The following is a 232,203-nucleotide window of genomic DNA, read 5'->3' on the forward strand; positions in this document are numbered from 1 at the left end:
AAATATGGTTGTGTTTCACTGGAAGTTGTCTCGTGTTTTGGTTTGAATTCTCAACTCCTCAGCACCCAGACCAGGAGGATGCAGCACCAGGCAGGCCTGGGGAGACCTGGGTGTCAGAGGAGCAGGCTGATGGATCTGATTTTCAGTGTCTGTGAGTTACTGTCAGGGAGCAAGAGAGGAATGGTGGATGTGGTTGGAAAATTCCTCTGTGCCAGCCAGCTGAGATGTTTGCAGTGGGTTGGTGAAAGAAGGTCATTATTCCAACTGCAAACTCAAAAAATCATTCCCAGAGGACCCCTGAGCTGGTGGTTTGTGCCCCTGTGTCTGTGTGGGAGCCCTGGGTGTGTGGCCACCCCCATGCCCAGCCTGGCACAGCTGCTGTGCCTGAGCTCCTTTCTGGATCCCCTCTGCACTTAGCTCGTGTTTTGCAGAAAATCAGAGTAGGAAAAAAACCATCCTGGCCTTAACAGTGAGAAGTCAGGGACTGGAGAGGACCCAGCCTGTCACTGCCAGTCCTGCAGCGGGCATGGGGCAGTGCAGGTGTCCCCAGGCTGGCACAAAGACATCCAAATCTGCTCCTACCGAGTCCTGCTCGTTCCCCACCTGCCAGCTCAGACAGTGGGACAGGACAATGTCCCTGCCTTGGTGACCTTGCCCACAGCCCTGCCTCACATGAGCTGCTGCCCGGGGTCATCCCTGTGCTGGGCTCTGTCACTGCCCATGTCCATCCCTGCCCAGTGTCCATCCCTGTCCATCTCTGCTGTGCCTGGTGTCCATCCCCGCCCATGTCCATCTCACTCATGCCCGTGTCCATCCCTGCCATGCTCAGTGTTCATCCCTGTCCATCACTGTCCAGTGCCCATCCCTGCCCATGTCCATCCTTGTCTATCCCTGTCCATCCATGCCGTGTCCATCTCTGTCCATCCCTGCCGTGTCCATCCCTGTCCATCCCTGTCCATCCCTGTCCCTCCCTGCCCAGTGTCCATCCCTGTCCATCCCTGTCCATTCCTGTCCCTCCCTGCCCAGTGTCCATCCCTGTCCCTCCCTGCCGTGTCCATCCCTGCCGTGTCCGTCCCTCCCTCCCGCGGGATGCAGGCGCTCTCTGCCATCCCCATGCAAATCGCGGGGGCGGGGCCGTTCCGAGCCGCGCGCGGGGGGGCGTGGCCGGCGGTGCCGCGAGGCGCGGGGGGCGTGGCCGGCGATGCAGATGGGGCGGGCAGGGCCGTATGCAAATGAGGGGGCGTGGCCCGGCGGGCGGTGCCGGAGCCTCCCGCCAGCTGCGGGCAGCGGCCCCGAGCGCGGCCCCGGCAGCGCAGCCGGAGCAGCGGCGGAGCGGCGGCACCGGAGCGGGCCGGGCCGGGCCCGCAGCCCCCGAGCAGCATGGCCGAGCCACCGGCAGCCGCGCCGGCCCCCGAGGGCGAGGAGGGCCCGGTGCGCTTCGCCCGCAAGGGCGCCCTGCGGCAGAAGAACGTGCACGAGGTGAAGAACCACAAGTTCACGGCGCGGTTCTTCAAGCAGCCCACCTTCTGCAGCCACTGCACCGACTTCATCTGGTGAGCTTGCCTTCCCCCCGCACCGCCGCAGCCGCTCCGGGACACCGGCTCGGCGGGACATCCCTCCCTGTGCTCGCCCGGCCATCCTCGTCCCCGCCATCCTCGTCCCCGCCATCCTTATCCCCGCCATCCTCATCCTCGCCATGCTCCGCGCTCCCGTCCCCGCTCCCTCCCGGTGCCCCCGGTGCCCGCTGCGCTCGGGCGGGCAGGGTCGCGGGGGTCTCACTGCGCCTCTCTCTCCGCAGGGGTTTCGGCAAGCAGGGCTTCCAGTGTCAAGGTGAGTGTGGCGCTGCCGGGGGGGCTGGGGGTCCCCACTCCGTGTCCGCCCCCCGGGACCGGCCCCGAGCATCCCCCAGGACCGGCCAGCAGCTTGGTCATTTTTTTAATCAACACAGCAACTAGTCGCTGCCTTTAAGCCGGTCGGGTGTCGTTAGCAGAGATAAGCGCCGGGGACTTCAGCTAAATCCCCCGAAAAAGGCCGAGGGGAGTTTGTTTTTAATGTACTTAACACCAAAACATGTGTGTGTGTCTGAGTGGCGAGCGGGCTGGGCGAGGGCTGCTCCCGGCTGGAACTGCGCAGCCGGCGAGGACTTGAATGGCTTAGTTGTGTTGCTGGGGAAAAAAATACGAGGCTTTATAACAAAATATGTTGCAGTAGCCGGGTTACTATGACCATAATTCTTTGTTCTGGTAATGCTGGGATTCTGGAGGGGCTCTTCAGGGATTTGGGATGTCCCCTCGGGAAATTTTGCTGAGTTACCCAGGCGTGATGTGGCTGCTGCTGTAGCCAGCCCAGCTGGGGGCTGCTCCTGTCCCCCCACCTGTGTGGGGCTCAGCTCTGGCCGTGGGGCTCAAACGGGGCTGCCGCTCGCAGCTGCTGGCAGGGAAATTTTGCTTTTGTGAATATTTGGGACAGAGTTTTATTTTGGTAGGTGGCTGACTCCCAAGTTGAGGTATTTGGCATCAAAACAAACCCTCTTTAGAGCTCTAGAAGCTCCTCTTCGCAGCTGTGCTCGGGGCTTTGGAGTGGCACCTCCGTGTGAGGTGCTGGGGTGGGTCTGGCTCTGGCTCTGGGGGGGTTCCTGTGGGGGGACTGTGCCTCGGGAGCTCTCAGGAGCATCCCTGCAGCTGCCTGTATGAGCAGGGTGAGGCTAATCCAATTTAAATGATGCTGCTATTCATCCTTGACACCTGCCACGCGCCTATAACCTTAAAATACCAAACCCATCTCCCTGCCACCTCCCAGACTGCAGCCTGAAGGCCTGGACAGGTGTTGGCAAGCAGAGGAAAGTGGATATGGAGAGTAAAATGTGTCCTAGGGCTGTTTCTCAAGGTCACAGCTTCCCCTGGTACCTGAGGTTTCACACATGGGCTGTGCAGTCACGTTACTGAGAGGAATTCTGTGCACCTCGGATCTCTGGTTTGGGACTTACCTGGCTGTGAATTCCCTGATTTTCCTTACAGTGATGGTGTATTTGTGCAAACACAGCGTCCATGAAATCCAGGGTGTGTTGTGGAGCAGGTGGGCACCAGGGCAGGGTTTGCCTGCATTGTTCCTAGAGCCCTGCTCCGTTCTACCTGCAGCATCCAGTGTCGGTAACTGGCGCTTTTCCAAGTCTCTTCCAGCTGTCAGGAGCTGTTCTCCAAACCTGGAGCTGTGCTCTTGATGATGTTTTTAGCCAGTGTTAAATCAGCCCTCAGTGCCAGGGCAGCAGGTGGGCTCGGAGATTTTGGGCAGTGCAGCCCTGGCTCGTGGGGCAGGAGCTGCAGTGGCACCAGGGGCACTGCCAGGAGCCCTCTGTGCTCAGTGACACCCCCAGGGTGGGTGACTGCTCTGTGACATGCCTCCATGCCTTGAGAAACCCTTTGCAGGTCACTCAGGTGTTACAGACATGAATGTGCCACAGGGAATCCTGCAGGTCAGGTTCTGCAGACCAGCCCAGTCTTTACTTCCCTAAAATCAGGGATGTGTGGGTTTTCCCAGAGCCCAGCTGTGAGGTGCTGGGTGCCCACACGAGCAGCAGTGCCCTGGGGTGGAGGGCAGGAGTGTCTCCCTGCAGGATGCTCAGCCCAGGGGTCTCTCCCACTGCCATCTGCTCTGGAGCCACGGGGCTTGTCCTGCTGGGAGGCAGAACTGGGGGTGCCAGGGCTGGCACTGCTCTCTGCAGGGACCAGCTCTGGCTTTGTGCCCCACAGGTTGTGCTGCAGCTGCTGCTCAGCTTGGCAAACGTTGGCAGGGAGGCAGAAAATCCCAGGACTGGCTTTTGTTTAGGGCTGGCAGGAAGCTCTGGAGTGAGGGTTCTACCTCTCTCTTTACTGAACACAGCTTTAATTCAGCTTTAACAACTTCCCCCAGTGTTTCATCCCATTGTGCTGTGGGATGGCTGGAAATGCAGCTGGGGCACAAGCCTGTCTGCTCTCAGCTGTTCCTGCTGCTGTGCTGGCTTTAAGTAGGTTTTCACCTGTGCCCTGATTTCTTTCTAGGGCATTTGTAATAAATTAGATTGTTAATTAGCTCATTACTTGTGACTTTTGGCAGGAAGTTAGCAGAAACTGACTCTTTGTAGCTTGAAGTACTGATGGATTCCACAAAATGCCTTAATTGCTAATCTGCTTCTTATCCTCAAACACAATCTCCTTATCCTGGTGTGCATCTCAAGACTTCCTGGGCCAACGTCTCTCGTGAGCCAGAGGGTGTCTGGGTGTGGGCAGGGGAGGTCTGTGCACAGCCAGCCCGGGAGCAGGGCTGCTTCTGGCAGGTTCACAAAAAGAAATCAATATCTTGTGGGTGTTGGAAGCTGAAGGATGTGCCTGGAGCTGCCAGGAAGGTGAACTCTGCCCAAGGGAGGCTCGATGCCCCTGGCTGCCTCTCAGCCCGTGGTACAGAGGGGTTTTCTGGCCCTGCTGCAGCTGCAAGTGCAGAAACTTCTCAGGAATAAAGAGAAAGGAGAGAGTGCTCTCCCCTTCCTGGGTTTGGGGGGTCAGCCAGGCAGAACCAGCGCAGGGATGTGTGAGGAGGGAGCAGCCCCTCGGTGTCTGAGCTGGGGAAGGAGCAGTGGCCAAGTCTTGGATCTCCTGGTGTGGGAAGTGCTGGGATGAGGAGGGAATTGGTTTGAGAGCGAAGTTCTTGGTTGTCTGCTGGAATGTGCTGGGAGCTGGCAGCTTTCTCTTCCCTGCTCTTGTTTCCCCCGCCTTGGCATCCTCAGGGCTGTTTCTCCTGCTGTCCAGGCAGCTCTTGGTCCCTTTGTGGATCAGGGGCTGTGGCTGGGCTGGGCTCACACCCCGGGCCTGGGCAGAGGTGAGGAGCACTGGAACATGATTCACACTTGGGAGCAAAAAATAACCTGCATCTGTCACTGCTTTCACGTGCTCAATGTGGAAAAGATCTTGGAAAGGAGAATCTTGATTCTTCCTGAAGAGAAAGGGGAAAAAACAAAAAAAAAAAAGCATCTTTTGGTAATGGGTGCTTGGATCCCATGCAGTAACTTTTCTGGGAATGTTCACTTTTCGTCCCTGCTTATGACTCAGTAAGCAAAGAAACTCTTCAGATTAGATCTCCTTCCAGACTTTACACCACCCAGAATTCCTCCCTCCAGGTTTTCCTCTCCCTGTCCTCCAAGGCCAGCGCTCTCGTTCTGTTTTGTGTTTTCACCAGTCAACATCCGAGACCAGAACCGAGCAGCTGGAAAATCTCACCCAGGCCTTACCTCTCAAGCAAGTATTTTTTCTCTTGTTCAGTGCCTTCAGAAGCCACCCTTCCTCCCCCCAGACGGAAGTGAAACCCATCACACTTTGCTCTCCACTGCAGCTCAAGCCACTCTGCAGCCTGGGCTCAGCACTGCTCTTATTGACTGCATTAAACAAGTAAAGAAACAAAAGCAAAACAAACTCCAATCATTCCGAGTTGCCTCAAACCCAGTAATTTCGTGTCAACATATTATGCACACTGGAGAAATGTTAGTGTTCAAATAGACTAATTAAAAATGTTACTGCAATTACTTTTTGCAACACAAATGATGCTAATTATATAATGCTGCAGAAATTGGAAACATGATTTCGGAGGGGTTTTTTGGTGGTAAGGCAGCTCTGGGTGCTGGAGCCGTGTCCCCAAGGAGCCTGGGGCAGCAGGGACCAGCAGAAAAGGGAAGTGGCTCTGGCTCTGTGTGCTCCTGCACAGCCCAGTGCACCCAGAGCTGCTGGGACATGGGAACCTGTGCCCCTGCAGGGGCCTGCCCAGGCTGGGCTTAAAGCTGGCACCTGGGCTGGCCTAGCTAATCCTGCCCTTCCCTGAGCTGAGTGCCTGGAGAGAGGGAGAGGGGGGTTTGGAGAGAGGGACAAGGGTTTTGGAGAGAGGGAGAGGGGGTTTGAGAGGTGTTTTGGAGAGGGAGAGATGTTTTAGAGGGATAGGGTTTTTGAGGAGGGAGGTGTTTTAGAGAGGGATGGGCTTTTGGAGAAGGAAGGGGGTTTAGGAGAGGGATAGGGATTTTGGTGGAGAGATAGGGGTTTTGGAGAGGTATTTTGGAGGGGAGATGTTTTGGAGGGAGGTGTTTAGGAGAAGGTTTTTGGAGTGGGGTGTTTTGGAGGGGTGTTTTGGAGGGAGGAAGGGTTTTGGAGAGGTGTTTTGGAGGTTTTGGAGAGGGGTGTTTTGGAGGGAGGCGTGTTGGGCCGTGCAGCCCTGGCAGTGCCAGGCTGTGGGCTGGGCAGGCACAGCTGGGTGCCAGCAGCCCCTGCTGTCCCCGTGCAGAGCACAGGGGCTGGCCCAGCAGTGGAAGTGGTTTCTCTCTCCCTCCCCCCTGCAGTTGCAGGGTGGATTTTTCTCTCTTATCTCCGGAGATAGCTGTCATACAGTGATCAGGGGCCCGGATAGTGAGGGGTCTGTTTCCTTCCCAGGGTGCTGGTTGCTGCCTGGTGCCAGCTGTAGGATGCTGGGGTGGGGTTTGGAGCTGGCCCTGGGCATTGGGGTGCCAGGAGAGTTTTAGCACACCTGCCTGGTGCCTGCTGGCTCTGACACCACTGCAGAGGTTAAACCAGCACAGCCCTGAGCCTCTGCCATGATTATTCTCCAGCTATTGAGTCTTCCTGGGGAATTTAATGCCTGGGCTGTCTCTAAGGAGACTTCTCAGCAAACAGTGCAGGCATTTGTGCACGCCTGCTCGTTCACACACGTGTGATCCTCCAGATTCCTGCAGCACACGTGGCCCTGGCAGGGGGAGCAGGGCACCCTTCCCTGGCAGGGAGAGCAGGGCACCCTTCCCTGGCAGGGGGAGCAGGGCACCCTTCCCTGGCAGGGAGAGCAGGGCACCCTTCCCTGGCAGGGAGAGCAGGGCACCCTTCCCTGGCAGGGGGAGCAGGGCACCTTTCCCTGGCAGGGAGAGCAGGGCACCTTTCCCTGGATGGGGAGCAGGGCACCTTTCCCTGGCAGGGGGAGCAGGGCACCTTTCCCTGGCAGGGAGAGCAGGGCACCTTTCCCTGGCAGGGGGAGCAGGGCTCCCTTCCCTGGCAGGGGGAGCAGGGCACCTTTCCCTGGCAGGGGGAGCAGGGCACCTTTCCCTGGATGGGGAGCAGGGCACCTTTCCCTGGCAGGGGGAGCAGGGCACCCTTCCCTGGATGGGGAGCAGGGCACCTTTCCCTGGCAGGGAGAGCAGGGCACCTTTCCCTGGCAGGGGGAGCAGGGCTCCCTTCCCTGGCAGGGGGAGCAGGGCACCTTTCCCTGGCAGGGAGAGCAGGGCTCCCTTCCCTGGCAGTTATCTCTGGGTGGGCTCTCGCCTGTCCTGGCACCGCAGGAGCTGCTGTGAAACAGAGCAGGACCTCGGGGGCTGGTGTGTGCTGTGGAGCAGGAGGTGGGGTAGAATCTGCTCTCAAAAGTTGGTGTGGATTCTGTGAGCTGCTGGGTTTCTGGAGGGAGGACAGTTGTGCAAGCCCTTGCTGTGGGCTGCTGCCCTTCCTCCTTCCCAGCCAGCACTCCTCCTCCTCCTCCTCCTGCAGCTCAACAGGCAGCAGCTGAAAAGGCTGGAGAGGCTCCTCAGTGCCACCCAGGAGCTATGAGTGCTGGTCACAGTGACAGCAATGAGCTGCTGGCTCTGCCCTGGTTTGGGGAGGGCAGGCCTGCCTGGAGCACCCTGTGAGAAGGGTGTGATCAGAGGGGGAAGGTGGAAGAGCTTTCCCCTGCATTGAGGGGATGTTTGCAGGGTGGGTGGGATGGGATTGTGGCCAGGAGAAGTGTTTGGGTGTTTTTTTCCAGCTGTGAGAGGGTGGGTGCAGCTGGCACACCCCACCCTGGGCTGGTGGCCTTGGTGTGCCTGTGGTCCAGCCCCAAGGGCAGCACAGAGTGTGGGGGGAGTGCTGGGGAGGTGAATGCCACCAGTGTGGCTTTGTGAGTCACTGCTCTGCAGCTCCATAAATGAGAGCCGCTCAGAAAAGGGTGAGTAAGGAGCTCCCTGCAGGGGAAGAGTAACCACAGGTGCCTGGGCAGCGTGTTCCTCGTGCTCTTGGAGGGCTCTGGGCTGTCAGAAACCAGCTCTGGGAAAAGGCAATGAAACAAAGTCAGGAGTCCTTGTGTGGGGTCCTGGATGCAGCCTTGGGTGGCCAGCCCTGTGTCCTGTCCCACAGAGCTGGGTGAGGGCAGGGGACAGATCAGGGGGAGCTCCAGAGCCCCTCCAGACCTTTGGGGTGATGCTGTAGGAAATAAAGCCTGGCCAGGGACTTGAGCATCCCCTGCAATGGCTTTGCCCCATACTTTGAGGCTTAGCAGAAACCACAGGCTCTGTGTCCCTTGGAGTGGGACCCCTCAAGGGCTCCCTGGGGTGGCACAGAGCCCTCACACCTGGGACCTGAGCAGAGATGTGGGGCTGGGGCAGCTGGGCTGGAGGGCAGAGACAAGGGCTGTTCCGTGGGTTTCCCTTTCTTCAGGGAAAGGACAGCTGTGGGTGCTGCTCCCAGCTCTGAGCCCTTCCATCCCTCCCTCCCTCCCTGCTCTGGTGTTGGTGGCCTCTGTGCCATGGCCAGGAGTCCCTGGAGGCAGGCAGGTGACAGGAACATCAGGGATGTAAAATGACCCAGTAACTGCCTTAGTTTTGCAGTGACCCAGTGGATGAAGGGGAAAACCTCAGGGCTGGTGCCAGGGGCTGCTGCCCCAGCAGAGAAGGGGACAGATGCCACCCTGGCTGGCCCTGCCCTGCACCAGAAGTCAGTTTTTCCACAAGAGCCACAGAAGGATGGGGGTGACAGGAAGAAAGCTCTGGTGGAGGCTGGTGGCAGCCAAACTCTGAGTTCAGCAGAAGCAATTCCCAGAAGTAGCTGTGCTGGCTGTGGCCCTTCCTGGGAAGGGAAGGCACGGCTCCAAACCACAGCCTGGGCTGCACCCCGAGTGTGCAGGGCCCTGCATTCACCAGGGGATGGGGGTCCCAACAGGCACCTGCAGAGCCTGGGGTCTCTGCAGGGAATGTTCTGTCCCTTCCATCCCATCCCAAGATGAGGGCTGTGGGAAGGAAATGCTTTGGCTGTGGTGAGGGAGCTCCTGGGGTGCCCATGGGGGGGCAGAGCTGTGTCCTGGAGCTCCTTCTCTCTGCACCCCAAATGTGCCTCCCCTCTGCAGAGGGTGGCCAAGGCTCAGCTGGACCAGCCAGAGGGATGGCTCTGCCCAAACACCTCCTGTGTGCAGGTGCTTGTGTGGCTCTGCCCTGCTCAGTCCTAGGCTGTTGGGAGCACTTGGATGGCTCTGAGAAACTGATCCCTCCTGGTTTTGGACTGGCCTCCATTGGAAGAATTAAACAGATGAAAAGTTCTCCCTGTGAGGAGGCTCCTGAGCTCTGTGTAATTCATAACTTGGCAGCAGCACTCGCTTCTCTCCTGTTGGGGATGAGGCTGTTGCTGGGTGGGAGCTCCCAGGGCCCCTCCTGGAGCCCTGGCCATTGCTGCCAGCAGCCAGGCCAGGGAAGTGCCTCTGATGAGATGTGACAGCTCAGTGACAGCTCAGTGACAGCTCTGCTCCTGCAGCATTGAGGGGCAGATGGAGCTCTGCTCCTGCTGCTCCTCCCTGGCAGCTGCTGGGCTCTGCTGGCCACTGGCCCTGGCCACATCCTGCTCTGCAGGGATGGCCCTGCAGCCACGTGTCCCAAATGGGGGCCGGGCTCTGTGTCACCTCCTGTGAGCCTTGCCTTGCCTTGCCTTGCCTAGCCTTGCCTTGCCTAGCCTTGCCTTGCCTAGCCTAGCCTTGCCTAGCCTTGCCTAGCCTTGCCTAGCCTTGCCTAGCCTTGCCTAGCCTTGCCTTGCCTTGCCTTGCCTTGCCTTGCCTTGCCTTGCCTTGCCTTGCCTTGCCTTGCCTTGCCTAGCCTAGCCTTGCCGTGCCTTGCCTTGCCTAGCCTAGCCTTGCCTTGCCTTGCCTAGCCTTGCCTTGCCTTGCCTTGCCTTGCTGTGCCTTGCCTTCCCTTGCCTTCCCTTGCCTTGCTGTGCCTTCCCTTGCCCCTCACCTGCTCCAGGTGCTCTCCTCTCATTCTCTCCAGGCCCAGGTGTGGTTCTTGCCCTCCTGGGTGCCTGCCCAGGCACTGCTGTGGCTCTGCTCCAGCTGTTTGCTTTTGAGGGATTTTGGGCTGACTCCCCCAGCTGTTTGTAGCCATCCTGCTCTTCCCATCATATGGAAAAAAAAATAAAATTCCAATCCAGCCTGATAGTGGAATCAGTGAATGTTTGGGGTGGGTAACCTCATTCACCTCTTGCTTTCAGAATTTAACTCAGTGGCCCAGAGCTAGAGCCTTCCTGCCCCAGCTGATGGGCACTGACTGCCTCACTTAATGCTTGTGAGCTACATCTTGTCAATTTAAATAATTTGCTTCCATATTTGGTCTTGCTTTTGTGCCAGATTTATACATCTTGTTTAAATCTGACAGGCAGAATATACTTGCTGCTAATCCGAGCTGGACAAGGCAGTGCCTGCCAAAAAATCCAATATTAATAAGCTCCAGTACATAGAAGTTACTGGATTTGCAAACTTGAGGCTTGTTATGGCACAGCTCCTGAAAATTGGCTTTTTTGCATCTACTTAAATCTGGGTTTTTCCAAAGAGCCAGTCTGTGAGCTTCCCTCTTGGGGTGGGAGCTCCCTCCCCAGCTCAGCCTTTGGAACAAGGGAAGCCTTCCAGCTCTAAGCAGGAGATGAGTTGCTTATTTTTTGGGGTGTGGTTGGGAAGATGGGGAGTGAGTGGTGTCTGTGCAGGGACATCCTGGGAGCAGCTGGAGCAGGAGCTGCTGTGCTGTCAGCCAGGGCTCGTGGGGCTGCTGGAGCCAGTCCAGAGCTGTTCCCAGGGCTGGAGCCCCTCTGGAGCCAGGCTGGGACACCTGGGGGTGCTCACCTGGAGGAGGGAAGGATCCAGGGAGAGCTCAGAGCCCTTCCAGGGTCTAAAGGGGCTCCAGGAGAGCTGGAGAGGGACTGGGACAAGGGATGGAGGGACAGGATACAGGGAATGGCTTCATATTACAGAGATCAGGGATGGATGGGATATTGGGAAGGAATTCCTGGCTGGCATGGAATTCCCAGAGCAGCTGTGGCTGCCCCTGAATCCCTGGCAGTGTCCCAGGCCAGGCTGGACAGGGCTTGGAGCAGCCTGGGACAGTTGAAGTGTCCCTGCCATGGCAGGAGTTGGAACAAGATGAGCTGTAAGGTCCCTTCCAACCCAAACCATTGCAGGATTCTCTGATTCTATGTTTAAAACCCTCAGTCTCCTGTAGTTCTGCTCTCGTCTTCCTACATTTGGTATTTAGTCAGCAGCAGGGAAGCTAAAAAAGATTCAGATGTCTGAATCTCAGCCTTCAGCTGTTCTTCCTCTTCCTCGTGCTGTGTTGCCAGTGTGCTCCAGCTGATCCTGCTGGTGGATTCCTCCCAGCCTTTTGTTGCCATGTGAAAGGATGCAGCAGGAATAGCTTCACCTTTGGGGGGAACAGTTAAATACCTTCATTCTGCTGGTCTGAGAGAGCACAAGCACACTGAGTAGCTGACACCGGAGCACATGAACAAATGCATTTTCATGATTTCCAATTATAGCAGAAGAATGAGAAAGTGAGGTGGTGAAGAGGAGTGGAAGTCGTCCTGGCTCCCCTGAATGGCTTCCTGCAGCCGTGACATGGGATGAAGTCAGGATTGTTTTATAATATCACTGAGGAGCCGAGTGAGGGGGAAGTGGCCCATGAATTTCATTTGCATCACTGAGTGGATTAGCTCCTGACGCAGTGCAAAGTCATTATTTACTGTGTCTCCAGCTCCAGAGCCCTTCCAGCAGCGCTGCTGTGGAGAGGCTGATTCAGAGCTGGTGCAGCCCCTGCCTCCCCAGCAGGAGCAGCACTGCCTGTGGGCAGGGATGGAGCCTGGGATGGAGCCTGGCTGGGCTGGGATGATGGAGCCTGGCTGGGATGGGCTGGAGCCTGGCTGGGCTGGGATGCTGGAGCCTGGGATGGAGCCTGGCTGGGCTGGGATGGAGCTTGCCCAGGCAGGGATGGAGCCTGGGATGGAGCCTGGCAGGGTTGAGTTCTGCGCCTGCCCCAGGAGAGCCAGAGTAAGCTGGGCTTAGGTCTTCTCTTCCTCTACATTCATTATTCTTAAACACTTCCACTTGAGCTTGGCTTAGCAGAAATCCCTGGCAGTGCTCTATCATAGCTCAGGCTTAACTGAGAGTAGCCAAGAGGGGACAGAAGTGGTGCAGCTGTGTCCCTGCTGCCTGGGACAGAGGCACTGTCCCCATGTGCAGGAGGTGTGCCAGGCTGTGCTGTGTACCTGCTGCAGCCCCTCTGTCCTCAGCTGTCACTCAGGATAAGATTTCTGCACAGCTGGAAATGATCCCCCAAATTATATTATTTATATTTATATTTATATTTATATTTATATTTATATTTATATTTATATTTATATTTATATTTATATTTATATTTATATTTATATTTATATTTATATTTGTTTCCCATGGCTCGATACCGTTTTTGCTGTGCAGATGCTGCTGCTTGGCTGTGATGATGGAGATGGGTTTGGCTTTGTTTTTGTTGTCTGGCCCAGTATGGGATCCTTGGGCAACCAGCCTTGATGGGGAGGGATCACCATCCCACATGTTCACTTGGTTGCTGGAGAGTTGGATGGAATAATTTGCTTTTTGGGGGTATTTGGGGGTAATTGCCAGGGGGTTTCTGAGGATGGCAGAGCTGCCAAGAGGGACATCCCTGTGTGCAAGGGGCAGAAAGGCTGAGCAGGACCTGTGTGTCCCCTCCCCAGCCCAGAGGAGATTTTTGCCCCAGGAAAAACTTTAGAACTGGACTAATTAATATTTTTGTGATGATGTGTCTAAGGACCGTCTCCAACAGCTCAGTCCATCAATCCTCAGATTTGTCCTGCTTGTGTTTGAGGAGCCTCAGGAGTCCTCTGGAGAGGAGGGTGGTGGGTCTGATGGGTGTGGGGTGACTTTGGAGCCGTGTCCTTGTGAGGAGCAGGGCCAGGAGCAGGACCCGTCCCTGGTGCCTCGGGCAGGGAGGGCACAGCCACGGTGACAAGGGCACAGCTGTGACCTGGTGTCTCCCAGGGCCTCTGAGGTGGAAAAAGTCTCACTTACTGGGTCATTTGGAGACTGAATCTGGGGTTTTGGCAGGAGGAAAGGCTTTAATTAGCTGCTGCTCAGTAGGGCTGCTATTAGATCTTCAGAGCAAGATGCTGCCGGACTGGAAAAAATGCAGCAGTAGCTCATTTGCTCAGGAAGCCATGATGGTGATTTGCATTTTGGTCGGGTGCTGAGCCATTGTAGAGAATTTTTCTAAAATAACTTCAAGCTATAGCTGAGATTCCTTCCCTCTCTGCACCTGGGTGGATTCTGGTCCCAAACACTTTGGTGTGAATCCCTTTGTTTGCAGCTCAGCTCTGCAGGGAGGGCTGGGCTGTGGACATGTCCTGTCAGCAAATGCTGCATGACAAATGGCTTTTGTCTCTCCACCTTGGAGCAGAATTCAATTCTCCTTATTATACACCTAAAAGGATTTTTCTGCTCTACCAGCAGCCCCTCTGCTGACCTGAATACCCAAGAGACCTGTGGTAGGGTGGGAAGCTTTGCAGTGCATCTCCTGAACCTCAGCCCCGCTCTGCTGGAGGAGAAGGAGCTTTGAGATGTGTTCTGAGCACTTTGAAATGTAGTTTGGGCACTTTTTTTTTCATTTCTCCCGTGCTGTCAGCTTGCACAAGTGCAAAACGAGGACAAACCCCCAGCCTTGGGCTGGCTCCTGTGCAGAACGTGCCTCAGTGCTGCCACAGTGTCACAGGCTGGGGGGTGGCTCTGTCCCCAGGGTTTGTGCTGGCCAGGAGTGGCCATGGCTCAGTGCAGGGCTCTCACAGACAGCCTGGCTGGCCCTGCCTGGCCCTGCTCATGGTGGGAGGATTGCTTTGCTCCCACCCCTGGCTTTGCTGAGTGGCTGCTGTTCCTTTCCCCAGTGGGAGCTGGAATTTCCCAGCTGCTTTGGCCCCTGTGCCAGCTTTGGAAGGTTTCACCTGGCTGCAGTTTGGCCCAACAGGTTACGAGGCAAGAGGCTGATTTATGTTTGAGCTCATTGCAGCTGTTTCCCCAGGGTGGTGTGGGTGGGAAAAGTGGGATAACGTGGGTGACACCTCCGTGGGGCAGGGAGGATCCCTGGATGCTGTGCTGCCAGCTGGGATGGGGACAGGAGCCTCAGCACAGCACCCCTGGCCAGCAGCAGATCCCTCTGTGCTGTGGAGTTCCCTCCAAATCCACTCCCCTCTTCTGGGCTTTGTAAATTTGGAATAAACTTAATTTCTCTGCTGTTACTATTAACTGAGTCCGAGAGGATGAAAATAAATGCCTGTTGGGAAGGGCAGGCTGACTCACTTTCTCATTCTCCTGTAAATTTCCATTTAAGTTTCAGTTTAAGCTCAGGTATGAGGGGAGTGAAAGCTGGTAATTTGTGACAAAAACTTCTATTTTAAGTTGCAGTAGAAGAACTCCCTTTTTAATTGCAGAGATTACAAGGCTGGGATTTTTGTACAGGAATGCTGGCTCCAGCAGGTGCCTGCTGTGGGTGCTTCACCCAGGGAACACCAGCACCCAGGGGTGGGGACTGCACAGTGAGGGTCCCCCTGCTTTGCTCTCACTGCTGCTGTGGCTTCTTGGTTGTGAGATGGTCCTGGCAGGGCCACAGCAGCCAGTCCTCCCTCCAGCAGGGTCTTGGTGGCTTCATGGTGTCCCCTGTCCCACGCCCAGGCTGGGCTTTGCAGCCTTCTCCATTGCTCTCCATGCACAACCAGCTCCTTGGTTTTGGTCATCTCGCCCTTTGCTGCCCCTCTTCCTGCTCTGTGGGGTTTGGAGGCTGCAAACCTTTCCTGCTGCCCTGCATCCCCAGGACTGGGGCCCCTTCCTTGCTCTGGGGTCTGGTCACTTATCTTATTCCTGGATCAGGTGCCCCAGGGCTCTGCAGCAAGTTCTTCCCTTATCACTCCAGCCTGGGCTGTGAATTTACTTCCACTGTGTCAGAGTGAAACAAGAAAACTTCTTTAAAAAGCAAGAGGAAAGTCATGTGAGGGAACTGTGTTGTGTCAGCACTTGCAGAGGATTCAGAATAACTCAGTGGCCCATCTGGTGCCTCCTGAGAGGGGAAGCAAAGGGCTCCCAGCCAGGCTGCCCTCCCTGCCCTGTGCTGACACTCAGGGAACCTCTGTGGCACCAGCTGGGTGCTGCTGGCTGGGTTGGAAAGAACCTTCAAGCCCATCCAGTGCCATGGCAGGGACACCTCCCACTGCCCCAGGCTGCTCCAAGCCCCATCCAGCCTGGCCTGGGCCACTCCCAGGGATCCAGGGGCAGCCCCAGCTCTCCTGGAGCCCCTTCAGGGACTGGAAGGTGCTCCAAGTCCAGCATCCCCGGGGGTGGGAGCAGCATCCCTCCCTGGCAGCCTGTGCCCTAAATTAGAGCAGCAAGATGCTGCAATGGGTCCATATGGAGACTCCTAAAATAATAGCTGTCAGCTCCCTGCTGGCTTGCACAGGGTGCTGGAGCTTTTGGCTTGAGGAAGGAGGGTTTGGGGACAGCAGTGCTGGTGGGTGCAGCCAGGCCAGAGGTGCTGCTGGCTTGGATGGGCTCAGCACCACCATCTCCTGCTGCTGGAACATCCCACGGGTTTTGGGGAGCTGTCACCACCCCTCCATTTAGTGCAGGGCTAAAACTGGGCTTGGGGAGAGCTGTGGTGGAGCCCTGTGTGTTAGACCAGAGCCAGGGGCAGTGTGGGTGTGGAGGGGCTGCCAGGCACGTGCAGAGCTGTGGGATCCCTGGTGCTCTGTCAGAGCTCTGTGTGTGTGTGGATGCTGCTGCTCACGTTCTGTCCCACTTTATTGCCCTTTGGCTTTGATGTTTTTTCCCTGTAATGAGCCAGGGCGATGGATGTCTAATAACCAGCTCCTATCTCATCTTCCCCCTCTGCAGGGGCTGCTGGGCTCCTCTAATTGCTCTGCAGTGGCCGTGGGAGGTGGCTGCCTGTCTGGACAGCTGTTCCTTTGATTTCCTATTGCACATTCAGGTCTTGTCCTGCTCAGGTTTTATTTGCTGCCCAGGCCCTGCCAAGCCATTCTGTTGAAAGGAGAGTTTAACTGTGAGGGCTCGTGGCTCAGCATCACCCTGTGGCTCAGCATTGCTGGGAGTGGGAGCTGTGGGAGCTGAGCTGCTGCCCTGGCACAGCCAGCTCAGAGCTCTGCTGCTGCTGCTGCTCCAGGAGTGATGCTGGGAGCCTGGGCAAACCTGTGCTGAGATGGCCTGGAAAAGCAGCAGGTTGTGCTGTCCTGCATGGAGGAAAAGGAGAAGCTCCTTTTCCTGTTGGAGCTATTGGGGTGTGCAGCAAGCAGCCCCTTCCCCCTGGCTGAGCTGCAGGGAGTGACCAGGGCAGCCTGTGGGATCTGATGGGCTGAGACACCAAAATCCACATTGGTACCCAGTGTGGTGAGTCCTGGCAGGAGCCTTTGGCTCTGCATGCCCAGCTGGAGCTGTGTCCCCTCCCCAGGGGCTCAGCTGTGCTCTCAGATGAGAGCCCAGCACTGCCTGGAGCTGCTCTCCAGGGGAAGGATGGACAGGATGGTTCCCCTGCTCCCCTCCTGGTGAGGATGCTGCTGTCTGTCCCCTGCAGGGCTCTGTCTGTCCTTTGTAACCAGCTCTGCTGTGCCCCCAGACCCTGGGGAGCTGGGCAGGATGGTTCTGGTGGCCTCAGTGCCTTTCTGGGGTGCCTGTGGGGCTTTCTGTGCAGGAGCCAGGTTTTGTAAGCAGGGCTGTGCTGAAGCAACACAGAAGCCATGCAGTAACTTCCTGGGAGTGACTCTCCCTGGCAGAGGAATGAAAATTACACAGCCTTTAAAAAGGCTTGAATGAAGAGTCAGGGGGTGCATTTCAGGTTTTTGTGTAACGTGGGAGAAAGGGTCATTATTTTAAAGTTTATTTGTGTCTGTGTGACTGGTGGGGCAGCCTGCTCTGTCAGGGCCTGGGGTAGCTCAGCTGTGTGTCTGGGGGAGGTGACATCCATGGAGCTCTGGGCACCAGTGGGAGGTGGGATGGTCCTACAGCTCCTGTCCAACCCAAACCCTTGTGTGGTTCTGGAGCCAGGATTCCCGAGATTCCTCGGGCTCAGCTGTTTCCATAAGGGCTGCAGGGCAGGTGTGCAGGTTTTGGGGTGAACCCAGGCACTGTGGGGTTACAGCACCTGAGATGGAACAGAACCCTCCTCATCCTCAGCAGCTCCTGGTGTGAGACAGAGCTCTGAGAGGGGGGATCTGGAAGCCCCACAGGGGCAGGCAGAGCCTGTCTGTGCTGCACAGCATTCCCAAGCACTGCAGGGCATGGAAAGCACCAGCCAGGGACCCTGGAAGGCTTCACACCCAGAATTTCTTCCCAGACCTCCCTACGAGTCGGTGGAGCTCCTGGGTGTGGTGTCCTGATGTCAGCTCACTGTCACTGTGCCACCTCATCACTGTCCCACCCTATCCCTGTGCCCCCCATCCCTGTACCCCCCATCCCTGTATCCCCCATCCCTGTATCCCCCATCCCTGTATTCCCCATCCCTGTGCCCCCCATCCCTGTACTCCCCATCCCTGTATCCCCCATCCCTGTGCCCCCCATCCCTGTACTCCCCATCCCTGTGCCCCCCATCCCTGTACTCCCCATCCCTGTACAACATCCCCATCCCTGTGTCCCCCATCCCTGTACTCCCCATCCCTGTGCCCCCCATCCCTGTATCCCCCATCCCTGTACTCCCCATCCCTGTGCCCCCCCATCCCTGTATCCCCCATCCCTGTGCCCCCCATCCCTGTACTCCCCATCCCTGTGTCCCCCCATCCCTGTGTCCCCCATCCCTGTGTCCCCCATCCCTGTGTCCCCCATCCCTGTGTCCCCCATCCCTGTGTCCCCCATCCCTGTGCCCCCCATCCCTGTGCCCCCCATCCCTGTGCCCCCCATCCCTGTGTCCCCATCCCTGTGCCCCCCATCCCTGTGCCCCCCATCCCTGTATCCCCCATCCCTGTGTCCCCATCCCTGTGCCCCCCATCCCTGTGCCCCCCATCCCTGTTCCCCCATCTGGCTGCACCCCAGTCTCCCAGCCTTCCCCCCCTGCTGCCGTGTTTGCCATCAGTATTGCCTCTGCTCTCCTGACACGTAGTGATTTTTCTCCCTGTGAAGGTTTCTGAGCAGGCTAAATTGAGGAAGGGGAGGATCGCTCGCAGACACGGCACTGGCTTGGCTCTATTTTGAGGGAGTGTTTTGAGGTTTGACTCAGCTGTAGCAGCTTCTCTGCAGGGCTGGATTGATAGTCAGGAGTGGTAGCAGGTCAGGTAGGCTATTTTTGGAAGGGCTGTTTAATTGTCTGGTGTGATTCTTGCAGGGCTGGTAGCTGGATGGTTTCTTATCTGCTGTCAGGGTTTGTTAGCGTGAGGCAGCTCTGGTTACACGCTGATATTAAATAATAAAATCCACGCGAGGGGCTCGGATCTGCTCTGTCCTGCTCGGTGGGGAGGGTGGCAGGGGATGGAGAGCTCAGCATCTCTGTGAGTAAATGCCAGAAGCTGCTCCAGAATGTTGTCAGTCTCTTCTCCCCTCTGCAGTGGGTCTGTCGCTCGTGGGGCATCGCTGCCCACCATGGAGCTGCCCACAGCCGGGCTCTGCTGCCCTCCCTGCACGGGCTGGGTTTGGTTTCAGGCTCATTTTCCATCTCAGCTCAGAGAAGGACACGCTCTCAGCAGCACAGAGCCTTTAACTGAGTGTGTGTTAGCCATGTAAGCCAGTGTTAAAATGCTTTTGCTCTGCCATGCTGCCGAGCTCCAGAGCAGTTTGGGGTCTGGGGTCTGGGGTGGGCTCAGGGGGGTTTTCCCTTCCCAGGGATGCTCTGCTCGTGCCCAGGGCTCCCTGTTGTGTTTGCCAGGGGGAGGAGGGCCAGGGCAGCGTGTTCCCTCTGTGCCCATGGCACTAACCCTGGCACCAGCCTCTCTCCTCCTGTGGTGTCACCCTGCAGAGGGATGTCCCAGAATCTCCTGGTGCAGCATTTCCAGAACACCAGCAGTGCCAGGGCAGTGTCCCTGTCCCTGCCCAGTCCCTGGGAGCTGCTCAGACCTGGTTAAGGCATTGCTTCTGGGTCTATGGAATGCTGAGGGCTCAGATCCCTGTTTGACCTTGGGGTCTTTTATTCCTGGTCAGAAAATTCCACTCTCACCCCTGGAAAAGAGAAGGGGAGGGTAAGTCCTGGATGAGAGCAGGGAAGGGTTTGCTGCTGAGCCCCAGCTCATTTCTGTCCCCTCTCCTGTCACCAACGTGTCCAACCACCCTGTGCTGGGCTGGGGATGCCTTTGGGTGTTCCCCAGCTGGAGCCTGACCTGTGCAGGCACCAGGCTGAAGAAAAGCTCCCCAAATCCCACCTGTGTCTGGTGAAGAGCACAGCCCGAGCCCTGGGTGAGGAGGGGGCTCGTTCCTTGTGCAGGGAGCTGCAGGAATGGGAGCCAAGGCTCTGGGGCTGTGACCTGCATCCCAGCAGGCTCTGTCTGGGGTCCTGCCTGTGCTGGAACATGCCAGCTTGAATGAGTGGCTTGAATTAGTTTCATTCTTAGGCTGGCTTCGCTGTGCTGACTCACTTCCAGCTCTCTGATAACTCCAACACACGAGTTCGTGTCAAGGCAGAGGAACAGGATCCAGAGGGGGAAGGAGGCAGTGCCTGGTGTGGGGCAGGCTGTGCTGGGGGGAGCCAGGGGGGCTCTGAGGTCAGGCTGCACTCAGCCAGGGTGCAGAGATGCACCAACACCACCCCCAGCTTTCCCAGGCTTTCCTGCAGCTCCAGTGAGAGCAGGGAGGGCTGTGCCAGGGCAGTGCCAGGGAAGTGCCAGGGCTGTGCCAGGACAGTGCCAGGGCTGTGCCAGGACAGTGCCAGGGCTGTGCCAGAGCAGTGCCATGGGAGTGCCAGAGCAGTGCCAGGGGAGTGCCAGGGCTGTGCCAGGACAGTGCCAGGGCTGTGCCAGGGGAGTGCCAGGGCTGTGCCAGGGGAGTGCCAGGACAGTGCCAGGGCTGTGCCAGAGCAGTGCCAGGGCAGTGCCAGGGGAGTGCCAGGGCTGTGCCAGGGGAGTGCCAGGACAGTGCCAGGGCTGTGCCAGAGCAGTGCCAGGGCAGTGCCAGGGCAGTGCCAGAGCAGTGCCAGAGCAGTGCCAGTCCTGTACAGGCTCCTTGCTCCGGGGAGATTTTGGGGCAGGAGCAGTGCTGGGGTCACACACAGGTGCCTTCTGCAAGCTTTTGGTGTCACCTCACGATGCCTGAAGGACCAAGCCCTCCCAAGGAGGGGTTCTGGAGAATTTGTGGGGGGCTATGGCGTGTTTATGGGGGCTGTGGGATGTTTCTGGGGCTGTAGGGGGATTTGGGGGCAGTGGGGTGTTTGTGGGGGCTGTCCCCAGCCCTGCAGCACGGCGGGGGGAGGCTGTGAGTGGGAAGGCTGCAGGGGGAGCAGCTCCCTGCTGTTCCTCCTAATTGCTCTCCCACTTCTGTACCCGAGCGAGCGGGAGCTGTCCCTGGGGACCCTGCCTGCTTCTGTCATCCCCAGCGCCCTCCCCGCACTGGGGCCCTTTCCAAGGAGCCCTGCTCTGTTTTGACTCCCCAGTCTTCCCCTTGATGTGAGAATGATCCCTGTGCCTCCCGATCTGCCGGGGCTGTGCTGCAGCCTCCCGGGCGGGGGTGTGAGCTCCTGGGACGGCTCCGTGGGGAGGAGTGGGAGCAGGGCTCAATCCCCAGCCTCTGCCTAAAGAATTCCTTGCTCCAGACTTGTTACTAGAAGCTGATAATAAAATTTGTAGGAGGTTTTTTCTGATGGAAAAGTGTGGGGGAGTGCGGGAGGAGCTCCCCTGATCCGCTCAGCGTGGTCTGGGATTGTGAGAAGCACCAGCCCCGGGCTTTGGGGTGCGTGCCTGGCTTTGGTGGAGATGGAGCTTCAGGGGTTCCCAGAGTGTGAACCCGGGCAGGGCCTGCTGGGGCTGGGGCTCCTCAGGGGCCAGGGATGGCCAGGTGAGCCAGGGATGGACAAGGATGGACAGGGTGAGCCAGGGATGGACAGGGATGGACAGGGTGAGCCAGGGATGGACAGGGATGGACAGGGTGAGCCAGGGATGGACAAGGATGGACAGGGTGAGCCAGGGATGGACAGGGTGAGCCAGGGATGGCCAGGTGAGCCAGGGATGGACAGGGTGAGCCAGGGATGGCCAGGTGAGCCAGGGATGGGCAGGGTGAGCCAGGGATGGACAGGGATGGACAGGGTGAGCCAGGGATGGCCAGGGATGGACAGGGTGAGCCAGGGATGGACAGGGATGGGCAGGGATGGACAAGGTGAGCCAGGGGTGGACAGAGTGAGCCAGGGATGGGCAGGATGAGCCAGGGGTGGACAGGGTGAGCCAGGGCTGTCCCCAGGCTCTGTACAACCCCAGGGCTGTCCCCCAGCACATCAGGAGCTGTTCTCTGGGGGCTGTGCCAGCGCTGCTGTGATGTTCCTGCAGGGCTGGGTTAGTGCTTTCCAATCCAGTAGCACTGACCTGCCTGGAGCTGGGGAATTCTGCTGCTTCCCCCCTGCCTGGAATGCTGGGCTGGCTGGAATTGCCTGCAGTCCAGGACCTGCTGAGGCTGCTGCTCACAGCCAGGTTCTGTGGTCCTGTCAGCCCTGGAGGTGGATGCTGAGGTGTTTTTCTCCCCAGTTTTGTAGAGCTCAAGAGCTCTGTTCAGAGCACAGAACTGTGTTCCTGTCTCTTTGCAGTCTGATGTGCCCAATGTGACAAAAACTTTGGATCTTTCTCACTCAATGAGCTCTATCCATGATTTTGTGGAAAGTGTTTGCAGGGAGCAGGAGTGCTGTGGGGAGGAAAGCTGTGAACTCATGGAATGGTTTGGGTTGGAAAGGACCTAAAGCCCACCCAGTGCCACCCCTGCCATGGCAGGGACACCTCCCACTGTCCCAGGCTGCTCCAAGCCCTGTCCAGCCCTGGCCTGGGACACTGCCAGGGATCCAGGGGCAGCCACAGCTGCTCTGGGCACCCTGTGCCAGGGCCTCCCACCCTGCCAGGAAATAATTGAAAAGGAGCTTTTTCTGCTCCAGGATTACTCAGCAAATTTCTCCTGGAAGTTGACTTCAGGCTGATTCTGCTGAAGATTGATTGTTGTTGTTTTTTTTGTTGTTTTTTACTAGTTGTTGTATTTGTAGAAATAATTATGTCTAAGCACTGTCTTACCAGCTGGTCAGGAATTCTCTGGAGAGTTGATAATTTCCAAAGGAAATATTCCTACAGCAGTAACTCCCAATTTGTGTGTGCCCACCGGAGGCTTTTCCCTGGAGGCAGTTTCTGTTTCAGTGCTGGTTAAACACCTTCTCCTCCCTGCAGATGCCACTGGCCCTTCTGTTCTGAGCCATCAGAGCACATCTTTACAAACCAGCTGGTTTGGGCACTGCAATTCCTGCAGGAGAATTGTGTTGGAGAGTTCTGCATGGACAGACAGTGAGGGAGCAAGAGGGAACAGCTTCAGACTGAGGGGGGAGACTTAGGTTAGATACTGGGGAAAAATCCTGCCCTGTGAGGGAGGCAGGCTCTGGCACAGGGTGCCCAGAGAAGCTGTGGCTGCCCCTGGATCACTGGCAGTGTCCAAGGCCAGGCTGGATGGGGCTTGGAGCAGCCTGGGACAGTGGGAGGTGTCCCTGCCATGGCAGGGGTGGCACTGGGTGGGCTTTAAGGTCTCTCCCAACCCAGACATTCTGGGATTTGGTGATTTCTGCTGCCATCCCACATGCCCCAGGCTGGCTGTGCTGGTGCCACACAGGAGTTCCCATGTGCCTGGAGCTGGGCTGTGGCAGGCTCTGCACAGCATCCCACCCCATCCCTGTCCATCCCATAGCATCCCCATCCATCCCCATCCATCACCATCCATCCTCATCCATCCCACAGCATTCCCACCCTATCTCACCCCATCCCACAGCATTCCATCCCCACTCATCCCAGAGCATCCCCACCCATCCCATCCATCCCCACCCATCCCATCCATCCCCACCCATCCCCATCCATCCCCACCCATCCCAGAGCATCCCCACCCATCCCATCCATCCCCACCCATCCCCACCCATCCCCATCCATCCCCACCCATCCCACAGCATTCCCACCCCATCCCCACCCATCCCACCCATCCCATCCATCCCCACACTGCTGTTGCTACGGGAACGGGCGTTGTGGAGTTGGAAACCTCGTTTGATTCCTTCTCCCTGCGAGTTGAGATCTCAGGTGGGTTTGAAGTCACAGATACAATAGTCACAAGTTTTTGGGTGGTGCAGGGAGTTCAAGGATCCTTCCCCACTGAAGGAGCTGCCTGAGCTCTGGGGGGGCTGAATGAGCTTTTCCCCTCAGTGCCCACTCAAAGCCCACTCTGCCAGCTCCGTGTGTGGGGCTGCTCCTTCTGCCACCTGCAGGGATAATTAAGACCTTTCAGGTTGCCATAGAGAGTATTTTGCCTTCTAATATTGCATCAATTTATATTTGGGATATTTTTCTATCAAACTGCCAGTGCAGAGGCTGCTGTCTTTGTCAGGTGCAGCAGTGGCAGCTACAGAAGGGGAGGCCTTAGCCAGCCTGTAATTTGCAGCATGGAGGAGATGCTCAGCACTCCTGGTGTTTCTTCACATTTGGTTTTTCTCACAAATACCATCCAGAACATTCCTTCCTCACTGAAGGGACGTCAGCAGCCTGCTGGAGGAGTGATGGGATTTTATGTAGGCCAGATCCTGGACTTGGAGCAAGCAGCTCCAGAGGAATTGTTCTGCAGTCACATTCCCAGCTGAAATTTATCTTGGTGAACTTGGCCCTGTTGGAGGGCACTGCAGAATGAGAACAACACCACGAGAAGTTGTGTCTGCTCCTGGTGCTTGCTCAGCCTCTCAGGAAAGAAAACCCTTTCCTGCTTTCCAAACCCCCATGGCTTGCTCAGGTGGGGATGGGAACCAGGATGTGTTGGGGTTGCAGCTCCAGCCCTTCCCCAGGGCCCCACCACTCACTGCTGCTCCTTTGGGAAACTGCAGCGCTGAAAAGAGCAGCAGTTTGTGTTGTTAGAACTTCATAGCAAAGAGCTGCTCTGAAGTGAGATGGGGATGTTTCCCTTGTACCCCAGGATGGGAGCTGGGACAGCACTGGGACAGGATCAGTCAGGAGAGGGGACAGGGCAGCTCCTGCAGTCATGGAGAGGGGACAGGGCAGCTCCAGCAGTCATGGAGAGGGGACAGGGCAGCTCCAGCAGTGACAGAGAAGGGACAGGGCAGCTCCAGCAGTGACAGACAGGGGACAGGGCAGCTCCAGCAGTGACAGATGGGACAGGGCAGCTCCAGCAGTCACAGATGGGACAGGGCAGCTCCAGCAGTCACAGACGGGACAGGGCAGCTCCAGCAGTGACAGAGAAGGGACAGGGCAGCTCCAGCATCCGGGGCTGCGGCTCTCGCTCCCTGCCCAGGGCTGCAGAAGGAGCTGTAATTCCATTAATGAGCTGAATGTGCTGGGGTCAGCCTTTGCCATCCAAAATAACCTGATAATGAAAGGGAATTACAAGGTAATGGTTATGCATGGCCCCCAGGTGGGAAGGGAGCTGACGCAGGTGTGTCCCACGGCCACGGCCCAGCAGTGCCCGGGGAGGGTGGGAGGGGAGGGGAGGAAGGTGCTGGAGCTGCTGAAGGAGGAAGGATGGTGTGAGGCAGGAGAACGTGCAGTCCAGGAGGAGATTCAGCCCTGTAAATGGAGTTTATTTGAGAACCAGTTTGCTGTGAATTAGCACCCTGGCAGGGTGCAAAACATGGATTTTTGGGGAGGCACCTTTGGGTGGGTGTTTGATGCTGCAGAGTCCGAAGGGCAGGGAAGAGTGAGTCTGAGTCCTGGGCTGAACCTGCTTCCTCTCCTCCAGCTCCACAATTCTCAGGATAAGCTGCCTGTGGTGCAGGCAGTGATTTACAGCAGGACCAGATCGATTCCAGCTCAGAGCTGCGTGGGGGCTCAGCAGATCTGCCAGGCTGGGGGTGCTGGGGATGGGAGCAGCCAGGAGATGCAGGAGGAAGGGAAGATGAGCCTGGAACAGGCTGCCCAGGCAGGGTGGGGAGTCTCCCTCCTTGGAGATGCTCAGAAGGCGTCTGGGCATGGTCTGGGCACGATGCTGGGCATGGTCTGAGCATGGTCTGGGCATGGTCCTGGGCATTGTCTGGGCATGGTCCTGGGCATGGTCTGGGCACGATGCTGAGCATGGTCCTGGGCATGGTCTGGGCATGGTCTGGGCACGATGCTGGGCATGGTCTGGGCATGGTCCTGGGCATGGTCTGGGCATGGTCCTGGCTGAGCAGAGGGTTTGGACAAGATGAGCTTCAGAAATCCCCTCCAGCCTCAGCCTTTCTGTGATTTTATGGGAAGGGAGCTGCGAGAGGTGATGGAGCCTTGCTTCTGCAAAGCTTTGGTGGGGCTGAAGAGACAGCGAGTGAGGCACCGGGAGCTCAGGAGGAGCCGGTCCCGCATCCCTCGGAGCTCGCCGGGCAGGCGGGAGGGGACATTGGGGACAGGGGACAGCGGGGACAGGGGACAGGAGGGTCGCAGCAGCGCCCGGAGCGAGCAGCCGCCGGCTCCTTCCCCAGCCTCGGCGATGTGTTGTGAGTGTTTATGTAAAAATAACAGATCTTTCCAAATATTTATGACTCGATCATGTGCCGAGGAGCGGGTGCCGTGCGCTCAGAAATGCGAAGCCGCCCCCGAGCAGCTGCCGATCCGGGCTGGGGCTGGAGGGACGGGCGGGAGCAGCGGCTGGGGGACACTGGGGGGACACTGGGGTGGCACTGGGGGACACTGGGGTGGGCACTGGGGGACACTGGGATGGCACTGGGATGGGCACTAGGGCTCGGATGTGGGGACAGGCACTGTGAGCAGGGCTGGAACGAGCTCCAGTTGAACCCTCTTTAGGGGATTTCTCACCCCAGACTCCTCCAGCAGAATCAGGTTTGTATTGGCAAGAGCTTTGGAGTGGCTTTGGAGGCAGCGTGGAGGGGCAGCATGCCCTCGGTGGTGTTTGGTACCTGGCTCCTTGTTCAGCAGCTCCAGGCAGCCTTTAATCCCCCAGGAGCCCAATTCCTGTGCAGGGCAGTGCTGGGGCCATCCCTGCAGCTTTCCCTGAATCCTGCAGGTGCTGTGGGGCTCTGGGGCTGCCTGGGGTCCCTCAGTGGGGTGGTGCTCTGGGGATGCTGCACCGGGATCCCTTCCAAAAGGAAACTCCAGGTGGGATTTCTGGGATTTTTGATCCAGTGGCTGCAGGTGATTCTCCTGCCCTGGTGAGGTGGCCTTGCCCTGTGGTGTGTCACATCACAGGTAAAGGGTGAGCATCTGTTCTGCTGGAGATTGGTTTTTTATTCCAAAAATCACACTGGTGGCATGGAAACACTGGGCACACAGCTGGGGCTGCTGCTGGTGTGGGAGCTGGAGCTGCAACTTCCAGGGAGTTACCAGGGGCTTCTGTTCCTTCTTGTCCTGGCTCTGCTGACAGCTCAGAGCTCAGCAGAGAGGTTCCTCTCTTCTCAGCTGCTTGGCAAAGGGGACATGGGAAGAGGTGAGAGCTGCAGGCATGGCTGGGGGCACACAGCTCAGCACAGCTCAGTGTTTCTGAAATCTGCCCTATTTTGTTCCTCTCAAGTGCTGCAGAACAGCTGGGAGACATTTCGGGCGAGCTCACAGATTTTTATTGTCCCACTTAGTCTCTTATGTATGGAGCTTTCCCTTTTATTGCTTTATTAAAATAGACTGGATGTGAAGCTGCCTCTGGGTGTGATGGCTGGGGCAGGGAGGGTGCTGTGCCAGCTGTGCCAGCACAGAATTGGGATGAAATGTCCCCTCTTGGCTCCAGGGCTGCTCTGGGTGACACCAGGGCTGGCAGGAGCCCTGGGGGCTGCAGTCCCTGGGTTTTGGGCGAGGGTTCTGGAGCCTGGTGAGCTGGGGATCCACTAAATTGCTTATTCAAACTTCATTAAAAATGCAAATGGATTCTTGCAGCGGGACAGAGCTGCATTAGAAAGTAGGGCATATCATATCCATTAATAAAGTCATTCTGGCCAGCAGGGACGTGGCGGGCACAGCGAGCCAGGAAAGCTCTTTGCAGAGCTCCATGTAAATAAAACTGCTCCTCTCTTTTCTCCTGTCCTCCTGCTCCTCGAGCTGCCAGCCCAGATAACGTTCTCATTGAACCCAGTGGTGTGTAGTTGCACAGGATTGTTCCCCACAAACAGCAAACTCAGTCCTGGGTTGATGGAGTTTTTTAGGACAGCAGAAGGCAAACACTTCAGCCACTTTGTTAAAGTAAAATTCACCTAAATGATAACTTCTTTTAAAATAAGGTAAAACGTGAAGCAGGTTTGATTTCCTCCTCCCCAGCAATGTGTTCTAAAACACCTCCCTTAATGTGATCCTGCAGGTAGTGTCTGATTTCACCTTCTCTGCTGACCTTGGCCGAGGGCTGGTGCTCCTCTGTGCCAGCTCTCCATGGCCAACACCTTGGGCAGGTTCCTGAGCTCGTCCCACACATCCCTGGGGGCAGGGACAGGCAGATCCCTGGGGGCAGGGACAGACAGATCCCTGGGACAGAGCTGCCCGCTCCTCCCCTAGCAAGGTGACTCCTGCAGCTCTGTGCTGCCTGTCTGGCAGCATCAATAAAACCCTGCTCTAAACAGCTCTGGCTGGAGCGAGGAGGGAGCAGACACAGTAAATCTGCATGTTGGAAATGTTATTTTAATATCTTATCCGTGGAGCATCAAACACGGTGCCAAGTACACGAGCATCTTGCCAGCTGCAGCCCTTTGAACGTCTTCAAGGCAGAGATGTTGCTGTGCAGTAACACCCTGGCAGTGCCTGCAGCCTGCCAGGAGATCAGGGCTGCTTCTCCAGCAGGAAACAAAGCAGAGCCTGTGGGATCCCCTCTGTTCCTGCAGCTGTGGGGTTGGAGTGGGGCAGTGCCTGTCCTGAGAGGGTCAGGGCTGGGGGGTTTTGCTGCTCCTGGTGCTGCTGGCAAACCTCTCCTGGGAAGTGAGCATTCCTCTCCTGGCTGAGGCTCAGGAGAGCAGCAAGCATCCTCCCTCCTTCCCTCCTTTCCTCCTTCCCTCCCTTCTCCATACCCAGCAAGGTGCCAAAACCCAGGTCAGGGTGAGTCCTGTGCCAGACCTTGGCTTGGCCAGGGTTTGCCTCTCTGGTAGGATGAGCATCAGCCAAGCCAAGGAAAGCCAAACCCCCATCAGGAGTGGGGAATGAGCATCCTCTGGGTGCTTTCTGCTGGGCTGCCCCCCCTTACTGGAGCTGCTGTTTCCTGCACAGGACGTGGCAGAGTTTCTTACCTTGGCAGCTCCCTCCTTCCCTCCCTCCCAAGAGTTTGAGGTTGAAAGCAGGTGGGAGGAAGGCAGGTTGTGGATGCTCCAGTCATGACTGGGGTGCTCCCTCACCCAGCCCCTGTGTCCTGGGGAGCTCTGACAGCAGGAGGAGCTGGTTTCTGCTGGAACAAAACTGGGGGAGCTGCAGCTCTGTGCCCTGCTCTGCCCACGCCTGATTTATGGCAGAACTGGGCAGAGCAGTGTCCACGGGGGTGAGACTTGTCTGGAGGGTGCTGGTGTGTCCCCTGAGAGCTGCTGCCACCAGGATCCCTGTGGGCATCCCTCCATCTTCTCCTGGGGCTTTGGCTCTGCCCTCGATCCTCAGCGCTGCTGTTTGTTCTCGTGCAGAAAGGCCCGTGCTTGATAAATGGATTTTTTTCCTTTTTCCCCCTCGGTTGGAAGCCTTCCAAATCATTGAGATTTTTTTGTGATGTGTTTTTGCCTGCTCTCCTCAGCAGCCTTCGTCTTGTCTCGTGGTGGGAGGCAGCGCTCTGAGGGATCGGCTGTCCCAGGACAAATCCCGTGGGAGTTCCTTCACAACACAAACTGGGGCTGGAGCTGCAGGGGGGGAGAGGAAGGAGCAGGGGGGAGACTGCAGCAAGGCTTGAGATGCTCTCATTTCCTGTTTTTATGGGGAAATTAGGCAAGTGTGTGAAATATTTCCCAGTGTGGTGCTTCTGGGAGGATTTCACCCGAGGGATGGTTGGAGGCTGGGGAGGGGGTCCTGAAGGTGACCCAGTGTCACTCCTTTTCCTTGACACTTTGGCACAAATGCTGCAGGGGCAGCCCTGGGTGATGGGGTTAACAGAGCACCTGGCACAGGCAGCATGTTTCCCAAATAGCATTTTCCCTGAAAATTCTGCCAGGGCTGTGCCAGGCTGCAGCTCAGAGCCATTCCCTGGGAGCCTCAGCCACGGCATCTCCTGCCCCATCGTGTCCTTCCCGCTGAACATCCAGGGTGTTACATAAATCCAGAGCTCTTGGCTGCCTCAGGGAGCTGGAGCTTGTCCCCCTCTGTCCACAGAGTGCCCTTGTGGTGATGGCTCTGGGGTGGCACTGGCAGGGGGACCCTGGGCTGGCAGAGGGACCCCAGGGTGCAGGAGATGCATGGGGGATGCTGCTCAGTCTGGGATGCAGGAGATGCACAGGGCATGCTGCTCAGGGGCTGGATCCTGCCAGGTGCTGGAGGTGCTGGGGGGTTCTGGGGATGTTGGGGGTTCTGGGGGGTGCTGGGGGTGCAGTCTCCAGCCCCTGTGGCCCCTCAGAACCCCCCTCAGCTGCAGAGTTCTGGTTGCTCTCACAGCCAGGGGAGCCCTGCCCTGTGTCAGGGCTGTGGTGCTGAGCCTGTGCTGTGCAGCAGGAGGAAGGGGTTAAAAGACAAGTCCAGCAGCAGGGGAGAGAGGCCAGGGATGGGCAGAGCAGTGTCCTGGGATGTCTGTCTGCTCTGTGGCTGGACAGGAGCTCTGTGTGCCTGTGCCCAAAGTGCTGGGACTGGGGGTATCTCCCAAAACATCTGGTTCAAGTTCATGCCACGGGTTCCTGTGCCTGGTCCCCAGGGAGGGGCTGTGGCTGCAGAGGGGACACAGTCAGTGGTTGGTGTTGGAAAGCCAGGGCTGTGCACAGCAGCACAACCAAATAAATCCTCTGCAGGCAGCTCCACCTTACCAGGGCCTGGCTAATTGATGCTTTCACTTGTGCTTAAATGGAGCTGTTCACGTTCCTGGGTGTTCAAGAAACCCTTCCAACATTGCTGGGTTTACAGAGAACAAACCCTCCTAAGATGCTGCCAGCTCAAAATAAGCCTGCAGGGAAGTCATTACTCTTCATATCGGACACAAAAAAATATGTTTCTGTTGTACTCATGATTATTTTTGTTTTCTGCACTTCCTGGAAAGCAAAGGGACCATGCAGTGTTGTGGTTTTTCTTAGACATGCAGAGGGGAGCAGGATTACAGCTCTGTAGCAGGGTATAAATGCTCCCAGCCCTTGCTGTGCTGTAACTCTGGGTCCTGTTCAGGAGCTGAAATCGTTCACATCTCAGGGGCTGGTGCTGGGCCCCAGCTCTGGTCACACTAGTGGAGGGCTCTGGAAGGAGAACCCTTTGGAGGGGGTCCCTGATCCCCTGGCCTTGCAGGGTGTCCCTGTCCCCAGCTGGAGCCACCTCTGGGGTTCTTCACCAGTCTGTGACACCAGTGCTGGGGGGGCAGCAGCTGCAGGCAGAGCTGGAATTGGAGTGGTTTGAGTTTTTTGGATCTTTGAGTGCTGAAAGACTTCACCTGGTGTCCCTGCTCCTCCTTGCCTGTTTGGAGGGGCAGGTTCCCTGGGCAGTGCCAGTCAGGCTCTGCTTTTGGGAACAAGACAGTGCTCAGAATATTCAAAATTAAGGGGGAAGGGCGAGGATGTAAGGAAGAAAAGGGGAGTGAAGTTCCCCTCTCTGTCTTGGAGATAAGCTACAAAATCCAGCTTTAACTGAGTTACACCAGCACTTTGGGGACTGGGTTTTTATCTGCCTTGGAGGGGATTAAGCGCTGTGACAAAAAGGAATGGCTTCAAACAGGCGAGCAGGGCTGGGCTGCTGCTGGTTATCTGTGCTGGCACTGCCTCTCCCAGCGCCTGACCTCTCCTCTGGGCAGCACTGATCCTGCCGGGATACCTTTCCATATTTCTCCCTCCTCTTAGGAGTCTGACCCCGAGTTTCAATTACCATATTAAATTACCAGGTCACCAGAGTCAAAGTAGGCTGCCAAGTTTTTAATGATCTCTTTCTTCTCGTGTGGAGTTGTCGTGTTGGTTTTTTTTTGTTTGGTTTTTTTTTTTTTTTTTTTTTTTTCCGAGCCTCCTTTCCATCTCTGCACTTTTAATTGAGACCATCTGTAATTTAACACATCTCCACAGCGAGTTGTGTAACTGGTGCAGGGTTTGAGGAGGACTCAGTGCTCATCCTCAGGGACTGCAGCAGCTTTCCCCTGTCTTCCAGTGCCTTCGGAAGAAATCCAGAACTAATTGCCAAGCCCGTTTAATCTGCTCCCTCGGGGCTCTGATTAATCACTGAGTGCTTGTTTCCCATCCCTCGCTGCTGGAAGTGCTGCGGGTGCTGTTGGGGGGCTGGGGCTGCTCCCCAGGCTGCTGGGGGCTGTGTGTGCTGCTGGCACAGGGGTGTCCTCGGGGTGTCCCCAGAGGGGCTGCTCAGTGTCCTCGATGCCTGTCCCGTTTGCCTGAGGGACAAACCAAGGCTGCCCATCAGTTCTGTACCTCAGGAGCTTCTCTTCTCCTCTGCCTGACCTTGGCCAGCACCTGGCTGCTCCTCCTCCAGTGCCTGCAGCCCCAAATCATCAGCGTCCCTGCTTGCCATCACCGTGGTGGCCCCGGGGCTGGGGCTGTCCCCTCCTTGTCACCACCCTCCTCTCCCCTCTGCATCTCAGGGCTCCTAATCCAGGCTGGGAAGAGACCAGGTAGAAGGGGTTGTTAGCATGTAAACTGCACATTTCTGTGGCTGTAATTAAGGACTGGGGGCAGCTCCTTCCCCTCCTGTTCCTGCAGGGCTCCAGTTGGGGTGGGAGCCCTGCCTGGGCAGGGACAGAGGTGGTGGCTGCCTGCCCTGGGCCACCCCACACTGCACAGAGCCCTGGGAGCTCTCCAGGAGTGCTGCTGGTCTGGCCATAGCCTGGTGTTTTTTCCTGATAAACCCCCCAAATGCAATTCCTGGATGAAAATTCCTGACCAACTTCCCACATTGGATGCTAATTCCTGACCAACTCCTCAAATGCAATTCCTGGGTGATAACTCCTGATAGACTCCCAAAATGAAACTGATGAGTGATAATTTCTGGTAAATTCCAGATTGGATGATAATTCCTGATGAACTCCCCTACATGCAGCTTTTGGATGATGATTCCTGATGAACTCCCCAAACTGGGTGATAATTCCTGCTCTGTGGTGGCGCTGGGGACAGGCACAGGGCAGGGGAGGAGCTGTTCCCCAGAGTGTCTCTGCACCTTGGGGTGCTCTGCCCGCTGCTCCAAGCAGCATTTTTGACCCAGCTGGGAGAGGAAGCAGGAGCTTGTGCCATGCCCTGGGTGGAGGAGCAGCCTCTGGCACATCCCAGCGTGGCACAGGTTCCAGAGCCACCAAACCCGGGCCAGCGGCATGGCTGGTGCTGTCCCTGCCCTGTCCCTGTCCCTGTCCCTGCCCTGTCCCTGCTCGGGGGCTGCAGTGAGGCTCTCTCCCCATCCGAGCCTGCTGCTGTCACCATCCCGGTCCCCACGCACCCCCCGCGCTGCCGGGGATGATTGATGCTGCTCATCCCGCCTGGCTCCAGCGCCTTCATTGTCATGCAGAGGATGTTGTCAGTTCATTATGGTATTTCATGGAAAACTGCAGGCGGTTTGGGGTGTTTTGTTCATGAAGTCCTCCCAAAAGCACGTGGCTGGGCTCGAAATACCCAACCCCTTTCAATGGAGAAAAAGAGGGATGCTGAAGATGTCCCTCTCAGCACAGGCAGAGCAGCCGCCCTGCCCTCCTCCCCAGCGCCGGGGCTGCTTTGGTGTTGGACACTCCTCACAGGTGTTGGATGGGGACATTCCAGGGCCCCTGGTGTCCCTGTCCTCATGCTGCAGCAGCCCATGGCATCCCTGGAGCTGTTCCTGGTGCTGTCCCCAAATCCCTGTGTGCATCACAGCTGCTTGCAGCGTCTCTCTGGAGCTGACAGTGGCACAGCAGCTGAGGGCTGAGGAGCTGAACATTGTTGTGCTGTAAGAACCCCAGAGAGCTTTTAACCAAAGCTGGGGATTAAATCCAAAGAGGGAAAATTTTAGCTCAGCTTCTCTCTCTGTGTGCTCTAAGTGATTAAAAGCTGTAAAGCACTGTCAGAAATACAGGATTTCCCCTCCTGGAGCCCTTCTTTCTCCTTATTTTATGATTACCATGCTTCACTGCCTCTGTTTGATGTGGTGAGTGTGATTTTCAGCATGGAATGGAAAGTCGTGGGCAGCTCTGGCTGGGGGCACGTTTCAGTCCCTCTGACCCGGGGGGTTTGCCCAGTGTAGGTGGAGCAACACAAAGCTCCCTTTAAAAGTATTTTTTCTTTTTTTTTTTCTTTTTTTTTTTTTTCTTTTTTTGGTGTTATTTTGTTTCCTTCAGTTTTGCTAATCTGAATTCCAAGCTGTTTCCTGAAGCTGTTGTTCCTTGGGAAGCGGAGACGTTATCCAAATGAGAATATCCACAGGTTGGAAGGGAGCAGCTACACACTGAGATATGCTTGAAATAATCTTTGAGCTTCCCTGATATTGGAGCCATCTGCCAAAGCTCAGCTCCGTCAGCTCCCTGGGGATGCTTGAACTCCTCCCTGGCTTTGATTTTTAGATGAGTCTTGCTTGAACCTTCTTCTGTCTCTGTTAACTCTCCATCTGTCTCCCTTACTTGACATGCTGTATCCAAGACTGTTCCTGGTGCTTCTCAGACCTCTCCCTGGCCTGACAGAGGGGAACAAAAGCTTCTCTTTGGTGGGAATGTGTGTTCTGAGAAGGGCTGGACTCAGAGGTGACGTCCCTGAATTATTCATTTGGGAAAATTGATTATTCCCTTCTTCGGAACATTGGGACAAGGAGTTCGTGCAATGAAATTAGAGCAACAAATGGAGATGGAGTGGCAGGCAGGGCTCATCCTGCAGGGCTCATCCTGCAGGGATGGCTGGTGATGCTCTGGGAGGGCTGGGTGCCTTCCTGCAGCTGAGGATGCTCTGTGTGGGAGAGGGGGTTAATCCCATCTCATGTACCAGGCTGGCCCCGAGCCAGCCCTGCTCCCCCTCCATGTGCCAGGGGTGCCACGGGACTGTGGCATCAGGATGGGCTCAGCAGTCTCAGGAGTTTGCCAGTGAAACCCTGGCTTGAGCCTTTCTGGGTTTTCAAATTCCTGGGAATACCTGTGCTTGTGTTGGCTCCTGGGGCAGCCTGGTGCCTGTTTAGGGAAATCTTTGGGCATGGTGTGAGTGCCTGAGTGTGAGAGGGGAGAGGGAGCGTGTGAGGTGAGGTGAGGGATGGCAGGGAAACACTCCTGAGCTGGTTCACAGTGTGCAGGAGAGAGGAGGGAATATCCTGCAGGAGCTGGGAGCATGTGCAGGGCTGGGCTGGGATCAGCAGCTGCCACAGCTTCTGCTGCTGCAGGGATTTGCAGCATCCTCCAAACCCTGCAGGCAGCTCCCCCAGGAGCTGCAGTTCCTCAGCCTGTCCCTCTGCATCCCAGGGAACACCCTGAGCCCTCAGCAGCTGGAGCTGGGGATGCTCTGCCGAGCCAGGACAGCCCTGCCGTGCTGCAGCTGCAGCCAGATGTGTGTTCTGCAGCCTTCAAACGCCTGCAACACATTCTGGGGTGGTTCTTCTGATTGGCAGCCTCTGGAATCAGCAGGGAATCAGCAGGGAAACTGCTTTATGGTTTTTCTGGAGGGTTTTTGAGCAGTGGTTTAAGCCAAGACGCCTTTCTCTCTGTGTGTATATGTATATTTAAGCAATACTGTGTTTGCATTTTCTAGCATTTTCTCCCTTTTCATCCTCCACAATAAGACATTTCCTAGGTTTGAGAATGCCCTGCTGCTGTTGTGGTTTCTTAGCTCTCAATCCCAACCTTGCAGGAGATCTTTCTTCCCAGGACTGTGTCAGGATCCCAGGGAACAGAGGTGTGTGATCTCTCCCTGATGTTTTGGTGCAAATCTTTTCAGATCTGAGACACTGTGCTGGGGCTGCTGTGAGAAATGTGCATTCCAGCAAATCTCCCAAGGCTTGGAGAGCTGCTGGGCTCAGGGCTTTGCCTCTTGCCTTCCATGGGTTTGTATCCTTCCCTTCTCCCAGGACAGGGATGTCTCCCCAGAGCCCTGTGATGGAGCTGGCCCTGAAGGAGTTTAGTGCCAGGAAGCACCTCCTGCATCATGCAGTAAGGAATGGGAAAGGTTAATCTTTCATTCTTGTTGTGTACAAATGGCTTGGGATGTTTGTAGCCAACCAGTGGGATTTGATAACTTTATTACCCAAATAATAAGATTTACAAATTAACTGTCTAATTAGCAACCTGGGAAAGCTGCTGCTCGTGCTGGGGTTTCTAAACTGACAGAGACATGGGCTGAAACTGCTGAAGTGTGATGGCAGCAGGAGGGCAGGCAGCAGAAAGATCTCTGCAGCCTCCTCACATGCAGTGGGCAGGCAGGTTCAGGAGCTGAGTCAGGATCACTGACAGAAGATCTGCTCCTGGGCCAGTCTGTCAGCCCAGTTTCCCTCTGGCACGGGTGGAGCACTCACCTGAGCACTGAGCGTCCCACTGGCTCCTGCTGAGGCTTTGGAGCTGCCTTGGCAGCCGTGGGTGCAAAGCTCTGGCTTGCCTTGGATGTGTGGGGAAGTGTTCTGCTTGCTCAAATTCCACTGGATTATAGGTTAGAATCACAGAATCCTGGAATGCTTTGGGTGGGAAGGGACCTTGAAGCCCACCCAGTGCCACCCCTGCCATGGCAGGGACACCTCCCACTGTCCCAGGCTGTTCCAAGCCCTGCCCAGCCTGGCCTTGGGCATTTCCAGGGATGGCCTCTAAGGTCCCTTCCCGCCCCAAGCATTCCATGGGAGGTTCAGCCTGGTGGCACTCTCCTTCCCTCTCTGGGCTGGGATGATCCCAGCTCCCTGGGGAGCTCCAGCCTCTGGCAGCAGCGCCTGTGCTCGGGTGTCACGGAGCTCTCTGCATTTGTACACACACTTCAGGAGAAATCCCTGCTAATAGAGTTCTAATTTCTTCCTTCCTGCTTCCCAGATGCTTCTGTCTCCATATACAAATGACAGAAATGGTGAGCAATGCTTTCAAGAAAATGTTTGTTTGTTTGACTCAGAAAAGCAAGTGAGAGGTCCTGCGAGGAGAGAGCTCTTGGCAGCTGTTCTGCCTCTTAAAACCTTCTGGGTTTGTTTTTGTTCACAATGGAAAATGTGAAAAGGAAAGTGAATTTACAGCTGGATGTAGCAGGGCACAAAGAGGAGATTGTGAGGTTCATGGCCAGTGTCACTTGGTTTTCCCTTGTTCCTTAGGAAAGGTCCCACGTTGCTGCAGCTGGAACCTGCTGTTCCTGCACAGCTCAGTTTGGTTCCTGTGCTCTGCCTCCAAACCTCAGTCCCTGCTCCTCACTGGTGGATGGCAGAGCCCTGAGGCAGAGCAGAGGGGGTGCCCAGGCTCCCCTCAGGATCAGGATTGTTCCCTTGGCTCCTCTCCTGCCTGGGCTCCCTTGGAGCTGAGGTGTCACCCTGTGGGACAGGGCAGGGATGGAGCTGAGCATCCCTGGCTGTGGGTGGGTGCAGAGGGTGGTGCCCAGGCCAGGCTGGCACCAGGAGGGGACAGAGGTGACATGGGCTGCCAGGTGCTGCCTCTGTCCTGGGCAGCCCCAGCAGTGCTGCCACCTCCAGCTGCAGGCTCAGAGGGGCTGAGACCCTTGCAGAGGATCTGGCCCATCACTTGAAGTTACCTACAGTGACAAATGATCCTTTAAGCTCTGTCACTGAAGGTGAGGGGCTTATTTGGCATTTGGGGGGGGAAAATCAGTCTTGAAATACAGAGCTTGAAAGACAGCCTTGAATACCAACTGCAGAGACAGTGCTGGCAGCTGCAGGCAGGCAGTGCTGACAGGTTTGGAGGCTTAGGGGATGGGGGTTTAGCTGTGGCTGCTCCTGCCTGGCAGTCTGGGCAGTGGCACGTCAGGATTGATTCCTGTGCTGTTCCCAGAAGGGCAGGGCTGTCTCTGACGTGCGTGAGGGGAGGAAGACGTGCGTGTCTTCTGGTCTGGCAAACGGAGGCTGGGGAGATGCTGAAGAAAAGCAGAGCTGTGGGAGGAAAATTGCCCACCTGTTCCCTTGGGTACAATCTTCCATTTTTGGCCACATGCACTTTTCAGCTCAGATCCCTGCAAACGCCAGATTCTCCCTCTTTTTATTCCCTGACCTCAGAGCGTGTGCCACGAGTGACAATGAGCTCAGAGGAGCAGGATTGTTCCCAGCCCTCCTCTGACGTTCACTCAGCACTTTGTTCTAATGAGTTTTACCAAAAAATGCCTGCTCTGCTTGGGGATATTCCATAAGGTTTAAAAATCTGCCACGGGTTTGCTCCAGAAACCTCCTGGGGGTGCTCAGGGATCTGACACAGGAGTGGCTTGTGCTGGGACCTCGTGGTGCCAGACCCAGGCTGACCCTGTCCCTGTGTTCTCTTGCAGTTTGCTGCTCTGTGACCCTGTCCCTGTTCTCTCTTTGCAGTTTGCTGCTCTGTGACCCTGTCCCTGTGTTCTCCTGCAGTTTGCTGCTCTGTGACCCTGTCCCTGTTCTCTCTTTGCAGTTTGCTGCTCTGTGACCCTGTCCCTGTGTTCTCTTGCAGTTTGCTGCTTTGTGGTGCACAAGCGCTGCCATGAGTTCGTCACCTTCTCGTGCCCCGGCGCTGACAAGGGCCCTGCCTCGGATGTGAGTATGGGGACAGCCCCTGCAGGAGGTGCTCTCACTCCTGGGGGTTGTTTCACAGCCATCTCTAATTTATGCTGTGGGTTAGGTTGGGAAAGCCTCAGGTCCAGCCATTCCCCAGCAGTTCCAAGGCTGCCCCACATCCCCCCGTGCCATGTGCTGTTAGATCCCTGCAGGACTGGGATTCTGTGGCTGTGGGACTCTCGTAGGGATACTTAAAACACTCAAACCTGTGCTCCCCACATGGGGAGGCAGAGGTTTCCCTTTGGGGCTGAGCCTGCAACCTTGCCCCCATGTCCCTTGTGTCACAAAACCACCCCCACACTTGCTGGCTGAGTCCCCATCCTTGTTTCCCCAGGATTTTGTTTCCCAGTGCATCCCATGGCTTGGGGGCAGCAGAGCTGGGCTCTGCCAGCACCACTCAGGTCTGTCTGGCAGGTTCTGTGTTTTACCGTGGAAACTGCCTAATTTGGGGAACTGCTGGGAGAGAGGAGCTCGAATTGGGGAAACGACAGAGCACCACAGCTCTCACCCTTAAAAATAGAAATGGTGGGAGCAGGCGGGTACAGGCTGAGGGGGGCGGAGGCTAAACACGAGCTGGGGCCACCCTCCCAAACTGGGGCTGTGCCCTGAGCCCTGTGCCCTGTGCCAGGGGGAGAGGGGGCTGGGGGATGAGGCTCCTGGGGTTGGTGAGGTTTGTTCTGGCCCTGGTGGTCGCTGTTCCCCCTCCTGCAGCGTGGTGCCTGCCAGGAGCAGGAGCAGGAGCCCAGGGGGAGGTGGCAGGGGGGCACTGGTGCCACCCACAGACACAAGCCCAGGGGGAGGTGGCAGGGGGGCACTGGTGGCACCCGCAGACAGCCCCTGAGGGCTTCCTGTGCCAGGGACAGGCAGGGGCTGTGGTGGAGGTGTGGGCAGGAGCTGCTGCAGTGAGGGGTGAGGTGAGGCTCAGTGGGACACCCGGAGCATCCCTCTATCCCTCTGTCCCTCTGTCCCTCTGTCCCTCTGTCCCTCTATCCCTCTATCCCTCTATCCCTCTGTCCCTCTATCCCTCTATCCCTCTATCCCTCTATCCCTCTATCCCTCTTCCATCTCCAGTGCCCGTGGCACTGCAGGTCTGTGGGGAGCAGGGTCTGTGTGTGTGGCCCCAGCTCCCCCCAGCCAGGTGGTACTGGTGGCCCTGGTGGCCCTGGTGGCCCTGGTGGCACTGGCCCCATGGCTGTGAGTGGCCAGCTGGGATCCCAGAGCTGCTCTTCCCTGTGCCCTAGACCTGGAGCCCAGGGTAAAAAATGTGTGAAAAGAAAAATATCTCCTAACTTTGCTCCTTGATCTCTGTGTCTTCCTAGTGCTGGAGAACTGAGGAGAAAACTTTTTGTACCTGTGCAGTGCTTATGGTCTGGCTGAATATTTCCATTTTAACAAGTGGGTAATTCTGATTGCTGAGCTAGAACCCTGCAGCTGGTGTGGAACTGCTCTGGGTGCTGCAGGGGATGCTCTGGCTGCATATTTCCATTTTAACAAGTGGGTAATTCTGGTTGCTGAGCAGCTGAAGTGCAGGGGTGCTGCAGGGGATGGAGGTTGGTGCAAGCAGAGAGGACTGGGGGGAGCTGGTGCTGCACACTTGGGGAGCAGAGCAGAGCCCTGGAAACCCCAGGGAAGTGTCAGATTTGTCACTGCTGGGTGCCCCCACTCTGGTGTTCCTCTCTGGTTGTGTTGGAAGCTCCTGGAGAGCCTGGCTGTGTTTAACCTTGCCAAGGCTGCTGAGAGGAGCTTCCATCTGGGACAGAGGGATAATTACACGTGGTAGTGTCACAAGCAGGGAAAAAATGAAAGATTAATTGCTTCTTGCAGCAGGGAATGAAGCTGTGGCTGGCCCTGCTGGTTGTTTTGGTTTAGGGTAAATTTGGGAGAAAACTTTTGAGTGGGTTTTTTTAGGAAATAGATTTAAATAGTTTTGGTTTTTTTGCTTTGGGGAAATATTTTTTTGAGAGAAATGGGAAAAAACCTGTTTATTTAATAGGTAAATTACTTTTTAGTATAAAAATGAATAATATTAAATAGTAAAATTTTTTGTTGTTTTGAAGAGAGGATAAATTTAGAAGAAAATTATTTGTGGGTTGCAGTTTGTTTTATTTAGTTTGTTCTGAGTTTTTTGGTGCTGCACCCCAGGCCAGGCTTGGTGGGTTACAGGTGTGAATTTTTGGTGGGTTTTTAGTTTAGAGCAGGTTTGAAAAATTTTAAGAAAAAAGAAAAGAAAAAACCGTCTAGTTTAGGGAGTTTCTTTGCTTTAGTTAGTTAATAAACTAAATAAAAGCAAAGGAGATGTTTTTTTCAGCCAGTGTCTGTCTGTCCCACAGCCAGGTCTCCAGGACCCAGCCTGTGTAAATGAATTCCATTGGCAAACCTAATTATAGCTGGAGCTATTAGCAGAATGCATAATTATTTAAATTATAGACAAAATAATCATTAAAATGACCTTCTTTGCATGATCCTGTTAAAGGGCATCTAATCAGGATGTGTTAATAAATATCAGAGCTGCTCTGGGAAGGTGAGGGGCCAGTGTAGCTACATTTCAATTTTGGGTGTAAATTATCCCTGTTTGTGCCTTGGGGAGAGGATTTTAGGAAGGGTTTCAGGAATGATTTCAGGAATGATTTCAGGATTTCAGGAAGGGTCTCAGGGAGGGTTTCAGGAAGGATTTCAGGATTATTTCAGGAAGGATTTCAGGAAGGATTTCAGGAAGAGTTTCAGGAAGGATTTTAGAAATTATTTCAGGAAGAGTTTCAGGAAGGATTTCAGGGATGATTTCAGGAAGGGTTTCAGGAAGGGTTTTAGGAATTATTTCAGGAAGGATTTCAGGAAAGATTTTAGGAATGATTTCAGGAATTATTTCAAGAAGGATTATTTCAGGAAGGATTTCAGGATTTCAGGAAGGATTTCAGAAAGGGTTTCAGGAAGGATTTTAGGAATGATTTCAGGAATTATTTCAAGAAGGATTATTTCAGGAAGGATTTCAGGATTTCAGGAAGGATTTCAGAAAGGGTTTCAGGAAGGATTTTAGGAATGATTTCAGGAAGGATTTTAGGAATGATTTCAGGAAGGATTTTAGGAATTATTTCAGGGACGATTTCAGGAATGATTTCAGGAAGAGTTTCAGGGAGGATTTCAGAGTTTCAGGAAGGGTTTTAGGAATGATTTCAGGAATTGTTTCAGGAAGGATTTCCCATGGAAGGGGCTCCCTGCCGTGCCCCAGTCCCCTCTCACAGGTGCTGCTCCCTGCTCACAGCTCCTGTTCTTCTGGGCTGCCCTGGCTGGAACTTTGGCAGATCCTCCCAACCTTCCTGCAACTGCTGCTTTCTGTTCTCCTGCTAATTAACTTCTCCTTGCCTCGTGCTGTGCCATCTGCCCTGGGGCGAGGGCACCTGCTCACGGTGACAATTCCCAATTCCCGTGGGATGAAGATGTCTCTGCCCTGCCCAGCCTGCCCTGGAGCAGCCCAGGGCTCTGAGACAGGTCTGGCCCCGTGCCCCCCCATTTCTTCTTTGATTTTAGGACTTTTTGGGCCATTTTCAGTGCAATTTTTAGGGGATTTTTTTTTGTGTTTCTTAGTGTGAATTTTCAGGGATTTTTCTAGGTTTTAATACTGAATTTTCCTGGATTTTTCCTGATGCTTTTCCCAGCAAACCTTGGAATTTTCGCAGATTTTAGGTGTTTTAGTCTTGATTTCAGGAGTTTTTGGGCCATTTCTTGTGTGATTTTAGGACTTTTTGAGCCATTTTTAGTGTGGTTTTTGTGGTGTTTGGGCCATTTTGGGTCATATTTCATCTGGATTTTTTGGCCAAGCCTGGCTTTTTTCTGCTGCTGGGAAAGAGAGAGCGTTGTGTTTGGTGGGACTGTCACCCCTGTCCCTCTGCAGCTGTCTGACAGAGGATGAGACCTTAGAACCAGGGAATCACAGTCTGGTTTTGGTTGGCAGGGACTTTAAAGGCCATCAAGTTCCAACACCCCAAACAGGAACTGTTTTCCTCTGTGTGTCACCTCCTCTGGGCACTGTCTGTGTAATTATTTTATTTTAATATTTTTATTTTATTTTATTTTATTTTATTTTATTTTATTTTATTTTATTTTATTTTATTTTATTTTATTTTATTTTATTTATCTTATTTTATCCTTTTTAATCTCATTTATCTTATTTTTGGGTTTTTTATTTTTGTTTTTATTTTTGTTTTTATTTTTATTTTTATTTTTATTTTTATTTTTATTTTTATTTTTATTTTTATTTTTATTTTTATTTTTATTTTTATTTTTATTTTTATTTTATTGTGGCTCTTCTCACTGGCACCAAGACCCACCACCCTCCCTCCCTTGTTCCAATACCAAGGGGATTTTCCACACGGGAAATGTGGGAATCAAGTGTGAGGTTTGGGTTTATGTCCCTGCCAGGGTTTGTTGAGTGCAGGCAGTAAGCTGTGGCTTGTGTTGTATTTGCTATTGTGCTGTTTAAATCACTATGAAATTCACTTTAAAATGGTCTCTTCACACGAGCTGTGCTAATTCTTCTTCAGCAGAGATCATTTAAAGCTTTCTTTGCATGAGACAGGGAAAGCAGCAGCTCTAATCTTGAAAGCAGAGCTCTGTGTTCTGTCAAATGCAGCAAATGTGAGTGCAGAAGTTTCAAACACCCTTGGCTGTCTGTGTGTGCCAGCTCCCTTTCCCAGGGAGGAACTTTATTCTTATTTAGACAAGGAAACAGGAGAAACTTCAAATGCAATTGGGGATTGCAGTCAGGGATGGGATGTTCTGTTTCAGAACAGAAACCCTCTGCTGGGTCAGTGCCTGCAGGCAGCAGCTCAGAGCCACTCCAGCCCAGGCTGCAGAGGGTCTGCCCTGGTTTGGAGGACAGGTGTCTGCCAAGAAAGGCAGGAGCTTCTCTCTGAAATGGAGAATGTAAACCCCCTCCCTCCAAATTATTATAATTTTGAAATTAAGGGGCTCTCAGGCAAGGAATAACAGTTCTTTACTAGGAAAATTAAAATAGAAATACAGTATTACACAGAACAATCCCAAACCCTGCCAGAGTCAGAATCCAAGCTGACACCCGTCAGTCAGTCAGGGTGTTGGCACAGTCCCATTCAATGGTGGCTGCATCCTCCTGCAGGGGCAGATGTGGTTCAGCTGGAGCAGTGCTCCTGGAGAAGGTGCAGTTTCCTCTGAAGCTCCAGGGTGATGTAGAAGGTCTGGCTTTCCTCTGGAATCCAGTGGAAAGAAGGTCCCTTGGTGTCCCAAATCTCAGTTTTTATCTGGGTAGGAAAGGCTTGGCTGCTCCCCTGGCTGGAGCATCTCCCAGTGGGATGATGGAATTTTATCAGTCATGCCCTGGGACTCACTGGCCATTAACAGGAGATATCTCCTGGAGGGAGGATGGGCTGTGGGAAGATAAAGATGATTGCCCAGCTGGTTTAAAGATGGGCCATGAGCAGATAATGTGTGCCAGGAGATCAGGGTCACTGCCCCACCTGGTTTAACAGATGGGGACAGAATCCACATCTCTGGTCACATCCTGTACTGCAGCCCAAGACAGGGTGACATCCCTGGCTGCAGAGGGTGACATCCCTGGCTGCAGAGGGTGACATCCCTGGCTGCCCCTGTGGCCGGGCAGGGCAGGGCAGGGCAGAGCCTCTCCATGCCCTGGCTCTGCTCCTGGCATTTCCCAGCTCTGCTCCAAAGGAAGCTGTCCCTGCCCCGTTCTCCAGGCTGGCTCAGCCCTGCTGGGGGGAGGAGAAGAGCCTTTTCTTTTCTTGGCAAACTTCTTTTTAGCCACTCTTGTTTTAAGTCTCAGCATCTGCATGCGCAGTGTTCTCGTCAGTCCTGGCTCCGTGGTACAAAAATAGTTTCTGTACAGAGGCTTCAGCCTTGCTCAGAGCTGATCCCCAGAACTGGCAGCTTCTGGCACTTTCTGAGGTGCTGGTCAAGGTGAGCCCCTCTCAGCACAGCCCAGCAGTTCTTCTTCCCCAGGCCTGGCTGCTCCATCACCTGCCAGCCTTGGCTCTGCCCCTGGGTGTCTCTGGAGCAGGGCTGGGAGCACAAGTGACCCCCCCTCTGCTGCCTGGGGGAACCCAGCCTGCTTTGCCACTTTGCTTTTCCAGCTCTGGCTTCTGGAACTCTGTGTTCCAGTGGGAATTGTCTGCTTTTGCATAAAGCTTGTGTTTTTTATGAATGACTGACTTCCACTTGCCTGGTTCTGGAAGGGAAGGCAGCAGCTCGGGGTGATCCCTCTGTGCCACCCAGGGCTGCCCCCGTGTCCCCCTGCCCAGGGAAGCTGCTGGGGCTGATGCAGGGGCTGTGCCTGGGGGCTCTGCAGGATGCAGGGCTGGGCAGACACCTCCTGTACCCCAGGACACTGGCAGGGGAACCAGGATCACTGCAGGGATTGGGTTGGAACTTTCCAGGCCATCTCAAGGTTCAGTCCCAGCTGCCTCTTGGCTACCTGCCCCAAGTTTCATGGGGGAGGCTCCCCACACCTCCTGGTCCAGCCTGAAATCCAGGCTTCATTTCTCTGCTCTCTCAAAACTGAGGAATGCAAAAGGCTTTCAGACCTACAGAGTCACTGACAGACCTGACTGCTTGGGCTGTCCAGAAGATTTATTGTGACCCCTTGTCCCCTGAACCTTCCTGTGCCATTGTGCCAGCTGGAGCCACGCTGGGAGCTGTGTCTGGGACAGTTTCCTCGGGGTGAAATGTGGGATATTTCCAGTTTCAGTGCCTTGGCTGAAGCCTGTGCCTGACCCTGGCATGGCACAGACCAGGTTAAAGGAAGCTCTCTTGGTTTTCCCCCTCCTGGGTGCCATTGGGGCTGTTTGTGATGCTGAGCAGTAAAGCAGAGTGTTGGTGATTAATGCAGCTGGAAGCTCCAATGCAACAGTGCTGGGAAATGGATTTCAGGGGGATGGAATGTATTGGTGATGTTATAGCTCGCTTCTGATTCCACTCTTTATTTATTTACTCTGCTCACAGTGCCCTGAAAAGGTGTCTTTGCTGATGCCTGGGCAGCTTTCCAGGCCATTAAAAAACTGCTCAGCTCAAATGACAGAGCTGGGAGCTGAGCCTCAGCCCTTAAACAATTAACCTGAGATGAAATCAAGCTGCTCCATGCCAGAACCTTCCCCCTTGCCTCTGCTGCTCCTGGGGGTGAGGAGCCCCAGCAGCTTCCTCTGCCCAGCCCCACTGCTCCAGGCTCTCCTCAGCTCCCACAATTGTCCTCTCTTGCATGGAACATTCCAAAAAATGCCAAACCCTCACTCTGCCACGGTGCTGTGTTCCAGTGCTTGGTTCTCCCTCTCTGTTCTGGAAGTTTTTTCTGGCACAGGTGCCCAGAGCAGCTGTGGCTGTCCCTGGATCCCTGGCAGTGCCCAAGGCCAGGTTGGACAGGGCTGGGAGCAGCCTGGGACAGTGGAAGGTGTCCCTGCCATGGCAGGGGTGGAACAAGATGGAATTTAAGATCCTTTCAGACCCAAACCAGTCTGGGATTCCATGATTTGGGTTTGTTTGGCTCTAACTCCTGTTGACCCTTGCTGGAGCTCAGGAGCTTGCCCAGTGCCTGCACAAGGGATAAACTGGGATAAACTGGGCTCTGCTGGGTCTGCACCCTCTGCTGCTGGGCAAAAAATCTTCCCTTGCTTTTAAGAAAGCTCTTGAATGCCTGGGATTATGAGGAGAGGGCTGGCACCAGAGCACAAGAGATGTTTCCTGGGTAGGCTTAATTTAGATGGAATCATGGGTGGTTTTTCCTTCTCTGCATGGAAGCTGGGCAGTGTCCAGCCCTTCTGTTGGTTCGTACCTACCAATTTCACCTGGAGTTTTCCATGCTGAGGCTGAGTTATTGAAAAACAGTAAATCCCCAGCCAAGCCAGAGCATTGCTTTTTCATTGTTATGGCAACACAGATGAAGAGGAATAAAGCAGGATCCTGGTGCTTGCTGGAAAAGGTCCCCACAAGTCATGGCAGTTGCCTCCAGTCCATTAGCAGCACCTCCAGAGCCAGCTGGCACTTGGAATGGGAAGAGCAGGGCTGCCTTGCCAACATTTGATGCAAGTTTATAATCTTTGTCCTCTGTTTTCCTCCCAGGATCCCCGGAGCAAACACAAATTTAAAATCCACACGTACTCCAGCCCCACCTTCTGTGACCACTGCGGGTCCTTGCTGTACGGGCTCATTCACCAGGGGATGAAGTGTGACAGTAAGTGACACTTAGTGATGGGAGGTGGCTCTGGCTGCAGCACCAGGGGCTCAGCACCCCCTAGGGGGTTCAGGCAGCCCAGGAGCCTGGGCTAGAGCCGAGAGCCCGTGCCCTGTGCCAGCAGTGTGGAGCTGCAGGGCTCTGGGTGCCCGAGGGGCATCAGTGGGCACCTCCTCACCCAGGGCTGCTGCAGGGAGAGGGGAGGAAAAGGGATTGGGCTGGGGGGAACCTCCCTGCATCCCTCTGCAGTAGCGTCCTCCCACATCCCTGTACAACATCCCCACATCCCTGTGTGCAACATCCCCACATCCCTGTACAACATCCTCACATCCCCACATCCCTGTACAACATCCCCACATCCCTGTGTACAACATCCTCACATCCCTATACAGCATCTCCACATCCCTATACAGCATCCTCACATCCCTGTGTGCAACATCCTCACATCCCTATACAGCATCTCCACATCCCTGTGTGCAACATCCCCACATCCCTGTACAACATCCTCACTTCCCTATACAGCATCTCCACATCCCTGTACAACATCCCCACATCCTCCAGGGCAGCAGCACTGCCCCGTTTCCCCACATGCCCCCAAACTCCCCCACAGCAGCATCCCCTGCAGCGTCCTTGCCGTATCTGCCCTGCACCACCTCCCCTGCATCCCTCCCTGAACTCCCTCCATCCCTCCCTGCATCCCCTCCATCCCTCCCTGAACTCCCTCCATCCCTCCCTGCATCACTCCATCCCTCCCTCCATCCCTCCCTGCAGCCCCTCCATCCCTCCCTCCATCCCTCCCTCCCTCCCTCCCTCCCTCCCCGCAGCCCCAGCCCGCAGCGCTGGCTCCGAGTGACACCCTGTGGCCGTGGCCACGCGTTGCCACCGCATCTCCCGGCGCTGCCGGCGGGGGAATTGCTGCTCAGGGAGGAGAACTGGGCGGGTGGAAGCAGAGGGAAGGGATGGAACCGGTGATTTTCGGAGCTAATCCGGTATGTTCCTATTTAAGGGGACTGGGACATGCAGCATGTGCTGCTCCCTGCTCAGGGATGGGGAAGCTTGGCTGTCTGGGAACAGCACATTCCTTAGAACCTTGGGAATCCTGCCAGGGGGAAGTGAGCTGATTTGGAACGTAAATACATATACATGTATCTTTATATATAGACAGATCTTTGTGCCTCTCTGTGTGTATGCAGATGCACAGGTAATTTTTAATGCCCCTTTTTGGCTCCAGCTGAGCACCCAGCATTGCACCCTGGGGGTGCTGGAGGAGAATTTTAATGAGTCAGCAGAACTCCAGCAGTTCAGCAAGGGCCTGAAGCCCTGGGGTGTGTCAGGCCGTGGGCTCCTGCTCCAGGCTCTGCAGTCTCAGCAGGGCAGGCTGTCCCCGTGCCCCCTCCCAGCGGCCCTGAGTGTCCCCTCCTGTCCCCAGCCTGCATGATGAACGTGCACAAGCGCTGCGTGATGAACGTGCCCAGCCTGTGCGGGACGGACCACACGGAGCGCCGGGGCCGCATCTACATCCGCGCCGACATCGACAAGGACGTGCTCACCGTCGTAGGTACGTGCGTGCCAGGGCTGCAGCGCTGCCGGGGGCCCAGGCAGGCAGGACACGGCTCTGAGCCTGCCTGGGCTCCAGCGCTCCTCCCTTGGATGGCACTTCAGTCACTTTTCAAAGTGGAGCGTTTCAGCATCTGCCAGACCCCGGGAACGGTGTGGTTTGTGGCAGGGAACAGGATTCTCCCATCGCCAGAGGCTTTTGCCTCCCAGATTTGGAGTTCCCAGAAGATAATGCTTCCCCCATGCGCTGTGAGCCCTCACCGCACACTGAGCCACGTTCTTGTAAAGCCTCCTGTCCCCAGCACGGGGACACCAGCCCAGGATGTGGCTCTGGGGGCTGGTGGCGCAGTGCCAGCGGGATCAGGGGCAGGGATGGCTGTCTGTGGCACTCCCGTGGGTTTGTGTGCTGCAGGCTGGCTTGGGAAGGAGCTCCTGCCCACGTGGGGTGACCAGGCAGCTCCAGGGGTGGCGGCTCCGCAGGGGCGGCCGAGCTGTGGTGGTTATTCCCAGATGAGTCGAAGGCAGGGTGTGAAGTGCCCCCTGCGCCCTGCGTGGGCAGGGACCCCGGGCTGGGACACCCGTGGCAGCAGCGGATCCTTCTGCATCATCCCCCGCCTGCCCCGGGCCGGCTCTCCCGCTGCAGTCTGCCTCCCCACATCCTGGCACTGCAGGGAAGTGTGACTTCCCCAGGCTTGGCTCTGTGGGAGCCCCTGGTGCTCCTCACCACTCGTCCCCCGGGGACAGCCATCAGGAGCGTTCTCAGGAAAAACAGCAAGTTGTTGAAAATGTTAATGAAAAACTGGAAAAAGTTGTGGAGGACTTTATAATTTATTTTTTGTTGTGTTTGTCCTTAAAGGAGAGCCTCAGTGAAGCAGGCAGAGCTCTGTTTGCAGAAGTCCTGCTTCCCTGGCACCTTCCTGAAGGCTGGACTTAGTGACCTTGGGGGTGTTTTCCATCCCTAAAGATGCTGTGATTCCCTCCAGCCTCCATCAGATGCCAGCGGGGTGCAGGTCTCACCCTCCTGCTGGCACCCCAGGCTCCCTGGTGCTGTGTTCCTGCTCCAGAGGCAGGGGAGGAGCCCCCAGCCTGGTTCTGTGCAGCTGGATTTTCATTTCTTCAGCTGGCTTTGGAAGGCTGTTTTATTTCTGGCCCGTTCTGGAGGTGTTGGTGCAAACGTGTCAGCTGTTGGCTTTTCCAGAAAGGAAGGGAAGCGTGCTGAGCTCTCCAGGAGTGGGAGTGCTTTGGGAGAGGAGGGCTGGGCACTGGGGAGCCCAGATGGCCCCCAGAGCACAAGTGGGCACCCAGCCCTTGGCAGATGGAGCCACTCAACGCTGTGCTGGCACTGCTGAAGGAGCACCTGGAGCCGTGGGGCAGCTCTGGGAGCTCACAACAGGGGCTGGAGCATGGCCAGGGAAGGGAACAGGGCTGGGAAAGGGCTGGAGAATTCCTGAGGGAGCTGGGAAAGGGCTCAGCCTGGAGAAAAGGGGATCGGGGGGACCTCGTGGCTCTGCCCAACTCCCTGACAGAAGGGGAGACCTGGGGGGGATTTGGGATCTGCTCCCAGGGAACAGGGACAGGAGGAGAGGGAACAGCCTCAGGCTGGGCCAGGGGAGGCTCAGAGTGAGTTTTGGGAGAATTTCCTCCTGGAAAGGGCTGGCACAGCTGCCCAGGGCAGAGATGGAGTCTCCATCCCTGGAGGGATTTCAAAGCCAGGGGGATGTGGCACTTGGGGACATGGGGCAGTGATGGCCTTGGCAGTGTTGGGGGAACAGCTGGACTGGATGGGCTTAGAGGAATTTCCTGACCTGAACAATTCCTGCAGGACCCCTGGGCTGTGCTGGGGGGGCACATGGGGCACGATGGGGAGAGCAGATTGCTGCTGGGAACTGGCCTTTGCAGGTTTTCTGCAGGAATTCCCGTGCAGGCAGGGCAGGATTTCTATGGAGGGCAGGGGGATGGAGGGGGCTGGACGAATGGAGCAGCCCCTGAGCGCTGCCTGGGCTGAGCCCAGCTTTGGTCCTGCTGCTGATGGGGAGATGATCTGGCTGTCTCAGCAGCTGGGGGACCCTCACCCAGGGATTCAGGAGCTCTGCTGTGCTGGAGCATCCCAGTGAGTGAGAAGAGCAGGCAGGGCAGGGCTGGTGCCTGCAGGCGGCAGCACGGGCACGGCCAACTTGGATTTTCCTCTCCAGCTGACAAATGGAGCAGGGCTTACTGTGTGCTCCTCAGCTCTGTGCTGCTCCCTTCTCTTGCTCTGATTGTTTTCCCTTCTCTTTGTAGAGCCAGTCTTTCTTCCTGATGGAAAGCACAGATTTTCACAGAATCGTTGAGTCTTGGAGTGGTTTGGATTGGAAGGGACCTTAAAATTAATTTGTAAAGCTCATGGGCTTGGATGCTTTTGACTTTTGTGCCATCCAACCTGGCCTTGAACAGTTCCAGGGATCCTGGGGCAGCCACAGCTGCTCTGGGCACCCTGTGCCAGGGCCTGCCCACCCTCCCAGAGAAGGATTCCTTCCCAATATTTGAAATGTGGGATGTGTCTCTGAGGCCCTGGTGCAGGAGACACACTCAGGGCATTGCCTGGCTGGTGTGGCACAGCAGCAAATGCACCTTCACAGTCCCTGTCCTGCTCTGGGCTTTGATCAAGTGTCTTGTAGGGAAAAGGCTGCAGATAAGTAGGAAATCACAGCAAATGAATGAGCTCTGCTATGTAACAGCAAAGCTCTAGTGCAGATTATGCTGAGCCTGTCATATTTAGGGCCATGAATATCTGAGGCTGGGAAATGAGGGCTGGGAGGATGTGAAGGCTGCTCCAGGCTGTGTGCAGGGCTCTGTGCACAGCTCCCCTCCAGGGCTCTGCCCACCACCTTCCTTTGGGAGCTGTGTCTGTCTGTGCCAGAGCATCCCACTGCTCCTGACCTCCCCTCAGGGAGTGCTGGGCGAAGGGACAGGGGCTGGGGCACAGAGTTTCAGAGGGATGAAGAGCAGAGCTGCAGGGTTTGTGCTCTGGGGTCGGGGTGTGTGTGGAGCTGAGCCCTGTGCTCCTGCCTGGCAGGACCAGCTCAACTCATTCCTCTCCCTCAGGAATCTATCTATCTATCTATCTATCTATCTATCTATCTATCTATCTATCTATCTATCTATCTATCTGTCTAATCTTCCTTCCTTCCTTCCTTCCTTCCTTCCTTCCTTCCTTCCTTCCTTCCTTCCTTCCTTCCTTCCTTCCTTCCTTCCCCACCTGATGAGGGAAAACAGTGACCAAAACTGAAACCAATTATGCTGATTAGATAAACGAGCTGGAAGTGTGTTAATTAATAATCACCAGCCCAGGCAGGTGCAGCTGTAACGAGTCCTGTGCCTTTTCCATTGTATGAGCATGTGCAAATTTCTTCTTACCAGAGCAATAATTAAATGTTTTAACTCACGAGGGTGCTCTGGGTGCTGGGATGGGGCTGCTCCTGCCCAGGGATGTTGGTGCTGCTACAGCTCAGCCTGAGAGCCCTCCCCTCTCCAAAATCCCACCCCAGAGCTGTGGCACAGAGGGCCAGGAGAGGTGATGGGCTGGGATGAGGGGGTGCAGCTCTGACCTGCAGGGACCCAGGCTGTGCAAGGGTTTTTCACAGATCCATAGAATTCTGGAATATTTTTTTTAAAGACCATCCAGCTCCAAGCCCTTGCCTTGAGCAGGAACATCTTCCATTAGTCCAGGCTGCTCCAAGCCCCTGAACCCTTCCAGGGCTGTGACTGTGCCATCCTTTTTGCTTTGGAGGGCAGTGGGAAGCAGAGCTCCCTGCTCTGGCCAGGCTCTGTGGTGTGTGTGCTCAGAGAGGAGGGCAGGATGTGACAGCCCATGGAGAGCAGGGCAGCAGTGCCTTCATTGCAGTTTTTTTAATTCCCCATCAAAGGGAGCCCCGTGTGGCAGATTTAGGAAATCACTTGCTGGGGTTTGTTTACCCAGTGTATGAATTTTGCCTTTCCTTGAAAGCCTGGGGGCTGGGAAGGGCCTTGCCCTGCTGTCAGAGGCACAGTGAGCTCCTGGCCATGACCCTGTGCTCCCTCCTGGCAGCCTGCTGCTGCTGCTGCCCACGTTGCCATGGGACATGTGGGTGTCTCTTCCCAGATTCCTCAGTTATGGCTGCCAGAGTAATTCAGGGATGTTGTCTGAACTGTTATTGAGAAGCTGTTGCAAACTTTGCAGAATAAATTATGCAAATATCATCCACCCAGCCCTGGCCCTGCAAGGCAGAGTGGTGGCATCTCCTTCCCGTGGCAGTGGAGCTGTGTCCCCAGTGTCCCCAGTGCCACAGGAATTGTGTGGAGGAGGAGGAGGGCACTGCCAGCACTGCCCCTGAACCCCCCCACTCCAGAGATGTCCAGGACTTGCCAGCATCTCATCCTGACCATGGCCTGAGCCCACAGTGGCATCTCCTTGGCCACACTTGGTACCCAGAGTGATTTAGGACTTGCTTTAAATGGGATCATAATATTCTTACTCATCACTGTTAATAATGATGTTACTGCTTCTTAATGATGCACAAAACTGTCAGGATATGAGGGATATAAAACTATTTTACATCAAGTTTAGCTGTCAAATAAATGCCATAAGTGTTGGCGAGGAGCTCATCTCCCCTGCCGTGAGGTATCGCTGCTGCGCCGCTCCAGGTTTTTATTCTTCTGTCACTTAATTGTTGATTTCTGCTTGAAAAGTCAGGAAGTTTCTTAAGGTCAAGCAGAAGTATTTTGGTTTTTTTAAATGAATAGATAAAATTATTCCCATTAATGAAATTTGGAGGTCTGCATGCTGAGATAATAACATGAAGTAATCAAATCTCATGCTTCAGGGCATAAACTGATTAACTGTGAGGGCCAGGAACGACTTCTCCTGTTCCTCAAAGAAGGCAAGGGCAGCCTGATAAACAACAGAGGGCTGTTCATGAGGCTCCAGGGGATGTTGGGACAGTGAGAAACAGAGCAGAGTCAGGGCTGGCTCTGTGTGACATCATTCTGTGGTGTGACATCATGCTGTGGATGATGGATGGATGGATGGATGGATGGATGGATGGATGGATGGATGGATGGATGGATGGATGGGGCAGCCAGCATTTCCCAGCAGCCTCACACCTCTGCCTCTCTCACAAGCTCCTGATCCCTGTGTGCACACCTGGGGAGGGGGCTCTGCTCTGGGCTCCTTTCCAAACAGTTTTTCCCCAGATTATGGCTTGGCTCCATCCTGACCCATCATTCTTCCCACCTCTGCTATCTGTGCTCAGCCTGAGGGGAAGCTGAGCTCCTTCTGGCAGACAGACCCTCTTGGACTTAATCTGGCTGAAGAGGCTCAGCTCAGGCTGGCTGTATTTCATTTGTCCCAGCTGCAATCCAATTAGAAGCAGCTGAGTCACCTCAGGTTTGCTCTTCCCGCTCTGCTCCTGCTTCCTGGAGGAGATGCTGGCCCCAGAGCCAGGTGATGCTGCCCAGGGGCAGGGATGGTGCCCTGTGGGCATCCCCCAGCCCCAGGACCACGGCCTGGGGTGCCCTTGTCTCCTGCTCCCACCCCACACTCCTCAAGGAAAGCTCCATCCCAGGCCCCCTGCAATCAGTGCAGTTCTGCTTCCCAAGGGGCAGGAGGAAACAAATCAGCTTTAAACTGCTTAAAACCGAGAGCAAACAACAAATCAGCCTGTCAGAAAGTAAAAATAATCTCCTGAGTCGACCCTGCAGCCTCCCCCATCCACGAGAGCTGCGTTTGCTCAGCGTTAATTATGTCGTTCCTCATGTAATGCCCATGTCTGCACAGATCCAGTTTAATTCTGCTTTTAATCACTATTTTCACACTTACTCTTGGCACACAGGGAAGTTGTCAGTTGTTGGGTATTTTTATAGCTGGAATACTGAATTTAATCCTTTTTCTCTTCCCCAGTAAGAGATGCTAAAAACCTAGTTCCTATGGACCCTAATGGCTTGTCAGATCCCTACGTGAAGCTTAAACTAATCCCCGACCCCAAAAACGAAAGCAAACAGAAGACCAAAACTATCAAGTGCTCCCTGAATCCTGAGTGGAATGAGACATTTAAATTGTAAGTACAAAGGAAAATGTTTAAATCTGTAACGTGAATTTTCTCACTACCAAGAATTAATGTGACTTTATTTGCTCTGATTTAATTACTCAGAGGCATTGAGCTGAATCAACTGAGAAATTATTCTTTTTGTTCTGTGACACAGCAGCACTCAAACCTCTGCCCTGACCCTGCTCAGAGCAGAGTGTGGCAGGGCAGGAACTCTGTGAGTTGGATAGGCCTTGGAAATTCAATATTGGGGACCTCAGCAGGGGCTGGGGACCATCCCTTCCCTTTGCAGCCAGGTGGAGCAGAGGGGCAGGGTGGTGTGGGGGCAGCTGCAGGATAAAGCCAGCCCTTGTCCCTTCCTGTCTTGCAGCCAGCTGAAGGAGGCAGACAAAGACAGGCGGTTGTCAGTGGAGATCTGGGACTGGGATCTGACCAGCAGGAATGATTTCATGGGCTCCCTGTCCTTTGGCATCTCCGAGCTGCAGAAGTCTGGCGTGGATGGATGGTGAGATGTTTTTGTGTTATCAACACACAGTGTGGCAGCCTGGCCAGCTCTGCTCCAGCCCCTGTTCCAGCTGCTCCACCTCTGGCGTGCTGAGGGTCACTGGGGCCATGGAGGGGGGTGTCTGTGGCACCCAGGGGTGCCAGGGCAGGTCTGAGTGCCCAGCAGGAACTGGCTTGGTGTCACCTCCTCCACAGCCTCAGGCTGGGGTCTTGGGGCTGTTCCTCCCTAGGGCACAGCCAGGTACCCAGGGCTGCTCTGCCTGAAGGGCTCGGGGAGGAGCTGGCACTGCCAGGCATTTTCCAGCATTTTCTGCTTGGATCCCCTCTGTTTCTGTGCTGGAAAGACACATGCCTGCCAGGGGTGAGGGGGGAATCCTTCTGAGCTGTGACTGAGCTGAGCACATGGGGGCACTGCTTAGAACCAGGGGAGCTCCCAGTTGTAATTACCACGTGTGTAATTACAGCTGCTCGTTAGCACCAAGCCATGAGCACAGTGGGTCTGGTTTTCCCCTGGTTTTCCCTGAGAGCTGTGTTACCTGTCCATGGCCAGTGTAATAATTGAACAGGCATGGTAAATGTCTTTTGGAAACCAAACCCTGGGTGTAATTAAGCTGAGTGGATACCCCAGACTGGTTTTTTCCACCATGGAAACTGGGCATGTCTCCCTGAGAGCTGAGAATGGAGAGGAGGAGGAGGAATTAGGAGGGTTGGGTGCCCACACCATGCCGCTCTGTGCCCCCTCTGCTCTCCCTGTCCCCACTGAGCTGGGCACAGTGTGTGGCACGGTGGCACTGTGCTCCTCACCTGCCAGCCCTGCTGGGGACAGGGGGAGCTGTCCCTGCCCTCCCCAATTCCCAGTCACCTGTGAGGGTGTGTGAGTGCCACGTTCTGCCAGCTCCTGACACAGCCCAAAGCCTGAGCACTTCCCAGCCTTTTAAAAGTCATGTCAGTGTAGATCTAAGTAGTTTTCCTTGTCACAGTGCTGGCTGGGGTAAACTGGAGGAGAAGGAGCTCTGATCCATATTTCATATCTAAACAAGTGCAGTTAATGGGGAAAACAAGCTGGAAGGCAGAGGCTGTGTGTGCACACAGGACTTTGTTCTGGAGCAGCCTCTGGGATAACACCCGGCCAGGATCCACCCTGGGGCTGTGCAGGGTGAAACTCCTGGGATCTGAGTGGCACTTCCATGATGTCTGATAATTGCTGTATAGTAATTTTCTGCTGCTTTGGAGGAGCATCCTGTCTGTGTGCTCTGGCACGTGCTGTCCTCGTGGGGCAGCTGATGGAAGGGGGTTTGCCCACGCCTGTGCCCGTGGCTGTCACAGAAACACGAGTTTGTCTGTGGGTTTGGGGTCAGGGCTGCTGTGGAAGTGACCCCAGTGCTCTGTGTGCCCAGCACAGCAGGCAGTGCAGGCACTCCCTGGGCTGGGGGGGACCCCAGGGCAGCGAGGGACCAGAAATGTCCCTGCAGCCACTGAGGGCTGGGGCTTGCTGAGGGGATGGTTTGGGGGCTCTCCTGACCTGGGGAAGGATCCCCTGGGTGCTGGTACAGCTGGGGCAGAGCTGTGATGGAGCAGAGGTGAGGTCCTGCCTCCCTGCAGCCCCTGACCTGTGTTCTGTCTGTCCCTCCCTGTCCCCCTCTGTCCCTCCCTGTCCCTCCCTGTCCTCCTCTGTCCCCCTCTCCTCCCTGTCCCTCCCTGTCCCCCTCTGTCCCCCTCTGTCCCCCTCTGTCCCTCCCTGTCTCTCTCTGTCCCTCTCTGTCCCTCCCTTTCCTCCTCTCCCTCTGTCCCTCTGTCCCTCCCTGTCCCCCTCTGTCCCTCTGTCCCCCTCTGTCCCCCTCTGTCCCTCTGTCCTCCTCTGTCCCTCCCTGTCCCCCTCTGTCCCTCCCTGTCCCTCTGTCCCTCTGTCCCTCCAGGTTCAAGCTGCTCAGCCAGGAGGAGGGCGAGTATTTCAACGTCCCGGTGCCTCCCGAGGGAGAGGAAGGAAATGAGGAACTGAGGCAGAAATTTGAGGTGAATTGATTTTTTTTTTTGGACTCTCAGGGGTTTTCCTCACTGCCTGCCTGCCCTGTGCAAGGGACTTTCCCTGCCAGCCCTTCCCTGGGCCAGGGTCCAGCTGCCCAGGGAGGCTCCAAGGAGAAATGTCCATTTACTACTTAATAAACCATGGAAGTTCTTGCTGAATGATTGATCCAGACGCTGCTGAATTAGCAGAAATTTGCCATTTTTCAGTGTAGCTGAAGTCTCCACAGAGCCCTGGGAGTGAGTGTGGTGCATCTGGAGACTCACATGCAATGAGCCATAAGAAATAAGAGAGTTGCCCTTATGGTTCCCAGCATGAACTCTGTAATTGTAGCAGAGACTGCAGAGTTAGCTCCTGTTCTCCTTTCTTTTTTATCTTTGTTATCTTATTTATACACAACTTTCCTGAAAACCCAAGGAAAGACAGTTCTAATACAACTGTTGGCTACAACCAATTTTTGGCTACAACTGGTTTTTATTGTATTTCATGGTGTCCCAGTGGTGTTAGAATGGTCAGGGCAGTTGGATGATGAGTTGGCTCCAGATCAGAAAACATTGTCCAGAGGTGCCAGAGCACATCTGTCCCTCACCTTGCTGTGTTCCTGTGCAGGAAATCCCTGTCCCAGACATGGAATCCCCTTCCAGCTGAGGTGTCCAGGCAGGGAATCCCCTTCCAGCTGAGGTGTCCCAAACAGGGAATCCCCTTCCAGCTGAGGTGTCCCAAACAGGGAATCCCCTTCCAGCAGGGCCATGGCTCCTGCTGGTGCTGGGAGGAAGGATGAGTGTGCTGGAGAACATTCCAGGCAGAGCCCTGGTCACACCAGTGGTGTGTGAGTGAAAATCCCAGAGACCATTCCTTAGGTTTGCAGTGCAGGAGCTGTTCAGGTGCTGCAGATGACCTTGAATGGGGAGTTCTGCAGCCTGCAGAACCCTGAGAGAAGCAATTAGCACAGCAAAGGCTGGAGATTGCCCGTGGGGCTGTCTGGGGGGGCTGCCAGCAGCAGGCAGATTGAACCACAGGGATCGGGTAATGGAATTTCACACTCGGCTGAGCTCGGCACAGGCCTCACACGGCCACACTTTGCTGGAAATTAAAAGGGAATAAATTGTGAGAGGGATTTACAGGAGGAGGATCAGCACATCACAGCCCTGGCCTGGGGAGGAGGTGCTGGCACTGCTGGGGGCTGGGGTTTAAAAATGGGGTTTGGGAGGGTCCTCCTTGGTGGCTTCCTCTGTGATTCCCTCCAGCCTCAGATACAATTCCAGAATATCTCAAATATGTGGGAGGGACCATAGGGCAGTAATGGATGAGGAGCTGGATAAACAGCCCCATGTTTTACCTGCATATATTTGTATTCCCCCCTCTTTTTCTGGTGAGGTAAGAGACAGAAGCCAGTTTTTGCCCCGGAAAAGCTTCTTTAGGCCTCTTTCCCAAGCTGTTGTGTCCTGCAGGTGTGGTAACAGGGGCAGCACAGGCAGAGGTGATTCCCAGTTGCTCTGTCAGGGGTAACTGGGAAGCAGCTGAGCAGTGCCATGTGCCAGGGCTGGTGACTCCTCCAGTGCCTTTCTTGGGGCTGTCCCCATCACGCCCCTGGAAAAGGCTCCCAAAGCTCAGGGTGGGTTTTGAGCTGGGATTTTGGGAGCACCCACTGGGTTTATAATGCCCATTCTCCCTGCTGTTTCTCTTCCTCCCTGCCCCATCTCCACCTTTGCAGAGAGCCAAGATTGGAACTGGCTCCAAGGCTGCGGATGAGAAGACAAGAAATGCCATTTCCAAACTGGACAACAACGGCAGCCGGGACCGGATGAAGCTGTCGGATTTCAACTTCCTGATGGTGCTGGGGAAAGGAAGCTTTGGGAAGGTGAGGTTCCCCCTGGAACACCAGAGGTGTCTGGTGAGACAAAATCCATCCTTTTGGACAGCAGGGGATGAGCTGTGTCTTCAAAGCTCTTTTTTATTTGGGCAGTTGGTTCTTCTTCTCTAATCATTACAAATATATGGGAACATTTTAATTAACTTCCCAGACTGGTTGTGAGCAGTAACAGAATTTAATTCTCCTGGTAATTATGTGACTTGGAGCCTTCATTTTTCTTGGGGTCTGGCCAATTCTCTTGGTTTCCATTCAGGATCCCAGTGCTCCAGGGCATGCTGGGGCTCTGCAGGAGGTGGGTGCAGTGTTTGCTGCTGTGATGGCTCCACTCTCATTAGTGAATTGCCTTAATTGCAGGGAATATTGCTGTGCCTGCAGGCTCATTCTTCGGGCAGGCAGTGGAGATGAGGAGGGTGTGCAGAGGTGAGCACAGGGCTGCAGCAGGAGCCTCCCTTCCCTCCCAGCCTTCTGCTGCCATTGGAGCTTTGGGAGGCCCCAGCTCCTCTGTGGGTGTTGCTCCCTCTCCAGAGGTGGAGAGCTCTGGGATCCACGGCAGCATTTGTGCCAGGCAGGGAACGGGGAGGTCCTGACCATCCCCAGCCCTCAGAGCATCAGCCCTGAACTCAGTGGTGCCCCAGGCTGGCATCCTGGGCTGCAGGAGAGCCCCGTGCTGCTGTCACTCAGCAGTGTCCCCTGGCCCTCCCTCCAGCCCAGAGCCTGGCATCTGGAGGCGCCGCGGCTGCGCCGTGTCCCCGCCGCCTTCCCTCCATCTGAGAAACATGAGCAAACTCCTCAGTCGGCTCTGGCTTATGTAAGGGAATGTGTGACAGAAACTGTTCCCTGGAACAGAATGTTATAAATATGCTAATTAGCGCTAATTAAAACAGCACGTTGGTTTCTCCGGGTGGATGCAGCCTCGCCCTCACGTGTGCCTGCGCTTCCCCAGGCATTCCTGCTGCCATGGGGACACCCAGGTGCCACTGTCCCCGCCCCCTGTGCCTCCTGAGGTGCCAGATGTTCCCCAGGAGCCAGGCAGAGGGGCCTGGAGCAGGAGAACAGCCCAGCTCCCCAGCCCCTGGTGTGCCCAGCTGCTGGTTGTGTCCATGACACTGCCATCCCTCTCCAAGGCTGGCACTGCGTCCTTCCCTCTCCAGGGCTGGCACCTGCTCCTGTGCCTGGCTGCCTGCTGCCAGCCTCCCTCCTGCCAGTCCCAGAGCTCCTGGACTACAGTCACACTGTTTTAGTGAGCCTCTGTCTGTCTCCATTAACCCTTTGGCATCAGGACCTCAGATTTACTGCTCAGTACTTGGCTCTCTCCACCCTCGGCTCTCCAGGGTCGGGAGTGCCAACGTGCTGGCCTCGGTGGAGTTTGACAAACTTGCTTTCTCTGTGTTCAGAATATCTCCAGTTCTTATGCTGGAGCATTCCCAAACAAACACTCTATATTACAGGAATAAATCAAGTTAAATATCAGCTTCTTTTTCCTGCACCAATAAAAAGTTAAAAAAGAATGCAATCTGCTTCCCAGCGAGCGCGCTGGCAGATGGAGATCCCCCGAGCCAGGCAGCCGGGTTTGGGGGCTGGAAAATGGATCTGCCTTGGAAAAGAGAGGCTTGGGGGTGTGTGGTCCTGGCTGGGCATGTTCAGCCCCAGGACACAGATGCCTCTGGCACCCTGGGCTCCCCGTGGGCTGCCCAGGACTGTGGCTGGTGGCAACTGCACAGGGCTGGCACAGGCAGGGAGATGCTCCTATGGGGGAGGCAGCCCTTGGCACAGCCCACCCTGGGTTTGCTTTGCTGTATTATAAATAGAGGAAAGGGGAATTAGGTGGCTTGCTCATGTTTTTGCAGCTAATCAATCTGTTGTGCTCTGGAGCTGCCAGGCTTTTGGGGGTTTGTGTTGTTTTGCTGAGCAGGGAGGAGTCTTTGGCCACTGCAGGTCTGGGTTCCAGTGAATTGGGGGAGTTCTGCTGGGCTGTGATGACCTTCAAGCTGTGCAGTGCCCTGCTCTGGGTGTGAAATGTGGCAGGAGGGCAGGGCATGGTGAGCCTGGTTCCTGCTCCCATCCTCATCCTGGGCTCTGGGCTGTGCTGGAGGCTGTTTGCATCTTTGGGATCTGAACCTTCAGACATCAGGAGGAATTTCTTCCTGGAAAAGGTGGTCAGGCACTGGAAAGGGCTGCCCAAGGAGGTTTGGAGTCCCCATCTCTGGAGGTGTCCAAGGAAGGGCTGGATGTGGCACTCACAGGGCTGGGCACAAGGTGGGGATTTGGCACAGGTTGGACATGATCACCTTGGAGGTCTTTTCCAAGAGAAAGGATTCTGGGATTCTGGAACACAGGAGAGGGGAATCCAGCCCAGATGTGCTAAAGGAGTGCATCTGTGGGGGGTTTCCATCCTGCCCTCCTGGGCACACACCACTCCTGGCCATTCCCTGCGTGTCCCCCAGCTGGATCTCAGCAGCTGGAGCCTCCTCTTGCCTTTCCCCCCCCAGGAGCAGGGCTGGCTCAGCTCAGGGCTGGAAGCTGCTTCATGACCCATTCACAGCCATGGATGGCCTCGAGCAGTTTTTGCATTTTTGGGGTACCCAGCCAAGCTCTGCACTGCAGAGTGGGGTAGGAGCCACGTCCTCAGCAGGCCCCTCCAGGGCAGAAGGATGCCAGGCTCAGGGGCTCCTGCTTTAGTTAACTTTCCTCTGGTAGGTCTGTATATAAATGATATTGTATATAATGTTCTTACACTCAGGCAACAGGTTTAATTTTCCCTCAAAACAAGTTCCTGTAATGGTTACTTCTTTTCCATCAATTTTGAGCAGCCAAAGCCCTTCTGCTTTTATCACCTAAAAACGAGCTCTGGTTTTAGCACCTGTGTGTGGTGCCTTGTAAAGCTCAGCTCGTTTAAAATGGTGAGAAATGGAGGCAGTGAACCAAACCAGCTTCATTTGGGCAGAGCCACAAGGGAGGGCAGAGGTGCAGACAGTGTGAGGCAGGGAATGCCAGGGGTGGGAAGAGACCTTAAAGGTCACCCTGTACCACCCTGGTTTCCCCTGGTCCCACACCCATGCTGTCCATGTCCCACAGATGTGCTGTCTATGATCCCACACATTTCCCTGATCCCACAGCCCTGCTGTCCATGGTCCCACACATTTCCCTGGTCCCACAGATGTGCTGTCCATGGTCCCACATGTTTCCCTGGTCCCACAGCCCTGCTGTCCATGGTCCCACACGTTTCCCTGGTCCCACAGCCCTGCTGTCCATGGTCCCACACGTTTCCCTGGTCCCACAGCCCTGCTGTCCATGGTCCCACACGTTTCCCTGGTCCCACAGCCCTGCTGTCCATGGTCCCACACGTTTCCCTGGTCCCACAGCCCTGCTGTCCATGGTCCCACACGTTTCCCTGGTCCCACAGCCCTGCTGTCCCTCGTGCAGGTGATGCTGGCAGAGAGGAAGGGCACGGATGAGCTCTATGCTGTGAAGATACTGAAGAAGGATGTGGTTATCCAGGATGATGATGTGGAGTGCACCATGGTGGAAAAGCGAGTCCTGGCTCTCTCAGGAAAGCCTCCCTTCCTGACCCAGCTCCACTCCTGCTTCCAGACCATGGTAAGGGCTGGTGCCACAGCTGCTGCCCACCCAGGGCGTGGTGGGCTGGGGACCCCGAGCACTGGGAGCCTGACATTTGGCAGAATGGATTGGAATGGTGTCCAGGGGTTGGACACTGGGGCTTGGAGCAGCCTGGGGTGGTGGGAGGTGTCCCTGCCTGTGGCAGGGGGTGGAACTGGGTGAGTTTTAATGTCCCTTCCAACCCAAACCATGCCAGGATTTTGTTTTCTCTGTACATCACTGCCTGGCCAAAGCAATTGTGTATTCTGTGCCTTGGCAGCCTCACACCTTCTCCAGTTCACTGGCAAAAGTGCCTCCAGGACCAAAATGTGAGTGTGTGACATGAAGTGTAATGCACCAGAGCTGCAGTCTGAGATGTGCTCAGCAGGGAGCTGCTGGTGGCATTAGAGGTGATTTCCCAGCTCACCACATCCCTTGTGCTTCAAGAGCAAAGTGCTGCACTTTTTCCCAGAACTCATTCCTCTGCTCAAAGCCCTGAGCAAAGGCAGAAACCTAATCCAAAGTGCAGGAAATCCACTTTTCCATGGGTGCATGATTGGGTTTGTGTGAGTCAGGAGTGGAGAGGGGGACAGGGGACCTTTAACACAATCCCTGCCTGGCCTCGAGCAGCCTGTGAATGAGAATGTCCAGGTGCACGTCAGTGGGAATCAGCAGAGCCCTTTAGAACCATAACAATGCTTTCCAGGAGGATTACATTTTAATATTATCCCAGAAATTTCATTTACCAAACACATTGGGTGTATTTAAAGCCTGTGGCCCGGCTTTGCAGCACAGCAATCAGGATGTGGCAGGAGCAGCTCTTTCACACAGCATCTCCCTGGCATCTGGAGTGAGTCACCACCAGATTATTCCTGGCAGACCTGTAGTAGCTTAATAGTAATCGTATTTGTAATGTAATCAAAATGTATAGCAGGGTGTATTATCAAAGGCTGGCACAAAGCACTTTGATTTCTGGGAGCACAGTCCAGAGCACAATTCTCCACCAGGGCTGTTGGCTCAGCGGCTTCAGGAGACAGAAAAGCCCTAAATCTGTGCTTTAAAGAAAAAGGGGAGATGAGAAAGGAGAGAGCTCCTGCCTGGGGCTGGAGGGTGAGAGGTGCCTGTGCTGGGGAGCTCTGAAAGGTCCCAGGTCTCTGGGATAGGGTGAGCTGGGGGTCCCTGGGTGTCCCCAGGTGAGCCATGCCTTGGCAGTGACCTCTGGGGCACAGCAGCCACAGCCACACTGAGGTGATACAGCACAGAATCACTGAGGTGATACATCACAGAATCCTGGAATGGTTTGGGTTGGAAGGGACCTTGAAGATCATCCATGGGCAGGGACTATTTCCACTAGCCCAAGGTAATCCAAGCCCTGTCCAGCCTGGCTTTAGACACTTCCAGGGATCCAGGGGCAGCCACAGCAGCTCTGGGCACCCTGTGCCAAGGCTAGCCCACCCTCCCAGGGAAGGATTTCTCCCTGATATCCAGAGAGGTGTGGATGGGGAGCGTGGCTGGTGCCCCTCTTGTCGGGCAGGGGATGGAGCAGTTAATTAGCAGGGCACTGAAAGGAGCCCTGGGAGTGTCACTCTCAGGTGGCACTCTCAGCTCTCAGTGCCCATCCCTTGGTGGCACTCTCAGCTCTCTGTGCCCATCCCTTGGTGGCACTCTCAGCTCTCAGTGCCCATCCCTTGGTGGCACTGCCAGCTCTCTGTGCCCATCCCTTGGTGGCACTCTCAGCTCTCTGTGCCCATCCCTTGGTGGCACTCTCAGCTCTCAGTGCCCATCCCTTGGTGGCACTCTCAGCTCTCTGTGCCCATCCCTTGGTGGCACTGCCAGCTCTCTGTGCCCATCCCTTGGTGGCACTGCCAGCTCTCTGTGCCCATCCCTTGGTGGCACTCTCAGCTCTCTGTGCCCATCCCTTGGTGGCACTCTCAGTTCTCAGTGCCCATCCCTTGGTGGCACTCTCAGCTCTCAGTGCCCATCCCTTGGTGGCACTCTCAGCTCTCTGTGCCCATCCCTTGGTGGCACTGCCAGCTCTCTGTGCCCATCCCTTGGTGGCACTCTCAGCTCTCTGTGCCCATCCCTCCTGTCCGTGGGCAGCCCATCCATCTGCTGCTTTAGTCACAGCCCTGCTTCCCCTGGAGCACCAGCTCTCCTTGCCCACCCGAACGAGGAGAGCTCAGCTCCTGCTTTCTGAGTTCAGCTGGCTGTGGCTGTTTCAAGAGCCCATCTCTTTAATATTCTTCCTCCCAGAAGCACACTGATATATTTAGGAGGCAGCTGCAGCCGAGCCCGGCGCTGCCGTGCCTGTCACGGGCTGCCTGCCGTGCTGGTGGCTGCTCAAGGTGACATTGCTGCACGTGGCCAGCCCCTGCCACACAGGGGGTGCTCCCCAATCCCCAGCAGCTGGAAAGCCAAATTCCCCTCTCCATCCCATCGGTGCCATGTGTTTTACACAGCCCCACTGCCCCTGTGCTGCTGTGTTTGATCCCCTGGGGCTGCCCATGGCTGGGGGGCTCTGCTGGGGCAGCAGCTGCAGAGCCCAGCTCCTCTGGGGGGGCATTGCCAGGCTGGGCAGTGCCTGTGGGTGCTGAACCCCAATTCTGTGACTGGCAGTGCCCATGGGTGCTGAACACCAGTTCTGTGGGTGCTGAACCCCAGTTCTGTGACTGGCAGTGCCCATGGGTACTGAACCCCAGTTCTGTGGGTGCTGAACCCCAGTTCTGTGCCTGGGCAGTGCCCTGTGGGTGCTGAACCCCAGTTCTGTGCCTGGGCAGTGCTCTGTGGGTGCTGAACACCAGTTCTGTGACTGGGCAATGCTCTGTGGGTGCTGAATCCCAGTTCTGTGACTGGGCAGTGCTCTGTGGGTGCTGAACCCCAGTTTTTCCCCAGCCCTGGCTGTGGCAGTGCTCCAGCTGCATCTCTTGTGGCTCCCTGTCCTTCCTGTCTGAAAAGCAGGGCAAAGCTTATCTAAGGAGGAAATGAGCAATGGGAATTTTTTTTATTATTATGTAATGCTGCCAACCTGCAGCTCCTGCAGTGCTCCAGCCTCTGTGTCCTTCCTTCCTACTGTGGGTGGGATGGGGCAGCCCAGGGGTGTCACTGGAGGCCAATGTCACTGCAGGCCCTTGTCCCTGTCTCTCTCCAGCTCTCCTGGAGCCCCTGTGGGCACTGGAAGAGGCTCTGAGCTCTCCCTGGAGCCTTCTTTTGTCCAGGGAAACATTCCCAGCTCTCCCAGGCGGGCTCCAGCCCTGGAGCATCAGCATGGGCTCCTCTGGACTCCCCTAACCCCTGTGGCCACGGCCAGAGTGACCCCTCAGAGCAGGCTGGAAGGAGGGAGGAGAGGGGTGCAGCCCCCCCTGCCTTTCCAGCTTCACCAGGGGTGCCCTGCAGACCTGTGCACCCCCAGAGAGGGTCACACACCCTGCTGGCAGTGTCACACACCTGGCAGTGTCACACACCCTGCTGGTGTTTGGTCCCTGGGAGCTGTTTGTGTCCCCTGTGCATCCCTTGGCTGAAGCCATGGAGTGCCTGGGGAAAGGCCAGCAAGGACCTGCAGACCACTCTGGAAATGGCTTCTGTCAAGAAATGTATTCCTGGGAAGTGCAAAACCTCTGGTTTAGGGATTCCTCCACTTGCCTTCTCCAGTGTATCTGTGTGCAGAGGGGCAGAGTCCAGCCCTGAGCATTCCCAAGGAATTTCTGTTTATGGCTCTGCATGAACAGGAGCCCTGCAGCCCCTGGGGAGGACAGGGATGATGAGTGTATTTCCCTGGAATTACAGACTGGAGCTGCCACTCACCTTGGTTCCTGCTTCTGACCCCTGCAGATTCCCTGCTCTGATAATCCTGTTGCTAATTGCTTGGGTTTTTTTTTTTTTTTACCCCCTTCAGGATCGCTTGTATTTTGTGATGGAATATGTGAATGGTGGGGACTTGATGTACCAGATCCAGCAGGTTGGGAGGTTCAAGGAGCCCCACGCTGTGTAAGTGCAGTGGTTTGGCACTGTGGGGTGGGGCTGGAAACAGAGTGCAAGGCACAGACCTTGCAGTGGCAGAAATCAGCAATGGGAGGATGCAGAAGAACTCTTTGGCATTTTGAGGAAGCTGGTGCCTCCACCTCACTCTTGGGGTATATTGTACTTGTAAGCAATTGTGCTAAACAGATAAATTTAGGTGCATAAAGGCACAAGGCAGGGAGGTCTGGAGGCTCCCTGGGGGGCACCAGGGCTCTGCTGTGCCTGCTCCTTCCCCAGGGGACGAGAGGGATGTTGGGTTTTGGCTTCTCTGCCAGGGTGGCCACCCCAAGAGTTAACTGGGGTTTTGGCTCCTGTTCCTTGAGAGCTGGACAGAGCAGGGTGTGTTCTGAAAGCCTCCAGGTGCTCACATAAAACCCACAAACACTGAGCCTGGTGGGCTGAACCAGGGTCGTGTCTCTGGCAGAGTCCCCTGAGACCCAAATGTTCCCAAAAGGCAGTGCTGGTCCCACAGTGCCTGTGGCTCTGGGATGACTTTCCCAGCCTCACTGCCAGTGTGAGGAGCAGCCCTGCATCCAGCTCTGGCTTCATTTGTGTAAGCAGAGCTGACAGCCCCCAGCAGCCTGGTGGCATCACTGCCCGGGTGAGCTCAGGCTGCCTCGGGCCATCCTCCTGTGATCCTGCTCTGGAGTTTCTCTGCCTTGTCCTCTGCTCACATCTGCCTGGTGCCTTTCCTTTGCTGCCATCTGATCAGGAGGGTTTTCATTTATCCCCTGTAATTGCCAGGCTTCCTTTCAAACCTCCTCTTCCAGGTTCTACGCAGCAGAAATTGCCATCGGGCTCTTCTTCCTGCAGAGCAAAGGCATCATTTACAGGTAGGTGAGCAGCTTCCTCCTCCTCCTCCTCCTCCTCCTCCCTCCCTGCCTTCCCCTGAGCTCCACCAGAACTGCTCTGGGGGTCCCACCCTGCCCAGGGCTCCCCCTGCCCATGCCATGGATGGGGACTGGCAGCTGCCCACAGGTAGAGTGGCAGGATCCTTAGGGTTGGAAAAGACCTGTGGGATCAATCCCTGAGTGCCTGTGGGATCCCTGAGTGTCTGTGGGATCCCTGAGCCCAGCCATGGACACAGGGTGTGTCCCAAAAGGGAGCTGGGACCCGCAGGGTGCCCCTGGTTTGCAGGTTCCTGCTTTCCCCCGGTTTTTGGGAAGGCAGCTCTGGTTCTCTCCTGCCCCTGTCCCATGTGTTCCTCTCCACACAACACAAATGCTCCCTGGCAGCTGGAGCAGCTACAAGCCCTGAATTTGGCTGCAGGGCCCTGCTCTCTTCCCATTGCCACTGGGTCAGCACTTGCCTGTGGCTCGTTCTGAGCTTGCAGTGCCACTCTGTCACTTCTGCTTCAGCCACCCAGGCTTCTCTGCCATTCCCAGTATGATCCCAGCACCCAGAGGTGGCTGGGGCACTGCCATGTGCAGGGCCAGGCTCACAGGCTGCTGGTTGAGCTCTGGAACCAGCACTCACTGCTCTTCCCTGCTTGGGAGGGTTCCCAGAGCATCCTAATGAGTGTCAGATGCCATTAAGGGCTCTGCAAAGGGAGATGCCAACAGTGCTGCTGGAGCCAGGAGATGCTAAAGATGAAAGAAGTGGAGCAAACTTGACGTGAGGGCTGTTTTTTGCCATCAGCTGCTACAGAGAGATTCTAGGTCTGTTGGTCCCCAGTGGCTCTGCTTCCTTCCTTCCTCCAAATCCCAATCCCAGCTCGTGTCCGTCTGCCTTTGGCCTGTCAGGGTTCTGAGCACTGATGTGATAATTAGAAAATACAGCCTTAAACCCAGCAAGAATGTATAAACTGCACCAAAATACCCAGAGTTTGCTACAGAAGTGTCCTTGAGGCTGGGGCATCCAGCTCTGGAGTGGATCTGGGGATCAGTGCTTGGATCCACTTCCACAGACTGTGCAAAGGAGCAGAGCTCCTGGGGGCTGGGTATCCCCAGAATACCTGCTGAGGATCAGGGGAGACACAGCTGGTTTGTATTTCAGGGGAGCAGGGCACAGGTGAGGCAGGGACTTGTGCTGAGTAGCTGCTTCTCCTTCCCAAGAGCTCTGAGTGCACTTTGATTTTCACGGGAGCAAAAGAAAAAAATCAATTCAATCCTTCTCCTGCCAGATGAGTGTTTTCCATCAAACACTTCAAAGGGCTGTGCCCAGCACAGCATTCCTCTGGGTTAGAAGTAAAATCAACACTCCATTCTGACAGATGTCTGACTCATTTTCACTCGTTTCCCCAAACATTATCCTGCAAAGGGTCTGGGTGTGAGACAGGCTCAGGGAGACTGGCTGTGTGCTGTGTCACAGCTCTGCTCTCGCCCTGCAGGGACCTGAAGCTGGACAATGTGATGCTGGACAGCGAGGGGCACATAAAGATCGCTGACTTTGGCATGTGCAAGGAGAACATCTGGGACGGGGTGACCACCAAGACCTTCTGCGGCACTCCGGACTACATCGCGCCCGAGGTACGGACACGGGGCTGCCTGCTGCTCCCTGCAGCCTCACCTGCCCTTGGGCTGTTCCAGCTGAGCCAGGGGCATCCAGGAATTCTCCAACAGCCTGCAGAGTTCACACCCTCAGCACTGTCCATCCCCACATCCCCCTAAGGGATCAGGGATGCTGTGCTGTGTCCTGTCTCCACCTCAAGAGCAGCACAACACTGCTCTCCCTGCAGTGCTTTCCCTCTCTGGGGTTTTTCCCGAGCCCATCCTGCTGGCAGCTCTGTGCCTGTTCTCTCCTTGGCATGCTCAGACCCACGGCAGGTTGTTCCTCACTTGTTCCCTTGCTCCTGGAAATGACAAACCCAGAGCTCAGCTCTGCCCCTCACGGTGTGTGATGGAAGCTTCCAGCACAATGTGACCAGTGAGAAACAGGCAATTATCAGTGGGTAAGATTTTCATGTGCAGTGGAAATCCTTAGATCTCTCCAGGTCACTGTTTGCATGAGGGGCATGGCTCTGATGGGGAGAGGCTCCCCATCCATGGCTCTGGATCCCCACAAAATGACTTTGCATTTGGTTATTGCTGATGTGATAGAGTCACACAGGACACTTACAGGAAGTGCTGTATGGGCACAGTTTAGTGCCAGACTTGTGAAATTCAGAGGAGGAATGACTCTCAAATGTCTGTTCCCTTCACTTGTGCTTGCTGCACCCACTGAGGTTTCCCAGTATTGGATTCAGTGTGTGTTCCAGGATTAATTCTGGTGGTGTTGGTGCAGAGCTTGTCACTGTGGGTGATTAATTCTCCTTCAAAGCAGGACAAATGACCAGTTCTCCATGTGCTTGCCCAAGTGTTTTCACTTTAACTCTTACTTTCTTCTCCTTGCTCTGTGCCTGCTCCTCCAGGGAGCTGCAGTGTGCTCAGGCCAAAGTGGCTCCAGGGTGGAACTGTCCTGCGATTTGCTTGACCCATTTCTGGGCTTTTTTCTATTCCAAGCAGAGCTGTGTGCAGGTGACAGGGACAGCCTGAGAACAGCCCCGTGTGTGATTCACTCTGAGTAAAGCTGGTGCTCACCTGCTGGGCTGTGTCACCTGCTGGGCTGTCACCTTCCCAAACCAGCAGTGGAGGACTGCACAGGACAGGGCATTTCTGTAAAGCTCTTTCCTTTTAAAGGCTTTTATGGTGTGAACTGTTCACACCTGAATTCCCCAGGGTAAAAAGCAAGGGGAAGGACTCAGGATGTGCCCAGGGAAGGGATGTCAGTGCTGGAATGTGTCCCAGGGAATAACCCTGGCCTCATGCCCCACTGCAGCTGGGATGTCAGTGCCCTGTGCCCAGCTCTGGCTGGGGGTGTAATGCTGCTGCTGCTGCTGCTGTTTTTGCAGATCATTGCTTACCAGCCCTATGGGAAGTCCGTGGATTGGTGGGCATTTGGAGTCCTGCTCTATGAGATGCTGGCTGGCCAGGTAATTGAGATTTAATGGATTAAACCTTCTGGGCTGGGTCATGTTCCACTGTGAGCACAGGCTGCCCTGGGGATTGCCATGTGCATGGGGCACCCCTTGAGCTGGGGGTGACACTGGGGACACAGCCCCAGGGACTGCAGTGACTCAAGTGTCACTGTGTGGGTGACATGGCCAAGGGCCACAGCAGCACACAGGAGCTCTGAGATGCAGGATCTGGAGCTGAGGGTGCTCTTCTCCAGGCCCCCTTTGAGGGAGAAGATGAAGACGAGCTCTTCCAGTCCATCATGGAGCACAATGTCGCCTACCCCAAGTCCATGTCCAAGGAGGCAGTGGCCATCTGCAAAGGGGTAAGGGCTGGGCTGGGTCCTGTGCTTGGCTGGGGGGGTGTGGGGAGGGAGAGGCTGTACCCCTGGGGGCTCCCAGCTCATCCCAGTGCTCCCCAGCATCACCAGGGGCTGACACTGCTGCGTTCGGGTGCCTGTGCCCTTCAGCCCTAAAACCACAACTCTGGGGTGTGTATGCACTAAACCCAGGTAAAAAATAACTCCTCATCCTCTCTGGGCCCTTGCACTGAGCAGAAATGTAGCTGGGACCTGGGGCTGGCCTGGGGGCAGGGGAGAGCTGGGGTGTGGCTGGGAGCTGGGGAGGGAGCCACACACCCTGGTCCCCACCAGGTGAGGACAGGGCAGCTCTGTGAACCTGTGCCTGAAATGGAAAATGGTGCCCAGGCAAAATGGAGCAGGGAAAACATGATTCCCATATAGTTTTCCCTAAGATCAGATACAAAACCTTCATCCTTCCACTTAGCTGTGATAAGTTGCCCTCCAGGACCACCTGAAGCTCTGGTGGTGTCTCCACTAGGGCAGGGCAGCATTTTCATTATCCTGTCTCTTAATTTGCAGTGAAGCTCTGCCTAGCCCTGCATCCCAAGCTGGGCTCTCCATGGAGTGGGCCTAGGCCTGACTTAATTGCAGCCTGAATTAATTTGGGATGTGATGGATAAAGGCTGGCGAGGTCCTGATGTTGTTTTGTGTGCTTGGGACTGAGCCTCATCTCACCCCCCAATGCCACACACTGCTATAAATAAGTGTTTGTGTAGGAATTTAAGAAATGTTTGCTTATAATAGTTAATATTGAAAATATCTGAATGTTCTCTATCTCAAAATAGTGTTTCTATCTACAAGTGACACATCCTGCGCTCCCACTGCGGCATTTCAGAGCCTCTTCCTGGCACTGCCAGGATTCTGAGCTGCTCTTCAAGGGGAATAGTCACTTGTCCCGTGGGGAAAAGCTGAGGGAGTTGTTCCCACCTGCAGTGGGGCACGGGGAAGGGGGTGCTGCCCTGCCACACTCAGCAGGGTGCAGGAAAATCAGTCCTTAATTCAGGAAACGGGCTGGAGGGGGGTTCCCACAGAGGCTGTGACCATCTCCTGTGTTGTTTGGGATGGAAAGGAAAAATCCAGTGTGTTCCTGGTCAGACAGAGGGTGAGGACACTGCTGAGCATCCCCCAGGCTGGGGCAGCAGAGGCTGGAGCAGAGCCCAGGCTGTGTTTGCTTTGTTTGCTGCAGGCACAACGTGGGTGCTGTAAATCAGTGATCAGGGACTGCAGGGACTGCTGGGTGTAGCTGCTGTGGCTTTTCTCCTGCTGGGGATGGGAGGATATTGGTTCTCCAGCAATTCCTGTGGTTATTTTAGCCAAGTGGTGGTTCCTTGTGTGTTACTGTTGTTTTAAAACCTCATGGCATTTTTTGCCACCACCAAACTGCTACACCAGAAAGTTTAATTAAAAACTTTTCTCAGCTCCCTCTTTAATCTCTGCCTGACAGCAAAGGCATGGAATGTTTTCTGAAGGATTTTGGGGATATTTACAGGGGGGTTTTTTGTGCCATTTCCCCTGGTGCTGCTGCCTGAGGAAAGCCCACCAGGGCAGCCTGTGCTGCTGCCACACAGGTCTGTCACCTCTGCCACCTTGCCAGGCTCCTGGCATTTGTGTTTCTATTTTATAAAGGGCTGCATGCTGCAATGCCAAGGGAAACTCAATTATTAACAAAAAGCAAGTTGGGAAAATATTCTTGCTTTTGTTTTTGCTGGCCCCTGGCCCCTCCCTGCCTGGCCCTCCAGCCTGGCTCCCTGCTTGGGGATGGGCTCTGCAAGGCTGATGTGATGCCCGTCACAGCCCTGGAAAATCCCTGGGCCAGCCTGCAGAGCCTGCCAGGCCCTTGCTGTTTGTGGATGGGCTTTCCAGGGAGATGCTGCCTGGTGGAAGCCTCTCTCCATCACTGTCCCAGCTGCAGATGCTGTCACAGCTGGAGGCCTGGGATGTGGAGCTGTTTGCTCACAGAGCAGTTGGTGGCTCTGCTCTCACCTTGTGTTTGTTGGAGTTTTTTTGTCTTTTCAGAGTTTTAGGTTTGGGTTTTTTTTTCCCCAGGGTTTTCCTTCCTTTCAGTGCTATTGCTGTTAAAGATTGGATTTCCTGAGCAAGTTTTTGTGCCATTGGGGTGGCAGGGCTGACCTGTGTCCAGGCAGTGGCTGGGAAGTGTCTCAGCTCCCCAGCCAGAGCACTGGCACCTCCTGTCCCTCCCAGGGACAGCCCTTTTAATAAAGCAGTGTTTTGTTGCAGGTATAAAGCTCATATTCTCCATCCTTATCAATGTCTTGTGAATCTCTGGAATCTCCATCTCTGAACACTGCCCCAGGATATTAAAGTAGTACAGCTGTAATTCCTGAGGCCCCTCTCCCTTATTGAGCCAGTGAAGAGGAGAAGTTTAGATGATAAACAACATTAATGGACTGTTCGTGCTGCTTTTCCTCCAAAGTGACTCTCTCCTTAGAAATCCACCTTCTGTCTGTGCTGCCGCAGCTCGAGTGAGATGGAAGTTTTGCAGGGCAGATTGCCCATCTTAAAGGGGCCAGGGGTTTTAGAATTAACTCTGCAGATGCTGAGATGTTTGTGCCAAGCAAAGGGATAGCTGGGCATCTCCCCTGCTGCAGCCAGGTGCTGGGGGAGCCCTGCCAGCACCCCGGGGCTGTTCCTTGGCAAGCCAGTTTCATTCCCAGACAAAGGGGATGTGCCCAGCACGTACCTGCCATCTGCACGTCTGCTCTCGTTGTCAGCCTGCCCTGTCCCTGAGGCGCTCCAGCTTCTTCCCCAGTGTCCTCTCCTTGGAGCCCCAAAGGCGTCTGGAGGAGACGGGACCCTGATGTGGGGTGTGCTGGGAAACAGCTCCCAGGGGCTGCTGCCAGGGGGCATTTAGGGGGCACAGGGCAGGCTGTGACAGTTTCCTCCTTGTTCCCCCAGCTGATGACCAAGCACCCTGCCAAGCGCCTGGGCTGCGGCCCCGAGGGGGAGCGGGACATCAAGGAGCACGCCTTCTTCCGCTACATCGACTGGGACAAGCTGGAGCGCAAGGAGATCCAGCCCCCCTTCAAGCCAAAGGCTGTGAGTGTGCTGGCTCCCTGCCCCTCTGCTGGGTGCCCTGTCCCACTGCTGGGTGCCCCTGTCCCACTGCTGGGTGCCCCAGTCCCACTGCTGGCTGCCCCAGTCCCTCTGCCTTGTCCCCCTGCCCCTCTGTTGGGTGCCCCTGTCCCTCTGCTGGCTCCCTGCCCCTCTGCTGGGTCCCCTCTGTCCCACTGCCCTGTCCCCACTCTATCCCACTCCCAGGTCCCCCCTCTGTCCCAGAGAGCCCCCAGAGTCTCTCCCCCCCTTGGTGGGTGCTGCTCATCCTGGAGGTGTCTCCTCCATCTCTGTCTCCTTGGAAGATGCTGTTCCCTGGGATGCTGGGCCAGGAGAAGTCCCTGGTGCCTGGTCCCAGCTCTGGCTCGCAGGGGGGCAGCTCCCATATGCAGCTCCTGGACCCCTTTGTGTTGCAGCCTTGTCTGTTTTGTCATCCTGGGTCTGTTGATCTGTTGGGTTTTTCCTCCCTTTTTCTCAAGCTGACCAGGTCTTTCTTTTCCTTAATCCGACTTTATTTCAACACCCAGGTCTGCCTGGGTGGAGCTGAATTTCACCACAGCTTCTCTCCAAGGTGGAGGGAGGCTGGAGCCTGGCTCTGTGTGAGGGGATCCTGGCTCCTCCTCAGCCCTGCCTGTGCTGCAGAGAGGAGCTGGGAGTGCAGCCTGGGGGCAATGAGCAAACCCAGGTGGAGGCAGCAGCAATTGGAAGCTGTTTGTCAAAAAAGACAGGAATGCTCGAGCGCTCCTTGTCCAGCTGTATTTGCAGTGACACCTGTCCATGTGACACCAGAGCAGGGGTGACACCAGAGCAGGGGTGACACCAGAGCAGGGGTGACACCAGAGCAGGGGTGCAGCCTGAACCCCAGTGTGGGTGTCCCTGCCCATGCTGCTGGGGCTGCTCTGTGTCCCCAAACTCTGCCTGAGCCCCTGATGTCCCTGTGCTTTCCCTGCCCTTCTGTACACTGGGAGCAGGGACATCCCTCTGGGATTTCTCTGTTTCTCTGTCCCTGCTGGACTGGCAGGGTCACAGCAGTGCCTGAGTCTCTGTGGGGCTCCAAGTCTTGGATTGTTCTCGTGCTTCCCCCCCTGTTGGCTGCAGGGCCCTCACTGGGCACTGGAGTTCACAGAGAGCTGAATCCACACTGAGTCTGATCCCATGGCTGATGTTTGTGGGGACCTGCCTTGATCCCTCCTCACAGAGTCCAGGAATGCTCCATGTGTTTACTGCAGCCTCCCTGTCCCACTGCCCATAACAGCCTTGTGCACTTCTGCTTTCCTCTGCTTTACAGACACCCTGCTCGTTTCAGGGGCCCCTTTGGTGCTTGGAAAAACTCTGCTTTCAGGGAAAACACGGAGTGGGAGCTCCTTTGGTGGAGGGTGCTTGGTGCCTTTAGCTCTGCTCTCTCTGTGCCTCTCTGCTCCAGCAGGTTTTTCCCTCCCACAGCTCCTTTCCTGGATGATCAGAATGGAGTGAAACACCCTGTGGTGGCTGCCCAGGAACCTCCACAGCCCCATCTCCTCTGGCATGGGTGGGGCAGGGATGCTGGCTGGAGGGCTGGTCCTGGGGCTGCTGGTCCTGCCCTGCCTGTGTCTGGGGCTGCTTGCTGGGATTTCAGGCAGATGTTTTTTACCAGAGTCACTCCTGGCACTCACTTTGCAGGGAGCTCCATGGATGCTGTCCTTGGGGCTGCCCTGCACTGCACAGCTCAGGCTGTGTCCACACCACAGAGGGCAAGTGTCCTGCTCTCCTCCTGTCCTGCTCTCCTCCTGTCCTGCTCTCCTCCTGTCCTGCTCTCCTGTTCTCCTGCTCTCCTCCTGTCCTGCTGTCCCTCCTGCCATGAGGATGGCAGACACAGCCTGCATTGCTGCCTGCCTGCCTTTCCCTGGCAGGGAAGGGAACCTTCAGGGCACTGGACCCTGTAGGAACAGCATGACTGGGAAAGCTGTAACTCTGACATCCAAGTACAACGTTGTGAAAGTGTCTGGGGCTCTTTGTGCACCCCATAATTTGTTGTCTGGGGGTGGGACCCAGCCTTTATGCCAGGGGTGCTGAGGTACAAGGGGGGGATCCAGGAGCTCCAGCTGTGGAGGGATCCTGGTCCATACCTGGATTCACTGTTGGGGCACCTTCCTGGGGCTATTCTGCACAAGTTCCTCTCCTGAATCCACAGCTTCTGCCATTTCCCACCTCTGTGTCCATTTTCCAGTGAAGCTGCTGCTGTTGTGTCCCCTCCACCCATCTCTGAGCACTCCCTGATGCCCCTGCCTGCCCTAGGCAGGGGCAGGGCCTTGGTGTTTGGTGCTTTACAGTGAGAAACAACTGAATTCCATCAAAAGCCCTTCCTACTGCTCTACTGCTTTAAAATGTGCAAATTCTGTCCTGTTTTAAATGTCTCCTTCCTCTAAAAATCCCTCTGGCACCAGCCCTGGGGAGGGGCACTGTAAACTGCAGGCTGTCACTTCACCCAGCAGCTGGCACCCAGAAAATTCCCTGTTTGATAGGACAGGGAGATTAACAGCAGCTGATTTGGGATTTAGGGAGGATTAAGACAACTCAGGTACCTGCTGATAGCTGATATTTCTCCAGCAGTGCCTCTGTGCTGGATAAAGCTGTTTCTTTGGTGCCAGCTGTGAGCACAGGGCAGAGCAGGGGATGGGGATGGGGATGGGGATGGGGATGGGGATGGGGATGGGGATGGGGATGGGGATGGGGATGGGGATGGGGCTGGGACACTGCACAAAGCATTTGTGGGTGACAGGGGAGATGTGGCCAAGTCCTTGTGACCTTCAGGTGGTCACACCAGGGCCAAGTGCTGCTGCACAGCAGGTTGGTGCTGGCCTGGCTCTTTACCTTGGCTTAAGTCTGTTTTCTTTTCCTTTTATTTATTTCTTTTTAATAATTAGCATCTATAAAGGTCAGGCTGCAGGAATTGTCTGTATCCAAAGCTTCAAAATGAGGAATAAGATGCAAATGGGGGCTGGGAGTCAGCCCCCACCTGTCCCCAGCCTTCCCCTTCTCCAGGCCATGGGAACACCAGCCAAGGGGAGTAGATCCCCATCCAAATTATCTTCAGCTTCATTTTGCTTGTGAGGCACCATCAGTCCACGTTTTTGGACTCCTCACCCCATGCCAGGCCCCACCCTTGCTCCATGTCCCTGCTGCAGCACCCACCAATCCTTTGGCCACATTTCTGTGCTCCTGCAGCCTCTCTGCAGTTTGGGGGCCCTGGGAGGGTGCAGGGCTTTGGGAATTGCACCCCCTCCCAAAACCTCCATCATTTCCCACCAACAGCAAATGGAGGCTTCAGCCTGGCCAGGCTGCTCGTGCCTGAGCTCTGAGTGAATTCCCAGGAGCTGCTGTGTTGCTTTGTGCTTGATTAACCTTTATCACAGAGTCAGGAACAAGACAGATCAGGGACTGGCTTGTCTTTGGTGCTTCTGACGTGGGGCTCTGCTTGGCTGCTCCCTGCTCTGGCTGGTGCATAACAATTCCTTCCCTGGGTCTGCAGCTACCCTGGGAGTGTATTTACACTTCCCTGCTCTCCCTGTCTCTCGTTGAGATAATTATTGTTTTTGGTATCTAATTACTCCTTTACTTTACATAAAGCCTAGTGATTTGAAAAGTCTCATTTTGGAAGTGCTGGAATCACACTGCAGAGCCCAGGATTATTCACAACAGCATGGGGGATTTAAAAAATCGCTTTTAATCTAATAATTTTTAATTGCATTAATTAATTTCCCCCTAACTGCTTGGAGTTAATTAATATTGAAATGCCACTTACAACCCCAGATGTGTAAAAACACCAGCTCCCTGCACAGGGGGTTTGTAGCCTTAGTTCAGCCTGTGCAAGGTGAGTTCTAATGTTTGCATAAGCAATTTCCTAATTAGATGGGATTTAAGGATTGAGGGGCTGACATTGGCCAGGTGGATGTGCTGAGGTTAAACATCTCTGGTAATCCAGTCAGGATTTGCTCTGGGAGACCCAGGGCCCTGTAAAGACTTTCCCTGGGATTTCCCAGACTATTCCGCCTCTGTTTTGGTGTATTAGGCAGAAATTTGGCTTTTTCCCTGAGAGATGGAGGGTCCTACACCAGGATCCCTTGCAGTGGCTGCTCCCTTTGCCAGCAGCAGGGATAAAGGGATGTGCTGGAGCATCCCAAACTGGATGCCAGACACAAGTGAAAGGCACCACTGTCCCCCCTGACCAGCACAGGGACCCTCAGTGTGGCCCAAGTTGGTGCTGTGACCCAAATTCCCCTGAATGTGATTGCCAGAAGAGCCCTGATCCTCCCCAGGGTGCAAGGAGCCAATTCCCTGGCCCAGAGCAGCCCCAGGAAGGTCAGACTTGCCCAGGAGATGCCTGCAGGGTGGGATGGTGGCTGTGCCACTGGTTTGGGACAAAACCCTAAAATCGAGGGTGTCAGCACCTCCCTTGGCCCTGGGAGCCAGGGTGGGGGCAGCAGCATCCTGGGTTTCTTAAGGTCCTTGATTGCATCCCAGGGATCAATGGAAAATATTTTATTGTGCCTTTTGTCTCTATTGGAAATCAAGCAGGGAGGTGATTAAATACCAGGCCATCTTTGGAGCTGACAGGTTTATTTCTGCAGCTCAGGGAGAAAAGCCATTCTGTGCTGGCTATAAATACTGGACAGGACACACTGGGATTTATGTGAGATAAATTCCCACCCTCCCCCTTTCTCCAGTCAGGATGGAGTGATGCCTATACATTCATATCAGACTAAAATGAGGACAGTTTTTCACTAGATGGCTTTAGATAAACGTAAAAATTCATATGGCATCTGTGTCCATGAACCAGGAACTCAGATTTGGGAGGCTGTAAAGAAGGTGCTGGTGCAGACAGTGACAGGATCCTCCCTGCTCTGCCTCATCCAGGGCTGTGCCAAACCTGGAGCCTGGAGCTCACCTCCTGCAGAGGGGTCGGGCTGGGATGTGCCTTCTGTCAACTCAGAGACAGTTTTCAACTTTAAGATACTGATTTTACCCATCCATTTTATCTGCATCCAAACAGAAAGTCCATAAATTCCACACAGCAGGGCAGGAAATACCATGGATAGATGCAACTTCTCAGATTTTCCATCCACATATTCTTACCTCATTGTGTGATAGTGAGATATCCTTGCTTGCCAATGTGCATATTAAAATATATTAGTGCTTCCTATTCCAATAACTGGCAGCCTCTGATCAGGATTAATTCTCCAGTCTTTCTGAGGGGGTTGCTGGTTTGATTTTTATTTTTATTTTTTTCCTGAGCACATTTGTTCATAGCCAAGAGGCAGGCAGTGCTGTCAGACCTGGTGGGCTGCCCTGGGTGTCTGCAGGGAGCTGTCCTGGAGCTCAGGGGGGATGAGAACGGGGCTGGGGGCTCTGGGGTTGTGCTGGGGGCTGCAGGTGAGCCCTGCCAGGGGTGGCAGTGCCCAGGTGAGCACTGCAGCTTTCCCAGCCTGTGCCAGCCCAGCCTGGCTGCTCATGCCCTGCCTTTGGCTCCTGGGCTCTGTGGGGCTGGCAGCTCTCATTTGCAGGATTTCATTGCTGCTCTGGTGCTAATGGGTGGCTTGGGGAAGGTGTTGGCTTGTCAGACATCTCAAACGTCCTCCCCAGAGAGGGGCAGGGGAGCAGGGCTGGGCTGAGCTCAGCGGGCAGAAGCTTGACCAAGCCAGACTGGAAATGTAAAATGTGGCTTTACCAACGTGAGGATGCCACAGTGCCCATGCTGGAGGGGCTGGAGCTGGAGTTAAATCCACTCAAACACTGCCCTTGAGCTTTGTGGCAAGGTTTGAGGAGAGCCAAGTGTCTCACCTGGTGCTGTAAGGACACACAAATCTGCCAAAGGAGCAGACCGTGGATATCTGATGGATATCCATGTTGTCTTCCCTGAAACCTCTGAGCTGAGGAAGGAGCTGGGCAACATTGACTTCTGCATGTACTCCTCATTAATATTTTATTATATTTAGTCTTGTGTTTATTAAAAATGCAGATCTGTTTACTTAACAAATGAAAGTTAAATGCCCAGGAAAAATTGTGGCAGTGCTTGGAGCTGTGTGTTCTCCCTGGGGCAGTGGGAGAGAGGCTGGAGGGACTGGGAGGAGCAGCCTGAGGGACTGGGAGGAGCAGCCTGGTGTGTGTGACAGGAGGGACAGTGGAGCAGAGCCCCCCATGCCAGCTCTGGGGATGTGACATGTGGGTGACAGGCAGGGATGGAGCCTGGTCTGTAGCTGTGCAGTGTCCTGGCATCCACCTGACCCCAGCTAGTGGTGTTGTTATTCCCTTAAATCAGGGTTTGCAGCCTGGGGAGCTGCAGGACCCTTGTTCTGATTGCTAAGGAAATTAAATCAGGTGTTTGGAACCATCGTGGTCTGACTGGACTGTAGGGAAGGGACAGCCCTGGGAATCTGAACCAGGAATCATGGAACATGGAATGGATCATGGATTCCATGGATCATGGAATCAGAACATGGAATCACAGAAGGGGTTTGGGTTGGAAGGGATCTTCAAGCCCACCCAGTGCCATGGCAGGGACACCTCCCAGTGTCCCAGTCTGCTCCAAGCCCTGGGACACCCCCAGGGATGGCTCCTCTCCTCTCCTGATCAGGAGGAAACCTCTGAGCAGTCCAGACATGATGGAAACCTCCTGCTCTGGGGAGGGGGGGATGCCCAGGTGGAGCAGGTACTGGGACACGTGGACAGGAGTGACCACACCCATCCCATCCCATCCCATCCCATCCCATCCCATCCCATCCCATCCCATCCCATCCCATCCCATCCCATCCCATTCCTCTGCAGCCTTTCCTGTGGCACAGCTGGGTGTGCCAGCCCTGCCCTGCCCTGCCCTGCCCTGCCCTGCCCTGCTGCCCAGGTGTTTGCCCCCATCCCACGCTCCTGCCCCACCCACCGTGGTTCTCTCTCCCTCTCACAGTGCGGACGCAATGCTGAAAACTTCGACCGGTTTTTCACGCGCCACCCGCCCGTGCTCACACCCCCCGACCAGGAAGTCGTCGGGAACATTGACCAGTCAGAATTCGAAGGATTTTCCTTTGTTAACTCTGAGTTTTTTAAGCCTCAAGCCAAGAGCTAAGCTGCTGTGCACATCTCATCCCTGCATCTGTCATCCGGCTCCAGCTGCTGTTGTGGTGGCACATTCCATTGCAAAGCCTGCATCCATGGGTTGTCTTTAATTCCTGGCTAGAGTGACCATATTTCAAGTGTCTTCCTGTTATTTGGGGTGTCACTGGAGGGGAGTGATGTGCAAGAAATGCTGCAAATGGGCTTTTGTAACATTTTGTTTGTAGAAAATGGGAACGGCTCAGTGGGCGACAGAATGAAATGGAGACGTGGTGACAACTGGGAGAAATCCCTTCATCATGTGCTTTAATTCCTGCTCTTTCTTTTTTCCTAGTGTTTTAATATAATCATGAAAATTTAATATTTAGCATTCTTAGCCTTAGTGGCAAGTAAGTGTTTTTAATGAAACCGTTCCCCAGAGTCTCTGTGCTCCCAAAAGCTCTGCAGAGCCAAGAGGTTGGGTCTGGCCCCTTTTTTGGCTGTCCTGCTGTCTGTCCAGTCCCAGCACAGCTCCCCTTCCCTGCACAGACATTTGGGGCTGGCTCATTCCCAGTGCTGGGTCCCCAGCAGTGGGATAAATTATTTGGGAGGGCAGAGCTGCCACTGGCAAAGATTTCTCCTGATTGTGCAGTTTCTAAGTAGCATATTTTTTAGATCAAAGCAAACATCCAGTTGTAAATGGGGAATTTGGAAGAGCTGCTTTTGAATCCGTGGTCACCCTAGTAAACACCAGCAACATCCGTTCCCTAGCGAAGCTTTTTCTTCTTTTCAAATGCCAAAGCCATTGATGGAGTTTGTTACCTGTGCTTTAAATGTGTCAAAAATGGTATTGACCCAAAGGGGAGATATTTCACTCTGAGCAGTATTGGGAATTCTGATATGAAGCGTGCAAGGACACTTGTTTCAATGGAAACTTCTATCCTTAACAATTACCCCTGGATATTTAAATGGCCCCACATTTGTTTCTGGCATCAAAGGAAACATTTCAGGAAGGCTGAATTTCTCTCGAAAGGACAACAATCACCTTGCTTCCTTTTATACCCTTGCAGATGTTCGTGGGCTGTCACTGTATCAAGCTTGATTTGTAATGTGCCAATTTATTTTTTTTCTGATACTGATTATAAAATAAAAAGTGAGAAAACACGGCCCGGAAACCTGCATGTGTTTGGCAATAATGAGTTTGTGCAGTCCAGCCAGGTGATTCCTCCCGACTGCTGGGGCTGGAAGCTGCCCTGGCTGCTGGGGGATGCTGGCTCCTTCTTCCTCTGCGTTTATCCCAAAAATCCGAGGCGAGATGTACTGGAAGCATCATCCAGGAGGGAGTGATGCACAGCCCCGCTCGGGCTGCCCCAGCACGGACAGGGAAGGAGTTTGTGAGGATGAGGACACAGCCCGAGGGGAGGACACGGGAGCGCTGCTGCTGTCGGGGATCTCCTGCAGCGCCTTGAGCAGAGCCGGGGCTGCAGCATCACCTCCAACCCCCGAGACTGCAGAGCCGGCAGGCAGCGAGCGCCGGTGACTCATCCAGCCGCACCCAGCCCTGCTCTCCCACCAGCCACTGGCACTTCCAAGAGGGATTACAGGTTCCTGTCACCTCCCTCCTGCCTTTGGGGACCCACTTCTGCCGAGGTCTGCGGGTCTGGACGCTGCAAGGTGTTCAGATCGGTTCAGGACATCGAACATCGGTGGGAGCTGATCCTGACATCCTCCACCCTGGAGCTGTGCCACGGGGAAGGGGCTCCTTGGCAGTCCCTGGGAGGATCCCCATCCCTGGGGGCCAGGCAGAAACTCATCCTCATGCCTGGGGTCCGGGCAGAAAGCTCTGGGACAGCCGTACCTGGAGCGCAGAGCCACGGGCAGCAGGACACCGGCTGTCTGCCACACTGTGCCACCACCGTGCTGTGCCACCACCTTGATGTGCCACCACCTTGATGTGCCACCACCGTGCTGTGCCACCACCGTGCTGTGCCACCACCGTGCAGTGCCACCACCTGGCCGTGCCACCCTGGCGCCACCCCGCTGTGCTCCTCGTCACCTCCCAGAGTCAGTTCCCCACTGCTGGCGGCTCTTCCAGCCCCGAGCGTCCCCTGCGCTCCCTCTCTCCATGAGATCCACGCAGCCGTTCCCTGCCTGCTCCCACGTTGTTCATCATCCTGACAGAGGCCAAATTGCCACAATTCATGCAGAATTCAAGGTAAGGCAGCAGCACCCCGCACTCTGCCGTGCTCAGCTCCAGCCAAGCCCCCGGGAGTGGGGGCTGCTGGGGAGGGCAGTGCAGGGGCAGGCTGCCCTGAGCCCCCTCCCGGGCACATTGCAGCCTCTCCCAGCCCTTTCTGCTGCCAAAAAGCAGCAGCAGGAGGTTTTTCCCACTCCAGGCTGAGCACTCCCGAGGGCTGGGGAGCACGGTGGCGATTTGCACCAGTCACATGTGGATGTGTCATTCCCCTTTGCAGCATCCCACAGCATTCCTGCTCAGGAGGAGCTGCTGGCTTGGTAGGACAGGGCTGTCCTGGCCCACGTTGGTTTGGATGGATGTGGCCTTCAGGAGCCATGTGGTGAGCTCAGATCCCTCCAGGAGCCTGGGAGCGCTTTTCACAGAGACCCCGACCGCAGCCACGGCCGCTCTGCCAGGACCACCTCGTCCCAGGGGGACCCTGCTGCCACCGAGGTGGGCTTGTCCTCACATTCCAGCTGCTTCACCCTTTGCCTTCTGAACTCTGCACCTGAAGTTGACCCCTTCACCCTGTCTGCCCTTCCCTGCTCCTGCTCTGTGCCCCCAAATCCACATCTTCTTCCTTCTCTGCTGGAGAGAGGAGCCCTGGAAGGACTCTGGCACTCAGGGATGGGCTGGGAGCTGCAGATTCCGGTGCCCTGTGGAGTATGGCCAAGTGCTTAAGGCCTGACAGCACAGCCACAGCCTGGCTCTTCTGCCTTTCCTGTCTTGGCTCCTTCAGTTCATCCAGACCTGTTTTTCTTTCCACCTCGTCTCTTTTCCATCATCCTTGGCTTTTCCTGATCTTCCTCCCCAAGGCTGAAGCCATCCTGATGGGATGTCTCCTGTGGAATCTCCAAGCATCTCTGGAGGTCCTGATGCATTTCTGTCTCATCTCCCAGGGCTCAATCCAGCTGCAGCTGCAGTGTGGTGCTCCTGGGCTGTCCAGGCTGCCAGGAGGATCTGGCTCCGTTGCTGCTCGAGGCACGAAGGTTCCCCAGTGTCCCATTGGGCCAAGAGGGGCTGCAGGATGGACACAGCATCTCTCCTGCCAGCTCCTTCCAGGACAGCCATGGAGGGTGGGCTGGGGTGCAGGACGTGCAGGACTCCCACAGTTACTGTCCTCAGTTCAAGCTGGCAGATTAATCCAGGGTTGGAAATCCTGGTGCAGCAGAGCACAGCCAGGACCTGGCACAGTGGGGTCACACTTCAAAGGCAAAGTCTGGGAAAAATGGAGAACAGAGATTTCTACAAGGCATCAAATTTGTGACAGGGTCCTCCCTGTGTCAGGGCAGGGGAAGGTCACCTCCAGCAGGGACACAAGAAGGGGTGGAGAAGTCTTTAGTAACGAGGCAGAGCAGAGCCAGTCCCGGCTGCCAATGTCCCTCCACTGCCAGTGGTGTGGATGAAGGACCTGGGTGCTTGTGCTGTACCTTCAGACACCCTCCAGCCACGGCTCTGTCCCCTCCCAGAGCAGGACAGCCCTGAGCCAGGGCTCTGATCTGCAGGGTGTGGAAGAGCAGCCCACGCACTCCCAGCGCTGGCTCTGCAGTGCTGATCGCAGGCTCCCAGTGCTAATCCTGACACTAACGTCCTTTTTTCCCTCTTTTGGCTTGGGTGTAGCTGCAAAGTTGTTCTTCTTAAGAAATAGTAAGGAAAAAATTTTGCATATGTGGAATTTTCCTTCTCAGAGGTTTTGAAGTGCTGTGTGTTTTGTCTGTACAACCCTGGAGCAAATCACATCCTCCATCAATGAACCAGTGTTGGTTAACACCATATCACGGCATCATTCAAAAATCAAGCTTACAGCAGAAAGAGCTCTTGCAGCTGATCATTTTGTGCAAATTTTGACATGGTAATGACTGTTGCTGCCATTTCGAGGTATGCTGCTTCCTCCAGGCTCCTTCCTCCTGTGCGGTGCCGAGCTCTGGTTGCAGTGAGGGCTCTGCATGCTGAGAACTGCTCCGTGCTCTCTCCCACAGCAAACAGGAGAGCAGGGATGCTCCCTCTGAACACAGCCAGCTCTCACCTGTCCCTCTGTGTCCTGCTCGTGTGTTTCAGGCGTGTTAAACTGTTCTTCTCTTCTTGCTGTTGTACAGGGCTGGGAGTTCCTGCTCGGTGGCAGCTTGAGAAAGCGGCGTGGGGTGAGGACTGCTGGGACAGCATCACTCCCTTGGGGACAGTGTCACTCCCCTGGGGACAGTGTCACTCCCTTGGGGACAGTGTCACTCCCCTGGGGACAGCACAGCTCCCCCAGCCCTGCCCTCGGGTGCTGTCGCCTCTCGGGTGCTGCCACCACCCCGGGTGCTGTCACCTCTCCGCTCCTTCCCCACTTTAACTCTGTGTTTTTCGTTTAACAGAAGGACAAACGCGACACTTCCAACTTCGACAAAGAGTTCACCCGGCAGCCGGTGGAGCTCACGCCCACGGACAAACTCTTCATCATGAACTTGGACCAGAACGAGTTTGCTGGATTCTCCTACACCAACCCCGAGTTTGTCATTAACGTGTAGTCGCGGCGCAGCCCCGCCCTCGCTGTCCCACGCCAGGTGGCCCTGTACATAGGACACTAGTCTTCCGGGATTAGCAGTGCAGACTCATCCCCTCCCGCCAAACACGCCGGCCGCTTCTCCTCGGAGCCTCTCCATGTCCGTGCCACTCGCTAGCTTGGTTTCCCTAGCTGGAGGTGTCCGGGGTGCCAGTTACCGGTCAGTGATACTTCTAGGAACTATAGTTGGTGGTGACTAATAGAGTTTTTAAACAGAAATATACCAAATTGCTACGGTCTCTGTAATTTTTGCAGCGGGATGCTGAGATCCCAGTGACCCAGCTAGTCCCAAAGCGTTGCTGTGGAATGCTAAGCATGGTTGATCGCTTAAAGCGTTGTGCTGAAGCTTGCGATGAGTGTGAGCTTGTCTTAGAGGAGCCTTTTGTTCAAGACATGGATATATTTGATCAGTGTGGAAAAATCTGCTTCTAGACCTCTATTTTCCAATGCATTGTCCATAGGGTCGGGATGTTCCCCGGAGCATCCCCCACCATCCGCCTTCCCCGCGCTCGGGCGTTGCGACTCCAGACCACTCCCATGCCAGTTCTTGCACATCAGAGCAAACCTTTTTCTAAGTGAAAGGTGGGGTTTTTTGTAACATCTGGAACAGTTTGCAGTTTTGATACGCTCTGTCAGCACTCGCATAAATCTTTCACAGACACTGTCGAGATGTAACAGCTCTGTAAAGGATATTAATATTCTGCCAAAACAAAACACATTTATATTCCTGGTTTACAATTTACCAACTGAAAACATGCCCAAGACCAAAGGGCTGCACTGAGGGCTATTTATAACGGAAACTTTTCTACTTTCCACCCTCTGCTATTCTTTTCCAGACTCCAAACCCATGGATTTCACAGACACCTGATTTCCCTGATTTCCACCAAATTCCTGGGGGTTTTAGTCAGTAATCCAGGACTTTCTGCATCATTTAAAAGAAAATTCTGAATGAGAAGAGACAATTCCAGCAGCTGTTTGTGAGGCAGAGCCGTGGCGTGCGGGCGGGCAGGGGAAGGCAGGAACAGGCAGGAGGGAGCAAGGACAGGAAGGAGAAGATGGGTGGACAGGGCAGGAGCAGGCAGAGAAGGACAGAGCAGGGAGAGGAGGACAGGAGCAGGCAGGAGGGGACAGGAGCAGGCAGAGAAAGGCAGAAGGCAGAGGAGGGCAGGAGCAGACAAGGGCAGGAGCAGGGAAAGGCAGAGAAGGCAGGGAAAGGTAGGAGCAGGCAGAGAAAAGCAGGAACAGGCAGAGAAAAGCAGGAACAGGCAGAGAAAAGCAGGAGCAGGCAGAGAAAGCAGGAACAGGCAGAGAAAGCAGGAACAGGCAGGAGCAGGGAAAGGCAGAGGAGGACAGGAGCAGGCAGGAAGGGGCAGGAGCAGGCAGAGAAAGTCAGGAATAGGCAGGAGCAGGCAGAGAAGGGCAGGAGCAGGCAGAAAAAGGCAGAAGCAGGCAGGAACAGGCAGAGAAGAGCAGGAACAGGCAGGAGCAGGCAGAGAAAGGCAGGGACAGGCAGGAGCAGGCAGGCACTGCCCGTCGCTGGCCCACCAGTGACCCTGGCTGACTGTTGTGTTCACAGGGGCTGAACATCCCCCAGGTGAGCATCCCCCAGTCCCTGTCACCCCGTTCCCGTCACAGCCCAGTCTGGCTGGTTTGCAGGAACCCACGTGTGTTTTCTGAGCCAGCACTGGTTCTGCTGGATGCAGCCATTCCTCCCGGCCCCAGGGAAATGGGTGGGATTTTATCAATCATGAGGAATTCTACAGAGGAAATTCTGGTTTGTAGATCTTTTATAAACATAAATTATTTGCTTCTTTTAATGATTCCTTGAGAACTAAAGGCTGCCAGCAGCTAAGGGGCTGTCCCAGTACTGGGGGCTGGATGAGTGTCCCCCCTGTCACCCAGCCACAGCACTGTCCTGTGCCTGTGGGGGTGAGGGCTGAGCCCGTGGCCTCGGGCCCTGCCCTGGGCTGGAGGAACCCAAACCAAACCCAGAAAAACTGCAAATTGTGCCAGATCCAGGAGGGGGTTTCCGAAGGGCTCTGCACCAGGCGAGGCCCAGGGGTCGGGGGGTGGCAGGTGAGGGCTCCCGAGCCCGGCACATCCCGAGGACACGGCGCCATCCTCTGCAGAGCCAGCTGACGCCAGAGCGTGTGCGCCGCTGTCACCTTCCAACCTGTTGCTGCAGAATTAGTGTTACTTCAGTGGTGAATGTTTTTAATTTCCATCTCTTTGGCTCTGACGGCGCTCCCAGGATGCTGCTGGAGGGTCTCCGGGGCTGAGGGGCGCCCCGGGGCCGTGGGCACGATGCAGGAGCTGCTGCGGGGAGTCACATCTTTTCTGTTTGGGACTTCTGTGTCTGTGTTGGGGTGACACTTGTGCATGGAGCAGGCGCTGCTGGACGCTGAGCAAAGCGGGTGGCCTTGGAGGGGACCTGCAGGGAAGCTGGGATAAGGCACCAGGCAGCTTTGGGATTGAGATCCATGCTCCAGGGTGAGCTTGGCAAATGCCAGGTGCTCTTCTCAGGACTCACACCTTGAGTATTCCTGACACTGTCCACTCTGCTACTTGCCAAACTCTTATTCCAAGACTTATTTCCAGATGACCTGTTTCTTCTGGGAAGGAACCTACAGTGGGATGTGCCTGGCCCTGCACAGACCCTCAGATCTGTGTGGACTCCGAGGAAGGGCAGAGTGACAGGGGTTGAGTCACTGTTTATGTCATCCGATGATTTAATCTGCACTGTTGGATGGGGAAAGCAGAGTTTATGGAGGATGCTCAGAGCTCAGAGTCTCAGCAGAGCCCTGGTCCCCAGCCCCCAGGTGCTCCACAGATGTGTGGGAGAAATCCATACCCAGAGCATACCTGGAGTGCTGGGGATGCAGGGGAAGGGGAGCCTCAGTCTGGTGTCCCACCTGGATTCAGTGGGGTCCCCTGGGGCAGAGGGGGACCCAGAGCCTGGGGGAGGGCAGAGGAGGGGCTGAGGAGGCAGGACATGCTCAGGATGGCACATCCTGCCTTTGTCCCAGGCTGGATTCCATCCCAGGGCTACAGGTAAGTGGGTTCAGGCTCTCAGCTGGTTTCCCCTGGGACAGGGTGGATCAGACAGTTCCCCCTGGGGCTGTGCTGAGCCCTTGGCTGCTCCAGAGCCTGCCCTGCTCCCAGTGCAGTGTTCATGGCTGGGAGCTGCTGCTGTGCCTGTCTGCCCTGGCTGGGGCTCTGAGCAGCCTTCTCCTCATGAGACCCATCACCAGAGGAGCTATCGATCCATTTAATCCATTTAATAAATAAATGTGAGCTTGTGCAGTGGCCAAGCCGTGTGTCCAGATGGAAGATGAGTGGGCGCAGCAGTCACTGTGCTCTGGTGGCTGTGAGTCCCAGAGCTGGAGCCCCAGGGAGGAGCCAAGGGGATTGAGGCACAGGACACGAGGATCCCGCTGTTCCAAGGGCTGGGATTGCACCTGGAGGGTGCAGCCTGCTCTCACTGCCGAGTGCTGTGGCTGCTCTGCCGTGGCAGGAGCAGGTGAGGCTGCCTGAGCACACGCCTCTGGCTCCATGCATGGAAGTGTCACCTGAGCTGTTTATTTCTGATCACATTCAAAGTGGCAATTAAAACAAGGAGGGAAAAAAAAAAGAAAAAAGAAAAAAAAAAAAAAAAAAAGGAAATGTTTATTGTTGAACAGTTTGTGTTTGTGAATTTGATTTCACCTGCAAGTATTTGATGACTTTTCTACATCCTAGACTACCTGCTGTGTGTTGTCAAACAGTTCTCATGAAGACCTCCTTTTAGATGGGCATATACTCTTGATTCAATTTGCTGCATGTACGAAAAATAAAATATTTAATTTTAAAGAAACCCTGAGAGCTTGGCTTCCTTTGCCCAGGAGACTCTAGGGATGAGCCTGGGGCTGGGCATGGGGAGGGCCCTGGGGCAGGGATCCCCCAGAGGGGCCCCACCACGTCCTGGACAACAGGAAATGCTGGGAAGTTTCAGGGGTTTGGTCAAAAAGCTGCACAGCTGGGGATTCTCAGTGACTGGAGCTGCCCCAGTGCAGGTCCCAGAGAGGAGCAGCTGCACCCAAAAGTGCACGGTGGGGAGGGGGCACGTTCTTTGTGCCAGCAGTTAATTGCTCACTAATGAGTTACTGAAAGCTGCAGGAGAGGCTCTTCCCAGCAGCACCAGCCCCAGTCTCTGGCACTGGTGGGTGCTGGGCAGGGGGTCGGGACCCTCTGGGGTCCCCCAGCGCCTGCAGGGGCTCGGGGGGCTCGGGGGGCTCGGGGGCTCCTGGCCAAGGGCACACCAGCCTCTGCTCAGGCCTGGCAGAGCTGCCTGGCACATCCCTGCCTCTCTCCATCGAGGAACTCTGCCTTTTTAGTGTGTGAAACACGGTGAGTGTGTTGGGAAGGGCTTCTCCTGTCCTTGGGGATGTCAGCTGAGCTTTCAGCAAAATATCCTCGTCTCTCCCACCCCGTGTGGTCACCAGGAACACCTCCATTCACCTGGGGGTGGGAAAACTGCCCAGCCCAGCCAGCCCTGGCACGGCTGGCACACCCTGGCATCTCCTCAGCCCTGGGGGTGCCCCCATCCCTAAGCCCAGCCCCTGCTTCTCCCCTCAGCCCCCAGCCGTGCCAGGATGCCTCCCCAGCCCAGCACAGGGGTTTGGGGTGCCTGGCTGAGCCCCTCCCCAGACTCACTGCCGTGCCCATTCCCAGCATGTTGGAACCCTCCTGAGCTTCGCCTCTCCTGGCTTGTGTAAGTGAAACATTTGGTTTTGTGACACTTTCCTTAATTATGGGAGCTAATGACAAAACCATTGTGACAAATGACTCAGCTTTTGATAGTGAAGTTAATTAATTCTGAAGTTAGAGCCTCCATTGGAGTATCTGGAAAAGCCCGATTAGGAAGTGTGCTTAGCCAGCGTGACACGGGCAGCAGGAGCTGTGACAGCCAGGTGAAACCCTCCCCCCGGCTGCCAGCGAGGATCTGCCCCCAGCAAGGGGATTAAAGGCCAGACATCCTGGTGCTTGCCTCCTGATCCATCCCTCCATCCATCATAGCATCCAGGGAACACAGCCTCATTAATGCTGGACTGAGTGACCACGAGCAGCTCTGCATTGGGCGCTGACCTTCAAGAGCGTCTCCCTGAAGCCATCTTTCATCTCTTTCATTTGCATTACAATCCTGTTTGCCTCATTATTCCTTATCCACTTCTTCTTCAAAGGATTTAAATCAAATCAATTAAATTGTGGCAGGCTGGAGCAGCAGTGAACCTTTCCTTGTGGCTCAGCGTGGTCCAGCTGGACCTGACTACAGAATGGGTTTAATCTTCTGCTATTTGTTCTTTTATTGCTTCTGGGCTACCACTGCCCACAGATGCCTTTGTTCCCTGTCCATCCTTCACCCATCCCATGCAGACACAATCCACAGACAGGCTGGTCCTTGTCTGACCTTGGGGCAGGGATTCTCTTGGCTTCCCTCACACAGCCTGGGATCAGGAAGGTGGGGAGGTGCTGGCCATGGAACAGCTGTGGGAGCCCTGGGGCACTGCCATAATGCTTTTTGTCCTGTGCCATCCCTTTCCATCTCCTCTGCTCAGGGAATCAAGGATCATGGAATCATTCAGGATGGAAGTGCTCTCCAAGACCGTCGTGTTCAGCTGTTCCTCCAGCGCTGCCAAGGCCACCACTAACCCGTGTCCCTTCGTGCCACATCCACACAGCTCTTAAATCCCTCCACCTATGGAGGCTCCACCACTTGACAACCCTTCCAGTGAAGAAATTTTCCCTAATATCCAATTTAAGCCTCCCCTGGTGCAAATCAAGGCTGTTTCCCCTTGTCCTGTCCCTTGTTCCCTGGGAGAAGAGACTGATCCCCACTCCTGCCAGGGAAGCAAAGTGTCAGTGCAGAGGGGAAAAAACTCTGAGGAACGTCACGAGTGTGGGCCAAACCCCCAGATCTGGGCACGCAGCTGCTGCCAGAGTGGTCGCCTGGTCCCGGAAGATGCGTGGTGCTGGCCCACACACAGCCACCCCTGCTCCCCCAGCATCTCTCAGAATAAAGAGGCTTAATCAGAATGGATTTCTGTTCCTCCCCTGCTATTTTTACTGCTACTCAACTGTCGGAAATCCAGCAGGGAGAGCAGAGCTGGTGGGGAATTGCACCAGCTTGCACCAAGGCAGGCAGCTCGTGCCACGGGCACTGCGGCTGTGGCACGGGGGCATCGCTGGCACCCCGGCAGCACAGCACACAGGAACACCCCAGCCTCACCACTGGAGCCTGCTGGAGCCAGTGGATTGCAGCCAGCACTTCCAAAGTGTGTGCAGATATAAATAATCCCCTCGTAGGAGTGGGGAAGGATGAACACATGTGCCCAAGGCTCTGGAGTCCTTATCCCCTCGCAGCCCCCGGGAGCAGAGAATGAAGTGAAGACAAGGCAGGGCTGGAGCATCTCCCTGCATCGCTAATGACCCAAACTCGCCTTGTATCAGCCTCTCTTCCTTCAAGGAAAAACCTAATCCAGCTAGGGATTATTTCTGACTACTTACTTCCTGTCACTTTGCCAATTTAAATGCAGCAGAGCTTTCATCGCTGGATTTGGGAGGACAAAGCCTAACAGATCTCGGGTTAGGACATTTTTGCCTGCAAGGACAGCATTTTTCTTGCAGGAGTTGTACCGTTTTAGCAGCATGGGCTGGATTTTGTAATTTGTTTCTACTTGCCCAGCAGAGCAGGGTCCAGGTCCAGGAGCAGGAAGATGACAATGGACAAGGTAGGGAACAGGAAGAGGTGCTGGAGCTGGAGCTGGAGCTGAAGCTGGAGCTGGAGCTGGAGCTGGAGGAGCCAGGCTGCCCTGGTCAGGGTACCAGGCTGTGACCCTGCAGTTTGAGCTGCAGAGCAGGACACCAAGGTCACCAAACTCTCATTGGCCCCAAATCTTAGTGCACCCCTGGGGAGGCCAGAGCTCTGAGCTCACTCCTGGAGCTGACACTCCATCCACAGAGCCATGAGAGGGGTGCAGGGGTGTCCCCACCTCCAGCCCCACAGGGGCCAACACGATCTGACACGGACTTTGCTTCTGTTGGAGCTCGCTTTGTTCAAAGCCTAGGAAACGGTACATGTGCACTCTGCTCACACCTACACACGCTGTGTTAAAATAACACAATTAAGGCTGCAAAATCCCCCACTCACAACGCAATTTGCAGCCCCTCAGCTGTGGGTGGGAGATATCTTTGCTGCCTCTGCGCAGGCCGGGGGCCGGCAGGGCGCTGGCGTCAGGCGCTGCCCCACGCGCTGGTGACAGCAGGGGGACACGGCCAGGGGTGGCAGGGGTGGCAGCATGAGGCAGATGTCCCACAGAAACCTGGCCTTTCCCTGTGCCGTGCTCTGAGCCACCTTAATGGAGCCCACAGGATTGCTCAGCACCAGGGGCTTAGGAAAACCATGGAGAGCAACTTTTTACACAGATAGGGCAAGAGGGAACTGTTTTGAATTAAAAGAGGAGAGATTTATATCAGATATGGGGAAGAAGGTCTTGCCTGCGAGGGTGGGAGGCCCTGGCACAGGGTGCCCAGAGCAGATGTGGCTGCCCCTGGATCCCTGGGAGTGCCCAAGGTCAGGCTGGACACGGCTTGGAGCAGCCTGGGACAGTGGAAGGTGTCCCTGTCCATGGCAAGAGTGGGACTGGATGATCTTAAAGATTCCTTCCAGCCCAAACCATTCCAGGGTTCTGTGATTCATGGTCCCAGGGCAGCCCAGAGTTCATCCCAGTGCCCAGCCTGTGACACCAAGGTGTGACCTGGGAACAATTGTGTGCCTCTGCCAGCAACTCTCCCCAAAACTAAGAAGCAAAAACCCCTCCCCAGAAATGCCCAGGAAAAGCCCCTGTGGTGCAGGGTGGGTGGGTGCTGCTGACCCCAGCCCGTGTCCCCATGCTCACACTCCTCAGAGGGCTGTGTCCCCTCCCAGCTCCCGAGCACTGCCACTCTCCAGATGGGAAGGCTGGGAAGCAGGAGCTGCTGCTGTGAGCCCGGAGAGCCTGGGCAGAGCCGCACCGCCTCCAGCCTGAGCTGGGAACCAGGCACAGGGCCCGTGGGGAAGCAGGGAATGAACCAGGGTGATCCACAGCCGGCAGCCAGCGGGGCAGCAATCAGCGTGCCCTGCCTGGGGAGCAGCACAAACGGTGATTTCAGGCTGAGGAGCCACTTAATTTTCGCATTCTTAATTTCTCAGTGCCTTCATAATTCTCTGTTTGCCTTTTTGGAGTAAATAACTAGTATTTCCATGTGAGTGCATACAGATGAGGGCTGGGGAAGCACACGCCATCGTGTAAATCATTCTCTTTCCCGTCTCACCGTGGCCCTTACAGGACCGTGAATTCCAGAGGTAAGTGTATTCCAGGCTTGTTGGAAAGGTCGCATGAGTCATGGGCTCATCCAGCCGGCTGAGGGATGTTTCAGGGAGATGGGGAGACAGCGGAGAGGGAAAGGGCAGGGGGGTTAGCTGCTGGGAATGCTGCAGGAGTGGCTTGTGGGTACGAGGGATGTTCAGGCTGAAGCAGCTCCTGGGCAGCGCATAAACACCGGTATTGCCGGGGCAGGGACAGCTCCGTGGGCAGTGCTGTGCCCTCCCCGGGGTCCCTTGTGCGGCCCCAGCCCCTCGTCCCAGATGCCGCCCGGTGCCCGGTTCCGGTGCGCGGGCACCGAGCAGACTGAGCTGAGAATCGGCCCCGTGCCGGGGGCTGCTGCGGGTGGGTCACTGTCCCTGGGCGCTGCTGGCACTTCCAGGGGACTTCCCAAGACAGTCTCGGGCCGGTCCCAGAATCCCGGGGGGTGGTCCCCGGGGCGGTCACGGTCCCGGCCCCCCGGTCCCCGCTCAGTCCCGGCACCCCGGGGTGGGTTCCCCCCGCCCAGTCCAGGTATTCTTGATCTCCCGGGGCAGTCCCGATCCCAGCACCCCGGGGTGGGGTTCCCGGGGCAGTCACGGTCACGGTCCCCGCCCAGTGCCGGCACCCCGGGGTGGGTTTCCCGTGCCGGTCCCCGTCCCCACCCGGTGCCGGTCGCCGTGCCCGCCGCCGGCCGGGGGTGGGAGAGGGCGGGGGGCGGTGTCCCGGCGGCGCAGCCCCCCGCGGGTCCCGCCCCCCGCTGCCCCTCGCCCCCGCCGCCCCCCGCCACTGCCTTGGCCGGGCGGCGCGGGGGAGGCGCCGGGAGAGGCGGCGGGAGCGCACGGCGGAGCCGCTCCGGGCTGGGCTGGGCTGCGCTGCGCTGCTGCGCTCCGCGGGTGCGCTCGGGCCATGCGTGCCGGGCTCCCCGGGGCCGGGCCGCCCCGCTCCGCGCCGCCGCGGGGGCCCGGCTCTCCGCCGGCCGCGGGGGCATGAGGCGGCGGGCGGCGGGCGGCGGCGCCGGCCCTTCCCCTGCGAGCCGCCGCCGGAGGATGAAGCAGCATGAGGATGTGTGACAGAGGCGTCCAGATGCTCGTCACCACGGTGGGAGCCTTCGCAGCCTTCAGCCTGATGACCATCGCCGTGGGCACTGACTACTGGCTCTACTCGCGCGGCGTGTGCAGGACTAAGTCCATGAGTGACAACGACACGAGCCGCAAGAACGAGGAGGTGATGACCCACTCGGGGCTCTGGAGGACGTGCTGCCTGGAAGGTACCGACCCCCGCGGCCCCAAAACTTCGGGGGAAGGGTTGCATCGCGGGACCCCCCACCCCAGATCGGGGCCCCCGGAGAGCGGTGCATCCCCCCGGCCATGCGAGCATCCCCCGGCCCGGCGGCCCCGCCGCTCCCCGCTGCCGCCTTTCCGCGCTCCTCCCCGGGCACTCGCGGTGGCACCGAGCTGGAACCTCACGGGGGGTGCTCCTGGCGGGGCACGGGGGCCGTGGGGAGCGGGGCTGGGGCTGCCCCCGTGCTGGGGACCGGCGGCGGACGCGCTGTGTCCTCCCGGGGAGCTCCGGGCTGAGGGGCCACAGGTCCCTCTCCTGATCGGGAATGTGTTAGCGAGAGGCCCGCGGCTGCTACCCCTCTCCGGCCCTGCTCCTCTGGCCCCGCGTCCCTGTCACCGGGGAGAACCGCACCGCACCCGGCGTTGTCATCACCGAGCCCCAGCTCCAGCGTCAGCCCCTTTGCCTCCGAGCAGCACAGCGGGGCGAGCTGGGCTGCGAGGTGGGCACAGCAGGGCGAGCTGGGCTGCAAGGTGGGCGCAGCAGGGAGAGCTGGGCTGCAAGGTGGGCGCAGCAGGGCGAGCTGGGCTGCAAGGTGGGCGCAGCAGGGCGAGCTGGGCTGCAAGGTGGGCACAGCAGGGCGAGCTGGGCTGCAAGGTGGGCGCAGCACGGCTGCCCCACGGGCGAGCTCCTGCCTGCCCGGCCTCGCCGCTTCGCCCCGCTGCTCCCCTCCCGCAGCAGTGCCTGCTTGGCGGGGCCCCAGCAGCTGCCGCCCTCCTGCAGCACAGGCCACAATTTGGGGCACTTTTGCCCCAAAGCTGCTGGTTGAGGTGTTTCTGAGCATCCACAGGCTGTGCTTCAAGATGAGCTTTAACAGAGCCAGGTGCTGGTACCTGCGCAGTAAAAAATGGTCGGTGGCATCACCCTGGGCCCTAACTTTTACAATGGGTGGCAGCAGTGGGTGTCCTGTGTGCTCAGGAGAAGCTGCCCCGCTATCCTGTGGGGCCCTGGCGGTGTCAGACTGCCCCAGGCCAGCAGCGACCCCTCCTGTGCTGGGGGCAGACAAGCCACGGCGCTGAGCTGCTCCTGCACGTTGGAAAGTTCTCGGTGAGTCACGGCCATGGATGCAGAAATGCCCTGTCTGCTCCTGGTGCTCTGTCCTAAACCAAATGAAGTCAGGCAGAGCTTTCTTATTGATTCAAGGAGGGTTTGGATCATGCTCTAATTCCATAATAAATAATTTGAGATAATCTGTCTCCCCTCTTGGGCTGAGGGAGCCAAGGAAGCAGGAGCCAGGGATGTGAAAGATGGGATCGCTGGAGGCATGAGTAATTTCCAAAATTCTTTGGTTTGCTACCTGCATTTTTTTTTTTTTTTTCAGCCAGTGTTTTATGTTTCCCTCACTATGATCAATCACTGCTTTGGAATGAGCCAGAGAGGCCCCGCTGCCCTGGGCACAGCTCACTCGGGAAAGGGCTTGGCAGTGCCATGGCAGAGCTCAGAGCTGGATGCCAGCCCAGCACCCTGAGCTGGGCACGGGCTGGCAGCAGCAGGGCATGGGCTCGCCGTGGGCTCGGCACTCCCTGTTCCACATCCTACCCGCGCTGGTGCTCTGAGCGCTGCGGGAGTGGGAGTGGGAGTGGGAGTGGGAGTGGGAGTGGGAGTGGGAGTGGAGCCGTGCGGGGCTCGCTCCGCACCTGCGGCACCGCCGGGGCCCCGTGCGGGGCTCGGGCTCCTCAGCCCCGCCTGGGTGCTGGTGGCAGCGCCCGGCGGGGACAGGGACAGTCCCAGCCTGAGCTCGGGGGGAGCATCTGGGGCTGTGATGGTGCTGGGGCTGCTTGTCACCTTCCCGAATTCTGCAGGAGAAGGCGCCTCGCAGGCTGTGTTAACCAGTGCGGTGCCGGGAAGGCAAAACTTCCCCCAGCCGAGCTGCGCAGGGTTCAGAGTCGGTGCGGGGAAAGGACCGTGATGGGGCGGGGGCTGAGGAGCCGGGACAGCCCTGGGGGCACAGCCCTGTACCTGTGACATGCAGCAGGTCCCGTGTGATTCCTGCTGCGGGCCCTGCTGATTTCTGAGCGCTGTGTCGGGCTTGAGAGGGGACAGACGCTCCATCCCCGGTGCCGGGACCGAGCGCGGTCTGTCGCAGGGGCCGTGCGGTGCACACGATGCTTTTAGCACTGAGCAGAGCTCCCTGCCCCTCGGGAGTCGCCTCAGGCCTGAACTTTCCGCCGGCAGCGGGGGCTGGACGTGGGTAACGCGGGGGGAATCGCGCGTGGAGCCCGCGGGGCTCAGCGCGGATCTGCCCGACGGGAGCGCCGGCTCCGAGCATCCCTTCCTGCGGGTCCCTGCTCCGAGCATCCCTCTCTGCCGGTCCCTGCTCCGAGCATCCCTCCCTGCCGGTCTCGGTTCCGAGCATTCCTCTCTGCGGGTCTCGGCTCCGAGCATTCCTCTCTGCGGGTCTCGGCTCCGAGCATCCCTCCCTGCCGGTCCCGGCGCCTGCGTGGGAGCCACGCACCACGTGAGCGTCACAAGCCCATCGGCGAGAGCGGATAAATCCTGAATGGAGCCGCCGCAGACCCATGGAGAGCCACCCACACTGGGAAACACAAATTAGCGCTTGACTCAATCACTGGAGCCCAGGCAGGTGTTCCCAGGCTGCTGGGCCGCGAGAGTCTGCTTGGAATCGCAGCGTTGGGATCCTGATTATGGCTTTTACAATGTGTGAACGCTCGGCAGGTGTCTCCTGGCGTGTCCAGCTCAGGTGTGACCAGCGCTGGTCAGTGCGTGCCCCCGCGGCTGTTTCAGTGTCCCTTGCTCCCCTCCGTGCCCGCTGTGTCCATACGGAAGGGAGGGAAGCACACGGCACTTTGGGGAGAGAGCTGAAGGTGAGAAATAGCTGCTCAGGCTCGTGGTGTTTTCAAGAAAGTAACAGAACTTTGGTTTTCATCAAACTTAATTAAATTCAGCACCATTAAATGCAGCATCATTAAATGCGGGGAGGCTCCGTGTCCTCCCTGCTGCGTGGTGTAGATTGGGACTGGCTCCATGGCATCATGCGCATCTGAAACAGGCAGAAGGAGCAGGAGGATTTGGCCAAGGCTGCTCAAAATACCATATTTTAAGGCGATGTGGTACTTTTCCTTTCCTCCTTCATTTCCCTCATCAGAATAAAGTGCTCTGTCATTTCTGGAGGAGGCCAAGCGTTGCTCTGCCTGCCTCCCTCACAGAGGATGCTCAGCATTCCTACATTCCTCTGGGCTGGGATGTGGGGTGTTCTGCAGGGGACACGGACATCTGGTGTCCCAGAGCTGTCCTTCAGCTGAGCTGTCCCCCTTGGGCCCATCCTGGCCCCTCCAGTGTCCCCATAGCAGCTCGCTCCAGCACAGCTTTTGCCAGCACAGTTTTTCTCTGCTGAGCCTGGGGAGTTTCAGGGCTGCTCTTTTGGGATGATCCTGTATGGATTTACACACAGTATTTGCAGGCACCATCAGCTGACCCTCAGGACCCTGCCCAGTTCTTTCTACACCTGAGCTGCAGCTCCTGCAAGGCTCAGTGCTGGATGGAAGGTCACTCCTGGAGGCTGCCCCTGAGGATGTCCCTGGGCCAAGGGTTCCACCAGAGAGCTCCTAAACTCACAAGAAATGATCTCTGGTACCTGGGTCTCCTGTAGCCATGTGTGGGTCTGTCCATGTTCCACCTGCTGTGAGGCTGGTTGAACTTTGAGGCCACTGAGCCCCTCACAGGGGCCCCCAGCCCATCCTCTGGGACTGAGCAGCATTTCCCATCTCCAAACTGGAACTTGCTCTCCTGGTTCCTCCCTCCTAATCCTTGAAGCTGGCTGTATAGGGATGGCCATGACTGAATGAGCCCGAGGTACCTAGCTGCCCAAATCTGCCTGACCCACCTCCCCCACTGTCAGTACTCCCATCAGTCTTTTGTCTGCCTTTTCCCTGTTTTACTCCCAATTATTTCATGTTTTATTCAGTACTCTCAGTAAAGATGTGGTTGTAGCTCAGTGCTGTCCTCATGCAGGAGCATCCCTTGGATGAAGGGACTGTCTCTGTGAGCTCCCAGCCCTGTTAATAAAGCGCTGTTGATTCTGCATAATACAGGTCTTTAACTTTTTCAGGAGAGCTAAATCAAATGCCCTGTGGAACTCTTAAATGTATTATGTTACTGACTTCCTTTATCAACTGAATTTGTAACTATATCAAGAGAAATTTATGAAGTTTGATAAATCTGTTTTCCATGAGGCTGTTTGACATTTGCCTCCTCCTCTGTTCCCACCTCTGCTAACCCATGGGCGGTGCTGGGGACACAGCTCCTGCCATGGCCCATCGCATCACTCCTGGCATTAAACCAGCTTCTCCCGCCTTCTAGAAATCCAACAGAATGCCAAGCTTTATTAAAATCCATTTTAGATCTTCAGAAGCCTTCTCAGCCCATTCTCTGAATGCTCCTGGGAGGAAGTTCTCTAGTCCTCCCAAGTCTGTGTTTACACTTTGCAGTCGCTGTTTAGCATCCCCCCAGCTCCTGCCAGAATTCAGGAGCCTGTTTGTCTCCAAGTACAGAACAGAAGTATCTGATGAATAAATAAGCATGTGTCACTTCTGCTCCCTGACTGACAGTTACACTGTCATGATCCAGTGGTGGTTTACACCTCAGGAAAGCTCCTTCCAACACAATGAAAGAATTCCTCCTTGTTTTGTCTTGACCTTTCAGCTGCAGATTTATTTTAACTGATCCCATCAGCTTCTCCCATCAGCCACTTGTGTGTGGCCTGCTATCTCCCATATCAGAGTGCCCAGATTTTAATCTTTTGATTCAATTTCCCATTCCCCTTTCCAGTAGGCCTGGCAGGGGTGTGAGGTGCTGGAAAGTGCCTGCCCTTGCTCCTGAGTTTCCATTTTCCCCTGATGGTTTTGTCTATGGCTGGTTTTGGCTCCACTGAGCTGAGCTGGGTCTCAGTGAAGGCATTAAATGGGGCTGGAAGCAGCTGCCCTGGCCAGGCACCAGCTCTTCCCCCACCTCCAGCTCCTCTCAGCCCTCTGAGTGAGGCCAAGCAGAGAATTTCCCCAAGGTGACAGCAAGATTGTTTCTGTTAGAAAGTTATTATCTTTAATTTTTAAAAGCGCCAAGCAAATGTCCCTGAGATTGCAATCACCCATGATGGAGCACTTTTTCTTGCTCCTCATTATGGGCAGGTATTTAAGGAGCTGCTCATCCTGTTCCTGTGTCTGGTCAGAGTCTGTGATGGATTCTCATCCCCTCCCCAATGTGCCTGGTCCAGCTTGGTGCCAGTGCTGGTGAGGATGTGGTGGGGCTGCCAGGCTGCTCTGCACGACCCTGCTGACCACCCTGACCACCCTGACCACCCTGCCCAGCACCCCTGGCATGGCTCCCCACAGTGCCCCAGCCATGGTGGTGCCCACAGGAGAGCCCAGGGATGGCAGCTGTGGGGCAGGGTGCACAGATGGGCACTGCCAGGTGGGCTGGAGGGGATGGAGGGGCCCAGGGTGGGTCTGTCAGCCAGGTGGGGTTGGGGACGTGCTGGGAAGGGGCTCTTTGCTCTCTGCTACCTGAGGGCTGGGAGGTGCAGAGCTTTGCTGTGTGATGGAGACAGGATGTGGTGAGGTGCGATGGAGGCACCTGAGGTGAGGTGAGGTGTGGGATGAAGGTGAACAGGGACAGTTACCTGTGTGAGAACACCTGATGGGATTACCAGGCTGCAATTCAATGCCCAGCGAGTTTTTCCATCAGGAGAGGCTGGAGCAGGGAGAGCCCAGCCCCTGGCACTGCTGGCACACAGCACTGAGCACAAACGGGGCACGGGGCTCTGCAAAGGGTCACATCCAATACCCAGGCACAGCTCGGCTTTAGGGAATCCCTGAGCCTCGCCTTGGTGGAGGATGTGCTGGAGAAAAGTGAATTACTGTCCTCTAATGGAGATGGAAATGAGGCTGGCTGGACCCTCGGGCTGCTCCAGACCCATGTTCTTGTGGCACATGGCCAAATGCCACGAGTCATAAGAATCCTTCTGGACACAGAGGGTCTCGTGCCCCTGCCAGCTGGCACCGTGGCTCTGAGCAGCCGAGCCTCCAGCTCCACGGCTGCTTGGAGTGTCCGGGGAGGAGCTGTGCCTCAGCTCGCTGCCACCGGCTCTGCTTCCAGCACAGGGTGCAAAATCCACCCTCCTGGGATGCTGCGGTGTTTTCTGGGCAAAAATCCTGACTTGTGGGGTGGGTTAAAGAGCCGCTTCCCTCACTGCCTGTGAGCAGCACGTGATGAGCAAAAATGCTGTGAACAGCTCAGAAACAGGCATTTTACTGCTGCATAGGCGTGGTGCAGAGCCTGTCATCTCCGGAGCTGTTCCCGTGTAATAGAGGTGGAAGGCTGAATTTGAATGAGGCTCAAGTGGTTTTATTCCCATGCAAGGTCACTGGCTCCATGCCGCCTGGAAATAATTAGGGATGGCTAACGAAGGCTGCGAGCCCCTGTGGTGGCTGCGGGCCGCTGTGGTTTGGGGGGGATGCCCCACGGATGGATGGATCCTCCGGGACTGGCCAGGCGGCCAGCGATGGTGCTTGGCCAGGGAGGGATGCCCGGCTTCTGTGCCAAGAGCCGCGTGGCCTTCGGTAAATCCCTTCTGTCAGCAGGAGTTCTGCCTTTTGTAAGGTGAGGCCAGGTGGATTCGGCAGCGCTCACCTCCCGCGGCTCCGGGAAGTCTCCCCGCACCGTGCCCGCAGGTGATGCCCTCCCATTCCCGCAGGTGATCCCTTCCCCTGCCCTCAGGTGATGCCCTCCCATTCCCGGCGGTGATGCCCTCCCTTTCCCGCTGGTGATGCCGTCCCATTCCTGCGGGTGATGCCCTCCCATTCCCGCTGGTGATGCCGTCCCATTCCTGCGGGTGATGCCCTCCCATTCCCGCAGGTGATGCCCTCCCATTCCCGCAGGTGATGCCCTCCCTTTCCCGCTGGTGATGCCGTCCCATTCCTGCGGGTGATGCCCTCCCATTCCCGCAGGTGATGCCCTCCCGTGCCCGCAGGTGATGCCCTCCCATTCCCGCAGGTGATGCCCTCCCGTGCCCGCTGGTGATCCCTTCCCCTGCCCTCAGGGGATGCCCTCCCGTGCCCGCTGGCACAGCCCCGGGCACGCCGTGCCCTGCTCGGGGGACAGGCCGGGTGTGCAGAGCTGTCACGCTCTGCTGTGTGCGATGAGCTGAGGTGAGGCAGCCCCGCGTTAATCTCGCCCAGCGCTCCTCGCGTCTCCGTGGTTCCTGTTCACATGGGTTTCATCATGGATTTTTAATGAACGCAGTGTGCGCTTCATAAATAGACGTTAACCTCCTTTTTTGGGAAAATCAAAAAATGCTCTTAAAATTATATAAATGCACTAATCCGGAGGTATGGGGGGGGTTGCTCAGTTGCTGCCCGAACCCCCACTTGGCAGGGGGGTTCTTCCCTGCCTCACCTGCTGTCAAGAGCCGCTGGGTCACGGCAGCTGCAGGTACCCACTGTCATTAACAGTGATTAACCTGCAGCGGCGCTGCCAGGGGCTTAGGCTGGGGCAATTCGAGGCTTCCGAGGGGAAAGGTGCCCACCCGTGTCCTGAGTCCCTGCAAAGCGCCCGTGGGGAGCTGGGGAGGGCGTGGGGAGGGGTCCTGCCCTTGCAGAAGGGCTCCGACACCCACAACCCACTTCAGCCTTTCAGGTGAGCCTCGGAACGAGATCCCCTGGAGCCAGTGGATGCATTTGGGGTAGGTGCTCGGTGTGGAGAGGTTTCGGGTGTTTCCCATCCCTCCTGAGGGTTCCCGACTGGGTTTGCTTTGGCCGATGGGCTCCGCTCCGGAGGTTTTGGGGAGTTTGCTCGCCGTGAGGGGCCGGGAGCCGCTGGCTCTGTCCCACGCGGCTCGCTCGGGGCGTGCAGCAGCTCCAGAGAAGGGATCTGACAGAGACACCCGCGGGGATAAAGGTGACAGAGCCGGGGTGACGAGGGGTGTCTCTCCCGCGGCGTGTGCGGGCTCACAGCTCTGCGGGGACGGGCAGGGGCTGCATCCCGCACGGGAAGCACCGCCCGTCCCGGGACACCGGCGGTACTGCGGGATGCTCCCATCCCGCACTGCTGAGAGTCCCCAGCCTTGCACCTGCGGCAGGTGTTGGAGTGTCTTCAGGATGAATAGTCCAGGCCAGGGTATGATGCGTGCTTGGAACTGTCCTGTATTTTGGTCCCTTCCAAACAATTTAGGGATTCTAAGATTCTGTGATCGGTTGCCCAGAGGAGGAGAAGTGAAGGGTTTTCTTGCAGTAGGCTCTTGGTCCCTTTTGAGATGTGTCAGGACCCTTGGGCTTCGCTCATCCCCTGAGCATTGCAGGAGCCCCTCACTCCCTGAACACATCAGGGATTTTCACAGTCACGGCAGGAGGAGGGATCGTGGCTGCTCAGCAGGTGATAGGGTGTGATGATTTTCTCAGATATTGCCTGTTTCTTATCTCCTGACACCACAATGTAAAGACAAATCTCGTGCTGCTGGGCAGCAGAGGGAGGCTGAGCTGTTCCTGTGCCAGCTCCTTGGGAATGGTGATGTTTAATCACACGGTCCTGTGGAAGTGCCAGGGTGGCAGGGAGGGCAGTGGGCAGGTTTGGGAGCAGGTCTTGTGCCATCCCGTCCCTCTCACTGGAGCTCTTTTTTAGTGGTTTGCCAAGGCGCTTCTACTGAAGGAGAAGAATCGGGTTGGGCAGGAGCCCTGGGATGGGGACAAGGAAAAGGGGGGACATGTGACCTCCCAGCCTTTCTGGGGTCGCTGGGCACTCATGGGGATGTTGACATTGGTGATACATCCTGTGGGACTTGAGCAGTAGTGAGCAGTGACAAAAGGTGGTGTTTGAAGGTGACATTTGTGTTCATGCCTCTCCAATGGTCACATTTCCAATTTCACTGGTGTTTTGGTAATTGTCCGCTAATTATGCCTTTAATCTCAGTTCGTGCCTGGAATCACAAGGGGTGGGGAGAGCACCCCAGAGAGGCTACCAACAAGCAATGACCCTTTTGAGGTGTGCCTGATTTCACTTATTAAAATCAGCTTTGGCTTGTGCTGCTGGCACTGTCATCAAGCAGCTCGTGTCCTGCAGAACTTCCCTGGCCCCAGAGATGGCATCTCCATCTTCCTGGAGAGGCCGGGCTCCCTCCTACCATGGAACAGGAACCCTTCAGGCCAGGCTGGTGATGCTCAGCTGGGTGTTAAACCCCAGCATCTTGTGTGTGTGTGACACCTCAGCATCCCCGATTGCATCACCCGAGCACTGCGAGGGGCTGCGCTTCCCTGGGTGCCTCCTGCCCGAGCCGGCCCGGCGCTGCTGCCCGGCTGGGAAAGGTCCCTGTCAGGCTGTGACCTCCCTGCACTGCCCCCCTCAGCCCCGCTGTGTGTCCCGGGACGAGACAGTGATTCCTGCCTGTCCTGGCCATCCGTGCCAAATCCTCTCTTTGCCTGAGCAGCCTTACCTGGGTGCAGCAGCTGTGCCAGCCGGCCGGGCTGGCAGCTCCTGATGGGCAGGGACGATCCCCCTGATCCTCCGGGGGCCGGGAGCCTCTACAGCCCCGGAGCTCCTTCTCCCCGTGCTGGGAGAATCTGCCATCGCTCCTCAGCACACTCAGAATGAAAGTGTTCTCTGTGCATCAGTCTTCGGCCTTCTCTCCAACGTGAGGAGTTGGAGGAGGATCCGAGCGATCGCGCCTTGCATGGGAAGCAGGAAAGCTGCAGCGGGGTGTGAGACCCCCAGCCGGGGAGGAGCAGGAGCCGGGGCTTCTGCTCGTGTCTCGTCAGCGGCAGCGTGATGCTGCGAGAGCAGCGAGGCTGGGGGAGCGGTGTGCACCTTGTAAATAATGGCATATAATAACATTAAAGATACTCTATTGCCCCAGCCTGCCCCAATTCGCACTGCTGCCGCCCCCAGCAGCCTGCAGCAGCTCCCAGGAGCCCAGCCTGGCCCCGCGGGGCCGATCCGCCGGCTGAGCCCCGCTGCGGTCCGGGCTGAGCCCCGCTGCGGGCCCGGCTGAGCCCCGCTGCGGGCCGGGCTGAGCCCCGCTGCGGGCCCGGCTGAGCCCCGCTGCGGGCCGGGCTGAGCCCCGCTGCGGTCCGGGCTGAGCCCCGCTGCGGTCCGGGCTGAGCCCCGCTGCGGTCCGGGCTGAGCCCCGCTGCGGTCCGGGCTGAGCCCCGCTGCGGGCCGGGCTGAGCCCCGCTGCGGTCCGGGCTGAGCCCCGCTGCGGTCCAGGCTGAGCCCCGCTGCGGTCCGGGCTGAGCCCCGCTGCGGTCCGGGCTGAGCCCCGCTGCGGTCTAGGCTGAGCCCCGCTGCGGTCGGGCTGAGCCCCGCTGCGGTCCAGGCTGAGCCCCGCTGCGGTCCGGGCTGAGCCCCGCTGCGGGCCCGGCTGAGCCCCGCTGCGGTCCGGGCTGAGCCCCGCTGCGGTCCGGGCTGAGCCCCGCTGCGGGCCGGGCTGAGCCCCGCTGCGGTCCGGGCTGAGCCCCGCTGCGGGCCCGGCTCGGCGCGGCCGAGGTGCGGGACAGCCGCGCCCCCGCCTCCGCTCCCCCCAGCCCCGTCCCCGCCCGGCGGGGTCCTGCGGACACCGGGCTGTGGGGCTGCGGGGATGGAGCAGCCCCTGTGCCCGCTGCAGCCCTGGGCATGGTGCTGTCGGGTTTTAGGGAGCTGCAGCCCATCGTGCAGCCCGCACTGGTGCGATGCTTGTGGCACCGCCTGAGCCGCGCACGGAGGGTCCCTGTGACACACAGGGTCCCAATGGCACACACAGGGTCTCGGTGACACAGAGGGTCCCGGTGACACACAGGGTCCCGGTGACAGCGCTGTGCCTTAAGCGCGGGCTGGTCAGGGCACTCGAGTTCCGTCACTCTTTAGGAATTACTTGCGGTGTTAATTTGAACAGATCTCCCCTTGGGGATCAAGGGAAGTCTTCCATAGCAAGACAGCAGAGGCAGAGCGTCCCATCCGCAGCCCGGCGCTGCTCCGGGGCGGGGGCTCAGCCCCGCAGGCCGGGCTGTGACAGCAGCGTCACCTCCCGCGCAGAGCCTGCCAGCTCCGGGCTGTGAAATCCCCGGCTCTGCTCCGCTCCAGCTGAGCACCCGAAGGGAGCAGATGCTCGTGATCTGCATCTCTCCAGTGCTCCCCTACCCGCCTGTAAATCGGGGATAACAGAATCACGGAACAGTGGAATGATTTGGGTTGGAAGGGACCTGCAAAATATTCAGTGCCACCCCCTGCCGTGGGCAGGGACACCTCCCACTGTCCCAGGCTGCTCCAAGCCCGGTCCAATCTGGCCTGGGGTAATTCCAGGGGCAGGCACAGCTGCTCTGGGCATCCTGTGCCAGGGCCTGCCCACCCTCACCGGAAGAATTCCTTCTCAATATCTAACCTGAGCCCCCTCTCTGTCAGTGTGAAACCATTCCCCCTTGTCCTGTCATTCCATGCCCTTGTCCACATTCCTTCTCCAGCTCTCCTCAGGGCTGCTCTCCATCCATCCATCCATCCATCCATCCATCCATCCATCCATCCATCCATCCATCCATTTTCCATCCCCCAGGGAGCAGCTGGGTGCCCTCAGGAGTAACCAGCTGGAGCTAGTGGGCTGCAGCTGGGACAGAGACATTAAAGGGCTGCTGCAGGCACAGCCCTCCCTGCACAGATGTGAGCTGTGGGCTAAGGGCAACGTCACAGACCCTGGGCATGATCCAGAGCTGAAAACAGGGGAGTAAAGGACAGGGGCAGCCCCAGGTAAGTGCCAGGGGTCTGGTGGAACTCCTGCTGGCCTTAAGACTGATGGCACAGCAGCACTGGCTGCAGCAGCAGCAGGATGGGCTCTGTCGGTGATTTAGTGCAAAAGAGGAAGGTGGGAAGCATTGGGTGAGTGGTAAAGCTGTCTGCTGCCACCCATCCCGGGGCTTTCACATCTTTCTCCTCTTCCCCTCAGAGCTCTCATTGGCTCCTGGAAGGGCAGAGCCGTGGGGAGCTGTGGTTGTTTGGTGTTTGGAATGGCAGGGCCAGACGGACCTGGGGTTGTTTAAAAGCTCAGATTTTTTTCTAGCAAACCATTTTGTGCTTTGAGCCAGGCTTGGGAAGCTGGGGAAGGTGAGGCTGTTTAATGGCCAAGGTGATGGTGTGAGCGGCTCAGGGACCACCAAGCAGCTTGCCCAGCTCTGACCCGAGTGGAGCAGCTTTGTAGCCAGGAGCAGGAACAGGGGAGGTGCAGCATGGGCAGGGACATCACAGCCTGAGATAGAGCATCCCATGGGCTGGCTGAGGCAGGGGAGTGTTTCAGGGGCCTGGAGCAGATGGCTGCCATATGCTGGGGGTTTTGGTGCTGTAAAATCCCAGAGTGATGTGTGATGGATGAGGTGCACCCTCTCCTATCCCTGCCCAGGAGCCTGCTGCCAGTGCAGTTCTGCCAAGGTGTTCCCAAACACACAGGGCAGAGCGAGTTCTGTGCCCTGGGAATGGCTCTGGGCAGCTCAAAAGGGCACCTTTGATTTCTTGGATGGGCGAGATGAGCCTGGCGTGGCTCACTCACTCACCAGCAAAGTTCTGTCCTGATGCTCCGTCTGCAGGAGAGTTCCTCCTTGTTCTCCAAAAAAAAACACAAAAAACCCAGGAGTGAAACTATGGTGCTACTCCCGAATCTCGCTTTCCCCATCTGGGGCTCGGAGCCGCTCCCCGGGGCTGCTTCCCTCCGCAGATGGTGAGGAGGCGGAGCTGCCTCCCGGCAGGCAGAGCTAAATCCGTCCGTGCGCTCGGAACCGAACCGGACCCGCAGCCCGGCCGGGGGAGCCGGGGGGAGCGGAGCAGGGAGCTGCCAGCACCTCCTCCCGCAGCAGCACAATGCCCACTGCATCCCCTGGAATAAATAGGCTGTGATGGATCGAGGCCCTTTTAGCACATCAGCTGAAAACTTCAAATATTTATACCAGGAAGATGTGACAGAAGTATAGATATATTTTTTTAAAAGGCAGGTGCTGGAGTGGCAGTCATGTATTTGAACTTCAAATACTTACCTTCAAATCTATGCTATAAAAGAAGAAGAACATAATAAATTTAATATCACTTTTTCAGGGAAAACAACCTGCCGAGCCTCCTCCCAGGCTAAATGTGCTTTAAAGATTGACTGTGCAGCTGTAATAACTATTGATGAACTGTAAACATGAAAAGATCTCCCTGCTCCCGGCCTGTCAGGAGCATTAGGGTGGAAATGCTCTGTGCTCCGCTCTGGCATGACTCACCCAGGCCTCAGCAAATGTGTTTATTTGTAAAGATCCTTATTTCAGAAATAGTGACCTTTTTAATGCCTCGTGCAGCGAGCTCGGAAATTCAAAATTGCCTTTTGGCGACTGGCTCGTCCTGCTGCAGCTCTGACAGTGCTTTTCATGGCCATTTACATATTTTTAGCCTGGGTATTCTGCACTGCACTGCTCAGCTCCTTTGGAGGAGGATTTGCTTTTTGCAGCCCTGGGTCTGCAGTGCTGGGCTGAGGTCAGGCTGTGCTGAGGGTGTGGAGGGGCTCACTGGGCTCCTCTGGCACCCCCAAACCTCTGCCCTGAGCCCTCTCTTCATGGGATGGATTTTGTAACATTCTCCTTCAAACATCAATGATGGTGTTGATAGCAAATTTAAGCAGCTGCTTCACCTTGAAATAGGGAATATTCTCTGACACAGGGTGGCCAGAGCAGCTGTGGCTGTCCCTGGAAGTGTCCCAGGCCTGGCTGGACATTGGGGCTTGGAGCAGCCTGGGACAGTGGAATTGTCCCTGTTCATGGCAGGGGTGGGGCTGGATGGGCTTTAAGGTCCCTTCTAGCCCAGGCCACTCTGGAATTCTGTGGTGATGCCATAAATAAAACTTCTTTTCCAGGCTGCTGTTCATCACCAGACCAGGATCTCCCTTTTGGACCCTCACCTGCCAGGGTCTGTGCCTGTCACTGCCCCACTCTGCTGGTGGCTGCACCAAACCAAGAGTGACCAGTGACCAGTGCCAGTGGCCTGTCCCTTGTTCTGAGTCCCTAATTGTGCCCCTGGAGCAGCAGAGGGGATGCAGGCAGGGGCTCTGCTCCGGGCAGGGTGTGCAGAGCAGCATCTCAGCCTCTCCCACAAGGCTGGAATTGCTCAGCCAGCTCCTTGCTCCCTCCCAGGCTGGGGGATGAGAAGGTGCTGCAGGGAAATGCCGTGGCTGTGCTGGGCTGTTTCCCATTCCTGGGCTGTGACTAAGGCTGCAGCACTGCGTGGTGACGGGCACTGCTCCTGCTGCTGCTGCTGCTGCTCATCCCAGGCACCGGGCAAGGACGTCCTGGTGCTTTTCTGCTGTTTGCTCTACAATTCCGAGCTGCTGATTTATATTCAGAGTTATGAATATCTCCTTTCTTCTCTTTGTTGGGCCTGCTTTTATTTTTATAGCTGTTTGCTTATTAGCCAGGCAGTTTCTAAACCAGTGCAAACTCCCGTCATGGTGATGAGTTTTCGGGCAAAACACTCTTAAATCATTCTCTGTACACAGTTGTGCTTTTATGCTTAAATCCATTCTCCTAAGTGATTTGGCTTATAATTGTTTTCTGCTCTGTGAATTGACCTCTCCAAGCACCAGGAGTCTGTGCTGGGGCCTCAGACTTGCCTCTGTGTGCCCATAAGAAGCATAATCAAGCCATGATTGCTTGGACTTGAGCAGCAACTAGTTTTTAATTCTGTGATCCATTCCCCTTCAGCTGTCAACACAGAATCGAAAATAGCACTCCCCTGTGCTGGATGCCACGCTTCACAGCTATGAAATTGTCATTTATAGGTTTTTAGAAATTCAGAGGACATTTTAATACTGGTGAAGTGAAACCTCCAGCTCCCCATCATAATGCAGCTTCTCTCCTCCTTAGTATAAATAGGTGTTTAAGCAGCCTGAGGATGATCTGGCCTCAGCTGAGCTCAGGGTGGGAGCAGGCACCAGAGCACCCACACCCACAGATTCTCTTTGTCTGAATTATTGGCACTTGTTTAACCAGAGGATCCCAGGCTTTACACTCTTGGCTCTTGGTTTTCCCCCTGGTCCCAGCTGGGCAGATTTTGTCCCCAGTGTTCTGGACATGAAACCTGTGGGTGAAACTCACTCCTAGAGATGAGTGTGTTTGGACCTGTCTGTTAATTATTCAGCTGGATAATAGGATCATGGAATCATGGAATGGTTTGGGTTGGAAGAGACCCTAAAGACCAGGCACTTATACCAGGGTTGGACTGAGAGTTTCTGCCAGCTCCTGGAGTGGTGGAAAGGGGAGGATGAGGATGAGCCCTCTCTGCCAAATGGGCACAGGGCTCCCACCCTGCAGGACAGACCCATCTCCCCCACTCCCTGCTAAAAAAGATGTGGCATTCAGGAATCTCCCAGAGCTGAGCTGGCCACCCCTATTACCTTCAGCCAAAGAGGAGGCTGGAAGGCAAACCCATCCCAGAAGCCCATTAGTTAACCCAAATAAATCTAAAATGTTCATTAAACAGGGAGAGGTCCCAGTGCCTCAGGCTCTGGGATGCTCTGCTGGGGCCAGGCCTCCTGCTCTGCCCCATCTCTTACCATCAATGTCTCCAAGCAGGCAGACAAACCAAAGATCATTATTTTTTTTATAATTGGCAGAATTGTATTAATTTAAACAGATAAACTCAATCAGTGAAGCTCATTAATTTCTAGCACACGGCTTATTTACGCCGATTCCGGCTGCTCCAGTGCTCATTGCGCTCTCATAGGAATGTCAATTACCTTTTAAAATAAAAATCAATGTTTATCCACTGTTAAAGATAAAACATGAAATGATTTCCTAAGACATGCTGATGAGTGCTCTCCTCCCCAGCGTGATCCAAGGGCTCCTGGCCCTGGCAGCTGCTGCCCACTGCCACGTGCCAGGGGGCACAGCAGGGAAGGGCCCCAGAGCCCTGCACCTCCCCACTCCATCCCAGCACCTTCCCAGGAATGTGGTGTTTTCCTGCCATGAGCTCCAGCAACGTGGAAGGACAGAGGGAGGAAGGTTGGGAGGATGCAGGGAGGAAGGAAGCTGAGGAGAGCGTGGGGGGAAGCCCCTGGAAGCAGCTCCAGAGTGTTACCTGATTACTTTTCTAATAAGGAAAAATGAGAAAACCCTCAGAGCAAAGGGCTGGAAATTACCCATCAGCTGCAAACTTTTTTTTCCTCCTCTATTATTCAGAATTGTTTTGCTTTTCTGAACTGCCTTGTGTAGGTTGCACCAACCCCACAGATTCCAGAATGGGAGATGATGAGTCACTGTCAAAATGTAGATTTTTTTCCCCATTTTTTTTTTCCCTTTTAACACTGCTGAGGGAGTGAAGTCCCTGTGCCACGCGGCGCTCGCTGGCACCTCGCGGGCTGGCGCTGGCAGGAGCTCCCAGCCCACCCTGCTGTGAGTGCCAAGCCGTGCCTGTGTCCCCCGTGGGGATGCCCAGCACAGCATCTCCTGCTCCCCACACCCTGCCAGCCACCCCAGGGGCTCTGTCCCCCTCCAGCTGTGCTCAGGTGTGTGCTCACACTGGCCTCCAGCACAGCCCAGCCACCTCTGCTGCCTCCTGGCTCCTGCATTCCTTTCGTCTGACTTGGGTTTTTTCCACTGGTGGGGGTTTTTTTGATATATATATAAAACCAGGGAAAAATGTCCTTCAGAACAGGCGTATCTGTGTAGGTGCCTCTGCTCAGCCATGAGCCACCACCGCAGAGAGGGGGAGAGGGTGTGAAATGGAGACGGAGCCAGATCCCACCCGAGGCGCCGGGGGAAGCTGGTGTGGGGCTGCTGGGGCGACAGGGATGTGCTGCAGGAGAGCTCAGTCCTGGCAAGGAGGGGGAGGATTCCTCCCACTGCCAGGTGTTGAGGAGCCCAGCATGCATCCCAGCACCATCCCAACACCCATCCCAAAATCCATCCCAGCACCAGCACAGGGCTGGGAGCTCCTGGGTTCTGCCTTAATTTGGCCACTCTCAGTGGACCTGGTGCCAAGAGGTGCATGTGAGGTGGTGGTGGCAGTGACAGTGGCAGTCTGAGCTGCTGGGATGGCAAGGACAGGACACCTGGCTCCCCAGGGCCTCCCTGCCCTGGTAGAGAGCATCCCTTGTGCTCAGCCCCAGCAGCAATTCCAGCAGGGTTGCTCCATGCTGCGGATCAGAGGCCTGCAGCCATCCCTCCAGCCTTCCCTGATGCTCTTCTAAGCTGCTGTGTGTGTTTGAACTCAGGATGTGTTGAAAATTTGGTGATGCAGGAGGCAAACAAGGTGCTAGGGGGTGGCTGAGACCCCTCCCACCCTCCCCTGAGCTGCTCAGTGCCACCCCCTGAGTCCATGCAGTGGCCACTGGGTGCTGGCCGTGGCTAACCCAGACCCAAAACCCCAGAGCTCTGCAATCTCACACCAGGGACTTTGTGCAAAGAGCCTCAGGATCCTTTGCAGAGCCTGGAGCTGGGGAAGGGAAGGAATAGGGATGAATTTCTTTCCATCTCTCCAAGCATCTGGGAGGTGGGTGGGAGGTAAAAAAAGATGAGCCCTGAAGTTTTAATTCCTCGGAGATATTTAGGTATCTTGCTCTTGTTACTCAGGGAGTGCAGAGCCTGAGCCTCTCTGGGATTGTGCAGCAGGCTCCTTCCTACCCCAGCACTTCCCAGCTCAGCTCTGACCTCTGGTTCTCCAAAATATTAATTTTCAGAGAACTTAGACCATAATGCCCCACCACTTCCTTCAGATGGACTCAGTGTAACACAGTGTCTTTAGGAAGGCCGTTACTGGAAACCACAACCTGGGAGATAACTCACTTGGATTTATCAGGAGGAACAGAGAGCTGAGGCTGGGATGTGACCTTGGCTCCTGGCTGAGCCTCTACTAGGGGAGCACAGAATTTTGTCCTCATTTATGAATGGTCTCAGCTCATCCTGCTCAGCCTGAGTCTTCCTTTGCACACACAGCAGCACCCAGAACGGTGCCTGGAAAACTGTTCCACCAGATGAAAAGTAATGAGATTTTAACACCACAACTGGAGCTCTTTAGTCTTCTGCCTGGCTGGGCTGGGATCGATATGCTCGGCTGTATTTCCACCGCTGCAGCCATATTTCCCTCACAGCCCCCTCCCCGTGCCCCAGCCCTCCCTGGGGACAGGGCTCCGAGAGGAAAACAACCTGAGATCAAATCAATTAATTGCCTCTGCATGTGCCGATAAAAGCGGCGCGGGAGCTCGGGGCGCACAGCAGAGCGGGGAAAGCACAAACCCCGCCCGGGGCTGGGGGCTCGGGGGGCGCGGGGCTGGAGGGGTGAGCGGATGGGATGGGACGGGATGGGATGGGATGGGATGGGATGGGATGGGATGGGATGGGATGGGATGGGATGGGATGGGATGGGATGGGATGGGATGGGATGGGATGGGATGGGATGGGATGGGATGGGATGGGATGGGATGGGATGGGATGGGACGGGACGGGACGGATGCCCGTACAAACCGCAGGGTGCGAAGTGCGAGTTCATCGCTCCCAAATTCAATGCGGTGTCACCCTCCCAAAGGCAGGGCTCTCTGCGGGAGCCGGGCGGGGACACCCTGCAGGCACCCGCGGCACCATTGCTGAGGTATCCAAAACCCCTGGAAGGTTTCCCAGCTGCAGGGGATTCCCTGGATCGAGGTGAGACCATTACAGGGCGGGTTTGACCTGCAGCTGGGTGAGGCTGGGGCAGGGAGAGCTCCACTGTGACAAAGCTGTGTGGCAGCTGCCGAGGTGACCAGAGAGGTGGCACCGGCTGATGGCACCAGCTGATGGCACCAACTGGGGCTGGGGCTGCTCACGCCGACCCCTCTCCCAGCACAGCCCTCCTGCCCTGAGCCAGCTGCTGCCGTGCTGGGCTCCGGCATGGAGCTGGTGACAAGCCAACTTGGCTAATTGGGATTCATACTAATAGGGAGAGGAAATTCCTGAGATCCAGCACCGAGGCAGCGAGCAGGGAGCGGGCAGGGGCGGCAGCAGCGCCTGTGCTGGTGCTCAGCGGCCGCAGATGAATCAATCCTGGGGCTGTGACTCAGGCTGCCAGCGTGGAGCCAGCACAGGCGCGGCTGGGAATGGCTCAGGAGCAGGGTGGGGTTGCTGGAGCAGCAGCCTGGCATCCTGCGGGCTGGGAGAGGAACCCGACGCCGGCAGCACCCGGAGGGGCGGCTGGGGGAGCAGCAGCCCCCAGTCCGGGCTGTGCCACGCTGGGGCCCTGCCCAGCTCTCGGGGCACAGCTGGGTGCTGGGCCTTAGCAGGGGCTGCGAGTGCCCAGAGCCAGAGCACGTCCCCCAAAACGCCACCTTCAGTCCCCCCGAGACACCAGCACCCTGCCCTTCAGCCAGGCCCTGCTGTAAAGCCAGGACAGGAACACACGGAGTTGCATCTGCTGTCACTGGGGGACAGGGACCTGGTGGGTGAGATGTGACACGTGGCCCTGCCAGGACCCCGAGCAGCTGCCTCATCCATCCCTGGAGCCATTCCCAGCCGCAGTTCCTAGGGGCAGGATTCCCTCCCTGGGGAGCACCTTGGAGGTCAGAGGGGGATTTTTGGGGTTGCAGCCTTGTTGTGGTGTGTGTTTGGAGGCTGGAGTTGTGTGTCGGGTGGCTCAGCATCGCCATGACGACGAGCATCAGTTGGTGAGCAGAGGGAGTAAAGGAGACAAAACAAATGTCAGAGTGTGAATAGAGGCTGTGGAGCCGGGGCTGCCCCTGCCCTCCCCTGGCCTGGGCAGTGTCACCCTGCCCGTGCCTGCCCAGCCCGGGGCTCCCTCACTGTATCCCTGCCCGATGGCTGCACAGCAGAGGGACTCGTGGGGGCAGCTCTGGGGTGTGTGGGGCAGAATCTGCTGCCTCTGGGTGCTAGGAGAAGGTGGGTGCAAGCCCAAAGCTGGGAGAAGGAGGAGGAGGAGGCTGGGGGCTGTGCTGTGGAGCTGGTGTCCTCACCGTGCCCAGTGCATCCCCTTCTCCCACAGTTCCCAAAGCAACGGGAGCAGGCGATTCTCCCTCGGATGCTGTGTCTCCCTCTGGGTGACAGCTTGCCTCCTCCAGAGCTTCATCTTCAGGCTTTAATTGATGCCTGTCGTGCTGCTCAGCTCCCCTGAGCACAGCCTGGGAGCTGCCACCCTGCAGGACACCATGAGGCTTGGCTTGTCCTGTCTGGTCCCTGGTCCTTGGTGCCATGTCCTTCCTGGTGCCATGCCAGAGGGGACAGAGCCAGCATAACCTGTCCACATGCTCTAGAGCCAGGATTCTGAGGGGGCTGCCCTTCTTCTAGGGAGGTGCTGCAGTTCCTGCCACCCCTCCCTGCCCCTTGTGCCTCAGTGTCCCCATTGAGCACATGGAGCTGCTGCACATCCTGGCCAGTGCAGGGTTCTGAGCTTTTCCTGGCTTGTGTCTCCCCAGGAACCTTCCGAGGAGTGTGCAAGAAAATCGACCACTTCCCTGAGGATGCAGACTACGAGCAGGACACGGCCGAGTATCTCCTCCGTGAGTCGGCTCCCCTGTGCCAGCACACGCCCCTCCCACTGCAGGCAGCCCCTGCCTGTCCCCCAGCATCACCCAGCAGGAGGCTGAGGGGTCACAGCCCCCAGGGACCCTCTGGGTTACCCGAGCATGGCCATGCCACACCGCAGTGCCACGTGTTAGTGGCACACTGGCCTGGCACTCGCTGTCCTCATGGCTGATCCCAGCTGCTGCTGCACAGCCTGGCTCCCTTGGTGTCCCCCCACGGGGACACGTCCTCGTGGCCTGTCTGTGCTGTGTTCCTCGAGCCTCCAGCCAGGCTGGATTTGCTGGGAGAGCACCACGAGCAGCTGCCCTGTGCTCTGCCAGGGGCAGCCAAGCACAGGGAAACAGGAAAACTGGACTGGCAGATTTCTGGGAAAAGTGGTTCCTCCTGTCTCAGGGGCCAGCAGAGCTCTGGGGCAGAACTGCATTCACATAGAATCCCAGAATGGCCCAGGTTGGAAGGGACCTAAAGCCCAGCCCAATGCATTTTCTCACATGGATCAGCTCCCAGAATGCCAGTAGAGAGAATGAATGCAGCAGATCATACCTGCTGCACCAAAAATACACTGTGCCTTGGCTTGGGCTCTCATCCCTCGATTAGGGCCATTATTAAAGCAGAGAAATACAGAGAAGCTCCATTAAAATTCTACTCCTGGGGGCTCTAAAATAGACTTTTTACTTTAAATGTGAGAGGGAGTGGGAGAACTTCAGAACTAATCTACTAAAACTGCAAAGCCATTTCATTAAACTCACTCTCTTCTGCTGGGTGAGCAGAGATGTGGAAATTTGAGAGTCCAGAGCAGCAACTGGATGAGCAGCAGCTGGGTCAGTCAGGGGGATGGGGCTGAGCACCAGACCATAGGCATAGAACTCTTCTCCCAGGATTATTTCCAGCCCCAGCAGCTCAGGAAGCCTCCAAGGCTGTCTCTGTTGTTGTTTGGAAATGCAGAGGTTGGGTGAGCCCGCAGCAGTCTGGCACACACACGTGTGGCTGTGCACATCAGGGGTGTCATTTGTGTGCAGCCTCTGTCACAGTGCCCAGCACATTCTCACACTGAGGGGACAGTGCCCCTTGACCACAGAGTCACCCCCACCCAGCCCTGGCACTGCCCACACTTTCTGCTGAAAAAGGGGAAATTTAAGTGAGATATACAGGAGGGATCCTTCCCTGGGAGGGTGGGCAGGCTCTGGCACAGGGTGCCCAGAGAAGCTGTGGCTGCCCTTGGAACCCTGGAAGTGTCCAGGGCCAGGCTGGATGGGTCTTGGACCAAGCTGGGATAGTGGAGGGTGTCCCTGCCATGGCAGGGATGGCACTGGATGGTTTGAAGGTTCTTTCCAACCCCAGCCATTCCAGGATTCTGTGACAGGCAGAGGATGCATGGTGTGATTGGTGCTGGGCGTCCCCATCCATCCTGGCAGCACAAGCACTGACCTTGCACGGATCCTTGGATCCTTCCCAGGTGCTCATGTTGGTGCAGGGTGTTCTGGGGGCTGATCCTGCCCTTGTCCCTGTCCCACAGGTGCAGTGAGAGCATCCAGCATCTTCCCCATCCTCAGTGTGGGGCTGCTGTTCTTCGGGGGCCTGTGCGTGGCTGCCAGCGAGTTCTACAAGAGCAAACACAACGTCATCCTCAGCGCTGGCATCTTCTTTGTCTCTGCAGGTAGGAGCTGCCCAGGGGCTCCTCCAGCCTGGGGGGACATGGTTGAGCAGGAGAGGGGTGTGGGTCCTGCCAGGCTGTCGACACAGAGAGATTCTGAGGTTTGAGAGCAATTCCAGCCCTGTGGGGAAATCCCCATAGCAGGGAAAATCTGTCAGGGGTCTCTGGCTATGGTGACTGTGCCAGGCAGGGCTTCAAGCACCCCCCCTGCTCTGCCCCGAGCAGGGGCTGTGAGAGGGCACAGCCCAGGAGGGGGTCCCAGAGCGCAGCCATTCCCCTGGGGGCTGCCAGGGACTGGGGGCTCTGCCCTCCACCCTGGGCAGTCAATGGGCACTGTGCCAGCAGCAGCAGAGGGGCTGCCAGAGCCCCACATGGAATCACTCTCTGGAGAGGCTGTTCCTGCTGGATTACTCATTTTTCTGTGCTGTTCCCCAACGCTTCCCCTGATTATCGCGTGACAATGTCTTTGTCTCAAGGAACCGCTCTATTTTGTGTTTTTCTTCTCCCCACAAAAAGACAAATGACTCTCCCTCCTTGGCTGGCAGGAGCTGCTGATGCAGATGAGAAAACAGCAGAGAGAACATAATCGATTCATTAAGTAAATCTGAGAATGCACCAGCCTCTCCCCAGCCTGCAGCACAGCCCTGCTGGCTGTGCCCTGTCCCAAACAAAGCCTCAGGACTCCACCAGAAATGGAAAGAGCCAGAGCCACTGCAGCTTCCCTGTGCTCCCAGGGCTGTGGCGAGCTGGGGTTCACACTGGGGGGGATCCCCTTGTACCCCTCAGGTCGGCTCTGCTGCTGCATGACACCAGCAGGCTCCTGCATGCACTCTCAGCAAACCACAAGCAGCTCCTGAAATGTCTCTGTTCTAGACAAAACTAAAACTGTGGTTACTGCTCCTTCTCTTCCAATGCCTGGGAATATACAGGAGTAAGGGAATATATAGGTGTATAGGAAAGGGAATATACAGGTATATGGGTAAAGGAATATACAGGTATATAGGTAGGGGAATATACAGGTATATAGGGAAGGGAACATATAAGTATACAGGTATATAGAGAAAGGAATATATAGATATACAGGTATATAGGAAAGGGAATATACAGGTATATAGATAAGGAAATATATAGGTTTATAGGTATGTAGGTGAGGGAATATACAGGTATATAGGTGAGGGAATATACAGGTATCCTGGGAGATCAGCAGAGGTCTGCAAGGGGATTTGGTCCGGGTGTGCTGGCAGAGGGGACACGCCCCATGGGGACACATCCCCCCATCCACTCCTGCCACTCAGGCGAGCGCCTGTCCCGCTCGTCCCCCCTGCAGGACTCAGCAACATCATCGGGATCATCGTCTACATCTCGGCCAACGCGGGGGACCCGGGCCAGAGCGACTCCAAGAAGAGCTACTCCTACGGCTGGTCCTTCTACTTCGGGGCACTGTCCTTCATCATCGCCGAGATGGTGGGGGTGATCGCCGTGCACATGTACATCGAGAAGCACCGCCAGATCCGCGCCAGGTCGCACTCGGAGCTGCTCAAGAAGTCGGCCTTCACCCGCCTGCCGCCCTACAGGTACCGCTTCCGCCGGCGGTCCAGCTCCCGCTCCACCGAGCCCCGCTCCCGGGACATGTCGCCCATCAGCAAAGGCTTCAGCACCATCCCCTCCACCGACATCTCCATGTTCACCCTCTCCAGGGATCCCTCCAAGGTCACCATGGGGACGCTGCTCAACTCGGAGCGGGACCACGGTTTTTTACAGGTGCACAACTCCATCCCCAAAGAGTTCAAGGAGTCTTTGCACAACAACCCGGCCAACAGACGAACCACGCCGGTCTGAGGCGGGCTGGGCCGCGGGCAGGCTGCATGGCATCACCCTCGTGACGGTGTAACCTGTGAAACCCCGTTTTTAAGGACAAACCCAGAGGCTCCCTGCCCTGCGGGGCTGGTTTTTCACTCCTGAAATTGCTACTGGCCGGGCCAGGCCGCTGTGCCTGCGCTGGGGAGGGGACGGGGCCGCGCTGGGACCCTGGCCCCGGTGCCTGCGGACTGAGCGGGCTCCAGCCCCCGGGACTGCAGCTTCCCGAGGTGTCCATCGTTCGTGTGGTCATAACCGCAGTGTTCCCATAGCCGTGTGTCCATGGAAATGCTGCCACAGCCCTGTCTGTGAGAACCCTTAACCCGGTAGTTGCATTTCAGTGGGATCGCCTGGGAGTGCGGAGCTGGAAGCACCGAGCTCGTGCCGGAGCCATGCTTGTGTTCCGAACCCCTTTCCCTGTCGTGCTGGACAGAGTGCTCGGGCTGGGCTCCTCTATGGCGTTTCGTGCATGCATTAAATAGCTTGGAATTCAATTTTGTCATGTCGGGTTGGAAGAAACATCCTTTTGCAATTTTCTGTGGTCTCGAAAGGGCTTATTTCCTCCCTTCCCTTCCCTTCCCTTCCCTTCCCTTCCCTTCCCTTCCCTTCCCTTCCCTTCCCTTCCCTTCCCTTCCCTTCCCTTCCCTTCCCTTCCCTTCCCTTCCCTTCCCTTCCCTTCCCTTCCCTTCCCTTCCCTTCCCTTCCCTTCCCTTCCCTTCCCTTCCCTTCCCTTCCCTTCCCTTCCCTTCCCTTCCCTTCCCTTCCCTTCCCTTCCCTTCCCTTCCCTTCCCTTCCCTTCCCATGAAAGGACTCAGGAGCAGAATTACTCCAGTGACTGGTAGCAAGTATCCAGCATTTAATTCACCTCTAATGTTGCAAGAAAATGAATTATTCCGTGCAGTCAGAGATGACTGTCTGGGCACAGCTGAGCCGTGGTGCTGCGGGTGGGGTGTGATTCCCTAATGGCTGGGAGATCCACGAGAAGAACAATAAAATTGTCCAGTTCGGCAAGTTCCTTGGCTGAAGAGGTGGCACTGACCCTGCAGTGGGGATTGGAGGGGCACAGCGTGGCTGGCAGGGAGGAGGGAGGTCAGTGTGGGACTGCAGGGAGTGTGTGAGCAGACAGAGGCTCGGCTTTAAACTCTCCCACTGGAGCAGAGCTCGTCTAAGTGGAGGCAGTTTTGGAGCAGTTGGTCTGTGGCGATGTCACTTAATTGAAATCTTATTTAACCTTCTGACAGAAGTGGCAGATTCCCACAGGGACCCCGGGGCTGCTCTGGGGCCAGCAGGGCTTCGTTCACTCTGCTCTGGGCAGAAGGGAAACATCTGGTGAGCAGTGTGTGAGTCTGAGCAGCCTCACCCTGTGCCTGCTGCCCAGAATCAGAGCTGGCTGTCATGGGCACATCCTAATCCTTCCTGGGAATAACGGGCAGGCTGCTGGGAGCAGGCACAGGAGCTCAGCTGGAGTAAAATCCTCCCTGGAGCCCCACAAACAGCCTCAGCAAGGGCTGAGCAGGGCTGCAGGCACTCTCTTCACAGAATGCTTTGGGTTGGAAAGGACCTTAAAGCTCATATCATTCCATGGACAGGGACACCTTCCACTGCCCCAGGCTGCTCCAAGCCCCAGTGTCCAGCCTGGCCTTGGACACTTCCAGGGATCCAGGGGCAGCCACAGCTTCTCTGGGCACTCTGTGCCAGGGCCTGCCCACCCTCCCAGCGGGAATTTCAACTCCCTCACCCTTATTTGCTACTACTGCAAAGAGGGTTGTTCGAGAAGGCTGATTCAGATGCTAATTAGGCCTCTTAATTGCTGTAGTTGCTGATTGCATGTGTTAAAAACAGTCAAAGGAGAGTTGCACCCCCATCTTAGGGCAATATTTAAAAGCAAAGCAGTGAAGGAGCTGGCAGTGCTGAACACGGAGTAGGGTGGAGCAGAGCAGCTCAGTTGGAAGCGGCCTGCAGCGACCATCTCCAACTTCCCGAACAATTGGGTTTGATTGTGGCTGACCTAAAGTTAAACCAGGCCCTTAAGGGCACAGCCCAAATCCCTTCTCACCCCTGTCAGGTTGGGGCACGGATCCTGAGCAGCCTGGGGGCACAGCAGGGCCGTGTGTTGGTGTCCAGGAGGCAGAGGGGCAGTGATTGAAGGTGTTTACTGCCACGTGTAATATCCTCCCTTTGTGCCGATGTCTTTCCCCTGGAAGAGAAAATCAATACCCAGGCTAAATCTGGAGGCTTCAATATTTCTCAGAGAAGTGCAAATCAATATGGATTTCTTAACAAGTTTAATTTCAATACCTGAAAGTGCACATTCTGCCCATTTCCTGACCTTTCCAATCCCCGGGGGAGAAGGATTAAAAAGATTTGTTCAAATTCAACGAATTGAATCAGCAAATGCCCCATTACCTTGTTTTCTTTCCGCCAGCCCTCGGTAAGCAGTATGATAGCCCATCACCTACACGTGGTTGCCAGCCCCGCCGGGCAGGGCAGTGCCCGTGGCCACCGCCAGCGCGGGCACAGCATCCCGGGGGTGATGGCAAGGGGGCCGGGGGCCGTGTGGAGATGCACCCACTCCCCTTCCCGAGTGCCAGCGGACCCACAGCCCATCCCAGCCGTGAGCCCGATCCCCGCCGTGCTCCCGAGCCGCTGATTGATGGTGCTGCAGTGCTCTGTGTTTACCCTACAATGGCTTTGTGCAGCGTTAGATCATCACGGGAGCGCTGCAAACACTGCGAGACGAGCGTGTGCGCTCGGCTGGCCCGGACTGAGGGCTTGGAGTGATTCAGTGTTTGCCCTTGGAACGGCCCCAAGGGCAGCAGAGCGAGGAGCAGCCATCCCCAAGGACAGCTCGGGACACCTGTGTGTCACAGGTGCAGCAGTGGCTGCCACTCGGGGTCACCCGCAGCTGGCTGCAGGTGACACAGGACTGGTGGGCACTCAGGGCGTGCCCTGGGGTGCTGGTGCTGCTCAGGTGGGTGCCGGTGCAGCCCTGGTGGGGACTCAAGGTGTGCCCTGGTGGGTGCCGGTTCTGCCCTGGGGTGCCAGTCCAAGCCTGGTGGATGTTGGTGCTGCCCTGAGGTGCTGGTCCAGCTCTGGGATGCTGTCCTGGGGTGTCGGTGCTGCCCTGGTGGGTGCAGGTCCAGCCCTGGGGTGCCGCTCCAGCCCTGGGGTGCTGACCTGGGGTGTAGATTCAGCCCTGGGGTGCCGGTGCTGCCCTGGGGTGTAGATCCAGCCCTGGGGTGCCGCTCCAGCCCCGCAGACCCACAGGGCTCTCCCGGGGGATGTGGATGGAGCTGGTCCCGGTCCCGGCTGGGTCGCTGCTGTGCCGGTCCCGGGGCTGACGCTCCCTCTGGCTCCCCAGGGAGGGTTTAATTGCTGTGCTGGTGCTGCGATGACAAACCCGGCGGTGAAGCGCTGTCAGCCTGCGGGAGCTGCTGCTGGCACGGAGCCTGCCCAGGGGAAATGGCAGCTGCTTCCTGGCTGCAGCGCAGAGCTCTGCATGTCACCCTTTTCTCCCTAATTCCACATTTACATCAGGACAAACACACTGCCCTCTCTGCTGTTTGCTGCAAAGGGAGCTCCCTAGTCCCTATTCATGCAGGCTGCTCCTTCCTCAAAATCATCCTTTGTCCTTTCTGGGTTTGATTTTTTGGGGGTTTTTACTGTTTGCCATAGCTCATGAGAGTCTGGGTAAGGCCAAACTGTTTATATCATGTGTTGATTATTTATTTGGTGGACAGTAATGGTTTCTGTGGTGCCATTACTATCTGTCATCTAAATCCAAATGCTGAGGTGCTGTAAAGGGCAAGCCTTTCACTCAGGGCTGGAATAGCTTCTCCACCATCGTTATCCTGCACATCCGTAAATCTCCAGCCACTAAACACAGCCACTAAACACAGCTCCCAAAAGTTCCCTAGAAAATTTTCCACAAATAAGACTTTCACCTGCTCTTTACTAATAAACTTCTGTCCCTCTGCCATTATCCTCCCTCCAGTCACTAGAGGAGAAAATCCTCCTTCACCACCTGAGCTGGTGTTGGAGGTCAGCAGGAGCTGGGGGTGTGTGGGGACAGGAGCTCTGTGCCTGTGGCTGCAGCTCTGGGGCCACTCCAGAGCTGGGGAGCCCTGACAGGTGCCCTGGGAACACCGTGGGAAACAGTGATGCAGGTAAATGCAATTAGGAATTAATTAGCACAGCTTCTCATTGCCTGCTCCTGGTGTTCCAGTACCCAAAGGGAACCTACAGAAAGGATGGAGGGAGAGCCCAGAGCATGTAGGGACAGGACAGGGAGGAATGACTTCACACTCTCAGAGTAGGTTGGGACTAGATGTTCGAAAAAGCTCTTCCTTTGGGTAGGCAGGCCTTGGCACAGGTTTTCCAGAGAAGTTGTGCCTGCCACATCTCTGCAGTGTCCAAGGCCAGGCTTGGAGCAGCCTGGGATAGTGGAAGGTGTCCCTGCCACATGCAGGGACTTGGATGAGGTGCTGCTCTCACTCTGCTGAATTAAAGTTTCAGTTCTTTAGTAACCTGCAGGTCCGCTGGAAAATTGTGACGAGTGGCATCAAGAAGCAACTTGGTAAGTTTATTTTGATGAAATACAATAATTATCATGCTTAGCAGCTGTTGCTATTTAAAATAAGAAAAAACGGGGCTTGCATTGAAAATGTTTTGTAAACCATGTGCACCAACAATCTGTTCCAATGAAACCAGCCATTATGGAAACGGTATAATAGCAGGAGCTCATTATGGAAAGTTAAATTGCAAATCATATTTTGTTTCAAATGAGCTGGATGAATGCATAATTTGCCTCAAAGAAATAGTTTTGTAGTTCTGATCCTCCTGCCAAGAGCTGAAGCTCTTGGGCTGCAGCTGCTGGGGCGGCCTGATTGTCCATTTCAAACTGCAGGAAGTTTGGGTTTCAAAGGAACATTTGAAGAGAGAAAAGGGGCAAAAAAAGTGAAGGAATAAAAGGCAGAGCAGTGGGAGCTCTCAGTTGGTTTCCTATGTGAGATTCTGGTGGTGCAGGGTGGGTTTAAAACACGCCCAAGGCTGTGTGTGGCTGATCGTGTGTCCCTGTGCTGGAGCAGACCCCAGGGCACGGCAGAGCCAGCTCCCCAGGAGCCGGGGTGACAGCCAGGGTGACAGCCAGGGTGACAGCCAGGGTGACAGCTGTGCCTGGGAGGGGCAGTGCCACTCGGGCTGGGGGTGGCAGCTGAACACACGTGCCAGAGCACAGTTCTGGGGGTGGCACAGCACTGGGTGGCCCTGTGCAGGTGTTCCCTGAGCCCTGCCAGCCCTGCCTCAGCCAGGGTGTCACCGCAGAGCCACCAGGCACCACGCAGGTGACAGACCCCAGCCCTGCAGCACCTGCTCTGGTGGCTCAGAGCTGCAGGGCTCCAACACGTGGTGCCCGTGCCCAGAGACCTGACCTACAAGTGGTGGCACGTGAGGTGCCACACGAGCAGCTGATGGCATTTCCTAATGGCATTTCCTCTGGTGGGGTGGCTGCAGGGACGGGCAGGGTGGCACGGGGCACACGGAGCCCCCGCTGGTGGCTGTGCCACTGCAGAGGGGCTGAAGGAAGCCGTGGGCAGGTGGCACAGCCTGACCCTCTGCCATGGAGATGAGCCCAGGAACGGCCCAGAGCCTCCTGAATCTGCTGGGGGGGATTCACTCACTGCAGGTGACTCTGACCCTTTTGGCAGGGGCACATGTCACAGCCTGGCACAGGCTCCTTGTGCCAGGGTCACCCCCAGCTGTGGTGGCTTTGCAGAACCGAGGAGCTGCCCCTGCCCTGCACCCCAGGCTGTCCCCATGGCCCGCCCCAGGCACTCTCAGGCTGCTCCAGTGCCCCCCAGCCCTGCTGCTGCATACAGCCCAGAGGCAGTTACATTAAATATTAAATCCAGCAGCTGCTGGCAGTGTTGGGGGGTGGGTAAAGACAGCAGAAGCAATTTGCAATTAAAATGTGTTTATCTTAGGAAAGAAGTCCCGGAAACTTGTAATTAAAATGTTTATACCAAGGGCAGGATTTCATAGCCTGAACCTTCAGAAATCTTAGTGAAGCAGCAGTGGCACAGGTGAGGCTGGCACAGTACAGATGGGAGCTGTGGCTTCAGGCAGTGCTGGGCACCCAGGAGGGTGGTGGGATGGTGGGAACCACATCCAGCACGACTGGAGCAGCCTCACGAGCTTTGTAGAACAAAAGCTCTCACCCAGGCACTGTACCCAGAGGATGCAGGAGAGCAGCAGTGGATGCAGGAGGGAAGCAGCAGTGGATGCAGGAGAGCAGCAGTGGATGCAGGAGGGCAGCAGTGGATGCAGGAGGGAAGCAGCAGTGGATGCAGGAGGGCAGCAGCAGTGGATGCAGGAGGGAAGCAGCAGTGGATGCAGGAGGGCAGCAGCAGTGGATGCAGGAGGGAAGCAGCAGTGGATGCAGCTCCTCCCTTGGTGTTGCTTGCCCACACCACTGCCAGGCACATCCAGGGAGGCTCCTGGCAAATACCTTTTGGGCTGCTGCTTTCCGCAGCACCCCCTAGTTTTGTGCATTTTCAAGCTTGTTTTTCCTCCAGTTATGGCAGGAAGGAACTTCCCATGCAGAGCAGGTAGTATGAAAACATGTCCTGATTTGGGAGTTGTACAATCACAACCCCAAGCTCCCCCTTCGCTGGTCCTGCAGCAGCAAAGTCTGGGTTGAGAGTCTGAATTTAGATCCTCTTCATATTTATTTCACAGTGATAACAAGAAAAATAAATAGAAGTAGAAGAAGGGCATTGAGCTGGCTCTGGGTGAGTGGAGAATCCATAAATCACTCTGACCATGTCCCAGAGGTTCTCACCTCAGGCTCAAGTGCCTCTTAACCTCCCAGATCATGGAAAGCCTGCTGCTGGTGCTGTTGGGCTCCAGAAGAAGTCTTTGGGGCTGAGCAAGAGCAGTGCCCTGCACTGCTGCCCCTCTCCCAGCCAGCCCCTTCAGCAGCCTCAGCTGCAGCCTCTCCTGGCTCTTCTCCCATTCCTGCTGCTGGTCCAGCTGGCAGGGAACTCTCTGAAGTGCTGGAGCTGCCCCTGCCCTGGGATAACTGGGACTGCCAGGATGTCAGGGCATAAAACCCAGAACAGAGAAAATTATATTAAACAACTGTGAAAGAAATAATTTATTTCCATATTGTCTGTTTTGGACTGAAGGAAAAGCCCACAACTCCAGCAGCCTGACTTCCTGCCAAGCCACAAAGTGGCAGGCGGTTCGTTAGCTTGGATCATCACTGCTCACAATGTAATCATCTTTAGAATGAATAAAAATGTAAACCCCACTGATCAGAGGCTGCTGAGGGCTCTGCACGTTCAGCATCCCCCCTCCAGCACCAGGGGGTGTTCAGTGATCCCTGCTGTGCCCAGCCTGGGGCGTTCTGGGGTAAGTGCATCCTGCTGGGTGTTGGGGACTCACCGAGCAGACCTGTCCTGGTGTCCTGACATTCCCCCTGCCTTCTCCCCACTGCAGAGCCACAGCTGGGGAGCTGGAGCCTCTCATTGTACACAGCAAGGAGCACAGGATTGGATTGGAAGCGAAGGAGCAGACACTGCCAGGTTTTTGCAGAGTCTTCAGAGAAAGAATCAGAGATCCCAAACTGGTCTGGGTTGCAGGGGATCTCAAAGATCATCTCATTCCACACCATGCCATGGGCAGGGACACCTTCCACTGTCCCAGGCTGCTCCCAGCCTGTCCAGCCTGGCCTTGGGCACTGCCAGGGATCCAGGGGCAGCCACAGCAGCTCTGGGCACTCTGTGCCAGTGAAGTGTTGGTCAAGAGCAGGGGTGAGTGCCAAGGACAAGGGGTGAGCCTCGTTCTGGAGCCTTCTGGTCTCAACATGGTGTGACCCCATGATGGAGCCCACGTGGAGCCCACATGGGCTGAGGATGCTAGGGGAGGTTGTGGTCATGGAGTGGAAAGGTCTGGGTGGAGAGCAGAGCTCAGCACAGCTCCCACAGAGCTGCAAGTCCATCGCTGCTCTGCAGCCACTCATTAATTCTGGTGCTCAAAGAGGGAAAGCAGTGTGAAATCTGCCTGCAGGGCTGGCCAGAGCTGCTGGACAGGGCAGTGGGACAGGGATCAGAGGGGGCTCTGGAGGAGCTGCCAGGCTCTGCCAAGGCTTTGTTGAATATTCATCTGTAGGAAATGGTTATTCATGAGCACAATGAAGATTATCGTTCTGAATTCTGAACTACTCAGCCCAGCTCGGTTTGATGTGGTGAGGCTCTCGCAGTGCATTTGCATTAGAGAAAGCATTACTACTTTTGATGAGGAGAAGGATTACAGGAGAAATCTGCATAAATTTATTGGTAAATGTCATCTAGCATGTGTCCAAGTGTAATTCATCACAGGGCTGTAGTGCAGCCTGGTGACTCATACAGGGCTGGGGTTTTTCAACAGACAGATAAATAACACTTGGGACAAAATTGCATCATTGATATTAAATCACTGTAGTTGCAGGTGAGAAGAACCCTGGCTTGGGACAAGCTCCTTAGGGAATGCCAGTCCTGGGGGATGAGTGATGGGAAATGCCAGTCCTGGGGGATGCTCACTGCTCTTCCTCTGCCTGCTGAGCCTCACCCAGCTCTGCCTGTGTGCCACCAGCCTGCCCAGCACCACAGCCCTCTCCATCTGCCTGCATCCTTGCTGCTCCCTCCTGGCACAGAAACGTGCTGAGGACTTCTCCCAGCTGTCAGGGACATCCCTGTGCTCCTGGCTTCCCTCCAGGAAGTCCCCACAAGCCCAGCCACTGCTGGGGATTGCAGCAACCTCCCTGAGAAGGGTTTCCTTGCAAATCACCAGCTCTGTGCCACTCCAGGCTCTGTTGGGGTTCATTCCCAGCTGCAGGGGCTGTTGTGTCCTTGATGAACCCTTCCAAGGGAAGTGCTCATGCACAGTGGCGTCCAGCTGTGTTCTGGGATTTCCCCTGTGATGTAAGGATGCTGTACATGCTGGCAACGACAGGGAGAGGACTTTGTGACAGCCAGCACCTGCCACAGCATCTGGGATGATCTCAGAGCGGGTCCTGCCAAACCAGAATGTCAGTCCCAGGGCTCAGCTGAAGCTGGGTGTCCTTGTCCATCCCCACAGACACCAGTCCATCCCCACAGACACCAGTCCATCCCACAGACTCAGTGTGTTTTTATTTTAGGCATGATTCCAGCCTCCCAGAGGTGAAGGTCACCACAGCAACTTCATGGAAAGTGATAAACATGATGGCACTGGGTCTCCTGCCCCATGCCCTTCTTGCCACCTCCCTCTCTCCAGAGGAGGAACATCCCAGGCGGATTGGGAGAGCAGCTCTAGGCAGGGATTAGGGAGCTGTCTCTTGAGAACCAACCTCCCATTGGCTTTTTTATTGAATTTTCCACAAATGCAACAAAGTACACTCAAACTCCCTGAGCTGGGGAGGAGGGAGCAGGCACATCTGCATCACACCCACCCTGTGCTTCAGGTGCCCTTGACAGTGGCCCTGCCTGAGGAAGCCAATCTGAGCCCTGGCACTTCCAGGCCTGGCAAGGCTGGAGGCTGAATCCAAGCCTCAGTGCCCCCAGCCCAGGAACATCTCCCTGCTGTGGGATATCCATGTCTGCAGCCACTTCTGCTCTCACACATCTCTCCAAACAAGCAAACTCCTGCTCCATCCTGACTGCCTGATACGCCTTATCGGCATGTTAGCAATTAATATTAGCATGGTAGAAATTGCTAATTTGCGATATACAATAATTAGAATTCAATTTAATTGCTCTCAAACTCTGCATACAAATGTGGCTTCCACTCCCTGGGTTAGGGAGAACAAGAGAGGAGGAGAACATCATCCCTGATGACACAGGTGAGGCCAGCACAGCAGGGTGTCCCACCCCGTGGGTGGCTGGAAAAGCTGGGAAAAGCAGAGCAGCATTTCTGGGTGCTGAGCTCACTGCCTGGGTGGGATCTGCAGGAGTGTAGGTGGGCTGGATCAGGGCAGGCAGCACCCAGTGCTCACCTGTGCCCCATTGCAGGAGAGGATGGGGCTTTTCCTCCTGCATCTGGGGCTTGGGTGAGGTTGGAAAGAGGGATACTGCTTCTGGAAACAGCAGAGGCTTCATGAATCACTGCAAGTACCAAAAGGAAATTAAAAAGTGGAACCAAAGGGGGTTTCCCAGGTGATGATGCCTCTCAGACCCATGCTGGGGCCTGCCTTGCAGGCTGAGATGGCAGAGGGTGCAGCAGAGGGTGAGGGCATGGCCAGGAAAGACCATGGGTGAAGGGTTGGTCCTGGGTATCCACAGCGAAATACCAAAGCAATTCTCAGAGAAGTTTTCTCTACACAACACCAGTCAGACCAGTAACATCCTGGGGGCAGTGCTGGTGTATCTGCTCCCAGCAAGGCTGAGAAGCTGCAGAGCCCTGGCAGGAACTGTGAGAGCTGCTTGAGGGCCAGAAATCTGCCATGGTGTGAAAGATTAAAGAGGTGAGTCAAGGGGGTTAAAGATCACTCAGTTGTGGTCTCCAGTTGCCATGTGGGAATCTTCTGGCAATAGATGGCACAGGAAGTTCTGTAACTTAGAGAGATTTAAGCTGGATAAAACACATTTTAACAAAGGGAGACCAATTTACTGACAGACACATAGAAGTTTTTAGAAGGAAGGGCACAAATGATGCTGAATTTCAGCTCATCCTTGCTGAGGGAGGTGTACCAGGCACAGGAGGGTCCTGCTGGGGAAGGGAGGAGAGCCCCAGGGCCTTGGAGGAGAGGAGGAACCTGCTGGTGTTTACCCACAGGGTAAATGGCTCTAGAAAGGCAGTGGCTGAGAGCCCTGGCTCTGGTGAGGCTGGCTCCCAAGGTGACACGGAGCTGGCGTGATGAGCCACCCCACAAGTGTGTCCTGGAGTGCTCCCAGCACAGCCTCAGCTCACAGGGATTTATTCCTGTTTTGAAGAGCAGCACAGAGGCAGCAGTACCTGCGTGCAGAGCACGGATGAGGCCCTTATCTCCAAGGGATTAACGGCTGCTCTGACTCACAACCGAGATGACTCAAAGACAGACAGGATCCAGGGATAAAGTCAACGCGGTCCCATCAGCAGCCAATTCCACAAGCTCAGCACCGTCTCCTGAGCGATTAGTGCAGCCAGACAGGGAGCTGCAGAGGAGCAGTGCTCGGGTTTGGCTCTCCCTCTCCTGATCCCCAGCATCTGCAGCCGCTGATAGCTGCTGTGTGCAGCCAGCTGGGCACGGCCAGCATGGCAAGGGAGGGCTCCAGGGGACCGCGAGAAGGGGCCTTTGATCCCTCTAATTAATTCTGGTTTAAAATGTATTGAGAAGTTAAGCATGAGGAGGGAAGCTGAGGCTGCTTTGATGTGTGAGTGGATGGATGCAGACAAGGGGCTGCGCAGAGGACAGAGATTCAGGAAAGTTGTAGGCAAGGAGCTTGGGCAGAAGGGGCTGAGGAGTGCTGATGGACACCCTGCTGCTCCCACAGGAGCTGGTGGCACTGGCAGGAGCTGCCAAGTGCCTGCTCAGTCGTGCCCAGTGGTGTTTGCTGTCTGCAGAGGGCTCGGGCACCACGGCACAGCCCCGGCTGTGTCACCATCCCTGGGGCCAGGGCACTGGGACCAGTGTGTGGGGCTGTGCTGGGCATGAACCATTGATGATTTGGCTGCTGGACATGGCTAAATGTTACCAGGGGGACATTTCCTGCCCTCCTGAACAGAAACAGAAACAACCAAAAACAGCCACCAGAGGTTTTTTTTCAGCTCTTTCAGTACGGTTGTTCAGCCTGGAGAAGAGAAGGCTCTGAGGTCTCCTTTCTGTGCCTAAAGAGATCCAAGAGAGCTGAAAAGAGACTTTTTACATGATATGGGGGAATGGCTCCAAACTGTTAGATTAGGTATTGGGAAAAATTCTTCCCTGTGAGAGTGGAAGGCCCTGGCAAAGGGTGCCCAGAGCTGCTGTGGCTGCCCTGGATCCCTGGCAGTGTCCCAGGCCAGACTGAACAGGGCTTGGAGCAGCCTGGGACAGTGGAAGGTGTCCCTGGCCAGGGCAGGAGCCGCCGCTGCCGGTCCCTATCCCGGTGCTCAAATGACCTCTAGTGGCAGGCGGGGACGGGGGCGGCGGGTTCGCTTTCCTTGGGAAAAACAAACAAACAAACAAACAAACAAACAAACAAACAAACAAACAAACAAAAATTGCATCGGGGTCCTTCTCTCCCGAGATTGCAATGGCCAGTTAACTTTCTCTTTTTTTCGCCGAGCAGTTTAGTGACTCGAAATTCGTCAAGCAAGAAGATCACCCTGGTGCTCTCACACAGAGGAGGATCAGGTTGGGGGGTGATGCTCAGCAGCAAGATAAGGAGCCGGATCTTCCCAGAGCCTCTGGGTTCCCGGGAGAAAGGCTAGCTGTGCCCAGCAAAGGGCTAATCGCCCTCTGTGCCCGCATTCGGGCACCAGGAGTGGCAGGAGAGGGGATGCTGCGGGTTCTGCTCCACTCCAGCCCTCCCTGCCAGGGCACAGAGCTCCGTGGGCAGTGCCAGACCAGAGCTGAGCTCATCTCCGGGCATCCTTCGGGGACAGGACCAAAGGAAAGCCCTCTGCAGAGGAGATCCTGCTTTAATTCGGGGTCCTGACCCAGGGAGGGCACTGATCCCGAGAGGATGGGGGAGCTGTGGGGCGCTGGAGCCGGGATCCTCAGCTGGGAGCAGCCCTGCTCCGGGATGGGCTCCTTGGCGGACACTGCTGGAGCTCTCTGGGTGGCTTTTAGGACTTCCCGGGTAAATAAGCTCTGATTATTGTGGAAGAAGTTCCTTTTACTCTGATAATAACTCTTCTGATGTTCACACAAGGAGGAGTTTGTCCTGCTATACCTCTCCTGATTCATTCTGTGATGAGGAATGAGCTCTCATCTTCTTTCTGACTCATTGATGGGGTAAATTTCCTCTCTAAAAGAGGCTGTTAAAGTCAGGCTGTAGTGGGGCTGTTCAGGGTTGGGACCTCTGAAAATGGGGTCAGCACCTTCCACCAGCCCACCCAGGTGAGCAGGGTCAGGGGTGTGCCGGAGGGTAAAGCAAAGGCAAGGAGGGAGCAGCTCCCTGGACTCTGGGTAATTACAGTCTGAGTTTGCTTGTTTGCTTCCTTGTTTGCTCCTTACCTATGACCTAAAAGCTGTTTTCTGGATTCGTTTCAATATTCCAGTAGAACTCTTCCAGTTTCCCTCAATTCCGAGTCCCTTGAGCCTCAGGGAGCTGGCAAACATTCAAGGATTGCAAACCAGTAGGAACTCTGGAAAACAATCAGTCACTTTTAATTAAAGCTTAGCTTTAGGCAGTGCCTGCCCACAGGAGCTGGGCCCCCTCTGGGGTGCAGGGGTGGCACTGGGCTGGGGCTGAGGTGGGGGTGTTCCAGCAGAACTGGCCCCATGGGCTCAGCTCAGCAGGTCCTGAGCTGGGCTGGGATCTTGGATCACCCAAGCCCCGAACGCTCAGAGCAAGGTGAGTTCCTCTCCTCTTGCAGAGATCACAGCTGAAGTCACAAAATAGAAACAAGTAGAGTCATTGCTGCTGACAAAACAAACTGGAGAAGGAAATACAGTTCCACACCCTGCCACCTTGTCAGCCTGCTTGTGCAGGAGACCTGCCAGACCTGATTTGTCCTGCTATGCTTTGAAGTTCTGTTTGTTTCTTTGTGTACTATTCTGTTGTACAATAGGGACAATTCTGTGTCAGCCTCAGTCCAAGGCTTGAAAACAAATGTCACAGCCTTAGATTGCCAGGGGGCAGGGTTAGGTGGGATTTTGGGAAGGAATTCCTGGTGAGAGTGGTGAGGCCCTGGCACAGGGTGTCCAGAGAAGCTCAGGCTGCCCCTGGATTCCTGGCAGTGTCCAAGGCCAGGTTGGACAGGGCTTGGAGCAGCCTGGGATGGTGGAAGTTGTCCCTGCCATGGCAGGGGTGGCACTGGATGGGTTTTAAGGTCCTTTCCCAACCAAACTATGCTGTGATTCTACAATTGAAGCACTTGGGTATTTGAGAATTAAAGCAGCAAAGACCGAAGCTCAGCCAAAGGTGCTCTGAGCAGCAGAACTGTGCTCAGATAAAACTGATTCTTAAACAGTAAAGTACTAAATGAGATTAAGTTCCCTCACAGCTCCCAATAGTCCATCATGGTAAAACACTGAAACTCCACATTACAGCAAATATTTTCTGTATATTGCTCTTTTTTTAACTAACATGTGATCATGACCTAAAATAGTGCCATAACATTTTGTTTGCAGAACTTAGAGAAGAGTTAACTGCTGGATGTATTGGAAGCGAAAGAGTTCAAAGTTTCAGAACTAATTTAAAGCTACTAAAAGAGCCCTGGTATCCACAGGTGTGCAGAGACCACCAAGTTTCAATGCTACTTTAGGGTTTAAAGGCTTTCAGAGTAACCCAGTTCCTCCAAAAGCCACGGGGTATTTCCTTGCCTCAGCAGGAAGTTCTCATTTTGTTTTGTAAAGTTGTGAATGTGGGTGGCTGAAAACATTTGGTGTGACATGAGCATTTGTGTCGTGTGTAGGAAACAGCCTGGAACAGGCACATCAGGCCTTTCCTTTGGGTCAGACAGGTTTGGCCAGGGCATGGCAGCATTCCCTAAATTGGGAGCTGGTGACACATCCTGGAGTCATAGGATGGACCTTAAAGGACATCCAGTGCCATGGCAGGGACACCTTCCACTGTCCCAGGCTGCTCCAAGCCCTGTCCAGCCTGGCCTGGGACACTGCCAGGGATCCAGGGGCAGCCACAGCAGCTCTGGGCACCCTGTGCCAGGGCCTGCCCACCGTCACAGGGAAGGATTCTGCCCAATATCCCATCCAAACCTGCCCTCTGACAGTGAGGGGTCAGCACCCTCCTGCTCTGATCTCACAGCTCATCTGCTCATGGGAGCATCCCCCTGTCCAGCCATGTCCCAAAGCCCCCCTTGTCCAGCCATGACCACGATCCTTGTCCAGCTGTGTCCCAAACCCCCTGTCCAGCCGTGTCCCCAGCAGCAGCCTTGTCCCCCACAGCCCAAGCCGAGATCTTCACTAGGTCAGATTTTGGGCTGAAATGTTTCTGAGAGTTTCTTCAGGACACGGGACCCGGATCACCCACAAGCTTAGACTAAAATTTCAGATGAGATTATTCCAAGGCTTCATTATTTTTATTTTAAAAATTAACTTGTCTTTGGGTTGATTTCTTTGGGACGGCAGCAGCTGGTGGGCGAAAGGTTTCCTGTGTAAAGATTTGAGAATTAGAAAATAAATATTTGTGAAGGGAAAGACTGTTGTTAATAAGTTTCAATAGATGGGTTGAACGCGACAGCAGCACATACCGTGATAAGGATTTAAGTACGACATGACGGCGACATGAAGCCCAGAGGACGGTGACTATTATGGGCTGTAATGTCAATATTCCCTCAATCCCATCCTTACATTTCCCGCGGCTTCATGAGGGGCCCTCACCACGCGCTCCGCTAGGGGGCGCTCGGGGCCAGTGGGCGGGGCCGCCGCGCCCCCGTGACGTCGTGTCACGCGCGGCGCCGGGTCACGTGCGGCGTGGTGGACGCGCTTCATCTGCGCATGCTCGCGCGGCCCGTGCGGTGTCGGCCGGGAAACCCCTCGGCGTAGCGCTGAGGGCAGGGGCGGCCGCGGGAGCCGCCATCGGGGCCGAGCCGGGCCGAGCCGCACCGAGTGGGGCCGAGCCTGAAGCAAGCGGGGCGGCGCCGGGCCGAGCGGGCCCCGACCCGAGCCCGAACCGAGCGGGGCCGGGCAAAGCCGAGCGGGGCCGAGTCCTAGTCGAGCCCAATCCGAGCGAGGCCGAGCCCGAAGCGAGCGGGGCCCAGCCCGGGTCGAGCGGGGCCGAGAGCAGGAGCCGGGCGGGCGCGCCGCGCTCGCCGAGGGCCGCGGTCGTTGCGGGGCGGGGGCCGCGGGGTCGCCACGATGGAGACCTGAGGCCTCCCCAGCACCGAGCCCTGAGGCCGCGGCCCGGCCATGGCGCAGCGCCGCGGGCTCTGAGCGCCGCTCGCCGCCCCAGCGCCGCCGCCCCGGCCCCCGCGGGCCCTGCCCGACCCCCGCGGCCCCGCCGCGCCGGAGCGGGCGCCGCCCGCGCCCCGCCATGTCGTGCGTGCATTACAAGTTCTCCTCCAAGCTCAACTATGACACGGTCACCTTCGACGGGCTGCACATCTCCCTGAGCGACCTCAAGCGCCAGATCATGGGCCGGGAGAAGCTGAAGGCGGCCGACTGCGACCTGCAGATCACCAACGCGCAGACCAAAGAAGGTGCGTGGGGTTCGGGGGCTGCGCTCACGGAGCGGTGGCTGCCGTGGGCTCAGAGCTGCTCCTTTGTGGCTGCTGCTCTCACAGCTCCGTCCGAGCAGGTCTGCGTGCGGAGTACGGGTTCGTGTGCGACCGTGCTCCAGAAGTTTTGGTTTCCTGGAGTTGTAGGTAAAATGGGGGAGTGGGCGGGGGTTGGGAGGGAGAGGATGTCTTACCGTAACAGACCTGCCGGCTTCCTTTGAAATCTGGTGGAGGAATGTGAAGGTGGTAGGAATATGGCACATGGCTAATTTTAATGGGGGAGGGGAAAGTGTGTTTGAGAACTGAAGTTTGTCTTCAACTTCTTTTTGCCCCCCATCATTGGACGTGCTTCACAGCTTTTTTTAGCCGCCTTTCATTGAAAGCGAGTGTCCATTGCATTAATTGCTTGAAAACAACAATTTGTATCGAGTGTATCACTGAGTTACAATTTCTGCGGACCTTTAAAGCCTCTTGCAGAGTCAGCGTTCTGTATAGCAAAATTACTCTTGGGAATTCCTGGGTAATGTAAGTTTCCCAAACAAAGGACACCGTAATTTGGTACTGCTGAGCATCATTTCATCATTCTTATCTAATTTATTGTTTTTCTTCCTGGCACTTACTGTTTGCTGTATCAGGCCAGTGCTGAAATTTTATGGCAGAACATTTACAGTGAATATATGTAAGAAATGTTCTTCGGGAAGTCATAAATTCGCTTAAATCCAATAAATAGTGCTTGATTCTGCGATGTGAATGTGGGCATGTGTTACTATGATGCTTCAATTTGGTAATCTGCCATCCTTATATGTTTGAATGTGATTAAAGACTTCTGAGTGTGACTTTTCAGAAATAAAAAGAATTGTATTTTCATTCCTGCAACGTTATTTTTATTTTTATTTCCCCCCTTCCCCCCCGTGGTTCTGTGTCTCAATAGTTCTTTTCTTTAAAATATGCATTGCTGTCATTTTTCTCTTTCAGTGTTATGTGTTGAAGTTTAAACAAAATGCTGTGTAACTTCAGCCCTTACCTTCAGAGGGGTTGGAGTTAAAGCATCTATTTATCTACAGATATTTAAATTATTTCCAGGAGAGTGTGGAGAGACCTCCCAGCACAGCATTAGGGGTGCAGGGGATGCTGTTGTGTTGAAGCTCAGAAGTGTTGGATTTTTGTGACAGTACTGAATGAAGTTATGGAAAGCTTTTGAAGGCTGGGTTTGGTTTGCTGTGAGGGCTGTGCTGGGGAGGTCCCTGGCTGTGCCTGGAGTTCTGGGCACTCGGGACTCCCAGAAGCAGCTGCTGGTGTCACCCGGGCTGCCCAGGCTGGGAACTGAGCCTTGGCTGGGAGGGAGCTGGGCTGGAGTCCCGCTGTGGGAGCAGAACAACTGCTTTGAAACAGGCCAAACACACGGAGAACAGAGGCTGAACAGAAAGCAGAGCTGTTAAGAGAAAAAAGATGCTCGTAAATGTCACCTCATAAAGTATTACTGCAGCATCCGTGGTACCAGATTTACCAGGCTGTTACTTTGTTTGCCTGTGTAACCAGAGTCCAGTGTTTGCCTCACTGGAAGACGTTAAATGTGGTGCTGCCTCAAGGCGTCGTTAAAAACGTGTTGTCCTGGGTCCTATACGTAGGTTGTGTTGCACTTTAACCTCTTCAAAATGACTATTAAGTTATAGATGTATAACTGTGTAAAATGCATAATGTAAAATTCCGTATTAGTGACACAGATGCTTATTGAAGCTTCCCTAAGGGTGTTTTCCATGTGAAAAGGCAAAAATCCCTCTGTGGTTTGCAGAGCATAGCTAGAGAATGTATTTCCAAAATTTATGTCTATCAAATCTTTAGCTTATATGCATAAATGGGGATCTCAGCTTTTATTAATCAGAGGTAAATGCTTAAATTAACCTGCAGAAATTAAAATATCAACTAGACTGGGATATTCTACCCAAGTGGGATGTTAGGAATTCTTACGTGTGGAAATAAGTATTGGGTTTTTATAACTTCATCTGTTTATGACTCCTGAGTAAATGTTAAAATGATCTTTGGAAAGAACAAAGTGAGCCATGAGTGGAGGTGTGCTGTGTATTTGGAATGTCCCAAGATCCTGTAAGCTTTTACAGTTCTGGAGCTGTTTCTTTTCCTAATGCAAAGCTAGCAACAGGAGAGCTGCTAACATAGACTAAAAGTGCACAGGATTTTAAGTATTGGTGGGAAAAAAGGATCTGATGGACTGTGTAAGATCTGGGAATGCAGAGTGAGTGGGTGGGACTCGTTCTATGTAGGGGGTTCCTCTTCCATGCTTGCTATCAAAGCATGTTCGTTCTCTAAAGGCTGCACTCAAGAGTGGTGCTTTTAGACTTGCCTCCATTTCATTGGATCTGGATTTGTTTACCTGTGTTCTATACCAGGTGTTCCCAGAATTGTGGAAGAGCTGCAGGCTCCACAACTGAGGTTTCTTGAGTGTTCTTTCCTGCACTGTGACATTCTGAAACGGAACACTTGGAAAATGTGCCATACTTACAGGGCAAAATGCAAAGAAAATAAACCCAAAACTTTGCTGTGAACTGCTGTGGGATGGCTGAATGGTTTTAAGGCAGAGTAGTGCTCGGGCACCTCAGTCCCACACTGACACCACACCAGAGCGAAGAGGACCCTAAAGCAGGATGGTGTAATGGGATTAATGACTGCAAGTAGGGTGGATTTGATTGACTCATCCCTTCAGAGCAGTGCAGTGGAGATTCCCTGGGCTGTTTGGCCTCCTGAGCCAGCTTGTTCCGGAGGTGATGATGTGCCTGCTGTTGATGAGATCAGGGATTCCTGTTCTAGGAAGCAGAAAATCCAACAGGACTGGCCCAGTCTGTTACTCAGGAAGTTTCAAGGCTGCTTTTGTAGCCAGCTTCAACAGTGGCTTGTCCCAAAGTGAGTGGTGATGAGAGCAGAGTTAAGAATGTTCCAGGGAAATCCCTGTGTCCTGGTGGGGACAGCCTGGCATGCTGGCAGGCATTTCTGCTCTTACCTGCACATCCTTTCCCCAGCAGCTGCTTTGCAAGGCTTTTCCCTGCCCTGGCACACCTGGGCTTGCCTTCCAAGGACTCCTGGCGAGTTCTGCACTTCACCTGGGTGAAAAACTGCTCAGAGTGCTCAGAGCTGCTTGGGCAATGCTCAGATGAAATGTGGATGAAAGCAGGCCAGAAAACAACGCAGCAACTTTTGTCAGTAACTTGTTTTTAGCATACATAAACACAAATTATTAAAACTAGCAGAAATTCTTAACATACATTAATTAAAAAGTGAGGGTTTAAATTGTTCATTCAATGTGAAGCAGCGTAAACTTGCCAGCAAATCTGAGCTCTTTGCACTTAGCTGTTAGAAGGTTGTGGGCACTAATGCAGTAGTCGATGTCAGATTTCTGTGTCAGTGTGAGGCAGCAGTCAGGGTAGCTGCTGTTAACTAGTTTGCCTCCATTCATACCTTGAAATACTTCTTTCTCTGGACTCTTTCAAGCTACTGCTTTCTTGTAGGTTAAATAACAAGTTTTAGACTAATGTGTCTCTTCTGCTCTTGCCTTGAATATCCAGATCCATCTTTGTTTTTGCAGGCATTTTAGGTTAGTTGGGTACTTTTAATCACAGTTCAGATGGGCAAATTCCAGTAACCACTTCCCAGCCATCACTGGTGGTAAAACAGGCTTGTGCTGTATAGGAGTGGAATGAACAATGTTATTGCCTCCAACTTTGAGGGTTTGTTTTGGAGCTCTGCTTGGACAAGTGTGAGCAGTAGCTGTGTGGAGTCACTGCTCACTTTGAGCTGTGGAGTCATGGAGAGGCAGTGACAGGGCTGTGCAGGTCCTGGCACTTGTGAGTCTGCCCAGGGGATGTTGCTGGCCATGAGGAACAGGTTCCTGTTGGGAGGTGCCAGCTTAATCTAAAAGCCTTTTTGTGAAGCCACTGTTGCTTGCCTTGTATCTCTGAAATCACAGTCCAGTGATTTGTGATCTGGATAAGAAAGAAAGGGCGCTTTTCTTTGACTCTGGTCCACAAGTAGGAACAGCTGCTTTGGGCTTCTAGAACTGCAGCTGGCACCATCTTCCAGGTGTTTGTCTCAGCCTCAGCACTGCTTGAGCTCCTTCTCCATCAGAAAGTCCCAGTGCACTTCTCTTAACAGGTGGCTGTGTGAGGAGCAGAGCTCCAGGGCTTGTGTCAGGATGTGACTTCTGTAAGAGCTGCTGTTCCTGTCACTGCTAGTCCTTTCACCAGTTTTAGACTACTCTGCAGTCTAGAGGAGTCTCGCAGTTTGGTTCCCTGGGGGAAGATCAGGAATTAGTTTCAGCTAAGTGATTTCTCAGTTTTCTGAAGAAATGTTCTGTTAGTTGGAAATAGAAGTAAAATTTTAATTTCATGGTTGAAGTGATGTCTTCTGCTAGGTATGGTTTGGTCTAAGGGAGGTTCCTGCCTGTAGGAATAATATACTGAAGAATGGAGCATAAATTGTGAGATACTCGTGTTTTGTGTGTGATCACAGAGTAAACTCATCCTGTCAGAGCTTGACTAGATATACAACAGCTCTGGGTTTCAGACCAGTGTTCTGATTCAGTCTGCAGAGGTAAGGGATTGGAATAACTAACACTGCAGGCACATCACAGGGAAGGACTGCTCACAGTGCTTTACAATATTTACTCATATCCAACCTGTGTAAGTTCTATATAAAAACCATTCTTATGGAGAGGGCTTTGCATTTTAAGCTTATTCAAAGTGTGAGAGTTGGATTTTTGTTTGGGCCTTATGTGAAAGATCAGAGGGCTTTTCTTCTCTTTGGACAAGCAGCACAGTACAGGCCAAGGCAGAGCAGGCTCCAGGCACATGCTGTTTTCCAAAGGATTTTCAAGGCTGCCTTCAGCAGTCATTTCGTTTGAGTCTCTATTCACTACAGAAAGTGAGTGGAAAGAACTCGTATCTTTTTGGTTAATTCAGACTGGATGGTGAGCTTAAGGGGGGAGGTACCACTTTAGTTTGAGCCATTTCTGTCCTGCTTGTGAAAGCAGAAAACCCCCAAGTTTTTGTGCTCCAAACTGCGGTGCTGCCAGTTTCAGTTGCATTTCTCTGTCAGGCGCTGAGCAGCTGCCCAGCCTGGCTGGGGATGGTGCAGCTCCAGGCACACAGCTGGTGGCTCTGCTGTTCTGCCAGGCCTGAGAGTGGAGTTAGGTGTACCTAACACACTGAAAGCGCTGGTGCTGAGTTTCCCTGCTTTAGCCACTGCCTGGTTTGTTCAGGACAGAGACTTTAGAGTCTGTTTTATGCAGGTGAGGCTTGGCTTCGGTTTTTCTCCAAGGATCTCTTGGTTTCGTAGCCAGGCAGAACCAAAAACAGCTTAAAACAGATCAGGGAAAAACCTCGTGCATTATCAGACTCTGCTTTAGTGTAATTTGAAACCATTTTGCTCTTGGCATTCAAACTAACTTTAAAAACTGAAAATTATTTTGCTGCTTGTGTTTGATAATAAAACCTGAAGATTCCTTGACAGGTGCTGTTGGTGTGTTGAGAGGATGAAAGCCTGATGTTATGTATAAAATTTTGCTTTTAGATCTGTAAAGTGATTCTCAGAAGTGCTCTGTATTACATATTAAATACATTCTTACAAATTGACTGATGTTTTTTCTGTACTGATGTTGTTTCCAGAATACACCGATGATAGTGCTCTGATTCCCAAGAACTCATCGGTGATTGTGAGGAGAATCCCCATTGGAGGAGTTAAAGCTACCAGCAAAACTTACGTTATGTAAGTACCGCAAACATTCTCTCCTGTGGGAGGGTCGTGTGCCCACCCTGTTATTGCCAGCACCTGCAGAGGCACTCAGGTTGTACCTTGCTTGTTAAAGCTGCTGCTGGTGTTTGTTGCCATGGGGTAGATTTCAATTTGTCTGTCCCAAAGGAAACTTAGATTTTGGTGTTCAGACACCAACAGTGGTAACTTTCGAGATGATTCTATTGAGTTTGGTTTGGGGTTTGTTTTTCTGAGATTCAGGTGCAGATCCTGTTTCCTCTACATGGGGAGATTCCTTATTCTATGTGTCTGCCTTTTTAACAAAGGCAGGTGTACACATGGTAGTGTAAACTTAGCATTTGTTCCTGTCTGAGAGGAGTTTGGTTCTGGGTGTTGGACTGTCCCCTGTGTTTTGGGGAGGTGGGGCAGGATATTTTTGACAGGTATTTTTCTGCCTCAGGCCTGGGGGGTGTTATGTAGTAGTTGTAGAGGAAAAACCAAGGGTTGCCAGCTGGTGAACCATGCAAACAAGAAGTTTCATTCCTAAGTGATTCCTGTGCGTTTCCGAAACACACAGTATCTGTTTGAGGCAAAAGAACCATACCCTAAAGGATGCTGGCTTTTGTGCAAGTACCACGAAGGAACAGTTAATCCTGTTCAAATTCAAATCTCAGAAGCAGTTTAGCACATTACCAAATGTACTGGTTAGCTTTCTGAGTCTGTCTGTACCCAAGCTGGTATGTGTGCTCCAGGTTTTAATTCTGTATTTCTAAGGTTTACACCTGATTCTCTGTCCTCAGTATTGATTAAAATTACAGATACTCAAATGCAATCCTGACTGCCGGATTATTGTTGCACTGATGTTTTCATGCAGTCCAGGTCTATAATAGTTACATCAGCTCTGTTTGAAGTGGCATGTTTTTCAACCTCTTTAAAGCCATGCCTCTTCACCACCAGCAGGAGATATTATTAGCTTGTGGTTTTGCCATGTCTTCCTAATGTCGGTTCTCAATAAAGTACCCTGAGGAGTTACAGTGTGTCTTGAACAAACAATACAGCAACATCCTGGTACCCATGAACCATTTGCAAGCAAAAAACCTCGAATGGAAGTGGCTCTGCATGTAACCTTGGGGCATGTTACTGCAGGAGTTGGTGCAGTGCTTCCTGCCTCTCCTTTGGGGTTCTGCACCCACAGCTTTGTGCCTGTAAGCACAGGCTTGCTCTGGGGCTCATTTCAGCTGGGTGCTGTCCTGCCACTGCACCTCGCCTGGTGTTGTAAAGCCCTCCAAAGAATCAAAGCTGGCATCAACGATTCTGTCAGCGCTGCTGTGAGCAATCAGGATAGAGCAGCACTGCTGGGGTATGGTTGAAAACTAACCAGATATATGAGCTGGAAACACTGCAGGACCCACTGGTGGGGTGGTTAATGTTTGGGGATAGGGATTGTCTGCTGGAATGGTGGAGAAGCCTTCAGAAAGGCATTATTTACCTTGCAGTAAATGAGTGAAGCAGTTGTTGCAAGGTAATCCCAAGTATTTCAGTGTATTTCCTCACCTTTAGGAGGTGTAATTGGGAGCCTGGGGGTGTTTAACAGTGGCAGGAAGCTGAGTCTCTCCATTGGCATGTGAATTCCCCAGCACCCTTTGCATTGCTTCTGCTCATGGGACTCTGGATGATGCTTGGGTTGTTTGTTAGCTCTCTCAGTGGCTGCATGTGTGGTTCATGATGAGGAGCATGCAGGTCCAGACCACCGAGTATGTGGAATCTCAGCAAGTTTTCAAATGTAATATTTCCTAAAATATTGTAACATATTCAAGATTATTTTATAGCAAATTCTGGCAATTAAGACCTTTTTTTTTGTCACAGGACTCCTAAATCGCACAAAATCCTAGAAACTACTTTCAGGTGACATTTCTACTACTACTTTTAGTCAATATAGCATATGTAACATGTTTAATATTTTGGCACTTTGATGGCTAAATATAGTAGATCTCTGAACACAGTGCTTGGGCTTCCACAAAGAAACACTGTTCTAGAGACTGTGCTGCTGACACTGTTATGTTGCCCCTTTGTCCCGTGACTGTGTTTTTCACTTGAGCAGACTCGCACTTGTAGATTATCACTGTTCTTTCATAGAAACTGAAGCCCTGTACCTGGTACCTGGGTGTAATACCAGGGATGTACATGTTGGCCAAAGCTGCCTCATGCTTTGGTGATTGATTATTTCAGAACACAGAGCTCTAGTGCAGACCTCATGGATTTGATACTTAGAGAGCAGAGACAAAATGTCTGAGGACTTCCTCTTGCGCTGTTGTGTTCTAGATCTGTAAGTTTTGAGTAATTTGTGACAATGTAGAAATGTGATTTTTGGGGGGTTTATTTTTAGTTGCACTGAACGTACCAAGAGAGAACAGTTTATGTTGCATATAAATGTCTACATTCATTAGAGTATTGGAGCATAATGTGATGTTCAGGTTCTGGAATCTTTGTGTCGGGAACAAGTGATTTGTTTTCAATTCTGATCACCTTTATTTCTTCTTCTAGAAGTCGAAGTGAGCCAGTGAGTGGAACATCAAAAGCAGTATGTAAAAACACAATCTCACACTTTTTTTCCTACACACTGCACTTAGTTCTAAACAATGTAGCCTTTTATTAATTTGCCAAACGTTAACTTAATATATTTTCCAGTAAAACCTAGTGTATGTTGTAAATACTTTGTATTTGATTCAGCATAGTAAAAACTGGGTAATGCCATCATTTGCAGAGTTCTAATGTGAATATTGGTATTTGTGCCTAGTAATGCATTGTATTTCATATTGAATATGCCAGAATCTCTCCTGTATGACTCTGTGTTGTACAGATAATGTATGATCGTTTCCAGATCCTGTAGGCTCAAGATTTGCACACTGAACATGGTGCCATGTTCTACATCTGTCTGTCTATAGCTAGTGATATGTATGTTTGTATAGGTTGTTGTGTGCTTTTTGTTTCTTGCAATAAAAACTGTTTGGAGTGTATTTTTTGCCATTTTCACATTGTATCACTTAGCTTTTGTTTTTAAATACCTTTTTTTTGCCTAATGGTTTTTGAAAATGTTATCAAAAACCACTGAGAAGTCATTATTGTGAAACTTGGTGCTGTTCCTTACTTTTGACTTGGGGGTTCAAACAAATACCAAACCCAGCATATTCCAGATGTTTTCAGGACAGATCTGTGCAGCTATATGATTCTTCCTTGTGTCCTTAAGTATTTGGGTATTTGTTCCTAAAACTGTATAATTTAAGTGATATTGTTTGGGCCCCCCTGAGTACAGAAATGTCTTTAATAGCCTGACGTGAATTTCAATATCGCTGCTACACAGAGTGGTATTCTAAAGTTCTGATTTGATCTCTCCCCTTTATCTGATGAAGCAGTTTAGTTCAACAGTTTGTCTGCAAATGACAATATGTAACACAAATTTTGGCACCAAGTTAGAGCCTGGGGCATTTGGGTGAAATCCCTGTCACTTTTCTTAACTTCTGCCTGCAGCACATTTTTGGGTCTGGGTGACTCCAGGGTTGGCTGCTGCTGTAATTCCCAAAGGTGAAGCCTTTCTTTAGTATACCACCACTTGGAATTCACATTTGGAACGGGGGCAGCATTTTCCTTCAGATTTGCAAACACTTGTACTGCTGCTAACATATAATCCCACATGGAAACCTGTGCCTGGCCACGGGCAGATCTTGGTGTGCCACTTGGGTCAGTGCTGTGTGCAACTGTGCTTTTCCAATAGTCCTTAGAGTATCAAAGTGCTGTTTGGTGGGATTCATTTTTTTATCTTTATTTTAAGTATAACTGCTTCTCCTTCACTAGACTGGTGTGAGGCATTACACTAACCCTGGATCATTGGTTCTGATCGCTTGATCAGCTATTAGGATAACTTAATCTAGAAATTCCTGAACTCTGGGGCTGTGTTCCCTTGGCAACAATCAACTTTAAATCGAAAACTTACTGTGTAGGTCTAAAACCTCTAAATGTGACATCCTTAATTTTATTGCTGATTGATTGCAATTCCTTTTGGAGATGAATACCTCTCTTTGGGAGTCGGAATTAGCTGAACTGGCCCAGTGACCCTAGCAGTTAATGTAATGCATTTATGTAAACCACGTTTATAGTATTTGATCTAATTCAGATGGGTTTTTATTTCTTGAAAACTTTTCTTTTTGTTTATTAGCATGTGTATAAACACAAACCACATGTTCATAAATAAAGTTAACATTCTTTTAGCCTCGTGTGTTCCCTGGCATGTCTGTATTACATTGCTCAGTAGCATCTTACCATAAGCTAACATAGATGTGTCAAAAAGAAAAAAGGAAAAATCCCAGAGTGGGAGGGAAGACAGTGTGAGTGAGAACTAGCAGCAGGAAAGGAAAAGCAAAGCCATACCCTGGTGTGCTCTGACTGTCCCTGGTCTGGGAGGGTGGAAGCCTTGCATCCCTCTGTACAGGCCCTCTCTCACTGGAAAAGCCCTGCAGCCTCAGCAGCTTCTGGGACTGGAGACACAAATAGTTCATTCTTAAAGCTAACTCAGGTCTTGGTGTGGGGGGATTGTTTGCTCTTTTTTGTTTGTTTGTTTTTTTAAATACACATATTTCTGCATGTGTTTCAGAGCAGAAGCTGGGTCTTGTGTAGTTGGAGTAAATCACTAGGAATCTTGTCAGTTATTGATGGAGAGTAAAGCTGCAAGGTTAAAATCAGTTTTCTCTTTTAAAGGATGCACAAAAGCTTCTTCTCTTTAGTATTTTTTCATTGTCATGCTCTTCTGCCAGCTGCCATCCCACCCTTGGCACAGGCAGAGCCAGGTGTGGGGCCTTTCTGCTTTAGGGTGGGTGTCTTGCCCTTTGGGTTCCTTGGAGGCTGCAGAAGGGCCAAGCTGTGCTCCTTGGTTTAGCACCACTGGGCACAGCTGGAGCCTCCCTGGCTGAACTTCTGTGTAGCCAAGCTCCTGCTTTGGGGGAAGCCCTGGAATTTCAGCACTCCAGCAGTGAGATCAGCCTTTTCCTCCTCTTTTCTGTCCCCTTGCCCACTTGGCTTCCTGTTAGTTTCTGTTCAGTCTGCTGCACGACGTGGGAGTTACAACATTGGCTGTTGAGTTTAGGGTTTGGGGGTTACTTTTTCTGGGTTGTTTTTTGAGTTTTTTTTACAATACTTCAGCAGTGTTTTCTTAGGGTTGCCTACAAATTCATGGAGATGTTGTTTCTACTTTACTGTTTTGAGGGGTTGCCAGGAAATACTGAAGTAGAAATTTAGAAGGAAAAAAATTGGCAAAAATGTGGGATGCTTGAAAGATGGCCATGGGCAAATGCACTGAGGAGTGCATTAATTATCTGTTTGCTGCTTTTGGTAACTGTTCAGTATCACCTCCTTTAAGAAATTAGACTGTTGCCTGCAGGCTGTATAATAAATAGAGGAAAGAATTAATAGTTTATTAACTATTGTGTTTCAGTTCCTGGTCAGTACTAGACCATTTAATGCTAGAGCTTTCTTTACTTCTTGTTTGTTTCTGAAAGAAACACAAAATTATAGCTGTGCCTGCCCTGAGAGAACACTGGCCTGATTTTTCAGGTGTAAAAAAGTGGCATATGGAGCATGAAGCTTCAAAATGCTTGTGCAGAACAGAACTGGGTACAAAGTATTCTGGGAGGAAGGAGAAGTGAATCTTGTGGTAAGACTTGCAGAGGAATGAAGGTCTTTTTGTCTGGCTCTCTGTGTTCCTCTCCAAAGACACAAGAGCTCTTCAGTCAGTAATGCAGGAATGCTGTATGTGCTTTCCTGAAAACACAAGAGGAACAACTCACTGGTGTGAGGAATCATCTTGTGCATGGAAATATTTTTTCCCAGTCTGCTAAAACTGTTTCCTTGAATTCTCTGCTATATTAGGTAGTAAAGGACAAGACCTTTTTTAAGGAAAGGTTTTAATCTCTTTGCTGACCTGTTTAGTGACTTCCTGGAGAGCTGTTCAGTTCACATTGTGAAATTTTATTCTGCATTTTTGAGCAGTTTAGATGTAATAAGCAGTGATTCAAGTGTCTTTCTGGTATTGCTGTGCTAGCTCAAGTGCTGTTCATGGCATGATGTTATTCAGTATAATGCAGAAGGAACTAGATCAAGGTAACCTTTTTACTTGTGGCAAAACTGCTCTTCAGCACTAGTTCTCTGGCTTCTATTCCTGAGAGCTGCTCCACAGGCAGCTGGGAGGAGAAAAATTGAGACAAAAATTCCAGGCTTGTGCTCTGAATCCATGCTTTGATCATCAGGAGTATGCTTTGCAGTTTCTTTTGTGTATTTAGCTCTGGGCTGCTATTAAAGATCAGGTTTGGTCTGATTGCAGGGAATCATCTAAATTCTCACTGATTTGGGTGGTAGGGCCTGTGGTCTGGTAACATACAAGGAATCAGTTTTCTCAATTTTTATAATCTATTCTGTCATGATAAACACCTTTATATAAATTATTTAAGCAGTTGGTTTTTCTCCATACATAGTAGCAGGTTGTGGCTGCTGTTCTAGATTGGCTTTTATTTGGGTTTATTTGGGTACTGACAGGAGGGACAGGGTGTGTGTGTTTGGGGCTGCTGGGGATGGACTTCACTCTGACAGGGAGATGTGGGTTCACAAAATCATCACTGTGTGCATATAGAAATGGTGAGACATTCACTGATTCTTTTACAGACTACACTAATACTATGTTACCTGGAGTGATTCTTCTTCCTCAATTAAATATTTTTTTAAAACCTTTTTAGCTGAAAATTGACAGTTTCCTTACCCTTTCAAGAGATCCCTCTCTGAGATATTCTGAGCAATAAGTAGATCTCCAGTGGGTTTGGTTATTTTAATTTCTTCTCATAAGCACATAGATACTCTTAAGCCATCATAGATTTGGACTTTGTTTTGAATAAGTACAAATTACACTGGGTTGGGATTTCCTTTGGGTGACACTCAGGGGCATATAGTGCAAACATTCAGACTATAGTAGAGGTTAACTATTGCTGTCTTTTGACTGTAGAACTTGAATATGTGTTTAATTTTTTGTGAACAGATTGATGACTCTTCTGCATCTATTTCTCTGGCCCAGCTTACTAAGGTATATATACATTCTTGTCAAATACTTTAAAAAGTGTTTGCTTCCTATTTTTAAATGATACTGTGATCTATAGGTAAATAACTGTTGTAATTGGAAAGCCCCCTTTAATTTTTATTAACTTAAAGTATTTATTTTAACTTTAAAATGTGTGTATATTTTGATACTATCCTGTAAAGAGTAGTTCCCAGTTTGGGAAGGTAGAAGGGGAGTACCTTATCAGCCTCAGCATAATGTTGCAGTATTACTCATCCTCAAGACACAAAGAAGAAGCTCTTCAGAAGCTGTTTTACCGTTTTTCATACGTTTCATTAATTTTGCCTTGGAAACTAACCCAGTTTGTACAGAAGAATTTAATTGGCTGTAAGTTACGGACATTCCAGGGGGGTGTGACCAGCCACAAGAGAAGCGGTTCTGTACCATGGACAATTGCATGGCTATTTTTGACCCCCTAGTCATAGTTACAGACCCATTCTCTGAATGCTGCACAATTCCATAAATTGTGGGATCTATACAGTGGACAAGCCAATCTAATTTGTTTGAACGCAGACTGTGTAAATTGTGTAAATGTACCTCATTGTTTATAGGAATATACCAATGTGTATGTGTGGCATCTGAGCAGCTGTGACCTTCTGAAACTGTTGTAATGCCATGTTTTGCTCGGGAACTGCTTGCATTTTTGCTCACCAATGTGTAATTTGTCTGGGAAAGCACTAGTGACTGCACTGTGTGGACAGGCGAGTGCTCAACCACCTGTCCCTAAAGCTACAGGCAGTAGAGTAGGCAGGGTCTGGGCAGAGCAGCTAGCTAGTACCTTGTCATCAAGATAAAGGCTGGAGTTCATTTCTAATTAAAAGAAATCTCTTCCCACTGGTAACTTTTCCCCTCTTCACTACAGGAATTAAATTGTATATCTTTGGCAAAAAAAAACCCCATTATATATATAAATATCTCTAGTTTGGAAGGTAGCCACCAAAAGAATTGGTCCCCGTTAGTGCTGCCCCTAAATGTGTCCTTGGGTCTGAACCTTATGTGAAGTTTTACTCTAAAATGTGCAAAGCTGTCCAAGGGGTGTGGGTACACGTTTAAGCTATTGAGGATATTGAAGTATTTCAGAAAGATGCAGGAAGATGACACCAAGTGGCTCAGCACTGTCACTCCCTCTAATGGCTCTAGTGCAGCCCAGCTCAGCACGGAGGCAATGTGTTAACAGTTCTCTGGTGATTATTACTATGTATGAAATGCCATATTTGAATTTTGGTCTATTCCTACTAATGTTTTGTGGCTTTTGGATGTGTTTTGTAAACCGTTTGGGTTCAAACAAATTAGTCAAGTATTATCTGTAAAGTTTTCTGTAACTGTTAATGGAAATGATTTCATAGTTGGCGATCCGGATTCTGTTACTGTGGAGAAACACTGTGTATATGAAACAACCATTTAATAAAATGTTGAAACTAGTTGGTTGCTTTTGTGAATGAATGCATACAAAACCAAACCATGAGTGCTTGAGCTGAGTGATAGGTGCTTGAAGGCCCAAGTCATTTACAGTCACTCCCTTAGACCCTGCTTGTATCTGGACTAGTGTGTAATAAAAACATTTTAACAAATACAACTTGAAAATCAGCTGGCTTCAGTAATTGGAAGATCTAGTTGTGCAGAAGGTTTATATTACAATTTGTATGTTAAAAGGACATAGTCAACTGGAAAAAAACTGCAGATTGTCTTCACTGTAGTTAAGTCACTTCACAGGACGTTAGGAGAGTGGAACATGCAGTTTGGACTGCCTGCAGCTCCTGCTGGGCGAAGTTCTGCTGAAAAGTTTTGCCTTGCTGAGGGATTGTAAAATCCTTTGGTCCTTTTAATACTTGTGCGTCTGAAGCTGAGTTTCAGCAAGCTAACCTAACTGCCCCACCTCTGCAGTTCTGTGTCCTTTTAATATTGCAAAATGTAAATAATGCTATTGATATCCATCTCAATTCTTTGTCCGGTGGAGAGCTTCTCCTCTATATAGTCTGGAGCGTAAAAATTAGCATAAAAATACTGGATATTGTTGTTTATGTACACATAGCTTCAGTCCTCTGAAGGAAATTGGATTGGTTACACAAGTCTTGCTGTAAGGTACAAACAGAGCCTAAGGTTTGAGTGCCCAAGAGTGCTCTTTTCTAGTAGGTTCTCAGGCACATAAACATCATGTCATGGCATAAGGACTCCCCAGACCATCTTCGGTACAAATCTGTTTGGTATAAGCAGCTGCTCTCATGCAAGCTCAGCTAGTGTAGTGCTGCTCTTTACAGGATTGGATGAGTGGTGTTGTCTTGGGCTGTGTGGGCTTAAATGTGTTTCTAATGTGTGTGTCAAATAATTGCCTGTTGCACAGACTGCCAATCTGGCTGAAGCCAATGCTTCCGAGGAGGATAAAATAAAAGCTATGATGACACAGTCTGGCCATGAATATGATCCAGTCAAGTAAGTGTTGCTAATGTGAAACTTATTCTTTGAAGTGGATGTAAAAATTGTAGAGATGGTTTGTTTTAAACAAGAGTGACACATGAATCTCTTTTCTTTTTCTTCCCCCAAAAACTTGTAGTTACATGAAGAAACCCGTGGGGCCACCTCCACCCTCATACACCTGTTTCCGCTGTGGCAAACCTGGGCACTATATAAAGAACTGTCCAACAAATGGGGTAAGACCTGGGGGACTTGGGGGGTTCTCAGTTTTTAATTTTTATCTGGATAGTTACATAATAAATGTGAATACTCACAGTGAGAATTCTGTCTTTTGGTGTGAAATACAGAGGCTACATGGCAGTGTTGCAAAACCCTTTGAACTCAAGAAAAACTGGAATCGTAAAATTTTCTTTTTGCTAGGTCAGAGACACTAAATATTCCCATAGATCTTTCTCTGTATAGCTTGATATATCTTGAAATTAGTTTCTCCAAGCCCTGAATCCAGCTCCCTCTGCATTGCCCTTTGGAGGAGGAGCAGGTTTGGGGGATTTTACCCTTGAGGAACCTGTAGTTAAGCCAAAGAATGTCAGTGAGTTCAAAACATTACTCCAGCCTCTGGAACATCCTGGCTGCATTTGTTTAGGGAACTGAGTATTTTAGTCCAGCAACCCTTACACTAGGTTAAAGGAGAGGGTTAAAGGTTTTTGTGCTTAAAATAGTCACTGAAATCTCATTTTCAGTGTGGACCTTGAGATGTGTCTGCATTTCTTAACAGGACAAAAATTTCGAGTCTGTTCCCAGAATTAAAAAAAGCACAGGAATTCCAAGAAGTTTTATGATGGAGGTGAAGGACCCCAACACAAAGGGTGCCATGCTGACCAACACTGGGAAATATGCAATTCCAACCATAGATGCGTAAGTATGGCATTGGTTGGACTGATCCAAAAAGGGAATAAGAGAAACTAGGGGAAGTGTCCTTTTGGCCAGCTCTGGAATTGTGGGGAAATTAGCTTTAAAATCCATGCTGCTGGCTAATAGTAAAATGGGGTCCTGCTGCTCACACCCTGGGAGCTGGTTAAACATTGGCTGTGCTGAGACCATTTCTGCAGAACATTTCAGCAGCATTTGTAACTGGGATTGTTCTCTCAGGGAGCTCATTTTTCTCCTCATTTGTCTTTCAAAGGTTTCATGTAAAATGTTATAAAGCAGCTGTTGGACTGTGACTCCCTCCCTCAGGTGTGAAGCAGGCTCTAGTTTTCCTATTGCTATAAACTAGGAAAACATTTGTGTGTGCTGAGCACGGTGGCTGTTCTAAAATACTTTTAGTAGCCCTTCTGATTTTTTCTCCTGGATGTCTTTTTTTGGAAGACACTGACTTCTTTCAGTTAGAAAACATAATTACTGGAAGACCAACTTTATCCTGAGCCTCCAATTTACATTTAGCCTCTGGCAAAGGAGAGCTGGGGTTCATTTCACCTGATATGAGCTGTCAAATATTTTTCTAGTCTGAAGTGATTCCTTAGTTGATCCAATGAGCGGGATAGTTCTGCAAGAGAATTCCTCCTCCCCTCGTCTTGTGTTAGGGCTAAAGAAAAGTAGTTCAAACCAAACAGCTGTGTTTAGGAAGGGCAATAGAGAGAGAGAATTCCACATATTATCTTTCTTTGATAAAATCCAAAGCTTGCAAGAGTTTTCCCTGTAACTTCTCTCTTTGCTTTCCCCACTCTACTTCCAGGGAAGCTTATGCTATAGGAAAGAAGGAGAAGCCTCCCTTCCTACCTGAGGAGCCATCCTCCTCCTCAGAAGAAGATGATCCTATTCCAGATGAGCTGTTGTGTCTCATTTGTAAGGATATAATGACGGATGCGGTTGTTATTCCCTGCTGTGGAAACAGTTACTGTGATGAATGTAAGTGTTATTGCCAGGTTTGTTAATTCCAAACATCAGATTTGATCTGAGAGCAGAAATAGGCGATAAGGAAATTGCTGTGTTAGTTCTGTTGAATACTTCATCATGTCCCGAACAGGGAAAGACTCTTCTTGTGCAGATGGGGGAAAAAGGCAGAAAGCTTTTTTCCCCTCCCTAAGTTTCTAGTTAAATCCTTTTTGCCTGCAGAAGGAAGAGGGTGAGGGGAGTGCATATTAGTGCAGGTGGTTACAGTATTAGATACCAAATGCATTTCTTTTGTCCACAGCCCTTTCCCTCTCACAGAATTATGTTTCCAGCTTTGGGCACTTAATGTGGACTACAAAGAGCTGACAAGGAGGCATTTCATCCACCTTCTTCCCTAGAGCTAGTTAAAACCTTCAGAACTCAAAGCTCCTCATGATTTTTTAAAATGTGTTTTATTCATTAACATGGAATGACTTCTTGCTGTACTAGAGTGGAAAAAGACTGGTTGTGATGTCACATGCCAGTCTGCTCTTCATCTTTACATATTATTACAGTGAAATATTGGCCCTCTGCTGTATGCTAGAAATTGCTGTAGAATTTCAGAATGGTTTGGGTTGGAAGCAGTCTTAAAGTTCATCTTATTCCAGCCTGCCTGTCATGGGCAGAGATGCCACAGCTTCTCTGGGCAGCCTGTTCCTCTGCCAGTTTTTTGCACTATAGGACATTTACAGCTTTGAGCTTTCCGTTCAACACCATATTTCCCCATTAATCATATGCTTGATTTTGTAATTAACGAGAATCAAAAAAGTTTACTTAGTTTGGCTGCAAACTGCTTGAATATTCGCAGGTATTAGAACAGCACTGCTGGAGTCTGAGGAGCACACATGCCCTACCTGCCATCAGACAGATGTTTCTCCTGATGCTTTAATCGCCAACAAGTTTCTGCGCCAGGTAATATGGGAACTTTAGCCTGAGCTCTTTGTTAGAAAAATCTATTTGTAAAGAACTGATGGGGATGAAAGTATTAATTTAGATCTCTGTAAGCAAGGCTGAACTCAACAAGGCTAAGTTTACTTCTCAAATACGTTACCTGTTTTTACAGAAGCCTATGGCTCATTAGAGACAATCTGGCAAATTCAGGACACACTTGTGTTTAATGGAATGTCCTTAGTTTCAAATTGGGTATTAAAAGTATTAAAGTACTTTTAATCCAGAGACTCTGAGGTACCAGTCATTGAAACCAGAGTTTCATGGGATGTGTTCATAGCTGTGTGTTGGCTGGTTTAGGATTAATAGCACTTACAGGAACACACAGTGATTTCCCTGTAGAGATGCTTTTGTTCATATTTCTACTGAAGTTTATTCTCACCTTTCCAAACCTGTTTCCCTACCTCTAGGCTGTCAACAACTTCAAAAATGAAACCGGTTACACAAAAAGGCTCCGTAAGATTCAGCAGCAGCAGCAGCAGCAGCAGCAGCTGCCCCCACCGCCCCCTCCTCCTCCTCCCCCGCTGATGCGGCAGACGATAACGCGCACGCTGCAGCCGCTGATGCGGCCGGCCCTGGCGCGCCAGCAGGACCCGCTGATGATCCCGCTGGCCTCGCTGGCCTCCCGCTCCGCCCTCTCCTCCCTGGGCCCCGGGCCGTCCATGGCAGCTGGGCTGCCCGTCAACCCCTCGTCTGTGGTTGTGTCTGACCTCCCTCCAGCAGTGTCCCTCTCTCTCCGTGGGGAAAAGCCCGATGGGCCGTTTCGGTAAGGAGGGCTGGAGAGAACAGAAATACAAAACTAATCAAAGTGCTTCGGTTGGATTTTTCCTGAGCTTCGCAGCTAGCACTCTATGTATCATTAAGTGACAGCTGCAGGTCATTGTGGGAGTTGTGGTTCTGTTTTTACTTGCAATGAGGACACTTCAGTAAGCAGTATGCATAATTTCTTGGCAGTATTCCCTTACCAGTCATTCAGGTTTGCCCTGAAGGAGCAACTGGTTTTTATTTGAAGTGGTCAGCCATTCCTAGAGCAGCCATTTAGTTCTGTCAGACCTTAGTGTCTCATTAATTTCAGTTTAGTACTGGGGAAAGAAGATTTTCATGTGAAAATCTGTACCAGTGTTTAGAGTTACATGCTTTAACCCTGCTGCCTTGGATGCACAGAACCAGTGTGTCCAGAGGGCTGCCAGGTTCAGCTGGGCCATCAGTACAAGGATCACAATTCAGAGGAGCGCAGAAACATTTTCTAATGGAATTTCAGTTCTTGCATCTTCCAAAGCTGAGGTTCAGTGCATGAGTTATATGGATCCTCATTTTTTCAAGTGCTGCTTAATCAAATATTTTTCCAGAGAGCTTCCTCTCTAAATGCCAGTGTCCAAACAGAGTCCTCAGCAGTGCTTCCTCTGAAGCCTGCCAACCTCACAGGTGCAAATCTGGTGAAGATTATTTTAAAATATTTTTTCATTTAGTGAAATCAGTCTTTTCTCACCTTGGACTTTATATTTTTATATATATATATATTTATTTTTTTTAATACGTATATATATATATATATATTATATTTCACTTAAAAGCAGTGTTTCAATAATAAAAATGTGTTGTTTTTGTAGTGATGCCGATGCTGTTCTGCCTCCTCTGATGGCTGCTGCTGAGCTTTCCAAATCTTCCCCTTTGTCAATCAGCAGTTTGTTGGAAGAGAAGGTAAATTTTATTTAAACGCATGCAATGATTCTTATGTTCTAATAGAGCTGATTTTGTGACTGTTTGCATTTATTCCCAAGGGCTATCAGGTTCCTGTCCTGAGACAACCAGCGATACCAAGTCTTCTGGGCCCTCAAGGACAATCAATACCCACAACTGGTAAGAAACTCGAACTTTAGAATATCATCCAAAAAATTGTCTTCAGATAAACTTACCGGGATGTTTTTTTTTCCTGTCTCCACTGCAAAAGGTCATCCAATGAGAGCTGGTGCACTTCGCAGGCCAGGCTGGGAACTGTAAGTATTCGACAGAAGTTTAATGTATTGCTAGTTGTAACTGGTTAAATTAATCTGTAACACATCACTTAGACAACAGCTGATTTATGATGAAATAATAGTTGTCGAGAATTCAAGTGGTAATTAATTTTCAAGTGGCTTAATTTAAATTAGCTTTAACAAAGGGGACCTGTGCTTACAGTAAGATTATTGAAAAATAAAACTCCAGTACATAATTGAAAAGAAGATTCTGAATAATGAATACTTTTTGGGAAACCTAAATTACATATAAAAATTAAATGTAATTAAAAGATCAGATGGAAAAGCACCCTTATGATTGCTGACTGGTTAAGGCTGAAGAAATTGATTTCTCAGTAGAAATCACCCTTCAACATTCTTTCTTTAATAACTTAGTTGATACTGATTGAGTAAATTATTGAAAAATTAGAGGCTTTTATTTGTATGACAGTTTTATATTTCTGCAGTTTAGTCATCTTCAAAGTGCCAAGATGCTTTTTTCCTCATTAGAAAAAGGAGCCTGTTTATCTGTTATCACAGTGTCAAATTAGTCCTTCATTTGTTAGAGATTTGTTATAGCCAGGCTGTAACGGTCATTGTTTTTATAAAGTCTGAAAGATAAATCAAACCAAAATCCTGGATCCATCCCCCAGATTATCTAAAATCTCAAATCCAGTAAACAAGAAAAAAATCAATTCAGGGACAAGAACAGGCCAAATCCATCGTGAGACAGGAGCTCAGGAAACAAAAGTGGGAGAGGTTAGGAGAGGTCTGAGAGGTGAGTTCATTCCTGCGCAGTGCTTGGAAGCTCGAGGTGTGTCCAGCAGGGGCAGAGGAGCAGTGGGTGCCTGGGGGGTCTCATGGCAGCCTCGCCCACCCTCAGCCAGCTCCAAAGCTGAGTGTAAGGAGACAAGGCTGAGGGAGCTGCTGGGGCGAGGATGTGCCAGCCAAGGCTCCAGGACTGAGAGTAGTCTCGAGTGAACAGAAAGCCGGAGTCCAGTGAGAACCAGGAGCGCTCCCGCCGTGCTGCCGCTTCGCTTTCCTCTGTACGCTCAGGGCAGGCTGTGCCAAACAGTGACACGTGTTTTTGGGTTTCTTTAAAGTTCAAATCGAGGACGCCCGCACAGTGACCGTGCCCAAAGGACTCAGGCCCCATCACTGCCAGCATCAGCACCAGTCTTTGTGCCTGTGCCTCCACCTCCCTTGTATCCTCCACCACCCCATGCTCTTCCTCTTCCTCCGGGGGTACCACCACCACAGTTTCCTCCTCAGTTTCCACCTGGGCAGCCTCCATCCGCTGGGTACACTGTCCCCCCTCCCGGATATCCCCCAGCTCCTGCAAACATGTCATCAGCTTGGGTCCCAACAGCAGTGCCAGCGGCTCATTCAAACACCATCCCAACGACACAAGCACCTCCTCTCTCTAGGGAGGAGTTTTACAGAGAGCAACGGAGGCTTAAAGAGGAGTAAGTATTCGGCTCGCTAACGTTGCCTTGTTTTCGTGTCTGTATCGGGGGAGCGTATCGGACTGCGGTTACACTAAAGTGCATCTGACCTAGCAAAAGTGACATAGTGTTTCTTCCAATATACTTTTTCATTGCAGATGGTAAATATGCAAAGCTAAACCAAGACAAATGTAATTCTAGAACTTTTCCTAAAACTTGTAGGAACTGTTTTTTCTTAAATAGGATGTTCACCTTTTGCATTGCATGCAGTAAACATTTTCTCATATTGGCCATGTTTTGTTTCTTGATGTCTTTTGTAATAAAGGTCAAACTATAATTGTAATAAAGGTCAAACTTATTTTAACAGGGAAAAGAAAAAGTCCAAACTTGATGAGTTTACAAATGATTTTGCTAAGGAATTGATGGAATATAAAAAGATTCAAAAGGAGCGTAGGCGTTCGTTTTCCAGGTAACTGCTTTACATGTCCGTAATGGAGAAGCAGATTGTCTAGAGGAATCAGGAGGAGTTTCACTCCACCTACCTGTCATTAGATGGATTGGATGATTGAGGGATGAGCAGTGACAGAGTGTCATATGCAGCTTATTGGCTCCAGTGTGGCAGAGATTGCAGGTGACTGAATTAGCATTGGGCAGCAGGCACTAAGGAGTGCTGAGGGTCTGTCTTGCTCTGAGTTGTCTCTGCAGTGGTGTCCTTCACTGCCTGACAGCCCTGAGGAGGCCAGGAGCAGAATAGCTGTAAGGGCTGGATTTTCAGCATCTCGCTATTCTGATTGTAACCAAACAGTCCAAGCAGTTTCGAGGAGATAGGTGAGAGAAATCGTCCTCATTTCTGCTTTTGTCCATCTTGTGTGGATACATGAGATGTTTGAACCTGGACTGCAGGCTGGGGGCTTTCACTTGTTGGGTGACATTGTTAAACTTTCCTTGGGAATTAGAAGCTCAGACTTGTTTGTAAGGAAATCTGAAATCGGTGAGGGAATTGGAGAGGAGGAATGATGCTAATGAACATATGAATCATGTGAAATGATTCATTAAAAAATAGTAGAATAACCTGAGGGTAGCTGCCGTTTTCTGTCCCCAGAAATCCCTTGGGCAGGACTAGTTGTTAGCAGTGCTGTCAGGAGTCATGGCACAGGGGCGTGTGACTAGAGACTGAGGTTAGAAGCTTCTAGATGGAATTTTTCTTGCAATGCAGTCGCTTGCCTTGGTTAGAGCTGGATGGATGTGCAGGGCGTGTTTGGGACACCTGCCTGGCAGTGTGGATTCCACAGCCTATCTGTTGGTCCTTTGCAGTATTAGGATTGTGCATCCTGTCCAAATTCCCAAAAAAGGATGAAGTTCGCTAGACCGAGCTGGTGTTTTAGCTTTGGGCTTTGCTGTCTTCAGGCTACGTGGTGTTTTCTCAGTGTGATTCTGCACTGTAGCTACTCAGATTTCCTCTTTTTGCATCTTACTGCAACAAAAATGATTTGCACTTCATGTGGTTGCTGAGTAGTGACAAACGTGCGTGTTCCCGTACCAGTAGAGGCCAGTGTAACCACCTGAAATCTGTCTGTAGCTCTGGTAGTTCATGTGATAGAGTGAGTGGAAGTAGACTGACCCTTCTGTGTGTTCTGACACTAACAAAGCAGCAGCTGTTCTGTCTTGTGAGCAGAAACTTTTGTGTGTTATCAAGTTCTTCAATTTGCAGTAGCTTTATGTCAGCAGCTGAAAGAAGCTTTGACATAAGCATGTGGAGAGGAAAGAAAAAATAAATGTGGGAGGAAAAGATTTGAGGAGAACGACTGTTTGGAATTAACTTCATCTATTTTGTTTTTTTGTGTTGTGTTTTTTTAAGGTCCAAGTCTCCCTATAGCGCTTCATCTTACTCTAGAAGCTCGTACACCTACTCCAAGTCTCGCTCAGGTTCGTCGCGCTCCCGCTCCTACTCGCGCTCCTTTAGCCGCTCCCATTCCCGCTCCTACTCGCGCTCGCCGCCGTACCAGAGACGAGGCAAAGGCAAGAGCCGCAACTACCGCTCCCGCTCGCGCTCGCACGGCTACCACCGCTCCCGCTCCCGCTCGCCCCCGTACCGGCGCTACCACTCCCGCTCCAGGTCCCCCGTCTTCCGGGGCCAGTCCCCCACCAAGCGCGCGGTCCCGCAGGGCGAGGCCGAGCGCGAGTACTTCAACCGCTACCGAGAGGTGCCCCCGTACGACATGAAGGCTTACTATGGCCGCTCGGTGGACTTCAGAGACCCTTTTGAGAAGGAGAGATACAGAGAGTGGGAGAGGAACTACAGAGAGTGGTACGAGAAGTTTTACAAGGGCTATGCCGTGGGCGCTCAGCCGCGGCCTCCGTTGAACAGAGAGAACTTCTCTCCAGAAAGGTTTGGCCCACCTGGGACCAGACGAGAGAATTCACCCTATGCTCGGGGACGGAGGGAGGAGTACCCTGCTGGGCAGAGCCACAGGAATCGTAATGTAGCTGGAAACTACCCTGAAAAGCCTGGGAGAGAGGGCCATGGCATCAAAGATCCTACAAAATCAAAAGAGAAGGAGGTAGAAAATCCACTGGGAGATGGCAAAGGCAATAAACATAAAAAACATCGGAAGAGGAGAAAAGGGGATGAGAATGAAGGATTTCCAAATGTTGAGCTGTTAGAAGGGGCAAGGAAACCAAGAGAGCCAGTTCCAGCAGAAGATGCTAAAACAGACTCTCTATTCATGCTGCCAAGCAGGGATGATGCCACCCCTGTAAGGGATGAGCCCATGGAAGCAGATTCCATTGCTTTCAAACCAGTGTCTGAAAAGGAGAAAAAAGAGAAGGATAAGCCAAAAGCAAAGATTGAGAAAACAAAGCGGAAAGTGGAAGTGGCAGCTGCTCCGAAAAAAGACAACATAGCAAAACCAGCTAAAGCTTCCCAGGAAAAGGCTGACCCCGATCGTGAAAAATCTCCTCGAACGGAGCCTCCTGTGAAAAAAGTCAAGGAAGAGCTGCCAAAGACAGATAGTGTTAAAACCTCTTCATCTCAGAAGGATGAGAAGGCTGTTGGTACACCACGGAAGGCTCATCCCAAGGTGACAAAGGATCACCCAGAAACCAGACCAGCCAAGGAGGAGAAGGCAAAGAAAGAGCATCCTAAAGAAGCCAAGGCAGAGAAACCCTCCAGCAAGGAGGATAAGTCAAAAAAACCTGCTGAGAAAAGCAAACTTTCTGATGCCAAACTTGAGAAAAGGAAAAGAAAAGCAGAGGAAAAGGCTGATAAAGAACACGAAGCCACTTCTGCAAAGGCCTATAAACCTGAAACCGCAGAATTGAAAACATCGCCCAAGGGCAAGGCTGAGCCTGAGGGAGAGAAGGGAGAGCGCACACCAGAAAAGGATAAAGCTGCTTTTCTTAACAACCCGTCCAAAAAGATTAAACTGAACCGAGAAACTGGAAAAAAGATTGTGAGTGCAGAAAACGTGCCACCTGGAAAAGAGGCTGTGGAGAAACCTGAGCCCAGCAGCAGCAAAGTTAAAGCGGAAAAGGCAAAGGGAAAAGCAAGGAGGAAAGTGACAGCAGCTGATGGTGCCAGCTCAACTCTTGTGGATTACACCAGGTACCTCAGCAGTTCTTTTCCCTTTCTTTCTCTCTTATCTCTTTCCTCTTCCTCCCGGCCCTACCCTCCCCCCCCAATTCTTTATGGTGCCTAGGGAAAGGAACAGCTAAATTTGTGCTAAACGAGGGAATAATCCATGATCTTCCTTATGAAACTTATGAAACTGTCAGACTCAGATGTTGTTAAGGAAAACAGGCAGTTTGTTTTGCACAGGAAGCTGGTAGGGTTAATTTGTTGGTGATGCAAATTCAAAACATTTAAGACATTTGTTAAGATTGTGTCTTGCTAATCTAAAAAGCTTTTATAATGTCCATTTTTCTAAGGAAGAACTGGGCCATGAGGATAAAACTTTGCCTGTGTGTACCACTCCATAATTGCTTGCTTTCATGTTGAAAGAAGAATGGCTATCTAATTTATCTGCCATTGAGAGAAATAGGACATGAAGGAATTACCAGATCAGACAGTCCCCAATCTGATAATCTTGTGTCTTTGTTAATTAAATATATAGTAGCGAGATACTAAATTAATTGATTGCTCATAATCTCAGCCAGTGACTCAGCCTTTGCCTTGTCTGTTCCCTTAATTGAACATCCTTGAGGAAAATGCTGAGAATTTAGAACTCAAACACAAGCCAGTTTATAAAATGTTCCTAAAGTTGGCTGTGTGTGCATCCCATTACTGATGTCTGTGTTTTTCCTCCCAGCACGAGCTCCACTGGGGGAAGCCCTGTCAGGAAGCCTGAGGAGAAGACAGACACCAAACGAACTGTCATTAAGACCCTGGAGGAATATAACAACGACATAACAGCCCCTGCTGAGGATGTCATTATCATGATCCAGGTCCCTCAGTCCAAATGGGATAAAGATGACTTTGAGTCTGAAGAGGAAGACATCAAAACCACCACCCAGGTGCCCCCAACTGTAGGAAAACCCACCAGTGTTATCAAACCTGTGAGTGCAAAGGCACCAAACCCCCTCAAACACTCGGAAAAGGAGTCAGAGCCTCTGGAGAAAATACAGAAAGCTGCAAAAGAGGCGAGTTATGAAAGTACCCAACACGATGCCAAGAGTTCGAAAAGTTCTGTGTTGAGTGAAAAAAGTAAAACCAAAGACCGGGATCATTCTTTGTCAGACAAGGACAGTTCTGAGAAGAGGAAGAGCAGTGCTCAGCCAGAAAAAGAGCACTCAGAACGTGCAGCTGAACAAGGAAATGGAAAAGCTGTCTCTCAATCTTCCAAAGATGGCAGATCTTCAGAGAAGCATGATAGTGGCCGTGGCTCCGCTGCGAAGGACTTCACTCCCAACCGAGACAAGAAGTCTGAGCACGATGGCAGCAGGGAACATTCGAGCTCCAAGCGCAGGGACGAGAAGAGCGAGTCAGCGCGGAGGAAAGACTCCCCATCCCGGATCAGGGACTCCGCAGCAGCGCAGAAGAGCAAACCCAGAGAGGAGCGTGTGGAGCCGCCCAAGAAGGGCCCTGCAGAGGCCAAGCGCAGCAGCTACAGCCCCCCCCGGGAGCGCAAACCCCCCGAGCACAAAGCTGGGCACGACCCCAAGCGCCCCGCGGAGGAACACAAACCTCCGGATAAAAACCCGGCCAAGGAGAAGGAGAAAGAGAAGGAGAAGCACGTACCAGAAGTCAAGAGCAATAAGGAGAAAGAGCCAGCTGGGAATAAAGCACCAGTGAAGCAGGACTCGCCAGAAGTGAAGGTGGAGAAGGAGAGCGTGGCGGGTCAGGCCGATAAGGGCGCGGCGAAGCCCAAGGCGCCGGCGAGCAGCGCCGCGCGCCTCTCGTCCGACCTCACCCGCGAGACCGACGAGGCCGCCTTCGTGCCCGACTACAACGAGAGCGACAGCGAGAGCAACGTGTCTGCCAAGGACGAGGAGGCCGCAGGGAAAACGCCCAAAGAAGCCAAGGAAAAGGCTGTGGAGAAGGCGAAGGAGGAGGCGGCGGCCCCGGCTCCCGCCGAGCAGCCCGAGGTGGGCAGGAGCCAGAGCCAGAGCAGCCCCAGCGTCAGCCGCAGCCGCAGCCACAGCCCCTCCGAGAGCCAGACACGGAGCCACAGCAGCAGTGCCAGCTCAGGGGAGAGCCAGGACAGCAAGAAAAAGAAAAAGAAGAAAGAGAAGAAGAAGCACAAGAAGCACAAGAAACACAAGAAGCATAAGAAACATATGGGAAATGAAACAGAATTGGAAAAGAGCCAAAAACACAAACACAAGAAGAAAAAATCGAAGAAGAGCAAAGATAAAGAGAAAGATGACCAAAAAGTGAAATCTGTCACGACATAAACCGACAGATAATGAAAAAATGACTTAATTACTAAGTCATCTGTATGATCTTTGTTAAAATGTAAACGACTTCAAGCGTTGTAAATAATGACATGAAAGACCCTGTGCTGCACTTAAAATATTGCTGCTTGATTATTTGATTTTTACATCAGAGCTTTATAAAAGTGAACATTTTGTACAGAATTGTGAGTTGTGACCATGTAACATGAAAGGTTTTGCTGGGGCATCTTCTTTTTAACCACCATTAATTATTTTGGGTGGAGTTTACTGTACTGTGAAGATTTTCACATTCGGGTTTTTTTTAATTGCCTGGCAGAAGCAGCTGGTACCAGTTACCAAATACCAGCGGATGAAATGCAGAATACATTACAGCCCTGTTATGTCACTTTTTGATTACAATAAAAAAGTTTTCAGAAAATGACCCAATGTGAGATTTCCAGTGGGAGTTGCACATGAGCAGGGAGCATCCCAATCTTTCCCATCCCTGGAAGTGTCCCAGGCCAGGTTGCTCAGGGCTTGGAGCAGCCTGATGCAGTGGAAGGTCTCCCTGCCTGTGGCAGAGAGGTGGAACTGGGTGCTACATGGTCCTTCAACCCAAACCATTCCAGGATTCTAACAGTAGTGCCAGAGAAAAAACTTGTTGGGAACTATTGTGTGGGAAAAATAACTTACAAAGGGGTTTAATTTTGGGAAAACTGGCAGGACCTGCCCTGGTGGGGGACGAGGAGGTGCTGGGCGTGGTGTGTGCTGCTTTGTGTGCCAAGGAGCTGAGGGTTTGTAGGGTGGGACGTGGGATGTGACCCCAAAGCTGCAGCCCCTCGGTGCTGGCACTGACTGCTTCAGGTAATGTCACACACAGAGCTGCCATGGGGCTGCTTTGTTCTGGTTGGTTTGGAGAGCTCTTGTCCATTGGGGTTGGAACTCTGGGTTCATTAAGGTCCCTTCCAGCCAAAGCCAGTCTGGAATTTCGCTTGCACAGGTTTGCACACAGGGTTAAACTCCCTGTAATTTGCATTTTCTGTCTCAATGCTGCTCACCAGGTGTTGATGTTTCAAACAGAGCTGTTTGGTCAGTGTTGGATGTGGGGCTGGCACCTGACAGCCCTGACCCCTCTGTGATACATGGGGCTCAGAAGGGGCAGGACAGGGAAGCCTGGAAATGCAGGAGGTAGAAAATGGAAATTATGAGCTGGACAGTTTTAAGATGTAATTTTATCAAAGAGGTGGCAGTGGGATGGGTGTCACTAAGGGCACTTGAGCACGAGATTGAGCAGTGACAGCCCTGGACCGAGGGATTTGCCCAGAGTTTGGGGTAGACATGCTGCGTGGGGAAGTGGCATTTCCTGCTGGCAGAAGGTGTCACCATGCAGAGGGGCTGTCCTGATGGCCAAGCAGCACAGAAATGCTAGAATGGGACATTTATCCTGGTTCCCCTGGGGGTGAGCCAGCACCTCAGACATCCAGGGTCAGAGACAGAGCATCCTGAAAGATAAAACAAGAGCACACCAGGATCACTGCTGGATTTCACCGCAGGACCTTTTTCCTGTGTGTCTCAGGCCTTCCTGGTGAATTCCAGGTATTTTCTGCCCAAGAAAAAACAGGTTTCCAGTTCATCTGTTCCCATTTTCACTTTGCAGCATGAAAGAGCACAGGTGGGTGATGGCGTTTCGGGTGCTTGCCAGGGGCTTGCTGTGTGTGGGAGCACAGGGAAAGCACCCTCAGAGTCTTCCCTTGGCACAGTCTGTGCTTGTGAGGATGAGGCTGGAGAACAGGATTGATTTTGGACTTCTCTGAGTGCTTTGGCCTAATGAAATTGAAAATCCAGGAATTGGGGAAATGACATTTTTGAGCTGGTGTGTGTCAAGTACTTTATTGAGATTCAAGTTAACGAGTAAACCTGCACTGAAATCAAATTCTGAATTTTTTTAATGGAATAGCTCCATGAACCCAGTAATATTATGTATTTTTATATGACCTTGTGCTGAAAAGCTGTCGTTGAAGTCCGTCCTAATGCCCAGTTCACCCTGGTGAGGTGTTAAACAGGTGCCGGGACTGTGCCCACCCTGGAGCCCTGCGCTGCTGTTTGCCTCAGGCCAGCAGGTGGAGTTTCCTTGGGTGTCAGTGTCTTTCATTTGGCCTCCCTGTTGTGTAATCTCAGAGTTAAGTTCCATTAAAAGTGAAATGTTTCGATGATTCCCAGCCTTATTTTAATTCCCTTCTGTGCAGAATATGCTGTAAATTGATAAAGCCTTGAATCCAGCACTAAAAGGCAGCTCAGGCACTTGGCACTGCCATGTCCAGGGGGGCATCAGGTTAGGAATACCGGGATGGCTTTGTCCAAAATCTGCCTTTGGGGCTGCTTTTGCTAAGGATTTGGTGACTCTCCAGACATTTACTTACAGGCTGTGCTCGGGGTTACACGGGCCCCGGCTGGCCGGCAGTGCGGGTGCCGAGTGAGCCGCGGTGCCGCTGGGGACAGCCTGGGCCCCGTGGCGAGTGGCGGCGCCTTGGCAGCCCCATCACGGCAATGGAGCAACGTGCCGGGCTCCTCTGGGCAGCGGCGGGAGGGTTCTGGAGGAGGAGGAGGATGGAGATGAAGAGGAAGGAGCCTAGCAGGGCTGGCACGGGGCTGCCCCGCTCGCCGGGCTGGCGTCAGCGCCGGGCACGGGGGGACAGCGCCGAGCCCGAGAGCTGCTTTCCCTTCCCTTCGGGGGCTTCTCTCGCCAATTCCGAGTTCTAGTCCAGCCCAGGCTGCTACCAGAGCCGGTCCCTCCGAGCGGGCGCTCCTCCTCCTGCTCGGCCTCCGTGGAAATGCCCCCGAGAGCTCTGCCACTGCCCGTGCCTTTGAGTGGTAAATGGGAGTTGAGTGATTAGCGACGGTTCGTTGAGAGGCGAAATTCCTCGGGTTTCATTTCCATCAGCTCCTCTATCGCTACCGTGCGTCCCGGATCGGGGATGCGCCCCGCGCCCCATCACCCTCCGAGCTGCCGGGTGTTTGTCCATCCTCGGTGTGTCTGTGCGATGCGTGTGTGTGTGATGTGTCCGTGTGTATGATATGTGTGTGTGTGATGTCTGTGATGTGTGCGTGCACACGCCGGGGCTGCTGCCACCCTTTTGTGAGCGAAATGGCTGTTTGGTAGCAGCGATTGAGGGCTCCTTGCCAAGCTGCCTAATTAACACGAAGCATATGCAGATTCGCCTTGTTTTCAGCTAATGACAGCTGCAAACAGTTATTCTGTCGGGCTCGCTGGCGCCGGTTCGGTGACACGAGGGAGTGATCTGGCCGTGCAGAACGGGCGAGGGTGTGAGAGGCACCGGGGCTCAGCCCCCGCCCTCGCTCTGCCCAAGGGACCCCCAAGGGGTCAGCCCTGCCTTGGCATCCTGGGCATCACCCCCAGCTCCTTGAGCTGGAAGCTGCCAGAGAGGGGATGTTTTGCTTTGTTTTGCTGTATTTTGCTGCGTTTTGCTTTGTTTTGCTGCGTTTTGCTTTGAGCGTTGCCAGCAGCACAGACATACCGTGATGTTTCACAGCAAAGCAGATAAAGATGTGTGCAAACATGGGTGACATTTGTGGTTCCCCAGCCAGCGGCCTTCAGCGATGCTCTGCCAGCTGAGAACTGAAGCAGATCCAGGAGGAAACTCCCTGCCCGAAGCCCTGTCCCGAGGGCAGCTGGCAACTCTCCAGAATCCCGGGCTTCCTAAGGATGCTCTCAAAAAGAGCTTGTTTTCATTGGTTTTATCATTACTGTGATTATGCTGATGGAAGGAGAGAGCCTTGCCCAGCACGGGAGGCCTGAGCCTGTGAAACTGTGCCACAGATAAAAACACTCCACGTGGTTTTAAGGGTGCAGGGAAATGGGGACATGGAGAAAAGTCACCAAGCAGATATAATTAAGTCCTGTTTGACACACATCCAGCTGGTGAGCTGTGCCTCGGGGCTGGGGTGCTCTCGTGTGTCCCCTGTCCCCACAGCCTGACAGAAGTGGATGTGCTCAGGTCTGGAATCAGAGGATTTGGGGATCCCTCTCTGGCTGTTTGGCCAAGTCCTGTACATCTATTCTGGCTGTTTCTAGCCCGGGGCAGGGGTAGGGAACAACGGCAGTTCTGCTCTGCCCTGTGGAAGTGGGGTAGCCCAAAAGCTGGGAACCTTGGCCCTGTCTGTCTGAGGACCAGGCTGGGCTGACACCAACAGCCCAGGGTGGGGAGGATGCAGAGGCACCCCCACCCCATCCCATTATCCCATCCCACCCCATCCTATCCCATCCCATCCCATCCCATTATCCCATCCCACCCCACCATTGGCCACATTCCCAGCCCACCAAGCCCTCCAGCCCTGAAATGAACCCGTGTTCCTCCCATGAGGAGCTAAGTGCTCAGACACTTCTGAGAATATTTTGGAGCATTCCTGATTTTAATTGGGTTTATTTAATTATTATTTACTTTGACTGAATAAACTGTTGTGTTTAAATAACACTCTTTTGCCAAAACGCTGTCAGGGAGAAGCTGCTTTCCCTTTAGGAGCCCTCAGATGTGGCTGCCTTCCAAGCCCCTTACACGGCAGCGTGTGGAGCATCAGTGCTCGGAGAATCCTCCTGCCCCGGGGAGGAGCCGAGGGACAGGGAGGGACACAGGAGCTGTGGGGTCTTCCCAAAACACTCCCAGCATCGTTCATGGGCTGCCTCGGCTGTGACCATCCTGCAGCCAGGCAGAGCCCAGCTCCTTGAGAAGTTTGTGAGGCAGAGGGAGAATGGATCCAAAAAACATCTGAATCATGGGCAGGATGAAGGGCTGAGCTTGGAAAACTGGGGAGAAAAGAGAGCTGAACTCCAGGGATGGAAGCAGTCGGTGAATATTGACAGCACCAGCCAACAGTAGTGAAGCCTCAGTCCAAATACACCTGTGGGGTTGGTTCTCGTTCATTTGTTTGTTAAATCCCATGGAGACAGTTTGGGAGAGCTGGAGGTGTTCATCCTGTGGCACCGTGTTTTTTGGTGATGGAACAGCCTTTCTTTGGAAGCAAGGGGCCCATGATGGGCTCAGAGCTCTCCCCCTGAGCAGGGTTTGAGTGTCCCACCAGGACAGACAACCTTGGGACACTCTGCCCTTCCAGTCCGTGATGGCGGGGGGGGGGGTCTCTGCACCAGCAGCAACTTTTCCTTCACTTGGTTTCCTTATTTGGTGTTTCTTTAATAATTAGTGGCAGGTTTTGTACTTATGTTTGGAATTATCTGGATGCCTCTGGGACATGTTCTGCCAGATAATTGAATCTCCTGGTCTGTGACTGCAGGGATGGCTGGGGAGAGCAGACTGGAGCCCAGGAATGCTGTGCTGCCTCTTGGTGTCATGTTAAGACAAAGTGAATTTTTAATTTTAAAAAACTACTGGAAACAAAGCATTTTGCTTTGCTGTCCTCGGCACAAGCTTTGCCAGAGCCTGGACTAGAGAGGAAATTCATGATTATCAGTAATTAACTGGATAAATGTTTTAAGTGGATCATCCATGTGCCCAGCTCAGTGAGTGATGCTGGGGAGATGGGAATGGGGGTGCTGTGAGAGGGATGCTGTGGGCAGGAGAGGGGCCGTGCCTGGCACCTCTGCTGCAGGGACCCAGGTGTGTGCAGGGCATGTTCCTGTCCCTCCAGAGGGATCCCGACGTGTCACTCCTGTCCCAGAATATGACATCGGCATGTAAAGTGCCAAGCCAGGGAAAAGGAACTTGCACGTCAGAGCTGCTCTTGAGAGCAGCCACTCCTGCAGCTGGCCCTGCAGCCACTCCTGCAGCCAGCCCTGCAGCCGGCCCTGTCCCGCTCTCCGTGTGCCGGGAATGCCAATGAGGACCCGGCTCGGCAGCACCGCAGCGCTCACCCACCCGGAATGCAGAGCAGCCACGGCTGGAGGAATGCAGGCGCTCATGCTGGAGCCCTGGTCCAATTAGTGCAATTAATTGTGAGTGAGGAGGGTGGCAGGTACCCACACCTCCCCTCCAACATGCTCCAGGGCTGGACCTCGACCCTCTCCTCAGAGCTGGGCTTTCTGATTTTGCTGCACTGCTGGATTTCCAGAGGGAAGATTTTCCCCTTTATTTCCCTGATCTAGATAAATCAGTGTGCAGGCAGAACCGGAGTGGAATTGCAGCCTGTGGATGCCCAGTGGGACCTGTGTGGTTTGTAACCCTGTCCTTGTGCCAGGTCTCACATCCCTGTGCCCTGCCCACCTGCACTTGGATGTTGTGACAATCCTGTTGTTGCTGAGAGGGTGAGCAGCTCCTGCAGTCCCACCCAGGGAAGGTCGGTCAGGTGGAGAGGGGGGAGATATTTGTTTGTGAAATTGCAGAAATGTACGTGCCTTGCTATATTCTGCTTGATACTAAGAGCATTTCAAACAATGCGAAATTGGCAGGAAAGAGCCTTTGGAAGTATCCTCTGCTGTTTCTGGCTGGGAAAACAAGACATACAGAGACATTTTTAAATACAAGTGTGTGCATGAAGATTTATTAGGGTTCTATAAGGGCATCAGGGTGAGGCCCAGCCTGGAGGGGATGGGCAGGTGCTCATTGAGCCCCACGTCCCTCCCGATCCTCTGTGACAGATTCCAGCTTGATTGAGGCACAAACACCAACCCACAGCAGCAGTGTGGATTTGGTTATTAACAAAGGAGGGATTCAGCCAGTGCTGGCGCCGCCCCAAGCGCAGGAGCTGCTGAGGAGCGTGGAGGGTGTATTAAATATTCATCAAAATCTTGGCACTTCATTCCCATCTCTTGCTCTCCCACCCCCTCCCCTCGAAATTATTTGGTCCTAAAGGTTAGAAGCCTGCTTTGAAAATTAGTTATTTCATTAACCCTTTTATAAATTAGGTTTTTACGAGTAAGTTTTTTGGGGTCGATGCAAAATGGGTCGTGGTGGCACTTCATCAGGTTTGCTCATCACGTGAGCCCTGACCCCAGCACGTGATGGTGCCACCGATGCTCACGGCAGCATGTGAGCTAAAAAAAAAAAAAAAAAAAAAAAAAAAAAGAAAAAAAATTAAATACAAAAATATCAGCGGGTTTGTCTCCTGCCTTCACCTGCCCGGTTTCGTCTGCCAAGCTCTGCCAAGCCCGGCACCACGGCTCCCATCCGGTGAGTGAGCAGATCCTTCCAGCAATTAATTGGTGCTGCCTCGTGCTTCATTATCATGCGGGGCACGCGTGGGCTCTGCTCGCACCCCGGGCTGGGCTCTCCGGCCAGTGTCCGAGTGTCCATCCTCCCAGTGTCCTGATGCTGCTCAGAGGCTCCTCGGGGCGGGGTCGGGGCATTCCGTGCCTTTGCTGCTCCGTGCCAGGGTTTAAACCCGCGTGGGTGGCTTCGGGGCTGGTTCCTCCACCGGTGCCGGGCGCTCAGCGGTGCTGCCGGGGGCCAGTGTTGAAGTGCAGCTCTCAGACAACGCAGGTTTTATTCTAGCGCTCACCCGGTGCCTTGCCGCTCCCCGCTGGTGTCCCCGCTGGTGTCCCCGGTGGTGTCCCCGCTGGTCTGGGGCCACCCAGTCCCCCCGCTCGCTGCAGTGCGGCAGCCGGGGCCGGGCCGAGCTGCGGCTGCGGGCAGGGCCGGAGGGAGGCCGCCCATCATTAGGATGCAGCTCCATCGCCATCTCCCTGGAGACCATGGCCAGGGTGAATCGTGTCTGGGGCCGCTGGCAGCCGTGCTGGGAGAGGCAGCTGCGTGCCGGGCTGGGAATGAATTACCGCGCTGTGCCGGCCCGCCCTTTGTTCCCCCACTGTCAGCGCAGGGATGGCAGCGGGGAGAGCGCCCAGGGCACGGCCAGGAACGGCCCCGCAGCAGGATCAACCACCAGCCATTTCGTATTTTCTGTCCTTGAACTAATTATTGGCAGAAGCTCTCTGGGGCTGACACCGATAGGAGCTGCCGTTCCGGCGCGGCGCTGGCGCGGCGGTGATCCCGTATTTAGCGCTCGGGGCAATCCTGGGCCACTGCGAGCCCTTTGTGCCGCTGAAGGGAGCCGTCTGCTGCAGAGGCATCTCTGCGGATGTCGCTGGAGCAGCAGAAAAAGGGATTTCTGGGCGCTGCTGAATGCGGCTGCCGATCTCCCGGCCGGACGCCCTGAACGCGCGGCGGCGGCTCCGGCAAACACGGGCAGGTGTTTGGAGTCGGGATTTGCCATCTGGGGGAAGGAGCTCCGCAGGCTTTTAACTGGCACCAGCCTCCGCCCTGCCCTGCTCTCACATTTGCTGCCCTCCCAGGTCCGGCTCCCGTTTAATTCCAGCGGAGGGGCCGCGGTGGGGCTGCTGGAGGATGATTTTTCCCCCCTGCTCACACATTGTCTGTGCCTGGCTGTCCCTGAGCACAACAAGCAGCCCCCGCTCGCTCCTCCGCTCTCCCGCAGCACTTTGCTCACACCCTGGATTTTTATTGGGTTTAATTGGCCCTGTCATCCTTTCATGGCAGGAATTCTGCTTTCATCAAAACCTGCTCCTGTGAATGCTCCCCCGTGGTAGAAGTGAGGATAAGTAGGAGGGAGAGGATGTGATGGAAACCCCAGTGCCAGCCCGGCATCCCCTGCCTGCTGTGCAGCCCCAGTGTGGCACATCCAGCCCGTGGGGTCTCACCTGTGGCCATGGGCACAGCTCCTGGCAGGTGCCAGGACATTGATGTCGTGTCTCAGGGGTCAGGGCCTCTCCTGGGTGCCAGTTTCCAGCTGTGCTCCAGGTGTGCTGGCCGAGGAACAGCCAAACCCCACTGCAGCAGCTCCTCAGGTCACAAAGCCAGAGCCACCCCCTGCATGGAGACTTCCTCCCCTCTCCTCCTCCTCACTCCCATTAATTCCTTCCCGGCTGTGGGGCCAGTGGTGCTGGGCCCAGCCCTGTCACTCTGTGCTCTGTCCCATTACTCTGTGGATCACAAGCCTCAGGGCTGCCCTCAGGGCCTTCTCTTCCAGGCCCTGTTGCTGCCTCCAGTGCAGTTCATGAGCTGATCTCTCCTAAGGGACTGGGAGCTGCAGAGCTGGGAAGAACCTGATGCAAAGAGAGGGGGGAGCCACCACCAGGGACCTCCCTCCAGGACCAGGAACCAGACCTTTCCTCAGAAATCTTCCCACAGGAGCCACCTGACTGTCCCACTGTGATTCTCTCAGCTGCTCCATCCACACAGACCTGGTGGATGAGAGCTGCCTGGCTCCCACAGCCATTCCTGCTTCTGAGTTTGCTCCAGAGCTGTACATGCTGCCAACACTGAACCTTCAAACACAAGAGCTGAACTCTGCATGATGCCTGGACTCTGCTGACGGAACCATCCAAGACCTTGAGTTTCCCAGCCCTTGCTAAACCCAGAGCCAAGGAAGCAAAGGAGAGCCCCCACGGACAGCTCAGAGAATTAAGAATGAGTTCATCAGAGGCCGTGAACAAATGATGGGTAATTAAGACCCCCAGCAAATACCAAGTTTGCTGCATGCAGCCCAGGGAGGCTGGAGGGGATGGGGCTGGGTTCAGCAGGCTGTCCCTGATGTGCAGAGCACCTTGGGGCTGCTGGCAGTAGGGGAAGGAGCCCATGGGAGGCAGCCTCACCTTGACTCCTGCCTCAGAAAGATGGACCACGAGGGAGTTCCAGGCTTGGCACAGCCCATTCTGCTAAAGCTGAGTGTCCTCACAGGGACCCTCACCAGGCTTCCTGACCTGTCCACAGTAGGCATGGAGAGCAGCTTCCCCCTTCCCCCTTTGGGAAGCAGCTTCCTCCTTCCCCCTTTGCAGCAGCTCTTTGTCCATCAGAGAGGGGACAGCAGCTGCTTTTGGGGTTCAGTGTGGATGGATGGGCCCCAGCCACAGGGACTGTGCAGGAGAAGTGGAGTGAGCTGCCAGGGTCTGCCCAGCTCTCCTTGCACTGTGGTTTTCTGTCTGCCCAGCTCTCCTTGCACTGTGGTTTTATTCCTTCTCTCACCCCAATGAGCAGGGTTGGGGCACCCACTCCCCCCTCACCAGGCAGGGGACAGCTGGCTCCAGACACCCCTCTCCAGGCCACTCTACCTGGTCTCTGGGATTCTCAGCACACAAAGCAGAGCTCTGCCTTTTGATTTAATAAGTATTTGGAAACGTCATAAAAGGCGTGATAATAAAATATCAGACGCAGGGAAAGGAGTAGCCAAAGGCATTGAAAAAAGGGACGAGAGCAAATGCAGTAGATTAAGACACTAATTCCCATTCCTTGTATGTTCTCCATCTCTCCTGTGTCTTGACAGACAGAAGTAAATGCCTTCACTTCCCGGGAAGCACTGTCTGCCTCTCCCTGCTAGATTGTCACCGCGGGGTGCCCACAGCCCATTTGTCCTCCACATTCGGTGCTTTGTCCCTTTCAGAGGAGAGGCCGGGCTGGCTCATCCCCACCCCCAGCACTCACACTTAAAGGGCAGGACAGATTCCAATGGTGATGGCTAAATTTGATTTTTAGTGCTCTAAAGTAGCTCTGCAAACTAGAGACCAAATTTGCGCCTTTGTGTAGACCGTGCAACAAAGCAGCAGGAGTGAAAACGGAACGAGAAGGAAAAACAGTCTCGGGGATTTTGGAGAGGCCGGCAGGTCCTGCTGTAACTCTGTCACAGTGAGAACTGGGCGTGGGGATTTTCTTCCAAATGCAGACTTGGAGTAAATCAGCTGCCAGTAAACTCCCAGCACGGGGAGGTGGAGGCGGGAGCGGGATCAGCAGCAAGGTGATGGATGTGTTAATGTAACAGGCCAACCACCTCATAAATAATTTGCTGGTTCTGGAGAACCTGACCTGGTCACAATGGCAATAAAGGGCTGTCCCCCGGGCTCTGCTCCAGGGACCCACAGTCCTCCCATGGAAAGGCTTAAGTGGCTTTTAACAATATCTATTTTATATTGTCAGAGCCCAGTGCAGCGCTAGTCCTGCTGTCTGTGCAAACAGCATTGCTTCAGCTCCGGGAATATTGCAGTGAAAAGCCCAGAAATGATCCCTGAGGCTGATGGTCACAGCTCAGCTCTGTGGGGAGCAGCGTGTGGAACATCCTCTGGGAGCTCAGCCGGGTGGGGAGGGATGGAACCTCAGCAGTGCCCAGCCCAGGGGGGTTGCAAGAAGCCTGGGGGGCTTCAAGGAACCCACCAGGGATGGGTCCACAGGCACCAGCAGCTCTTCTGGGCAGCAGGAGCAGATGGAGCCCAGCCTGCAGCCGGGAGCCTGGGCTGTCCTGGTGGATTCACCTGTGTGCTGGGTATTCTGCTGCTGTACTGAGTGTTCCTCTGGTGCAATGGCTGTTCTCCCTAGGTTTTGGGTGCTGCTGGGGCATGCTGGGTGTTCCTGTCATTTATCAGGTATTCCTGCTCTGTGTTGGGTATTTCTTTCCTGTCCTGGACACCCTCATCCTACGCTGTGTCCCACTCTCCGTGGGAGCAGAGTTACTCGGTGTGGGCAGGGCTGCTGCTGAATTCTTTGGCTTCCTAAGCCTTGGCATTGAATGTCAGGCTGGTCATGGCACCTGCAGCTCTACCCACAGCCACAGTGTGATGCTTTTAGATTTCTCTGTGCTGCTCGTTGGTCAGTTCCCAGATTTTTCCCGGGTTGCAGCAGGCCGGTGAGTTCTGAATATGTAGAACTGGGGAATATGTCCCACAGCTGCTTTGCTGTGGGATGGGCCAGCATGGCTCTGTCATTCTGGTTTCTGTAGCTGCAAATAAGGGAGATTCCAAACACTGGAGTCATTTGTCAAGCAAAATCGATGGCAAATGTCTCTAGCACGGCACCTCCAGCACAAGGATGGAACTAAACGGGAGACAATGAGGAAACAGTTTTGGAGCACAGAACAGCATGGGCAGCCCCATTCCCTGCCCCAGCAACACAGGGACAGCCTGGAGTGCCCATGCTGGTCCCTGGCTCCCAGCTGTTCCTGCACTCGCATGGGAAGATGCAGCTGAGGAGGGGGAGGGTGGCAGTGCCCACCTTGGCACTGGTTCCCAAAAGGGGCAAAGGTGGGGACAGGTGTTGACCGTGGCTTCATGTCTTCAGTTTGCTCTGTCTGGGCTGTGATCTGCACCCACTCTTGAGCTGGTGGTGGTGGCAGAGCAGTTTTGTCCCTGGCAACAGGAGCAGGGGCAGAAATCCCTCCTGGGCTGTGGCTGGCACCACGTCTTGCCCTCTCCCTCTCTGTGGGCACTGTTGAGCCTGACCCGTCCCTGCTGGGGCTCCCCGGGGCTCCCTGCCGTGGCATCCCCTCAGCAAAGCACCTTCCTTCCTCAGAGCATCCCTCCTCCCCCCAGCCCCCTGCACACACAGCTTCGTCCCAGCCACCAGAGGCAAGTGTGGCTGCAATGGGAAGTAAATTTTATATCCTTGCCCCTGTTTTTGCAAATGAGTTTAACTGTCAGCTCCAGAATAAATGACACCTAATTACTGTTGGGGGAGTTCAGGCAGGAGGGCTTGGCTGGGAGGGGATCACAGGGAAGCTCCAGCACTGATGGAAAATGAACAAGATTCCGGCTGTAAGGAACCATAATTACAGAGGACTGACACACTGTGAGCTGTTTATGGTAATGAAGTGGTGCATCAAATCAAATTAACCTTAGTTATTTAACACAGAATGCACCGAGGACTTGGCTCAGTAGATGCTAAATCCAAATCCGGAGCCGTGCCCTAGCCAAGGAAGCGGCTCCAGCGCTGCACGGGAGTCGTTTTGATTTAGGATCCGTTCCGTGAGCTCGGGACGATGGCGAGGGCGAGCGCGGGCGGAGCGGCGGCCCCGGCGCTGCCGGGAGCTGGGGGGGCGCCGGGGACCCCCCGAGCCCGCACCGTGCGCCCCGAGCCCCCCGCGCTCCCCTCCCGCCCAGCGGAGCCCAGGCCAGGTCAGTGTCCGGCCGGGACAGCCCGGGATTCTCTCGGTCCAGCTCAGCCCGGGATTCTCTCGGTCCAGCTCAGCCCGGGGTTCTCTCGGTCCAGCTCAGCCCGGGGTTCTCTCGGTCCGGCTCTGCCCGGGATTCTCTCAGTCCGGCTCTGCCCGGGGTTCTCTCAGTCCGGCTCAGCCCGGGATTCTCTCAGTCCGGCTCAGCCCGGGATTCTCTCAGTCCGGCTCTGCCCGGGATTCTCTTGGTCCAGCTCAGCCCGGGATTCTCTCGGTCCAGCTCAGCCCGGGATTCTCTCGGTCCGGCTCTGCCCGGGGTTCTCTCAGTCCGGCTCAGCCCGGGATTCTCTCAGTCCGGCTCAGCCCGGGATTCTCTCAGTCCGGCTCAGCCCGGGATTCTCTCGGTCCGGCTCAGCCCGGGGTTCTCTCGGTGCGGCTCAGCCCGGTGTTCTCTCGGTCCGGCTCTGCCCGGGATTCTCTCAGTCCGGCTCTGCCCGGGGTTCTCTCGGTCCGGCTCTTCCCGGGATTCTCTCAGTCCGGCTCTGCCCGGGGTTCTCTCGGTCCGGCGGGCACCGGGATGTTCCCGGTCCCGCTGCTCGGGGCTCGCCGCCGCCGCTGCCCAGCCCCGGGCAGGGGATGCGAGCGCGCTGCGCTCCCGCTGAGGTTTCATTTCTCCTCTCTCCTCCCCACCAAGGCTGCGGCGTGCGCAGGAGGAGCGCTCCCGTCGGGATCCCTTCACGCTGACGGGTGAGTAACCTTTCAAATTAACCCAAACGCTGTGTTAAAGATTAATGAGCTCTCGGAACAAGGGTCCCCTCCTTGCGCCGGGCTGCTGCAGCGCTGCACATCGCTCCGGGCTGCAGGAAGGCATCGCCGCTGCCGCTGGGGAACGTGGAGGAGGTGCCGGCACAGCTCGGCTGGGGCTGGCGAGTCCTGAGAGCGAGGGGCGAGGGGCAGGAGGGCGAGGGCACCTCAGGACAGGGTAGATGATGTTGGAAGGCTGTTTGTGTCAGCGCTGTTCTCTGGATAACGGGAGCAGGAATGCGGCGGGCTCGGGTCAGGGATGTGGCTGCTCCGGGCTCGCTCCGGTGCGGGCAGAGCCGGGCTGGCTTTGCGAGGCACGAACGGGTGGTGCTGGCAGCGAACAGAGGCACGGAGCGCCCTGGGGAGCTGCCAGCTGCTGGCACAGCCCAACAAGTGGTTTTGAATTGGTTTGGATTAGGAAATGTTTATTCAGTGCCCTGCGTGCCGGCGGGGGCCTCTGGGGAGCTGAGTGGCTCCTCAGGGAGAGGATTCCTCTGCAAGACTTCCCACTTGTTGGAACAACACCAATTGCATCTCCAGCCGAAGGCTTTACTCTGTGTATTTCACGGAGTTTGATGATTTTGGAGTACCGGAAGTCAGGTCCATCCTGAATTAATTTTTTCCAGGAACCGGTGGTTCTCGTCCCAGCATGCCAGATCTTAACCAGCAGCATTCAGGGTGTTGAGCTGCCGTGTGGCTCCTCCAAGCCTCTCATCCTCAGCCCTGCACTGGCAGCTCCCCTGAGTACAGCTGAGCACCCCAGGTGTCATCCCAGCAATTCCTGCCCTGGCACTGGCTCTGAGTCCTGCTCCATGATGGAGGCACTGGATTTTGTGGTTATGAGTTCATTTCACTTCTTTCCATCAATATGAAAGTGCTGTGCAAGTCCAGAGAGTTAATCACTATTGTAGGGGAATGAAGAGCAGAGATTTCCTCTAATCCCCTTTAAATGGCCTCCAAATGAGGACTCAACAAAGATGGCTAATGACAGATATGATTAAACTAATTTAGTAGGTGAAGATTCTATGGAAGCCCTGAAACCCAGGTACAGCCCAGCTCCTCAAGTTCACTCACAGCTGAGTAAATCATACTCATTTGTTGTGTTGTGTTGTGTTGTGTTGTGTTGTGTTTTGTTTTGTTTTGTTTTTATTTTGTTTTGTTTTGACCTGGGGATTCCCTTTCTCTATTGAAAATATTTTTGTCTCTTTCAGCAAACCTTTTCCTTGCTGCTGCCGAACACCATCTCCCTAATGGGATGCTAAACCCAGTTTTGGTTAATAGCCAGCTGCATCCTCATCCCTCACCTGATTCTGCCCCTTGAAGGGTTCCCACAGAACACACATCAGTCTCTCACCACTAGACAACAGGAATGAAATGGAAAGTCAAAGGGATTTCTCTGGGGATCTCAGGGATGTGTCTGGGGACCTCTCTGAAGAAGATCCCTTTAAGGCCCATAACACACCACAACCTATGCAGAGTAAAGGGCAAAATAGGGGGTCCCATCCCCACAGCATTGGGAATGATTAACAAGGCACCAGTGCTGTCCATCTTGCTTTTGTTTAGTTATGTTTGTGTATTGTTCATCTCCCTAGACCTGACCAGGCAGGAATGGTTTGATGGATTATAAATGAAATCCAGGTCAACACATCCAAGTGTTACTGCCTCAGAATTTGCTGCGCCACAGAGGCCAGTAGAGATGCCTTGTGTTATTAATTATGCCAATATATTTTCCTGAGCAATGTGATTAATGAGGCTGTGTATGGCCTGTGCTGTGGCTGCTTGTTCTCGGGTGGAGGTGGCTCTAATGGAGAGAAAAATCTGCAACAGGTCTCAGTCCTTCTCTCCCAGAGCATTCAGGGAGATACAGGGGGAGATACAATTCCTGACATTGCATTTTGCATGCCAGGGAGCCACAGGGCTGCAGGGAGCTGCCTCTGCCTGGGCACTGCTCCAGGGGAATGGGCAATGCCAGAGGGACCACAAGATGCCACCCAGCACCACATGACCTCATGTTTGGCACTGCAGGGGTGGATTGCACTTAAATTACAGAGACTCCTCTGTTCTCACTGAACTTCTGAAAAGTGGATCCATGAAGTTGTTCCTGTAACTCATTTCATTTTCTTTCACAAGTTCACAGTGCAGTCTGTGCTGTGCTGAGTGTGGTCTCACACCCAGGGCACAGCACCTGCAGGGGCACAGGAGGGCTGGACCCCATCCCAGCTCTGAGGCTCTGCAGGGCAGAGAGAAAACACAGGGTTTGCAGCTTTCAGAGTGTGAAAATATTCATAGAAAACCATTTTTTTGACAGAAGCCTCCACAACTTGCCAGGCATATTTACTCAGTGTCAGGGCTACAGCCTCCCTGGCAGCCCTGGGCAGTGTGCTCAGTGTGCCACAACCAGCACTGGGTGCTCCCCAGCCCAGCACCCCAAACCTGGCAGACATGTGCTGTCTGCAGAGCTCAGCTCTGCTGGGTTTCCCGTGGGGAGATGATCCTGTGCCCTGTCCCTCAGCCCTAGAGCTGACCCCTCTCTGTCTTTTGTCTCCATCAAGGTCACAGAGGAGCCATCACTCTTTAAGTGCCAAGACGAGGTCTCCCACCCTCTGGTGCCAGAAGACTGGGAACAGTAAGGCAGCTGCTCACTCTTCCAGATGGTTGCTCTGTGGTTGCTTGTACCCTGGGTTTTCTCTGGCCATTTTCCCCTCCTTGTCATGACTGTGATTTCGGTGATTTGTGTCTTCCATGCTACTTAGGCCTGGCAGTCACACAAACCATTGCTGATGGTGGGAACTGTCCTGTGCTCCCTCTGATGCTCACAGACCCTGAGCTGCAATTTCCCCATCACCAAGTTACCCCTGCTGCAGGAAGGGCAGAACACAGGGTGAGGGGCAGCCCTGGCTTTCCCAGGCATCAGAACCCCTCTGAGCACATCCAGCAGTCCTTTGGGCTGTTAGAAGCTCCAGCCACAGCCACAAATCCCTCAGAAAATGAGCTGTTACTGCAGGGACTCGGAGCTGGTCGGGATTTATGGGCAGCAGGAGCTCCCTGTGCCGTACGTGGGGAAGCTCTGCTCACACCGTGACCGCTTCCAATTTCACACTGCTCTGAACTCGCCCTCACTGAGGCTGGGGACATGAAAAATGTCTTTGTAAAGGAAAGTCCCAGGCCCCTGACTGGGAGCTAAATGTTGCTCTAATGTGTGCAGGGAGGGCAGAGAGGGAGCCAGGTGGTCCCTGGGCTCCCCTGGGAGTCTGGCAAGGCACAACATCTCCCAGGAAGGGATGTCCCCTTGGTTTTCCTGCTGCTGTGCCCATCTGGAGCAGGCTGGTGGCACTCACTTTGGCCAGTGAGGTAGGGTGTTGACCTTGCCATTGCCCCCCATTTCCACAGGCGTGAGGGGGGAGTGATACTGCTCCACATGCTGGGCCTAATGCAGAGCTGTAAAACACTGGGATTTTGGGAAGGGCACAGGGCTTGTGTGTCCCCACAGCAGGGCTCAGGTGTGTAGCCCATCACCCATGTGATGCTGCAGGTTCCCCTCTTCCCTTCTGTCGGGGCTCTGCTCCTCATCTCTGGGTCTGTGTCAGTCCCAGTACAGCATTTCCTCCTGTTCCCTCTCCCAGTACTGTTTTACTGCAAGGTCCTCAAGATCCTTGGCCCCATCCTCTGGGCCAAGATCACCCTGTGCTGCAGAGACAGCAGAGGATCTCCAGAGCTCATTTTTCTCATTCTCTCCTGGCTGCAAGCCTTGGTGATGGCTGTGGGCTCACCCCAACATCCTGAGGCTGTGGTTCCGGGTGGGATCTCACGAGTGACTGGGGACAGTCACGTGTGCCACATGTGTGCCATGTGTGTTGGCAGTGCCACAGGGACCCTGCACTCTCAGCACTGGTGCTCCCAGCATGTCCATGTCTGTGTCTGTGGCTATGGCAGTGTCTGTGTCCGTGTGTCTGTGCCTGTGACCACGTGTCCGTGTGTCCAGGTCCGTGTGTCCGCGTGCCCATGTGTCAGTGTATCTGTGTCTGTGTCCATGTCCATGTGTCCATGTGTCCATGTGTCCCTCTCCGTGTCTGTCTGTGTCCATATCCATGTCTGTGTGTCTATGTGTCCGTGTCCATGTCCATGTCCGTGTGTGCATGTGTCCGTGTGTCCGTGTGTGCATATGTCCGTGTGTCCATGTGTACCTGTGTCCATGTGTCCCTGTGTCCGTGTCCATGTCTTTGTCTATGTCCGTGTCCGTGTCCGTGTCCATGCCCGTGTCCCTCTCACTGTCTGTGTCTCTCTTCCTGTCCGTGTCCGTGTCCGTGTCCCTCTCCCTGTCCGTGTCCCTCTCCCTGTCCGTGTCCCTCTCCCTGTCCCTGTCCCTGTCGGTGCCGGTCCCCCGGAGCAGCCCCGCTGTCTCCCCTTCCCGCTGCTGCTCCCCCAGCCCTCCTGGGTGTGCGTTCCCTCCCCGCGTGTCCCCCACTCCTGCATCTGTGTCCTTACCGCGGGAATCAGGCACTGAACCTGGAGCTGAGTCAGGCCCGGACCCTCCTGGCGACTCATCCAGCCCCGCAGTTTGCCCAGGGCTCTGCTATTATCCCGCATCCCTGTAATTAGCTGCTTAGGCTGTGATTGCCCCATTGTCCGCCGGATGGGCTTAATCATTCTTTTCTCCTACAGTGGCAATTTGGTTCCAATTAATTATTTCAGTTTGAACAGCAATAGCTGGTTGAGTTTAGAGAGAAATTAAAAGGGTAGGGAAGGATAATGAGGGATGAGCTAACCAGGGAGAGGTTGCAGACAGGGCTGCACGGGTGCCTGCTTCTCTTCCAGCCTCTTGCTTGCTCCCCAGAGAGATTTATAGGGCGGGTAAATGCCCATGGGAGGGATCCCAGAGACCTCTCACCCGGCCGGGCTGACCCAAACATTGCCATAAAACTCGTTATGTCACAGCTGACATCACCACGTGCCTCACCAAGACCCAGCAGCACAGGTGATGTTCTCAAGGTGATTTCGGATGAGATCGATCTGGATTTTTAAAAATTTAAAAATAATTAAATTTAAGGTTAGCCAAGGTTTTGGAGAGAGTGAAAACATGAATGCCTCTCAAGATTTACAAAAATGCTGCCTGTGAAATTCATGTATAATTCAATGAATTGCAGAGTACTTTCAATATTTAAATTATGTATGGTCAAAGCAATGAAAAATTTGCATTTCCTCACTCTGAGGCCCCCAGAATACAACTCCCCCCAGTGCCCCCTCCCCAAGAGGCAGCTCCTGCCTCTGCACTCCCAGAGCTACTGAGCCTCATTGCTCTGAAGAAATTGAGTTCGACTGGAAAAATGCAGCTGCCAAGTGTGGCTGCTGCTCCCTCCCTAATCCGGGCTGTGAGCTCAGCCAGCACGTTGCCAGGGCGATGGGCACCAGAGCCAGGGAGGGGAGATGGGCACTGCCCCAGCAGAGCCAGGGAGGGCTGCGGGAGAAACAGGACTTTTGGACATTAATAATATGTCATTAATGTATATTAATTACATATGATAATTAATATGATTATGCAGAAGCTGATTTATTGTTTACTTTTCAGTCTTGATTATACATTTTAAGACTCTTTTCTATGTGATCAAGCTTTTCTTGGTTTTATGCTGTTCAAGCATTTTGCACGGGCTCTTCAGGTACAATGATTGGTGGCTGTCTGGAACTTTACTGCCCACCTTTATTTTGGGTCTTTTAATCTTGGTATTCTGTTTTCTAGCTCTTTTTAGATTTAGCACAATTTATGTTTCAGTGGCCTTGAAGGGTTTCAACAACTTGTAGAAAAACACTTAAAAATGGTTTATTTAGTGCACTTGTTATAAACATTGGTCTAAACTAAGAAATACACAGAAAAACAGCTAAGCGTGTGATGAAACAGCAAAATATCCAGAAAAACAATTAGGCAGCAAAATATGGTGAAAGAAAAGCTAAATATAGTTTGGCTGGTGCATATGATACAAACCACAGCCTGGATTTGTTCAGATGTGGCACTGTGGCCCAAACTTGCTCAGTATTACTAGAGAGGGGCAGGGGGCACAGCACCACCAGAGCCTGGGGCAGCCGAGCCTGGAAGGAGGATGGAGGGGTCTCATCCCTGCCCTTGCCTCTCTCAGGGTCTCTGGGGCAGCTCTGGCCTCACTGCTCCCTCCCCCAGCTGGGTCTTTGGTCCCATCCTTCAAACCCCCGTGGATGTGTCCATCTTCTCCCAGCTCCAGGCTGGGACATGGCAGCTCCTGCTTCTGGCTACAGCCAGGAAAAAAAAATGAAAAAAACCAACAAAGTGCTCCCTCTGCCCCTCCCTCCACCCTCTCTCCAGATGCTGTAAATTTTCATTAGTATTCTGTAATTTAATGACCTGTTCCCAAGAGAAAATTAGTCTTCAATTTACCAAAACTTCCTTGTTAATTTAAGCACAGTAGTGGGGAGCGCTGCACGTGCCAGCGCTGTGTCCTGCAGCCCTGCTCCCCCCTCCCACCTGGGGAAAGGCAAGTGTAGGGATAATTCTAATATAATACACTAAAATACCTCAGAAATCTTCCATCCAGGACTGCAAACGTGTTTCTGGGAGCAAGAAAAGCAATTTTCTCCTGAAACAGTTTATTTTGAACCTGGCAAACTCCAGTTCATCTGGAGGTTGTTGCTGGAGGACTGGGAGAGGCAGAATATGCTGGGTTTGCTGGGCTGCTCGATGTGCCATGGGTGCTCACCCAGGAGGCAGCTGCCACCAAACCCTCAGGGTTTTTAAACCATCAGTTGGCTCTGGGCCCTGGAGCACCCCTGGCAGAGCTGCACCATTCTGGGCAAACCCCTCCCCTGGGTTAGGGAGGAGCAGGGTGTCTGCAGGCTCTCCGGGCTCTGCTGCCCACCCTGCCCAGGTGGGGTCTGGGGGCATCACTGCCCAGCTCCTGCCAGGTGTCACCCCCTCCCCAGCACACATTGAGATGGATGCTGGTGGCTCTGCTCCTCAGGGGCTGTGGCAAAGAGTAGGTGCTGGGAGTGCAGGGAAAGTGCTGCAAGAGGAGCTCATTAACTTGAAAAATTGGGTCCAGAGGGCTCATTTGTCTGAGAGCAGTTCACTGTATTTTCTAGTAATGTAGAAAATGAGTGAGGGGGATCTGAGCCTCTCCTCAGTGGCTGGCTCTGTGATTTACCCCTTTCTCATTCATATTCTCTCCCTCAAATTGCCTTTAATACTATTTATTTTCCATGGGCCTTAAGCCTAGCCATGTGGAACGTACGTAACCCTTCGCTCCCATGGTACTGCACCTGTGGGGCACAGCAGACACTGGGACCAGCTTGGCCAGCCTAGCACTGCAGGATGTTTCTGATGCCCCCTGGTGAGGCCCAGGTGGTCCCCAGCAGGCACTGCCCTGTGTTTGCTCTCAGATCCTGGTCTCCAGGTGTGTGTTCCTGCTGCCTCCCTCGTTCTGCAGGGCTGTGGCTGCAGCTGCTGCCCCAAAGCGTCAGGAGGGGCTGACCCCGGGTCTGGCACAGCCACCAACGCAAGGAGGTGCCAGATGCTGTTGTGTGGAGAGGCTCTAATGTCAGCTGAACCCTTCCTTGATGACTGCCCCTGTTTTTCTGAGCAGATTTAGGGCAGAGGCAGCTGAAGGACACCTGGCACAGGACGCTCCTGCCCCGGTGGGGCTGCAGTCCCACCCTGCTGGCAGCCCCACAGTCACACCCAGTGCTGGCACCAATCCCACCCTTTGCCTTGCACTGCTCATGAAGGCAGAGCTGCCAAATTGCAGCAAGGATTGGGGGGAAGCCTGGAGCTCCCCTGGCCCCAGTCTGTGGCAGGGAACAAGGCTGAGATCTCTCCTGGGTGTGGGAGGAGGATGTGGAAGGAGGATGTGGAGAAGAGTTCATGGAGAGGAGGGCGTGGGAGGAGGCCACACTTGGAGCTCCCTGGAGCTGATGAGGGTGAGGGCTTGGCCATGGGGCTGCAGAGCCCCTGCCAGCACTACTGCACCCACCAAAGGCACCTCAGCACCCCTGGAGCCCCCACTGCACCCCTGCTGATCCCCCAGCCAGCCCTGCCCCAGACATGGCTAAATTAGAAGGGAAATCTATTTCCTGTTTAAAAAAAAACAGGGGAGCAAAGCCAGTATTAAATATAGATATATGATATGTAAATGAATCTGACAACTGAGTGAATAAAAAATGAAGGTTTAAATTATTGAAGGGTGGGAGGAGATGGCGCATGCAAATAGCATTAATGTGGAAAGAGGCAGTGCTCAGAACAGGGAAAGGAGGTTTTGAAACATAATTACTTCTTCTAAGAAAAGGGCTACACATAAAATAAAAGCCAACAGACCTGGTGCATGTTTGTCTCAAAGCCTTTTCTCTCCTGCCCATCCCTTTATCTTCTGGCTTTTTTTCCCCCCTGCAAAGCAAAGAGAGAAATCAAAGGCTACTGAGTTTTTTTAGCTTTAATTAATATAAGATAAATGAAGTTTTACTTGCTCACAAGAACGAGTGAGACCCCAGGATGTCTGATCACAGGGATGTCCTGCTGCTGAGAGGGCAGGTGAGGTGTTTGGTGATTGATTTGGTGGGGACAGGGCCTGTGGCTGTCAGAGCCAGAGCAGTCCCAGCCACCCCTGGAGTGGGGGGGACCTCCAGCACCTTGCAGAGGAAACATGGGCTGAAGTTTCACCAAAAAATACTCACCTGGCAATGTCAGCCTGGCAGGAGAATTTCAGTCCAGATCCACTGTGCAGACACTTTGTTGGTTTTTGTTCCTCAAAATGAGAGGATCAGAGTGTGGGGCTGGTTGTCGTAGCATTGGCCATTCAGTATTGAAAATAGGAAACTCACTGGTGATTTTTATCAGTGGAATTCTGGCGGTCATTCTGCAAGTGCAGAAAATGTCCCCATCACCTTCCCCACAGCTGTGTTTCTGCCTTCCTGACCCTCTTCAGAGCTGATGGTGAGGTTATGGGTTCCCTTTCCCTAATTCATGATGTGATAGCTTGGGATGAGTTGTTAAATCTATAGATCAAAATGTCATTTATTAGAAAAGTGCCTCCCCAGGGATCGTCATCCTTCATTCATTATTTGTCGTGTGCTAACAGTGAGCTCTGTGGTGTCTAATCTGTCTTTCTGTTTACACAGCCCTCGCTGTGGTGGCACCTGAGTGTCTCCCATGGCTTAAAAAATGATGGTTTGCTTCCCACTCCCTCATGTGCTCTGCAAAGCCCTGAGGCCTTCAGGCTTTATGGAAAGCACATGGGACAGGTTTTCCTGCTCTCTTCCAAGGTACCAGTGGTGGAGGATCCACCCAGGGGTCTGCACAGGGTGTGGTGACACGTGGGGCTGGGGACACTGCTGTCAGGGGTGCTCATGGAGCTGTCTGTGAGCTCAGGGTGGCCCTGGCGTGCCCCTCATCACCTCTGACCACCCTGGCCACAGCTCCTGCCTGATTTGGGCCGTGGGCAGGCAAAGGTGAGGGCAAGATTTCCTCCAGCCCACAATGGGAGCCCCAGGTGATCCCTGCCTGCATCCTGGCAGGACACACGACCCATACACGACTGTCCAGGCTTTGGGACAGGACCCAGGAGCAGTTCCTGCTCACTAGTGGTAAATGACCTGCACCATGACCAGGCACACAAATCGTGTTCATCACCACCAGCCTTTCATGGCATAATTCTGCACAGCTGTTCAATCCTTCTGCAGGTGATCTCTGGGATGTGTGGAGAGGTTTGTTCTGTCTGTGTCATTGCCCAGGCCGGCTCAGGGGCTTGTGGCCCCCGCATGAACTCATTAAAGCAGTATTTTCCCCCCTAGACAGCTTTTCATCGATGAAATGAGGGGGGAAGAGAATTCCCCCATGGATCCCCCCTCATTTTCACTGTCTGCTTGACAGATGCCATTCATGCCACTTGTCGGGCCAGCTCCCGGGGCTGGGGTGACACAGAGCCAGCTCCTCTCTGCAGGGCTCAGGGCTCTTGTCCCTGCAGTGCTGTCTCTCAGCTGCCGTGGCTCGGGTGGCTCCCAGTCCATCCCAGTCCATCCTTCCTCCGGTTTGGCCGCCGTGTCTCCATGGCGACGCGCTCCCCGTGCCGCAGAGCATCCTTGGCTCGCCACTTCCAGCGCTGCGCTTGTGCTCCCAGCCTTTGTCTCCCGCCCGGCGCTGGCAGCCGGCCAGGCCAGGCATCCATTTCAAAGCAGCCTTTGTTTTATCGGTGCAGTAGCTGCTCAGAAATCCGTGGATTCAGTCAGGGTGAGAACGCTGTGTTTCCCCGCTCTCCTCTCTGCCCCGAGCTGGTGTGACCTGGCAGAGGGCAGCGGGATGGGGCTGTGCCAGCAGTCACGCATCGGACCGGCAGGAGCAAGTGGGGACGGGCGTTTTCCTCCTGTCCCCCTCCCCAGGCACAGCTGACATTTGCTTGCACAGTCACAAATGCCATTTGCAGCACAGCCCTGCCCGCCAGGCTTAGGGGCAGCCAGATCTGCTGAATTGAGACAGAAGATTCCAGCCCCCGGCAGAGGAAAGAAGTGCCTGGAGTGAACTCGAAGCCCAAAGCTGGGATTCTGCCCGAGCTCCTGCCTGCCCCCCTCTGTGGGTGCCAGCCCTGCCAGAGGCAGGGCAGAGCCAGGCTGTGCCATCCATTAATTGTAATATCTGTCTGTGCATGCATCCACAGGTGTATTATTGAGGGTCTGTGGGGACTTCAGGCATTCCTGTCCCTGGGGACCTTGCCCAGGGCACAGGGAGGCAGCCAGGAGGAGACACAAAAGGGGGCTGTGAAGTGTCATTGCTGAGGTCCTGGTGCTCCCCAGGGCATCCCTGCAGCCCTCAGAGTATGGGGTGAGGCTGGAGGGAAATGAGAAGAGAATGGGAGAACAGTGAATACTTCGTTAAGGGCAAAAGCAGCAGCTGTGTGTTAGCCTTGCCCAGGAAAAAATGTCTCCAGGAGAACCTGTCCTCTGAAACAGGGCATCTGAGAAGGCAGCAGGAGCTGGGCAGCCAGGCCTGGGGCAGCAGCTGAGGGGAATTTATCCAGCAGTTTGTCCTACCCTGATGCTATGGAACACCTTCATCCTTGAGACACAGCACTCAGAGTCTGACTGTGCCAGCTGGATGTGCAGCTAGATGGGCACGAGGGGCTGGTCTTGAGGGTCTCACTGGAAGGATCTTCAAACCTTGCTAAGACTCAGACACCCTCCTAAGAGATTCACTCCATTGTTATGGTGAGATGTAACCAACTCAGCACCACAGTGACTGCAGCTGGGAAAATGGGGAGCACAGGAGTTCAGGGTCCCACAGAAAAACCATGGCAGGTGCCAGCTGTGGCTCAGGTATGACAGCAGCTGGAAGAGCCATCCTGGCAGCCCTGACATGACTTTGCATGAGGACACTTCCCCACCTGGAGACTGTCCCAGGAGGTAAAAAGTGCCAGAGCTCTTGCTGTGGTCTGTGGTGCTGCTCAATAAAGAGTGTCCTGGCCCCATTTTTTCTCCATAATTAGGAAACTCAGCAGACGAATCGCTCTCTGAAGCCTAAACCAGAGCATATTGCTGGCACAAAAAGAACTGGTCTGCGACAGAGCAGGAATTGTTTGTGCCATTTCAGTGAGAGGTGCAAAGGAAACAGGGGAAATCTGTTAATTTGGTGCTGTGCTGAGAAGGGGCAGGTGTGAGTGAGGTGATTGATGAGCATTGATTAGGAAGGGCTCAGTGCTGTTAGACACAGTGCAGGACAGAGCAGAGGAGCAGGGTGTGCAGCCCTGGGCAGGTGAGGGCTGCTGGCTGCATCCCTGGCCCTCCTGGGCTCCAGGTACTCCCATTCCTCTGCCATGGGTGTAGCTGGGCTGAAGGCAGGGGAAGCTGTTTCCTCTGTGAACATCAGTGTTTGCATGGGCCCATCACAAACAACTGAGACTGGAGGGCAGAAGCAGGAGGGGAAACACGTTTCCCTGCACACATCATCTGTATCATCTTGCTGGTGGTTTGTAGCTCTGTGGGCTTTCAAAAAAAATACCCCATTGCTTTTTGGAATTGTATTTTTGGTTAGAAAAAAAAACTAGAAACAAACTGGAAAGAGCCATGGCTGCGGAAGAGAGCCCAGCATGTGCACAGCCAGCAGACCTCATGTGGGGAAATGGGCTGAGCTGCCCACAGGGCAGGTGATGCCCAGGGTGGCTGGACAGGGGCACTGCTGGGACAGAATCTCGAGGTGAACCTCGAGAGGTAGGGGACACCTCACCAGCCCCCACGAGGAATTTGGACTGAGCCGTATTCCCTGATACCTGGGCAGTGTGGAGCATGGGACCTGGGCAGGGCTGCAGGAAGCCCAGCACTGTGATTCCCTTTGGAAGTGCAATGCAGCCCTGGTAAATAAATAAAGATTGGATCTTGTCAGTCTCTTGTACTGCAGCATTCCAAGCGGGGGGACACGAGGCTTCTGTAATTGGCTGGATGCAGAGCGAAATCCAGGCTCAGCGATTCCATTTTGCAGTTGGCAGCTTTCCCAAACGCAGATCAGGGAATGCAAGTTGGACTGGCTTTAAAACACAGGGAAATCCTTTATCTTTGATAATTTTTTTGCTTATTTAAAGGGTCGGATTAAACCCTCATTTAATAACCCCAAGTGCCTGCTCTGCCCTGCTCTGAGAGCGGTGCCAAGGCGCTGGGGCCCAGAGGAAAGGCAGGGAATGTTCTCCAGCACAGATTCCATGGCTGTCTGCTGCTGCAGCCTGTGAAACAAAACCCACTGTGTAACCCCCAGCCTCACACGGGGGGTGTTCCTTGCTTCCCAGGTCTGTTTGTTCCCAGGTCTGTTTCCAGCTGCTTTCAGGGCTGATTGGAAGGCAAGCCCAACACTTTGTGCTACCGACTTCCAGTTATGTCGTTTGTGGGTTTTTCTCCTAATTAAGGATCCTCAGAGCTCCAAAGGTTCCTCTCTAGCACGCAGCCCAGCTGACTGCACTGACAGGCTCTGGGGCAGGGATTGTTTTATCAGTAAGTGCTGCCTGTTCAGTACCTTTATACTGCCGCCTCTTACCATCGCCTGGGCTATTTTTAAATCCTTAAATAAAGCGTCTACAGTGAAAAAGAAAGGAGCCTCCTTGCAGAGGAACACAGAGCCACCACATTGACTAGGAGACTATTTTCCCTTGTCTGTCAAATCAGCTCATTTAGATTATTTAAGTCAAGAGCAATTTTGAAAACAATCTGTTTTGCCGGTGACAGCGGCTCCGCTCTGTGTAACGATGCTGAATGGAGCAAGCGGCTGCGAGTTATTGATGGCAAATTCCTCACATCCCCAGGCCCCAGCTTCTCCTGAGACAGCTCCAGCTCTGTTTTCCCCAGACATGAAGCTGAAAGTATTTTCTAAAATGTCGGCTTCCTTCGCCTGGAGAGCGAACTGCAGCTGAAGGGGAAGGGCGGAGGGGATGGGAGCGCTGAAATGGCGCCAGCTCCTCTTTAACTGTTTTCAGGCAGTGCATTTCTCTGCCTCCTGCAGTTGATTCTCTTGCTCTGATGATATGAAAATCCTAATTAAAAAGAGAATGGGGATGTGGCCATGGCAGACGTGTGTGTGTGCCAGGCTGGCAGGGTGCAGGTGGTGGCTGCTGTTGCTGGGAGAGGATATTTGGGGATCACTGCCCAGGAGGGCATGTTTGCCCAGTGGTGAAAGTGTAACTGCATGGGTCCGTCCCTGGCAGCTGCCTGAATGCAGGCAGCTTGTTTGCCCTTGAAGAGTTGCTTCCACAATTTCTGATTTCTAACGCTGTGTGTGACCAGAGTGCTGCAGAGCTGTTCAGACCCACATCAGGGAAGGACAGCAGTGCCAGAGTATGTGGCACGAGGGTGGCATGAGCTGGTTCCTCCGTGCACACACTGCCCAGGGTGCTCCTTCCCATCCAGGAGCACGGGGGCTCCTGAGAACAGAGATCCCATGAGGAAGAGAAGCGCTGACATTTCACAGATGGGGGTTTTCAATCTGAAAGCAGCTCCCAAGCCAGGTGGTTACGAACATCATTTTAAGCACAGAGGTGTTTTGCTGCCTCTTTGCTAGCAGAATTAGAATGTGAGACCTTAGCAAAGAAGTCCAGAGGTCCAAGCTTCAGAGAGCACCAAAGGACAAAGAACAAACCAAAGAACTGTAGTAAGCAGGAGAGAAGGTTCTCCAGAACGCTAATTCCCAAAAAACTCTAAGCTCAGCACATATTAAGGCTAAAACCAGGAGAACATGCAGGTGCTGCTTCCAGCCAGCACCCAGTACCACTGCTTTGGATGATGGGCTTTTGCATGGGTGAAGCTCAACCTGCTGTTCTTCTAGAAGAAAACCTTCCTATTTGAGGATTCCTGAATTCCCCTAGTCCATCCAGGAATTTACCAGTTTCATACATGTCAGAACTCAGTTGAGCAAAGTGCTACTCGTGAGGTGAGAGGTAAGACCATGAGTCTGGTACAAGGAGGAGATGACAGGGTAAGTGATGGAGGGTTAGTCCTGCAGAGGCTTTGCTGATGGTGAACAGCCAGCTGCAGCACTTATGTGCAGAAACAAGACCACTGCTGCAGCGGTCTAGTTGCTAGGAGCACGTGCATAAATAACATTAGAGAACAATCTAAAATAATCAAGAAAGCTGCAGACCTTGACTATGAATTTTATTGACAGTGGCACAATGCAGTTAACAAACTGACATAACAGGAGCACATAATGAATTCATCAGCCTTCCCAACTGAGGACAGACTTAACAGCAGCCCTCCTACACCACGTGTAGTGCCTCCAAAGAGACATGAAACAGGGCTGCTGTGAATGGAACAGTGAGAGAGAGCTGAGTCACACTTCAGGAAATAATGGCTTTCAGTTACACACAATTACATGACAGTCCAAACTTTTTCATATGAAGAAAAATAAACAAGACCAAATTAACTTACAAGTTATTACAAGACACTGAGAAACTGATTTCAAGCTGTCTCTGTATGACTGTGCCTGTTCAGCACACAGCGATGCACTCTGCATTACTGAGCCTCTAAGGAAAAAAATAAACCCACTGGCTACTCTGCATTGTCATAAACGTTGCCTCAAATACTGTAGGATCTTCTTCAGCTGAAAACCACTGTACTTTGTCCATGCTGGCAGATAGACAGTGGATGCTGCAGCAGATCTCCAGGACATGGCTCACTTGTCCCATAGGGGAATCAAAGAGCATTCCTCTTCTCACCAGCATTGGTAAAAATGGTCAAGGCCCACTAAAACTGGGCTGGAAAATGCTGGTGCCAATGTACAGTGGAGACAAGGAGAGAGCAAGAACTTCCCCGTGCCAACAAAACCTTGGCTGGGAGTGCTTGTCAGATGCAGAACTACTTACTGGGAATTGTTGTCCACTCAGTTTTGCCTGTTCCTGACATTTCTGCTCTCAATTCTAACCCATTATCCTGTTCAGTTCCTTGACTGGTTTGATTTTTCTAATTTCTGGGATATTGTTACTGAAGCCTAGTCCAGTAACAGTGTGGCTCATGTACTCCTCACTCTTCATTTTCTGTATTTGAAGTATCTCTGTGTTCACATACATCAATCTCTCACCAAGTTTGCTATTGCTGGGGACTTTTCTATTCCCTCCTCAACCCAACAGAGTCAGTGGAAGGTTAAGAGAAAGGTCTGTGTGGTTATTTAGACATTAACTTCTTTTATCTGTCAGTTACTGATACTCCAAGCTTGGAATAGAGCTGGCACAGCAGCAGCACCCTGGGAGAGCTGCCCCACACAGGGAAAACACGTGTGGAAATCAAAGTTCTGTCCCTCTGTGTCTTGTCCTGCATCGCTTGGGGAACAACTGTGTTCTGCTGAGGGTGCTTGATGAGACAGGGCCTGGAATTCCTGTGTGCGATTGGGATAACTAGAGACTACATCAGTGTGTGGGACTTCATTGCTCCCACAACTGTCCAGCCAGGAGGGTGTAGTGAGGTGGGGTTCACCTCCTCTACCGTGCTGCAGAGGGGGGACAAGAGGACATGGCCTTAGACACGGGAGGTTCAGATTAGATACCAGAATATTTTTTCCCCGCTTTTCAGGTGGTCAGGCTTTGGAAGAGGCTGCCCAGGGAGGTGGTGGAGTCTCCATCCCTGGAAGGGTTTGAGAGGCATCTGATCTGGCAGTGGGTGGTGAAGTTTTGGGGCTTAGGGGTTACAGTAGCAGTGCTGGTGGAAGGTTGGATAGGATGGGACCATCCACTCCAACTCCCGGCTGTGCAGAGCACACCCCAACAAACGCTCCTGGAGCTCCGGCAGCCTCCAGCGGGCCCATTCCCTGGGGAGCCTGGGGACCCAGCACCCTCCGGGGGAGGGAACAACCTTTCCCTGCGATCCAACCCAAACCCCCTGACACAGCCGCAGGCGAAGCGACCATCCTGTACTGATCCAGGCGGGACCCAGGCCCGGGGCTCCCGTGCGCCCAGCCCCGCAGGAGCGGCCCGGCCCGGGGTCCCGCTCCCGCTCCCCTCACGCCGGGGCCCTGCTCCCGCTCCTGGCCCCGCTCCCCCCGTGTCAGGGTCCCGCTCCCGGTCCCGCTTCCCCCGTGTCGGGGCCCCCGTCCCGTTCCCTGCCCCGCTCCCCCCGTGTCAGGGTCCCGCTCCCGGTCCCGCTGCCCCCGTGCTGGGCCCCCCGTCCCGTCCCGGCCCCGGCCCCGCTCCCCCGTACGGCGCCCCGGAAGCGCGGCCGGGGCGGGTTCGCTTCCTGCGCGCGGGGCGGGCGGGCGGCGGCGGCAGGAAATGGCGGCGGAGCTGCGGCTGCAGCTGCCGGGCCCTCCCGCTCCGCAGCGCCGGGCTCAGCCCGCCTAGAGCCGCCGGCCGCGCCGGGCCCGCGCCGCAGCCTCCGGGACGGACTCCGAGCACTTTACATACATGAGGTAGCGGGGCGGGCGGGCGGCGCCGGGCCGGGCCGGGCGGGGAAGGGAAGGGAAGGGCCGGGCGGCGGGGGAGCCCCCGGAGCCGCAGCGAGTGGGATCGGGCTCCCCGCGGCAGCGGCGCCGCCGGAGGGGCCGCCCGCGGGGCTGCAGCGCCCGCCCGGAGCGATGTGTCCCGTTCCCCCCGGCCGGGCCGGGCCGGGCCGGGCAGGGCCGTGCCCTCCCCAGCTCGGAGTTCGCTCCTGCGGGGCCGGCAGCGCCCGGGGCCGGCGGCGCGGCACCGAGAGTCCCGGGGCTGCGCTCGAACCGCGCTCGCGGGCTGAAGTGATGCAGCAGAATTGTTTCCCTTAAAGTCCTTGAGGCGCTGAAGTGCAAGGAGGGCACGCGGGGATGGGTGTGGGGCGCAGGCAGCGCGCAGGGACGGGGCTGGGATGCGGATGGGGCACGCAGGATGGCAGCTGTGGGGTGCAGGGGTGGTGCTAGGGATGCAGGAATAGTACTGGGGTACAGGGATGCTGGTGGGGTAACAGGGATGCTGCTGGGGTACAAGGATGGTTCTGGGATGCAGGGATGGTGCTGGAGTGCAGTGGTGGTGCTGGGATGCAGGGATGGTGCTGGGATAACAGGGATGCTGCTGGGATACGCACAGGTGCTGTTGGGATACATGGGGTAGCAGCTGTGGGGTAGAGGGATGCTGCTGGGGCATTGTTGGGACACACGGGGTGGCAGGCGCAGGTCCTGCCCGCTCCCCTTGCCATCCTTGGGGACCCCTGCTGCTGGGTCCCTGGGCGATCCCAGTTCCCTGGGTGATCCCTGATCCCTGGGCAATTCCGGTCCCTGGGCGATCCCGGTTTCCTGGGCTATCCGGGATTCCTGGGCGATCCCAGTTCCCTGAGTGATCCCAGTTCCCTGAGTGATCCCGGTTCCTGGGTGATACCTGGTGCCTGGGCGATCCCAATGCCTGGACTATCATGGGTCCCTGGGCAATCCCGGGTCCCTGGGCGATCTCGGTTCCTTGGATGATCCCGGGTCCCTGGGCAATCCCAATCCCTGGGCGATCCCGGACCCTGGGCAATCCCTGCCCTCGCCCTTCGCTCCTGACCAACCCCACCTGCAGCATCCTGACCCGCACTGGTTTTATTTTCGTGCTGCATTGCTGTTGACATGGAAACCAATACCACTTTCTGTTCCAGAGAATTGGAAGCTAAAGCTACCAAAGAAGTCGAAAGAAAACTAAGCAGGTAAGAGACTCATTTAAATTCCCTCCCACAGTTTAGGTGGAAAGGTGGCCTAGGGCTAGAAATAGTTGTGGGCTTTATCGGGATCTTTAATCTCTTGTTAATTGTAAGGATAAAAAAAACCTCTGAATTTGAAAACGTTCACTATTGCATGGAGAAATGTCTGCAAGTTCAGTTAATTCTGTAGACTAAACATCTTTTCAGCTGGTGTTTTTTTTTTTGTGTAACAACTTCACGTTTAATACAGTTTCTTTAATAGGGGAGGTTTTTGAAGAGAAAAATAACTTCTGCACTAAATTGTAGAACTTAACAATAACTGAAAAAGGAATGACGGGTTTGGGGTTTTTTTATGCACTTCAGCCAAACATTGTTTGGAGGTAAGAGCTCAATAAACTCCATGTAGCCATCTAACTAGTGGCTCTTTCTCTTTTGCCATGAAGAGTTAGCTGGTGAATTTCCTGTTTACGTGTAGTTTTCAGAACGAGAACTTAACAGAATGAGCTCAGGAGTTAACTCCTTAACTCTGGACTTCAGAGTCACCTTGAACTAAGAATTCTGTTCCATAATGTGTATCACTTTTGTTTTTAAGTAATTGTTTCTTCTGCACAGTTTGTTTTGGTCAGGTGACTTTCTCACAAGTATCTGCTGTATTGGTTATGTTCTTTGTTTTCAACTTCTGTCCTGCTTCCTTTTTGGGTTCTTTTTCAGTTAGACCTTTAAAGGCCTTTTGCTAGTGATCTGTTAAAGGGATTTCCACTGGGGCCATTTGAGATGTGCCCAAACCCTGAGTATAGCTGATAGAATCTCAGGTTTGGTACCGTGCTTTTTTCCTTCTTTCCTGTGCCCAAGCAGTCTCCAACTTCCAGGCTGAGCTATGACTGTACTGTGAAAACTGCTTTGCTTCCCCCTGCTCTCAGTGCGTGTCTTCCTTTGGTTTTTTTTTTTTTTTTGGTAATACACTTAAGCATGAATGATTTTTCCCACGTTGTTGTTGAAATACTGGGAATAATTGGGAACCTTTAAAATACCTTTGGCACATTGCTGTTAACCCATCAGCATTCAGGGACTCGCTGCATTCGCCATACCAGAAGTGATTTCAGAACTGTGTTATTCAGTGTGACAGAGTGCTAAGTTCAGAGCAGTACTTGCCAGTCATAGTAAGTCAGGAGATCTTCACATTTTTATGACCTTAGCAGAGATCTTGTCATGCTGGCAGGCAGTGCCGAGAGTGAGAGGAAGTGAAAGAAAACTACAGAAGTTCTGAAATTGAGTGCTTGGAGAGTAAATTCTGCCATGGAACAGGTCCCCAAGTCTCTCTGACACAGAGCAGTGTGTTTTATTCATGTAAAAGATTCAGAACTGGTTTGAAGTTCACATGAATGCCCCAGCTGGTTTATGTTTAGCCAGGGAGCTCTCGTTGTGTGAGCACACAGCTGATAAAGCGTGGCATGCCTGCGCTGGATAGACCTGATTAATTGTTTTACTGGGGTAGAGCTCAGCAGATAGCCCTCGTTCTTCCTCCAGTGCCATTATTTACAGTCTTATTAAATTTGCAGTGACCTAGTCGAACTGTAAAAGAGCAAATATCCTTTCCTGGGAAGGTACATAGACCTGTGCTAGAGTTTATGTTAATCTCAGATTTCACAGTGTGAATGTAGACTGTGAACTCCACGGGACGTTGGCTTTGCTTTGTGTGTGTTCTGAAGTCACTTCTGGAGTTTATGCTTGTAAATTAATGGGTAGCAAATACACTTTGTAATCTTACTGGGAATATTGGCCTAGACTGTGGGTTTGTGATAGGATAAGTATTACAGCTTTCAGTGCAGCTTGCTTATCCAGTTGGAGTGATTCCTGTTTTACACTCAGGATTAGCATTTGGCTTGTCTGGCCTTTTGGAAAAGAATCCTCATTTGGTCTGTGTTCTCTCTAAAATTCACACATGCCTGGTGCTGTGCAAATATTCCTGGTCTCAAAAATAAGCTTAGTGCATGACTTGCAACAGTGATTCAGATAAATCCATTGCACACTCTATTGTGGTATCATGTTGCAAATTAAATGTCACCTGATCAGCCACAAGAGCTGTCTGCTGTTAACTGGGGAAATCAAAGAAATTTGGTTAAAATCAGGGCTGCTAAAAATCACCATTTAGTTCTTCTGATTTAAGCAATAACTTTTCAATTCTGTTTGGTAAACAGGGCTTTCCTGCCTCATTTATGTGGAACTGAGAGAAGGTAAATATCTGAAATATGTTGACAATCATTTTCCCAACCCCAGGGGTTTGACATTTGCTTCACAAGCATGCAAACCTTAGGTCAGAGTCTCCATTGCTTCCATTCACCTGTGATTCTGCCCACCTTGGCTGCAGACTGACCATGTTTTGGGAGAGCAAACTTCTCACCTCTAGATTTCATCCATGTATTCTGTAAAGTTACTACTATACAATTGATTTTTACACTTTCATGTAATGATAACCACCATAACAATAACCACCATATTTCTCTGCTCTTTTCTTATCTGCTGCAGGGAAAACATAGAGCTGGCCCAGTGATAGACATATAAAACCAGTGAGAAATATAGTTGTTTCTGTTGATGTGTAAGCATTTGATTTTCTGTTGGGTTTCTGGGGGTGGGTCTTTTTCTTGATAAACTTCTTACGGAGAGATATCTGCTGTGAAATAGGAAGAGTTTATTGCAGAGAAAACATTCTTTACATGTTTTCAAGACCTTTACAGATACTTGGGTAAAATGACACATCCCTTTCTCCTCCACAGACCCCCTTTGAGGCTGTGGGGGATTGCCAGGTGGTCCTCACGAAGTCCCTTTGGTGTTTGGGTCTGGCAGCAGCCCATGTGCAGCAGTGACTGCAGCAGCCTGGAGCAGGCACAGTCAATGCAGGGCTCAAGCAGTTGATTATGGAGGAGCAGTTTAATCTGCTTTCCTTGGTTCCTCATTTGTTACAGGAAGATAGGGATTGTTTATGGCTGCTGCTGGAGCCTTGTGTAGTTGGATGATAAACTTCTTGGGAAAGAGATCTGTCTTTTGTCTGCTTATGTAGCAACAAACATCTTGGATGAAACTCGAGGGCAAAACTAATACAAATATTCCAGAATTATCACCCATTTGTTGTCCTTGTATTTGGGAGCATCATTGTGATGAGCCAGTTTCTGTGTTAGGGAAATGGGAAAGCTGAGTGGATTCCAGGTAATTGGTAGTGGCAGACCCAGTAGGTAGAATTCAGTCACTTCACTTTTAGGGTGGTAATTTAAAGACTGAGGTATTTAAAAGCAAAAGAGAAAGTAGCTGATACACATTTACTAATTAATTATTCATTAAGTATTTTTTTTTCCAGTTTTTAGCTTGGCAGCACCTCTCCTCTCTTAATAGCTGGAAAGAACACACACACACACATGTCTGGAAATGAGTGGGTTTGTTTTGTTCTCACTGCCTGAGGCTCTCAGTGCTCTGAGGAACACGCTGGGTGGGTTCAGGTGCCAGAGCATTTCCATCTGAAGTACTGGCAGCGTTTGTTGGGCTTATTTTGTTAACTTAACTTCAAAGTACTGGTGTCTGTTCCATCAACTCCAAGTGCTCCTTTGGTGTAGTGTGCTGTTTTGTGGATGGCATTGATAAAGGAATTGTAGGATCCCATTTTAATTAAAATATACATTTTTATAATTGATTTTTGTAGAATGCTGGTGAGGAGGAAAGCTAGTTGTTTTTTACAGAGCCTGAGAAATCACTTTCATTGACAATTTTATGTAATTGTGTCATTTCCAAAAATTGAAAGATGAGGGAACTTGTAGGTCAGAATACAGAAGATTTATCAGTCTCAGCAACGTTTGAAAGTCTGTATAGAAGATCAGCTGTAGGTTGAACACGTGGTGCTGTCTTTGCAGAATTGTTAAAGATCTTTCAGTCCCTGATACTTACCTGTAGCTACCTGGCAATGTTCCACCTGTAGCACTGCAAGTTAATTTATAACTAGAAGAAGAGCAAATGGTAGAAATTATTGATTTATTTATTAATTTAAAAAAAATTAATATGTCCATCACTGGAAATTTTATATTGGTTTCAGAAGCTGCTGTGTATAATCACTTCTAATTTTTACTTGTGTGTTTGCTCCATGTCTCTATTCATCCCTCCAGCCATGGGGGCTCATGGTTCTTGTAACCATCATTTCCTTGGTGTGGTGATAGAATTTTGATTTTATTGTGGCAAAACTTGTTGCCTTTTGATATATTGTAACAGCAAAGATAGCAAAGCTGCACAAATCCTAATTACTGCATCCTCAGCCTGTCTGCCAGGGGAAATATTGGTGAACTTGATTTTGCTCTTCTGCAGCATAAGAATAAATGTTATGTATGTCTGTTTCAGCCCAGGTATTTTTACAATGCTAAGCTGGAGCTTTAGAAATTAAAGATTAATAGTATCTTTTTTTCAAGAAGTACAGTAATAAGTGAAGCATGTTTTGATACAAATATTACTTGAAATGTTTGCAGTTCGAGCATGACAGCTTTTTCCACTTCAGAAGCCAAATAACAAATCAAGCCGTACAAAAACAAAATGCCTTGTACTGTCTTGATAACCTGTCTTAGAAGACTAAAAAGTTGGTTTTGTTTGTTTTGGCTTTTTTTAATAGCTTAATTGAAGAAAGCATTTGAGTAGTTTGCTGGGTTTTTTTCCCCCTGTATACAAAGAATTGGAACAAAATTTACTGTTAAATAAATAGTGGTAAATATTTATCTGACCCTCAGTCTGCTTAAATTTATGCAGATAACAGCAGCTTCTCCTTGCCCATCTTCAGAGCCATCAAATGTGCAGTCTCTCCTGAGATCAAGATCCATTTTCATTTTGCCTCACTTGAAAATAAAGCACCTTTCAAGTTAAGCTGTTGAAACCAAGGGCCTTTGTTCTGTCTCCGATGTGGATTTCCTATTGCCAGGGTGTTTTATTTTCGCTTGATCTAAATTGAAAAATATGGTTTGCATTTCTGCTAAGGCCATTTAACCTTGAGCAAGCTAATCTCGTTACACAGGAGGAGAAGGACATTGCCTGTGCTGTGTTTTGGGAAAAGTTGGATGTGTGATAGGGGAAATCACAGAGACCTGTTTATTATTCACGTTATCAATCGGAATGCTCGCTCCTTGCTTTTCCCAGCCAGCTGACAGGCTGTGTGCTGCTGCAAACACTCTGGCCACACAAGCTCCCTGGATTAGGTCTCCCAGGTGTAGGGGAAAGGCCAGCACAGGAGCTTGTTCATTTTCTGGCTCTGTGCTGTTACCACGAGGCCGGATTGCTGCGGTGGTTGCTGTGCTGTAAAGGAGCCTGGAGCTGCTGCTGGTGCTCTCAGTCCCAGGTGATAAATGGAAATGCCACCTTCCACTCCTGTTCCTCAAGCAGCAGCAGGAATGGAGCTTGTTTGCTATGGAGGTTGGAATCAGAGGCATCAGTCCTATCATTTGCTGTCTGGTGAGAGCTGTGGATTTGCGTGTTGGGAAGAATAAAGGAGACTCGTGCTTCCAGCTGTCAGAAATGGAAATTCAGGTGTTCTGCTTGAGACTCTGATGACTTAAGAGGCAAATGTGAATTTTTGTGTCAGGTTTAAGTTTGTGTATGAGGATGGTGATCAGGCCTGACTTACTTGAAGGGTTAAGTTTTCAGGGACAGGAGGGCTTTGCTGCTGCTGCTTGGTTGTGCCAGTTGGGTTAGTTTTGCTCTGAGATTTGATGTTATAGTGGTAATTAATACTCTTGAAAACTTATAATGAACTATAGGTGGATGGTTTTTATCCAGGGAATGCCTAGAGTTCTGATCCTAATCGTAGGGAGGTTTTGTGTCTCCTAAGCTTGCTTTGTAACCTAAAATCTGTTTGTCTTAAAAAGATAAAAATTGGATGAACACAGTGTCAGAATTTAGGAGCTCTGTTGTTCCTGTGTGACAGAAATCCGGTGATGTTGTGGTAGAATATTCCAGAGATACTGGTATGTTAGTTGTTAGCATCTGTATTCCTAAAATGAAATGTAATTGTGTTGATTTAACTGTAGCAGGATTGATGAGGTTTTTTTTTTAGTTCGTGTGAAAATACTACTTTGCATCCTGCTTGCTCTTCAACGTGCTACAGCTTTCTTCTAAAAGCAGAATGATTTTTCAGTTAATGCAGTTTTGGCATGTGACAGACTGAAATTTGTTATACAAAGCAAGTGCTGGTGGCTGTCTTAGCTCCTAGAACTCTGCTCAGGCTATTACAGATTTTGTAACTCGGGTGTAGCCCCAGCAGGCAGAGGTAAGGTCCAGCCCAGGACTGAGTTCCCAAGGAGCAAACCAGTGGTTCTGCTCTGAGTGCAAGGAGCTGTGCATGAGCTGGGTATCGTGGAGGAGCTGGCATCTATAGGAGATGTTTCCTCCAAACTGATTCTAGACCTGGTATTGTTCTCCACTTCGAATTGCCTGTTAAAATTTGGACTGTCCCAAATTAATCCAAACTGAGGGTCAGAATCACCAACATCCCTGTGGTTCCAAATGCTCAAGGTGTGACAGTGAGGGGCAGAACTGACTGAAGTGTCACCTTTGTAATGCACGGATGTCACTGCAGGTTAATCATTGCCTCAGATTTGCACAGGAACGAGGGAATGCTCTCAATGAAACTGGCCAGCTGGAATTGTTTCTCTAGTTAGGTATCTGACCTCTTAGTTGTCCATGAAATCATTTTTGAGACCTAATTGTAAATGCAAGATTGCTTTTGCAGTGAGATCATCCTCAGTGGATCTTGCAGGCAGCTGATGAAGCTGTGGTGAAATGCAAAATAGCCGCTTTGTGTTTGATGGGTTGTGATTCCTCTGCCCGTGCGCAGGGGGGGTCTCAGAAATAACACTTTTGGGTAATCACTCTGCATACCTTAGCATGTCATAAGCCATTCTTTCTTAAAAGAAGTAACTAATGCTTGCTTTCTGTTATTAGAAAATCTTAAAAGCCAGAATTTGGTCAGTGGAGGCTGATGCCTGCACTCGCTTTGAAAGGGACTTGAGCTGAGTTAAAAGTAGAATTAACTGGTTGTTCATGTATCTAAAAAAGTAATGAAAGTTGTAGTACCTGTGTACTATCTTGTGGTTTAGTGCATTCAATTTGCATTCCTTCTGAGAGACACCAAACTATCTTATTTAAAACTGGAGGTTTATGAGTGGCTTGGGGTTAAAAAGGAGCCAGCTCAGTGTTTCCAGGCAGATGCAAGCCATGTAGTCACTGCCCCATACTGACATTGCTAGTTCTTTTTCTCCAACAAACTTTGTAAGTCTGTTTATAAGCAGGATAAGCTGGCCAGTGCTGTTCCTGCTCAGCCTGGGTTTGAGCAGAAATGCTGCGTATCAAGTGTCGTTAATTAACGTCCCAAGTTTTGCTTTCACTTTTGATGAGTTACGGTTTTGTTTCTGGGTTGGGGAGCTCTGAAATGGCCCTGCTGGTGCCAGCTGTGGCCTGCCCCTGCCCACTCTGGGCTGTTTCCTGGCAGGGGTGGTTTGGGGCAGATGCACAGGGTGTGTGTGGCTTAGGCTGTGTGCAGGAACACTCCTGGCTGGGATGTGCCACAGCTTCGTCTCACCAGTTCAGGGAGAGATTAAATAACATCTGAATTTGCTGGCTTTTGAACCAGATTCAGCTGTAAGTCTTCATTGTAAGCTTTGGAAGAAAGAACTCCTTACATGTAACTTGCCACCACATCTGCACTTGAAGGTCCTGTCACTGGTGGTTTGCACTGACAGTGACGGTCCCTGTAGAAATAGGATCCAATTAGAAGCAAAATTCCCCAGCTCCTTTTGTGTCACTGTGAAATAATTGTTCTAAAATGAATCTAAGTGTGTACAGATTGTATTTTGGAGAGTTAATTACAAACTGTGTGGTTCAGGGATTTAGTGCAAGAAGAGGAAGAACAGTTGATGGAAGAAAGGAAAAAGAGAAAAGAAGACAAAAAGAAGAAGGAAGCTGCTCAAAAAAAGGTATGTGGAGCACTGAGCATGGAGGTGACTTGTTTCATCACTAGTAAAAACAACTGTTTTCTTAGTAATTTAATTTTTTGAATTTAAATGTACTGTCAGTTATGTAGAGGTAACTGGCATATTGAAAATTGTAATTGGCTCAGTGTAGTTTCTTACAAAGTTAGATTTTCTTCTGGACTGACCCTTCTTTTTCCTGATTATCAGTTGAGGCAGTCTCAGGTTTGAAGCACCTCAGTATTAGTGTGTTTACTGGTAGAATGAAAGCACCATTTTAAGGCAGTGGGGTTCAGCTGCATCCTTATTTTAATATATCTTCTTATTCTTCAGTATGGAAACATGCCATGAAAGGATTTCTTGTAGGGAATAAAAATTTTAATTAAAAAGAAAATATTGACAAAGATGTTTAGGGATGGAAATGTCACAGACATGCTTGTAAATACTTCAGAATCCCTGTTTGCTGACAAGATCCTCATCATGGCCATTGATTCTAAATATTGACCCTGAGGTTGAGAGGAGCTGTAAATGCAGTTTTTAAAGATGTCCATTTAGGTAGGAGCAGAGTGAACCTGCTCAGCAGTTCTCTGTGATTACACTGATGCTGGGTGTGCCCCAGGAACAGACTGGTTTGTTTTACAGCCACAGGCTTGCCAGCAAAGCCTCCCAAGCTCTGAGCTGAGCCCCAGGCCCTGATGGAGTCTGGTTGAGCCCAGCCTAAAGAGGTTCATTGTGTTCTCTTGGGCACCAGAAAGCAGCCAGGAGCCCTGGCTGTATCCCCTCTCCAGCATCTCTTCAGGTGCTGCAGGTCATCAGAAACAGCAAAAAACAGTTTTGAGAAGTTCTGAGTTCTCATTCTCCCACCCATCGGCTGAGTGCCAGGCTGGTGAGGTCATAGCTGGGCAGGGGGCAGAGCACAAACTCTGCAGAAGAAGCTCTGAGCAGGCACAGGCACAGCAAGAGCCAAAGAGGCACCAGGTACCCAGGCTGTGAAGGGCAACCCAGTGGTGGGGTTGGTGCTTTGGGTGTTTCAGTAACTGGGGCTGAAGGGAGGAGTGGAGGGACAGCAGCAATTGCAGAGGTGACACTGGGGCTGTGGAAGGTTTGTGCCCCCATCCTGGTGCTGAGCAGTGTTCTGGGTGCATCCATTACCCTTTTTGTGCAGTGTGAACTCATGAACACTCAGCTCAGCCAGGTGCTGGAGCACAGAACCCTGGGGTCCTGGGAGCACAGAACCACCCAAGGCTTCAAAGTAGATGTTTTCACCATATTTGTTGAACAAAAAGCATAGTGAGGAGTTGTGGTGGTGTGTAGTGGCCCCACGTGCAGCAGGGAGGCTGGGGAGAGGGAGAGCAGCCCTGGAGCTCAGAGGAGGAGCTGGTGCTCAGGGAGGCCCTTCCTGAGCAGTCTCACTTTGGGGTACACTTCAGACCACATCACTGAGGTGCATTTCCATACAAGAAATGTTTCTCTCACATTTTGTCCTGCAATAAACTTTTATTCAGATAGATCTCTCATCTTGGCCATGTCACACGTGTAACCCATTGAATCTTGCAAATGAAAGACTTGAAGCTTTGGCTTTTGCTCTCTTATTCTTTCCCGTTTCCAGGTCACTCCCCCTTCCCTGCCCTATTCTGCAATAAAAGTGGTGGCAGGTCTTTGCTTCCAGGCACAGTTTTTAACTCACTTTAAACATCTTAATTTGCAAGTTTAATTCAGTCTGTTTCATGTAGTTATCTTTCAAATTAATTTTGTCTTCTATAACATTTAAACAGCTTTTTAAACATAAGGAATAATAGGCCTGGGTTGGTTAGAGAGAGGCTTCTGAAGTAGATAATTAAATAACTTGAAACCATTTAAAAAGAGGAAAGTCAAAAGCTAATGTTGCTTTATGAAGTGGCACGTGTACATGTGGTTTCTCTCTTATCTGCACAAATCACTGACACTTCTTTTTTCTTGTTCTAGGCCATTGAACAAAAAATCAAAGGTAAGTTACTTTACAGTTAGTTCTACTCTGTGTATTACTTCTGGGGCTTAAAATATGTGAATCAAATGTGTCACCTGAAATCTCCTCCCAAAAGTGACAGATGGGACCCTTGAGATTTCAGCTGCACTTTTTCAAAGTGACCACAAAAGTCTAGAAGAGTAATAGCAAATGGTTTATCCAGGGATTGGAGTTGCTGATCTTTCTGTTTTCCATTGTTATTTACTTACAGAGCATAGGCATAATACCTGAAGTTTCTTTCCTTGCTTGCTTTTTTCCTTTCCCTTCGATGCTTCGGTTGAAAAGTGCATCAACATTTCAGAATAACTGTGTATAGGATGGATCTGTTTGAAACTTAATTTCCAAATATTCTAAGTGCAGCTGGATTGGGAGCATGTGATGGACAAGTAATTAATATGTCCAGTTTTAACTCCTGCATATGGAGGGCTCAGCCTGCAAAATGATCAGGATGCCAGTACCCAAAAGCTGTAATTTCAGTACTCGTGGCAGGAGGGAGTGCTGCTGTTTTCTGAGTGTTTGTGGGGTTTGTATGGGTCTCCATCCCAACCAGCTTCTAGAAAGATTCTTTTCACTTTCTCTTGAATTGTAGCTCCTCACCTGTTAGTTGGGAAGTGCACAGTGATTGCTGAAGTGATCATGTGGAGCGCTTGCTGAAACCCTCTTTTCTGGGAACTGGTTTAATTTAGCAGCGGCAGACGCTCCAGAAGCTTCGGAGCCGTGCTTAGCAGAGATGTGATTCCTGCTGGAAAAATCAAAAAGGCTTTGAAGACTGCTGGGGTTTGGAGGCAGGGGACTGGCAGAGGACACTGTGTGCTGGGGATCAGGCAGGGAAGCACAAGTGTCTGTTCCCAAGGGGTGTGACAGGAGCATCCCAGCTGGAATGTGCTGGCAGTGGGGCAGGCAGGTTGTCCTCATGAGCACTGCTCTGATGCTCAGTTCCCAGCTCTCAGGAGAGACAGTTGATGTGGCATCTCTAAGTGCAGTGTGTATTCTGGTGGGTGTGTTTAAGTGGGAAAAATACCTGGATTGAGGAGGACCAGTGGTCTTTTAGTGTGTGAGGATGCAGTGGGACAGCCATGCCACTGTGAGGGGGAAGTTGTCCTGCTGCTGCCTGGGGAGGCTGATGGATTGGTTTTGTAAAAAAAGGGATTGCTGGAGGCAGAGGGAGCTGCCAGAGCCCTGAGTGAGCTGCAGCAGGGTCTACAGCATTCCTGGAGCCACTGGCAGAGATGGAAGCTGTGTGTGTCCCACCATCCTCTGAGCTGAACCAGGCTGATCCCACCCTGTGGCCACTGAAATCCATTGGCAGTTCCAGGTTTGTCTTTGGGCACAGGACAGAACAATTAGTAAAATCGCTGGAAGACTATTATAATTAATAAATACTCTTCATTTGTTTTTTAGCATGCCCTTTTTCAAGCAGTGCATGGAATTGTGTTTGAATACAGGCTTAGGGTTGGCTTTCTTCTGTACACTTCTGCCAGAAGGCTTCTAGGATAATAGACCAGATTTAAAGAATTATGAAAATGTCTGAGTTTATTCTGACATGATAAAACATGTCTGAAAAGACAGTGATGATGGAAAATGATGGAATACTTTTCTGTATAATAAGGAGCACTTGGAGTGCCCATTTGATCAGTGTGCCTGGGTTGCACAAGCAAATGACTAAAAATGGCATGAACCAGGAGGGCAAGAATTCTGCCTGGGAGGCTACCTGGTGGAAATCTTCCCATGGAATGAAAATGTCTTTCTTCTGAAGGACAGAATAATTTTAAAAAATGTATTATTTTTTTTTCTGCTTTGAGGCTTAACGTTCACTGATGGAAGTGTTAAGTTCCAACTTAATTATGTTATTATTTAAAGGGTGTTTCATAAAGTTCAGTAGGAATTTAGAATTGTCAGAGAAACATAAACTGGCAGTGCTGTGGAAAAAAAGACATCATGAGATGCAGATACACAACTTTTTGCTATAGTTTCTATAGGAACAAATTCCAAAGCTTATGTTGCACATGGCTCTTGCCTTGTTTCACCAGTTTTGCCTCCTTGTGTTCAGGATGCAAATTAATGTTTCATTAGCTTCCAAGTTTCCATCACGTTAATGTCTTAAATAATTTATTCTGTGCATGAGCTGAAGATAAAATACAGGAGTATAGGATCTCTAAATAATTCAGAATTATGTGCCTCTTTCAGAAAAGAAGCTGGTTAAGTGCTGGGGGTGGGATGGGAGGGTATTTCTTGGTTTTAAGTGTAGTTTGGACAGCTCCAAACTGTTGTTCTAGCTAAGGAAGAAATTGCTGTTGTACCAGCTGAAGCAGCTCCCAGTGTTCATGTAAAATGACAAGAGCCCTCCAAGGAAGTTCAGGGAGCTGGGGGTTTTCCTGTTCAGGATTGGGAATGAAAGTAATGAAAAGGATGATAACAACAATGCTTCTGGTGCCAGCTGCATTTTAATACCATAGTATTGCAGTTAAAAATGCACGTGTGGCATTCCTGCAGATTTCAGGGATTCTGACCTGCCTGGTTTGATCCAGCTGGTTTTACTAAAGGAGGGAAGAGGAGGTTGGGTGAGTTAGAGGCGAGTCTATTAGTTCTATTAATTGCTAAGTGGAAAGTTTATCTGTTTGTGCAGCAGCTGGCACATCAAGTGCCTTCCCAGTGCTCTTGTACCAGGTATTCTAGGAAAAAATAAGTATAGTTTTTTGAGCTCCTATTTGTTGAAAACACTGTAGAATCATGAGTTGTGGTGTTCTTTCTAGAATGGCAAAATCCATCCTTTTGCTGTGTTTAGAGGCAGTGCTGTTAGACACAGACAAGTCAACCCATTTATCCTGAATTTCCTCCAGACCAGAGCTCTGCCCAGTGGCCCTGGATAGTGCCTGATGAGCCCCACACTGCAGGAAAGGCTGAGCTGGGCTGTGCCTGGTGCTCCAGGAGCTCATCCTGTGCACAAAATTGGATGTATGGGTGTGAAGTAATGGATTGGAGGTGCCCAGAGCTGGGGGTGCTGGGGCTGCCTCTGGAAGTTTGGGGGCTCAGGGAGCCGGAGCACGCCCGGCTGTGGCTGCAGCCAGAAAGTGCCACTTTCATGCAGAACAGAGTAAACTGAATTGCCCACTGGAACGGAAAGTGCTCTAAAAATAGCTGGGTGTGGAATTGAAATCTTTGACTCATATTTCCCACCTTGGAAACTTCTTACGCTTGTTCTCCTCCGCGAAGCGGAATGGCCCGAGTGCACCAACCCTGCTGGGTTTTGCCGGGGTTCTGGCTTGCCTGGCTGTGCTTTTCCCGAGTGGAAAGGCTCTCCTGCCAGCTCTTCAGTCCGGGGGTGCCTGGGAGAGCGCGGGGGCTGCGCCTGCGGCCGCGCAGTGCCGCGGGAAGGGCGCGCTCACCTCCGTGCGGACCCGCAGGGGTTAAAGCCTTGGCAACACACGCAGATATTTTCCAGAGCAGCTCTCCGAGCTCACAGCTGCGGCCATTTTTCCACCACGAAAATTCTAGCACTGCATCTTACGTGTGTCAGCTTGAAAGGCAGACTCGCTCAGTCCGCCCTTGAGCGGCGGCAGCTCCGGGACATGCCGCGCAGGGAGAGCGGCGGCGGGCGCGTTTCGGGGGGCAGCCGCAGCAGCAGCAGCCAGGAGCCTTTCCCTGCCAGCCTGGCGCTGCTCTTTGTGCGGGTCAGCAGAGGATTTGATCTCTCTGCGCTGGTTTTGTGCGAGGCAGAAACTGTTTTCCATCTGCATTAAAGTTACTCAAGCAGCTGCCATTTTTTTTATTGGAGGGGGAGTGTGAGTCCCTGGGCCCCTGCTCCAGGAGGAGTTGGCAGGCAGCTCCTGGAGCAGTAAAATGACACCATGCTTCTCCTCCATTTTCTAATGAAATCTGCAGAGTGGGAAAGCAACACAAGTTGGAAGCGTCTTTCTTTGGAATCTCTCTGTAAACTGTAACTCCACCATCCCCTGCTCTGAGGGTTTGCAGCAGGTTTGTTCTTTATGAAAATCTGTCCTTTTTAATGCTAGTTTCTGTAAACTTGCTGTTGCTAGTCAATTAACTGTGATAAACTGTAAGTCTGTTAATATTGTCTTTCTGCCTTAATACAATTAAAAATAAAATACTGGTGTGTAGAACAAACTTTTATTAACAACTAGTTTAGAGCAAGTTAAAATATTAAGACAACAGTTTGGGGGTGCTGGAATTCCTAGTAGCCATATTGGAATATTAATGTGTTATTTAGCCTTCTGAGAAGTTGTGGAGCAGAAAATGTTGGACAGGGTGAATTTTATAGCTTGAAACTTATGCTGTGGTTCTGAGGGAAGCAAAGGCAGGGGAATTCTGTTGCACTTTGGATAATTTCAGTTGAAAATTAGCATATAATTGAGGGCTCTGCATGTTGTATAGCCTAGCCCTGGGACCTGGCAAATGTGTTATACAATTTGCTGATGTCACAGTAGATAGAATTGCCGTATTTGCTAAAGAAACAAATGCTTAGAATGTATGTGAAATATAATATTCCTTAGCTGTTAGAGAAGTGCTGTTGGTGCTGTGCCTTAGGGCTGGCTGGGCATTGAGTACCTTGTTTATTTGTTGTTCTCCTTGATAGTCAAAAGTGATTCGAGTTCCTGCAGGTCCCTTGGGGTCTGTTCTAACACACTTGGTCTTAAAGTGCTTTAATTAGGAAAGTAAAGTGTTAGGGCTGCCCTGGGCATGCTGCTGGCAGCTCTGCCTGTGTATCCGGGGAATGTCAGATGGAAATTATTTCACTTCACCCCAGAGGAGCGGTGCTGGGTGTTGTATTAGTCTCTTCAAGCGAGGTGTGCTGGTATTTTCTGCTTAAGGTGGCAGTGGAAAGAACAAGAGCTGGGGTAGTGTGTGCCAGAGGCTGAAGGAGTGTGTGTGTCCCTCCCTGGGCCATGGCCCCAGGACTGCTCTGTGGCTGCAGGAAGAGTTTCTGTGTGTCACTGTCAGCTGAGCTGAGCTCCAGGCTGTACAGGGTCATCCATGGAAGCAGCTGGGGCAGGAGGCACAGGGACAGCACCAAAAGTTATGGTTTGGGCACTGGTTACACAGCTTGTGGAGTGGGAGCAAATGTGTTTTAATTTCAGAGCTCATTACAGTACCTGGACCACAGAAAAGTGCAAAGTCCTTCTGCATTAAACTGTCAACAAATTCTCAGCAATTTGCTTAAATAGCACCTCTTCCCCCCACTTCAGGGCTTAGTCACTCTCAGTTACGTTATTTATAATGCAAGAAATTTTAGAAGCACCAAATGAGATAGATTTGTTTAATATTATTTCTTATTTCTAAAGTTCAGTTTCGAACCAGAAGTCAGAATCACAGTTTGTTGTCTCATTATGTGCATATAGATATTTCACAAGGAATCAGTTGCCTTGCCTTAATATAGGGAAGAGCTTAAATTGAGGAAATCTGACGTGGTGGTTGTGATCTCTGTCAGCTTCCCAGTTTATCTAATAACCTTTCAGTACCTTCTATTCCCTGTGCTCTGTACAATAAATTGTGTCCTGGCCTTTCCTCTCCTAAATTCTGTCCTCCTCCAGTCAGCTGGGAACTGGGAGAGCTGGGTCCCTGCTGTGCCCTGGGAGGGGCAGCTGAACTTGAGTGTCCTCACCCTGAGGCTTCTCCATGCCTATTTGTCAAACAAGGAGATCTCCAGAGCTTTTCTCTTCTGCTTCCCTTAAGCAGCCTAAATGCAATATTGCATTAAAACACAACTCAAGTGCTGATTCTTCAATGACTTTTTATTCTAAAGGCTTCAATTTAGTGTTTTTCAGAATATGTAAAGTAGAAATAAACAGAAATTATATCATAAGTAGCACTGACAACATCCAAATTGATTCCTTAAACAAAAGCTCGAGTTTGTTTTTATTTTTTGTTGTATTCCCAGGACTCGGGTCCTGAAAGTGAATAATAAAATGGTCTTTAGACATACTTAAAAGATTTTAAAAGCCCCTGAAAAGTACATTCTCAGTTGTGTAGTAGCATTATTCCTCATGCTGAGGGAGGTCATGGTTGAGTATTGAGGTATCTTGGGAAGCTGCACAATAAATATTAAGACACTTTATTGATATCTCATCTGAGGAATTTGAAAAGCACATGAACATACCAATACTGTGAGGGACACAGTCACAGAGCAGGAGCTCAGAGTGCCTTCCTGGTGCCCTGACTGTGTCCCCTGTCCCTGTCCCTGGCCCGTGCTGGGGCTGGCCATGGCTGCTGTGCTGTGTTCCCTGCCCAGCTCTGACCTTCCCCTCGCCCTGCTGGGGCTGTGCTGTCAGGACTGAGATAATTTGGAGCTGCAGTTGCACATTTGGCATTTTCCCAGTGCCAGCACTGTCCTGCCAGGCTGTGTGCAGTGTTCCCTGTGCTGGCAGCCCTTCTGCTGGCACCACTCACTCCAGGGCATCTGTGACTTTCCCTTTGGATGTTAAAGCAGAGAAGCCTTTGCAACATGTCCTGTAAGTCCTGTTTGCCCCTTGTTCTTTTTGGGCCATGCCAGAGCACTTTTCTATATGTAATACTTCAATGGGAAACTTAGTTTTTTAATACTTAAACATTTTCTAAAAAAAGGTTAAGTGTTGAACTAAACTGCACAATGCTGATTTGTCAGCAAAAGGCTGTAGAAAGCTGGATAGTAGCATGCTGTAACTGAGATAACTTGGTTAGGAGTGATAGCAAGGCATATTCCGGCTTCCAGGTCTGTGCCATAAAAGTGTGTGATTGAGGGATAACAGCTTTTCCTCAGGGATGAGTTACAGCTTGAATCAGAAGAAATGCTGCCATTACATCATGTATAAACACCTCTAATAATATTGACTTAGTCTACAATTTTTTAAAGTCGCTGTTCACATGAATAACTTTGTCCCACTTTCTCTTTCCTGGGGGTGGGGGTAGTGCCAGAACAAACCAAGACAAGTGTAAGCCAGCCCCAGCCTGTCACCTCCAACGGCACTTCCACAGGAACCAGCACTACTAATAATGCCAAGCGGGCCCCAGCCAGCAGCCAGCAGCAGCCCTTGCCTCGATACCCTCCTCGGGAAGTACCACCGCGATTCCGACACCAGGAACAGAAACAGCTTCTGAAACGAGGGCAGCAGTTACCAGTGATAGCTGCAAACCTGGGATCCACCCCCAAAGTGGCAAACAGCCAGTCAGGAGGCAGCACTGGCACCAGTAACCAGCCCGTGGCCAACGGAGAAGTGCCCAACAGCAGCAAAAAACAGCCAGGTGAGGGCAGGTGCTTTGTTTTCCTTAAATTCAGTTATCAGGTGAAAATTTCAGCCAATATTATTTAAACTTCCTCTGTGAGCTGCAGCATGAGGAGTCCCCTTCCTGTGTCAGTTGATGGTGAATGTTGCAGGATGGTTTTGGCCTCTCTGGGCAGGTTCCAGGCTGAAGCTTCAGCCCTTGCATCAGTTGTTGGCAGCAGTGACTGTCAGACACGGCAGGGTTGGAGCAGGTGGGATTCCAGTGTCACCTCTGCTGTGCTGCACATTCCCAGTCTTTGTCCTCAGCATGGATCCAGGCATGGTCATGGTACAAAGCACCTTTGTTGTGTCCAGTTTTCATAGGCACATCCCAGAAAGAAGGGTCTTTGGGACTCACCCCTGAGATGGGCTGGTCCCACAGCCTGGGCAGCAGGGGAGGGGGGAATTCTGCCCCACTCAGGTGAGACCCCACCTGCAGAGCTGCCCCTGCCCTGGGGCTCAGCACAGGGAGGACATGGAGCTGCTGGAGCAAGTCCAGAGGAGACACCAAGATGAGCAGAGGGATGGAGCAGTTTTGCTGGGAGAAAAGGCTGGGGTAGTTGGGATTGTTCAGCCTGGAGAAGAGACCAGGGGTGACCTGGTTTTGACCTTCCAGTACCTGAAGGGAGCCAACAGGAAGGATGGAGAGAGACTGTTCACAAGGAATGGACTGACAGGACACAGGGAATGGCTCCCACTGCCAGAGGGCAGGGCTGGATGGGATATTGGGCAGGAATTGTTCCCTGGGAGGGTGGGGAGACCCTGGCACAGGGTGCCCAGAGCTGCTATGGCTGCCCCTGGACCCTTGGCAGTGTCCAAGACCAGGCTGGACAGGGCTTGGAGCAGCCTGGGACAGTGGGAGGTGTCCCTGCCCAGGGCAGTGGAGCTGAGAGGTCTTCAAAGCCCCTTCCAGCACATTTCTATATGTGATTCTGAACAGCACCTTGAGACTTTCATTTTTAACTTCATACCTGGAGATCGAGCCAGGGTTCAGCTTGTTCAGGATATCAGAATTGTCTTCTATTGTCAGGTCAGAGTATTTCTATTTTTTCAGCTGAAGCTTGATTGTCTTACAGAATGGATCCACTTCTACCTTTACTGCTATTTAAGTTCAGTCATATTTTGTTATTTTGGCATGTTATGCATTCCTTTAAACAGCCTTTGAAGTCAAGTGAACTTGCCTGTTGCATGTGTAGGATGTGCTGTTCAGTGACTGCACTAACATGCAGTTCAGTTAATTTTACAGGACATTAATGTAGAGGTTTTTTTGTCTGGAAAAAAGTAACTTTCTGTGAGGGATCTAGTTTTCAAAGGGATTTGGTATTAATGCATGCCAATGCTTAATACTTCCTTATTTTTGAACTTGTATTTATATTTTGATGTGCATGTAGCAGTGGTGATGTAATTTTTTCCCACAAATAGTTTCTTCTGGGACTTTACTGAATTCCCAGTGTTTCTCAAAATTAGTACAAAGGATGTGACTCTGAGTGCCTTTAGCAAAAAAAGGAAAAAATAATAAAATCCTGAAAATAGCCTTGATATTTCAAGTTTCACTTAAATTTTGAGCTGTTCTGATTACTGCATCTTGAAGAAGCTGGATTTAAAATGAGACTACTGGAAGCAGTTTATCATGAGTCCTTGAGGAATGTTTCCCATATTACTTTCCAGTATTATTTCTGTGGCATACTGATGGAACTCTTTACCATTGCAGTAGGTAATTTTTAAGTAGCTTATTTTCTTTGCTTCGCCTGTATGATGTTCCTGTCCATAGTGATGTTTAAAGTTTCCTTTCATTAAGATGAAACTACTTTTCCTACAGCATGCATACCCTACTGGTCAAGTTGTGCAGCAAGGTGGTTTAAATAAGAGTGGTGATTTAAATAAAAGTTCACACATAAACTAATTTAAGGAGTATTACTGCTTACACAGCCTAGTAAGTCTCCCAGTTGTATCCAGAGGATTTGTGCACTCTTCCCCGTTGTACTTCTTCCTTGAACACCAGCCCCAGTGTTTAATTAGCTGGATGCCCATTTGTGTAGTGCTTTTTTCCCAGGTTTGCTCAGTTTTCCTTGATTTTGTGCTGGTGTGGCTGGGCACTGCCAGCATGTCCCAGTGTTGTACTGGTGTGTGGAGCAGCTGTACTGGTGTGTGGGGCAGTGATGCCTCACTGGGCACTTCTGTGCTCTGAGGAATACCCTGATTATTTGGGTGGTGTGTCTGTACCCCAGGCTGGAGCCAGTGAGGTTCAGGACAGAAGGGTTGGCCAGATCACCTGACCTTTGTCACCTTAGGAGAATGTCAGAGCTCTGTTCCTGGCATTCTGTGTGTCCCAGGACAGCTCAGAGTCTGGGGCTGGGCACTCAGGTCTCCTTTCTCGGTGCCTTGAGTGTGCCTGGGAGGTCTCTTTCCCTGGAATAACCAGGAATAGCTTGGTTTGGATGTGTTGCCATGTTCTTTCCTAAACATAGACAAGATGGTAGTGGAAAGGCAGATAATTTTTCTGTGCTGGATTTCTGTCCTGGTTTCAAGCTGTGGTCTGATGTGTTGCTGATGAGGTGCAGGAGGCCTCCTCCAGCAGGGCCTGATGTCTTCTGACACTTTTGTGTGTGAAAGGAAATGCTGTTGTCATTTGCCTGTCTCAGTTTCACTCACTCTCCCACTTCCTCTTTCAGCCTCCACCAGAAACCAGGTACTCTCCTTGTTACCTCTGGAATCAAAAATCCCATGGAATTTGACAGATCTGTAGGTGGCTTGCATAGACAGGATATCCATGGACACTGGGGTTAAATCAGTGGCTACTGGCATTGATCTGTATTTCAGGGATTAAAGAAAATCTGTGGCTTCAAGTGTTGAAGCCAGAATTACTGGAATTGGGAATGGCTATCTGTTTGTGTGTAATTCCTGAAATGATCTCTCCCAGTTCCAGCTGTGGTTGGAATGGTTTGGCAGATGCTTTGTACAAGCCAGGGAATGCAAGCAGATACTGCTAAATTTACAAGTCTTCAATTGCCCTGGGCACACTAGGATTTTAAGTCGTTGGTATTGGAGAATTTTTTAGTTATATCAGTGGTCTAAACTCATCTCTTCACTTGTGTATTTTGTGAACATGCTTTGTCTAGAACTGAAGCTGAAGAAGGGATAGGCCTGTGGGCTGGGTTTTTTCCTGCTGTTTTTAGGACATTTGGTATATTGTTTTAGTAAAGACACATAAATTAAGCTCATGGCTTGTAATGCTTCTGAAACAGATCCAGGCCAGTGCCAATATGGTTATTTTAAGAAATCTCCCTAAGTAGTTCTTTATCAGGACAGTTTAGTTGTTGCCTTCACTGATGTGCCCCATGTGCAAGCTTCACATCAAAGGAAGGGCTGATCACTGCCCTGGTGTTTGCTCACCTCTGCTCTGGAACACCTTGGAATAACCAGGTGCTTGTTCCACAGTGAAATGATTTATATCAGGAGCTCAAGTATTTCCAGCACTAATTGCTTTCAACTGTTCTGCCAGAGCAGAACAGGGAGCACCACCGGGCTCCTGGCAGGGCTCCAGTTCGGATTGCTCCTGTCTGCCTTTATCCTGGTGCATCTCACAGCAGAGCCACTGGTGTGCCTGTGTCCCAGGCAGAGCCTTTGGGAGCAAAAGGTCCCTGCTGTCACCTGGGGGTGGTTCTCAGCTGTTGGAGCAGTCAGGGAAGAAGGGAGCAGTTGGGATTTGCAGTTAGTAGTGGTGAAGGTTGGATTTATTTGGGGAATGTTGCCTTCAGTAACAGTTATGGGCTCCAGCTGGAAAATTTGTGAGTTTGAAAGATGAAGTTTGGTTCTGTACAGTGCCTGTGTGGCGCAGGGGAGGAGGAGGATGTGAAAGAGGGCATATGATGGATTGTTGTGCATGTGCTTAGGTTAAATCAGTGTTGGACCATACTCAGATGTTGGTGTTTGCTCAGCCAGGCAGCAGAGTACTGACTTGGAGGTGAAGCAAATGTGCTATTCAGAGAGGGGAGAGGAACTCGCTGAAGTTTCAGGGCTGACTGCTCAAATTCTTAGTCAGTACACTCCAAAATGAACTGGTTTTGGTTTCACTGGCTATAAATTCTTCCTCTTTTTTGTGTAAATCAAACTTTTAAGGACATGTTAAATTGGTTCATTAAACACCAAATGTGTAACAAGTAGGTCATAATGGAAATGTCATAAAAGCAGCAGAACTGCTAATTCTCCCATCCCTAGGCCGAGTTTGTTGTCATGAGCCTGCTCCCTGTGTGGGGAACGTGATTCAGAGCAGACAGTGAGATTGAGCTGCCTCTGAGAGAAACATGTCCTGAGGAAAGGGTCTAAGAACTGGGTTCACAGCAGTGAGTGCTTTGGGGACTGTTCTCTCATTTGCTGAAGTAACACTTCTGTGATTCTCTTGCTTTTTTTTTGTAGGCATGCCTCCCATTCGGGACTTGGTGAGCCACTCCCCTAATCAGTCAGGTTAGCTACTTCCATCTCACCTGCTTTTGCACTCCGTGTTTGTGGTAGTTACTTGTTTCACACAATTTTGTTTGATTTTTAAATTATTATTTTTATTTTTATTCTTTGGCTTATGCTTTTCATCGGCATGGGTGTGTGAATGATTGCAGTATACTTACTCTGTGCCATTGCATACTAATTTGGTTTGACATTTTTAATTTTCTAATTAAGTCAGAATTCATATTATGAGTTTTTGTCACCTTAGCATTAAAATACTGGGGGTTTTTTTGCATTTATGCTTCCATACTGACTTGCCTCTTTATGGTATTGATTAATCTGTGCAAGCTTGTGCTTCCTATCAGAGACGTGTCACACTATGGAGGAAATCATGTCTCGATTGTTTGCTAAGAGCCCAGGACTGTATTTACTAAAATGCATTTGTTCATGAGGCCCAAAGTGATTGGCAAGGTATGGTATTGACAGTCTGGGGGTGCCAGGTGTGCTGGAGCAGGAAAAGGAGGCAGAGGGTGCAAGATTCAGGTATTTTAATTTACACTTCTCAATCCTGTTTATTTTAGCCCATGTGATGACAAACTGCTTTTTTAAATATATACAGATTTTTGCAAATGTTTACTGCAGGATAACTCATAGCTGGAAAGCATTAAATTAAAAATTGCTGAAAGCAATCTTAGCAGATTTCAGAATTTTAAGAAACTTGGGTTTGTGTAAATGATTTTTTTGTCAAGGATTTAAGCAGCAAAAGTTCAGTTGCAACTTTAAATAGTTTTGGGAAGAAAAGCAAGAGTAGGCTGTTTTGGCTCCTTGTGCCGTGCACCAAGTGCAGTGTGTTGTCACATGTAATTTTTCAGTTTTGATGGTGTTTTGTGGTCTCTGCCAGATACAGAAAGTCAGAGCTAATATCTGCTTGCTCAGTGTTTGTGTCCTCAGTCTCTGAAGTTCATGAGCTGGGGAGGTTCAGGTAGGAATGTTCCAGAGCAGTGGCTCATACTAGGCATCACTGACATGTTTATGTCCAGGAGAAGGACTGTTGTCTAAGTAGTTTTGTGTGTAATGGGAGCAATTCAGCTGAGTGGAAGTTAATCACTGCTGGTGGTGGTGGATTGGCTCTGCACAAACTGCGTCGCAGCTAAATTAGGGTAACAGAATTTAACAAATACAAGCTTTCTTCATGTGTTCTGCTGCTGTGCAAGTTAGAGTTTTGTTTTATCATTTCCCACTTACTTGTAGTCCTAACCTGTATCTCTGTGCTGAATTCAGACTGCTTGCCATGTGTGCCTTTGTGCTGCTTTTAAAAGGGATGCTGTGACTGGGATGATGTTTGTGTGATCAGGATCTTGCTCTGTGCATTGTTCTCTCGCTCCCAAGAGTGCACACAGCTCTTTGATCAGTCCATTAGTACAGGTTAAATGTCCTTTTTTAAAATACCAGGGTGAGAGTTAAAACCTTGAGGTTTGTTGGACAGTTGCTCAGATGTGACAGTGTTCTTGCCCTGCCCCACAAATCAGCAGGTTCTGGGTTGTGCTCAGCTGAGTCCCAGTTCTCCCAAGGATGGTGGTGGTGGCTCTCCAGTGCTGTGGAGCTGCCAGACACTCTCACTGCCCTCTGCCTGACTGCCTGGGGTCTTTCCCACTCCTCCTGTTCCAAACTGCTGAGCCACCATCCTTGTTTCTCACCTGGATTCACCAGGTGAAGCTCAGCTGTGTGCCAGGCGCTGAGGAGCAGTGGACGATCCCTGCTCTGTGCTGCTCCAGCTCTGGGAGCCAGGGTCTTGGACTCAATTCTGTTTCACTGTAGGATGAGGAATATTGGTATTGATTAAAAATTAATTAAAAATAGACTTGTGCATCAGTGCATTCTGAAAGCAGAACTTCAGATGGGTCTTGTGCTTTTTGTGCCAAGCTGTTGTTGTATAAAGGAAAATATATTGAATAACTTGTACTGAAGACTCTCATACCACGTCTGTAACAGGGATGGGAAGGTGTGTGTCCTCTGGCTGCTGTCACACAGCAGTTGGTACTGCTGGACCAGGGCCATGTCCTCTTGGAATTTCTGCCTTTCAGTGTGTTTTCTGGTTTTATGGGGTATTGTGGTTTTTAATATGCATATGTGTAGCAAGTAGGTCATAATAGAAATGTTTCTCTGTAAGAAAAAGACCTTTAGGAGTCTAAGGCTTTCTGAGGATTTTGTGAGAGCAGCTCTGCATGGTGGGAGGTGTTCTGAGTTGTGTGTGGCAGCCTTTGGGCTCTACTTAGAGCTTTCTCTGTCACTTTCCATGAACGCAGTTTTAGCAGATAATAAATAAATAAATAAATAATAAGCAAAATAATTCCTGGCTTGATATCTTTATACCTTTTTTTTTTTCCTCTTCTGCTTAATGAAGTAATAATACTAAACTCAGAATGATCCTCTTGGGCTTTTCTTCTTCATTTTAGATCTGAACCACAGTGGTCTAGGATCCCATTATGAAAATTCTCACTGGGGACCAGTCTCTTCAAATAGTGACTCCAGCACAAACTGGGATAAAGTTATCGTAGACGGCTCTGACAAAGAAGCATGGCCATCAATCACTGGCAGTGACCCAGAGCTGACTTCAGAATGTATGGACACTGACTCTGCCTCCAGCTCTGGGTCGGAGCGGAACCTCGTCATCATGGCTTCAGGGAGCACAGGAGAGGGCGATGGCATTCGCAATGGCATCGGACATGGGGCTCAGAATAAGTTTGTGGTTGGTAGCAACAGCAATAATGTGGGCAATGGAAGTATTAATGGGCCGTGGGGGTTGTCCCATGGGTCCTTAATAAGCACATGTCAAGTTTCTGTGGATGCTCCTGACAGCAAATCTGAAAGTAGCAACAATAGAATGAATGCTTGGGGCACCATAAACTCTTCATCAAATGGAGGGTTAAATCCAAGCACTTTGAATTCAAATGGCAACCATGGTGCCTGGTCCGTGTTGGAGAACAGTGGACATGCCCTGAAAGGGTCCGTAGGGAGTGGGAGTCCTGGCACAAGCATTCAGTGCAGTACCATAGGTCAGATGGCCAACAGCCAGAGTATTAACTCGAAAGTGGGTGGCTCAGCCCATGGTTCCTGGGGAAGCCTTCAGGAAAGTTGTGATTCTGAAGTAAATGGTACAAGGAATGTTTCATTCAGTGGGCAACCTCAAAACCTTAACACTGAAATGAATGGACCAAATAACACTACTAACTTTATGACCTCTAGTTTACCAAACTCTGCTGGTTCGGTGCAGATGAACGAACTGCCCAACGCTGCAGGGCCCGGGGCCTGGCGCGTGAGCACAATGAATCATTCTCAGATTCAGGCCTCTCCAGTGGCAAACGGCACTTCCATCTCTCACCTGAGCAACGGGGAGGCCAAAACTGGCGGCTCGTACGGTACTACCTGGGGTGCCTATGGTTCTACTTACTCTGGAGACAAATGTCCAGGCCCAAACAGCCAAGCTAATGGTGACACTGTGAATGCAACTCTAATGCAGCCGGGCGGCAGCGGGCCTGGCAGCACTAACTTTCAAATCAACGGGAATAAAGGCGGAGGGGTGTGGGAGGCAGGGACAGTCAGCTCCCAGAACATGCCCTGGGCAAACGGGAACGGTGCCGGTGCCGGCGGGAGCAGAAGAGGATGGGGCAGCCCTGCACAAAGCACCGGCACCAGCATTTCCAACGGGGAATGGAGCAAACTGCCCGGCAATCAGCATTCCAATGAAGGTATGAATGGAAACAGCAGGAAGTTTACAAATGGATGGAAGTCTACTGAGGAGGATGATCTCAACAGCCAGGGTTCTGCTGCCTCGCAGATGGCTGAGCAGAGCAGCACATGGGCCAAAACAGGTACGGGGGACAGCGAGGGCAGCTCAGAGAGTGCCGGGTGCCACGAGGACAGAGCAGCCACGGAAAGCCAGAACCGAGAGAGGAGGAAAGTTGACCAGCACACGTTACTCCAAAGCATAGTGAACAGAACTGACTTAGATCCACGTGTCCTTTCCAACTCTGGTTGGGGACAGACTCCAATCAAACAGAACACTGCCTGGGATACCGAAACATCACCGAGGGGTGAAAGAAAAACTGACAATGGGACAGAGGCCTGGGGGGGCTCTGTGACACAGACTTCCAGCTCAGGGGGGTGTGTGGATAGACCTAGCCCTAATAATAACGATACCTCATCTGTATCGGGGTGGGGAGATCCAAAGTCTGCTACAAGGTGGGGAGACTCCAAAGGGTCAAACAGCCAAGGGGGGTGGGAAGAAGATTCTGCTGCTACAGTAATGGTCAAGAGCAATCAATCATGGGGAAGTGGCAAAGAGGAAAAGTCATCCTGGAATGACACACCGAAGATGAAGCAGGGATGGGGAGATGGACAGAAGGCCAGCCAAGGATGGGCAGTGTCTGCTGGTGATAGCTGGGGTGAAAACTCTAGAAGTAACCACTGGGGTGAGGCAAAGAAATCCAGTTCTGGAGGCAGCAACAGCGACAGGTCGGTGTCTGGTTGGAATGAGCCAGGTAAATCAAATTCTGTTACTTGGGGAGGCAACAATGCAACCCCAAACAACTCTTCAGGATGGGATGAGCCTGCAAAGTCTAATCAGAACCAGGGCTGGGGAGACCCTCCAAAATCCAATCAGCCTCAAGTCTGGGGGGACTCATCAAAGCCAATCAACTCTCCTGAGTGGAACAAACAAGATGTTGGCTCTTGGGGAGCCCCGTCTGCCACGAACAAGCCCCCAGGGTCTGGCTGGCTGGGGGGGCCAATGCCAGCCCCAGCAAAGGAGGAAGAGCCCACGGGCTGGGAGGAGCCGTCCCCCGAATCCATACGCCGCAAGATGGAGATTGATGATGGAACTTCTGCTTGGGGTGATCCAAGCAAATACAACTACAAAAATGTGAATATGTGGAATAAAAATGTCCCTAACAGTAGCAGCAGTTCAGACCAGCAAGCACAGGTACATCCGCAGCTACTGTCTTCAAGTGCCATGTCTAGCAAGGAGAGCAGTTCGGGTTCTGGTAAGCCTGGCTTTTGCCAAAATTTGTGTTTTCTGTTGATTATAAAGCACTTTTTTAGTCTTGCTTCTTAGAACAGTGTTTTAGTTTCAAAGTTGAAAGGGTGAAGTGGCAATGAAGTACAGTTTCTGATTATTAAGGAAATGAACAGCATTGTCACAGAGCATTGATGGTTTTGTGTAGATTGGAAGATTGGTTCTAGTTTTAAATAACGGCAGTAAAATGGGCTAAACAGCTCTGCTTGAATTCTGGGGAGTGGGAACACAGAGAAAATACTTAAAATAGTGTCTGAGGATTGAAATATTTTCCTAAATTATTCTAAACCAGCTAAAATTTAATTTTGCTAATGAGCCTTCAAAAAAAGAAACATTGAGCTTCTGCAGAACAGAATGGAGGGTGAGGGGTTTATAAGGATTTGCTATCAGACTTTCTGGTCTTGTGGCTTCATGAGCAGTGAATAATGATTTTGGAGAGGAACTTAATGGGATGTAGGAAATATTTTGTGCTGTGTCTCTTTTTCAAGTGCCAGATGGGGTCACTCGCATGTAACAAGCAGCTCTTAGCTTAGTATCTTAGAAATTTGTGTTATCAGAATGTAATTCTATAAATACAAAATTTGTATTTTTGTGATTGCATTTTTAAATGGAACAGCTTGCAGTTGTAACAATGACCCTCACACAAAAGGGAAATAAGTGCTCACATGCTTTTTACTGTATGTTAAGGATATAGAAAAGGCAAAACACTTGAGTCTCTTTAGGTAGCTTTAAAATCCTGTTCAGAGCAATGCCAATAACTGCCCCTGCTTTGCAAAGGTTGGGGAGAGCCTTCTGCTCCAGCCACTACTGTAGATAATGGGACTTCGGCGTGGGGTAAGCCCATGGACACTGGTACGAGCTGGGGAGAGCCTGTCAGCGATGCAGGAGGCACCTCTGGCTGGGGCAACGCTTCTCTTGGGCAGCAGCCTCCAAATAAACCTGGTGAGTGCTCTCAGAGTGTTGGAGAGGGTGAGACACCTCTGGGGAAGCTTCCTGTTCTTCAGGGGTTTTTACTTTGCAGTAGGCATCGAGCTGTTGGGTGAAGCTGCTCCTGAAATGTTCACTGCTGGGTTTTTTTCACCACCAGGGCCTAAATCTATGCAAGATAGTTGGTGTGGAGATGATATGCCATTGAGTGGCAGTCGTCAGACCAGCTGGGAGGAAGAGGAGGATGTGGAGATTGGAATGTGGAACAGCAGTTCCTCACAAGAAGCTAACCCATCGTTGAACTGGCCACCCTACATGAAGAAAATGCCCACAAAGGTGAGGAGCTGCTTGGGGCAAGGCTTGCTGTCATTTCTGAAAGCTAAGTCAGAAGGGATTAGTGCACTTACACAGTACTCTTCAATTTCCGTTCTTTGTGATGTAATTAAAGTAGGACCTGAGTATCACAGGAATTCCTTTCTGTTTTTAAGGGAATGATGAAAGGTGGAAATAAGCAAGATGAAACATGGATCAATCCATTCATTAAGCAATTCACAAATCTCAGTTTTTCGGTAAGTATTAGTCCCTGTCTGGCTCTGCTGCCTTTTCACAGGGCTTGTTACAATGCACAGACATTGAAATGCTCAATTGCCAAGTGTTCATTTTCATCATGGTTTTCTTTTTGCTTGTGTTTGTCTCCCCTGTCAGCCATCCCTTTTCTGTGCATTCTCATTACAAAAAGATTTCTTTATTGATGAAAAGTGGTTTTGTAACCACTAGCCAGGTGTTCATCCCATAGCCTGATGCTTTACTGCATTTGCAGAGGAGTTCTGGTGAGGGAACCTGTTCTTGACTGGATGGCAACTGAAGGGAGGAAATGCTTTAAAATAGCATCTGATGGTCTTAATTTTTCTTTCTTGCATTTTTGATTTGTAATAGTGTGCAGGAATCTCTTTGTGTTGTCTAAAATATATTATTATTAAATAATTGTGATTTATTTTATTACTTCAGAGAGAATCACCAGAAGAAACCATACAGAGCAATAAGATGGACATGTCTGGAGGTAGGAGCAGCAGAACTGAGCTGGGCTGTATTGTTTTTCCTTCCATACTCTCTTTTACCTTACATTCTTCCGTAAATTACGTTTTTAAAATGATATGTAGTGTATATATAGCTATAAATATTTAAGTATCTATTTCTCTGAAGAAAAGGAATGTCCTTGTGGAGAAAAGTATTTGTGTGTGTGAGTAATGCTGCACACAGAATCACCTGGTTGCTATAGGGATATTGGCCCTGTATCAAACTAAGCTTATTCGTAGTTATATGTGTTAAAATGACAAGAGAGAATGTTTTCAGGGTGTGGTGGGTTTGTTTCTTGTAATATGAATATCTTGATTGCCCTCCAGGCACTTCCACTGAGTATAAACAGAAACTTACCAAATCCCACACTGTCTCATTGGGTTCATTCTTGGAAACACATGTTCAGTTCCAAGAACTAAATTAATACTGAACAATTATTTTAGAAACTTTTAAACCTGAGTATAAAGTTACTTGGGAGCAGTTATAGTTAATTTGATTCCATTCACTATTAAGATTTCTTTAGCAAATAAAAGATAGTATAATTCTTAATACATTAATAACAGTATATTATGATGATAGAATATTTAACTAAAACGATTTGCAGCATTGTAGTTTTTAGTGTAGTTACTCTCTCCAAATTCCACTTCAAAATTGGGTATTTTCACTTTGGGGCTCATAGTCTTTTGGGTAAAGGAATTGTTCTTTGAGTTTTAGATTTCAATATTAATGGCAAGCCTGATATTTAAATTATTGCAAGTTTAAACAATTATACATTCTTGGTTTTAAGGAAAGCTGAGAGTAATATTTGTGTGAAGCCTTGCAAAATCTGTTGGTGCTGATTCCAGGTCTCAGTTGTCTGTAGCCATTGGTACAGGGGGTTTCCTTTCCCTTTTCAGTGAAGCCCAGCCAGTCCAAAGCTGCAGTGCTGTTTGTTTTCTGGGTGCCAGGGCAGCTGTCCCCAGGCCCCAGGGTGTTGAGCCACCTCTGTGTGTCCCCAGGGTTACTGCAGGACAAGCGGATGGAGATGGACAAGCACGGCCTGGGCGTGGGAGATTACAATCGTGTGGTTGGCAAAGGCCCCGGTTCTCGTCCCCAAATTCCCAAAGAGTCTTCCATGGATCGCGGTCCTTACTTCGATAAGGTCAGCTGGGGACATGGGGACACTGCTGGGCTCCTCCACTGCCCCCCCAGGGGTGACCTGTGTGCTCCTGAGCCTTCTGCAGGTGCTGAGGGGGGCTGGGGGCTGGCTGGTTAATCCTTGAGGCAGATCTGTCCTTTTTAACTCCCTGGTACACAGTACTAAGCTCTTTCTGTAGCCCCTCTCGGTGGCAATGACTAACCTGATCTCTTTTGTTTTCTGCCTATTTCCTGCTGGTGCTGGACTGTCCTGACTCTTCCCTTCTGCTCCTGCCATGGTCTCTCCCTTCTGCTTGCTTGCTGGCTGGTTGTTGCGCCTCGGTTTGTCTGTCCCATCAGGATGGCATTGTAGCAGACGAGTCCCAAAACATGCAGTTTATGTCCAATCAAAACATGAAGCTTCCCCCTTCAAATAATGCACTACCTAACCAAGCCCTGGGCTCCCTAGCAGGGCTGGGTATGCAAAGCTTGAATTCTGTTAGACAGGTAAGGCTGCCTGCATATCCTTGGCTTGTTACTTGACAGCACTTAATGCCTTTTGATATAACATTGTAGCTGCTTCTGTGATTAATAGGTGTTTAACTTGTAATTGAAATGTGTGGGGTGGGAGAAGCAGCACAAGTGGTTTATTGTCACTGACTGCCCATCCTTTCCCCAGAATGGCAATCCCAGTGTGTTTGGTGTTGGGAATATAGCAGCACAGCCCAGGAGCATGCAGCAGCCTCCAGCACAACCTCTTAATTCATCTCAGCCTAATCCACGTGCTCAAGTGCCTCCTCCATTACTATCCCCTCAGGTAAGTGGTACAGAAAACACTCTGTGTATAAACTATCTAAATGCTGCTTCAGAAAATCGTTCCTTGTTTGTTGGTGAAAACATTTGGGAACATATTTGGCTTGATGAAACCAGGCATCTGCTGACCAGAGATTATAGTGTTCTACATATCTGGGACTAAGCAAACCCGTTGCAGTCACTTTTGGCCCTGGTGTGTGTTGCAGGTTCCAGTATCATTACTGAAGTATGCACCAAACAGCGGTGGCCTGAGCCCACTTTTTGGCCCACAACAGGTAGCCATGTTGAATCAACTGTCCCAGTTAAACCAGCTTTCTCAGATCTCCCAGTTACAGGTAAGCTGGGCAGGCTGGTTGCTGGCTGTGTGAGTGAGGGAGTGGAGCCGGGTGTCACTGCTGTTCTAAACCCCTCCCTGTCTCGCAGCGGCTGTTGGCTCAGCAGCAGAAGGCACAGCCCCAGAGGAGCATGCCTTCTGGGGGTCGGCAGCAGCAGGAGCAGCAGGTAAAGAAACAAACTCATTCTCACTTCTGCACTCTCCTGATAACTGCTTCCCATCCTGAGCTGCATCTCTTGCTGTGACTCGTACTGACGTGTGCAGGGGTTTGGCAGGATTTAAAGGAGGGACTCAGTGCTGGGGTTTGGCTGTGCAGGATGTACAAAGGTGCATTTCATTCTCTTTCTCAAAACATGGAAAAGCTTTTGCTCATTGATATTGTAACTGCTGTGTTTTTTTTAAGGGTCGATCTCTTAGTATGCAGCAACAGATGATGCAACAGTCCCGTCAGCTTGATCCAAACCTGTTAATGAAGCAGCAAACTCCACCCTCTCAACAGCAGTCACTCCATCAGCCCTCCATGAAATCCTTCCTTGAGAATGTCATACCCCACACTACTCCTGAGCTGCAGAAAGGGCCATCACCAATCAATGCATTCAGCAGCTTCCCTATAGGTGGGTGCCCTGCAGTGTGTGTGGGACACACAGCCCTGCTTTCCCCTGTTTCTCCTGGAAAATGACTGTAACCCTGTCAGCACTTCCCAGTAATTCCATGTTACCCTTGTTCGCCAAATAACTTTTTCCCAGGTACACTCATTCCCCGTGAGTGTTCCTGTCTCATTACAGTCCTGAGGAATGACAGGCTCTTTTTAGTGCTCCTTTTTGTCCCCTGGATCCCCAGGGTGATACAAAGTCCTGATTCCTGGAGCTTAAGGACTTTAAGAAGTGGAATCCATGCAAAGAATCCATTGATGTAGACACATTTATTGGGATTTTAGAAATGCTTTCAAAGGCTATGGAATTGCAAAGGTAGAGCATAACTTTGCCTGTTAGTGGTTTTGTCCAGGAAAGAAAGTTTTTTGCTTTGTGTTTTTAAAGAATTGTTGTCTCATTAGGCAAAATATCTGAACATTTATAAATACAAACATCTCCTGTTTCTTTCTCCCTACATTTTCAGGCTTCTGTCCAATTTCTACTTCAGAAATTCCAGGCTTGTATATTTTCTTCTTACTTTAGGTCCCTTTTTAATGCTGTCTTACTACAACTGTTTACCATTGACCACTGTTCCTTACCCCCGTTTCTTTCCTCTCCTTCATTTTTGCTTTTCATCTCTTTTATTCTAATTGGGTCATTTCTGCTGGGCTGATTGCCTTTGCATTCTCATTGGCCTCTGCAGAGAAGTCTGTTTCCTGGCCATGCAGCTGAGGTCCCTGTGCTTGCAGGCAGAGTGGCACTGGTCAGGACAGTGCCACACTGGGGGTGGCTTGTGGCCAGCCTCAGCCCCAGGCTGCTGCTTCAGAGCTGCTGGTGATGATTGGCATCAATGTCCAATTCTGCTTTCACTCAAAGGGCAAAGCATAAAAAGGAAGTTTTTTAGCTATTGGAGACACTGTTAAGTGGAAGGAAGGGCATATTTCACTTTCTTGCCAAACTCTGTGCTGGGGGATTGCATACTGCCCAGATCAGGCTCCTTTGGGTTTCATTCCTTGAGCTGGAATTGTTGTATACTATTCCATAGCTGCTTTCTTACATGAATCATGGCCATGTCTCAGGAGCCTCCAGTATGTGTAAGGTTGCTTTGAGATCCCAGGAGACACAGGAATTGACAGGAGTCCCTCTGTACAGTGATATCAGCACACAGAGCCACTCAGTCCTCACATAAAGGCTTAAGGGTAGGAAAAGCATGTTACTGGAATTTCTTCCCCCTGTAGTGAAGAATTGAGTCCAGAGGAAAACTGTATCACCTCCAAGTGACTGGGGCCTAGAGCACCCTCTTCTCTCCCTGACCAGTTCTACAGTCACATCCTAATTCATTACAGAATTAAGTATTTCTAGTAATAAAAACAATCTTTATCTGGCAAATAGTGAATATAACTGATATAACCAATAACTAACATTGAGTACACTATAACTAATAGTATAACTGGTATAACTAATATAAAGTCTTCCACAGTAGGATATGAAAAATTACTTCTGAGAAGAGTGTTTAAATTATGGATTATGTCCAGGGGCTGGTATCCATCACTCAGCCCACACATCTCCCATACAGAGCTGTGCCTGCTGGGGGCTGGCATTGGCTTGCTCACAGATGTGCCCCTCTGCCAGCTTGGGGTCTTTCTAACCCTTCTCTCAGAGCTCTGGTCTCTGCAGCTTCTCCAGAGGTAGGAGGAAGGTTACTGTGGTGCAGAGTTACTGCTCTGACAACAGCAAAATGCCAGAGGGAGGTGTCAGAAACAGGATCAGTTGGACTTTCCCTTTTATCTGTGTGAGCTATTGATGGTTGTTATATTTCTTAACTCCATCCTGTTCCAAGCACTTTCCGTGAGGCTTTTCAAGGGGAGGCTTTTCTGGCACCAACTCTTGTTCTTGCCTTTAAGAAAAGCAAACTAAAACCCCTCAAAAAATAAACCAGTTTCTTTATGGCTGTGAAAGTCCATGTAGGAGCAGGGGCAAGCCCTTGTTTGCAGTGCTGAAGGAAAGTGTTTCTAGGAGACATTGGAGAAGTTCCCTGTGTGTCTCTGGCCTCAAGCTAAACTGTTGTAGTGGTTTGTTTTCAGAAAAGAAGTAAATAGATCTGAAGGGATGGAAATGTACCCAGGCAGAGTTGTGAGTTCAGGATTCTTACAGACTTGGAAAGGGAGCAGGCATGCCAAGGTCAAAAATGTGGGCACGTTGTCCAAGCCCAGAAGAGCTGGTTCTCCCAGGTATTTGAGTTGATTTGGGTTGGCATTGTTTTGATTCTCTGGCAGAGAAGCATCTAGAAGTACAGACCACAGCTACAGCAGGTCAAGACTAGTTCTGTTTGCCCCATATTTTAGGTATTTACATTTTAGTTTCTCTTAACTTCCTAATGTTTTCTTCCACTGACATTTTTGCATGAGGACACGAGCTGAGAACCTGGGAGTGCTTTGCATTGCTCAGCTTAGCTTCTGTGTGCAGAGAGTTCCCTGGTTTAAGTGCTAGAATGTTCCTCAGAACCAGAGCCTTGGAAGCATGACATAACCAAGGCAATGTGCTCTTCAGTGCTTTCTGGGACAGCAGTGGTGACAAGCAGAAGAAGTTCAGTCTGTGTCTCATAAGCTGTGTGTGCTTTCAGGAATGAACTCAAACTTGAATGTAAACCTGGATATGAGCAGTATTAAAGAGCCACAATCTCGGCTGAGGAAATGGACTACAGTCGACAGCATTTCTATGAACACATCCTTAGATCAAAACTCCAGCAAACATGGTATGTTCAGCGTGGCCCTGAGCAGCACTGGTGCCACATCAGCCTGGGGTTCTGCCTGTCAGTGCAGTTGCAGTGTTTGGGCTCTGGTTATAACTCCTGGGTCACAGTTTGTATTCTGTCTGTGCCAACATGCTGCTTGTCTACCACAGCAGCCACAGCTTTGCTGACTGCTCACAGAATGATCTTGTGATGAGATTAGTAGAAACATTCTACAGAATTCATTTTTCAACCAGACTTTTCTGTAAGTGTGATTGTTGCTACTGGCATTACCTTAATCTCCTGTGGAATGCTTCATATATTTTTAAGCCAAAAGCTTGGTTTTCAGGTTTTCTCTCCCACCACCCTTCTGTCCTAAGGTGATTTTGGGGGATTTACCACATTCTGGGCATGGCTGACATTTTTGCTGACAGGTTTTGGTTATGAATGTCTGTGTTTGCATTCTAAAACTGGGGAGAGCTTAGAAGGGCTAGACTTGGTACCATTGCTGTCCTTAGTTTTAGAGGAGGTGAACTTGGTTGCTTCGTGTTTCATTCCAGTAATCAAGATTCATATGACATTTCAACTGTTTCAGTTGCTTGAAATCTCATCCAGTTAAAATTCGAGTCTCTAGCCCAAGAATCTGTGTCTAAAGATAGTTACAAATGTCCCCAGTCTCCTGTTACTGTTCAGTCTCAGATTGTGGGGTATTTTTAGGTGCATCAGCTGCTTTGCTGCTCTGAGCTGCCTCTGGTGCCATGGCCTGGAGTGGCCATTCCCTGCAGCTGAACCCATCCCACTGTTGCCACAGGCAGTGCTGGGATTGCTTTACCTGGAGGTGATGTTTTCTGACCAGAGCTAGGAATTTCTGTATCATGGGATCCCTGGTTCCCTCAGAACTGCAGCAGAACAGCTTTGCTGTCTCATAACTTTTAAACCATTCCTTGCTCTGTCTTCAGGGATTTTTAATTTTTTTTTGCCTCCCAAGAATAGGAATAGAATCTGCAGAGCTTTGCAGTAGCTAAAGATCCTTCACATGTTATAGCTGTTTCTTTCATGAGCTCTCCCACCAAAGAACCCCGTTAGTCAAGTGGGGTCCCACAGAATGCTCTTACCCTATGGAATGAGATTGTTTTTAAAATTAATCTTGAATTACTGGGACATATTTCATTTTGAATTATATACTCCTGTAGGATCTCCAGTATAACTTGGCATCACAAGGAGACAGTGTGCTGCTATATATTCCATGAATGATTTACAAGGACATGATTTTAATTATATATCCATGACATGCTTTTTTTTAGAGATAGATAGATAGATAGATAGATAGATAGATAGATAGATAGATAGATAGATAATTACATAGGGATATAAAAACCAGACGGGAAAAATATTTGACTACTGTTTTTTGTTGTTTTTTTCCCCTAATCAGGTGCTATTTCAAGTGGTTTTAGGCTGGAAGATTCTCCGTTTGTTCCTTACGACTTCATGAACAGCAGTAACTCGCCAGCCAGTCCTCCCGGCTCCATTGGGGACGGCTGGCCCCGTGCCAAATCGCCTAATGGCTCTAGCAGTGTTAATTGGCCCCCAGGTACAGCCCAGCCCCTCCCTCCCCCTGCCCGGGGCTTCTCCCGGATTCCTGGAGTGTTCCTAGCAGATGGGAATGGAGAATGGGAGTTTTATTGTACAGAGAGAAGTGTATCTGCCAGAGAAACCAGGAATTAAATGAATAAAGTGAAAGCTAAATCATGTAAATTAAAAGCCTAAAAGGTTTTGGATTTTCAGTCATTAGGAGATGTTTTGTTTAGACAGCTGTTTCCTTTGTAAGAATATAGTGAAAATAAGCTTCTTTCCTGCATCTGTGTTCCTAGAGTTTCGCCCTGGTGAGCCATGGAAAGGTTATCCAAACATCGACCCCGAGACTGACCCTTACGTCACTCCTGGCAGTGTCATAAACAATCTCTCAATTAATACTGTGCGGGAAGTTGACCACCTCAGGGACAGGAACAGTGGTATGCTCAGCCTGCCTGGGGGCTGTGTGTGACCTTCCCTCAGCCCCACACACTGCTGTCCTGGAGATGCTTTCTGCTTGCAACCCTCCCAGTTTATCCCTTGGGTTTCCTCCTTGCTCCTCTCCTTGTCTTGCTGCTTGCTGCCTTGGTTGTCCCTCGTGTTGTGGGTTTGGGATGTGTTTCCTGCTTGCTCCTCTCCTGCTGTATCCCTGGTGGTGTTCCTGTCAGGGCTGGGAGCTCATCCTTGGCTCAGCCCTGCTGCTGATGCAGTGCAGGAGCTGTCCCAGGAATGTGGGCTGTGCTCTGCACGCTGATGTCAGCTGTGCACACCCAGGCTTTGGCAGCAGCAGAGCCTTGGCAGCCCAGCCCTGCTCTCCTGCTGCCACCGTGTGCCCAAGGGCTGGGATGGGGACTGAGGGTTGCCTGTCCCTCCCCTGACTGTGCAGAAGTGTTCAGGCTGGAGCACAAGCCAAGCCTCTTAATCCTGCTGCATTTGTGACATGCTGTGCTGTGTCTGACTCTTGTCTTCGTTGCAGGGTCATCCTCATCTTTGAACACCACGCTGCCTTCAACTAGTGCCTGGTCATCCATTCGTGCCTCCAACTACAATGTTTCCCTCAGCAGTACAGCACAAAGCACTTCAGGTGATGTCTGCTTGCATTGCTCTGGTTCCTTCCCCTTCACATGCTCCGGGGGATCCTAGGTGTTAATAAAAGCAGTGCTGAAGTCTCATCAGCATGGTAACTTCACTGATTTCAAAGCAGCTATTTTGATTTTACCCTAACTGAGCAGCTTTTCTTTGCAGCAAGGTGATGGTTGCAGAAGCAGTGATTGTGGTTGTCTTTTGTGTCTTTTAGTAGCCAGAAACAGTGATTCCAAATCAACATGGTCTCCTGGATCAGTCACTAACACCTCTCTGGCTCATGAGCTGTGGAAGGTCCCTTTGCCACCTAAAAGCATCACTGCTCCGTCCCGCCCCCCTCCAGGGCTGACAGGCCAGAAGCCACCCCTGTCCACCTGGGATAATTCCCTTCGCCTGGGTGGAGGATGGGGAAATTCTGATGCCAGATACACCCCTGGTAAGGATGTCTCTATGTGCCTGGAGGGCTCTGTGTTTTGCTCCCAAGTCTCCCAGGCTGCCAGCTGCACCACTGGCCTTGCCTGGGGCTGGTCTGTGTGTCCCAGCCTGCAGGGCTTTGTGCTGAGGGGAGCTGGCAGCAGCACAGGTGCTGTGTGAGCACGGGTGGGGTGGCACAAGTGCTGCTTGTGTCCTCAGGGGAACTGCCTCTCCCAGAGCTTTCCAAGATGGACATCAGTGGTTGAACATTGTTCACAGAAAGGCTCATGCTGTAATGAATTAGATCATTATAGCCCAGGGAGTCGTGAGAGAGGCTTCAAAACTCTTCTGAGCTTGCAGCAGGAATCAGAGCAAATATGTTTGTACTTTTGCTTCAGTTCTGATAATCTGACAGCAA

The 232,203-nt window shown here is 52.5% G+C and overlaps 5 protein-coding genes across 17 annotated transcripts in view; 4 read left to right on the forward strand and 1 right to left on the reverse strand.

Annotated features, from left to right (window-relative positions):
- The first annotated feature begins 1,265 nt into the window (after positions 1-1,265).
- PRKCB (protein kinase C beta) lies at positions 1,266-88,848 on the forward strand. Of its 2 annotated transcripts, none has more exons than XM_056503442.1 (17): positions 1,266-1,553; positions 1,799-1,830; positions 37,858-37,940; positions 46,059-46,170; positions 47,600-47,728; positions 53,645-53,801; positions 54,160-54,294; positions 56,210-56,306; positions 58,031-58,177; positions 61,613-61,786; positions 65,679-65,770; positions 66,574-66,636; positions 68,133-68,271; positions 69,633-69,713; positions 69,953-70,060; positions 73,013-73,153; positions 84,821-88,848. In XM_056503442.1, the coding sequence occupies exons 1-17, from the start codon at positions 1,381-1,383 to the stop codon at positions 84,971-84,973; spliced, it is 2,016 nt and encodes a 671-aa protein (XP_056359417.1). In that variant the 5' UTR covers positions 1,266-1,380; the 3' UTR covers positions 84,974-88,848. The 2 variants fall into 2 exon arrangements, with proteins under 2 accessions (XP_056359417.1, XP_056359416.1); XM_056503441.1 differs by lacking the exon at positions 84,821-88,848 and adding an exon at positions 80,103-81,392.
- A 4,180-nt stretch (positions 88,849-93,028) lies between these two features.
- On the forward strand, positions 93,029-119,224 carry CACNG3 (calcium voltage-gated channel auxiliary subunit gamma 3). Of its 3 annotated transcripts, XM_056503236.1 has the most exons (6): positions 93,029-93,185; positions 93,303-93,388; positions 94,463-94,656; positions 115,111-115,194; positions 116,736-116,876; positions 118,201-119,224. In XM_056503236.1, the coding sequence occupies exons 3-6, from the start codon at positions 94,473-94,475 to the stop codon at positions 118,710-118,712; spliced, it is 921 nt and encodes a 306-aa protein (XP_056359211.1). In that variant the 5' UTR covers positions 93,029-93,185; positions 93,303-93,388; positions 94,463-94,472; the 3' UTR covers positions 118,713-119,224. The 3 variants fall into 3 exon arrangements, with proteins under 3 accessions (XP_056359211.1, XP_056359209.1, XP_056359212.1); XM_056503237.1 differs by lacking the exons at positions 93,029-93,185; positions 93,303-93,388 and having other exon boundaries at positions 94,410-94,656; positions 118,201-118,447; positions 118,571-119,224; XM_056503234.1 differs by lacking the exons at positions 93,029-93,185; positions 93,303-93,388 and having other exon boundaries at positions 94,204-94,656.
- Positions 93,550-94,377, reverse strand: LOC130259415 (splicing factor, proline- and glutamine-rich-like). The gene has a single exon (XM_056503676.1). The coding sequence runs from the start codon at positions 94,375-94,377 to the stop codon at positions 93,550-93,552; it is 828 nt and encodes a 275-aa protein (XP_056359651.1).
- Positions 119,225-134,846: 15,622 nt separating the features above from the next.
- On the forward strand, positions 134,847-163,001 carry RBBP6 (RB binding protein 6, ubiquitin ligase). 4 transcript variants are annotated; one of them, XM_056503039.1, is made up of 18 exons: positions 134,847-135,029; positions 140,720-140,819; positions 142,671-142,709; positions 143,349-143,385; positions 147,880-147,924; positions 150,299-150,387; positions 150,509-150,605; positions 151,145-151,284; positions 152,105-152,277; positions 153,110-153,213; positions 153,660-154,015; positions 154,860-154,950; positions 155,031-155,109; positions 155,201-155,246; positions 156,347-156,709; positions 157,056-157,157; positions 158,547-160,292; positions 160,996-163,001. In XM_056503039.1, the coding sequence occupies exons 1-18, from the start codon at positions 134,864-134,866 to the stop codon at positions 162,578-162,580; spliced, it is 5,358 nt and encodes a 1,785-aa protein (XP_056359014.1). In that variant the 5' UTR covers positions 134,847-134,863; the 3' UTR covers positions 162,581-163,001. The 4 variants fall into 4 exon arrangements, with proteins under 4 accessions (XP_056359014.1, XP_056359017.1, XP_056359015.1 ...); XM_056503042.1 differs by lacking the exon at positions 157,056-157,157; XM_056503040.1 differs by lacking the exon at positions 142,671-142,709.
- Positions 163,002-192,919: 29,918 nt separating this feature from the next.
- TNRC6A (trinucleotide repeat containing adaptor 6A) overlaps positions 192,920-232,203 on the forward strand; it is a 42,719-nt gene continuing 3,435 nt past the window's right edge. Inside the window, exons 1-22 of one of the 7 annotated variants that reach the window (XM_056503044.1) lie at positions 192,920-193,094; positions 194,285-194,332; positions 196,525-196,560; positions 202,227-202,317; positions 204,277-204,298; positions 211,220-211,552; positions 215,989-216,036; positions 218,469-221,054; positions 221,864-222,028; positions 222,174-222,349; positions 222,502-222,582; positions 223,022-223,073; positions 224,089-224,231; positions 224,886-225,023; positions 225,226-225,354; positions 225,443-225,520; positions 225,757-225,967; positions 228,609-228,740; positions 230,149-230,307; positions 230,588-230,728; positions 231,265-231,372; positions 231,586-231,807. In XM_056503044.1, the coding sequence (XP_056359019.1) occupies positions 193,090-193,094; positions 194,285-194,332; positions 196,525-196,560; positions 202,227-202,317; positions 204,277-204,298; positions 211,220-211,552; positions 215,989-216,036; positions 218,469-221,054; positions 221,864-222,028; positions 222,174-222,349; positions 222,502-222,582; positions 223,022-223,073; positions 224,089-224,231; positions 224,886-225,023; positions 225,226-225,354; positions 225,443-225,520; positions 225,757-225,967; positions 228,609-228,740; positions 230,149-230,307; positions 230,588-230,728; positions 231,265-231,372; positions 231,586-231,807 (5,104 nt within the window). In that variant the 5' untranslated portion in view covers positions 192,920-193,089. Of the gene's footprint in view, positions 193,095-194,284; positions 194,333-194,971; positions 195,139-196,524; positions 196,561-202,226; positions 202,318-204,276; positions 204,299-211,219; positions 211,553-215,988; positions 216,037-218,468; positions 221,055-221,863; positions 222,029-222,173; positions 222,350-222,501; positions 222,583-223,021; positions 223,074-224,088; positions 224,232-224,885; positions 225,024-225,225; positions 225,355-225,442; positions 225,521-225,756; positions 225,968-228,608; positions 228,741-230,148; positions 230,308-230,587; positions 230,729-231,264; positions 231,373-231,585; positions 231,808-232,203 lie in introns of those variants that run through there. The other 6 variants (XM_056503045.1, XM_056503047.1, XM_056503050.1 and 3 more) reach the window with 6 other exon arrangements.

The sequence above is a fragment of the Oenanthe melanoleuca genome, chromosome 14, assembly GCF_029582105.1.
Source record: "Oenanthe melanoleuca isolate GR-GAL-2019-014 chromosome 14, OMel1.0, whole genome shotgun sequence".
NCBI classification, from domain to species: Eukaryota; Metazoa; Chordata; class Aves; order Passeriformes; family Muscicapidae; genus Oenanthe; species Oenanthe melanoleuca.

Excerpts from the sequence above, each read along its gene's own strand:
- PRKCB (XM_056503441.1), top strand. The coding sequence starts at position 1,381 with ATGGCCGAGCCACCGGCAGCCGCGCCGGCCCCCGAGGGCGAGGAGGGC. Across the intron at positions 1,831-37,857 it reads GCAGGGCTTCCAGTGTCAAG|TTTGCTGCTTTGTGGTGCAC; the intron begins GTGAGTGTGGCG and ends GTTCTCTTGCAG. Across the intron at positions 73,154-80,102 it reads CCCCCTTCAAGCCAAAGGCT|TGCGGACGCAATGCTGAAAA; the intron begins GTGAGTGTGCTG and ends TCCCTCTCACAG.
- CACNG3 (XM_056503234.1), top strand. The coding sequence starts at position 94,446 with ATGAGGATGTGTGACAGAGGCGTCCAGATGCTCGTCACCACGGTGGGA. Across the intron at positions 94,657-115,110 it reads GAGGACGTGCTGCCTGGAAG|GAACCTTCCGAGGAGTGTGC; the intron begins GTACCGACCCCC and ends GTGTCTCCCCAG. Across the intron at positions 115,195-116,735 it reads CACGGCCGAGTATCTCCTCC|GTGCAGTGAGAGCATCCAGC; the intron begins GTGAGTCGGCTC and ends CCTGTCCCACAG.
- LOC130259415 (XM_056503676.1), bottom strand. The coding sequence starts at position 94,377 with ATGCCCCCGCGGCCGGCGGAGAGCCGGGCCCCCGCGGCGGCGCGGAGC.
- RBBP6 (XM_056503039.1), top strand. The coding sequence starts at position 134,864 with ATGTCGTGCGTGCATTACAAGTTCTCCTCCAAGCTCAACTATGACACG. Across the intron at positions 143,386-147,879 it reads TGAGTGGAACATCAAAAGCA|ATTGATGACTCTTCTGCATC; the intron begins GTATGTAAAAAC and ends TTTTGTGAACAG. Across the intron at positions 154,016-154,859 it reads AAGCCCGATGGGCCGTTTCG|TGATGCCGATGCTGTTCTGC; the intron begins GTAAGGAGGGCT and ends TTGTTTTTGTAG.